Source organism: Bubalus bubalis, chromosome 24, assembly GCF_019923935.1.
Source record: "Bubalus bubalis isolate 160015118507 breed Murrah chromosome 24, NDDB_SH_1, whole genome shotgun sequence".
NCBI classification, from domain to species: Eukaryota; Metazoa; Chordata; class Mammalia; order Artiodactyla; family Bovidae; genus Bubalus; species Bubalus bubalis.
This window is the reverse complement of record NC_059180.1, coordinates 32,001,942-32,249,723: the sequence shown is the minus strand read 5'-3', so window position 1 is coordinate 32,249,723 and position 247,782 is coordinate 32,001,942. Positions and strand designations below refer to the sequence as shown.

General features: G+C 48.6%; 2 protein-coding genes across 4 annotated transcripts; one reads left to right on the top strand and one right to left on the bottom strand.

Annotated features, from left to right (window-relative positions):
• The first annotated feature begins 16,692 nt into the window (after positions 1-16,692).
• On the top strand, positions 16,693-22,099 carry RMI2 (RecQ mediated genome instability 2). Its single transcript, XM_006079906.4, has 2 exons — positions 16,693-17,034; positions 20,959-22,099. The coding sequence occupies exons 1-2, from the start codon at positions 16,737-16,739 to the stop codon at positions 21,132-21,134; spliced, it is 474 nt and encodes a 157-aa protein (XP_006079968.4). The 5' UTR covers positions 16,693-16,736; the 3' UTR covers positions 21,135-22,099.
• A 43,132-nt stretch (positions 22,100-65,231) lies between these two features.
• On the bottom strand, positions 65,232-246,532 carry LOC102408196. 3 transcript variants are annotated; one of them, XM_045164286.1, is made up of 71 exons: positions 246,006-246,532; positions 217,039-217,092; positions 215,559-215,719; positions 211,404-211,474; positions 209,080-209,245; positions 208,866-209,003; positions 207,747-207,930; positions 205,939-206,084; positions 201,498-201,598; positions 198,089-198,254; positions 195,852-196,037; positions 195,572-195,724; positions 193,519-193,663; positions 190,729-190,887; positions 189,819-189,943; positions 187,203-187,397; positions 179,200-179,355; positions 178,439-178,623; positions 177,355-177,537; positions 176,202-176,293; positions 174,120-174,283; positions 171,333-171,492; positions 171,009-171,088; positions 165,823-166,009; positions 164,793-164,948; positions 164,043-164,176; positions 162,683-162,841; positions 153,559-153,739; positions 148,156-148,367; positions 146,100-146,288; positions 145,536-145,675; positions 144,277-144,439; positions 144,085-144,171; positions 139,695-139,832; positions 139,480-139,599; positions 138,287-138,379; positions 133,887-134,104; positions 131,821-132,014; positions 116,723-117,031; positions 115,609-115,838; positions 115,394-115,531; positions 111,484-111,840; positions 110,003-110,359; positions 108,414-108,767; positions 105,969-106,100; positions 104,961-105,110; positions 102,155-102,362; positions 99,076-99,242; positions 97,590-97,702; positions 96,503-96,584; positions 92,911-93,048; positions 90,323-90,551; positions 88,061-88,182; positions 87,375-87,515; positions 85,838-85,951; positions 85,604-85,732; positions 84,808-84,969; positions 82,963-83,127; positions 78,867-79,203; positions 78,462-78,646; positions 78,148-78,240; positions 77,790-77,994; positions 75,977-76,161; positions 75,798-75,895; positions 73,577-73,761; positions 69,850-70,055; positions 69,562-69,739; positions 68,557-68,666; positions 68,187-68,303; positions 67,901-68,042; positions 65,232-67,110 (listed from the first exon to the last, which is right to left on the bottom strand). In XM_045164286.1, the coding sequence occupies exons 2-71, from the start codon at positions 217,088-217,090 to the stop codon at positions 67,028-67,030; spliced, it is 11,460 nt and encodes a 3,819-aa protein (XP_045020221.1). In that variant the 5' UTR covers positions 217,091-217,092; positions 246,006-246,532; the 3' UTR covers positions 65,232-67,027. The 3 variants fall into 3 exon arrangements, with proteins under 3 accessions (XP_045020221.1, XP_045020220.1, XP_045020222.1); XM_045164285.1 differs by lacking the exon at positions 246,006-246,532 and adding an exon at positions 221,946-223,864 and having other exon boundaries at positions 90,323-90,497; XM_045164287.1 differs by lacking the exon at positions 246,006-246,532 and adding an exon at positions 221,946-223,863 and having other exon boundaries at positions 79,035-79,203; positions 90,323-90,497.
• Between the last annotated feature and the right edge of the window lie 1,250 nt (positions 246,533-247,782).

The window sequence follows — 247,782 nt, the reverse complement described above, 5'->3', positions numbered from 1 at the left end:
AGCCCAGGTCTCCCCGTTCGGAGCAGTACTGGTGGCTAGAGGAGGGGGTGCATCCTGGTGGGTGGGGCTGGTGAGCACTGACCACTTGGATTGGCAGTGGTTTGTAGGGAGAGGAGCCTGTGACCAAATGTGCATGTGCCCGTATGGGAGAGGTGCACACACACATATATGTACACACACATGTATGTCCTTCTGTGTGTGTGTGTGTCTGTGTGTCTGTGTCTGTGAGTTTTGCTTTCACATTCAGTGCTGCTCAGAGGCTCTGATTCCTGTAAACCTTCTGGTCTGGTTTCCAGCAGACGCCGTGCCTCAGTGGCGGGGGACACCGAGGCCTCAGCTTGGTCTGATCTGTGGCTTCCTATTCTTGTTCCTCTGGCTGCAGCGGGCGGAGGGGATGTAAATGAGGGCAAGACGTCTGTCCCCACTGCCAGCTGCAGGCCTCGCCGGCTGTGGCATCCGTGGTCATGAAGCCAAATGTAAGAGCCCAAGGGAATTAATTCACACTCACCCCAGGGTGGTGAGGGCACAGCTGCCTCAGGAAATGAGGGTGCATCTTAGGGACCCATCATGGGGGTCACTCAGGCTCAATTGGCCAGAGAGAAAGACTAGTGAAGAAATCCACCCTTCAGGACTTCCATGGTGATCCAGTGGCTAAGACTCCACGTTCCCAATGCAGGGAGCCAAGTTCAATCCCTGGTTGGCAAACTAGATTCCTCATGCCATAACTAAAGATCCTGCATGCCGCAACTAAGACCTTATGCATCAAAAGGAAGAAAGAGAGAAGGAGGGAGGTGGAGGGAGGGAGGGAGGAAAAAGGAAGGAAGGAAGGAAGACCCAGGCATGGGCCTTGGTCTCAGTTTCCCCTCCTGCAAAAGAGCGGCAGTAAGTCTTCCATGCAGGGGAGCATGCAATCACTCATGCATCCATCGGTGAGACCTTGGAGACTGAGCCATGAGTGGGACAGTCTTCATGGCCGCTTGGCTCTTCTGCACCCACACATGCTTCCCCAAGTGAGCATAAAGGGGATTAAAGAGCAGCTACTTCCCTACTAAAGAGCGGCTACTTCCCTAAAACTCAGCATTCAGAAAACTAATGTCACAGCATCCAGTCCCATCACTTCATGGCAAATAGATGGGGAAACAAAGGAAACAGTGACAGACTTTATTTGGGTTGGGGGGCTCTAAAATCACTGCGATGGTAACTGCAGCCATGAAATTAAAAGACACTTGCTCCTTGGAAGAAAAGCTATGACCAACCTAGACAGCACATTAAAAAGCAGAGACATTACTTTGCCGACAAAGGTCCACCTAGTCAAAGCTATTGTTTTTCCAATAGTCATGTATGGATGTGAGAGTTGGACTATAAGAAAGCTGAGTGCTGAAGAATTGATGCTTTTGAAGTGTGGTGTTGGCAAAGACGCTTGAGAGTCCCTTGGACTGCAAGGAGATCCAACCAGTCAACCCTAAAGGAAATCAGTCCTGAATATTCATTGGAAGGACTGATGCTGAAGCTGAAGCTCCAATACTTTGGCCACCTGATACTGACTCATTTGAAAAGACCCTGATGCTGGGAAAGATTGAGGGCAGGAGGAGAAGGGAACAACAGAGGATGAGATGGTTGGATGGGATCACTGACTCAGTGGACATGAGTTTGAGCAAGCTCTGGGAGTTGGTGATGGACAGGGGAGCCTGGCGTGCTGCAGTCCATGAGGTTGCAAAGAGTCAGACACGACTGAGCGACTGAACTGACTGACTTCCCTATGACATTTCTCCTCCACCCAGAAATAACACTGGCTACCCCTAGTTATGTTCCAGGGGCCAGATGAGTGAGCAGTTCTTTGTTAATCCTGCCCGTACCCCCATATGGTGGGTACTTTTATTTTCAACCCATTTTGCAGATGAAGAAATTGGATCCCTTAAGGAACTCGCTCAGGATTGGGCGCTAGGATGTGGCCCCATGGGAATTCCAGTCAAGTAAGGGCTGGCTACTCAGAAGAGCCCTTCAGAGGCCTCCAAGGCAAAGGTGAGGCTAACACTGGCCCCCAGGAGAAGGGAGGGCCCTCAGGCAGGAGGAAGAGCTGGAGGAAGGGAGAAAGCAAAGATGAGGCAGTGGGACCGAGTGCGAGCGTGGGGGTCAAGGGAAGAGCGCCTTGGGGAGCAGCGTGAGGTCAGGAGGAGGATGGAGAGGCCAGAGGAAGTCAGAGCACAGTGGTCCTCGAATCCGGCCCTGAGCATGATGGGCTTTTCCGGGGCAGGGGGTGGGATGGGGTGTGGGAGGAGGGGTGGCATGGAGTGGGTGAAAAGTCACCGGGGAAGGGCGGATAGTCAGTTCTTGGCTGGGTGACTTGTTCACCTCCCCCTTGTCTCAGTCACCCAGATGCTCAGTCTCCAAACCAGGGCATCATCCTCGACTCCTCTCTCTGTCACCGCTTATTGGGCCACCAGGGGATTGAGCTGAAACCAGCCGCTTCCCCTGTCTCCTTGTACCTGCTGCTCAAACCTCAGCATCTCCAGTCACTGCAACTACAGCCTCCTGGCTGGTCTCCCAGAGCCTCTGCCCGCTCTTGACCTCATCACCGGCTACCCCTCATTCAGGCCACCCGCCCGTGCTGGCCTCGCTGTTCCTCTCACTTCAGGTCATTCCCACCTCGGAGCCCTTGCACCTGCCGTTCCCTCTGCCAGGAGTGCCCTTCCCTGAATCCCTGGGTCTTTCTTATCCTTCTGGTCTCAGACTAAGCATCGCCAACTGCAGTTGCTGTTCAGTTGCTCAGTCGTGTCCGATTCTTAGTCACCCCATGGACTGCAGCACGCCAGGCTTCCCTGTCCTTCACTGTCTCCCTGAGCCTGCTCAAACTCACATCCATTGAGTCAGTGATGCCATCCAACCATCTCATCCTCTGTTGCCCCCTTCTCTTCTTGCCGTCAATCTTTCCCAGCATGAGGGGATTTTCTAATGAGTCAGGTCTTCACACCAAAGTATTGGAGCTTCAGCTTCAGCATTAGTCCTTCCAATGAATATTCAGTGTTGATTTCCTTTAGGGTTGACTGGTTCGATCTCCTTGCAGTCCAAGGGACTCTCAAGAGTCTTCTCTAGCACCACAATTTGGAAGCATCAATTCTTCTGCGCTCAGCCTTTTTTGTAGTCCAACTCTCATATCCCTTCCAAATAAAGACCCTCTCCGTGGCCCCTGCATACATATCACCCAAAACAGCCTCTGTCTCCTCACCCTTCACGAAGCTGTAAAGTTCATGAAATCAGTTTTTGTTTACTCCTGCATCCCACTGCCTGGCATATTGCAGGGCATTTGGTGAATGCTTGTTGAATAGAGAAATGAGTAAAGAGATCAGACTCAGTCTGTTGCTCCGTAAAATGGGGGCAATTCAGACCCCCTGGCAGGGAGATGTGGCTCAGAGGTAATGCTTACACACAGCTGGAGTTCTTCTCCCTCATCCAACGGCTCCCTGGAAGGAAGGGCTGTCCTACAAGCTCCGGTACTGGCACTGCCCAGCCCCTGTGCAGCCGGCCCTCTGCCCACAGGTCCCTGAGGATGGCGGCGGTCTTGTCTTGGCCCCCAGGGCCCAGCCTCAGGCTCGCACACACCCCAGTGGCTCTGGCAACCTAATACAGCCTTTTTAAAAGAAACTTTGGGGTTTGACTCACACTTCCTTTGTCTCCAGCTGGGTTCACTCAACAGTGGGGCTGTTTTGCAAGGCTGAGGTTTGGGTCTGCCTCAGTGACCCTGTCAGGCGGGTCATGCCCCTCCCCCCAAACCTCAGTCTCAGGACAGTTGAGAAACCACTCTTTCAGGCACTCGGGGCATTCCACTTTGGAGAAACCGCTTTTGAGGCTTAGGCGGGCCTCCCGCCTCTCTGCCTCCCAGCCTAAGCCCTCCTGAAACCCACCAGAAAAAGACACCTGCTACCCTTGTGGGGAGGGGCATTTCAACATCTCACATACTCCAGTTTTCCTTTCTATTCCATGAAATAAGGCATTCCCTTTCCCCTGCCTTGCTCAGAAGTTTTGAAGTGTGTGTGTGTTTTTTTCTTTCTGTGCAAATGTGCATGGTGACCCTCAGCCTCTATTTTCTAGAATAGTTCCACTTTCACAGAATTGTGATCCTTTTGGAAAAGGAGTTCATTACAGTACAATATATTGGCCCAGGTTTCTTGTTTACAACCCTGGAAGACTTTTCATGTAAATCAGGTCACACCATTCAGAGGGGAAGGGATCCTGGCCTGGACTCTGTGTCCCTAGTTGCGGGTTGAAAAATATGTTCTCTGAAGTCACGCGTATACTGATCAGAGGTCGTCCTCGGCCAAGGAGACAAGGTCAGCTAGAGCTTCTAGGTAATAACCAGTCACTTTCTGGGGTAATATTTAACTCATTTAATCACATATGCCCGTGGAAAGGACTCAAGCTTTGAAGGCAGACTGACTCAGGGTCAGCCTCCTACTGCCTGTGCGGCCTTGGGCAAGTTACTTAACCTCTCTGAGGCCTGGTTTCTTTGGGACAGATTTAGGGTACAGTTAACCCTGGACACTTTCCCTTTCCACCCACAGCTTGGAACTTTAAAAAAAAAAAAGATGAAATTCACATAGCATAAAATTAACCATTTTAAAGTGAACGATTCCATGTATTTATTACATTCACAATATTGTACAACCACCACATTCATCTAGTTCCAAAACATTTTCAGCAGCTCCGAAGGAGACACTCTACCCATTAGCAGCCACCCCGCCCCCATCTCCTTAAGCATTCATTTGCATACTTCTGAACTTCCCTGGGTTTCCTAGGCTTCGTCCCTTGAAGAAGAAGTGGCATTTCCCCCTTGGGCCACAGCCAGTGACAGCAGGCAACCTGTTACCAGTATCGTGTAGTTATCTCTCCCAGGGCTGCTGTGTGTGGGTGTGTGTGTGTGTGTGTGTGTGCGCGTGCACGCGTGCATGTACAGTTCTGTGAATTCTTCAAAATGTAATTGATTTATATTTTGACTTAGCGGGGTCTTCATTGCCGTGCACAGGCTTCTCATTGCGGCGGCTTCTCCTGTTGCACAGCCTGGGCTCTAGAGAGATTAGGCTTCGTAGTCGTGGCACCCGGGCTTAGCTGCCCCGCAGCAGGTGGGATCTTCCCAGTCCAGGGATCGAACCCGTGTCCCCTGCATTGGCAGGCAAACTCTCAACCACTGGACCACCAGGGATGTCCAGTGCTGGGAGTTTTAACACAGGTAGAGACTGTGTAGTATAACTACCACCACAACCAGCACACAAAATAATCCCAGTACCCCGAAAGTCCTCTCCGGACGCCCCTTTGCAGTCAGCCCCTCCATCTCCGCCAGCCCCTGGCCACCACTCATCATCTGTTTTCTGTCCCTATAGTTTTAGCCATTGGAGAATGTCATATAAATGGAATCTTCTACAATATGTCAGTGTTTTAAAAGCGAGCTCATGCTTTTTAAAATTAATTAATATTGTTTATTTGGGGCTATGCTGGGTCTTGGTTGCTGCCACAGGCTTGCTGCCCACAGTTGCGGTGAGTGGAGGCTACTCTTCATTGCAGTGCTTGGGCTTCCCTTGTTGCCGAGCACAGGCTCTAGGCACGTGGGCTGAGTAGTTGCAGCACACGGACCTAGCTGCCCCACGGCATGTGGAATCTTGCCGGACCTGGGATTGAACCCGAACCCCTGCAGTGGCTGGCAGATTCTTAACCGTTGGACTACCAGGGAAGCTCCAGTGTGTCAACATTTTTTTTAAAGCGAGCTCATTTTTTAAATAATTAATTGATTGATTAATTTGTTTATTTTTGGCTGCGCTGGGTCTTCGTTGCTGTGTTCAGGCTTTCTCTAGTTGCGGCAAGCGGGGGCTACTCTACACTGTGTGTGAGGGCTTCCCACTGTGGTGGCCTCTCTTGTTGCAGAGCCTAGGCTCTAGGGAGTTGCAGAGCCTAGGCCCTAGACTCAGTAGTTGTGGTTCACAGGTCAGGTTGCCCCGTGGCATGTGGAATATTCCCGGATTAGGGTTCAAACCCGTGTCCCCTGCATTGGAAGGTGGATTCTTAACTGCTGGACAGCCAGGGAAGCCCCCGTATGTCAACTTTTGAGTCTGACTTCCTTTGCCCAGCGAATGGATTTCAGATTTGTCCAGGTTGCTGTGTGTCTTGGTTGTCCATTCCTGATTATGGCTGAGTAGTATTTCATGGTGTGTGTGTACTGCAGTTTGCTTCCCTATTCACCTGTTGAATGACATCTGGGTTGTCTTTAGCTTTGGGTGATAATGAATAGACTGTTATCAACATCTGTATTTTTGTGTGCAACCAAGTTTTCATTTCTATGGGCTAGACACTCAAGAATGGGAACGCTGGGTTGTAAGGTGAGTGTGCATGACTCTTTTCCATTTGACCTTGAATAAGTTAAACTGCACTAGGCCTCAGTCTCCTATATCTGTAAAATGGGTGTAATAACACTGCTGCCTCTTGAGGATGACGCGAGATGACATATGTAAGGCATAAAGCAAATGTTCAAAAACTGTTACCTCTAGCTCTTAAGGGGGAAGGGTCGTCTATGTTTTTGGCCATGTTTTCACCTGCAGTGGGGGGGTTACCAGCTAGGGTTGCCATGAGAGGCAAAGTGTGAGGATCTCCTTGCCTTGGACTAGAGGATTTTCTTTCTGAGGCCAGAGATTGACGTCCTGGGGAGCTCATTATCAAGTTGGGCTGCCGATAGAGGTCCTGTCTGCAGGGGAGTTGTGAGTTAGGGTGGTCTAGCTCCTTAATTCCCCAGAAGGGGAAGCTGAAGCTCAGAAACTGTTTAATGGATGTTGGCTACCAGGTGCTCAGATTTCATGGAGACCAACTCGTCTCCCAGTCCCACCTTTGGCCAGCCCCACCTCTCACCCCTCAGCCAGGAGATCTGATTCTGCTTCAGCAACCTGGACTGGCCCATAGAGGCCCTTAGAGGGTGTGGGCTCATGTCGGGGGAGTAAGAAGCAGACCCGGGACAGTCAGCTCTTTGGAGTCAGACAGCATCTGTGCATGCTCAGTCGTGTCAATCGTGTCCGACTCTTTGCGACCCTATGGACCGTAGTCCGCCAGGCTCCTCTGTCTGTGGGATTCTCCAGGCAAGAATGCTGACAGTGCTTTTTTTCATTTCCCTAATGACTCATGACATTGAGCATCTATCTATTCATGTCTTACCAGCCATTTGTATACCTTCTTTGGAGAAAATTTTTTTCAAGTCCTTTGGCCATTTTTAAATCGAGTTGCCTTTTTGTTACTGAGTTGCAAATATTCTTTAATATATTCTGGATACTGGACTTTCATCAGATTTATGATTTATAAGTATTTTCTCCCATTCTATAGATTGTTTTTTCTTTCTTTATAATGTCCTTTGTTGTGCCAACATTTTTCATTTTGATGAAGTCCAATTTGTTTTTTTCTTTTGTTGTTTGTGTTTTTGATGTCATTTCCAAGAGTTCATTGCCATATACAAAATCATGTATATGTCTTTGATCCATGTTGTATGTGGTATGAGGTAGAGGGGAGTCCAGTGGGCTCCCCAGGTGGCTGTAATGTTAAAGAACCTGCCTGTCAATGCAGGAGACATAAAAGATGCAGGTTCAATCCCTGGGTTGGGAAGATTCTCTGAAAAAGGGCATGGCACCCACTCCAGTATTCTTGCCTGGAGAATCCCATGGACAGAGGAGCCTGGCGGGCTACAGTCCACAGGGTCGTAAAGAGTCAGACACAACTGAAGGGACTTAGCATGTACACAGGGGTCCAACTTTCATCTTTTGCATGTTGTTTCAGAACGATTCATCGAACAGACTGTTTTTTCCTCACTGAATGATCTTGTCTCCCTTATCAAAAAACAACTAGCCCTAGACATATGAGTTTATGTCTGGACCCTCAGTTCCAGTCCATTGATGTATTTGCCTCTCCTGTGACAGCACCACATGGGTTTGATTGCTTTCGTTTCTTGTTTCCTTCTCTGTAAAGTGGAGGTGGAGTTAGGTCCCTGGCAGAGGCTTGTGGATGAAATGAGCTGACATAGATATAGCAGCTGGCACCATGCCTAGCTTCTAGTGGTCATGGCAGAAGCAGTTGCTCTTATCATTAGCCTGGAAGTATGGATCTTACTTCTAAAATGTGGGTTATGACGGACTTCCCTAATGATCCAGTGGTTACGATTCCCCTTCCACTGCAGGATAGCTTCCCTGGTAGCTCAGTTGGTAAAGAATCCACCTACAATGCAGGAGACCTGGGTCAATCCCTGGGTTAGGACGATCCCCTGGAGAAGGGAAAGGCTACCCACTCCAGTATTCTGGCCTAGAGAATTCCATGCACAGTCCATGGGGTCACAAACAGTCAAACATGACTAAGCGACTTTCACTTCCACTGTAGGGGATACAGGTTCAATCCCTGGTCAGGAAACTAAGATCCCACTTGCTGCGTAGTGAGGCCAAAAAATAAAAACAAGAAGCAAAAAAAAAAAAAAAAAAAAAATGTGGGCAGTGCTTCAGCTCTCCTCCAAGAAGCTGCAAAAAGGCCAGCCACCGTGAGTGTGCAGTGGAGAACAGACATCACCATTGGTGCAAGGGGCCCGGGAGTGCTGGCCATCATGCATAACGGCATGACACTCGCTTCTTCCTCCTCATCTCAGCCCACCCCAGAGCTGGCTGCACTGCGGCTTCCATGCTGGGGCCTGTGGCAAGGAGGACCCCATGCTCTGGTGTGGAGTCATGGAAAAGGAGCTCCAGAGACCACGAAGCGACAGTCTGTCCAGTCACCTTCTGGTGATATTCTGTGATGAAGGCGTAGGAACCATGCTAGTCACTGGGTGGGGTCAGAGTCATTCTAGGGTCCCATTCCCCAAGAGTCTGACGTAGGAAGGCTGTGGGGTGGCCCTGGAACCTAGAATTCTCCCCCATCTCTGTACTTTTGAAAGAATTGTCCAGTGGGTCCCATGCATCTGCCTCTGAGATTCTACAATGAAATTTATCTTACCACAGATCTGGTCTCCTGTCCTTCCCTCTCTCCACCCATCAATCTACCTTACTTTTTCTTTAATAAGGTTTTTAAAAAATTAATTAGTGTATATTTTGGTTGCGCTGGGTCTTCCTTGCTGCTTTCCTGTAGTTGCAATGAGCAGGGGCTGCTCTTCGTTTCGGTGCAGGGGCTTCTCGTTGCGGTGGCTTCTCTTGTCGCAGAGCACAGGCTCTAGGAGCGTGGGCTGCGGTAGTTGCGGCACACGGGCTTAGTTGCTCCATGGCAAGTGGGATCTTCCTGGACCAGGGATCGAACGCTTGTCCCCTGCACTGGCAGGCAGATTCTTAACCACTGGACCACCAGGGAAGCCCTCTACCTAACTTTTTTAGTTTAAATATTTACCTGTAGTTTATTTTGGTTTTTCTAAATAGACAATCACAGCTGCAAACAATAGGATTTTTGTTTCAGCCCCAACCCTCAAGTCCTTACAACTTCTTGTTCTCACATACAGGCTAGAAATGCCATTGTTGTCATTTCAGTTCAGTGCAGATCAGATCAGTCGCTCAGTCGTGTCCGACTCTTTGTGACCCCATGAATCACAGCACGCCAGGCCTCCCTGTCCATCACCAACTCCCGCAGCTCACCCAGACTCACGTCCATCGAGTCAGTGATGCCATCCAGCCATCTCATCCTCTGTCATCCCCTTCTCCTCCTGCCCCCAATCCCTCCCAGCATCAGAGTCTTTTCCAATGAGTCAACTCTTCGCATGAGGTGGCCAGAGTAGTGGAGTTTCAGTTTTAGCATCATTCCTTCCAAAGAACACGCAGGGCTGATCTCCTTCAGAATGGACTGGTTGGATCTCCTTGCAGTCCAAGGGACTCTAAAGAGTCTTCTCCAACACCACAGTTCAAAAGCATCAATTCTTCGGCGCTCAGCCTTCTTCATAGTCCAACTCTCACATCCATACATGACCACAGGAAAAACCATAGCCTTGACTAGACGTTGTCATTTAGTCGCTAAGTTTTGTCTGACTCTTTGCGACCACATGAACCACAGCCCACCCAGGCTCCTCTGTCCATGGAATTCTCCAGCCAAGAATACTGGAGTGGGTAGCCATTCCCTTCTCCATGGGATCTTCCCAACCCAGGGATCAAACCTGGGTCTCCTGCATTGCAGGTGAATTCTTTACTGTCTGAGCCACCAGGGAAGCCCCTTTTTGACAGAACCTGTACTTAAAAAAAATTTCCCTGAGGAACTCACCTTGGTGATGACCCAGGATAGTGGGTAAGAGCCCACTTCTCTGAGGTCCTGATTATGGAAAAATATGGGAGAGGGACTCTTTGTCCAGGTCCCAAGTCTTGGAATCCCTAGCCCTACCTCTTACCAGCTGTGTGGTTTTGGGTAGGTCACATCCCCTGTCCATACCTCAGTTTCCCCATCTATAAAATGGACTTAAGAAAAGCACTTACAGACTTATTTGGTAGTACAGTGGATAAGAATCCACCTACCAATGCTGGGGACACAGGTTCGATCCCTGCTCCAGGAAGATCCCACATGCCTCAAGCCACAACTACTGAGCCCGAGCTCTAGAGCCTGCAAGCTGCAGCTACTGAAGCCTGAGTGCCTAGAGCGCATGCTCTGTAACAAGAGAAGCCACACAAGGAGAAACTGTGCACCAGAACTAGAAAGTGACCCCTGCTTGCCGAAACCAGAGAAAGCCCGTGCACAGCCACAAAGACCCAGTGCAACCAAAAATAAATAAATAAAATTTTTAAAAAGAGCAGTTACATCTTAGGGTTGTTCTGAGGAATTATAGACTCTGCACATAAAGCACGAGGCATGGTGCTTAGTATATAGTAAGCGCTTGGCTAATGACAGCTTTTGCCGTTTTGTAGATGTTCCATTCAGTTCAGTGCAATTGCTCAGTCGTGTCCAACTCTTTGTGACCCCATGGACTGCAGCATGCCAGGCTTCCCAATGCTTTACTATCTCCTGGAGTTTGCTCAGACTCATGTCCACTGAGTCGATGATGCCATCCAACCATCTCATCCTCTGTCGTCCCATTCTCCTCACGCCCTCAATCCTTCCCAGCATCAGGGTCTTTTCTCTCTTGTAAATCCTGTTTTTGCCTTTGTTCCTTGACAACAGTCACAAATCAGTGTCCCATCCAACCATCTCATCCTCTGTTGTTCCCTTCTCTTCCTGCCTTCAATCTTTCCCAGCATCAGGGTCTTTTCCAATGAGTCAGTTCTTCACATCAGCTGGCTAAAGTACTGGAGCTTCAGCATCAGTCCTTCCAATGAATATTTAGGGTTGATTTCCTTTCAGGTTGACCAGTTTGATCTCCTTGTTACTGCATGGATGATCTTCCAGAGCAAACTCTTTTCCTTGGGCACTGGGGTTTGGTTTTGTTCCTGGCAATCAGAAGCAATTTTGATTTGATCTGGTGAATGAGTGGGTTGAGTGTGAGGCCAAGGCACAGAAGTTTCCCTGCCTTACCTTTGTCCTCATGGCAGGAAACTCCCTTCCAGGAGTCTGTGATCTCACTGGGAAGCTGGGGCCTGGGAAGGCCCTGCACAAGGGTGGCTCCAGGCCCCGGGTAAGGGTGGCAGGAGGGGAGGGAGATAGCCCTCCACCGAGGGAGGGCTCACCCAGCATGTGTTGGCTGACCCCAGCTGTCTACTCAGGACAATAATTTGAGACATCTAATTTTGCAACTCCTAGAACTGGTAAAACACTCAGCCCAGCCCTCTGGATATTTTGCAGGAGGTTCCAAGGAGCTTTCCATAAATGAACATGCAAGCTGCTCAGTGCCAGGACCAGAGTTCACCTTCTAGGGGCCTCACTTGCAGACTGTCTGCCCTTGGGCCAGGATGACCACAGGCTGCATTCAGGACCACAGAGTCTTTGTATGTTTGTCTGTCTGTTTTAGGGGCTTCCCAGGTGGTGCAGTGGTAAAAAAAAGAAAAAAAAAAAAAAAATCTGCCTGCCAGTGCAGGAAATGCAAGAGACACAGTTTCGATCCCTGAGTTGAGAAGATCCCCTGGGGGAAGAAATGGCAACCCACTCCAGTCTTCTTGCCTGGGAAATCCCATGGACAGAGGAGCATGGCGGGCTACAGTCCATGGGATTGCAAAGAGTTGGACACAACTGAGTATGCACACACACTGTTTTAGAGTTGAATACGTTGCCAACACTTTTTTAAATGTGGAGATTATACATTAAAATGTAGTGCTTGGACCCACGTTCTCATGCAGCAACCACTGGCTGCGTGTGATCCGCCCCTCGACTGGGGCCTGCGAAGCCCCGTGTGTCACTGCTCCACGGGGGTTACCTGCTCGGCCGCTGTTGGCCCCAGAGTTTGAACCTTTGTTCTGCTGGTGAGACAGACTCAGACTCAAGTACTTATAGTTCAAGATAGAACATGGCGAGTCTGCAGATGAGAGCAGTGGCTCTCAGCAGGGGGTGATTTCACCCTCCAGGGGACACTGGTGACACCCGAAGCCACTTTTTGTTGCCACCTTGGGGACAGTGCTACCAGCAGCTAGAGGCGAAGGCCAAAGATGCTGCTCAATATCCCAGAAGGCACATCGGACAACTCCCTCAACACTGGGTTACCCAGCCCCAACTGTCACTAGGGCTGAGGCTGCAAAACCCTGGATTGGGGTGTCAGCTGCCTGGTCCGCAAGGTACGCGTACCTCCAGTTTTGGGCTCAAGAAGGGCTCCCTAAAGAGAAGCGGTCCTGGTGGTGGCAGGCACGTGGTGACTGAGCCAGCTGGGAGAGGCTGGGGGAGGCGTGCCAGGCAGAGAGAAGCATGAGCAGAAAGGTCCGGAGGCATCTTTGATGGGGAGGTGGGATGCAGGTGTGGTCCAAGGAGCATGAAGTGTGGGGTCAGATGGACTTGGATTGAATTCTGACTCTGCCCCTCGCCATCTGTGTGGCCTTAAACTTTGTCATTGGCCTGAACCTCAGTTTCATCATCTGTTAAAATGGGGATAAGGAGTGAGATTATTATGTAAGTACAACCTCCTTTATTCCCACTCCTCTGTTTGTACTCTGTGTCCCAGCTGTTCTAAAATCCTAGCTGTTTGTTCGGTGCTTCCTTCTCTCTCTCCTTTCTGGGCCCTCCTGGTGCATTTCACTCTGCCTGGAATGCTCATATTCCAGGTGTAGGAATGACACCATCAGGAGGTTATAAACTGAGCACTGATATGTTCAGATTTGTGTGTGTGTGTTTTGAATATTATTTATTTATTTGGTTGCTCCAGGTCTTAGTGGCAGCACCCAGAATCTGCGATCTTTGTTGCGGCACGTGGGATCTTTCATTGTGGTGTGTGAACTCTGAGTTGCAACATTCAGGATCTATTTTCCTGACCAGGGATCAAACCTGGACCTTCTGCATTGGGAGCTCAGAGTCTTAGCCACTGGACCACTAGCAAAGTCCCCAGACTTGTGGGGTTGTTTTGTTTTTCAGCTTCAGCATAGGTATTTAATCTCAAAATCATGATCCAGGTCAGTTCTAAGAAAAAAAAACACAGACCTCTCAGTCACACTACCTAGTTACTGGTTGTCAAGATAAGCAGTCACATGGTAAAGGAAACTGAATAATTTAAACTGAAGGAAGAGGAAAAGTCATAAAGCAGAGTAGGTCAACTCTATCTAAGGTTACAGCAGCCTCTATATGGGTGAGGGAACGCTGATGTTAGGTCGTGCTCAACATTGTAGGCTAAAGCCTTCTTATGGCCAAAGCAAAGAAGCCCACACTGTTTTTAAGCCTGGAAGTTGATCTGATCTGAGAAAATCTCAAAGAAAGGTGATCTGAAGGGCTAGGTTCCCAAGCAGAAGAAACCCTACCGCAGCAGGACATAGTGGGTGTGGCGAAAGCAAGACGATCAAGATACTATGATCTCTCCTGAAGTTTAAAAACCAAATGGGCCCCAAATCAGAGTCTCAGGTACCAGTCATGTCCAAAGAGTAAGGAAGGAAAAGACTCTCAGGTGTGGTTCAGGCTGCATCTTCATCCCAGTTTCTCCTTCTTTCCTTCCATGTCACTTGCCCATCCTCAGGCGACCCCTTCCAACTCAGTTCCAGGTCGCCCCTTCCCTCTGTCTGAGTTCCCCTTCCCTGTCCTCTTCATTCCTCTCACCTAAGAAGCTTTCCCCTTCTGGGAGGACTTGCTGCCACCACACCCAGGACCACCTTCACACCTACCTCAGAGCAGCCCCCAGGTGGGACTCACGGTGCACCCACTCCGCTTGGGCGGGAGCCCCCCAGACCTGTGTTTTGAAGGCCAAGAGAACAATGGGCAATTCCTGTCTTAACTCCCTTCCCCCTCACTTTCCTGGCCTTCCCTGGGTAAGGCCAGTAGGGACCCATCAGGCTAGAAGGGGTGAGACTCTCTCTTGGTTAAAATCCCCACTTCCTTCCAAGTTAGGAATCTGGTTACTCTACAGCTTAGGGTTGAGGTATAGAGCCCAGGACCCTACAGAGGCTACTTCCAGGGAGGCTGTAGGCAAGCCACCTAGCTTCTGTGAACCTGTTTCCCCACCTTTGTAGTACAGTCTCCCTACAAAGCTCTAAGGACAGAGCCTTGTTCAGTACGTCTTGTTGTTCTTCATTTGCTAAGTTGTGTCTGACTCTTTATGACCCCATGGATCCCAAGCAGCATGCCAGCTTCCCTGTCCTTCACTATCTCCCAGAGTTTGGGCAAATTTATATCCATTGAGTCAGTGACGCCATCCAACCATCTCATCCTCTCTCGCCCTCTTCTCCTCTTGCCCTCAGTCTTTCCCAGCATCAGGGTCTTTTCCAATACGTCTTAGCTGCTTTATAAAAATGGAGCTCTTGATGAAGACTCTAAGCCCGGTATTGCAGTAGGTCCCAGGAGCACAAAGTCTCCTGGCCACTGGTCTTGACTTACAGGATTGGTTGGTTTAGGATTTGACTGACTGAGGACATGCAAGTTTTAGGGAGCATTTGGGCTTCTCTTGTGGCTCAGCCAGTAAAGAATCTGCCTGCAATGCAGGAGACCTGGGTTCAGTCCCTGAGTTGGGAAGATCCCCTGGAGAAGGGAAGGCTACCCACTCCAGAATTCTGGTCTGAAGAATTCCATGGACTGTATAGTTCATGGGGTTGCAAAGAGTCAGACACAACTGAGTGACTTTCACTCCACTTCTGGAAATTTATCTGAAACATGAACCAAAAAAGTAGGTTCACTGTAAGGTTCGTTGTAACAATTTATAAAGTGAAAAGCTGGAAACAGCCTATGTCCTCCTCTAGGATATTGGTCATGTAGGTGATGAGACAAATAGAATCTTATACAGTCACTCAAGAGGAAGCAGAGGGATATTTGTTGATTTGGAAAGATATTTATTATTAACTGAAAGCAATATACAAAACAATATTTGTGTGTATATATTTTGAAACCTGGATACTAATACACCAACAGTGGGTGGATATCTCTGAATGATTTCTACAATTCTTTTCTGATTCTAGATTTCCTTGCCTAAATTTTCTATAATGAACATGAATTCCTTTTGTGAAAACTATAGTAACATATCTTATTAACTTAAATTATTTTATAATGTTATTCAGTTCAGTTCAGTCGCTCAATCGTGTCCGATTCTTTGTGGCCCCATGAATCGCAGCATGCCAGGCCTCCCTGTCCATCACCAACTCCCGGAGTTCACTGAGACTCACAACCATCGAGTCAGTGATGCCATCCAGCCATCTCATCCTCTGTCGTCCCCTTCTCCTCCTGCCCCCAATCCCTCCCAGCATCAGAGCCTTTTCCAATGAGTCAACTCTTCGCATGAAGTGGCCAAAGTACTGGAGTTTCAGCTTTAGCATCATTCCTTCCAAAGAAATCCCAGGGCTGATCTCCTTCAGAATGGACTGCTTGGATCTCCTTGCAGTCCAAGGGACTCTCAAGAATCTTCTCCAACACCACAGTTCAAAACCATCAATTCTTCGGTGCTCAGCCTTCTTCACAGTCCAACTCTCACATCCATACATGACCACTGGAAAAACCATAGCCTTGACTAGACGGACCTTTGTTGGCAAAGCAATGTTTCTGCTTTTGAATATGCTATCTAGCTTGGTCATAACTTTCCTTCCAAGAAGTAAGCGCCTTTTAATTTCATGGCTGCAGTCACCATCTGCAGTGATTTTGGAGCCCAAAAAATAAAGTATAATAAATAAACATAGTAATAAAAAATGGGCAATTTTACTAGCTGTACGTGTCCCTCTCTCCAGCCTTATCTCTCCACTCGATTCTTGATAACTGACAATAAACATAGCTTCATCATTGCTACTGTTCATTTCAGTATTTTCTAGTATTTATTAGCCTCAGTCGGACACGACTGAGCGACTGAACTGAACTGATTAGCCTTAGAGAATCGTACTAGGCCAGGCGATGTAAAGATGAATTCTCACATTCTTCAAATGATTTGCGTGCACACCAAATTTTGAGGTACGTGGAGACAAGGAGTTCTTTACCTCCCTCCTTCATTTATTTTTTCTCTTTTAATTCATTTCATCCGTTCATTCCTAACTTGGGGGGCGGGGCGTTTAGTTACTTCACATACGCATGCGCACTCCTGTGATTGGGTGGGGGGCGCGGTGGGGCCGCTCGGCGTGGCGGCCCCGCCTCCCGGCCCCGACCATTGGCCGGCCCCGCCAGCGCGCCTCTGATTGGTAGCCGCGGACCTGGCCTCCCGCTCATCAAAGTTGGCGGGAACGCGAAGGCGGGGCAGAATGGCGGCGCCCACGGACTCGTTGTCCGTCAGTGGCCCCACGGCCGTGAGGCTGCCTCGGTCGCCGCCGATCAAGGTGCTGGCGGAGCAGCTGCGGCGCGACGTGGAGGGCGGCCCGGGCTCGTGGCGGTTGTCGCGGGCGGCGGCGGGCCGCGAGCCGCTGGAGCTGAGGGCCGTGTGGATGCAGGGCACTGTGGTGGAGGCCGACGGCGGTGAGGCGCGGCTGCGGGACCCAAGCGGGTCCTTCTCGGTTCGCGGCCTGGAGCGGGTGCCGCGCGGGCGGCCCTGCCTCGTCCCAGGTAACGGCGGGACTCGAACCCTTGGCTGGCCCTCGGTTTGTACCGCCCAAAGGCGGGGCCAGGCCGCCCCACCTCCAGGTCTTTTTGCAGTGCTGCAGGAGCAGCATGATGGTCACCGGGCTCCATACCCTTCCTTCCTGCTCCTTCCCAGCCAGGCGCCACCTAAGCCGTTCTGATGATAAGCATCACCCGCAGCCCATTTAAAAAATACGAGTTCCTAGCATTGCACCAGCCTTTCCAGCTGGAATCTCCGGGAGAGGGACCCCCCCCAGCATCAGGAACAAAGCCTCCTCCGCAGGGGTGATTCCCACCCCGCCACCTCAAGTTTTGGAAAATACCATAGTGGGGAGCTTCTGTTCATCCCTAATGACTGCACTCAAGGGTACCTTCCTTAGGGAAGCTCTCCCAACTTCCCAGGAGTGGGGGGGCCCTGCTGTACCCCTGCCTCATGGGACTGTCAGGCTGTAGTCACTACTCTTTCCTTTTAAACTAGTGGTGTGCACATTTGAGCGCGCATCAGACTTACACTGAGGGCTTGTTAAAACTGCTGGCAGGTGCCACCCTGAGTTGGCCTGGGGGGGGCTGAGAACTTTCTAAGCAGCTCGCAGTTGCTGCTGGCCTGGGGGCCACACTTTGAGAACCACTGGGCAAGACTATCACAGGGTGGGGTCTGTGTCTTTCTGACGACTATTCTCAGCATTAGGTTGAACTGGCTCGGGCCCTTTTCGGATGTTCTGCCTGGAGAATTGTTCTTAACCTTTCTGGACCGCCTTTCAAAGGGACTAATAGTTGCTGCCTGGTGTATGGATTCAGTACATTTTTTAAATGGCCTTAGCACAGCTCCTGGGTCATAGTGAGGGTTGTGATCATTGTTTTTTACCATGTGATGCTCCTGCACGCTTCTCTCCCCACCCCAGCCCCATCCTTCAGCCTCCCTCTCTCTCCTCCATTGCATGTTTATCTAGACGTGGTCTGCAGACCTCAGGGTGCCACCTCTTTTTGCTTGGCCTATGAACTAAGAGTGATTTTTCCATTTTCAAATGGTTGAGAAAAAATGAAAGATTTCATGACATGTGAAAAGTATATGAAATTCAAATATCCGGGTCCATAAATAAAGTCTTCACAGAACACAATCATTTAGGTATTGTCTGGGGCTGTTTTCTCATTATAGCTACAGACTTGAATAGTTGCAACAGAGACCTTGTGACCTTCAAAGCCTGAAATATTTAGTATCCAACCCTTTACAGAAAATGTTTTCCGGCCCTTGGTGTAGCACGTAGCCTGAGCTGTTTGGTGTCTTGGTCCCTAGGCAATGCTCTTTGAAGGCAAGTTGGGGCTGTCTCCCATGGGTGGCTCCAGCCCTGGCACCAGGTTAGTACCAGTCGGTACCTGAGTGGGCTTCCCTGGAGGCTCAGACAGTAAAGAATCTGCCTGCAATACAGGAGTCCAGGGTTTGATCCCTGGGTTGGGAAGATCCCCTGGAGGAGGGCATGGCAACCCACTCCAGCATTCTGGCCTGGGACATCCCAAGGACAGAGGAGCCTGGAGGGCTGTGGTCCATGGAGTTGCAAAGAGTTGGACAAGACGAGCGACTGAGCACAGCACAGGTACCTCAGTGGTCATTGCACGCTGACGAACCCATCTGACTTACCCCCTGGCCCGAATGCCTGCATGCCTGGGCCTTGCCATTTCCTCTTGCTAATTAATACCAAGGTTTGATTGACAAGTTGGTAACTACTTTCAGACAGGGAGCCTGAAGAGTAACCAAGCCATTAAAACACAAAGTGATGTGTCATAGGCTTGAGCTTGAGTGCAAGGTGCCGTGGGCGCTGAAGAGGGACAACTGATCCAGGCCTGTGAGGTCATGAGATGAAGGCCAGATGGAAGGGAGTGAGTGGGGAAGAGAGGGGGCACAGTGGGGAAGGAGAGACAGTGGAGAGAGACTCATCCGGGGAGAGGCTGTGGATAGAAGGAACCAGACTAAGTAACCAGGTTGGCTGATCATGAAAGGCAAGAACAACTCAGTCCTTTGGGTTGTGTTATAACACAACCTTCTGTCTATTTGTGTTGTATGCCTCGGTGTGTGCAGATTTCCCGTGTGTGGATTACCTCTCCTATTGGGATCTCTGTGGGTTTGTTCTTCTTTTCCTGGGTCTTCAGTCATTTTCCTAGGGTTCCATCTCCCCCAGTATTTCAGGCCTATTCAGAGGGGTATGTCAAGTGTATTTTTATAATGAGCCTCTGTCACTGAGGAGCCCAGAGTCACTTGCTCAGGTTGAAAGTAGAGATGGGTTCAGGGAAACCTCAGTATGTAGTACCAGGGGCTGATGCCCAGAGGGTAAGGTATCAGCTCTCCTGGCTTCTTTCCGTCAGAGCCCCGGGGCCTGGGTGCAAACCCAGCCCTGATGTTGGAAGCAGTATGATTAAAGCGGCCTTGTAGGGGCACGCGGTGGAGGCTGGCCGCATGCCTGCTTTTCCTGCTGTGTTTGGGTTTTTTTTTTTTTACACAATTGAGTTTTGTGTGGTTAAGACTGGCCAAGTTTTGCTTTCAAGGAGAGCCACTTCCCCAAGGGAATGGGAAGAGCGTTGCGGTTAATATGTCATGAGATCATTGAATGGCAGCCTGCCCTCTCCATGACTTGCTTACGTGTGCCCAGCTGACGGCAGGAGGCAGTGGAGATTGGTCCCAGGCAGCTGGAACGATAGGGTGTTTTGGTGGGTGCCGCCCCTGCTGAAACAGGAGGGAAGGGGGCAAGGCACAACTTCTGAAAAAATGACACAGCCCAAGGACACAACATAAACCAATTAGAATCAGATGGGTCCAAGATGGCAGACAAGTCAACTTCAACTAGACCTTGATCCTCAATCAGCAAGTGAAATGACACACCCAGAGGCTCCATGACAGTTCCAAGGTTGACCATCAAAGAGCAAAAAGTAGGCCGTGGCCCAACCCCTGAAAATCCCCGCCCCTTCCCAAAAATAGTTGGAATAATCCTCCCACTCATTAGCCTATGAAATTACCCAGCCCATAAAAGCTAACCATGCCACATCTTGAGGCACTTGCCCTCTGCAATGGCCCACACTCTTGTCTGTGGAGCGTGTTTCTCTCTGTATCAATCCACTTCTTACCTATCACTTTGTCTCTCACTGAATTCTTTCTGCAGTAAGACATCAAGAACCTGAACTTCGTTAGGTCGCTAAACCAGGTCTGTGATCTCAGTTGGAAGGCCATGGGTTTTGGCTGGGTTCGTAGTCCCAATCCGAGGTACGCGGTTTCACTGCCCAGTTCTTGTGGCAACATGAAGGGAATTAGATTTTTGCTTTGGGGCTGTCAGAGTTGTTGTTCAGTTTCCTCCCGAGCTCATGGACGGAAGCACGCCAGGCTTCCCTGTCCTTCACCATCTCCCGGAGTTTGCTCAAACTCGTGTCCATTGAGTCAGTGATGCCATCCAGCCATCCTCTGTCAGGAGTTGTCTGTGCAGAAAGAGGACCAGTCTTGTGCATGGAGACCAGTCTCAGGCTCGTGAATTGAGCAAGAACAGGGAGAAGGGAAAAGCTCAGGGTTTTCTGGCCCTGCCTTAGAGCAGACTGTCGAATTACAACTCATCCTCTGGTATGAGCATCTCTTCCATTTCTTGAGCAGGATAGCTTTATGCAGTGTGCTGTGATTAACATTTGAAAACCAGAAGCCAAAGAAGATACGGATGTCATTCTCCAGGTTAAATGTGGAATTTACTATCGATATATAAGTATTTTAATCACCTTGGCATTTTGGTATTTACTGTCTGCATTTTTTTGTGGGGTGGGGGGGTCTCCAGTTTGCCTCCCTGATAAAGTTAAACCCTCTCAAGGACTCCTGTCTCTGTTTTGTTTGTATTTTCTCTATCAGTGTGGACTTTTACCACCCAGCTTTTCTTCTTCCAGGAAAGTATGTAATGGTGATGGGAGTGATTCAGGCCTGCAGCCCCGAGCCCTGCCTGCAGGCTGTGAAGATGACAGATCTTTCAGATAATCCCCTCCACGAAAGCTTGTGGGAGCTGGAAGTGGAAGATTTACACAGGCATATATATTCCTTAGATGATGTTGGGACCGGCGATTAAAAAAACAACTGAAGTTCTGGAGCAACTTGCATTCTTACCATGTGGATTTCATAGACATCACTCAGTATATATTTCTCAAAGGTTTATCAGAAAGCTTTGCTCTGAGGAGTCCAGATGCAGAACCACTAAATGCTGGGACACTCTCGTGAACTCAGCCCTTGCTGCCCTTCGCTTTGACTGTTTGCTAATGAAAAGCAGATGTTTTGTTCTCTCTCTCTCTTTTTTTTTTTTGCTCTCTCTGTGTTAATTCTCTCTCCTTGAAGCACACAGAAACCTCATGCTGCATTTTCCAAGTTTTACAAGTGATGATGCTTTTTCCATTACCACCGCGGCCCTGTTTTACGAGGCCGAATTTGAACCTCAGTCACGGCCCGTGGAGATGAAAAGCGTGGTTATGGGCAGGAAAAGAGGCTGCGTAAAAAGAGAATGACCTCACGGCCCCGCGTCTCCTCCATCCACAGCTTCCATATCCAGCTTGCAAGTCAAACGACATTTTCTGACTGCAGGCTCTGGGGCCTCTCACAGACACAGCCCTCTTTCTGCCTCAGATGCCACTCAGCCCTAAACGTGAGGTCCCTTCTCCGCAGAGCTGGACGTGGCTGCCTGCCCTTCTTCCTTCCCTTGGGGATGTTGAAACACCCTCAGAACTTCTTGTTGAAACGAAAATCAAGATGAAGAATGACTTGCAGGCATGAACTAAACTCCTGCTTCATAACTTTTGATGAGACGCCGCGAGGGGCAGCCTGCTGGTTAGATAAGAGTCTTCACGGTGTTTTCTGTAGGGAATGGAGTTTGGTTGTGATTGTATTGAATGTTGGGTGGCTGCTCTCTGCTTCTTACCCAGCCTTCACTTTTCCTTAGATTGTAAATGCCAAGGGAGGGAGGGGGTCAGGTTTTGTTCCCCATTGCTGTAAACTTTTGCTGGAGTTGATTTCTACCACCAATAAATTGTTTCCTATGCTGTATTCTTTTTAATAGATTTTATTTTTAGGTATCTTAGATTTCTAGGGGAAAAAAAAGAGCAGAACTTACAGTGAGTTACTTTACATGCCCTCAGTTTTCCCCTGTTAGTAACATCTTACATTGGTGATACCTTTGTTAAAATCGTGAGGCAGTGTTGATACATTATTATTAACTCAAGTCCATCGATGACATCAAGAGTCAGTCTTTGTGACATACAGTACGTATAACATATCTACCGTTACAGCACAGAGGACCCTGAAAGTCCTCTGTGCTCCGACTGTTCATCCTTCCCTGCCCTGTAACCCCTGGCAAATACTGATTTTCCTGTTGTCTCCATAGTTCATAGTTGGCCTTTTCCAGAACGTCGGATAGTTGGAATTGCACAGTCTGTAGCCTTTTCCGACTGGCTTCTTTCAAGTTAGCAATATGCATTTAAGGTTCCTCCGTGTAGTTTTGTAACTCGATAGCTCATTTCTTTTTACTCTAATCCCCCATTGGATGCATGTACCATGGTTTGCTTATCCATTCACTTATTGATGGACATCTGTTTGACTCCAGTTTTTGGCAGTTATTAATAGGAATGTTGTAAACATTCATGCACAGGTTTTACGTTTTCGACACACCAGGGTAGATGCCTGGGAGCCAGTTAGTGTTTATATGGTCAGCCTATGTCTTAGCCTTGTAAGAAACTGCCAGACTGTCTCAGTCTGCTATAACAAAGCCCCATAGGCTGCGGGGTGGGGGTGGTGGGGGGCGCTTAAAAACATCAGAAATTTACTTTTTCCAATTCTGGAGGCCAAGGTCAAGGTGCTCACAGATTCAAGACCTCCCCATGTCCTCATGTGATGGCAGAGGTTGAGGTTCTCCCAGGGGCCTCCTATATAAGGGCACTGATCCCATCCTGTTCACTTCCCAAAGGCCCCATAAACCATCACACTGGGGCTGGGTTTCAACTTAGGAATTTGGGGCGGGGCGAGGGCACACATTCAGCCTATGGTCCTTTGGAGGAGACAACGTATTCAGTCTGTAGCACTGTTTTCCAAAGCAGCTACAGCATTTTGCTTTCCCCTCAGCCGTGTGCGGAGCTCCTGTTCTACAGCCTCACCAGCATGTGGTGGTGTCTGTGTTTTGGATGTGCTATATATCCACACTCACACACATACATATGTGTGTGTGTGTGGCGCTCAGTCGTGTCCAACTCTTTTGCGACCCCATGAACTGCAGCCTGCCAGGTTCCTCTGTCCATGGGATTTTCCAGGCAAGAATACTAGAGTGGGTTGCCATTTCCTTCTCCAGGAGATCCCGAGCCAGGGATCAAACCCAGGGCTCCTGCATTGGCAAGCGGATTCTTTATCACTGAGCCACCTGGGAAGCCCCATACACACATATATTTACATAAATATGCATATATATGCATATGCATAAATATATATGTAATCACACACACACACATATATATTTGGCTGTGCGGGCTCTTCGTTGCGGACTGAGGACTTTCTCCAGTTGCAGTGTGCAGGCTCTTTAGTTGTTGCGCATGGGCTTAGCTGCCCCACAGCATGTGGAATCTTAGTTCCCCAACACGGATCGAACCCACGTCCCCTGCATTGGAAGGCAGATTCTTAACCACTGGACTCCGAGGGAAGTCCCTGGATATGCTATATTTTTTAACTCTAGCATTTTCTTTTAAAGGTGGGGAAATCGGAAAACGCATATTGTTTTTCCTGCCAGTCTGGGTTTCGTTGCCTGTCTGAAGTTTGTTTCGAGTCAGTGCATGTTCAGAGTTTGGTCAATGTCGCTGAGCCTCATCAGGACCTCTGCAGCCCTGTAGACCTGAATATGAGCCCTTCATCTGTCCCACCTACTCTGTGCTTTGGATTCCTCGTCTATAAAACACAGATTATACTGAGCTCTCAGCACTGGTGTGAGGAATAAGTGAGGAAGTGTGTAAATCACTTTTACATGTTCCTGGCACTCGGTAGGCCCCAAATGATTGTTGCTGGTAATGAGTTCATACTCACATCCTTCAGTTGCCTCTTAAAAATGTATATATGTATGTGTATATATATATATTTTAGAAGTTTTAGGTCCACAGAAAAATTGCAAAGAATGTACAAAGAGTTCCCATTTACCTGCACCCAGTCTCCCCTATTATTAACATCTTAACACGAATATGACACATTAGTTACAATTAGTGAACCAACACTGAGATGTTATTAGCCACATTCTACCCTGTATTCAGATTTCCTTAGTGTTTTTTTCCAGTGTCCTCTTCCTGTTCTTGGAGCCCATCCAGGACACACTATGACAGAGTCAGCATGTCTCCTTAGGCTCCCCCTGGCTGGGAGAGAGAGTTGACCATTTACTTTTGATTACACGGACATTGCATTCTGATGTTGTCCGCGCCATCTCTGTCATAGGATTCTTGGGCCAACTGTTTATTCCACAATTAGCCTGGATTTCCCGGTAGTAACCCTGGAGCTGATTGTATGGTAGCCTCCCTAAGCCCTTAAATTGAAGTCCGCCCTGCTGAGGTCAGGCTCTTCTATCTGAAGCCGGCTTTTCTGCTCCAAGACCAACCCAGGCTGCTGAGAACCATATCCTGCCCGCTCCGTCCTCACCTAACTTCTGGTAACAAACGCCTGAATGAAAAATCGCTGATTAGGCCGATAGGGCCGCCTGGCAGTGAACTACCTCAGGAGCATGGGAGGTGGGGAGACCAGGGTGCCTGTGTCTTTCCGACAAGTCCCCGCAGACGCTGATGTCTCCCCAGGAGCTCGGAGCTGGCCCTGGGCCCTCCCGGCGTCTTAGCTGTTAGCTGAGCTCTTGCGGTCTGCCAGGATATTAAGAACTCTCACTGTTTCACCTCGCGTTTCCTCCTTGACATCACCAGATGAAGACGCATCTCAAGCGGGGGTTTTAGTTTTCTGATGCCAAATCAAAGTTGGTTTATCAGCAAGCTCCCCTCACCAGACAAGGGCAGGCTGTGTGCTCCGGCTGCAAAGCTTCCCTTTTGAAATTGGCTCTTTTCTAAGAACTGAAAATAAGCACCCTGGGCCGTGACTTCACTTTTCTTGGAACTGCTTTACATTAGAAGAAAAAAAGAAGAGAGAGAGAGAGAAGAAGAAAAAAAAACCCAGCTCATTTAGCTGGTTTTGGATCACTGAGTTCCCTAAATCTTTCTGTTGCATATTCTTGTAAAGCTGTAGTTTTACCACAAAATTCTTATGCATCAGGTGAAGCAGGAAGAAGGAAAGACCACATGAAAAAAAGTCAAGCATTTTGTCTCATAGCCTGTTGTATGTGATTTAATGGTGAGGAGGAAAAGAATCCGGAGGACACGCCGTGGACAGAATCGCCTCCCAACCTCGGGGATCCAGCCGTGACTGCGAGGCCCTGAGAAATGTTGGTCACCAAATGGACTAGGACCCGGGGTCACCAAGCCTCGGGCCACAGGCCAGGTTCGCTCAGCAGCTGCCCCCGTGTGTCACATCGAGAGGGAGACACACACCTTCGGCCATAGTGACCTACATTTAGCAGACATCTTGGAGCCAGTGCAAAGGACCACTTTTGGGAGTCCCTGCCTGCTGAGGCAGAGAGGGGCTTAGCCACACCTGGGCAGTCCCGGTCCTGCCCTCGCTTGTCTGACTTTGGGCTTGGAGACCAGTCTGTAGAGTGGATGAGACCCAAGAAGATCATGGGAACCCGAAGAGAAGCCCTTTCCCCACACAGATCTACAGACAGGCACAGAAATTGCTCCAAAAGGTCTGTTAGTATCTCTGTCCCCATGGAAGGGGCCTCCGGTGATGTGACTGGGTCTTAGGTATCCGTCTGTCCATGCACAAGACACATGGGCAGTCAGTGCGTGTTCCATGAAAGGCTGGTTTTTCAGGTAGGAAGACGGAGGAGATAGACGTGCAAAGACACCGTGTTCCTGAATTGACTCTCAGCCCTCAAGAGCGCCCCACACGCAAGGAGCCCCCTTGCAGGCTGCCTCTTGAATCAAACCGGCTCGGGTAGTTTATAATCAGCCCGAGGGCGCCCGCCAGAACGTTGGAGAGCCTACTGAAGTACAAATAGGGAAGACTTGGTGAAAACATTAAAGACTGGAGGAAAAGGAGAGAAACAGCTGAGTCAAAATAAAAGATTCATGTGGTTTGGGCAGAATCTGAAAAGATAGTCCTGCAAGAACCATTTAACATCTCCTGATAAAGAATGCAAATTCAAGCAAGGGTTAGGAGCCTGGGAACCTTACCCCTGCTGTTATTTTATTTCACTGTGTCAACGGCCCGGGGAAGGGGCATTCCGCCCCCCGCCCCCCGGGAAAACTGCTGCCAAGGAGATGGAGCTCTCTGCCCAAGGACATGTGGCCAGCAGGCTGTGGCCGAGACGGGCCGGTTGGGTGGCCGTGGCTCTCTGTGGGGGAGGGGACCAGGACCTCCATTCTGAGAAAATCAGACCCTCTGGGACCGCTGGGTCTTTACACGGGTGCTGGCGCCCCCTGCTGGTCGGTCCCCGGCAGAACTGCCCTGTTCCATCAGAAACGGTCTGCCAGCCAGCGACCAGGATGGAAAGCCAGGGAAGGAAGCAAAGGAATAAACCGGGCCATAAACTTCCTGGCTTTCCACCCCGGGGAGTTTCGCCCACTAGGGCCAAGCCCTAACAGCGGCGGGATATGGGGGCGGCGTAGGGTTTGGCAACCAGATGGGTTCCCGCGGTCCCGCTTCTGAATCTCAGCCCTGCCCTTTATTTACTGGGTGACCTTAGGTGAGTTGCTTCACCTCTCTGAGCCTTGTTTCTGTCATCTGCAGAAAAGGAGTGTTTGGGGTCAGAGACGTGAAGCCACTTGTCTGCATGGCCGTTAGAGAATCCAGGTGCTCAAAAAAATGTTCGCTTCACTGGTCTGTCACTAAGCGCTTCCTGAGAAGGCCCAGGCTCCGAAGACATGAAAAGTCTCGTGGTTGTCTCTCCCTCCCCGTCATTGCTCCTTCTTACTGCCCAAGAAGTTTCCGGGCTCTAAAGGACTCCCGTGACTAGATTAGGCTCACTAGGTGATTTCCCCGTTTCTAATCACATCTACAAAGTCTCTTTTGCTGTGTAAGGTAACATATTTATTTACAGGTTCCAGGGACTAGGATGTAGACACCTTTGCCACAAGGCCTTCAGCCTCTCCAGTGCTCTCTGCCCTCTAAAGATGCAGGTCTGTCCCAAATGCAAAATACACACACCTGGTTCCAAGGCTCCCGAAGGTCTCATCCCATTTACGTGCGTGCAGGTTAAGTCATTTCAGTAATGTCTGACTCTTTGCAACCCTATGGACTGTAGCCTGCCAGACTCCTCCATCCATGGGGTTCTCCAGGGAAGAATATGGAGTGGGTTACTATGCCCTCCTCCAGGGGCTCTTCCCGACAGGGATCGAACTTTCATCTCTTATGTCTCCTACATTGGCAGGCAGGTTCTTTACCACTAGCGTCACCTGGGAAGCCCCATCCCATATACGGCACAACTCAGTCTTACATCTCAGCTAAATGTCATTATCTAAATCATCTGGGTCTTGTTGGTGGGGGTCGGGGAGGTGGGTCTGGGTGGAATTCATCCCGAGAGCGATTCCTCTCCATCTGTGACCCTGTGGATCCCAACAAACAAGTTCAGTTCAGTTCAGTCGCTCAGTCGTGTCCGACTCTTTGCGACCCCTCCCTGTCCATCATCAACTCCCGGAGTTTACTCAAACTCATGTCCATCGAGTCGGTGATGCCATCCAGCCATCTCATCCTCTGTCGTCCCCTTCTCCTCCTGCTCCCAATCCCTCCCAGCATCAGAGTCTTTTCCAATGAGTCAACTCTTCACATGAGGTGGCCAAAGTATTGGAGTTTCAGCTTTAGCATCAGTCCTTCCAATGAACACCCAGGACTGCTCTCCTTTAGAATGGACTGGTTGGATCTCCTTGCAGTCCAAGGGTCTCTCAAGAGTCTTCTCCAACACCACACTTTAAAAGCATCAATTCTTCGGCGCTCAGCTTTCTTCACAGTCCAACTCTCACATCCATACATGACCACTGGAAAAACCATAGCCTTGATTAGATGGACCTTTGTTGGCAAAGTAATGTCTCTGCTTTTGAATATGCTATCTAGGTTGGTCATCACTTTCCTTCCAAGGAGTAAGTGTCTTTTAATTTCATGGCTGCAATCACCATCTGCAGTGATTTTGGAGCCCCCCAAAATAAAGTCTGACACTGTTTCCACTGTTTCCCCATCTATTTCCCATGAAGTGATGGGACCAGATGCCATGATCTTAGTTTTCTGAATGTTGAGCTTTAAGCCAATTCACTTTGATATTTGGCAAAACTAATACAATTATGTAAAGTTTAAAAATAAAATAAAATTAAAAAAAAAAAGAGGCTTTTTAGTTCCTCTTCACTCTCTGCCATAAGGGTGGTGTCATCTGCATATCTGAGGTTATTGATATTTCTCCTGCCAATCTTGATTCCAGCTTGTGCTTAGTCCAGCCCAGCGTTTCTCATGATGTACTCTGCATAGAAGTTAAATAAGCAGGGTAACAATATACAGCCTTGACGTACTCCTTTTCCTATTTGGAACCAGTCTGTTGTTCCATGTCCAGTTCTAACTGTTGCTTCCTGACCTGCATATAGGTTTCTCAAGAGGCAGGTCAGGTGGTCTGATATGCCCATCTCTTTCAGAATTTTCCACAGTTTATTGTGATCCACACAGTCAAAGGCTTTGGCATAGTCAATAAAGCAGAAATAGATGCTTTTCTGGAACTCTCTTGCTTTTTCCATGATCCAGCAGATGTTGGCAATTTGATCTCTGGTTCCTCTGCCTTTTCTAAAACCAGCTTGAACATCTGGAAGTTCATGGTTCACGTATTGCTGAAGCCTGGCTTGGAGAATTTTGAACATTGCTTTACTAGTGTGTGAGATGAGTGCAATTGTGCAGTAGTTTGAGCATTGTTTGGCATTGCCTTTCTTTGGGATTGGAATGAAAACTGACCTTTTCCAGTCCTGGGGCCACTGCTGAGTTTTCCAAATAAATTAACAAACAAACAAGTTAATCTCCCCCAAATACAATGGGTGCAACCCAGAGGGTAGGCAGTCTAGCTCTGGGCCTGATCCCAGGGACCAGAGATGTGATATGCAAGAAAAATAGAGAAGAAAGAAGGAACAATGAGGCTCTAGCACCTGGAAGTAAAATACTAAGCTTCGCTTCCACAAGAAGGGAAGAGGAAAAGGAGTTGCGTCAAACTCCTGCCTTGCCCTGGGGTCTTTAGGGCCGACTCTCCCAGAGAGCCGCCCAGCCTGGGCCTCGCACGGCAGCCTCAGGAGACTGTCTGAAATGGCTGATGATCAGCCCCAAGGGGCTGCTTGTAACTTCGTTTCCACCCACCTCATCATTGTTCATTTATTTACTCAGTCGAAGTATAGTTGATTTACATATTGTGTTAATCCTGCTATCCAGCAAGATGACTCAGTTATACACAAATACAATCTTTTCCATCAGGTTTATAATAGGCTATTGAATCTAGCTCCGTGTATACAGTGGGGCCTGGTTGTTGATCCATTCGACATCTAATAGTTTGTGTCTGCTTACCCCCAACTCCCAGTCTGTTCATCCCCTCCTCTCCTCTTGGCAACCGCTGTCTACCGGTCTTTTTCGGAGATAGGTTCATATTTTAGATTCCATACGTAAGTGATGTCATCTGGTATTTTTCTTTTCTTTCTGACTTCCTTCACTTAGCATGATCATCTCTGGGTTTATCCATGTTGCTGCAAATGGCATTATTTCATTCTTTTTTATGGCTGAGTAATATATATATATATATATATATATGACTTCCCTGGTGGCTCAGACAGTAAAGAGTCTGCCTACGATGCAGGAGACCTGGGTTCAATCCCTGGGTTGGGAAGATCTCCTGGAGAAGGAAATGGCAACCCACTCCAGTATTCTTGCCTGGAAAATCCCATGGACGGAGGAGCCTGGTGGGCTACAGTCCATGGGGTTGCAAAGAGTCGGACACAACTGACTTTACTACACAGACACACACACACACAATATCTTTTCCCATTCATCTGTCAATGGACATTTAGGTTGCTTCCATGTCTTGGCTGTTGTAAATAGTGTTGCTGTGAATATCGGTCTACCCACATGTTTCATTTGAATCCACGTGGCCGGGGCTCAGGAAAACAGCTTTAGAAAGCTCTCCAGGTGCGTCTTGTAAGCAACCAGGTGCAGCGGCTGCAGTTCTCCAGCTCCTGGGCCTGGAGGTACCTGGCGGAAGTCAGAGCTTCCCCGGCACTGGTTGACCCCTGGCCCTTTGCCTCCTTGGGTGGGTATCCTGATGTCCAGAGGAATTGGGCCTTGGCCAGAGGAAGGCCGAGTGAAGAACTCCGAAGCTCACAGGACCAGAGCCAAGGGGGCCACTCACCGTCCCACTTCCCTGAGGAGGAGGAGAAACAGAGGGTGGAAAAAGCAACGGAGGAGCTGGGCGGGACCCCTCCAGGTGTTCTTGGATGTGCTGGGCTGCCACCAACGGACTCTTAGGGTACTGATATCTGGTTTCCTTTAAAAAAATTTTTTTTTTATTTTTGGCTGTGCTGGGTCTTCATTGCAGCACAATGTAGGCTCTTCTCTAGTTGCAGTGAGCGGGGGCTTCCCATCGCAGTGGCTTCTTGTTGCAGAGCACGGGCTCTAGCATGCAGCTCAGTAGCTGCCACAAGCGGGCTCTGGAACATGCTTTTTTTTTTTTTTTTTTTAAGTGAGCCTATTTAAAGGAAAATGTTAAGTGAACAGTAGTGGGGGTGGTATGTGAACGACCTGTGTTTGGACGGCCTGCGTGCTTTGACTCGATGCTGTCTGCTGTGGCGGCCACTAGCCTCCGGTAGCTGTGAAGCACCTGACATGTGCCGGGTGCCACGGATAGGGCTGCCAAATTTAATAAATGAAAGTACAGTATGCCTCCCCCTCCTCAAGCATGGGCGATGCGTGGTGCCTCCACTCCAGAAAGGACGCCATGGGAAGGAGGAGGGTATAGGAGCTGGAGAGACCTGACAAGCACAACTCGGCCAGAGGGGCAAGCTCCGCGTCAGCTGTGGTAAGTCACTTTGAAAGCACGTGCTCTTTGGGACTTCCTTGGCGGTCCAGTGGTTAGGATTCCGTGCTTCCATTGCAGGGGGCGTGGGTTCGATCCCTGGTTGGGGAACTAAGATCCCCACACACTGCAAGATGCAGCAACCCCCCCCCCAAAAAAAAAACCCCAAAGCACGTGCCCTTGCTCTGTGTTGGGCTCTGCACTCAACCTCTGTGACCTTCCTCCCCCAAACCCATAACCCCCAGTATAACTCATGAGAAAAATATCAGACAAGTCCCAATCGAGGGACATTCTACAAAGCATTTTTCAAAACTGTCCAGGTCATCAAAAAAAAAAACAAGAAAAGCTTGAGAAATCGTCATGGCCAGGGCAAGCAACACCACGTGTGGCTATTTAAACTGGGGGGAACCTAAGAGGCCTGATGACTCAGCATAACAGGGGGTCATGGGATTGTGGAACAGTGAAGAAAAGACACTTGGAGAAAACTAAGGAGGTCTGAACAGACCATGCACTTTAGTTAATAATAACATTAACCGTGGCTCACTAGTTGCAATAAAGGTAGCATACAAATGTAAGAAGTGATAAGGAAGGGGACTGGCTGTGAAGTATGTGGGAACTCTGTGCTGTTGTCATGATTTTTCTGTAGATCTAAAACTTCTGACATAATTAGTTTAAAAAAAAAAGAAGAGGCTGCCCAATTAAATTTGAGAAACAGAAACTTCTTTTAGTGTAAGTATATCCCATGTGGCATTTGGGGCTCAGTTATACTAAAAAATGATCTATTTGCCTGACATTCAAATTTAACTGGGCAGCCTTTATTTTTATCCGGCAAGCCAACTCACCCAACTGAGTTTTTAATTCTACTTAATTTTCATGTATTTGAATTTAAACAGCCGTCTGTGGCTAATGGCTACAGTTGGTCTTGGGCGACACAGATGTAGGCTGTCTTACCCTGAGGTCAGCAGTTAAAGCAGGTGAGGCCCCCAAGAGGCTCAAGACTTGCACAGCGTCTTCTAGTTTCAAGGGCAGTCCTCTTTTCGCCCCACTTACCTGGTTCTGGCCAAGAAGAACGGTGCTCTAAGGGCCCGTGGAAGCTGGAAGGGGCAGCTCAGAGGCCCGAAGAGGCACTGAGGACGTGGAGTCTTTGGCAGCTGTGGCAGCCGGAACTGGTGCTCAGACCACGGGCAAGGACTGTAACGGCTCCTAAGAAACTCAGCAGCTTGTCTGACTCAGCACGTTTGGTTTTCTGCCCAGGGCTTCACTGGCTGAAGTTAGAGTGTTGGCTGGCTGAGGTCCTTTTTTTTTTTTTTTTTTTTAAATATTTATTTATTTGGCTGTGCTGAGTCTTAGTTGCAGCATGTGGGATCTTGTTGGGCTTCCCAGGTAGCTAAGTGGGTAAAGAATCCTCCTACAATGCAGGAGATGTAGGAGACACAGGTTCAGTCCCTGGGTTGTGAAGATCCCCTAGAGGAGGGCATGGCAACCCACTCCAGTATTATTGCCTGGAAAGTCCCCATGGACAGAGGAGCCTGGCGGGCTACAGTCTATAGGGTTGCAAAGAGTCGGATATGACTGGGGGACTTAGCACAGGATCTTGTTCTCTGACCAGGAATCAAACCAGGGCCCCCTGTGTTGAGAGCATGGAGTCTTAGCCACCGGATCACCCTGCTGAGGTCTTTTCAGAAGGCTGTGGGAAGAAGCCATTTCCAAGGTCACTCAGGTTGTTGGCAGAACCCAGTTCCTCGTGTTTGCAGGACTGAAATCCCCATCTCCTTCCTGGCTGTGAGTCAGGGCCTGCTCTTAGCTCCTGAGCCATCTTCATCCTTTGCCATGCATCCCCCTCCATTCTTCAAGCCCCAAACAGTGTCAGATTCTTCTCGTGCTTCCAGTCTGATCTCCTCATTTGTCCTCGTGGCTCCACTTTAAAGAGCTCGTAGGATAAGGTCAGGCCCATCCGTCTCAAGGTCAACTGATTTGAGACTTGCATTACCTCTCCAGATTGCCTTCACAGCCATACCTAGGTTAGCATTGGATTGGATGACTGGGAGAAGATGTGTGCACACCGAGGGTGGGATTCCTGGGACTGGGCATCTTTAGAATTCTGTCCATCACAAGGACCCTCCAAATGCAACAGCTTACGGGCTAAAGCAGGTTCTAAAGACAGACAACATGGTTTTGTGGCAGGAAGGGGGACCCCCTTCCGGGGCCTGAGAGTGGGCTCTTGTCTAACACTTGGGAATGAATTGTCCAAGGACATACATGTGCTGGCAAAGCAAGAGACTTTATTGGGAAGGGGCGCCCCAGGCGGAGAGCAGGAGGGTCAGGGAACCCAGGAGAACTGCTCTGCCAGTCTAGCGTTGTCTGGTAATTGGGTTAGTTTCTAGGCTGTCTCTGGCCAGTCACTCTGACTCAGGGTCCTTCCTGGTGGCATGTGCTTCACTCAGCTGAGAAGGATTCCGGGAGGTTGGCAGGACATATGTATGGACTTGCGTCTCCTCTTTCCTTGTGACCTTCCTTGAATTCTTCTGGCTGGTGGTAGCTTGTTAGTTCTGCATTCCTTACCAGGACCTCCTGTCTAAGATAACTCATGCCCGTGGTCACTAGGGGGCCTGGCCAGGGCAGGCAGTTTCAGTCAGTGGTTCCCCCGTATGGTTTCAGAGCCCAGCTCCACCACCGCTCAAGGTGTGTGTGGCCTGGGACCCTCAACCTCTTCTAGCCTCTGATTCCTCATCTGCAAAATGGGAGTCAGACTGACCTTGTTAGCTCATATCTGATGGACACGCCCATATCTGACACTGACACTCTGGCTGATCACACACATTTCCTGCTGTTCTTACTTCCTGCTCTCAGAGCTGCCCTGCCCATTGCGAGACCCACTTTATAGGCGTGAGAATGGCATTTCCCCTGCTCTTCCCATATTCCCTGCCTTTCCAACAAGGCCCCTTAAGGAGAATGAGCTCATGGCTTGGGATCTTGGTCTCCTCTCCTTGGCAGCCTAGACCAGACTTGGCAGGGGGTGAGAAATGTCAGCCGGGAAATCTTCTTCAAAAACATGTGTGTGTAGTAAAATGTATATCCAAATCTAAAACAAAGGTAATTGCACGCACTGAAGGGTGTTACTTGCCCGAGGTGGGGAATGCTTGTAGGTAGAGGTTAATTTCCATCTCTTCCCTCCTTGCCTCCTTGCTCGCGGAAGATGAGACTTTGGGCCTTGGTATTCTGGTGTAGGCATTTTGCCACAAGCATCCTGTCTATTTCATGGTTATGGGCCTTGAGTACCAAGTCAGCTTAAAAACCTTGTAAACATACTAATGAGAAAGAAAGAAGGAGGTATCTTGGATAATATGGAAGCGAGCGGCTGGTTTTGCAAATGTTCCAACATGGGTGGTTTATAACTAATTGGAAAAACATGCCTCTTCTCTGTTGCCATAATCCTTTCTGCAGTGCTCAGGCTGTAAGTGTTCCCAGAAGGTTGAAGCGGTGAGTAATCGGCTCCCAGGGTGGTTATCACAGCAGGCAAAGTTCTCATGCTAGCGTCTGAGGGTCCTGCGGCTATTGCCAGCTCGGACTAGGGGACAAGAGAGCCAGTGGGTCACCAGCGTTCCAGGCAGGCTCCAAGAGACAGGTGTCGGGCATAGCAGAGAGTAGGGGTTCATTCTGGCTTTAAAGTTAGCCTTTGGGTTTCCCCAGTGGCTCAGTCGGTAAAGGGTCTGCCTGCAATGCGGGAGACCCAGATTCAATCTCTGGGTTGGGAAGACCCCCTGGAGAAGGACATGGCAACCCATTCCAGTCTTCTTGCCTGGAGAATCCCATGGACAGAGGAGCCTGGTAGGCTACAGTCCATGGGGTCACAAAGAGTCAGACACGACTGAATGACTAACACTTTGAAAATTCTGGAGGCAGTTTGGGACCCAAACGGGAAAAGGAAACTGCCAACTGTTAAGTCGTCTCTGAGCTGAGAAGCCCCTGAGGCTTTTTGATTGTAGGCACAGAGCTTGGCTTTTCAGAGATACAGAAGGCGATGGATGGTCCCACGGTCACTTCCCCATTGGGTTTCTCTGTAAGAGAATGTTCCTAGGGACTGATTATCTGGCTCAGCCCTGACCCCACCGGTGTCCTTGAGAGGGGAGCCTCTGCCAGCAGAGTTACCCACAACCCAGATGGACACCACGGCCCCTCTGGTCCGAGCACTGCAGAAACAAACGACTGGCCCCAGGTCAGAGAGACCCCGCGTGCCCCTGTCCTGGCTTCGCCCGCCTGTGTCAGCGCCTGGGCCTCATCTTGCACTGCTGCTACAGTGTTGCTCATAAAAGGGGAGAATGACACCCTCCCCTCCCTGGGGGGTGGTTTCAGGATGAAATGTAGCAGGTGCAGCCCCCCACCCCAACTGCGCCAGCATGTCCCCAGGAGAGGGCCGTGGACCAAAAAGTGATGCTGCTATTAGACTTATAAGGGTTTGCGGTTTCCTCTCTCTGTCTTCACTTCCTTCCCAAAGCCCCAGAAGAGGCTTCGCGGGAAAGGAAGGGCCTTTCAGATCCCAGTGCACAGCAGGGAATGGATGGAGCCCAGGGTGGTGACTGGGCTGGTTGTGGGGTTGAGCCACCAAGGCCACTGTGGCACAGCTGGCCAGCAGACGGGTGCTGCTGGTCACCCTGCAGATACCGCCTCTGCACCCCCTGGGAAGTGCCCCATCACTTCGAAGGGTGTTGGTCAGGTCTTATTCCGCTCAGGACAGACCCCTCCGAGTAACACAGTAAGGGCAGACTGGGTCCTGTGCGCCCAGGAATTTTTAACACACAACACGTGCAACAGGTCCTGGTCCTTTGGCACTGGCCCCTCTTGCTATTTTATTTTTGGATGTACCACGCGGCCTTGCAAAATCTTAATTCCCAGACCAAGGAGGGAACCCGTGCCCCCTGCAGTGGGAGCACAGAGTCATAACCTCTGGACAGCCAGGGAAGTCCCTTGTTTTTCCCCGCCTCTTGTTGCTGTTAATGCCACAGTTATGTGAAATGGATCTGCTCTTGCAGAAGTGGGCTGTCAATCTCAAAATAGTCTTGGGGGTCAGTTACCCAGCTGTTTAAGGATCCAATAGGAGGGGGCTCCAAGTCAGTTGAATCTAGAGTCAAGGATGGGCCTCCTTGCTGGGAGGGGCTCCATGGCTGGCCAGCCCCTTGTTTTGTGTTAACTCTGACCTGTGCCAGTCACCCGAGCATCTGCATTAAAGGACTCGCTAGCAGGACCTGCTACATAAAGTGGGGGTCCCAGCATACAATGAAAACGCAGGGCCCCTCATTCAAAAATTAAGATTCAAGACAGCGACTCAGAGCTCACAGGAAAGTGTGGGGAGTGGGCGTCTGAGCACAGGGCCCTGGCTGTATGCTTTGCTTACTTGTGAAGCCGGCCCTGGTCTGGAGAGAGAGAGCACGAGGCAGGCAGCTGATCCACAGCACACGAATGAATCTGGTCACTCTACTTGCGCTAGGGGGCTTCCCAGGTGGTACTAGTGGTAAAGAACCCACCTGCCAGTGCAAGAGACATAAGAGACACAGGTTCAGTCCCTGGATCAGGAAGATCCCCTGGAGGAGGGCATGGCAACCCACTCCAGTATTCTTGCCTGGAGAATCCCATGGACAGAGGAGACTGGCGGGCTACAGTCCAGGGGGTCACAAAGAGTCAGACACGACTGAAGTGACTTAGCACACACGGCACTAGTGGTAAATCCGCCTGCCAATGCAGGAGATTCGAGACACAGGTTTGATCCCTGGGTTGAGAGGATCCCTTGGAGTAGGAAACGGCAACCAACTCCAATATTCTTGACTGGGAGAACCCCTGGACAGAAGAGCCTGGTGGGCGACAAAAGAGTTGGACACAACTTAGTGACTGACTCAGAAGCACACACACCCTTTGGGTGAGTGACCACAGCTCTTCTGTTGGTTGGGGAAAACTGGTGAGACGAGCAGAGCCGGGAGGAGGGCTGCATGTGCCGTGCGGTGACGCAGAGGGGGCCGGGGCTCCAGGCAGCGTCTTTTCTCTGGAAAGGGAGGTCCCTGGTCCGAGCATCTTATCACGGGTTCAAAGGAAAATCAGGTAACAATGCATTACAGTTGTTGCTCCCCAAGTCAACATTTTCCAAAACCATTTTTTCCTAATTTGTCTTGTCTGTGATTTTGGAGTATGTGTTTTGGTTTTTTCGTGGTTTTTTTTTTTTTTTTTTTTTTTTTTTACTGCTATCAGATGCCAAATTGATGAACTTTGAAAGCAAATCATCACTGTCAGAATTCACAATGGCATGGAAAGATAAACTAAAACATTACTTCTTGTTTCCTTGGCCTTCAGCCCTCAGCCCTCAGCCCTGGGCATTCCTGCTGATGCTTTGCCCATTTGTGAAAACCCCAACTTTTCTGCTTTAAGTGAGATTTCAAGATACACTTAGATTGGCTGGAAAAGGACAGTCCAACTGGAGAGAATGCGTCTGAAGAGAATGGGTCAGAGGTTGCTAAGGAAACCATTGTTTGCAAAGTTGGCTTATATAAATTATTGGCAGAAAAAAGAAAAGTGCCATTTAATTTTTTTCTCCCAGATGATAAACAGGAAGGAAGGCTATTACTCGCTTAAGTGAGTCATGGAGTGTGGGAGGCTCAGATCCCAGGGGGGCTATGGGACGCCTCTCCTTTTACTTAGAGCCCATTTCTGATTTACCTGCCAGGCTCCAAGGCCCCAAAAGGCAGACACAGGCCTTTTACTGGGTGGAAACACACAAAATTCTCTGGGTGGATGGATGAGGAGATGAAGGAAGTGTGCAGAAACTGAAAGAGATTTCTTTTCTTTTTTCCTTTTTTAAATCCCTTGTTTTATTATGAAACCAAAGTATCATTTTCAGCGCTTTCCTTCTGCTGCTAGTCTTTCTACAAGAATTGAGATATGATTCACAGAATATGAAGTTCATGTTTAAAGTGTACAGTCCAGTGGCATTTGGTGTATTCACAAGGTTGTTCAACCATCACCAGTGATTCTGAACACTTTCATCACCCCTGAAAGAAACTCCATACCCATCGCCCCCCACCCACCCACCTCCCATCCCGCCATCCTTCTCATGCCTGACAACCACGAGTCTCCTTTCTGTCCCTTTCAATTGATCTATCCTGGTCATTTCGTCTATGCAGAATTATGTAACATGTGCCACTTTGTGTCTGGCTTCTGTTGCCCTAAAACAATAAAACAGCCAGTTATTTTTACCAGGAAGATAGGTTTATTTGGGAATAGCAAAGAATGGCAATTCAGGACATGCCATCTATGACAAACCGCCGGTATATATATGGGACGAGAGAGAGGTAGGTTCTTTGATAGAGGAGAAAGGCGAGTTGAGAGAAGGTGTTATAAACAGAGAGTCCATTGGAGGAAACTGCAAGTTTGAAGTATAGTGGCTTTTCATTGGCTGAATTGTGACAGTCTCTCATTAGCTGGGCAGTTGCTAGGTGAGGAGAAAATCTTCCTTCCTCCTGCTAGGGTGGTAAAGTAGTACCATGGAGACGCAAGTTACATCTCTTCCTACTGTGTCTGGAATTGACATCTAGTCGTGGGACGTAAGAACTCCCCTTCTGGCTTCCTGACTCCATTTTAAATGAGGTTTCTGCTTTAATTTTTACACTTCTTTCACTTAGCATAATGTTTCCATAGCCCATCAGTGTTGTAGCATGTTTCAGTGTTCCCTCCCTTTTTGTGATTGGATTATACTCCATCGCATGGAGAGACCGTATTTTGTTTATTCTTCAGTCAGTGGGCAGTTCGTTGTTTCTAGTTTTGGGGAAAAGGGACTCCTAAAGCCTAACGAAACTGTAAGAATCGCAGAGCTGGGCCTGGCTGCTAGGAAATAGAAACAGTCCTGGAAGTTGAGGAAAAGATGGTATAGTATTTGGTATTCCTCATTTTTTAAGAAAGGCCTATTTCTTAGTTTTTAATTATTCCATCCAAAAGTGGTGACTTTACTCAGTCCTGCCTGACTCTCTTCGACCCCACAGACTGCATCCCACCAGACTCCTCTCTGTTCATAGAATTCTCCTAGCAAGAATACTGGAGTGGGTTGCCGTTCCCTTCTCCAGGGATCTTCCCAACCCAGGGATCTAACCGGGGTCTCCTGCATTGCAGGCTGAGTCTACCATATGAGCCACCAGGGAAGCCCCCAAAGTAGGGAAGGGTAACAGAATATGCCACCCCAAAATAATGTTTCTTTGACATAAGATTATTTTGAGATAATGGCAGATACATGAGAAGCTTTAAAAACAGAGCAGAAGTTACCCTTTTGTAAGGGGAATTTACTTTTTAAAGGAAATCTCTATTTATAAAGGTGTCTCCCTCTCTTCCCCTTGTTAATTATGCTGGTAACCTCCCCACAACTGATTTCATCACATCTTTCATCTTTAGTTGAGGATAGTATTTAAGCTGGTGATTCGGGCCACTTTGAGTGTTAACTCATTTTCCCCCTCAATATCTCCCATTTACATGAGGTGGATATGTTAATAAATGTCTATTCGTTTTTCTGTTGTTAATCTGTCTTTTAAAAAAATATTTATTTCGCTGTGTCAGATCTTAGTTACAGCACATGGGCTTAGGTGCCCTGAGGCATATGGGAATCTTAGTTCCCCAACCAGGGATCAAACCCGCATCCCCTGCATTGCAAGACAGATTCTTAACCACTGGAGCACCAAGGAAATGCCTCTGCCTTTTATTACAGAGGTCTCAGCCAAGAACTCAGAAGGATAGGGGGGGAAATTATGGTTTTCTCCCCTTCAGTTCCTGGTGACGCAGATGGGACCCTCTGGGATGCTCTACTTGCCCTGGAGCCTGAAGATGGGATTCTGAGTAAACTGGCAGGAGCCAGTGGAGGATAAAAATTCCTACCAAAGTCCACTCTTCCGGATCTCTCTGTAGTACCCAGTTGAGAGAAGAGGGTAAAAATTTCTCATCCCTTCCTTTCCCAGTTCAGATGAGCGGGAGAAAAACATTTGTAAAAATTAGTTCTTTGCATTGTTCCTCATTCTATTCTGCACATTTGGGCTTCCACATAGGATCGTTTTTCTTTAGGTGTGAACAGCTTTTTTTTTTAGCTTTTAAAAAATTTATTTATTTGGCTGTACCAGGTCTCAGTTGCAGCATGAGGGATCTTCACTGTGGCACGCGAGCTTCTTAGTTGCGTCCCTGACCAGGGATCTAACCTGGGCCCCTGCACTGGAAACATGGAGTCTTAGCCACTGGACCACCAGGGAAGTCCCTGAACAACTTCTTTTAATATCTCTTGCACCAAAGATGTGGTGGTGACAAAGTCTCTCGTCTTTGCATGAAATTTTCTTATTTTGCCTTCGTTTTGACAGATGATGTTGGATATAAAATATTCAGTTGATAGTGTCATTCCATTTTCTCCTGCCTTTTACTGCTTCTAATGAATTCATCTGTCACTATTGCTGTTACTCCCATGAATGTAATTTATTCACCCTTTAGCTGCTTTTGAGATTTTTTTCTTTTTCTTTAATTTCCATTAGTTTCGTGTGCTTAGGTGTGGTCTTCTTTGTATTAATCCTGTTTGGGGTTTGCTAAGCTTCTTGAATCTGTTTTGAGATCTTCAGTCAACTGTAATGAATTGCTGTCTGTTGTCTCTTACTGTTTGAGCTACTTGAGAAGCACCAAAATACTGGAGTGAGTAGCCATTCCCTTCTCTAGGGGATCGTCCAGACCCAGGGATAGAAGCTGGGTCTCCTGCATTGCAGGCAAATTGTTACCATCTGAGCCAACAGGGAAGCCTGGAGGATGGCATCAGTGACTCAATGAACATGAGTTTGAGCAAACTCCAGGAAATGGTGAAAGACAGGGAAGCCTGGTGTGCTGCAGTCCATGGGATGGCAAAGGGTCAGACACAGCTGAGCGACTGAACAACACTCTATCTTAAGATATTCTTCTGCCCCTATTTTCTCTCTCTTCTCCTTTTAGGACTCCAATTACATTTCTTAGAATCCATTCTTTCTCTTTTCTCTTGTGATTTTTATTTTTAATTCTTGTTTATTTCTGTGCTTCTGTTTGGATAATTACTTACCAGTCCCTAGTCACTGATTTTTTTCTTGGGTTGTGTCCAGTCTGCTATTAAATCCATTCAGTGGATTTTTCATTTCCAACATTTTTATCTTTCAGTTCTAAAACTTCTGTTTGGTTCTTTGAGTTTCCATTTTCTCTTTTTTAATTTTCACCCATTGTCTTGTTTTACCTCTAGATTCTTTAACACATTTTAAAGTCCTAGCACACCTATATATATCTGCTAATTCCAACTTCTGGGTCATGCATGGATCTACTTTTATTAACAGTGTGTTCCTATTTCACAGAGCTAGTAATTTGAATTGTATGCTGAGCTTTGTGGATAACATGTAAAAATTCCAGATATATTATTTCCCTAAAGAATATTGAGTTTTGTTCTTACAGACAGTTAAATTACTGGGTGGCTGATCACCCTTGACCCTGTCAAGGCTTGGTTTTCAGCTTTGCTAGACTGGGTTTTCCATTACACCTCACAGGGTCTCATTACGTGCCGATGCAGTTTAGGATTTGGTCAAGGATCTAAGGATCCTCCTTGCAGATTTCTGTGCGACTCCTTCCCCTCCTGTGCCTTGTCGCACAAGTCCAAAATACCCTAGCATCCTTGAACTCTGATCTCCCTTTCCTCCAGTTAGCAAGACTGCTGCTTTCTATGTAAGCTATACATCCTCACTCAGCAGTCTGAAAAGTGCTCCTTTCCAAAGAAAGCTGTGGTGAGATTTCATCTCAAGAACTTCCCTTCTCTCAAGGATTGCAGCTCTGTGCTGCACTGCCCGATTCCTGCAAGCAATTGTTCTGTATATTCTGCTTAGTTTTTGAGTTGCTTATGACAGGCGGGGGCCTTCCCAGGAGGCTGAGTGGGTAAAGAATCCTCCCACAATACAGGAGACGTAAGAGACACGGGTTCAATCCCTGTGTCGGGACGATCCCCTGGAGGAGGGCATGGCAACCCACTCCAGTACTCTTGCCTGGAGAATCCCAGGGACAGAGGAGCCTGGAGGGCGACAGTCCACGGGGTCACAAAGAGTCAGACATGACTGAGCACACAGCACATGACACGGGGGAGGATAATCCTTTGGGGCTGGCCCTGCAGACTTTTAAAACTTTTTATTAGATTGTGTATAAATAGGATTTCTGGGTTTTGAGTCATGCTTAGAAAGGACTTTCCTAACAAGAGATGGTTTACAAAATTTCTTCTAGTACTTTTACTATTTAACTTTTTGTGTTTAAATCTTTAAAATTCATTTTGGTGGAAGGAATAACATAGAGGGTCCTAACAATGTTTCCCCACATGCTTCCCAGTTGTTCTAATACCAATAACTAGAGAGTGCCCACCCCACCTCTGGCTTTGAAGTCTTTAGTGGCATAATAAATTCCTGAATTTATTAGTTTCCTAGGGTATTTGGCATTTTCTCCTGTGCCACTGATTTGTTATACATATGTATAAATATACATCCATGTGTATTTGTTGGTATGAAATTGTTTTAATTATTGCAGTATAATCTGATTTACTACCTATTGGGATTAGTTTTTCCTCATTGTTCTTTTCAGAAAATTTCTGGTTGTTTAAAATTTCATCAACTTTAGAATCAGCTTGTCTAGTTTAAAAAAATATGCACAAATATATATAGACATGTACATATGTCCCTGTCTGATATTTTTATTGAGAGCGTGTTATTCTCTGTTAAATTTATGAAGTTAATTTTTTCAATGGCTTTTTCATTTTTTAAATGTATCTGTTTACTTTTGGCTGTGCTGAGTCTTTGCTGCTGCACACAGGCTTTCTCTAGTTGCAGTGAGTGAGTGGGGGCTATTCTTTACGTGCCAGGGCTTCTCGCTGCAGCGGCCTCTCTTTGTTGCGGAGCACAGCCTCTAGGCTCTCGGCTCAGTAGTTGCTGCCCGTGGGCTCAGTAGTTGCGGTGCACAGGCTTCGTTGCTCTGCAGCATGTAGACTCTTCCCTGACCAGGGACTGAACCCGTGTCCCTTTCATCAGCAGGCAGATTCTTATCCACTGTACCAACCAGGGAAGTCTTAATGGCTTTATTTTTTTATACAATAAAAATCACTCATTTTAAGTGTATATCACAATTACATCTAGTGAATTTAGAGTTGTGCCGCCATCTTTACGTATTTGAGAAACTTTTCATGACCCAAGAAGATGTCTCTGTGCCCATCTGCAGCCACTTCCTGTTCCTCCCCTTCAGGTCCAGGCAGCAACCAACCAGTGTTCTCTTTCTGTCTCGTTTCTTTTTCTGGACATTTCATATGAATGGAATCATACAATATGTGCTCTTTTGCATCTCTCTTTCCCTTAGCATAATGTTTTTGAGATTCATCTCTGTTCCTTTTATGTGCATCAGCTCAGATGGTAAAGAATCCGCCTGCAATGCGGGAGACTTGGGTTCGATCCCTGGGTTGGGAAGATCCTTTGGAGAAGGAAATGGCAACCCACTCCAGTATTCTTGCTTGGAGAACCCCTGGACAAAGGAGCCTGGTGGGAGTCCGTGGGGTCGCAGAGTTGGGCATGACTGAGCGACTAAGCACCCCCCATAATGTGGACATGCCACAGTTTGTTTATTCATCGAACAGCTGATGGGGCTGTGTGCACTGTCTTTGTCTAAGTGTATGTTTTCATTTCTCTGGGGTAAGATACCTAGGAGTGGAACTGTTGAGCCATATGGTAAATATATTGTTAACTTTTTAAGAAATTGTTAGTTTCCTAGGGTGGCCACACCACTTTACAATCCCTCCAGCATGTGTGAGGGTTCCGATCCCACCATTCCCTAACAACTGGTATTGATAGTTCCATCTCTTTAGTGTTGAACCTTTCTAAATTGGAACATAGGCAGCACAGCTTTCTTTGCATTTGAAGTGTTTTACCTCCCTCCCAGCTTTTATGGAGTTCTTCACATAGGTTGTGCACATCTTTGTGCACTTATTGCTTGGGAGATTTATTAGGGGGTTATTCTTGTAAGAGAAGCAGAAGATATTAAGAAGAGGTGGCAAGAAAACACAGAAGAACTGTACAAAAAAGATCTTCACGACCCAGATAATCACGATGGTGTGATCACTCACCTAGAGCCAGACATCCTGGCATGTGAAGTCAAGTGGACCTTAGAAAGCATCACTACAAACAAAGCTAGTGGAGGCGATGGAATTCCAGTGGAGCTATTTCAAATCCTGAAAGATGATGCTGTGAAAGTGCTGCACTCAATATGCCAGCACATTTGGAAAACTCAGCAGTGGCCACAGGACTGGAAAAGGTCAGTTTTCATTCCAATCCCAAAAGAAAGGCAATGCCAAAGAATGCTCAAACTACCACACAATTGCACTCATCTCACACTCTAGTAAAGTGATTCTCAAAATTCTCCAAGCCAGGCTTCAGCAATACGTGAACTGTGAACTTCCAGATGTTCAAACTGGTTTTAGAAAAAGCAGAGGAACCAGAGATCAAATTGCCAACATCTGCTGGATCATTAAAAAAGCAAGAGAGTTCCAGAAAAACATCTATTTCTGCTTTATTGACTATGCCAAAGCCTTTGACTGTGTGGATCACAATAATCTGTGGAAAATTCTGAAAGAGATGGGAATACCAGACCACCTGACTGGCCTCTTGAGAAACCTATATGCAGGGCAGGAAGTAACAGTTAGAACTGGACATGGAACAACAGACTGGTTCCAAATAGGAAAAGGAGTACGTCAAGGCTGTATATTGCCACCCTGCTTATTTAACTTCTATGCAGAGTACATCATGAGAAACACTGGGCTGGAAGAAGCACAAGCTGGAATCAAGATTGCTGGGAAAAATATCAATAACCTCAGATATGCAGATGACACCACCCTTATGGCAGATGAAAGTGAAAGAGGAGAGTGAAAAAGTTGGCTTAAAGCTCAACATTCAGAAAACGAAGATGATGGCATCTGGTCCCATCACTTCATGGCAAATAGATGGGAAAACAGTGGAAACAGTGTCAGACTTTATTTTTGGGGGCTCCAAAATCACTGCAGATGGTGATTGCAGCCATGAAATTAAAAGATGCTCCATATAAGGAAAGTGATGACCAACCTAGACAGCTTATTGAAAAGCAGAGACATTACTGTGCCAACAAAGGTTCATCTAGTCAAGGCTATGGTTTTCCCAGTGGTCATGTATGGATGTGAGAGTTGGACTGTGAAGAAGGCTGAGCGCTGAAGAATTGATGCTTTTGAAGTGTGGTGTTGGAGAAGACTCTTGAGAGTCCCTTGGACTGCAAGGAGATCCAACCAGTCCATTCTAAAGGAGATCAGTCCTGGGTGTTCATTGGAAGGACTGATGCTAAAGCTGAAACTCCAGTACTTTGGCCACCTCATGCGAAGGGTTGACTCATTGGAAAAGACTCTGATGCTGGGAGGGATTGGGGGCAGGAGGAGAAGGGGACGACAGAGGATGAGATGGCTGGATGGCATCACCGACTCGATGGACGTGAGTTTGAGTGAACTCCGGGAGTTGGTGATGGACAGGGAGGCCTGGTGTGCTGCGATTCATGGGGCCACAAAGAATCGGACACGATTGAGCGACTGAACTGAACTGAACTGATTCTTGTAAGTGGAATATTTTCTTCTAACTTTTCCATGTGCTTGCTGTTTATGCATGGGAAGGCTAGGTGTTTTGGTAGGTTACTTCTGTGTCTGACCCCCTAGAGAAATCTCTCACTGCCTGCCAGCTTTTCTGGTTGCCTCCCTTGAATTTTTCCAGAGTAAACATAATTATTTGACCTCTTCCTTTCTTCTTAAAGGGCTTCCTTTTTTTTTTTTCTCTCTTGCCTACTTTCATCAGCTAGAAACCTCAGACAAAGCAGTGCTGCAGGGCATTCTTTTGTGCCAGAGTCTCATGGAGACTTCTGTTGCTTCCAGTTATTACAGATGAGTCTGATTTGGGGGCTCGGTGCATGCGTGTGTGTGTGTCTGTGTGTGTAATTTTATCTTGCTAATGATATGTTAATTAGATACCTCAAATTAGAAGTATACCTTTTCTAATTTGATAAAAGATTTTGTTTGTAAATGATAAATGCTGTCAAATGCCTTTTAACATCTATTACAGATCATGGTTTTTCTTCTTTAATATATTAATGTAAAGTGAATTAAAATATGTCATAATATCAAAACTTCCTTGTTATATCATACAAGTCTCACCTGTTTCTGGTGACTTTTTCCCTTTCAATGATCCTGTGGATTTTATTTGCTAATATTTTATTTTGCAGTTTTGCATTGATTTCTTTCTTTCTTTTTTTTTTTTTTTTTTTACATAAATGAGGTTGGCCTGTGGTTTTCCTTTGTTGTGCTATAGTGGTTGGTTTTTGGCCTCAACAGATTCCTGATAAAGAATTTGGAGGTATTTCTTATTCTTCTAGGCACTGAAGCAGTTTACAGAGAGTGGAAGTTAGCTTTTAAACTGGCTGATTTCACCTGGGAAAGCATCCCTGCCTGAGGTCAGGGTCCCTTCTCCCCACTCCCACCATGGGGGCTCTGGGGATGCTGGTATCTTTTTTAACAACTTTCTAAATTTCTTCTGGTCTAGTTAGATATTTTCTCCCTTGGTGCTTGTTGGTACCTTGGGCTTCCCAGGTGGTGCCAGTGGTAAATAACCCACCTGCCAACGCAGGAGACACAAGAGATGAGGGTTTGACCCCTGGGTCAGGAAGATACCCCAGAGAAGGAAATGTACCCTGCTCCAGTATTGTTGTCTGGAAAATTCCATAGACAGAGGGGCCTGACAGACTACTGTCCATGGGGTTGCAAAGAACTGAACATGACTGAACATGCACACACTCGTTATTTCTTCCCCTAGGTAATATCCATCTGCTCTTGAGTTTTCAGATTTGTTTACATAGTCAGCCTTGACAGTCCCCTTTTCATCTTGACCAACTCAACCCCTCTCCCCACCAGTCCCCCTGGACTGACTTAAGGTTGTCATTTTTCTGTTCATTTATCAATTTGTGAGAACTTTGACATTTGGAGAATGCATACATGCTTCCAGGGAGAAATAAACTAAGACACACATCACATCCCAGACGCCCTGAGTCAGCGGGAACTCACTGGAAAGCATCCTTTATTGGACAGCCAGGGATCTTGCTCCTCTCTGGGAAGCTGAATTCCAAGTTTACAGGCCAAAGTGCTTCAGCATGACCTCATTTCCACCCACTCCTTCCCCATCTTTAAAATAATTGAGAAGTGAGATTAGGTAATAAAAGCTGACTCAGGTTTTCTTAAGATGTGGGTTGAGTGGGTCAGCTCTCCTCCTCACTTTGACAAGGGTCCACATGAACTGCTTTTTCTCTTTCACTTCTGTTGTAAAACTCAGACTCCCCCTTAAACAATGGCCATCCTTTAATGTGGTCATAACCCCACAGACGGCAAGAAGGGGACTGAGCAGTGAAGGGGAGTAAACGTGCCACCCCAAAATACGCCACTTAGGTATAATTGTTGTTTTGAGCTGAAGGCAGTTGTGTTAGTTTCGGGGGTGCAGCAAAATGATTTAGTTTTACATGTACGTGTATCTATTATTTGTTTAGATTCTTTTCCCGTCTAGATTATTACAGAGTGTTGAGTAGAGGTCCCTGTGACATACAGTAGGTCTTGTTGATTACTTGTTTTATATATAGTAGGGAATATATGGGCTTCCCAGGTGGCTCAGAGGTCAAGAATCCACCTGTCAAGGCAGGAGATGCTGGTTTGATCCCTCAGTCAGGAAGATCCCCTGGAGGAGGCAATGGTAACCTACTCCAGCACTTTTGCCTGGAGAATCACGTGGATGGAGGAGCCCTGCAGGTTACAGGGTCGCAAAGAGTCAGATATGCCTGAGCACGTGTGTGCACACACACACATACACACACACAGTGCATATATGTTAATTCCAGCTCCCTAATTTATCCCTGCCCCACCAACTTTACCTTTTGGTAACCAAAAGTTTGTTTTCCAAATCTGTGAGTCTGTTTTGTAAATAAGTTCATTTGTATCCTTTTTAGATTCCACATATAAGTGATATCATATGGTATTTGTGTTTCTCTTTCTGACTTCACTTAGTGTGATAATCTCTAGGTCCATCCACGTTGCTGCAAATGGCATTATTTAATTCTTTTTTATGCCTGAGTAATATTCAGTAATATACCACATCTTTATCCATTCATCTGTTGATGGACATTTAGGTTGCTTCCATATCTTGGCTATTGTAAATAAGTGCTGCATTGAACCAGAGAAGGCAATGGCACCCCACTCCAGTACTCTTGTCTGGAAAATCCCATGGATGGAGGAGCCTGGTGGGCTGCAGTCCATGGGGTCACTAAGAGTCAGACACGACTGAGCGACTTCACTTTCACTTTTCACTTTCATGCATTGGAGAAGGAAATGGCAACCCAGTCCAGTGTTCTTGCCTGGAGAATCCCAGGGACAGGGGACCCTGGTGGGCTGCCCTCTCTGGGGTTGCACAGAGTCGGACACGACTGAAGTGACTTAGCAGTAGCAGCAGCTGCATTGAACATTAGAGTGCATGTATCTTGGTTTTCTCCAGATATATGCCCAGGAGTGGGATTTCAGGATCATAGGATAGCTCTATTTTTAGTTTTCTGAGGAACCTCTATACTGTTCTCCATAGTGGGTGTACCAATTTACATTCCCACCAACAGTGTAGGAGGATTCCCTTTTCTCCATATCCTCTCCAGTGTTTATTTTTGGTAGACTTTTTGATGGTGGTCATCCTGACCAGTCCCTGAGGTGGTACTTCATTGTAGTTTTGATTTGCATTTCTCTAATAATTAGCAGTGTTGAATGTCTTTTCTTGTGCTTTTTGGTATTTCTTGCTATCTGTATGTCTTCTTTGGAGCAATGTCTATTTAGATCTTCTGCCTATGTTTTTGATTGGGTTTTTTTTTTTTTTTATATTGAGCTGCATGAGGTGTTTGTATATTTTGGAGATTTAACCCCTTGTTGGTCACTTCATTTGCAAATATTTTCTCCCATTCTGTAAGTTGTCTTTTTGTTTTGTTTATGGTTTCCTTTGCTGTGCTAAAGCTTTTAAGTTTAATCAAGTCCCATTTGTTTATTTTTGCTTTTTCATTACTCTAGGAGGTGGATCAGAAAAGATCTATGATTTGTGTCAAGGAGTGTTCTGCCTATGTTTTCCTCTAAGAGTTTTATAATGTCCAGCTTTACATCTAGATCTTTAATCCATTTTGAGTTTATCTTTGTGTATGATGCTAGGGAGTGTTCTAATTTCATTCTGATTACATGTAGCTGTCCATTTTTCCCAGCACCACTTATTGCAGAGACTGTTTTCTCTCCGTTGTGTATTCTTACCTCCTTTGTTATAGACTAGGTGACCACAGGAGCATGGGCTTGTCTCTGGGCTTCTATCCTCTTCCATTCATCTATGTTTCTGTTTTTTGTGCCAGTACCATACTGTTTTGATTACTGTATTTTTGTCGTATAGTCTGAAGTGAGAGAGCCTGATTTTTCCAGCTCTGTTTGTTGTTATTGTCATTTGTTCTTGGCTGTGGCACACAGGACCTCAGTTCCCAAACCAGGGATCAAACCCATGCCCCCTGCAGTGGAAGTATGGAGTCTTAACCACCGGACCACAGGAAAGTCCCTGTTTTTCTTTCTCAAGATTACTTGGGCTATTCAGGGTCTTTTGTGTTTCCACACAAATGGTAAAAATTTTCTGTTCTATTTCTGTGACAAATTCTGTTGGTAATTTGATAGTGATTGCATTCAATCTGTAGATGGCTTTGGGTAGTGTAATCATTTTCACAATATTGATTATTCCAATCCAAGAATATGGTATATCTCTTTGTCTGTGCTGTCTGTGACTTTTCATGAGTATCTTTACTGTGTTACAAGTACAGGTCTTTTGCCTCCTTAGGTAGGTTTATTCCTAAGTATTTATTCTTTCCGTTGCAGTGATAAATGCGATTGTTTCCTGAATTACTGATCTTTCATAGTGTAAGGGTATAGAAATGCAAGAGATTTCTGTGTGTTAATGTTATACCTTGTGACTTTATCAAGTTCATTGAGCTCTAGTGGTTTTCTGGTGGCCTCTTTAGCATTTTCTGTGAATAACATCGTGTCATCTGCAGACAGTCACAGTTTTACTTCTTTTCCTGTTTGGATCCTTTTGTTTCTTTTTCTTCTCTGATCGCTGTGGCTAGCACTTCCAAAACTATGTTGAATAAAAGTGGTGAGAATGAACATCCTTTGTCTTGTTCCTGATCTTAGAGGAGATGCTTTCAGTTTTTCACCATGATATTATGAGTATGATAATTAGCTGTGAGTTTGTCATATATGATCTTTATTATGTTGAGATAGGTTCCCTTTATGCCCACCTTCTGGAGAGTTTTTTTTTTTTTTTAATCATAAGTGGCTGTTGAATTTTGTCAAAAGCATCTATTGAGATGATCATATGGTTTTTATTTTTCAATTTGTTAATGTGTTGAATCACACTTTGCAGATATTGAAAAATCCTTGCGTGTCGATCCCAAACTTCCTAACCATCCCTTCCCCCATCCTTTCTCCTGGTAACCATAAGTTCATTCTCTATGTCTGTGAGTCTGTTTCTGTTTTATAAATAAGTTCATTGGTATGGTTTCTTTGTAGATTCTGCATATAAGGGAACTCCGCTCAATATTATGTGGCAGCCTGAATGGGGGGGAGTTTGGGGGAGAATGGATACATGTATATGTATGGCTGAGTCCCCCTCCTGTCCACTTGAAACTATCACAACAGTATTAATCATCTGTACTCCAGTATAAAATAAAAAAAGAAACATCCTTGCATCCCTGTATAAGTCCCATTTGATAATGGTGTATGATCCTTTTAATGTGTTGGATTCAATTTGCTGTATTTTGTTGAGGATTGTTGCAACTATGTTCATCAGTGATGTTGGCATGTAATTTTCTGTGTGATATCTTTGTTTGGTTTTGGTATTAGGGCCTTGTAGAATGAGTTTGGGAGTGTTCCTTCATCTGCAGTTTTTGGAAATAGTTTCAGAAGGATATGTGTGTCAGAAGGATAGGCTCTTCTGTAAATGTTTGATAGGATTCGGCTGTGAAGCCATCTGGTCCTAGACTTTTGTTTGTTGGGAATTTTTTAATCACAGTTTCAATTTCAGTGCTTGTGATCATGTGTTAGTCACTCAGTTGTGTCTGACTCTTTGCGACCCCATGGACTTTAGCCCGCCAGCCCGCCTCAGTCCATGGAATTCTCCAGGCAAGAATACTGGGGTGGGTTGCCATTTCCCTCTGCAGAGGATCTTTCCAACCCAGGGATCAAACCTAGGTCTCCCACACTGCAGGCAGATTCTTTACCGTCTGAGCCACCAGCGATCCTTTTGCTTGTGATTGGTCTGTTCATATTTTCTGTTTATTCCTCGTTCATTTTGGAAGATTGTATACACCTTCCTGAGAATTTGTTCCATTTCCTCTAAGTTGTCCCTTTTATTTTCCTCTCATGATCTTCTGTATTTCTGTGGTGTCTGTAGTAACTTCTCCTTTTTCATTTCTAATTTTATTGATTTGAGCTCTGTTCTTTTTTTTTCTTGATGAGTCTAGCTAACGGTTTATCGATTTTGTTTATCTTTTCAAAGAACCAGCATTTAGTTTCATTGATCTTTTCTATTGCCTTCTTCATCTCTATTTCCTTTATTTCTGCTCTCATCTTTATGATTTCTTTTGTTCTGCTAACTTTGAGTTTTGTTTGTTCTTCTTTCTCTAGTTGCTTTTGGTGTGAGGGTAGGTTGTTTATTTGGGATTTTTCTAGTTTCCTGAGGTAAGATTATACTGTTATAAACTTCCCTCTTAGAACTGCTTTTGCTATGTCCCACAGGTTTTGAATCATCATACATTCATTTGTCTCTAAGTATTCTTTGATCTCCTCTTTGATATCTTTAGTGATCCATTGGTGGTTTCATAGCATATTGTTTAGCCTGCATGTGTTTGTGTTTTTTTTTTTTTTTTTCTTGTGGTTGGTTTCTAATCTTGTTAAGGAGAGACCACTTTTAAAATCTGTTTATTCACTGATGGACACTTGGGTTGCTTTCTGTCTTCTTCCTTCCTTCCTTTTTAACCTTTAAAAACTCTCAGGGACAAAAAACATCATAATAATTATAAAGATAATTTTAAAAGAAAAATAATCAAATTAACTTAAAAAAAAAAAAAAAAAAAGAACAGCTATGTGTCATGCCCTTCCTATATGGAGTTTCCATTTTCTTCTATTCCTTACCAGCTTTTGTCCATATGCAGTCATTATTATTACAGATTTTTATGCACTCTTCCGCTTTACTTGGAAGCTAATTCTTTTTTATGTTAAGACACTGCCTGATGCTGAACTTTTTGACAAATGAGTTCAAGATAGTGTTTGCAATATATTACAAGTTAAAAAAAAATTTCCCTGTTGGCTGTCTTTAATTTTTATTATCTTGAGTAATAAAATTATTTTGAAATCTTTTGGAATCATTTATCTCCTTTCACTCCCTCGTTTTGGATAAAGGCCCAGGAGTGGGCTTATTAGGTCAAAGGAAAGAATAGTTTTAAGACTTTCAAAACCTGCTACTGAGGTTGTTCATAACTGAAACTGCCCTTTACAGAATTTGAGGGGAGGGGTTTTGCTGACAGCCTCAACAGTTCTGGGTATTATTATTTATGTATCTATTTTATAAGGTAATAAATTAGGTTATGATTATTGTTCTCATTCACATTTGATTTCCAGTAATGTTAAATGTTCTGCCTAATGTTTACTTGTCGGTTGTATTTTTCTACTTTTGAATTGCCTTCTCTGACCCTTTACCAGATTATCTCATGGAGGGTCAATTTCACAGGAATTTACCTGGACCTGCTCTTAGTTGGCTGTAGGTATGAACATTTATAGGTATTAAAAAAATATTTTTTTTTTTTTAATTTTTGGCAGTGCTAAGTTTTTGCTGCTGCACGGGCGTTCTGTTTTTCCTCTAGTTGCGGTGTGCAGGCTGCTCGTTGCTGTGGCTTCTCCTGTTGTGAGCGCAGGCTGTAGTGCGCGTGGGCTTCAGTAGTTGTGGCTTCCAGGCTTTAGAGCACAGGCTCCATAGTTGTGGCTTATGGGCTATTTATAGGCAATTTTTAATGGAATCCTTCCCTGTTTTTCTAAATGCCACACATGTGCATGCACACCCACACACACTACAAATTGCCAAGTGTTGGTGTTGAATCAGCCTGGAGAAGGAGGAACTGTGTTCCGTCCTGGGGCCCCCAGTGTCCCCAGCCCACTGCTAGGTTCCTGGTCAGTGTGTGAGGGACAGGACGGGGAGGCAGGCTGGCAAGTCTTTCTGCAGTTTCCTTTCTGGGCCGGAAATCCCTGAGCCATTGCATAGATTTAGAAACCTACAGTGGGTTGCAAAGTGTGGGCGCAGCCATCTCCAGCCTCCTCAGGCCCCTGCATTCCAGAGGTTTGCCTTCCATCGCCCCCGTCTCTCCTCCTCCAGGGCCGAGTTCCAAGGCCCAACACAGTACCTCAGTGGGTGCATTTCTGTTCAGGCATGAGACGGCTTTTGGGTCATTTTGATGCCTATTTTCCCCCTTGTATTTATAATAATTAAAAAAAATCTTTTTTATTTGGCTGCACCGGGTTTTAGTTGGGGCACACAGGATCTTCGATCTTCATTGTGGCATGTGAGCTCTTTAGCATGCGTGCGGACTCTTAGTTGTGGCCTAGTTCCCTGACCAGGGGGATTGAACCCAACTCCCTGCATTGGGAGCGTGGAGTCTTAGCCACTGGACCACTGGGGAAGTCCCTGTTTTGACGCCTTTTAGGAAAAAATGAACAAGCATTCCACATTATGGTTTGGGATACAGCTGAAGTTCATTTGACTCTTTTGTAAAGATCAGACTATAGCCACACCTCGGTGATGTCTGGGTTCAGTTCCAGACCACTGGCATAAAGTGAATCACAGGGACATTTTGGCTTTCCACTGCTTGTAATAGTTATGTTTATACTGTAGTCTAGTGAGTGTGCAATACCATTGTTTCTAAAAAAAACACACCAGTGTGCATATCTTAATTATTGCTAAAAAAAAAGGTAGTTGTAGTAGTAACATCACAGATTACCATAACACATATAATAATCATGAAAAAGTCTGAAATATTGTGAGAATTACCAAAATGTCACACAGAGACACCAAATGAGCGATGCTCTGAGGAAAATGGCACTGACAGATTTCTTCAACACAGGGCTGCTGCAAACCTTCCATTCATAAAATGTAAACAACCCTCCCAAGCCCCCGAAATGCAGTGTCTGTAAAGTGCAATGAAATGAGGTATGCCCATAGACGGTACAAGGCCCCCGTGAAGTGGAAGGCAGATGGTTGTGGTTGGGCAGATGGGCCCAGATCAGCAACAGCCTGGCTGTCGTGTGACCTTGGGTACATGCCCTGGGCTCTCTGAGCCTGTTGCTGCTGCTGCTTCTGGTACTCGGGGATCGTCCACACCTCAGTGGGTTATTATAAAGTCAGAGGGACGAGCAAACGTGTTTTGAAGAGCAGAGCTTGGACTCTGGAGTCCTCTGGTTGTAATAACCATGGCAACACAGCACCCCCTCCAGAGTGTGGGAATGAGCAGGACCAGATCCCCCATTTGCATTCACTGCTGGAAAGTCTAAAACCCTCTCGAGTTCCTCTTTCTAAACTTCACTGAGCACCTGCTGTGTGCCGAGGATTGCATGAGGGGAGGCCAAGGACAGCTGAGAACCAGCATCTGGCTTTCTGGTAGCCCGGAGCCTTATGGCTGATAGCTCACCACTGCTCTGGACTCTTGATTCCGTGTACAGAGGGTCCTGGGGGCCCCCTACTGGTGAGCGGGTTTCACAGCCACCCACGCCTCCCCCCTCCACCCCATCCCTCCAGTGGAACAGCTGACTCCACGAATCTAATACACGTGTGCTTGGATTCCGCCAGCTTTAATTTTTCAAGGGCAACGCCTTCCCCCAAAGTAAGTGAACAACTCTGCAGGCTGTACCCTTGGGGGCTGAATGCCCAGAGCACAGGTCCGTGGAAACCAGTCCCCTGGAACATTCAACCTTAGAATCAGGATCTATGCCAAAAGGGGAGCACCCAACCAGGCTTTGATTAAAGGATTTGGGACCATCCGTTCCCCTCAAGGAAACTCATGCCTCAGGGGAAGCCAATCCCAAGCTAGGAAGACCCGGGGCAGCCTGACTCATATAGCAGAGGCTTCAGAAATAGCAGCCGGGCGAGTGAAGAAATATCGCAGGCAAGAATAGTTCCGAAGTGGCGTTCCCTCTCCAGAGCGGGATCCAGCAGGCCAGGCTGTCTCCTGGATCACAGGGCAGGTGTTGAGGGAGATGGAGAATTATCCAGACCAATGTGGGCTCCATCGCCCCCAGAGGTATTTCAAAATCACTAACAGCCCTTCTTTCCTGGATCCGCCTCAGTCCTGATCTTCTCTGACTTCCTCGTATTTTGTGCTCATCATTCTACCCCAGACAAGAATCTTGACCTTGCTGGATGAGATGAGATTGTAGCTGGATGAGATGGGATTGTGGCAGAAGGAGAGGAAGTCTCAGATCTTTGGCAAGCCTGGTGCTGCCTCAGGCAGAATCTCAAACTGCAGAGAAAAGAGGAGAGAAGTATAAGGCTTTGTGGACCTAGAGGACAGGGAACTCCCTGTTTCCTGGAATCAAGCTGCGGGCCCTTGTTACAGCCCCTGGCACACTGCAGGCCCAGCAGGGTCAGGCCTCAAGTGGCCCCCACCGAAACGCTATCTCCCCCTTTTAATGGGGAGATGGTTCCCAGCCTGAGAGAGGACCGGACCCCAGCACCTGATGCTTTGGGAGTACAGATGATGTACCCAAAGTTGGTGGGTAAGGGGATAAAAGAATCTGCCTGCAATGCGGGAGATGCAGGTTTGATCCCTGGGTTAGGAAGATCTCCTGGAGAAGGGAACCCACTCCAGTGTTCTTGCCTGAAGAGTCCCATGGACAGGGGAGCCTGGTGGTCTACAGTTCAGGGGGTCGCAGAGAGTCAGACACGACTAAGCTATCTAGTCAATTGGTGAAGGGGGAGTTCAGGAGCTGAATCCTGATGGAGAGAGGGTATCCAGATCATGGAAGCAGCAGGGATATTCAGATATTTCTGGAACACTCAGTGACCTCTGGATGACTTCTCTGCACTTTCAGAAGGAGCCACAGCCTTACCCCTTGGATCTCCAGCTCACTGTGAAGCAGGGACCTCTTCAATTTAGGGGTCACAGACCCAGGCAGATCCTCTGCACCTTTCTGAGCAAGGTGCCATCAGCAGGTGAGTTTTAAAATTTTTTTAAAAATATTTATTAATTTTGACTGTGCCGGGTCTTGGTTGCAGCACACTGGCTCTGTGATCTTGGTTGTAGCACGTGGGATCTCTAGTTGCAGCATGCAGGATCTAGTTTCCTGGCCAGGGATTGAATCCTGGCCCCCCTGCATTGGGAATGCAGAGTCTTAGCCACTGGACTACCGGGGAAGTTCTAGCAGTTCTAGTGAGTTTTAATTTCTGTTACTTTCTTTTTCTGGTCTCTGTGTGATGGGGTCATCAATACAATACGAAATAAAAGCAGAGACAAGAATGTCTGTCTCCTTGCCAACCTGCTTCTGATGTTTGTCCATCGGCTATGAGGTTAAAGGCTGGGTACCAAATACCCCAAGTTACCAGGTTAAGGAAGGCCCCTCCCAGCCCTCATTTGCTAAGAGAATGTTTAGAAGGAAAGTATGAGCATTAGAGAAGCTTACTGAATGCCCATTCTGTCATCTGTTGATATTCTATCTTTGGTTCTTTTTCAGACATGACATTGTACTTTTAATAGTTTCTAGTTCCCTGCCAGAATGTACAGCTTGTGTTGGAAAAACCCACTTCTGAATTCCCGTTTGTGTCTATTGTCTGTACTGTGGTTCTTGCTCTAAGAATTTTGTCTCCTTAAGTGTATTTATTTTTTTCTTAATAATTACAGCGGTTGTAAGTACAATTTAGAGCTGTATCACCATGCCTAGCATATGAAGTAAAAGTTTCTCATTCAAAAGTTTTTAGTTGCGGCAAAATATGCATAACAAAAAAGTTGACCATCTTAACAGGTCAGTAGCGTTAAGTTACTTTCACTTTGTTGTGCAATCAACCCCCATTCCAGGAACCCTTTTCATCTTGCAAAATTGAAACTGTCCCCATTAAACAACTCCCGTTATCCCCTTAGACCAGCTCATGGCAACCGCCATCCTATTGTTGTCTTTCTGAATCTGACTTTAGGTGCCTCCTATAAGGGGAATCATGCGTATTGGGCTCTTTGTGACTGGCCTGTTTCACTTAGCACAATGTCCTCAAAGTTCAGCCAGGCTGTGCTGTGTCATAATTGCCTTCCTTTTTAAGACTGAATAATATTCCATTGTACATACACACATATTTTGCTTATCCATTCAGTTGTTGATGGACACTCGGGTTCTTGAAACTCATGGCTGTTGTGAAGAATGATGCTTTGATAGTCGTACAAACATCTCTTTGAGACCCTGCTTTCAGTTCTTTTGTGGCATTATATCCAGCAGTGGAATGACTGGATCATATGGTAATTTAATTTTTAATTTTTTGGGGAACCGCCATGCTGTTTTCCACGTTGCGGCCAACAGTGCGCAATGGTCCCAGTTTCTTCACATCCTTGCTAACGCTGTTCTCTAAGTTTTTGACAGTAGCCACCCTAATGGGTGTGAATTTGTATCTCATTGTGATTTTGATTCACATTTCCCGAATGATGAGTGATACTGAGCATCTTCTCACGTTCTTATCGGTCATTTGTATATCCTGTTTGGAGGAATGTCTAGTCAAGTCCTTTGACCAGTTTTTAAACAGGTTTTGTTGTTGAGTTGTAGATATTCTTGTCTATTTGGAATATTAACCCCCTATCAGATAATGATTTGCAAGTATTTCCTCCCATTCCACGACTTGCCTTTATACTCTGTCGATTGTCTCATTCCACACGCAGAAGTTTTTAATTTTGGTGACGTCCAGTCGGTCTATTCATTCTCGTTTTAAAGATTTATTTACATTTTTGGCTGTGTTGGGTCTTCGTTGCTGTACGTGCGCTTTCTCTAGTTGTGGGGCACGGACTTCTCGTTGCGGTGGCTTCTCTCGTTGCAGAGCAGCTCGGGCGCACGGGCTTAGCTGCACACACCGTGTGGGATCGTCTCAGAGCAGGGATCGAACCTGAGTCCCCTGCAGTGGCAGGCAGATTCTTAACCGCTGGACCCCTAGGGGAGCCCTCCCCTTATGTTTCCTTGTAAGAGTTTTATAGTTTTAGTTCTAATATTATGTATTTTCTCTCTCTTGAGTTAGTGCTTTAATATAACATTAGAGATGAGCGTGTGTTTTTCCCCGTCATTCTGTTAATACGGTGCATTGCATTGATCTTCTGTGTTGGACCATCGTTGCATTTCAGGAGTAAAGCCACCTGGTTATAATGTATAATCCTTTCTATGTGCTCTTGAATTCTGCTCACCAGTACAGGTGTCCCTCAGTGTCCAGTTGGGTCCAGGACCTCCCATGGATACCAAAATCTGTGGATGCTCAAGTCCCCTATATAAAAGGATGTAATATTTGCATACAGCCCATGTACATCCTCCTGTATAATTTAAATAATCTCTAGGTTACTTAGAATACCTAAATACAATGTAAATGCTATGTAAATAGTTTCCAGCATGCAACAACTTCAAGATATGTAAATATTTGCCAGCATGCAACAACTTCAAGATTTGCTTTTTGGAACTTTTTCTGGATTTTTTTTTTTCAAATATTTTCAATCTATAGTTGATTGAATCTGTGGATGTGGAACTCATAGGTATAGAGGGCCAACCGTTTTTTGTTTTTTTGTGTGTTTTTTTGAGGATTTTTGCATCAGTATTCATCAGGGATATTGTTCTATAGTTTTCTTGAAGTGTCCTTGTCTGGCTTTGGTAACAAGATAATTCTGGCCTCATAAAATGGATTTAAAGATGATCCCTCTGCTTCAACCTTTTGTAAGAGTTTGAGAAAGCTTGATTTCAATTCCCTAAATCCTCGGTAGAATTCACTAGAGAGGCCATCTGGTCCTGGGCTTTCCTTTGCTGGGAGGTTTTTGATTACTGATTCAACTTGCTTGCTAGTTATAGATTTCTTGAAGATTCAGTTTTAGCAGGTCATATGTTTCTAGGAATTTATCCATTTCATCTTGATTGTCCAACTCGTCATACAAGTGTTCATAGTAGTCTCTCATAATCCTCTTTAGTCCTATAAAAATCAGTTGTAATGTTCCTGATTTCACTTCAGATTTTTACTTACTTGGGTCTTCTTTTTAAATTAGTCAATCTAGCTAAAGATTTGTCAGTTTTGTTGATCTTAAAAAAAAAACCACTTTTGGTTTCATTGACTTTCATTTTTCTACTTTCTACTTTATCTCTGAACTAATCTTTAGGATTTCCTTCTTTCTGCAAGCTTTGAGTTTGATTTCTTCAAGAATCCTTAAGAAGTTGGGTTGTTGATTTTAGCTCCTTTTGTAATGTAAGGATTTACAGCTATACATTTCCTTCTTAGCACTGCTTTTCCTCAATTTCATAGTTTTCATTTGTCTCAAGATATTTTCTAATTTATCCTGTGATTACCATTGGGTGTTTGAGTGTGTTAATTTTGTACAATTTATGATTTGTCCGGTTTTTCCTTCTGCTATTTCTGGCTTCTTTGTGACTGAAAGAGAGTTTGTATGACTTGAAATTTTAGAGGTTTTTTAAGACTTGTTCTATGGCCTAACCCGGAGAATGTTTAATGTACACTTGAGAACAATGTTGCTATTGGGTGAAGTGTTCCATATATATATATATGTATATGTCAGGTCTGGTTGATCTGCAGTGTTATTCAAATTCTCTGTTTCCTTACTAATCTTCTCTTTGGTTGTTCTATCCATTATTGAAGTGTACTCTCTTTCAGTTACTATTTATATGCAATACCTTTTTCCCCATCCTTTCACTTTCTACATATGTGTGTCCTTAGATCTAAAGTGAGTCTCTTGAAGACAGCTCAAATTATTCGATTTTTCAGCTCCTGAACTTGTTTCTTTATTATAATTTCTACCTCTTTGTTGAGAGTCTCATTTTTCTCATATATTATTTTTCTGATTTCACTTAGTTGTCTGCCATCTTTATTCTCCTTCAGCTTGTTGAGCATATTTAAGAAGTTGTTTTGAAACCTGCCAGTAAGGAACAGGCCTATTTCTTGAGAGTTTCTGGAGATTTACTCCGTTTCTCTGAATGGGCCCTGTCTCCCTGTTTCTTTGTATGTCTTGTCATCTTTTGTTGGAACAGGGCGTTTGAAAAGACACCCACCTCTCCCATTCTTTGCAGACTGCCCCTGTTCAGGGGAAGGCCTTCACTAAGCAGCCTGGTATGAAAGTTCAGGGTTCTTTCAAATACTTTCTAGTGGGTGTATCTTCCCTGGGCTGGTCTGTGTATGCTTTAACTCCACATTCCCAGCAGACTAGCCATCTCACCCCCACTTCTCAGGGATTTAGATACAGTGTTGTATCCGTCTGTCCATAATCGTGCCCCCAGTCACCTGCAGGCCTGCAGACTCTTGGTGGCTGTCTCTGTCAGCAGCACCTACTCCTGCTTTCGGCAACCACCCACATGATACCCAAACCATGCCAGCCTTCTCATCACCACTGAGTCAGAGACGGAAACCTGTGCCCCAGCAGGTCCCAGACAAGTCAGCACGTTGCAATCAAGTTCCATTCATTTCCTTCTACCCCAAAGCAGGAGCCAGGAACCGACTGCCTTCTCTGAGAGTGTACTGGGGAAGGCAACCAAAAAAAAAAAAAAGCCATGAAATTTCCTACTGTTTGGAGTGAGACTTTTTCTCAGTCAGGCACTCACTTGGTTGTTGCTGCTGCTTAACTAGTTTCTAGGGTTCTCACAAAGCTACTTTGGTCCATTTATTGTTCTATACTCAAACTCATGTCCATCAAGTTGGTGATGCCATCCAACCATCTCATCCTCTGTCATCCCCTTCTCCTGCCCTCAATCTTTCCCAGCATCAGGGTCTTTTCAAATGAGTCAGCTCTTTGCATCAGGTGGCCAAAGTATTGGAGTTTCAGCTTCAATATCAGTCCTTCCAATGAACACCCAGGACTGATCTCCCTTAGGATGGACTGGTTGGATCTCCTTGCAGTCCAAGGGACTCTCAAGAGTCTTTTCCAACACCACAGTTCTAAAGCATCAATTCTTTGGCGCTCAGCTTTCTTTATAGTCCAACTCTCACATCCATACATGACCACTGGAAAAACCATAGCCTTGACTAGATGGACCTTTGTTGACAAAGTAATGTCTCTGCTTTTTAATATGCTGTCAAGGTTGGTCATAACTTTCCAAGGAGTAAGCGTCTTTTAATTTTATGGCTGCAATCACCATCTGCAGTGATTTTGGAGCCCAGAAAAATAGTCAGTCACTGTGTCCCCATCTATTTGCTATGAAGTGATGGGACCGGATGCCATGCTCTTAGTTTTCTGAATGTTGAGCTTTAAGCCAAGTTTTTCACTCTCCTCTTTCACTTTCATCAAGAGGCTCCTTTAGTTTTTCTTAACTTTCTGCCATAAGGGTGGTGTCATCTGCATATCTGAGGTTATTGATATTTCTCCTGGCAATCTTGATTCCAGCTTGTGCTTCCTCCAGTCCAGCATTTTTCATGATGTACTCTGCATATAAACTAAGCAGGGTGACAATATACAGCCTAGACGTACTCCTTTTCCTATTTGGAACCAGTCTGTTGTTCCATGTCCAGTTCTAACTATTGCTTCCTGACCTGCATATAGGTTTCTTAAGAGGCAGGTTAGGAGGTCTGGTATGCCCATGTCTTTCAGAATTTTCCACAGTTTATTGTGATCCACACAGTCAAAGGCTTTGGCATAGTCAATAAAACAGAAGTAGATGTTTTTCTGGAACTCTCATGCTTTTTTAATGATCCAGCGGATGGTGGCAATTTGATCTCTGGTTCCTCTGCCTTTTCTAAAACCAGCTTGAACATCTGGAAGTTCACAGTTCACATATTGCTGAAGCCTGGCTTGAAGAATTTTGAGCATTACTTTACTAGCATGTGAGATGAGTGCAATTGTGCGGTAGTTTGAGCATTCTTTGGCATTGCCTTTCTTTGGCATTAGAATGAAAACTGACCTTTTCCAGTCCTGTGGCCACTGCTGAGTTTTCCAAATGTGCTGGCATATTGAGTGCAGCACTTTCACAGCATCATCCTTCAGGATTTGAAATAGCTCAACTGGAATTCCATCACCTCCACTAGCTTTGTTCGTAGTGATGCTTCCTAAGGCCCACTTGACTTCACATTCCAGGATGACTGGCTCTAGGTGAGTGATCACACCATCGTGATTATCTTGTTCGTGAAGATCTTTTTTGTACAGTTCTTCTGTGTATTCTTGCCACCTCTTCTTAATATCTTCTGCTTCTGTTAGGTCCATACCATTTCTGTTCTTTATTGTGCCCATCTTTGCATGAAATGTTCCCTTGTTATCTCTAATTTTCTTGAAGAGATCTCTAGTCTTTCCCATTCTATTGTTTTCCTCTTTCCTTTGCGTTGATCGCTGAGGAAAGCTTTCTTATCTCTCCTTGCTATTTTTTGGAACTCTGCATTCAAATGGGTATAACTTTCCTTTTCTCTGATTTTCACTTCCCTTCTTTTCACAGCTATTTGTAAGGCCTCCTCAGACAGCCATTTTGCTTTTTTGCAGTTCTTTTTCTTGGGGATGGTCTTGATTCCTGTCTCCTGTACAATGTCACAAATCGCCATCCATAGTTCATCAGGCACTCTATCAGATCTAGTCCCTTAAATCTATTTCTCACTTCCACTGTATGGTCCTAAGGGATTTGATTTAGGTCATACCTGAATGGTCTAGTGGTTTTCTCCACTTTCTTCAATTTCAGTCTGAATTTGGCAATAAGGAGTTCATGATCTGAGTCACAGTCAGCTCCCAGTCTTGTTTTTGCTGACTGTATAGAGGTTTTCCATCTTTGGCTGTGTGGATCACAACAAACTGTGGAAAATTCTTCAAGAGATGGGAATACCAGACCACCTGACCTGCCTCTTGAGAAATCTGTATGCAGGTCAAGAAGCAACAGTTAGAACTGGACGTGGAACAACAGACTGGTTCCAAATTGGGAAAGGAGTACGCCAAGGCTGTATATTGTCACCCTGCTTATTTAAGTTATATGCAGAGTACATCGTGTGAAATGCCAGGCTGGATAAAGCACAAGCTGGAATCAAGATTGCTGGGAGAAATATCAATCACCTCAGATATGCAGATGACCCCACCCTTATGGCAGAAAGCAAAGAAGAACTAAAGAGCCTCTTGATGAAAGTGAAAGAGAAGAGTGAAAAAGCTGGCTTGAAACTCAGTATTCAAAAAACGAAGATCATGGCATCTGGTCCATGATTATGGCATTGCTTCATGGCAAATAGATGGGGAAACAATGGAAACAGTGACATATTTTATCTTCTTGGGCTCCAAACTCACTGCAGATGGTGACTGAAGCCATGAAATTAAAAGACACTTGCTCCTTGGAAGACAAGCTATGACCAACCTAGACAGCATATTAAAAAGCAGAGCCATTATTTTGCCAACAAAGGTCCATCTAGTCAAAGATATAGTTTTTCTAGTAGTCATGTATGGATGTGAGACTTGGACTATAAAGAAAGCTGAGCACCAAAGAATTGATGCTTTAGAATTGTGGTGTTGGAGAAGACTCTTGAGAGTCCCTGGGACTGCAAGGAAATCAAACCAGTCAATCCTAAAGAAAATCTGTCCTGCATGTTCATTGGAAGGACTGATGCTGAAGCTGAAACTCCAGTCCTTTGGCCACCTGATGTGAAGAACTGACCCACTGGAAAAGACCCCGATGCTGGGAAAGATTGAAGGCAGGAGGAGAAGGGGACAACAGAGGATGAGATGGCTGGATGGCATCACTGACTTGATGGACATGAGCTTGAGCATGCTCCAGGAGTTGGTGACAGACAGGGAAGTCTGGCGTGCTGGAGTTCTTGGGGTCACAGAGTCAGACACGACTGAGTGAACTGAACTGAATAATGGTGCTATGAATAATCATACACAGGTTTCTGTGTGAACACTTGTTTTCCTTTCTCTGGGATAATATCCAGGAATGCATTTGCTGGATCATGTAGTAAGTGTATGCTTAGCTTTTTTTCCAGTGACTGTACCCTTTTACCTGCCCACCAGCAATATATGAGAACAAGTTTCTCCACGTTCTTGCCCGCATTTGGTACTGTCACTGGTTTTCATTTTAACTGTTGTAATAGGTGTGTAAAGTGTTATCTCATTTTCCTACTGGCTGGTACTGCTGAATATCTTTTCAGATGCTTATTTGCCATCATGGGTGAAATGTTTCCATGTGTCTTGTCCATTTTCTATGTAGATTGTTTTTGACTTAAATTTGTTTTTAGTTTTTTTTTTTTTTTTTAAAGAAAAGAAACACGGTTATCAAAGGGGAAAGCGGGGGAGGGATCAATTAGAGGAGTTTGGGATTAGTAGATCCACACTACTATATATAAATATAACAGATATAACAAGGTCCTGCTGTATAGCACAGAGAACTAAGTTCAATATCGTGTCATAAACTATAATGGAAAAGAACCTAAAAAGAGTAATATATAAATATACACACACACACACATATAAACTGAACCACTTTGCTGCACACCTGAAACCAACACAACATTGTAAATCAACTATATTTCAATAGAAACTTTTTAATGGGAGGGTAATTGCTTTACAGTGCTGGGTTGGTTTCTGCCATACAACGTAAATCGGCCGTAAGTATGCATATGTCCCCTCCCTCTTGACCCCCCTCCACGCCCCCGTCCCACCCCTCTAGGCCATCGCAGAGCTCTGAGCTGAGCTCCCTGTGCTATGCAGCAGCTTCCCCCTAGCTAGCTATTTACATAGGGTAGTGTATATACATCAGTGCTACTCTCCATTGGTCCTTCCTCTGCTGTGTCCACAAGTCTGCTCTCTGTGTCTCTGTTCCTGCCCTACAGATAGGTTCACCAGTACCTTTTTCCTAGCTCCCATATGTATGCATTAATATCTGATATTGTTTTTCTCTGACTTACTTCACTCTGCATAACAGGCTCTAGGTTCATCCACTGTTAAATTTTGAGAGTTGTTTGTGTATTCTAGATATGGGTCCTTTGTCAGGTATGTGGTTTGCAAGTATTTTCTCCCAGGATTTTGTTCTTCCATTCTTTTGACAGGCAACAGCAGACAATTTTGATGAAGTCTGATTTACTGAATTTTTTTTCTTTTTTATGAATCAGGCTTTTGGTGTCATGTCTAACAACTCTTCACTAAACTGTACCTGTTGTCTTTCAGAGGTACATTTCAGCCTACAAATGCAGTGAATTGAACAGCTATGAGATGCTTTTAGATTTTTAATATTCCTACTCCAATCAGTTTGGGCAGATTGTATTTTTCTGGGAAATACTTTGTTTTGAAATTTATCAGCAAAGTTGAGTCCCCTTTTGAAACCTGTCATTTTGACTCCTTGTTCCCAGTACTATTTATTTGTGCATCTCTTTTTTTCTCTCTTGAACCATTCTATTGTTCACTTCTTCCTAATTCATTAATTTCCTTCTGCTTTCCTTGGTTTACACCAGGGATCAGCCAACATTTTCTGTAAAAAGCCAGATAGTAAATATTTTAGGCTTTGTGGCTGGAGAGTCTTGGTCACAAATACTCCGCATCATAGCACAAAAGCAGCCACAAACAGCAAGTGAATGAATGTGCACGGCCGTGTCCCTTAGCACTAACGGACAACTCACAAATGACATTTTCAGGCAGTCCAGTGCTGGAAGTGTCCCATCTTAAATATCACCTGAACTGGGCATAGAATATAAGTTGACAATTATCTTCTCTTAATGCTGTAAAGACTTATTCCACCATCTTCTGTCATTGCTGGTAAGAGAATGGTTCTCTGTCCCTTGAAAAATCACCTCTTTTCCATTCATTGTGGTGGCTTTGAGGACCTCTGCTTGGGTTCTCCACAGTCCCGTGCGCCATGGTAGAGGTTTATTTACAGTGTTTGGGAAACACTGCTTTTTTGTGGGGGCTGGGTGCGCCACACAGCATGTGGGATCTTAGTCCCCTGACCAGGGGTCAGATCCACGTGCCCTGCGGTGGAAGCTCGGAGTCTTAACCACTGGACTGCCGGGGGAGTCCCACTGTGCTCCTTGGACCTGAGAACTTTCTCATTCTAAAATTCTCACTTCAACTTCCTCCTCTCATATTTTCCAGTTAATTTTCTCTCTTGCTATTAACAACTTACTGACTAGAGATGAATTAATATGTTTTTGTTACCTAGATGTTATAAAATGTTGTTATAGAATATTGACACCTATCAATATTCACTTACATAACAAACTGCCGGCCCCAGGCATTGGTTTCTGGAAAAATCTCCTGGTTCAATAATGTGTTGTCATAAATTTCTGTGAATAATTTTTCATTTCTAGAAATCAGTTCTGGAATTGTGCTTATCTTTGATAATCTTTAATTCTAGCATCCCAAAGTCTTGGAGAAAGACTTTCTCCTTGACCAGACTCTACTCAGGCTCCTTGAGAACTCTTCTCAGCTAGGTCCTGACTTTTGGGCTTCCGTGAGCATGTCTTCATTGTCCAGTTTTAGCAGGTCAGTCCCTTCATCAGGATCCTCCAGAGCTGACCACCTTGACCTCTGCAACTGGGTGATGTCTGATCTCCTGAGCCTGCCTTCAGCAACAATTCTGTTAGGTCACTTTAGCCAGAATCTCCCTGACCCCTGATTTTTCCTTTTAGTAATCTTCCATCCACTGACCCCCTCTCTCCCTGCTCCTGGACTCTAAATGCCTACTTCTCCTTGTTAAGAGATGAGCCCAATCTTTCTGCCCCTACTGCAGCAGTCCCTCCATCTCCAGACCCCCGGTAAAGCCTGCCTAGCTGTTCTTTTACACGTGTCATGAGCACTTGCTCCATTCTCAGGGATCCACTGCCATTGTTGGTTGCAGTAGCCAACTTCCGTGTCTGGGCAGTGGGACACGAGCCATGGGAATCGCACACGACTTTGGTTGCTGGTGTGCCCGAGGGTTTCCAGACCTTGTAGGGCGTATACATTCACATCCTCTAAGGGCAGGCCTGTGGCTCTAATTTTCAGCAACTGTCTTACAGCTGCCTGACCTCCCCAAGCTCTCGTCTCCTGCACCAGAGGTCACCAGGCTCGCTAGACCTGGAGTGAAGTGTCAGGGAGTTTGGGGCCTCTTTTTCTCAGTAACTTTCTTAACTCCTGGGACTTCCCTGGTCATGGAGCTGGATCCCACGTGCCACAACAAAGACCTGGCTCAGCCAAATAAAAGTTAAATTTTTTAAAAAAAGTGCTCCTTTGCACATAACTTTGCTTTGCCTCTTAGCTTACTGTACAACTGAGTGTGTGTCCTCTGGGCAGAAGCGAAGAGAAAGGAATGGGTTTTCCCTCCGGGATGGAAGCAGGGGGTCAGAGCGCTTGCTGGCGCAGCCACTCACCGCACTGTGGAGGCGGATCCACAGGCACGAAGCCCCTGGCACATACGTGGACGTAGGCGGCGGCCAGGGTGCAAGCAGGCTGGCGCTCCTGGGTGCCACAGGTGTCCCGGGCGCACAGGCTGAGGAAGGGTGTTGGGTCCACCTGAAATCCGGCACCTAGAGTCAATGTCCCTGCCCACCACACCCCGGGGAGTAGCACAGAAGAGAGGCATAGGCTAGATCGGGGTGAGGGCCTCCTCCGTCCCACGGTCCACCTGCTGCATGGCCTCTGCAGCCGCACACTCACCACTCCGAAACAGCTCGCCAGGCTGGAGTGGGGGTCGTGGAAGAAGGCTCGGCAGGTGGGGCTCTGTTCCGGGCATGCCGGCCGAGTCTTCTCCACGGCTCTGCAGTCACCAGCCACCTGGGGGCGTGAACGCAAGACTCAGGCCTCCTGCCTGGACCTCTGTCTCATGGGCGGCTCCACTGAGTGCCCCAGCCGCAGGAGGGGACCACCACCCCCTTGGCCTAGGATGGAGAACCTCTGGAGCCCTGGAGATGAGGTTCCTGCGCTGCTCGCGTGCACAGCCAATCCACACGGACGGTTCCCTCTCCACCCCCATCATCCTAGTGATGACACCCAGGCCCGCGGAAGGGCGGGCTGGCCAGCGGCTCACCTGCCAGGCCAGGGCGAACTCCTCCAGGCTGCTGGCCACCGTGCCGTCCGGCAGCATCAGCTCATTGCTGGCCTCGTTGTCATTGGTGCCCAGGAGGCCGGCGGACAGGCCTGTGGGACAGGGAAGGCAGGACGGGCCATGAGAGCCTGCTGGCCAGGGTTGGGGGCATGGCCAGACCCTGTGTCCTCCAAGGCTGACCTCCCTAAACACCAGCCCTAGCTGTGAACCTTCCCTCCAGAGGGAGAGGAGAATAAGAATGGTGAGGGAAGCGTCTGTTCCCCTCCCAGGCCCTTCCCTGTCCACTAGCCCTCTTCCAAGTGGCCAGGAAGCAAGCTCTTCAGTGTTTCTGGGACGCCCCAGCCAGGTCAAGGGGAGAGGGCAGAACGTGGGGTCAGAGCCCCGGGCTCAAACCCTGGTGCCGCTGCTCGAGGCTGGGGACATGGGGGTGAGTAAATTAACGTGGGCCACCTGTCCCAGGGGACAACAGTGGGGGGATCAAAGAAGAAGGAGCTGACCATGCAGTGTAGCTCCTAAAACAGTGCAGTGGTCAACCAGCCGGCTGCATCCAGAGTTGTACACCCCTCAGTTTGATCACTGGGTCAGGAAGATACCCCCTGGAGGAAGGCATGGCAACCCACTGCAGTATTCTTGCCTGGAGAATTGAATGGACAGAGGAGCCTGGCGGGCTATAGTCCATAGGGTCACAGAGTCAGACATGACTGAAGCGACCTAGCATGCACGCACTCCCTGAGGTAGGGCCTCTCCTAGCACTGACCGTGATCAGAGCTGGAAGAGATGGGCTTTGCACTTCTTCCAATTCTGGGCTGTTCTGGTATCTGCTCAGGTTGTGAACCCCAAGGACCAGCAGAGGCCCAAGAGCATCCCTGGGCCTCCCACCCTCACCCTCCCAAGGACACGAAGTAACTGCCTGCTGGGATCGGTCAGCCTCAGCCCCCGAAGCTGACTGCACCAACTCAGAGGCTGCCAGCGGGGGCCCAGACCCACCGTGCTGCCAGACGCTCAGAGTCAGGCTGCAGAGGCCGGCGGGGACATCACAGGTGATGGAGATGCCATCCTCACTGGTCAGTTCAATCCTGGGGTCGTCCTTCCTGGTCTTGGCAGGAGGCAGGTCCCTGTCCAGACAGCTCTCCCTGGGCAGGGAGTTGCTGTACAGCCTGTAGGTCTGTGGGCCAGACAGGGGCTAGGACAGGCTCCACAGGGCACACACATGTGGACGTGGCAGGAGGCAGGAAAAGTGGCCGGCGACCTTCCCACCCTGCTTGCCAGGCTCACCTTCAGGCTGGGGTAGAGGGCGAGGATGGTGTGATTCAGCCCCACGGTCAGCGATGTGAGCCCCGAGCCCGTCCGGGTTAGCATCAGCGAGAATGTGTCGTGAGCAAAGTCCTGGGCCAGCAGCAGGCTGCCACAGTGGTCACCGATGCCCCACACCTGGCCGTCAAATGTCACCACATACCTGGCCCCGGCCACCACGGCGTGGTCTGGAGAGAAGCAGCCAGAGGCAGGGTGAGGGGGCCCGCTGCGCCGGCTGCGGGGTGGGGGTGGGGGCCCAGAGCCCACAGGGCAGCCCAGGGTGTCCAGGGCCTGCTCCTTGGCTGGTGTCCTCAGGGGCAGCCCACCTGGGGAGTGGGGTCTGTCTCCAGGAACCCCAGCTTCTAGACAACTTGAGCTCTAGGGATGCCCCGAGGTGAACAGTCTACAGCCAAGTCGGCAACAACAAGGAACCGAGGGGGGATGCACGTTTTAGCACTGGGGACCCTTGGAAACTCTGGGTGAGAAGCCTGGGCACATGTTACATGATTCCGTTCATGCAAAGTTTGTAACAGGCAGATCCACAGATGGAAAGTGGACTGGGATGTAGTTGAGGGATGGGGACAGACAGCTAAGGGATGCAGGGTATCTTTTGGGGGTGAGGAAGGTTCTGTAGTTGACCATGTTGATGGATACACACCGACCACTGAATCGGACACTTTAAATGGACGACCTGCAGCCTTGCAAGGTGATAGAAATACACAGAAACAAATGGGACCTGAACAAACTTACAAGCTTTTACACAGCCAAGGAAATCATAAACGAAATGAAAAGACAACCTACAGAATGGGAGAAAATGTTTGCAAACCGATGTAACCGACTAGGGCTTAATTTCCAAAATATAAAACAGTTCATACAGCTCAATATAAAAAAAAAAAAAACCCAAACCCAATAGAAAAATGTGCAGAAGACCTAAATAAACATGTCTCTAAAGAAGAAATAGCCACCAGGCACATGAAAAGATGCCAAACATCATTAATAATTCAGGAAACGCAAATCAAAACTACAATGAAACAGCATCTCACACCGGCCAGAATGGCTACCATGAAAAACTACCAATAAATGCTGGAGAGGATATGGAGAAAAGGGAACCCTCCTACACTGTTGGTGGGGATGTGAACTGATGCGGCCACTATGGAAAACAGTATGGAGGTTCCTCAGAAAAGTGAAAATAGAATTACCATACGATCCAGCAATCCCACTCCTGGGCATATATCCAGACAGAACTCTAATCCAAAAAGATACATGCAGCCCTGTGTTCATAGCAGCACTGTTCACAAGAGCCGAGACATGAAAGCAACCTAAACGCCCATCAACAGAGGAACGGATCAGGAAGATGGGGTGTGTGCATACAGTGGACTACGAGCCATTAAGACGAATGAAATGATGTCACTTGCCGCAACACGGACGGACCTAGAGAGGGTCATCCTGAGCGAAGTCAGACAGAAAGACAGATATATCCTATATGGAGAATTTTTTTAAAAAGTGATGCAAATGAACTTATTTACAAAAGAGAAACGGATTCACAGACTTAGAGAATGAATTCACAGATACCAGAGGGGACGAGTAAGGGGAGGGACAGTTAAGAGAGTTTGGGATGGACATGTATTGGGTTGGCCAAAAGGATCGTTTGGGTTTTTCTGTAAGATGTTACAGAGTGAACTTTCTGGCCAACCCAATACACACCACTATATTTAAAACGGATGACCTACAACAAGGACCTGCTATATAGCACGGGGAGCTCTGCTCAATATTATGTAACAACCTAAATGGGAAAAGAATTTGAAAACGAGTAAGATACATGTATGGGCTTCCCGGGTGGCTCCACGATAAAGAATCCACCTGCCAGTGCAGGAGATGCAGGGTTGATCGCTGGGTCAGGAGGAGCTCCTGGAAAAGGAAATGGCAACCCACTCCAGCACTCTTGCTTGGGAAACCCCATGGACAGATCAGCCTGGTGGGCTGCGGTCCATGGGGTCGCAAAAGAGTCGGACATGACTTTGAGACTAAACAACAAGATACATGTACACGTATAACTGAATCACCTTGCTGTCCGCCTGAAACAAACACAACATTGTTAATCAATATACTCCAATATAAACAGTTAAAGACAAATGCCATACGTCACGAGCATGTGGAATCCAAAATATGACGCAAATGAACCTGTCTACAAAACAGACGCATGGACACACAGCACAGATTCACTGTTGCCCAGGGGGAGGGGAAGGGGTTGGGATTAGTAGATGCAAACGATTATACGGAGAATAGATCAACAATGTCTGTATGTATAGCATAGGGAGCTATATTCAATATGTATGTATGTACAGCATAGGGAACTACATTCAATATCAATAACCATAAATGAAAAGGAATATTTTAAAAAAGCATATGTATAACCGAGTCACTTTGCTGTAGAGCAGAAATTAACACAATATTGTCAATCACTGACATCCATACTTCAGAAAACAAAAGGATTTACACCAGGTTCCACACCTTTGCCTCCAAACTGAACTAACCACATCATTTTATTTATAAGGATAAATACAAATGGCATTTTTCCATTTGTCTCTCATTTCTTGTCACCCTTGACGGAAGGTCAGAATTTGTTGAATTGTACCCACAGTTCAAAAAAGACCTGGGTAGCAGGTGGATTGTAACCTCACTGAAGCTACAGAAAAGAGACACGTTCACTATTTTTAAAAAAAGTACAAAGGCTCCGTCCCACAGGAGGGAGGTGCCGCTTGGGCCAGGCCCTGCCCTCTTCACAGTGAGCAGAAGGTGTCCCGAGACAGGGCAGTTCTGACCTATCGGGCCAGCAGAGGAGCACAGGCTTGGGTAGGGAGCAGATGAGAGAAGCCCCGTCTGTCGAACACACACCCGGGCCAGCCCATGATGGCCTCACGAGGAGGGTCCCTCCGTCAGGTGTCAGAGCCGAAGGTCACAGGCCAACCCCAGGTCACACACGTGGAACCCAGGGACGAGGCTACTTCTGGTTGCCCCGCTGCCTGCCAGACAAGTGACCCTGACTCCAGCGGCTCCCACCTGTCTGCATTCCCACCTGTTCTCACCTGTGCGATCACAAGACGCCCCAGGCTACACACCACTCCTTGCCAAGCCCTGCCCACCGACTTGAGACCCTCCCAGGTGCCAAACCCATACACCTGTTACCTCCCAAGTGAGCCAAGTTGCCCCTCCGGGTGGCAGAGAGGTGGGACGGCTCACCAGCACACACTCGGAGGAAAGAACGCAGACTCCCAGGCAGTCCCAGCCCCTGGAGCTGTGTCTGCTCCTGGCCCTGCCTCTGGCCCGAAGTCTTGCCTGACAGTCTGGACTCGATTAGTGGCCTTCTGGCTGCAACTGGAGGTCTGTTTTATGCTTTTCCTGCAGAGTTCCCCCCGGAGGGAGCTGGCCTGGTCTTCAGTCACTCGCCATGCCTCCGTGCTGGGCTTCAGGCTCAGGCTGTGACTTTCTGGACAAATGCCTTGGATCCGCAGCCCAGCCCTAGTCCTGTGTGACCCTGGGAAGCCCAGTAACCTCGGCATTCAGCCTGGGAGCAGAAGGGCCCAGCGCCGTGATGCTAGGGTGTCCCTGTACCAGCAGGGGATGGTCCCACTGTCCATCTGTCCCTGCCAGGTCACGCCACTGCATCCCAAAGGGCAGAGGGGCTCCCAGAGAGGACTGCAGGACTTACATCCAGAGGGGGCCCCCAGCAGGCCGCGTTTGAGCCGGTGGTACTCGGCCAGCACGTTAGTCCCATACAGCGCTCGGAGTGGCTGCAACATCAGCTCTTCCACCAGGTGGCTGGTCACGCGGGCCACATCCAGGGGCTCATCCCCTGCCGGCAGCATCGGCAGCATTACCACCACCTCGCGGTCCCTGGAGGGAGCACAGAGGAGCTGGGAGACCCCAGCACAAAGGCCTCCTGACCCTTCCCAAAGTGCCTGATGGTTCAGGCCTCAGAAAGTCAGCTTGCCTCAGTGGGGTGTCTGGAAGGCAACTCAAACTCAACAGGCCAGAAAGGAGCCCCACACCACCCACTTCCAGTACAGCAGGCTGAACAACAGCCCCAGAAACGCCCAAGCTGCTGAAAGGCTACATCATCTTAGGTGGCCAAAGGGACTTCGTAGGTGTGACCACACAAAAGATTCTGAGATGGGTTAACCATGTGGCCAGTGGAATCACAGTGGACCTTGTAAGAGGCAGGAGGATCAGAGGAAAGATACAAGGACAAAGGTCAGAGGGGAGAAGCTGCTACACTGCGGGCTTTAGAGACGGAGGAGGGGCCACGAGCCAAGGAAAGGCGGCCAGTGGAAGCTGGAAAAGGGAAGAACCTGAAATGCATTTTGAAATTCTGACCCCTGGAACCACACGATAATACATCTGTGTTGCATTAAGCCACTGAACTTGTGGTAATTTGCTACAGCAGCCATAGGCAACTGAAAAAGCTCTAAGCTGATCCCTGTACCCCAGGCACCCCCCTTACGCCACAGATGAACCCTCCACCCTTTCAGTCATCAAAGCCAAAACCCTTGGAGTCATCCCCAGCTCTTCTTTTTCACCACCTGCATCCAACCTGTCGGCCAGTCCTCCAGGCTTGTTCAGCATCTGACTGCCTCACACTCCTCCACGGCTGCCACTGCCCGGTGCAGCCACCCTCCCATCTTGCCTGGCCCATTCTAAACTGGGCCCCCCACTTCTATCCCCCGCTTCCTGCTCCCAGTCTTTATTCTCTACATGGGCGCCAGAGGGATCTTATTAAATGAAAGGCAGAGCATGTCCTTCCTCAGCTCAAAACCTCCTGTGTATTCCAGAAGCCCATTATCTCCCTAACTCCTCCACCCTCCGCTCCAGCTCCCCCGGCTTCCTTCATATTCCTCCGGCAGCATGTGCATTTGCTCCCCCAGGCCTTTGCACCGGCTTTGCCCTCCTCCTGGAACTCTCTTCTCATGACTACACCGAGCTCACTTCCTCGCCCTTCAAGGCTCAAGTGCTGCTTTCTCACTGAAGCCTCTCTCTTTAAAAATGCCCCCATCGGTGTCTTCCCTTGCAGTCCAGTGGTTAAGACTCTGCACTTCCACTGCAGGGGCCGTGGGTTCAATCACTGGTTCGGGAACTCAGATCCTGCATGCTGCACCACTTGGCCAAAATAATAATTCATTAAAAGATTAACGTTAAAAAAATGCCCCCATGTCCTTTTTTTTTCCTGTGGCATTTAGATAACATACTAGCTCAGGGGCTTCCCAGGTGGTACTAATGGTAAAGCACCTGCCTGCCAGTGCAGGAGACGTAAGAGACATGGGTTTGATCCCTGGGTTGGGAAGATCCCCTGGAGAAGGGAAGGGCAACCCACTCCAGTATTCTTGTCTGGAAAATTCCATGGACTGAGGAGCCTGGCGGGTCACAGTCCATGGGGTCACAAAGAGTCGTACCCGACTAAGGCGACTTGGCACACGTACTACCTCAAAGGTGGGTAGACTGTGGTCTGTAGCCAAATCCAGCCTGTGTCCTGTTTTTGGACAGCCTACAAGCTAAGAATGGCTTTGACATGTTCAAAGAATTCTTAACAGAAACAAAAGACCAAGGCTACATGAGGGGCCAGCTAGCTACAAAACCTGTACACATCACTCTCAGGCCGTTTACAGGAAGGCTTGCTGCCCCCAAGGGGCAGATAACCTGGTCACTGTCTCCCCAAGCAGCCAGGGGAGGGCCAGAACCTGTCCCACTCACCACTGCATCTGCAGCATCTAAAACCCCACCTGCTCAGAGAGAGTGCTTGTAACATATCTGCAGAATGAAGAAAAGACCTCAGTTTTCTGATCTGTAAAATGGGGATGAAAACGCCTCTGGCAGGGAAGTGAATGAGGTGGAAGGTGTGCCTGGCATGGGGCAGGGCCTCGGAGCGGAACAGTCACCTGGCCGAGAAGCTGTACAGGTCCAACAGGAGTCTGCAGAGCCGCCTCAGTGCCCGTGAGAGCGCAGCGTCGGCCCAAGACAGCATCTGGTGGGCGGCCTGGACAGGGTGGGGGCCGCGAGAGCTGTCAGGGCCATCCCTGCCTGAGAGGCCGCCTCCCGCCCCTGCGCCCCACCTCACCAGCTCCAGGGCGCCCCCTGTGGCCTCCAGCGCTGCCCCAAGGGGCCCGGACCCCCAGGTGCCCGGTGTCCCGGACACCCAGGCCTGCAGCTGCCGCAGGGCCTCCTCCGCCCGCTCCCGCCACACGTTGTCCAGGGGCTGCACCGTCACCTCCAGGTAGGCGTCCTTCAGCGTGGCCAGGGGCCCTGCAAAGGCAGCCACGGCCCCCCGTGAGGCCTCCTGGGCCTGGCGGCAAGCGCAACACGGCTGGCCACCTCCCAGGCCCATGCAGGGAAACCAGCCCGCCTGTCCCAGATGACCTGGGCCCCCAGGAAGGAAACAGAGCCTGCAACCTGGAATGAGGTGGCGGCACTCGACACTGTGGACGTCAACCCGGCAGGCCCAAGACTGCCCGTCTGCAAGGCCCGTTCTCCAGGGCGGCCCCTGGCTGGATTCTGGGGGAGTCCTACCATTCCCAGACCTAGTGAGAGGGCCCTCCTGGGCCTGGGGTGCAACAGACAACACGCTGAACACCCCCTGTCCTTCTGTGAGTCTGGGACGTCGGTCTGTGCCAGGCAGGGGCTCCCACCTGACCACCCCACAATGAGAAGCCTGGGTGCGGAGCCTCTAGCGAGCTCCCTTGGGCAGTTGATGTCTGACACGTGTTGTCACAATCTGAAGCTGGGGACGGTGAGGGCATCCTGTGCGCCCCCACTGGGGAATGAGTCTGGGAGCTCGTTGTGTGTGGGGAGTCTCCCTGGAGCCTCCTCGACACCTGTCCCTCCGCGGCCTGGCTCTGTATCTTGGCCCTACGGCTGCGGGTGCAACTTCAAGCTGAGAGCCGAGTTCTAGTGAGTCATCGAGGCCAGGGTGGGCCTGGGATTCTGACTAGACACACAAGCAGGGGTGAGAGGACGCAGAACGGCCAGTCTGGCCCAAGCACCGGCCAGTCTCAGGGTGGCCGCCCTGGTGCTGGGCAGGGTCCTGGGGTTCCCCACTGGGCCAGCTGTCAGCCCTGGTGCTCCTGGACCCTGGGAGAGGCTGGAGGGTCCCGGTGTCGCCAGGAGGGCGCTAGGGACAGCAGCCGTCACAACCGGCGTGGCCTCCCTGGTGCTTATCACAGAGCCAGAAACAGGCCCTGGAATCTACAGCAGCGGGCTTCACAGAAATAAAAGCTGTACGCCCTAAAGAATTCAGGCAGAGACTGAGGAAACTTGGGCAGAGGTCCCAGAAGAAATAAGGCGGTGAACATGAGGGATATGAGCTCAGAGACCTACAAGAACGGACGCGGCTGGCTTCCCTGGTGGCTCAGTGGTTAAGAATCTGCCTGCAATGTAGGAGACGCGGGTCCGGTCCTCAGTCGGGGAAGATCCCACATGCCGAGGAGCCTGTGCAGCGCAACTACTGAGCCCGGGAGCCGTAACTACTGAAGACCCCTCAGCTAGAGCCTGTGCTCCGCCACGAGAAGCCTGTGCACCACAGCTAGAGAGCAGCCCCCCGCCCCGCTCGCTGCAACTAGAGAAAAGTCTGCCCCGCAACAAAGACCTAGCACAGCCAAAAACAAAAATAAATCAACAGAATTATTCTTTAAAAAATGGACACTGCTCCCCAAGTCTGAAGGGTGTAGGTCCATGAGAAATAAGGCAGAGGACTCTAAAGTAAGTTGGGGTGCAGGCCCGCTGGAAATCTGGTGGCCTTCCTGCTTGAACCAGGGCCCCGAGCCAAGTGTGAGGGGCCCAGGTCAGGGGTCCTGGGGTCAGGCGTGGGTCAGGGGCCCTGGGGTCAGGCGTGGGTCAATCAGGGGCATGGTCACACCCCCTGCCCCTGCACTCACGTTCTAGCTCCTTCCGCAGCTGCTCCAGACCCACCCGCAGCCTCTCCAGGGAGAGCGGCATGTGGAGGGTGAGCGCCCGCCCAGCGGGGCTCAGGCCCCACAGCACGGCCACCGCCCGGCCGCCGTCCTGCACGGCCCCCAGCCCCGCCTGGCACAGCCGCAGAAGCAGGCTGGCCATGCCATCCAGGGCGCCCGCTGGCTGCACCTGGGCGGGGGAAATGGAGGCCGGATCAGCGTGAGGGTCTGGGGCCACCTGCACCCCTCGTGCCCTCAGAAGGGGCCCCAGACAGAGCAGCGACCCCACCCAGCCCCACACTCCCTCCCTTCTCCAGTGACACCCCAAGTGCACTCTACCCACCAGGCGCTGGAACCGTCTCACGTAGGCGTCCAAGCTGTGGATCCTCTCCTCCAGCCCCGCTTGCATCTGGGACCCGAGAGCAGCCACCCTGGACTGCGGACACAGAGGGACAGGCTGGCCCCCCGGGAATGCAGCAGGCAGAAAGCGTTCGATGCCAGCAGCAGGGCTGCGGACCCACGTGCCACGCTACGGGCTGTCTGCCTCCACTTTCCTTGGCTCCGCTGGACTCTGGGAGCCTGGGCCTGTGGCCTTGGGTGGGGCTCAGGTGGGGGTGGTAGGAATGGCCACTCCTCCCCCGCCCCCAGCCATCTCACCTCCAAATGGCCCAGCAGGGTCCCCTGGCAGCCGCGTGCGGCCAAGCGGAGGCTCTGGTTGGCAGCCTGCAGGGTCAAGCGAACCAGCGGCTGGACGGGCTGCCCTCGGTCCCGGAGCAGAGCCTCCACCTCCGCCGCCTGCCTGTGGGCGCAGGCCCGCAGCAGCACGCTCTCCTCTTGGCTCCCTGGGGCCAGGAAGGGACCTGCTGTTGAGCCCAGGACTAGTCCATCCGCCTCCCAGCTGCCCACTCCTCTGGTACTCCATAGCCTCCTATAGCTCCCTACTTCCCACAGGCAGAGTCTCAATGGCCCTGGGACTTGAGGGCCTCAAACTGAGCTGCCTACGTCAACCTTCAGACCTCCCCCACTCCCAAAGCCTGGTTTCTTCCCCATCCCCACACCCACCTCTGATCCAGATCCAGGTGGCCATGAAGAGCTCCTCTCCTCCTGGCTGGGGGGGCCACAAAGCCCTACCAGGGTTGCCTTTGACTTTTGAGCTCGCAGCACCCCAATCTCTGACTTCTCCTGGGCCAAGCTGAGCCCCACCGAGCCACACCCAGCGCCTGTACTCACCTTCCTCGTGGGCCACCGAGGCTTGGAGGCAGTTCGGGGCCCGAGACACTGACAGCCTCACTTTCTCATCCCCGTTGTCCACGCTTCCCTCCAGCTGGACCAGGCTTTGAGAAGCCGAGGTGGAGACGCGGCCCAGCAGGCCAAGCCACTGAGCTTTGGGGCCATGGAGCTGGGGGAGGGGGCAGGGGCCTGAGTGGGACCTGGCCCCTGCCCTCTGCTGCCCCAGACCTGGGGAGAGGTGGCTGGGGAGACTGAGGTTGAACCTTCTGGGGGAAAGGCAATGCCCACCCCACCCCATACCTTCAGGAGCAAGCGCTGGGTCCCCCTCACCCAACGACCCGGCCACAGGCCTCAGCTCATGCTCATGCGCACTTGCTCAGTCATGTCCGACTCTTGCAACCCCATGGACTGTACCCCGCCAGGCTCCTCTGTCCAAGAATTCTCCAGCCAAGAATACTGGAGTGGGTTGCCATGCCCTCCTCCAGAGGATTTTCCCAACCCAGGGATCGAACCCGGGTCTCCCACATTGCAGGCAGATTCTTTATCATCTGAGCCACCAGGGAAGCACAGGGCTCAGAATCCCTACCGACTGCATAAATGCTTATTAAAATCCACATCCAGGGACCTAACTGCGCACAGATACGGCATCCAGATGGCTTAAGAATTCCTGATGCTCAGGCCTTACCCCAGAGATTCTGACCTAACTGACTGGGGCAGGGGCTGGGCCCTGGCATTTCAACATCCCCAGCACCTGGGTGTCTCTCCCGCCCGGTGAGGTTTTCCGTATCTGCAGGAGAACCACTACAAATGTCTCTGCAAGGTCAAGGAGACATTGTGGGTGGTGCCTGGCATAAAGGCCAGGCCACTGAGCAGTTAGTCCCAGCCCCTGTAGCCACCAGCCTGGACGGGTGGTTGGTGCAATCACCAAGTTGCGTCCCACTCTTAGCAACCCCATGGATCGCCAGTGGAACAACTGACTGGAACAACTCATGACATACCGATAAAATAGTTCCGAATGTGTGTGCTCAGTCGCGTCTGACTCCCTCGCGACCCCAAGGACTGTATGCAGCCCTCCAGGCTCCTCCATCCATGGGACTACCCAGGCAAGAATACTGGAGTGGGTTGCCTTTTCCTTCTCCAGGGGATCTTCCAGACCCAGAGTGGGGCAGAGTCAGGAAAACCCTCAGCGGCCTAAAGGGAAGGAACCCTGAGGGAGACCCAGCGGGGAGGGGAGGCAACAGGCTGACTGAGATGCATTTGTGGGGGAGGGGAGCCCCCTCAGGCCTGAACTCAGCTGCTCTGTATTCTGGTCCAAATACTGCATCTCCCAAGCGGTGCAGCCCAGAGTAAGTGTGTTACCCCAGTTTCAAAATCTGTAAGATCAGATGTAGAACAGTGGTTCTCAAGATTTATCAGGAATCAGAATTCGTGTGTGTGTGTGTGTGTGTGTGTGTGTGTATTTCTGTGAATGTGTGCAGGAGGTGCATTATAGGTTGAATTGTGTTCCTCAAAAAGATCTGATGGTTCTAACCCCTGGTACCTGTGAACGTGGTCTGTTCTTTGCAGATGAAATAAATTTGCAATGAAGTCATATAAGGACACCTAAATCCAATGACTGGTGTCCTTATAAGAAGGCCAGGTGGGGACTTCCCTGGTGGTCCAGTGGCTAAGACTCCATGCTCTCAGTGCAGGGGACCCAGGTTCAATTCCTGGTCAGGGAACTAGATCTCACATACCACAGCTAAGACCCGGTACAGCCAAATAAATAAAATATTAAAAAAAAAAAATACTGGAGTGGATTGCCATTTCCTTCTCCAGGGGTCCCGAGTTCAATCGCTGGTCAGGAAACTAGATCCCACATGCTGCAACTAAGACCCAGCACAGCCAAATAAATAAAAATAAATATTAAAAGAAAAGAAGGCCATGTGCAGACAGAGGCAGAGACTGGGATCATGAAGCAACTCCTGGATTGCTGGCGGCCCCTAGCAGCTGGAAGAGACAAGGAAGGATTCTTTCCTGGGGCTTCTAGAGGAAGCACGGCCCCGCTGACACCTTGATTTTAGCCTTCTAACCTCCAGAACTGTGAAAGAAGAAATCTCTGTCGTGTTAAGGCACTCAGTTGGTGGCTAATTTGTTAGCCCTAGGAATCCAATTCAGGGTGCTCACAAAACATGCCGTTTCCTGAGTCTCCTTCCAGCAGATTTCTGAGTGGGTGGGAGGGGTGGCGCCCAGGAATTCCTGGGGGATTTCACAGCTCGGGCAGTGAGCCTGGTGCGGTGCCGGGGCGGGGGTGTCAGGCGTCGGCAGACCACACCTGGGGTGTTCCTCGTAGATGGCCTCCTGCGTCTGAGCTCCGTCCTAGGCACTGAGTGGCTGGGGCCCCAGCAGCTGGGGTAAGTGCCTGCCCCCCCGAATTTTGTCCCTCTTCTCCATTTGGTGTGAACACCAAACCAGGCTGGGAAAGCCCTCCCCATGCCACAGACCCCGAAATAGAGCAGAGAGGGCATGGGCAAGGGAGAAGCGGTCAAAACCAGCCACCCACAGGCTCGGGATGGAAGCAGAGGGAGCAGCCGCTCCCTGACCACCCACTGCGGGGAGACGTGAACCTTGGGGCACTGGGATTACACATGCGGGGGTGGCTAGCAGCCTGGCTGGCCAACAGAGAAATGAGAGCCAGCCTTGGCAAGCCTCAGACAGGAAAACGCTTCTGAAACCATCACAACTCCTGGGCTCGGAAACAGAGGCTGGGTGAGCTCCAGACACAGAAACGCCTCGTCTAGCTCTGGACACTGGCAGGAAACGCCCATCACATGAGCACTTCCTGTGTGCATGTGCCGTTGAGAGCTCTGTTTCTTTTTTTCCCAACACTTCTGCAGAGGAGGTGGGATTGTTCCCATTTGACAGAGGGGAATACTGAGGCTTGTAAAGGGCAAGTCACAAGGTCAAGGTCAGGGAGACACAGAGATAGGCATATGGCAGAACTGATGGGGCACCTACTCTATACCCATGCTGTGTGGGTGGAGAGGAGGGGTGCCCAGAACCCCACTGACCGCCTTATGAAATATATCTGGCCCCCACTTTCAGGTAAGGAAATGGGGCTCGGAGAGGTCCCTTTCCAATACTGTTTGGCCAGATGAGGGCAGGGCAGGTATTGAACCCTTTCTACCTCCCTGGGCTGCCAGGAAAGGGAGAGATAAGAGAAGACTGGGCCAATAATAGCCAATAATAATAGCAGCTGGAGTTTCCCAGGTGGTGCAGTGGTAAAGAATCCACCTGCCAATGCAAGGGACGCAGGTTCAATCCCTGGGTCAGGAAGATTCCCTGGAGTAGGAAATGGCTACCACTCCAGTATTCTTGTCTGGAAAATTCCATGGACAGAGGAGCCTGGTGAGCTACAGTCCATGAAGTCACAGAGTCAGACATGACTGAGTGAGTGAACAGACACAATATAAGAAGCTAATCCTTAGTGCTGGCTTTGTACCCGGCACTGTTCTAAGCAACGTACATGTCAAGATATTTAATCCCTATGATATTAATCCCATGGGAGGTAGGACAGGTGCAATGATTATCCCCCACTTTACAGGTGAGGAAACTGAGGCACAGAGAGGGGAGGTAAATTGCTAGCTAGGAAGAGGAGGGGCTGGGGTTCAAGCCCAGGAAGTCCAGCCATTGCCTCTTGGTTATGGGAAGGGCTGGTGTTGGGGCAGCAGAGGAGCTGTTTTGTCTTGGTGGCAGAGGGCTGGGGGTCGGGGGTGGGCAGGCTCAGGGGTTCCCACTGCAAGTAAGCTCAGGCCCCCTCCGTGTGCCTGTCTGCAGTTCCAATACTGGCCACTAGATGGCAGGGCTGCCCAGCCAGTGGTCGTCCACTGGCCAGACAGGGACAGATGGCCATCAGGGTCTCTTCCTCTGGGGCGGGCAGGCACCTTACCTCCAGCTCCCCAAAGTAGTCACGCCTCCGGGGCCTGCTGTGGTTGCGGAGCATCAGGCTGAGGTGCAGGCCGTGATCTGGGTCTGGGGCGAGGCCCAGCTGGCATCTGGAGTGTAGCAGGAGCTCACCGCTGCCCAGGGTGTGCTCCCCAGAGACTGAGAGTGCCTGGAACAAGAAGGCAGGGATGTTGGTGGTCAGGGAGGCACAGGAGCACAGCTTCCTCTCACTAGGCCCTGGTCCAGGCGACAGCCCCTCACGCCAGGACAGTCACAATAGCCTATCCCAGCCTCCACTCCTGTCCCACTCTATAGCCCCTCCTCCATTTTACCTTAAAAAAAAAAATGCAAATCAGACACTGTCCCCATGCTCAAAGCCTCTGTCTTCCCATTGCACTTGGAGGAGAAGCCGGTCTCCTTGGCGGGTCCTGTGGACGTGCATTATCTTCCTAACCTCACCTCCTTGCCCTCTCTGTAAAAGCCACCCTGTGTTCCTCAAACATCTATAAGCATGCTCTGGCCACAGGGCTTTGTACTGGCTGCTCTCACCGCATTCTGCATTCGTCCCCTCTCCCTGCTTCGTTCTTTCATAGCATTCACTACACCTGTCTTGTTTGTCTTCTTCTACCCATGGGACTCTGAGCTTCGGGAGGGCGGGCACCTGGTCTGTCCCTTTCACCATCCTCGTCCCTGCACCTAGAACAGAGCCTGGCATAAGAAAGACCCACAAATGCTCTCTGAATGGATGGGCAGGTTGGGGGCTGGCAACTTCGGCTCATGGGCCAAATCTGGCTCACTGCCTGTTCTTGTAAATACGTTTTTATTGGGACTGGCCATACCCCTTCATTTACACGTCCTCCACGGTGGCCTTCACGGCAGAATGGCAGACTTGAGTGGCTGCAACAGAGCCCATATGGTCTGCAAGACCTGACATATTTACTGTGACTTCCCTGGTGGCCCAGTGGTTAAGAATCTGCCTGCCAATGCAGAGGACATGGGTTCAGTCCCTGGTCCGGGAAGATCTCAGTTGCCACGGAGAAACTAAACCTGGGCGCCAAAACTACTGAAGCCCTGGTGCCTAGAGCCCATGCTCTGCAACAGGAGAAGCCACCACAGCGAGATGCCCATGCACCGCACCGAGAGAGTGGCCCCTGCTCGCCGCAACTAGAGGAAGCCCTCACGCGGCAACACAGACAAAGACCAAAGACCCAGCACAAACAAGAGCAAATTTTTTAAATAAATAAAATATTTACTACCCAGCCCTTTGAAGGAAAAGTTTGTGACCCCCGGGACTGTTAGAGAGATGAGAGGGTGTGGGGAACGGGAAATGGGAAGGATGGATGGATGGAAGGATGGATGGAAGGGAGGAGGCTGGAAGATGGGGAGGATGAAGGAATGGATGGGTGAATGGGAAGATGGATTGGAGGGTGGGTAGATGGCTGGCTGGCTGGCTGGCTGGCTGGAAAGATGGGTAAAAGTGGGTGGAGGAAGGCAGGAAAGAACAATCAACTAGCTAACGAACCCAGGGGAATGTTGGGGGATAGGGGTCCCAACCCCTTCCCCTAACAACAATGAAGACAGCAGCTTGGTTTACATGTCGAGCACTTTCCCAGTGCCACATCTTAAATCTCCCCATCACCCCACGTGCTGGAACCAACTGAGTCTCCCATCCCTCAGATGAAACACCAGATACTCAGAGAGGACAGCGCCCTGCCCGGGGCTGCCTGCAGGCCTGTGAGGACCCGTAATGACGGGACCCGGCTCCCTCACTCACACCCCTGCCCTGGGTGGGCACCCTCCTCTCTCTTTACCGCTGGATCCCTGGGCCCTTCCCTGGGGACAGACTCACCGTGGGCAGGTGGCAGAGCCCCAGCCGCAGGGAGTGGCGCACCCAGCGGGCATGGTCTGTCTCCACGTCTCCCCAGAAGCTGTGTGTGGAGCAGGCGGCCCCGAGGACGTGCTCCAGCATGGCCTCTGCATGGATCTTGTCCGGGAGGGATGGCTGGCGCCTCTGGAAGGAAGAAGGCATCTTGGTGTGGGGCCTCATCCCGGAAGAGAGAAGGAGACCCTCATGAGAGGAGAAGAGGTGCCAGGAACCCCATCAGAGCCCCAGGCAGCCCCACAGTGGGCGTTTACACTCCGGGCAGGACCTCTGTTGGGAGACTGAGGGGCTGTGGGCCTAAGGAAACCCAGAAGGGACAAGGGCACTTCCAGGCCAGCTGCCCTCATCTCTCCACGGCCCAGCCCCTGCCCCAGGCTCTGCAGAGCAGCACTCAGTCCATTAGGAGCCCCAGGCAGATGGTGACGCTGGTGAGACCTTGACCCTGACACCTCTGGGAACCTGAGCTCCCCACCTCCCCCCACCCCTCTCTGGCAGCCCACTGGATTCACCCACTCCTCTGCTCCCCGAGCGCCCGCCTCATGCTGGGCCCCTTGCTTTCCTGACCTCCCAGTGCTTTCATGACATTACAGTCAGGGAAGGATACTTTGTACCCATTTCACAGATGAGAAAACCAAGGTTCGCAGTGGAGAAATGAATTGCCCAGGGCCCCCCAGCACAATGAGCACTTACACCCAGGACCCTAAGGCCCCAGAGTCAGGCACTTTCTGCAGCCGGTGGGGCCACCCAGCTCCCCAGGCCTCACCTCGTAAGTCAGGTTCTGCCGCACCTGGCGTCCGTCCCAAAACAGATCCAGCCACTCGCTGAGCACAGCTGGGGTCTGTGTTAAGGCCCCACAGGCCCTGAGGGCGCCCAGGCCCCAGGTGTCCTGGAGCTGACAGGGAAGAGGATGTGGATGTGACTGGGGCACAGGGGGGCAGCACAGGGCCCGGGGTTTGGGGGAGCCCGGTGCCAGGTCGGGAGGGCAGGCAATGCGTACCTGCCCCAGGGAGGCAGCCACGCAACCATCCCAGGAGGTGCTCTGCGTCGAGGACCTGTTGGCCCAGGTGAGCTGCAAGGCCAGCGGCTGCCCTCCGTTCCAGGCAAGCTGCACCTGCGTGGAGACATGGCCAGTGGCAGGTGGACGGGAGAGGTGGGATGGAGGAGAGGCTGAGGTCCCCCCATCTGTGTGTCTTGAATCAGCAGGAGGGGGAAGGTGGAGAAGCTAGTGGTCTCCCTGCCCACCCTCTAGGGGATGGAGGCGGCAAGCAGGAGTTGAGACAGTGACTTCTCTTCTGGCTCATGCCTGTAAGAGCATAGAGCCACGCCCAGACTGCAGACCAGAAGTGTTTACTGGGTGGAAAAATCCCCATTCTCAACACCTAGACTCATCATTTCCCAGGGCAGTAAAATCTGAGCCCCTCACTGGGGCCTGTGGCTTGAAGCCCTAATCCCCAACGTGACAACATCAGGAGGTGTTGGAAGGCGATTAGGGTTAGATGGGGTGGGATGGGGAGGTCATGATGGCATCCATGCTCTGTAAGAAGGACCCCACAGAGCTCTCTCCCCAACTGTGAGGACACAGAGAGAAGGCTTCAGACCAAGAAGAGGGCTCTTACCAGAACCTGACCGTGTTGGCCCCTTGATCTTGGACTTCTAGCCTCTAGTCTGTGGTTTAAGCCACCCAACCTGTGATGTTTTGCTATGGCAGCCCCGAGCTAAGACAGTTGGTCTCCCTGCTCACCGGCTCCCACCCCATCATTTCCTCCGTGCTGGTCTTAACTGCCTCTGGCTCCTCCTGAAGCTCCCAGCCTGTTCCCACCCCAGGGCCTTTGCACTTGCTGCTCCTCCAGCTCGTCTGGGCTCCTCTTCATCCGCGGGTCCTCAGCTGACAAGCCGCCTTCTCCATGAAGCCCTCTCTGACCACCCCATCTAAAGTCCCCTCCCCACCAGACTCCAATGATTCTCTTAGTACCCTCCTTACTTTCTTTATAGGGCTTATCACAACTCTTAATTTTTTATTCATTCATTCTCTTGAGTTTTGGTCTTTTTGCCTGGCACACACTGGCCTACTCTCTCCCATTTCATAGAAAAAAAAAAAAAACACCTGAGGCTTAGAGAGGTGCTGAAGACTGCCCAGAGCCTCCCAGTCAGATGCAGAGTCCAAGCTGCCCTATGTGAACCCCTGCAGTGACCAACTAAACCAGCGCGTCCATGATGAACCAGACATGCTCGCGAACTGCTCCTCCCACTAAAATGAGCTTTATCAATGCAGGGTCTATGCCTGCATCTCAACATGACCTGGAACACATTAGGTGCTTAATACAGTCCCAGTGAAGGAATGAATGCATCAAGGCCCCCCTGGGGTTCCAAGCTTCAGGACTCTGTGATTCCAGAGACGTCCTTGTCTCTGATGAACAAACAAGATCCTCCTCCCCTGCACGTGGTCCCAGATGTCCCACCCGTGGCCTCAGCCATGCGGCTCACCCACCCCCAAGAGCCGTCTACCCAGGGCCCTGCGTCTGCTCCCTGCTCACCTGCCGGCTCTGCCTGCCGCCCCTGCTCTCAGCAAGGCCACTGGCCTCGGCCTGCCGCCAGGAGAGGCTGAAGGGGTGAGCCAGGGCCAGGCGGGCGGCCAGCTTGCCCTTCCCCAGCCGCAGAGAGGAGGACAGCGCCACCTGGGGAGGGGACAGGCTGAGCGGGAGGCCTCCTCCAGAGAGGCCCTCCCCACCACTCAGCGCAGGTCACCTCCTTCATCAGGGTCAAGGGAGTGAGGGCTGCTGGCCCACCACTGGGGGAAGCCCTCTGGGAGCTTCAGCCCATTTTTCAGAGGAGTAAGTTGAGGCTTGGAGAGCAGGAGACAGGGACAAGCATATGACGCAGAGGGGACTGGGGGTTAGAGGCATTTCATGGATCTGAATCCCAGCCCTGCCTTTCACCAGCCCCATTCCCCTCTGAGCTCAGTTTCATCTATGAAACGGGGCTGGGGTGCCTGGCACACAAGAGGCCGTTGCTATGCATCAGCCACTGGTCTTCCTGTTATCATCCAGGTGGTGCTGGGACCCAGGCTCCCTCCTCCCCGCCAGTGCTCCTCCCGTGGTCCTTTGGGGACCGGGGCTCAGCCCAGTTGGCCCCATAATGCTCCTGGGCAGGGCAGGGCCCCGAGTGTCCCACTCAGGCCACAAGGTGGGCTTCCCAGATCCCCTTCCAGCCCAACACCTACCTGGTCCTTGCCGTCCCAGCCCACAACCAGGTCATCCTGGTGACGGCGTGTTGAATGCTCGGAGGTCAGGCGGAAGCTGCAGTGCCGTGGCAGGGGCAGGAGCAGCAGGTGGGTGAGCTCCACTGGGCAGGGAGGGGCGTACAGGGAGGGGGGGCATCAACTTGAGGCCAAGAGGGTGCCAGGCACCACTTTGGGGCCACACACGCATGTAATCTGCACAAAATTCAGAAGCTGTCCCCTCACTTGGTCCCCATGCCACTCAACAGTCCATCAGCGTCCCCATGAGAGCCCCATTCCAGGACTTCTGCAAGAAGCCTTGTATCTCCTCCATCAAGAGGTGGAATTTGTTGCCCTGGCCCTGGAACCTGGGCTGGCCTCGTGACTGGCTTGTAGAATTTGGCGAAGTTGACACTGCAAATCCCCAGCTTTGGCCTTAAGGCCTCAGCTCCGTCTGGCTCTCTGGGACCCAAGCCCAGCCATCATGAGATTAAACACAGGCTGGCCGGCCGGACGCTGACACCACACAGAGGAGAGTCTGGATGTTTCAGCAGAGACTGTCCCGGACTAGGCGACAGCCAACCAGCCCGCGAACAAGTAAGAAAGTGCAGCCAAAATCAGCAGCACCACCTATCCAAGTTAGGGCCTGACCCTGATGCATGAGCAAGACCAGAGAGCTGCCCACAGGCTCGTTAGCAGTGATGAATTCTTACTACTGTAAGTCACTGAGTTTGGGGTCATGTGATACACAGCAGTAGCTGACAGATACGCTTTCCGATATCATTCTCGGGCCCCTCACACACATGATTACCCCGGCCACTTTGAATGCTCCACACCCGCCTGGTCACACTCAGCTGCCCTGTGCTCTCGTTCCATCCTGGGGTACAACACAGCTCATTGCTGAGGCCTCACGGCCTCCTTGCCCTCGATTTTCTTCCTTTGTCTCTGAAGCCTGAGTCCAGCTGCCCTGACCTCCGGCACCATCTGACTCCATCCCATAAGGCCACCAACTGCTCCTGCCTTCCTAGACCCCCCGACTCCGCTGCAGACAAAGGCCACCTTTGAACCCTCTTGAAGGGGGCTGTCACTACATGGACGCTGGGGAGCTGTGCCCAGAGACAGTGGCTCTAAGCTGGTTCTCAAGGCGTCATCTGGTCACCAGTCCAGGAGCACTGACCACATGCAGAGCCGCAATCCCTCACTCCCTCTGACCCTGACCCGCTGGTTTCTGCGCTCAGTAACCACACAGCAGGGTCCACAGGCTGCTCAGCTCATCCATGGGCCCCCGAGCGTGCACATACTCACATGCGCACACACGGGCATGCACAACAAACACTGCCTTGACGTGCTGAGAATCCTCTCTTTTTCTCTGCTTTGCAGGGCACACATGTGGCAACCCTGACCCCAGGGAACCCCACTGGGCCACCCAGCAAGCCGTGCCCGCCCCGAGCCAGGGTCTGCACTACGTCTCCCACTTGGCAGGCCAGCAGGTCGGTTTCTGCTCTGTGTACGCAGACTCCTCAAACACAAATTGACAGCCTGTGTGTCTGCATGGCCCTTGGGGATGGGGCTGTTTCCTGGAGGGCCTCAGGGGGTCACAGGTGCCCTTGCTGGGGCCACACTCACCTCCTTTGCCAACCCGCAGTCTGTCAGCCTCAGCTTGCAAGCCCTCGGGGATGCAGGGGGTTGCCACATTTTCCACATGCTAACCTTGCCCTCTTGTCTTATCACACTCAGGATAAACCTCAACTCCTTGTCAGAGGCTGAGACCCTGTGTGTCCTGGCTCCCCTAACGTCTCCCACCTCATCTCCTCCCCTCTGCTCCTCCCGTCAGTCCACTCCAGCCACACTGACCTTGCTGCTATTGTTCCAGCCACAAAACCTATTCCCACCCCAGGGCCTTTGCACCTGCTGTTCCTCCTCTTCCGCCCATGATGATCTCCCCAGAGCTTCACCTTCTTGTCACTCGGGGCTCAGCTTGAAAGTCACCTCCTGAGACAAGCCTTCCCAGACCACCCACCTGGAGGAGCTCCACCCCCTCCATCCCCAAAACCAAACCCTGCTTGTTTTTATAGGCGTTCTCACTCCTGGAGACACTCTGATGTTATCTTGTTCAGTGTGTGTCCCTGCTCAGAGCCCGCATCCCTGAGATCTGGGACCTGGGCCATCCTGCTTCCCAATGGACCCCCAGTGCCTGGGATAAGCGAGCACTCAGTGATGATGCTCTGAGTGAATAGGTGAATGTGTGGCACCTGGGAGACTCACCCTGCAGACCAAGAGTCCCAGCGGGCTTGAGGAAGGGCATGGAGAGGCTCCCATTGAGGCTCCCCTTGAGGGCCACGCCCTGCCCGTCCCACAGCACCACGTGGTGCAGGACTTGGGTGCCATGGGCTCGCTCGTATGAGGTCTGAAGGACCAGCTCCCCAGGAAGGGCGTGGAACTGGGGAAAAAAAAGATGGAGCTGGGTCACTGGGGACCCCAGCTCATGTTCCTGCTGAGGGTAGCAAAGGAGAGAAGCTTTCAGAAAAGGAAAGACAAGAAGCAAAGCTCTAATTGTTTACCGAGCTAGTAGATAACATAACAGAGTGGAGCAAGGGGGTGGAAGGGCTATGACAAACCAGAGGCTGACGCCCCCTGTAAAGAGGACAGCCGCAACTCAGCTCCACTTCCAAGCTGTGTGGCCTTGGGCTAGTTCCCAACCTCTCTGAACCTCAGTTTCCTCGTCTATAAACTGGGGTAAGAATAATAGTGCTGACTTCAGTGAGACAGGGGGAGTGATGTGCTCAGCTCAGGGCTGGACCCATGGACGGTGCCACGAGGGGCTGCTGTGGTTGGTAGAAGGATTTCTCAAACATTGAATGAGCTGGTGTGATGTTCCTGACCCAGGGCTGGGGGTTGGGGGACAAAGATAACCAAGACTGACCGTGGCCCTTCAGGGACTCCAGGCTGGTAGGGAGACAGTCACAGAATTAGGAAATGATGGGGCAAGGTGACAAGAGAAGCCATGGAAGATATTCAAGGGGGAAAGGAACACAGAGGAAGAGGCTGCTTGGCAAAACAGGGAAGGGCATTCTAGGCAGAAGGAACAGCCTGTGCAAAGGCTCAACAAGGGGCACTCTCCCTGCTGTTGGGTGCCACAGGAGGATGGTGGAGGAGACTTTCAGGGGAAGGAAGGGAGTTTACTCTTAAATGTCTCTAAAGCCCATCACCACTGCCCCCATCTTGGTCCAAGACACCATCATTCTTGAGACCCTCAGTTCAGTTCAGTCACTCAGTTGTGTCTGACTCTTTGCAACCTCATGGACTACAGCACACCAGGCCTCCCTGTCCATCACCAACTCCCAGAGTCTACTCAAACTCATGTCCATTGAGTCGGTGATGCCATCCAACCATCTCATCCTCTGTCGTCCCCTTCTGCCTCAATCTTTCCCAGCATCAGGGTCTTTTCCAATGAGTCAGTTCTTCACATCAGGTGGCCAAAGGACTGGAGTTTCAGCTTCAGCATCAGTCCCTCCAATGAATATTCAGGAGTGATTTCCTTTATGATTGACTGGCTTGATTTCCTTACAGTCCAAGGGACTCTCAAGAGTCTTCTTCAACACCACAGTTCAAAAGCATCAATTCTTCAGTGCTCAGCTTTCTTTATAGTCCAACTCTCACATCCATACATGACTACTGGAAAAATTATAGCTTTGACTAGACAGACCTTTGTTGGTAATGTCTCTGCCTTTTAGTATGCTGTCTAGGTTGGTCATAGCTTGTCTTCCAAGGAGCAAGCGTCTTTTAATTTCATGGCTGCAGTCACCATCCACTTGAGACACTGCTCATGGCTTACTCACAGGTGCCTCTGCTGCCCTCTGTAGGTCACTCACTACACAGCAGCCAGAGGAGTCTGAAAGCACCCTTTGGATCAGGTCCTCAAAGGCCTCCAATTTCAGGGAGGATACAATCCCAACTCCTCTCTGTGGCCTGACGCACCCTGCATGATTAGATTCCCACTCCTGCCTGCTCCTTCCCCCTCACCCACTCTGCTCCAGCACAGTGGCCATTCCTCAAACGTGCCAACGTCATTCCTGCCCCAGGCCCTTTGCACGTCTTGTTCCTTCTGCCTGGAAGGCCCTGTCACCAGGTTTCCAAATGGTTAACGCAGGCTAACTCCATTGTCACCTCCTTAGTGGGGCCTTTGCTGGCCACCTAAACAGCTCCCCGGTCATTCCCGCTCACATCACCCCATACTGCAGGCAGGTTCTTCACCATCTGAGCCACCAGGGAAGCCCTTTTCTATAGTAGGTATCAGCATCTGGTATATTTTTCTCATTTGATTTTCTTTTCGTTGTTGATCAGTCTCCCCACCTGTGGTTGTTTCTTAGTCTCCAAGTCGTGTCTGATTCCTGCGTGACCCCATGGACCATAGCCCACCAGGCTCCTCTGTCCATGGGATTTTTCAGGCAAGAATAGTGGAGCAGGTTGCCATTTCCTTCTTCAGGGGATCTCCCTGACGTGTCTCCTGCCCATGTCTCTGATGCTTTGCAGTCGCAGTCTCCCCACTAGACTACATCCGATGAGAGGATGGACTCATCAGTCTGCTCTAAGCAACATCCCCAGCTTCTGGAACAGTGTCTGGCCTGGCACCTAGTAGATGCTCAGTAAATAACATGAAAGGGGGGGGGGGGGGGAAGAAGGGACATTGAGACCGGCTGAGAATCCATTCCAGCAAATTTTGCCCACATCACAGCCCTGCCTGCAGTGGATCCTCCCAAGAAACTGGACAATTCCTCTTTTCTCAATGGGCTGCCCCAGGAACATCCCCCCGTCCCCCCGCCGCCAAGCCTGCCCTGGCCTCCTCCACGCACCTGGGGGAAGGTCTGCTCCAGCTTGATGATGTTGGTAAGGCTGTTCTTAGCAGCTGCGAGCCTGGCGCCCATGTGGAAATGATGCTCCTCCACCATCAACACAAATGTGCCCTCGGCTCCACCCTCAGAGTATCGTAGCTGGGTCAGAAGGAAAGCAAGGTGGATTTCCTCAGCCAAGTCTCTGACAGAACATTCAGGAAGGTGCTGGAAGTAGTCTCTGCCTCCCAAAGCCCCCAGACTTAAAGACCCACAGCTCCCTGGATGAGATGCATTGGGATGATATGAGGTCCAGGGAAGATCCCCTGGAGGAGGGCATGGCAACCCACTCCAGTATTCATGGACAGAGGAAACTGGTGGGCTGCAGTCAATGGGGTCGCAAAGAGTCAAATATGACTGAAGCGACTTAGCACGCATGAGGGTCCTAAGCTCAGGTTAGACCCCCAGGTGCGGCCAGGACAAGCATCTCCCACGCCCTTCATGCTCTAACACTGACTTGCAGGTGGCGACCAGCCTGCAGCAGACAGGCATTCTAATTATCACTGTAAATGGGAGGGGGCAGTCTGGAGCAGAGGACGGCACGCAGACGGTGCATCAGACAGACCGGGACCCAGCTCTGGCTCTTCCAAGCATGGGGTGAGTGACCTCTAGCTAGTTCCGTACCCCCGAGGACTTCACTCTCTAACCAGATAAACTGGGATGATGAAACGCACTGTATTAATGTGTTGATATGGACCCTATGTGAAATCATGTGCTCATTTCCAGGCTGGTTGAAGAGCAGAATCACTCAGGGCACACGCTAGAACTATAGACTCTGGGCCCCCACCTAAGACCTGTAAAAAAGAGAGCCTCTAGAAACTGGGTCAAGAATTGGTATTTCTAAGACCTCTCCAGAAACATCATTAATTTAGTGACTCCCCTGTCAAAAACGTCCAACCTGAATCACACCTTACACAAGCAATCTGACAAATTCAAACAGAGCATTTTTGCAAATGATTGCTTGGACACTGCAAAATCATCCACACGAAAGCTTTCTTTCTTTTTAAAAATTGAACTATAATTGATTTAGAATATTGTGTTAGTTTCAGGTATACAGCTTCAGATTCTTTTCCATCATAGGTTATTATAAGATACTGATTACAGTTCCCTGTGCTATACAGTAAATCCTTGTTGTTCAATACAGGAGTTCTTCTTTAAGGTGGTTAATGATATGAAATGTTTAGGGGGAAGTATATCAGTATCAGGAACTTACTTTGAAATGCATTAAAAATTAAGATGGGTGGAGAGCTGTGTGATAAAGTAAAGTGAAATATGAATGAAAAAATCCAGGTGACAGGTATATGGGTATTCACGAGGAAGGTGTTTGAATCTTTCAGTGTCTGAAAAATATAATAATAAAATGTTAAAGGAAAGAAAAGTAGGTGGTAGGAAGAGAATCGCTAGATGGGGGTCAGTCTTTGCGCCAAATTCAGCTCACTGCCTGCTTTGTAAATAAAGTTTTACTGAAACACAGCCAAGCCCATTTATTTACATATCGTCTATGGCTGCTGTTTTGTTACAATGCAAAATTGAGTAGTGGCAGCAGAGAGAGTATTGGGTATAAAGGCTAAAATATTTGTTATCTGGCCTTTTACAGTAAAAGCTTGCAGACCTCTGTCCTAGATGTTAAGAAACTAAAGAGACAGGAGAACTGAATGCCCGGGGTGATCTTGAACTGCACCCCAGATTTAAAACAAACAAAACAGCTCAGAAGGACCTTATTGAGAAAGCAGAATTACTGCTCAACTGGGAATTTTTATGATGAGCTGTATACTCAACAACGACATTATGTCACATGTTAAATTTCCTGAATTTGGTAATTGTACTGTGTTATACAAGAAAATACCCTTGTTATAGGAAACACCAGCTGCAGTATTTATGAGTAAGGACATGCCTCCAGAAACAGCTCAATATTAGTCACAGTACAAAAATATGTGTGTGAATATATACAAGTATATAACCTATGTAAGTATAAATAGAAAGACGTGGCAAGATATTAAGACTTGGTGATATAAGACAAATACCAGGGATGTTCGTACAGCGAGGTGACTGCCGTTAACCCTGCTGGATGATATATCTGAGAGTTGGTAAGAATGGTACAAGTGAACCAGAGTCGCAGATGCAAGAAAGAAACTTACAGTTACCAAGGGAAAGGAGGGATAAACCGGGAGGTTGGGACAGACGTATATGCACTGCCAGAGATGAAATAGGGAACTAGTCAGAACCTACTGTATGGCACAGGGAACTCTACTCAATACTCTGTAGTGACCTTATACGGGAATAAAATCTAAAAAAGACTGAATATATGTATATGTATAACTGATTCACTTTGCTGTACAGCAGAAACTAAATGTGTAAATCAACTATATTCCAATAAAATTAATTTTAAAAAAGAGAGTGAAGAGATCCTGTTGTCATCACAAGATTTTTTTTTTCCCTTTTCTTTTTCTCTCTCTCTCTGAGATAACAGATTTAACTAACTCTTTACAGTCATTTCACAGGAGATGCAAGTCAGATTAATGTGCTGTACACACTAACAGTGCTGTACGTCAATTACATCTTAATAAAACTGGTAGGAAAACCAGTTGGTAAATGGTCACTGCCCTATAGTAGCTTTTCTATAGGTTGGAAATTATTGAAAAGAAATATTGGGGAAAACTAAGAGGTTCCCTGAATGATGGTGAGTGAAGTCTGCAGAGCTCTGAGATTATGTGTGAGGTGCTGGTACGCAGCCTGGCACACAGTAGGTGCTCTATAAACAAAGTCAGCCTGGGCCAAGGCCGGTGGGGGTGCTTTTTACAAAGCTGGGTGGCTGGCAGGATAAGGAAGCGGCCAGCTGGTGTGTGTGCTCACTCATCCACTCATCCATCCATTCATTCATTCCCTGTCTCTCACTAAGCACCTACTATGTGCTGGGCCCTAGGCCAGGTCCTGGGCACAGCTTCCAGGATCTCCTGCTTTGGGGAGGAGGAGCAGACAGGAACAAACAGTGGCAGCACCAAGGGAAGGGGAATCGCGGCTCTCACAGGCCCTCCTGTCCACGCCCAGCACCCCAGATGCTACTCAGAGCGGATGCCTGAGACAGCGATATCCCGGGGTTCCAGGTGAACACGGGACTTGCGGATACAGGGCAGGAAGCCATGCAGAGGCTGTGCAAAAGGCAGATGGGGCACCTGGGAGGGGAGGCTGGCTCAGCTCAAAGGCTGCATCATCTGATCCAGTACTCAGAAGCATGCCAGGCTGGGGGGAGGCAGTGCCAGGCACTGGTGGGAGGCAGTGCCAGGCACTGGTGGGCAAGACTCCGCTGGCTCCTGGGGGTTTCATGGGCCCCATTGGGGGCTGCAGGGCTGGCCCAGGAATGTAAACCCAGGCCTGTTTGGGAAACCTGGAGCCAGGGGTTTCTGAGGGTGGCCCAGCAGGGCCTGCTGCAGGCTGGGGGACACATGTGATGTGTTAACACTCCGCAGTGGCGGGGCCAGCCTGCGCGGCCCCCACCCGCCCCGGGCAGGGCATCTGGAACCAGTTAGGGGCTCAGGGGTGGCCGGGACATGGTTACCTTGGCTGAGGTGGAGGCTCTGCTGGGGCAGCGGCCGAGGAGGACGGGGAGGTGATGCCGGCCGGAGAGCTGCAGCTCTTTGCTGGAAGCAAAGAAGGCATGAGAGGCCTGGCTTGAGGGCGCCCTGTGCAGGCCGGGTCGGGACCAAGCCAACTGCCCCAGCAGAGGGCTGGAGACCCAGAAACATGGCAGCAACCCAATGAAGGGCTATTAACATGCCCGGAGGCCTGACGGCCGTGGGCTGCAATGATCAGGGCTGCAGCGACCCGCGCTTGCATTCCAGCTTGGCCTCCGCCTGGTCCTGGCACAGTGGGCAAGTGCCTCCATCTCCCCTCCAGCACAGGGGCTGGGTGGTACTCAGCAGCAGGTCTTCTGTGGGCCCACCCATGGGGCCCCCTCGCTTTGGACAGCGAGCTTTAAGCCTGGCCCCCTCCTGCAGCCCTGGGCTCACAGCTCCCCCCCTTGCCTCCTCAGGCCTGGCACTCACGGCTCCCCATTGCCACCTGCCCAGGGGCTGCCCTGTCCGGGGGTGCCCCTACACCACGTGTGCCAACCTCAGCACGGCTGACACCGTGGGCCACACCAGTCATCGTTGTGGCCTGACCCGCGCATTACAGGAGGTCTGGCAGTAGCTGTGGCCCCCGCCCGCGAGAAGCCGGTAGACCCCCCTTCCTGGCTGTAACAACCGGACCTTTCCCCAGACACTGCCCAATGCCCCCGGGTGAGAACCGCTGGTCTATATCATTACCAGCAGCTTCCTCATCGCCCTCCATCACCTGGAGCCTGGTGACCCACCTGACTTCACGGCACCCCAGAAGGTTCCCAGACTGAAGAGCCATACTAGTTACTACTATTCAAGGCCTGGGATGCATTTAGCTTGGGAGAATAAGAACTCCTCATTCGTATCCTGAGCCCCAGAGGTCAAAGATGTTTTATTAGCTGTGTGACCTCGGGCAAGTCACTTCGCCTCTCTGAACTTCCCTTGCCACCTCTGTGCAGTGGGGCTGTGGGTCGGGTGCTCAGCTGAGGCCTCTCCCTCACCCATTCCTCTTCCCCTGGGGCCCCCAGAGTGTGGCAAAGCCCTCACCTGAGTGCCTGGTTGTGGCCTTGGATGTTGAGGACCAGGCTGGTTTGAGAATCGCATGTCAGCTGCAGGGAAGAATGCATCTCTTCCTTTTCCCAGAGCTCCCGGAACAAGAGCTGAAGAGGGAACAGGGTGGGTTGAGGGTGGGGGGAGGGACAGGCTGGGAGGTGGGGTGGGGGGCCTGAGGACCCTCACATTCCTTTCCGCCCACCAGCCTGGCAGGGCAGATGCCCATCAGACTCGGCCCCATCTGCCCACCCTTGGATGGTAAGGACCCCTGGGCAGGCCTGGCCGGCTCTCTCACTGCAGCCCAGGTTGCCAGCCATGGGTCCCCAGTGTCCACCTGTACCCCAGACATCGGCAAAGAGCCGGCAACCTACAGACCTCCCCACCATCCAGGCTAAGGGCAGGGAAAGGGGATTCAGATGAAATGCTGCTCAGCTGTGGATCATGGTGACTCAGACCCTCTGTGGGAAAAGTGACATTCTGGGTCCCTGGACTCCGGGAATTGCCCCTCCTCCCATGGCAGAGGGGAGTGAGGGGCAGGAGGATTGCCGGATAGCCCCAAACAGAAGGCTGGAAAAGAGACTTGGATGTATGTGCTCCATGGCTCATGAGGGAGAGGGAGGGCCCCACTAAGCAAGTTGAGTTCACACCAAGTGATACTGGCCCACTGCATGGGGACTCAGCACAGTTCCTGTCTTAGAGGGTGTGGGGGCGCATCTCAGGGAAGGACCTGGTACCAAGTCTGAGCCCCTGTTTTGATGCCTACTTGCTACATGACCTTGGGCAGGTCACCGAGAGACGGACCTGTGACCCGAGAATGCTGATGACTACAGCGGCCAGCATCACCGGCAGCATCAGAGCAGCAAAGGCTTCTGAAGCATCAGCTCGAGCCACACACCATCCCAGGGGCATCACCAGTACTGACTCACTCCATCCTCACAACCCTCACATTAACAGTACCAGTATTATCCCCATTTCACAGATGAGGAGACTGAGGGCACAGAGGGGCTAAGGAATCTGCCCAAGGACAGCCAGCAAATGACAGAGCTGGGACTGGCCTCCAGAGATGGCATGCATAACAGCTGTCCTGCTCTGCCTCTTACTGGGTGTTAGGACATGAGCCAGCGCATATAGGACCCTCAGAACAGTGCCAAGCATGCAGTAGGTTCTGTACAAATGCAAGCTGGGCTTTGATTCTGATTAAAAGGCGGAAGCATGGAAAGGACACAGGACCAGGAGCTGGAACGCAGGTGCAGGAGCCCATCCACACCGGCCCCACGGCGGGGAGCACCGAGGCCACTGGTTACAATTATCATCATTATTAATAAAGCCTTTGCAAACTGTAAAGTGCTGGACAGACACAAGGCAAGACCATTCGCATCAAGTGTGCACACAGTGGTCCTCTGCCCCTGGGAACAGGATGGGCATTGACAGAATTAGCAGGGGAGTCTGCCCCTGCCTGGGCTGGCCACCCACGCCTCACCTGGCTGGCAAAGGGCAGGCCCAGCCTCCGGAGAAGAGGTGCCGTGTGGCTGACATTCACCACCAGCTCCAGGGGGCCATTCACTGGCCGGGCCACCAGGGCTGCCGCGTCCATGTTGATCCCATCGTCCCCACCTCGGAGGACCACACGGGCCTGCGTCTGGGTCTCTAGGGACAGAGAGTGGCAAAGGCTGCTGGGAAACGGGGTTCATTTCCCTTTCCAGTTTAGCGTCGCACCCTGTGGATACCAGTGAGACTGACCTGGGCGAGCCTTTCACCTCTGAGTCCGCGGCAGCATCTGTCGTGAGGCTCCCCCAGTCTTGGCCTGGCCAGCTCCTCCTCACTGGGGTCACTGCTGCTGACACCTCCTCCGAGCAGCCTCCCCTGACTGCCCCTCTAAAGTACCTCCCAGCCCGTCCTGCTTCCTCCCTCGCCAGAAGGTCAGCTCCATGAGGGCAGGACCTTTATATATTTCCTTCCCTGCTGTGACCCCAGCACTTAGTACCACCCCAGACACATCACAAGTGCCCAGAACCTAATGAGGGAGTGAACAAGCCAATGATGCTTTTCTCCAGGGTTAATACAAGATCAAATCAATATCAAATGATACTGACCTGCAGCTTGCCTGGCCCAGACAAGGGTCTGCACCCTCCCCCAGCATGTGCGGGCATCTCTTCCAGTCCCCTGCCGCCGAGCTAGGCCACAACTCAGCTCAGCAGACAGAAGAAACTCCTCCACGAAAGGAGATTCTGGGATCTCGCCCAGCCCCATCACCTGGGAGGCCCTCCTTGGCAGACAAGGACAAGCTGGCCACTCTGAGCCTCAATTTCCTCACCTACAGAGTGGGCATAGGCCACCCACCTCAAGAGACATCACCAAGATGAACTAAGATAACACAAGTGCATGCTGGGCACACAGTAGGTCTCATGAAGGGTCTGTCTCCTTCCTTCATTATGCAGTGTTCACCCATGTGCACCCACTATGTGTGGGGCACGAGTGGGGAGTGAACACACATCCAAGGGAACTCAGTCCCCTTGTGCCTGGGGAGGTTCCTGATTGTGGGGACACCAAGAATGTTGATGGGCAGAACACGCCCCCTGAGAGATAGCAGTTGGGGCGGTGAGAGGCCACCGTGGCTGAAGGCCAGCACCCCAGGCCTCCTGGCCCGGGAACTGGGGCCGTGGGGAATCATTCCTGGGACACCTGTCCCATCACTGACCCACCACAGCCCTGACAAACCCTTCCTCAGAGCAGTCTGTGAGACAGTCCCCTGTCTGATCCAGGCGCCTGCTCACCCTGCAGGAGGCTGAGAACCAAGGATGGAAGAGTTTGAGGCCAGAAGAGGACCATCCAGGAGACTTGGGGCCATGCAGGGATCCTGATCTCTGCCATCTACACGGGATGGCGGGGGCGGGGGTGGATCAGAGGGTGGCTCTGGAGTCATGCTGCCTGGATTCATCATGAGCCAGCTGTGTGGCATGGGACAAGTGACTCAACCTCTCTGAGCTTCTGTTCCTCCCCTGCAGAATGGGGATGGTGCTACTCACCACTCCCTGATACCCATTCACTCAACAGATGATTAACTGATCACCTACTATCTGCCACTCTGCAAACAAACAGTGGAGTGTGGGGTGGATGGAAGGTGGGAAGTGAGAAATAAGAGTATTTAAGAAGTGGGTTACACAGCTTGTTAGAAAGACAAAGTCTGGGAGAGAGGTGGGGAGAGCTGGAGGGAGGTGGGGGTGCAAATAAATAGGGGGAGAGGCAAGGCCTCAATGAGGAGATGACATTTGAGAAGTAGGTGGTGAGGGACTGCTTCCTTGTTTCTCCCACAACGAGTCATGTGGGAAGAGCATTCCAGGCAGAGGGAACAGCCTGTGCAAAGGTCCTGAGGCAGGAGTAAGCCTCATGTGTTGGAAGAATATCAAGGAGTGCAATGAGCAGGGGCCAGGAGAGAGGTCAGAGGGTCTGATGACCCAGAGGCCCCACTGGGGGCTTCAAGCGTCCCTTGGTGTGATCGGGGTTGTCGAGCAGACTCACTGAGCTATGTACTGAGAGCTTGCCTCAGTGATGACATACGCGGTAATCACTCAATCAATGCCAGCTCTTGGGACTTCCCTGGTGGCCCAGGGGCTAAGACTCCACAGTCCCAATGCGGGGAGCCTGGGTTTGATCCCTGGTCAGGGAACTAGATCCCACCTGCTGCAACTAAGAGCTCGCATGCTGCGACTAAAGATCCCACGTGCCACAGCTAAGACCCAGTGTGGCCAAATAAACAAATAAAAATAAAATTCCTCATTAAAAAAAAACAAACCAAACAATAACAAAAACACTGACTCTTATTACTGTTACCTTCCCTTCTTCCTCCAGTATGGGTTAAACTATTTCCCCTTAAAAATTATGTTTGAAGCCCTAACTCCCAGGACCTGTGGATGCGCCCTTATTTGGAAATAGGATTGGTGGCTCAGTTGGTAAAGAATCCACCTGCAATGCAGCAGACCCGGGTTCAGTCCCTGGGTCGGGAAGATCCCCTGGAGAAGAAAGCGGCAAGTCATCTTGCCTGGAGAATCCCATGGACAGAGAAGCCTGATGGGATACAGTCCATGGGGTCGCAAGAGTTGGACACAACTTAACGACTAAACCACGAAGCAAGCCAAGGTGAGGTGCCGGGTTGGGATGGGCCGTAATCCAATGGCTAGCATCCTTACAGAAAGAAAGGCAGAGACTCGGGGGCAGAGACCAGGGTTATACAGCTGTAAGTGCAAGAATGCCTGGGGCTACCGGGAGCTGGCAGAGGCCAGTAAGGGTTGAATCCTAAAGACTCTGGAGGGAGCATGGCCCTGACCACACCTGATTTCTGACTTGCGGCCTTTAGAAGTTGGGAGAATAAATTTCTGTTGTTTTAAGCCACCCGTTTTATGGTACGTTGCCTTGGCCACCCTGGGAAGTGAATACCCGCTCCTTTAAGAACCAGGTTCCAAGGCCAAGGGCATCCTGGTTAGCCCTGGAACTCAGGGTCACGCCAGGCCTGAGGCTGGCGGGCAGGTGTCTGTGTAGGGGGGCAGGGTCCGCCGCCTTACTCTGCATCTGCAGCTCGGCGCCGAGGCGGGCCTCTCCCGGGAACCCCGCCTGCCGCAGGGCCCAGCTGTTGTGCTCGCTCCAACCAGAGAACTCCAGGCGCCCATCACGGACACGGCAGCTCACGGAGTAGTTCAGAGATGTGGACCCTGAGGAGACGCGTCCTGAATTCTCAAAGCCACAGCCGCTGCTGGCAACATCCACGGAGACCTGGAACAACACCCAGGAGACGCCGGACCACCCTGAGCAGAGAAAGCCAGCCTGGCCCAGCGAGGACCCGCTCGCCCAAACCCTGGGGTCTTGTACCATCCACACCACTGGGGTGGGAAGAACCAGGGCCCTGAGAGAGCAGGATGGAGGAACAGCTGGGTTACACTTGGCAAACCACACACGTGCTGTTTGGCACTAGAGGGCGGGGAGGTGCCTGCTGAGGAGCGATTGCTCGTGGGTAACAGGGCTCCCATCTGGCGGGGGAGGTGAAAATGCTCTGAATTAGAGAGTAGCTACACAAATTTATCAGTGTACTAAATACCTAAATTGTGCAGTTTAAAATAGCTCAGGGGACTTCCCTCAAAGTCCAATGGTTAAGAATTCGCCTTCCAATGCGAAGGGTGAGGGTTCAATCCCTGGCTGGGGAACTAAGATTCTCATGGGCAAAAAACCAAAACATAAAACAGAAGCAATATTGTAAGAAATCCAACAGAGACTTTAGAAAATGGTCCACATAAAAATATCTTTTAACAAAACAAAACAGTTCAAATGGTAAAGATGTATTTCACCCCAACAAAAGTTAATACTTTTTTTTAAAAAAAAAACCTTTTTCTCAAAAAGTTAAAAATATACAACTGGGAAGACTTTAGACAGGGTGTGAGCTCTCTAGGTCCCCTTACCGCTCACCTGATACACTGGAGCTCTCCACGGGGCCCCAGAGGCTCTGAGTTTGCAAGTTCCCCACCAATGAGCCTGTGAGTTAATCACTGAACCACAACAGCACATTAGCCCTTACGATCAGAACACACAGTGCGTGGCAGCAGGTGGCGAGCAGATTCCTGCTTTAAGTCGCCGGCTCTATAAGGCAGGCAATGGCAACCCACTCCAGTACTCTTGCCTGGCAAATCCCATGGACAGAGGAGCCTGGTAGGCTGTAGTCCATGGGGTCGCTAGGAGTCAGACACGACTGAGCGACTTCACTTTCACTTTTCACTTTCATGCATTGGAGAAGGAAATGGCAACCCACTCCAGTGTTCTTGCCTGGAGAATCCCAGGGACAGGGGAGCCTGGTGGGCTGCCATCTATGGGGTCACACAGAGTCGGACACGACTGAAGCGACTTAGCAGCAGCAGCAGCAGCTATAAAGCGGGAGGTGTCACTCCATCGCTCAACCATGCTGACTGAACACCTACCACTCGCTGGGTCCTGTTAAACCTTCGGAGGCTGCCACACGTGAGACAGAAAGAAATGTCTGAACTGTTACATTACCACATGGAACTTAAACACCAGCAGTGGGAGTCAGGCTGGGACAACACCAAAGGCATCACGTGTCGGATGATGGGAAGTCGATGGAAAAGAGAAAGCTGGGGAGAGGCGAGGAAGGGCATGGCACAGTAAAGCTGCAGCTACAGAGGCCTCTGGTCCCAGTTCCCCCTAACAGTTGGTCTTTGACCCCAGTTCCTGGCACAGAACTCGTACAGCTTTGTAGACTGAGTGATGGGGGTGACAGAAGAATATGACACGGAGTTCATAGGTCCCTTGGAATTTCCTGGGTGATAGGAGAGTCTTTTGTTCTAATGAGGTGATGCTTTAGGGGGTTCCTGGATGAGGGCTTGGCCAATCGAGGTTGATTTCAAGGGTTTGACTACACGGTGGGAAGGATGGACTAGGCATTGTTTGCCAAGATGGAGAAAGACAGGAGGGGCCGCTCTGGGGGGCTGGCCTGTCTGGTTTTGGAACAGCTAAAGTCGGAGGTGCCTTGCCAGGCATCTGAGTGGAGATACAGTGGGCAGGTGGGCCTACTGATCTGGGGTTCAGGGGAGGATGAGACGGGGGACACGGCAGTGCAGATATGCCACTGATATGAGAGACCGGATAAGACCGTGAAGGGAATGTGTATGGACAACGTGGAAAAAGAGGGCTGAGGACGAGCTCTGGTCTGCTGGGAGTGGGGGAGGGGGCTCTAGAGGAGAAGAATGTGTAACAGTCCTGGGGGCGCGGCTGGATGAAGGAAATGAATACTGGAAGTGAAATGTGAAGGGAAAGTCACTCAGTCGTGTCCTACTCTTTGTGACCCCATGGACTGTAGCCCCCCAGGCTCCTCTGTCCATGGGATTCTCCAGGCAAGAATACTGGCTTGGGTGGGGCTTCCCTTCTCGAGGGGATCTTTCCAACCCAGGGATAGAACCCAGGTCTCCCACATTGCAGGCGGATTCTTTACCAGCTGAGCCACCAGGGAAAAATGAGTATCAGCAGCCCCAATTTCCAGATGTAAAGGCTGAGGCTCAGAGGGAGGTCTGAAGCTTGTTCTACCATCCCCTTGTCTCGGAAGTACTTCCAAAAAGGTTTGTTGAATGAATGATTTCCATTATCACTGCCGCTCACCAAGGCTGACCTGAAGGGCCACCCTGTCCTCCACCCACAGCGTCTGCAGTGCAGGCATGCTGTGCTGGAGTCTGCAGCCCAGGGAGATGTGCCCTGGCCACCGAGTGAAGGTCAGCTCCTCGGATACATGTTAGGGTGGAAGACGTGGGACCAGGGCCATCAGGCCAGTTCCCAGCCCCACCAAGCCCCCCCTCACTCCGGCAGAGCCCCCACCTCTTTGCCATCCACTCCGACCCGCAGGGTGTGTCTGTAGCTGGGCCCGAGCCTCTCGTTGGTCAGGTACAGCAGGATCTGGGCTGGGAGGGCCAAGGGGTTGGGCTGAGGCAGGTTGTGTGTGAGCAGCAAGTTCACCTCCTGCTGGGTCTATAACAGAGCCAGAAAAACCAAGACTCACGTGAGAGATCACCAAGAGATATTTGCACACCCATGTTCATAGCAGCACTCTTCACAATAGCCAAAGGGTGGAAGCAACCCAAGTGTCCACTGATGGATAAATGGATCAACAAAATATGGGCCATTCACACATACAACGCAATATTATTCAGCCTTAAAAAGGAAGGAAACTCAGTAGAGCTGGGGGTGGGGGCGGGAAATGAGGAGTTGTTGTATTGTGGGTGGTTTCCGTTTTGCAAGATGAAGAGACTTCTGGACACCGATGGTGGTGATGGGTGTACAACCACGTGAGTGTATTTAATGCCACTGAACTGTGCATGTGAAAGTGGTTAAGATGGTAAATTTTGTCGTGTGTATTATATCACAATGAAGATGTTTTTAAAATAAAATCAAAATGTACTTACTTAATTAATTAAATATACAATAAAAAACTAGACACTGCCCAAATGCTAATGGATAAGATGTTTGAACAGATGAATCGTGATACCAGCACACCATGGAATACTATACAGCAGTGAAAAAGGATACAGACCACGTGAATCCCACAAACGTCATGCTGAATAAAAGGAGGCAGATGCAAAAGTGGGCAGGCTGTGTGCTCTCGTGACCATGACATTAAGAGAGTCAGATGAGCGATGGCTCCTGGGGAGTTAGGAAGGGGAAGGGGAAGCTGAGGGACTTCTCCTCGGAAGTCTCATTCCTCTACTCATGGACCCTGAAGCTCTCATCTGCCAGGGTCCTCTCTGGAGCTCAGCTGGTATCCAAATGCTTCTCTCGTCAGGAGCACATGGCCCCGGCATCCCAGGCCATCCTGGTCTGCACCCTCACCTCGGTGGCACTGAGGACAAGCAGCCCCCGTAGCGTGCTGGCATCCACGGTGACCAGCACCTGAGCGTCCACGGCCGTGGAGTTCACCACAATGTAGCCGGAGCTGTTGACTCGGCCTGGGACCCCCAGGGCCTGGAAGGGTTGAAAGAGATGGAAGTAGGGCTTCTTAACTAGGGTGGGTCTCAAGTGGGCATCAGGGGTCCCATGATCTCCCTTGAACTGAAAACAAAATGGGGTGCGGATGTGCCCACATAAGTCTCTACAGGAGATGGTTTGTGACTTGGGTCAGATTTTAGGAGTGCCAGAGGGCCCCACTTCAGTAACCCTGCACTGTCAAACGAGCTTCCTCCGGCCCCCTTTCCAATTCCCCAAACCACAAAGATCGCATCTTTATGCCCAAGCATCCCGTGCTTTTCACACATCCCGTGAAACCAACTGGTGAAGAGCCTTAGAACACTGGCAGCTCTGAAACATGTATTTCCCCTCCTCTCCTCCCCCAACCCCTCCAACTCCCCTGGCCCACAGAACCCAGACACCTGCTCCTGAGAGGCGATGGGAGCCTGCTCAGGAAGCAGGCTGCAAGGCCAGCCCACATGGGCATCTCCCTAGGCTCCGCCCACCAGTGCATCGCCGAGCACAGGGCAGGTCCATCTAATCATGACAGTGGAGGAGGTCACTGCACCCATCTACGATGATGACTCTGAGGCTCCGGGAGGAACAGGGATGTGCTCAAGGCCACCAGGGACAAGGGACAGAACCTTAATTCACAGTCTGGGCTTTCTGGCCTCACAGCTGGCCTTCCAGTACCTAGGACAGCTGCCCCGCTTCACCCGCCTGACACAGCATTTGACCCTATTAACCCTTTCCTCCCCAGTCTTGAGACCCCTTTCTCCCTTGGGGTTCCTCCTCCTCCTGGCTTGTTCTTGGTACCCTTGGCTGTTTCCTTCTCATCTTTCCCAGCTTTGCAACCTGAGTGCTTAGTCTCCACCTACCCCACAGCCATCTCAGCCAGTCTGTGACTTTTTTACGAGTTTTTTTCTTTTTTGATGTGGACCATTTTAAAAATCTTTATTGAATTTGTTACAATTTTGCTTCTGTTTTATGTTTTGGTTTTTGGGCCCTGAGGAATGTGGGATCTTCACCCCCTGGCCAGGGATTGAAACTGCACCCCCTGTATTGGTGTCTTAAGGCGAAGTCTTAACCACTAGACCACCAGGGAAGTCCTCAGTCTGTGGCTTTAAATGTGACCACCAAGAGGAGGAGACCTCCAGTTCAGACCACAGCTGACCTCCTGAGAGCCCTGTCAGATTTAACACATCCAAAAAGGGCCTGTGAGTCAGTGACACCCCCTTCCCAACTCTCCTTCTCCACCCACGTCCTTCCTATCACCAGGAACAGCAGCAGCCCCAGTCCTCTTCTTACACAGTCGCCATCTGGCTCCCCTATTTCTCACAGCCACATCTGACTTCTTTCCAATCCTATCTCTCCACCTCCGTGATGGATCCTGAATCCAAGGGTGCTCCCACCCCATGGGCTTTTTATAAAACAGAAGTCAGCAAACGCCTGTCCACCAGCCGCATCCAGCCCACTGCCTGCTGTAAATAAAGCGTTATTGGAACACAGTCATGCCCATTCACCGCATACTGTCTATGGCACATTGCTCTACAACAGCAGCACTGAGTAGTTACATCAGCGGCTGAATGGCCTGCAAAGTCTAAGATATTTGCTATCTGGACTTTCATAGAGACAGTTTGCTGATCCCAGTCCTAGAGAATGCCCTTCCCTCTCCAGCTCTGCCTCAGGGCCTTTACACTGGCCATGCTCAGAAAATCCTTTCCCCTTGGGACTTCTCTGGTGGTCCAGTTACTAAGACTTCACACCTCAGTGCAAGGGTCCTAGGTACGATTCCTGATCAGGGAACTAGATCTCAAATCCCACAACTAAGAGTTTGCATGCCACATCTAAAGATCCTACATGCCTCAACTAAGACCCCATGCAACCAAATAAATAGAAATAACTATTTTTTAAGAAAAGAGAAACCCTTCTCCCCAGGTACCCACAATCCTACTCTCTCCTCTCCTTCAGGTCTGTGCTTAAATGTCACCCTGTTTGGGGGACCAACCTTGACCGACATACAAAATTGCAGTATCTGCCCTGTTTTTCACGACCCCCTTTCCCACTTTCTCTCTCTCCCTAGCCCTCACCCCTGTGTAATACACTCCACAGTTCGCTGATTTATCCTGGGGTTGCCTGTCTGCCCCAGGGAGGCAGTCATCTCTGCCGTGTTTACAGCTGTATGTCTAGGCTTAGAGGAGGTTCTCCAGTCCTCCAGGGTTCACCCCATCTCTCTCACTTTGGCAGTGGTTAAAAAGGAGGGTTCCCGCCTGGAGACCCTGGCGCTCACCCCTCGCGCTCACCCCTCGCGCTCACCCCCGGCACACATACCTGCAGGCCCTCGCAGGAGCTCTCGGCCACCGCCCGCCACTGCAGCCGGCGGTCCAGCTGCAGCTCACCACTGCCCTGAAGCTCACAGGCCCCCGTGTGCAGCTCCAGGCGCAGCCGGTGCCCGGCCTCCCACCCACACTGGACGGTCAGCGAGGTCTCCGGGGGAAGCGCAGGTGCAGGCAGCGTGGGCCTCAGTTTCGCTTGGAGTGTGGCCTCGGATGGGTGCAAGGTCACCGCCAAGGTAAAGGAAGCAGTCTGGCTGGCCGCTGCAAGGACCCCTGATGCTTCTGCTTCCCCACCCAAGGCCTGCAGGGAGTCGCTGAGCTGTGTCTCTGCTGGGGGGCCCAGGCCCTGCTGGACCCCAGAGAGAGGGGTCAGAGGGTGGTCCCACACCAACGAGTGGCCCAATTCTCCATCTTCAGCCTTCTTCCTCGCCCCCGCTCCTCTCCCATTACAATAACAACAAAACTGCAGCTTCAACCACAACACACAACAGTTGTCCATCAGAGAACACTCAGTACACACACAGTCTCATGCTGAGTGCTTCATCAGAATGTTCTCTTTTCACCCTATTCCAACAACTCTGAGATTAGTAGTTACTAGTCCCCATTTTACAGATGGGAACACTGAGGCTCAACAAGGCAAAGTCATTGCCCAGAATCACATAGCTAATAAGTAGAGGAGCTAAGGTCTGAACCTGATCTGTCTTCAGTCTGTGCTTCACCTCTCTGATGTCCACTAGGATAGTCACTAACCACATGGGGCTGGTTCCATCTAAATTAAAATGAAGTCCGAGTAAGAATTCAGTTTCTCTGTAGCATGAGTAAAATCATCATAAGCCCTCAGTAGCTCCCTGTGGCTAGTGGCTACTGCCCTGGATAGCAAAGAACATCTCCATCATCATAGAAAGTCCTAGTGGGTAGGCCTGCTTCATCCCATGATGCAGTGCTCTCTTGTGGACCAATCCTGTGTTGCCCTGATTAACAGAGACAGAACATCTGCCGGCGCCCAGCCCTACGCTCAGGGATGCTGAGTGGACCAGACCCTGTCCCTACGCCCAGGAAGCTCCATCAGGAGACACAGGGCAGGGGCCTGTGCCACTCAGACAAGGGCACCAGCCCTGTCTGCTGACCTAGACTCCAGCTTCCCCCTTTCCTGAGTCACGGGGTCCCCTTCCCCCAAACATCACAGAACAATCCTCAGACTGTCTCTTGGCTCAGATAGAACCCAGCCTGTGGTTTTTAACAGGTTATGAAACCAAGATGCAACTGTTTCCAACTGTCATGAGAAGAGTTCCTCTCATTCCCTTCCTGCTCTTAAAATTTTACTAAAAAGAGACTCGCATAAATTCTGAGCCTGTGGTCCTCAAGTTCCATGGCGCTGCATGCCTCTAATCTCACCCAGCCTCGATCTCCTCATCTGTCAAATGGGAACATGGGATGAGAGATAAGAGGGGTCAAGTGTCCAACAGGGCTTTGGGGAAATAGTAGCTGGTCTCGGGAAGTCCCTGGAGGGGGTGTCAGCCAGGCTCAGGCCTCAAACTGACAGGAAGCTCCTCTCCAGGCACCTCGCTGGCCTGCTATACACACCTCCAGCAGTGGGCAGCCCGGCTCGGTGGCCAGCGTCCATGTGCTCTCGTTCTCAGTGTGTTGCTCCAGGGCACCAAGCAGCCGGCACGGCCCCATCTGGAGGGACAGGGAGCTGCGGGGGGTGGGGCCAGGCTGGACGGTCAGGCTGATGGCACTCCAGGATGGCAGGCCCAGTTGGCCCAGGAGGGGCAGGGAGTGGGTCAGGTGCCCCAGGACCAAGGTCTGGGGCCCGCAGGTACGGGCCAACTGCAGGTGGGCATCTCCACGGTCACTATGGAAGTCCGTGGTCAGGTCGAACTCGCAGGGGCCCCAGCTTAGGCTGCCCTCGGAGCGCAGGGCCTGCGGGATTCCTGTCGCCTGGAATATAGAGAAAGTGGTTGGATTTCAGGTGAGTGCCAGAAGCCAGGTGGCGCTAATGGTAAAGAACCCGCCTGCCAATGCAGGAGACAGAGATGCGGGTTTGATCCCTGGGTCGGGAAGACCCCCTGGAGGAGGGCATGGAAACCCACCGCAGTATCCTTGCCCAGAGGACCCCATGGACAGAGGAGCCTCGTGGGCTACTGCCCATGGGGTCGCCAAGAGTAGGACACGACTGAAGTGACTCAGCAGAGACACACACACCAGAAGTCAAGGTGGGGGAGCTGGAGACGCCTCTGGGTGGGAAGAGGGCAGCAGTGGCCCCACGGCCTAAACTCTATCAGCACCTCCTTCTGCAAGGTGAGCGATACCAAGGGTACCCCATCGAGAGATGTGGGCTCAAATTCCCGTTCTACCACTAACTCGGTCTCTCCAAATGCACGGACTCAGTTTACCCATCTCTAAAATGGGAGTTGATCATAAGTTGCTGGGAGATGGAAGTAAGTTAATCCTTGTGAATCCAGAGCCAGGCATCCAGAAAGCACTGGCTATTGGAATGAGATCACGAACATCAATGTACACTTGCTGGAGGGCAGAGACTTTAAGCAACCCGCTCCACTGGGGCCTAAGACACACCCAACATGGAGGCACAGACCCAAGGTGGGAATGAAAGGGTCCCCCCACCTCTCTGGGCCCCAGGGTATCATGGGGGACGAGGGGGTACAAGCAGCCCTTTCCCCTAGGGGGTGAGGATTCAAGGGGCCTCAGAGAGTACTCAGCATTCATATTATTACTCTGCACTAGTCTTATTCTTACTCCTGGATCCTTAACCCCAGGGATGCAGGAAGTGAGATATAAGAACAGAACCAACTTGAACCACAGAAAAGATGCGAACCAGTGTCTCAGGAGGGCCCTTGGCAAAAGAGGAGAAAAATTGAATTCTGGTCCTGTTTTTGGCTCAAAGCTTTACAGTCAATGAGTCCCCCAGTTTAAGTGACAACAGCAAAAGAAAAAAATAGCCCAAAGTTTCCCATGCTGAGTGCAAAGCTGGGCATACAGTAGGTGGTTAATGATTTATAAAGGGAGGTGGGAACCCACACTGACATGTGGGGCGGGGGGCTTACCTCCAGCAGAGGGCAGTGATTCACCAAGGCCAGGGTCCAGTTGTGTGTGACGCTGGCCTCTGATCTGAAGTCCCCACGGGCGGTCAGGGTGCACAGGCCCAGGGCTACCTCCAGCTGGGCCCGGGGGGGTTCATCTCCCCCCACGGACACTCGGATGTGGTTGTTGGAGGGGACTCCCAGTGCCTGAAGTGGAGGCCACGCGTGCTGGAGGCCAGTGTCCAGATGAGCACGGTGGCCGCAGGCTGAGTGGATGTGGGCTCGGGCGAAGGTGTCCCCAGACGATACCTGAGCCACCAGTCTGGCCCCAAAGGTGTGCACCAGGAAGGAGCCGTTCAGCGTCAGCACAGCTGGATTCTGCTGCCAAGAAAGGCCAGGTGAGGGGTCCCTCCAGAACCCCATGAAGTGTGCCCACTGTCCGTTTGTCCACAGGCGGTCACGAAAGCCCTCATCCTCCGGGGGCATCCACCACCTCTCTTCTCTTTGAAGAGCTGAAAACAGCCTCCCGGGGTGGGTGGGGGGGGCGGTCAAGAAATCTAACCATTGAGAGCAGTTTGGGGCCCCTTATGCCCCCGTCGCCTGGGGCTTCCCTGGTGGCTCAGATAGTAAATAATCTGCTTGCAAGGCAGGAGGCCTGGGTTGGATCCCTGACTTGGGAAGATCCCCTGGAGAAGGGCATGGCAACCCACTCCAATATTCTTGCCTGCAGAATCCCATGGACAGAGGAGACTGGCAGGCTACAGTCTATGGGGTCACAAAGAGTCGGACACGACTGAGAGACTGACAAAAACAAAAAATGCCCCCTCCCCTGAGGTTTCTGTTTTCTCCTCTCTTTTCCACAATAGAGTGCAGGCCTCTCAACCTCTCTGGTCTGGACATGTCCCTCTTAATGCCCCAAATGGAAGTTACTTGTGTCTCTAAGTGGTATATTCTCAGGACCTGGGGTTCTGCAGGGCAAAGTCTGCACCCACAGGACAGAACTAGGAACTGGCCCTCAGCCCCTTCCTGTCACCCAGCACTCTGCCCCAAATGGAAGTCACTGTGCCTCTAAGTGGTATAATTCTCAGGATCTGGGGTTCTGGGGGAGTCTGCACCCCCAAGACAGAACCAGGAGCTGCCCTCAGCCCCTTCCTGTCACCCAGCACTCATCTGTCTGCCTGGGGTGGGGACAGCGCCTCTGGTGATGGGGTGAACACACATATCAGCTCCACCGCGGCCAAATGGAGACCACAAGAGGAGCCACGGAGCTCGGGGTGGCCTCCCATGGGGCCAGGGCATGGTTCTCCTGCTTGGATGTCACTGGCCTGCTCCAGGACTGAGGAATGCCCCCTTTCTAGCCCTTTCCTGGAATTCCAGGCCATGACTCTCAGAGGGAAGTTCCACCCATTCACAGCTCCTGTCCTAACCCTCCTGCGCAGTGAGTCCTTGCAGCAAACACCCTCCCCTCCTGCCGCTGGCTCTGAGTCTTTCTCACACGTGTAGCTATTCATTTCACATGCCCCCAGTCTTACGTTTCCTCTGGGGGGAGGCAGCCCATCTGTCCCTTAAGACCCCTTCAATCCTGCCATCTTGGTTAACCCTCCTGCCATCTAGGCCACTGTGCAACCCTAGGAAGGTGACTTCACCTTCCTAAGCCTCAGTTTCCACATCTGTAAAATGAAATTATGATTTCCTGGTAGCTGAAACCAGGGCAAAAGAGAGGGTACCCAACTGAGATGGCACTTAACGTGCACTGGTCCACTTCCTGCTCGACAGCGTAAGGTAGGGACGTACTGTATACCACCACCTGCAGTACACAGATGACGAGGCTGAAGCTCAGAGAGGTTAAGGCCTGGCTAAGTCACACGGCAGGTGAGTGGCAGGCGCGGGCAGAAAGCTGTGGTAGTTTGATTTTTCTGGCCCTTGTGTCTCCCTGTGTCGGGTGAAGCCGCTGCCACTACTCAAGCTGGAGGCATGAAAGCATCACACGCTTTGTGCTCACAGAGGGCACACTGGCAGAAATCGTCCTCCCCAAGGAGGTTCCCTCTACCTGGACAGCCAGGTGGCGAGCCCACAGCCCTGGCTCCCAGGGCCCTCAGGCAGTGCCCCAGGTGGGACACCCAGCAGCACCCATTCAGCACCTCCAGATTCGTGTCTCCCCGGTCCCCGAGCAGGTCGGTTCCTTGGGCTGGCTCCTCCAGGGGAACCAGCAGGCAGCCAGGCCAGGCGAGTGGGCGCGTCCCCCAGGGCCATGCCCAGGGCTATGCTCACTGGCTGGTACCCCCACAGCCAGCTGGGCTGAGAGCTCTGCTGGGCCAGCCCTACAACCAGCTGTCCACTCAGCTGCCCACAGGGCAGCCCTGACCGGGTCCACTTCACCCACAGCTCTTGGTCCAGGAGACACTGGGCCCCGCTGGAGATGAGGGAGTCCAAGCCCTGCACGCGGGCCTCCCCACCAGGCTTTGCCTTTGAAGGAGATAACCTACTGTTCACTTGGGCCCTGGCCCGGGAGAGCTCAGAGCTTCATGGGCTGGGCTGAGGCCCAGCCTGGGCAGCATGTGTGCCTGTAAGGCCCATGCTCCGTCTTCCCCAAAAGGCCCAGATATGCCTGTCACCAGCCCAGACCCCCCCACTCCCACCCCCAGGGCAAAGGCTGGCTTGAAACACTTGGATCCTGGGTCCTTGTCACTGTATTTATAGAAGGAACCACCCATCCGCTGTCAGGCTGGGCTGGGAGCCCAGATGCAGGTCCCTGGGGATGCTAAGGGCTTGCAGGAGGGCACTGTGCAGGTCAGCCTGGCAGTGGCCACCGGCCTTCCCTAAGCCATCCAGCAGGAAGGCCTTGGTGCTCAGACTGTGCCTGCCCCTCCCCAGCCTTCCCAGGAGGCAGACCACCATCTATCTCTGCTGCCCTGATGGTGACAGAGACCCTGGTACCTCAAGAAGCCACCCGGCGATGTACCTCCCAGCAAAGCCCTGACAGCTAGGCAGGCATGACGTCTCCTCTGCAGTTGACCTAGGATGGCTAGAAGGGTGGGCAGGGGGCATGTGTAGGCATGAGGTATTTTCTCCAACCTGACCCTGGACAGAGTGTTAAGATCCAATTGACCGCATCTCCCCTAGTGAAGGCCTCCCTGGGAAGATAACCCTCAAAGAGAGGTTTGTGCAAAATGAAGTGCTAACCCACAGCATCGTCACAATCGGAAGTAACCAGAGCTCATGTCCTCACAGAGCCTGTGCGCCAGGCTCTCACTGGTTCCTCATTGGATCCTCAAGGTAACTGTGGGAAGCAGGCATTATTAACAGTCCCATTTTGCAGATGAGAACACTGAGGCACAGAGAGAGTAAGCAACTGGCCTGAAGTCATGCAACTGGTAAGCGATGAAGCAGCTTGGCTTACGGGCCGCACACCTTGCTCACTCATCCTGCCTCCCGCACACTCTGGATGCCATTTAGCCACACCAGTGATGGGCACAAAGGTGGTTTCCTGTTTTTCGTTCTTGAGACCAATGTAAAAGATAGCTGGCCAGTGTTCCAGGTTTCCCCAAGGGAGGTGCTCAGAACATGAACTGATGGGTGCGAGTCTCAGTGGACCAGATAAACCCAGAGTGTCTCTACTCCACTGCCACTTACAGGGGCAGGGGAGGGAGCATTAACAGGAAGAGAAGATAAGTGGGCAGAAGAGAAGACAGGGTGGGGAGGAAGAAAGGAAGGGAATGTGGATGAATGGGAGGGGAGGGTGGGAGGAAGGGAGAAAGGATGAATGAGAAGAAGGGAGGATGGGAAATTTGGTGCGAGCCTGGGAGGGAAGGTGGGCGGGGCGGGGGTAGGGGGCGGGGCAAGCTGGTGGAAACTGGGTAGGTTATTAGAGAAGTTGCAGAGGCAGTGAGTCTGGCTTGGGCCCCACCCACATGCAGACCTAAGGGTTACTTACCTGGAGGCTCACGAGGCTGGGGTGCAGCCCCAGGGTCAGCTCCCGACGGTCACCTGCTCCCCTCCTCTCCTTGGCTCCACCAAGTTCCTCGCCATCCACGCTCACCACCAACCCCGCCTCCAGACTGGGTCCCTCCAGCTGGGCAGAAGCACAGGTGTGGGTGTCCCTCGGACCCACTCCTCCCACGAGACCCCGGGCCCAGCCCTCTCACCCACCTGCAAGTGTCCACGGCCGTCCACGGAGAAGGGGAGGCCCCAGCGCCCGAGGCTGGGCACCGTGTGGTGGAGGCTGGCGCGGAGCTGGCTGCCGGGTGCGCTGGTGGCCACGCCCTCCAGGTCAAGGGCCGCGTCCAGCTGACCCCCGGAACTTCGCAGCATCACGCGCACTGAGAAGTTGGAAGCGACGTGGGTGTGTGACAAGAGTATCCCTGCCTCGGAGGAGAGCCCTGGGGGCGAGAGGAACCACAGAGATGGCATGCCCCACGGGAGCCAGAACAGGGTCCCTGACAGCCCGCCTTCTCTCTTGAGGGTCCCCTGAGCCCTCAGGCGAACTCGCCTCCCAGATCCTTCCTAAGACCACAATGGCCACACCTGGCAAGTAATAGGCCCCATGTCCCCTTTGGATTCCTCGCTCCCTAAAGGTAGGGATGGGCTCTTAGGAAGCAGGGGTCTGATCCTGTGCTCTCACCTTGCTGCACCTTCGGGACCCCCCAGGCCCATGGAATTGTCCCCAAGAAGCTAGAGCTGGGGGTGTCTGAGCTATTCCCTAAGTGCGGTGCCAAGAACATCCTGGAAGTCCTGCTAAACCAGGTTTCCAAGCCCAGAAGCTGGACTGGGGGCGGGGAGTCCTGGGAGGAGGGGCAGGTGGCCGGGGCTATCTGCCCTCCAGTTTGGAGGTGTGTCTGTGGCGGTGGTGGTGGTGGTGGTAGCTTAGTTGCTAAGTCGTGTCTGACTCTTTGAGACCCCATGGCCTGTAGCCCGCCAGGCTCCTCTGTCCATGGGATTTCCCAGGCAAGAATACTGGAGTGGATTGCCATTTCCTTCTCCAGGGGATCTTCCTGACCCAGGGATCGAACTCACGTCTCTTGCTTGGCAGACAGATTTGTTACCACTAAGCCACCTGGGGAGCCTGGGTGTGTCTGTACTGGGTTGCAACTGGTGTTCTGGCTGAAAAAGAGCCCAGGGAAGATGGAGGCACTGGGAGAAGGTGGTGGGGGAAGGAAACAGAGCTGGGAGGTGGATTTAGGGACTGGGGGCTCTAAGTCCCTTGGTTGCAGGCCCTGGGAGTCTTCAGGGAAGGAAGCCACTGGGCTCTCTCAGCCCCTCCTACCTGCCTCACTCAAAGCGCTGATGTTGTGACTCAGGCTGCCAGAGAGCTGGCTGTGCCCGGGGTCCCAGGTGCAGACCCCACCCAGAGCCAGGCTGGCCGTGTCAGCACGGAGGCTGGCCTGGCCCCCGAGGCTCCCCGTCTGGGCCTGCAGCCGCCCACTCAGCCGGAGCTCTCCTGGCAAGGCCTGGCTGCTGTTCTGGGCAAGGATGCAGGTCACACTGTGCATGCTGGTGCTGTTCCCTGCCCTCTCGTGCTTGTCCCGCAAGAGGAATCCCAGCACGGCTGAGTCGGCAGTGACCTTGACAGTACCTGCAAAGGATGGGAAATAGCCTGAAAAAAGAAGGGGGTCAGCCCAGGGCACTGGGCTGCTTTGGGAAGGAAGGAATAGAACCCAGGGGCAGGAAGTTCCTAGATCCATGATGTAATGTTAACTCATGTCAGAAAGAGCATATCTGAGAACAGGACCAAATGAAATCAGCTTCCCCTGCCCCCAGGATGCTCCAAGGACCAAACAACCTAATTCACAAATAAAGCAGCTTTGGATAAAAGCAGTAAGTCTGATAAGGCATGTCTGTTAACACCAGCGCTGCTGAATCCTGCTCATGAGAGTCACATATCACCATGATAGAATGGCCCCATTTTACAGGCAACAAAACTGAGACCTGGGAATTTTGGAATTTTAGGAAGAAAAAAATTGCTCAGAGGTCTCTTCCACCCACCCGGAGAAAAAGATTCCATACCCTTGACCCAGGCCATACATAAGTCATGCATTAGGGATATTCTCGCTCTTATCAAAACCATTTAGGTTTCCTGACCCCCACTAGTCTCCACTAGGGCCTTAATGTGGTCCAACTGCCCAAGTTCCCTCCTGTCATTCAAGTGACTCAGGGGTCACTACCTCCAGGAAGCCTTCCTTGACCCTTCTGCAGCCACAGCCCTGGTTAGACCACCCTCGTTCTATGCTTCCAGACACCGAGCGCATGCTAAACTCTGTCACAGAGTATTTTCCATACAGATAGAACTTTCTCAAAGAATCTTGCAATCATCTTTTTTACAGATTCTTTACATTGTAGGGCCCTGTGTCTCCATGTCCTCTAGAAGGTTAACCTGTGTCCTTATCTGGAAAACATGGATAATCAAGAGTAAAACTTCACTTGATTCCTGTGAAGAAAATTGAAATAATGTCCATGGAATAGTATAGAATTCAAGAATAAACCCACCACAAATGCTCAGTTGATTTTTGACAAAAGTGCAAAGTAGAAAAAGGACAGTCCTTTCAAAAAATGTGCTGAATTGATTGGAAGTCCACATGTAAAAAAGCTACCACGAACCTTGCCCAAACCTATACACAAATTAATTAAAAACTGACCACAGAAGAAAAGGGAACCCCCCCCAACACTGTAAGTAAGAATGCAAACTGGTACTAATAGAGAACAGTATGCAGGTCCTTAGAAAAAAAAAGAAAATAGAACTATTATATGATCCACTCTTGAGCATATATCTGGAAAAGATGAAAACTCTACTTTAAAGAGATAAATGTACCCCAATGTTTATAGCAGCATCTAAGGATAGCCAAGATCTGAGGATCCATTCGGAGAAGGCAATGGCAACCCTCTCCAGTACTCTTGCCTGGAAAATCCCATGGACGGAGGAGCCTGGTGGGCTGCAGTCCATGGGGTCGCTAAGAGTCAGGCACAACTGAGCGACTTCACTTTCACTTTTCACTTGTATTGGAGAAGGAAATGGCAACCCACTCCAGTATTCTTGCCTGGAGAATCCCAGGGACAGAGGAGCCTAGTGGGCTGCCGTCTATGGGGTCGCACAGAGTCGGACACGACTGAAGCGACTTAGCAGCAACAAGGATCCATTAACAGATGAATGGATAAAGAAGATGTGATACACACACACACACACACACACACGATAGAACATTACTCAGCCATAAAAAGAAAATATTGTCATTTGCAGAAACATGGATGGACCTAGAGATTATCATACTAAGTGAAGTAAGTCAGACACAGAAGACACAATTAGAGAAAAGTCCAACAGCAACAAAGACCCAGCACAGCCAATAAATACATAAAATCACTTTTTTTAAAAAAAGACTAGCCATAGGTATTTTCAAAATACATATCTGATAAAGGACTTGTAAATGATTCCCACATTCAATAAGCACCCAAGCAACTCAATTTTTCAAATGAGCAAAAAATTTTTTTGTTTGTTTTTTGGCCATGGCACCATGAGGCATGGGGCTCTTAGCTCCCCAGTGGGATTGACCCTGCACCCACTGCACTGGAAGCTCAGAGTCTTAACCTCTGGACCACACGAGAAGTCCCTAAAGTGGGCGAAATGTCTGAACAGACACTTCACCAAAGAAGATTTACAAGTGGCAAATAAGCCTATGAAAAGATGTTCAACAAAATTAGTCATTTGTGTGCTTAGTCGCTCGGTCGTGTCTGACTCTGAGACCCCATGGACTGTGGCCTCCCGTCTCCTCTGTTCATGGGGATTCTCCAGCCAAAAATACTGGAGTGGCTTGCCATGCCCTCCTCCAGGGAACCTTCCTAACCCAGGAATCGAACCAGGGTCTCCTGCACTGCAGGCAGATTCTTTACCAGCTGAGCTACCAGGGAAGAGGGAAATCCAAATTAAAACCAAAATGAGATACAATTATAAATCAATTAGAACGATAAAAACGAAACTCAAAGCTGAAAACTGACAATACAAATTGCTAGCAAAGACGCAGAGCAACTAGGATCCTCACACACTGCTGCTGGGAGTAGAAATGGTACAGCAACTCTACAAATAGTCTGGCCATTTCCTATAAATATATACTTGCCATACAACACAACAATCCCATGCCTAGGTATTTACCAAAGAGAAATGAAATCACATGTTCCCACAAAAACCGGTAGACCCATGATGGTTGAAGCTTTATTCATAATTGGATAATTGGGGGCTTCCCTAGTGGCTCAGCTGGTAAAGAATCCACCTGCAATGTAGGAGACCCTGGTTCTATTCCTGGGTCCGGAAGATCCGCTGGAGAAGGACAGGCTACCCACTCCAGTATTCTTGGGCTTCCCTGGTGGCTCAGCTGGTAAAGAATCTGTCTGCAATGTGTGAAACCTGGTTTCAATCCCTGGGTTGGGAAGATTCCCTGGAGAAGGGAATGGCTACCTACTCCAGTATTCTGGCCTGGAGAATTCTATGGACTATATAGTCCATGGGGTTGCAAAGAGTTGGACACGAATGAGCGATTTTCACTTGCATTCATAATTGAAAATACTAGAAACAACCCAAATAGCTTTCAGCTGTGAATGGATAAACTGCAGCACTGGGACTTCCTTGGTAGTCCAGTGGTTAAGAATTCTATGCAGGTTTGCTCCTGGTTGGAGAACTAAGATCCCACATGCCATGGAACAACTAAGCCCATGTGCCCAACTACTGAGCCCGTGTGCTGCAACCAGAGATACCATATGCTGCATCTAAGACCCAATGCAGTCAAATAAATAAGTAAAATATTTTTAAAGCTGCAGCATATCCACACAATGGAATACTACTCACCAACAAAAGGGGGAAAACGACTGATACATACAACTTGGCTGAATATCAACCACATTATGTAGGGCAAAAGATGTCATACTCAAAGTTTCCGTACGATACGATTCCATTCACATGACATCTTGGAGTGGCCCAAGCTACAGGGACAGACAACTGGGTGGCTGCCAGGGACAGAGGGTGGGGCAAAGGCTAATGACAGTGAGCAGCAGGAAGGAACTTCTGGGGGAGATGGAATTGTTCTGCATCTAGACTACGTTGGTGGGTACACCACCAGTTTATCAGAACTGAAAGGGTTCTTCCCTGTATGTAAATTGTGCCCCAAGAAAGTATACCTCGATAATTGCCTTCTTTGGAAGGCAGAAATAGAGACACAGACGTAGAGAACAAGGTATGGATGCCAAGAGGGGAAATGAGAGGGTGGGATGAACTAGGAGACTGGGATTGGCATATATACACGGCCATGTATGGAACAGGAAACGAATGAGAACCTCCTGTGTAGCACAGGGACCCCTACTCAATGCTCAGTGGCCACCTAAATGGGAAAGAAATCCAAGAAAAGGGGATATATGTATAGGTATAGCTAATTCACTTTGCCGCACAGCAGCAAATAACACAACGTTGCAAAGTTGTTGTTGTTTTTTAAATAAAGCAATATGTGTTAAGATCAGCATGCGAGTCTGTTATCAGCTGCAAATGACAAACTTCAGAAAGATGAAGGGGAGACCACCAGTGTAAATCAAAGTAAACTTGAGAACAGTACCCTGACATAACTTTCTTGATTTGATTAAGTTTTTTAAAACCTGTGTCATACAGTCTTAGGTATTTTATTATGCAATTTGCTTTCTTTAAAAAAAAATCCATTTTAAAAGTCGTTACTGAATTTGTTATAATATTGCTTCTGTATTATGCTTTGCTTTTTTGGCCAGGACGCAAATGGGACCTTAGCTCTCTGACCAGGCATTGAAGCTGCACCCGCCTGCGTTGGAAGGCAAAGTCTTCACCACTAGACTGCCAGGGAAGTCCCTGCAATTTGGTTTTGCCACAATTTAACCAATTAGGAATTAGGAGGGTTGGTGTTAATATTACTCCAAGATGAGAGAATGATTCTATTTCCCCGAGGTTGGTAGAAAAGCAGAGTCTTTAGTTTCTGAAAAACTGGGCCCTGGACAGATGTTCAGCCAGGGCATGATGGGCAAGGATATTTGGGCAAAAAATCCCTTTTTGTGAAATCCTGACTTTTGGAACCCTGCAGTTTCACATAATCAAAAACTAAACACACAAAATTGATAGATTGGAAACTTGAAAATGGAATATAAACAGAAACCAGTGAACCAATTGTATTTCAAATGATTAACAGCATCACACAGGATGAGTTGGAGATTAACGCCAACTAATGTTTAAATACCATGTTTGTATTTATTTTTTTGTGTTGAGTCGCGTCCAACTCTTTGCGGCTTCATGGACTATATACTCCACCAGGCTCCTCTGTGCATGGAAGTTTCCAGACAAGAATACTGGAGTGGGTTGCCATTTCCTACTCCAGGAGATCTTCCTGACCCAGGGATGGAACCCATGTCTAGTACCTCTCCTGCATTGGCAGGCAGATACTTCACCACTACAGCCACCTGAGAAGCCCCGTTTGGATTTATACCCTCAGAAGAACTCGAAACAAATACCGAATTCTAGTTAAAAGGCTTTGTTTCCTCAAAGATATAGGTTAGTAATTCTGACTACTTTCTATGTATTCTGGGGCTGAACAAATAACTAAATATATTGTGGATAAGTAGAGCCAGATTTCTTGCTGTTGAAGAGAGGAATAAGAAATATGAAAGGGGGGAAGAAACAGAATGAACTTTTTCATGATGGACTGGAATTAAGAGCATCAGTATGAACTAGTAATTGTAAACTTATATACCTATAGACAGAAAAGATATGTGTGTATGTATGTACACATCCATCTATTTTCTTGGTCTGTTCATTCAGAAGGCCTAGAAAGACTGATAAACACATCTAGATCCCAGATCTTAGTTTTTAAATACTATTTTCACACAAAAGGAGTCAGGAATCCTTGGAGAAATGGCTTGTTCCATATTAGGGAAAGTATAATGTGAGACTGAGACTTTTTTTGGCCATCAAGGAAGAAGTGGCCAAGGTATGATAGGGATATATTCAAAAGACACAGGAGATTTATCTCCATTAATGGTGGGATGGTGGGGACACTTCAACTGAGTAACCCTCTCAAGGTAACAATTGCATGTTCTGGACAAAATATATGAAACAATTATCTGAAGTGACTAGAGAGTGACAATGGAGGGGAGTTAACACTTGGAGGAAAGGACCAGAGATAGTTGAGCTGCATGTTTTTACTCTTCTTGGTGCCAAGAAGGATGAGCAAAACTCAGACAGAAATCCATGGTCTTACCAATTACAGAATCAGAGAACAGAGTTCAGGGTGATGACAGCAAATGGAAAGTGAAGTGAGACATTCCAGAGAGAACCACAGGGGAGAATCCCAAATTCTACGTATGAAGTCTGTCCAAAGCTAATCCTTGAGGTGGGACAGACTTCTAAGCAGACCTGCTAAGATAAAAGAGTTGAAAATTATTTCGACTGCAGCCCACCAGAAGAAAGACAGAGTCTAGATTTTGAGATCAGCCAAGTTTACTGCATGCTAAAAAATTTTTTTAAATAATAATACTCTTCAGAGAGATAGAAAATAATCAGTCTTAACATCACTTAAAATGTCCAGAATACAATCTCAAGTTATTCAAAGTACAAAGAAATAGTAAAATGTAAATCACATTTAAGAGAAAGGGCAATCAATAGTCAAGGGAGATCAACCTGAAATGATCTTGACACTGGAATTAGCAGACAAAGATTTTAAAACAGCTCTTATAACCATGTTTGAAAATATAAGGAAAATACTCTTGTATTGAATGAAAACCAGAAATAAAAATAACCTAGTGGTGATTCTAGAACTAAAAAATATTAAATCTGTGATTGAAAAAAATTATTGGACAATCTAAAAATTTTTTATTGGGGGTGTTTGGAGAAGAAAGAGCTAGTGAACTTGAAGATAGCCTGATAGATATTTAAAGCAAAGAAAAAAGGACTAAAAAGATCAACAGAGCTTCAGAGATCTGTGGAACAATGCAGAAACTTCTAAAACATGTGCAATTGGAAACCACAGACGAGGACAATGAGAACTGGTCAGAAAGAAATCTTTGAAGAAGCAAATATGAAAGTTTATCCAAATGTGTCAAGAAATATACATTTTAAAAATATACTTTAAGAATTAAGGCAAAATAGGACCTTTTCAAATAAATAAAAATTAAGGAGACTTATCGTCAGCAAGCCAGCCTTCCAAGAAATGCTACAGGTGATTCTTCATACTGAAGAGAAATCATACCAGAAACTGTTAAGTAGAATGTGAAAGAATATACAGAGGCATAGTTGAAAGAGGAATAGATAAGTTAAAACTGAGTTCTAAACATTCTTAAAATTATCAGAAAGAAGGCAAAAGAAAATAATAACAGAGGAAGAAAAAGTATATGATAAAGTAGAAAACAAAACAGCAAAATAGTAGACATAAATCTAATCATATCAATAATCATGATAAACATAAATCAACTAAATACTATAAAAAAGCCGAGACTGTCAGACTAGATATATAAAGCAAAATTCAACTGTATGTGGGCTATAAGAAACGTACCTTAAATATTAAGGAAGTAAATATGTGGGAAGAAAAAGGATGGAAATATATATATAGTACAAATGCTAAGAAAAAGCAAGAGTGGCAACATTAACATCAGACAAAATAGACTTCGAGACAAAGAACTGTGGGAGAGACAGCAGTCCATTTCCTAAGGATAAATCTGGCCACTAAGAATAATCATCACATATGCTTATACACCTAATACCAGTATGCCATGCACATACATGAAGCAAAAACCAAATGAAACAAGCTAGAGAAACCCACATAGTCGGCAAGTTTACCACCTTTCTCTGCTTGATACAATAACCAGGCAAAAAAATTCAGTAAAAGTATATATCAGAACAATACAGCCAAGCATCTTGACTTAACTAACATTTATAGAACATTACACCCAACAACACTACAGAATACAAATTCTTTTTATTGCATAAGATGTGTTCACAAGATAGATATAGACTGGCCTATAAAACAAGTCACAACAAATATTAAAGGACTGATCCTACAGAAGAAATCCTCTGGCCATAACGAAATTAAATATTAAAAAGCTATCTAGAAAAATCTCAAATATTTGGAAATTAAGCAACAGACTTCAAATGCATGGCTGAAAGAAGCAATCATAAGAGAGATCTGAAAATATTTTAAAATAAATGATAATAAAAATACACAACATCAAATTTTGTGGGATGCAGCTAAAGTAATGTGTATGGTTTTACATGCTTATATTAGAAAAGGAAAAAGGTCTAAAAGTCAATGGCTTGAGGATCTGCCATAAATAAATCATAAAAAGCACAGCAAAGTAAACCCAAATTAAGTGTAAGAAAGGAAATAATAGAGATAATGTCTGAAGTCAGTGGAATTGAAAAGAGACAACAAGAAAAAAATAACAGAACATTTAAAAGAATAACATTTGGTTCTTTGAACAGATAAAAAAAATTGACAAAATCCTAGTTAGACTAATAAGGAAGAGAGAGACGAAACATAATAACGACCGTCAAGAACAAAAGCGAAGGTATCATTATAGATACCTTAAAAAGATTATAATACATATAATAAACCACTACAAATATGGCTGACATCTTAGTTGAGATGGACAAATTCCTTGAAAAACAGAATTTACACAGAATGATAAGGATGAAATAGAAAATACACATAGATTTATAAATCTATTCATTTTCTAAAAAAAAAAATTCCACAAAGAAAATTCCAGATGGCTTCTCTGGTAGCGTCCATCAGACAATTACAGGAATGTTCACACCCATCTTGCACAAGCTCTTTCAGAAAACAGAAGGGAATAAAGTACTTCTCAACTTGTTTTATGAAGTTAGCATACAAAGGGAAAAGATGCTTAACAGGGAAGAAAGTTAGCAGACACCACTTTAACCAAATGATCGAGACTGATGTCGCCAAGAGCATAGGGACAAACTCACACCAGGTGGCACCCTGCCAACAAGGCTTTTTTGAAAGTAGCCATGTAAGGAAGCATCCGGCAAAGCCCACATGAGGGATATTCCACAAACCGACTGCCCTGCACCCTTTGAAATGTGATCATGAAAGAGAAAGAAATACAGAAGAACCGATCCAGAATAAGAGACCAAAGAAACAACACAACTAAATGTAAAGCACAATTCAGGATTTTCTTTTACTATAAGGGACATGATTGGGACATCCAGTGAAATCACAATAAAGTCTGTAGCTAACAGCAATATATAAACGCTAATTTTCTGAGTTAAGAACTGTATTGAAGAATGTACAATAATGTCTTTATTTTTTTGGAAATAAACACAACTATTTAGGGGTGAAGAACTATTACGTCTGCAGCTTATTAAAACACAGTTCAAGAATTTAAAAAATTTTAGGGACTTCCTTGGCAGTCCAGTGGTTAAAAACTCCATGCTTCCTTTGCAGGGGGTGTGGGTTTGATCCCTGGTTGGGGAACTAAGATCCCGCATGATGTGCAATGTGGCCAAAAATAAAAAAATTTGTATGCAAATAATAAGGTTCTATACACACATATACACAGAGGGAGACCGAAAAAGAGAATAAAATGATAAAGCAATTGTGATAAATGTCAATAATTGGTGAAGCCAGGTAAAGAGCCTCTGGGATTCTTTGTAATCACTTTTCTTTAAGTCTGAAATCATGTCAAAATAAAAAGTATTCAATGTAGCCACTTTGAAAAACAGTATAATTCAAAAAGTTAAAAATTGAACTACCAAGTGGTCCAGCAAATTCACTTCTGGGTATTTATCTGAAGAAAATGAAAGCATTAATTAGAACAGATATATGCACCCCACCTTCATTGCTAAATGAAATCATTCATTTCTAAATGAAATCTAGAATATATCCTTCATTACTAAAGGAAATCAGTCCTGACTTTTCATTGGAAGGACTGATGCTGAAGCTGAAACTCCAATACTTTGGCCACCTGATGTGAAGAACTGACTCCTTGGAAAAGACCCTGATGCTGGGAAAGATCGAAGGCAGGAGGAGAAGGGGACAACAGAGGATGAGATGGCTGGATGGCATCACCAACTCGATGGACATAAGTTTGAGCAAGCTCTGGGAGTTGGTGATGGACAGGGAAGCCTTGCTGCAGTTCATGGGGTCGCAAAGAGTTGGACATGACTGAGTGACTGAACTGAACTGAACCTTCATTGCAGCATTATTTACAATAGCCAAGACATGGAAGCAACCTAAGTGTCCATTGATAGATGAATGGTTAAAGAAGATGCAGTATATACATACATAATGGAATACTACTCAATCATGAAAAGAATGACATCTTGCCATTTTCAACAACATAAGGGTATTATGAAGGACAAATACTATATGATTTCACTTATACATAGAATCTTAAATAAGTGAACAAACATAAAACAGAAACAGAGTCAAAGATGCAGAGAATAAGCAGGTGGTTGCCACAGGGGAGGTGGGCCGGGGTAATAGGTAATAGGTAAGGGCGATTAAGAGCTACAAGTTTCCAGTTGCAAAATAAATGAGTCATGGGTATAAAATGTACAGAATGGGAAACGTAGCTGATAACTATGTGATATCTTTGTATGGTAGCATATCCTAACTAGACTCATCCTGGTGATCAGTTTGAACCATACAGAAGTATCCAGTCACTATATTGTGTAACAGGAACTAAGAGTGTTGTAGGTCAATTACATTTCAAAAACAAACTCATAAAAAATGAGATTATTCAATAAGTAGTGCTGGGAAAATCGGACAGCTACGTGTAAAAGAATGAAAGTAGAACATTGTCTAACACCACATACAAAAATAAACTCAACGTGGATTAAAGACCTAAATATAAGACCAGAAACCATAAAACTCCTAGAGGAAAACATAGGCAGAACACTCTGGCATAAATCGTAGCAATATTTTTTTGAGTCTGTCTCCTAAAGCAAAGGAAATAAAAGCAAAAATAAACAAATGGACTCTGATTAAACTTGAAAGCTTTTGCACAGCAAATGAAACCATCACCAAAACAAAAAGACAATCTACTGAATGGGAGATAATGTTTGTAAATGATACGACCAATAAAAGGTTAATATCCAAAACACATAAACAGCTCACATAATTCAACATCAAGAAAAGACCACACAATCTGAGTAAAAAATGGACAGATGACCTAAGTAGACATTTTTCCAAAGAGGACATGCAGGTTGGCCAATAGGCACATGAAAAGATGCTGGACATCATTAACCATCAGAAAAATGCAAATTAAAACCACAATGGATATCATCTCACATCTGGCAGAATGTCTATCATCAAAATAATAATAATAATAATAAATGTTGGCAAGCATGTGGAGAAAAAGGAACCCTTGTGTACTGCTGAGGGAAATGTAAATTGGTGCAGCTGCTGTGGAAATCAGTATGAAGGTTTCTCAAAAATTAAAAATAGAACAACCACATGAACCACCAATTCCACTCCTGGGTATATATCCAAAAAGAAAAAAAAAGAAAATATTAACTCAAAAAGATATATGTATCCCAATGCTCATAGCAGTGTTATTTACAATGGCCAAGATACGGAAGCAATTCATTCATCAACAGACAAATGCATTAAGAAGACATAATACACACACACACACACACACACACACACACGAATACTACTCAGCCACAAAAAGGAATGAAATTTTGCCATTTCCAACAATACAGATGGACTTGGAGGGTATTATGCCAAGTGAAATAAGTCAGCCAGAGAAAGACAAACACTGTATATCACCTGTATGTGGAATCTAAAAACTAAAACAAACTAGTGAATATAACAGAAAAGAAAAACAGACTTAGAGATATACAGAACAAACTGGTGGTTACCGGGGGCGGGGGCGGAGAGGGAAGCGGGATGGAGGATTAAGAGGTAAAAGCCATTATGTACAAAGTAAAAAAGCCACAGGGATATATCATGTAACATGGGGAATATAGTCAATATTCTATAATAACTTCAAATGGAGCATAACCCTTAAATTGTGTCACTATGCTGCTCAACATGTAACTTATATAATATGCTTCAATTTAAAAAAGGTCACATTTATGGTTATCAGAGGTGGGGGATGGGGTATTGGATGAAGGCCATCAAAATGTACACGCTTCTTGGAGGGAATATAAGTTGGTGCAGCCACTGTGCAGTTTTGAGCCAGGATGGAGGGTCTTCAAAAAACTAAAAAAAGAATTACCATATGATCCAGCAATCCCACTGCTGGGCATATATCCGGACAATACTATAATTCAAAAAGACACATGCACCCCTAAGCTCACAGCAGCACTGTTCACAAGAGCCAAGACATGGGAACAGCCTACATGTCCACTGACGGATGGAGAAAGAAGACGTGGTGCACATACAATGGAATACTGCTTCTTCTGCTAAGTCACTTCAGTCATGTCTGACTCTGTGCGACCCCATGGACGGCAGCCCACTAGGCTCCCCCGTCCCTGGGATTCTCCAGGCAAGAACACTGGAGCGGGTTGCCATTTCCTTCTCCAATGCATGAAAGTGAAAAGTGAAAGTGAAGTCGCTCAGTCGTGTCCAACTCAGCGACCCCATGGACTGCAGCCTTCCAGGCTCCTCCGTCCATGGGATTTTCCAGGCAAGAGTACTGGAGTGGGGTGCCATTGCCTTCTCCGAATGGAATACTACTCAGCCATAAAAAGAACAAAATAACATGGCACCCCACTCCGTACTCTTGCCTGGAAAATCCCATGGACGGAGGAGCCTGGAAGGCTGCAGTCCATGGGGTCGCTAGGAGTCGGACACGTCTGAGCGGCTTCTTTCACTTTTCACTTGCATGCATTGGAGAAGGAAATGGCAACCCACTCCAGTGTTCTTGCCTGGAGAATCCCAGGGATGGGGAAGCCTGGTGGGCTGCCGTCTATGGGGTCGCAGAGAGTCAGACACAACTGAAGCGACTTAGCAGCAGCAGCAACGTCATCTGCAGCAACACAGATACAACCAGACACTACCATACTAAGTGAAGTAAGTCAGAAAGGGAGAGACAAATACCAAATGATATCACTTATATGTTGTATCTAAAATATGACACACATGAACCTATCCATGAAACAGACATGACTTAGCAACTGAACAACAGCCAAGGCAAAACAGAAAGAGAATCACGGACACAGAGCGTAAGAACAGATCTGTGGTTGTCAGGGGAGGGGGCTGGAAGAGGGATGGAGTGGGACCTTGGGGTTAGCAGAGATGGATATATCATATAACATCATATAATGTTATGTGATTAGTGACAACAATATGTCACTATGTTATATGTTCACTATCCTATGATAAACCATAAGGGAAAGGACATAAGAAAAAGAAGGTATATATAACTGAATCACTTTGCTGTACAGCAGTAATTAACAACATTGTGAATCAACTATAAAACATTTTTTAAAAGGTTCGAACTTCCAGTTATAAGATAAAGAGGTTACATGCATTGGAGAAGGAAATGGCAACCCACTCCTGTGTTCTTGCCTGGAGAATCCCAGGGACAGGGAAGCCTGGTGGGCTGCCGTCTATGGGGCCGCACAGAGTCGAACACGACTGAAGCGACTTAGCGGCGGCAGGAATGTAATATGCATGCTCAGTCACTGAGTCCTGTCTGACTCTTTGAGACCCCATGGACTGCAGCCTGCTAGGCTCGCTGTCCATGGGATTTCCCAGGCAAGAATACTGGAGTGGGTTGCCATTTCCTCCCACAGAAGAATGTAATATACAATATGAGAAATATAATTAACATTGCTCTATGTCATATATGAAAATTAAGAGTATAAAATCCTAAGAGTTCTCACCATAAGAAATTTTCTATTTCTTTAATTTTGTGTCTAAATGAGATGATGGATGTTCACTAAACCTACTGTGATTATCATGTCCTAATGTATGTAAGTCAAATCACAATTCTGTACACAAACTAATATCGTGCTACATGACAATTATATTTCAATAAAACGGGAAGAAAAACAAATTGTTAGAGGGACTTCCCTGGTGGTCCAGGGTGAAGAAACTGCCTTCCAGTGCAGGGGATGTGGGTTTGACCCCTGGTTGGTGAACTATTCATTGGAAGGACTGATGCTGAAGCTGAAGCTCCAATACTTCGGCCACATGATTCAAAGAACCGGCTCATTGGAAAAGACCCTGATGCTGGGAAAGATTGAGGGCAGGAGGAAAAAGAGGCGACAGAGGACGAGATGGTTGGATGGCATCACCAACTCAATGGAAATGAGTTTGAGCAAGCTCCAGGCGTTGGTGATGGACAGGGAAGCCTGGCTGCAGTCCATGGGATCACACAGAGTTGGACACGACTGAGCGACTGAACTGAACTGGGGAACTAAGATCCCACATGCTGAGGGGCAACTAAGCCCACGTCCCACAACTATAAAGCCCACATGACATAAATGAAGAGCCGACATGCCACAACAAAGACCTAACACAGCCAAAAAATAAAACAAGTGTTAGAAGGGAACATTGCACTCAGCCCTGCTTCCTGGATATTTCCAATATCCATTAGCATGTTAAGGCTCTGACAAGTCCTGTACAAGGTAGCCTGTTTAGTTTGGTTTTCAATTTTTAAAATGTGTTGCATAATAAAAAAAAAAGTAAGATGTACAAAGAAATCATGGGATATTCATACAATGGACTACAACGGAGAAATGACATTTGCTACTTGTGACAATATGAATTAATCTCAAAACACAACAAAACCAGTTTGTACTCCACCCTCCAAAAAGAAAATTACTCAGTCCCACATGTCTCATCCAGTCACTCCCTCTGTTTAGTATTTAGACAGCAGAAGATTCATTTTGAAAGTGTTACTCTGAAAGTGTTAGTCTGAAAGTGTTACTTGCTCAGGCGTGTCCAACTCTTTGGTGACTCCAAGGACTAGTCTGCTAGTACCCCTGTGTTTGGAGTTCTCCAGGCAAGAATACTGGAGTGGGTTGCCATTCCCTTCTCTGGTGGATCTTCCCAACACAGGGATCAAACTCCAGTCTCCTGCATTGCAGGCAAATTCTTTACCCTCTGAGCCACCAGGGAAGCCCGAATACTGGAGTAGGTTGTCATTTCCTCCTCCAGGAGATCTTCCTGACCCAGGGTTTGAACCTGCATTTCTGGAGTCTCCTGCACTGGCAGGCAGATTCTGTACTAGCTGAGCCCCCAGTGAAGTCCAAGGTACTAACTGCTGACCAAAGAGCATCACGAGTGTGTGTGATGCTGGAACAGCGCATCTGTGGACTTGAGTATGTGTAGGATTTCATCTACATGGAGGATCCACAGAGGGTGCTTGCCCACGATCCCATAGTGCTCCCCGGGCTCTCACCTTCTCTGAGCACCTCCTTCTGCTTCAGCACGCCCACGAGGGTCAGAAGACGGGGCAGGGCTGCCCAGGCAGCCACTGTGTGCCGGGCTTGGCTCCGCAGGGTCAGGACCCGGCCTCCTCTCTGCTCCTCAGAGGCCTTGAGGAAGAGCTGCACTGTGCTCTGGTCCAGCAGGGCTTTGGAAAACAGCCAGATCCTAGGAAGGAAAGTGATGGGGGCGTGGAAAACATCAGCAGCTATCTCTGCAGCAAATGGTGTTTTTCCCCTTCAAGTAAGCCAGTCTGGCCATACGAATTCCTGAACCCCATGTTCAGACCCATCATGGGATCGCCTTCCTGGGCCCTCAGCCCGCAGGGATGCAGTGTAATGGAGGGCTCAGATCACGGGCTTTGAGGTCAGTCAAATGTGAGGTTGAATCCCAGGGCTGCTGCCCACTCACCGTGGGGCCTTGCACAAGGACACAACTCCCTGAACCTCAGTTTCTCCTTCTGTAAAGTGGAGGAAAGCGTGGAACTACTGATGCTGAACCGACATTGCTAGTGAGTTATCAGTCTATGTTGTTACGGTGGGGACGAGGGACAAAACAGTCCCAGGAAGCCTGCTCTTAAAATTCCTGGAGAATCGGGGCAGGTGACATGGTGCCAATCACCCACATGTGTGTTTTTTTCGTTTGGGTTTTTTTCTTTTCTTGACTCAAGTCACGTAAGGCTTCCCAGGTGGTGCTAGTGGTGAAGAACCTGACTGACAACGCAGGAGCTGCAGGAGACCTGAGTTTGATCCCTCAACAGGGAAGATTCCCTGGAGGAGGGCATGGCAACACACTCCAGTATTCTTGCCTGGAGAATCCCATGGACAGAGGAGCCTGGCGGGCTATAATCCATGGGGTTGCAAAAAGTCAGACATGACTAAAGTGACTTAGCACACATGAAGCATGTAAGAACTTACTTTCCTGACTAGGGATCGAACCCATGCCCCCTACATTGGAAGTGCAGTCTCAACCACTGGACCATCAGGGAAGTCCCACATGGTATATTCTATATATGACACCATGGGAGATGCTTTCCATGGGAATACCAAGACCAGGGACAAGATCAGCCATGCTTTCCTTGGTGCACACTCACACAGGTGTGTGTGTGTGTGTGTGTGTGTGTGTTTCCCTAAGGAAAGGCACTATTTACAAACAATGCCATTGTTTGGTTTCTTACTTTTCCCTGGCTGCTAGGAAGCTCAGAGTCAAATCATCAGCTCCACTCTAGAAAAAGGCACGCATTTCGTTTACTGATGCCACTTTGATCATCTTCCCATTTTTCCTTCCCTTCAACCTAATTTCCTCATGTATTTTTTTTTTTTTTGAAACCCAGAATAAGAATTGGCAAGCTGTGGGCCAAAACCAGCCCATCTGTATAGTAAATAAAGTTTTATCAGAACTTGGCCACTTGCGTTGATTTACATGTTGTTAGCATGCTTTTGTGCTACAATAGCAGAATACCTGCCACAGAGAGCATGTGGCCCGCAGATCCAAAAATATTTACCATCCTGTCCTTTCCTGAAAGTTTGCCAGTTCTTGACCTAGAACAATGTACATTTTCATAATCTACCTCAAACCCTTTGAAGTTTGGGAATAAGGCTTCCCAGGTGGCTAGGCGGTAAAGAACCTGCCTGCCAATGCAGGAGACACGGGTTCAACCTCAGATCCAGGAAGATCCCCTGGAGGAGGAAATGGCAACCCATTCCAATATTCTTGCCTGGGAAATCCCACGGACAGAGGATCCAGGCAGGCTACAGTTCACTGGATCATAAAAGAATCAGACATAACTTAGCAACTTAACAACAATTGTGAATGCTCTTATAACTAAAAAAGAAAGGAAAATAGATCAAAGTGGAAAATTGAATGTCTCCTCCCTTCTGCCCCCTCAAGCCTTAAAATCAAGAATGGCACGGATGGTCCCACCCCATTCAGCGATGGTCCCAGAGGGCACTTCTGGGTGATGATTTCCCATCTCCCAGGACTTCAGTCCTTCAACCTCAGAGGCCCCCTCCCTCCTTGAAGCCGCCTGGGGATGCTCACCTGGCTGGGGCGACCTTGCTGGACAGCTGCAGCTGAAGAGCCCTGGGGGCTCTGAGGATCTCCTGGTGTAGGAGGACACTCATACCCCAGCCCCGGGTGTTCCTTCGGCTGTCCTGTCTAGCACTGGCCTCCAGCAGAACCAGCTCCTCGCCAGACACGTGCACAGACAGGGAGCCGTTGACGCTGCGCTCTCTGTAGCGCGCGGCAGCCGCCTGCACCTGCAGGGAAAGAGGACAGCGTTCAGAAGCAGGGGTGTTGGGGGTTCTTCCCTGATGCTCCAGTAGTTAAGAATCCACCTTGCAATGCAGGGGACAAACTAAGATCCCACATGCCACAGAGCAACTTAGCATGCGAGCCACAACTATTGAGCCCTTGCAGCTCAAGTAGAGGATCCTCGTGTTGCAAAGAAAGATCTCCCATGACACAAGGAAGACACCACGTGCCACAACTAAGACCCAACACAGCCACGTAATAAATAAATACATACTTTTATAAAACAGTAAAAGTGAAAGCGTTAGTCACTCGGTCATGTCCGAGTCTCTGCGACCCTATAGACTGTAGTCTGCCGGGTTCCTCTGTCCATGGGATTCTCCAGGCAAGAATACTGGATGGGGAAGCCATTCCCTTCTCCAGAAGATCTTCTCAACCCAGGGATCAAACCTGGGATCTGCCTGCATTACAGGCAGATGCTTTACCATCTGAGCCACCAGGGGAATCCCTCTTTTTTAAAAGATACTATTAAAAAAAAAAAAAAAAAGCAGAGGAGGGACAGGAAGAGTCTGTGGGAGCTGGGTATGCAGGAGGGCCTCTTCTTCCAGGAAGTCTTTCCGAGTCACTCCAGCACTGAGCATCACCAAACACAGTGGACAGCAAATACTCAGGAAGAGAAATAAGACAGAGGGAAGAACAGGGGGAAGCCTGCCCTGACCCCAGCTCCTTGCCCAGGCACAGAGGATCATCTTGTCCTTCCCACTACCTATGAGGTGGGATTTCTGTCTTACAAATGGAGAAAGTGAGGCTCAGAGACTCACATATTCAACCTGGGCCTGCCTGGCTCTAAAACTCATGCTTGTGCCTGAAATAGGGTTGCTACGGGGAGCAGAAGACCCCTGAGCAATTCAGTTACAAAAAAGGATGCTCACAGTGCTCCTTGGGGCCCAGAGAACCCCTAGAAGCTCTGGAGGTCAAAGGGGAGAATGTCTGGTGCATAAGGAGAGGCCACACTTGGGGTGAGTTCTCTGGTGGCTCAGAGGGTAAAGCGTCTGCCTGCAAGGCAGGAGACCTGCATTCGATTTCTGGGTTGGGAAGATCCCCTGGAGAAGGCAATCGCAACCCACTCCAGTATTCTTGCCTGGAAAATCCCATGGACAGAGGAGCCTGGTGCAGGCTACAGTCCATGGGGTCACAAAGAGTCAAACACGACTGAACGACTTCACTTTTGCATCTGGGGTGAGGTTGGAGCAAAGGCCTGGCCAGGCCCCCAGGGTGATGTGGGGAAGAGTAGGGTGTGAGCGGCAAGGCCCACTCTTCCACCAGCTCTGTAGGATCTGAAGCCTACTTCCTGATCTGGGCCTTGGTTCCCCCACTACAGGGTAGAAACTGGCCCGGCCCAGTCTGCACGTTACAGTCGCATGGGGAGCTTTTACAAGTATGCCTGGCCCCTCGCTACCTGAATTGATAGACAGCAGTGTATCCCATGCAATGCAACAGTATTCAGTGATAAAAGGAAATGAGCTATTAAGCCGTGAAAAGACACAAAGGAATTGTAACAGCACATTCTAAATGAAACAAACCAACCTTTCAGTTCAAGGCTACAAACTGAATGATTCCAACTGTATGATGTTCCAGGGGAAAAGGTAAAACTAAAAATACAGAAAATGCTAACGGGTGGCCAGAGGGTAAGAGAGAGGGAAGGAGGAACGGAGGGATCGCAGAGGATCTTTAGGGCAGTGAAACTACTGTGTATGACGTAGTGAAAGCTGATTTATGACATTATGCACTTGGCAAAGCGCACAGAATGTATGGTGCAAAGAGAGAACCTTAACGTAAATGATGCACTTTAGTTCATAATGAATTAATATTGGTCCCTTCATTTTAACACATGTACCACACGAAGGCAAGATGTTTGGCTTATTTTTTAAACATTCTCCTTTTCTCTATTTATTTTTTTATTTTGGCCAAGCCATGCAGCATGCAGGATCTCAGACCCCGGCCAGGGATCGAACCAGCACCCCACAGCAGTGGAAGCACAGTCTACCACTGGACCCCCAGGGAAGTCCCACAAGATGTCGATAAGTGGGAAAACCGTGTGGAGAATAGGGGTCTGTGAGAACTCTCCGTACTTTCTGCTCAATTTTCCTGTAAACCTAAAACTGCTGTAAAAACTGAGATTTATTAATTTTTTAAAAGAGTGCCTGGGACGCCCTAACCAATCAACTCAGCATCTCCAGGCTGCAATCCAGGTATGTTCTGTTAATAAAACTGCCCCCACCTGCTTCTAACGTGCAGCTGAGGCTGGGAACTTCCAGGGTACACCGTGTCTTCTCTGATTGACTCTGTGGGCCCGAGAGGTCTTGTGGAGCATGCATTCTCAACAGGGGCAATATTGCTTTAAATGCATAATTGGTTCTTGTGAGGGGGCTTTGGTTAAAAAAAAATAACTTCTTATACAAGGCACAGATATGCATCCGCACACAACAGAAAAACAGGACATGTGTGGACTTAAATTTTCATAGAGCGGACGATTAGGGGAAAAGTGTCTAACAAGCCTCCTTGGTCGGGGATGCAGTAATTAAATTAGGTTGAGAAACATCAGTGAAGGGATACCTGATGTTTTGGGGGGGATGGGTTTAAGAAGGCTGGGTTCCTGCCACCCAGGCCCAGCCCTCATTCAAACACAGAGATAATGTGAGCAAAGGCTCCTGCTGTTTTAAAAAGTAATAATATACTCAATACTCTTAATGGCCTATATGGGAAAAAAACATTAAAAAATAGTGGAGATATATATACATATATGAAGTGAAAGTCGCTCATTCGTATCCAACTCTTTGCGACCCCATGGACTATACAGTCCACGGAATTCTCCAGGCCAGAATACTGGAGTGGGTAGCTGTTCCCTTCTCCAGGGGATCTTCCCAACCCATGTGTATAACTAAATCACTTCGCTGTACATCTGAAACTAATACAACATTGTAAATCAACTATACTCTAATTTTTAAAAAAGTAATAATAAAGCCTGAATCCATTAGGTGACCCAGCACTCAAGGTTCCAGCAGGACTCCTCCTCCCTCTCCATGAGTGCTGGGGCCACACTGGGCTCCACGTCCAGACTGCCTGGGTGCCCATCCAAGACCCTCCACTTATGCGCTCCATGACCTTGCACAGCGCACATCACCTCTCTGTGCCTCAGAGTCTCATCTGTGACATGCCGATCAGCAGCACCACGAGGCATCCCCAAGATGATCCACGTCAAGGGCTGAGACCAGAGCCTGGCACACGGCAAACATTCAAGGGCCATCAGCTCCCGTTATAACTGACTTCGGTGATGGCACATTTTCCAGTCTGACAGGTGCCATGATTTTATACATCTCAAAAGTGAAAAGGCTGCTGATGAGACAATGAACCAGTGTGGGTCTGAAGACACATCCTGATTTCAGAGATACCAACACATGCGAAAACACGCCTCTGAGACCGATCAGCTTCCATTCTTCAGAGCCCTTCTGGGGCTCCCCTCAAGTTGTCAAAACCCACAGGCACAGGACTGAGGCCACAGCAGGCATTTAAAAATTGCTATCAAATTCTGGTCCTCATCGTAGTGGGGGTTACCCACCTACACCTCCATGTCCCCAGCCCGCAGCCTAATTCCTGTGTACACGGCATACTCTCAAAGTAACCAAGGTGGGGGACTTTCTATGGAGCTGGGCCTGGGGGAGCAAAGCACAGCCCTCCCACCTGCACGCCTCTCTCTGCCTCTTCCTTTCCCTGGAGAATGAAACCCTATGTGTTTCTACCCCACACTGGGCAAAATACTCTGGGATCTAAAAAGCCATTCTGAAGGCTCATACAGTTTCTTCCAGACCCAACCACAGGGCAGGGTTTTGAGGACAATTCTGCCTCTCTCCATTTTCAAGGGTGAAATGTGATCCTTTCACCCTCCAGGGAGCTGAAAACCCTTCTTGCCTGGGCAATCACTTCCAAATGACGGATTTGGAAATCTCCTTCCCATCTGTTCTTGATTCTGGAGGGGCTGTCTGGCTAAGCTTAGCATCGTGGTGTGACCCTCCCCCTGCTCCCTCCCCTCCATCCTCCCTTCCTTCCGCCCCATCTCCCAGCAAGCTGGCTGCTCAAAGACAACACTTGGCAGGTAACTGAGGTCATCCCGAAGAGACCACCATCTGTACCTGCAAGTCTGGAGGAAACATGGGTCCACGGGGACGTCTGAGCTGGAAGGAAACCACCGAATGGGAGTCAGATCCGTTCAGCTGGACCGAGACCTGTTGGGAGGGGGAAATAGAGAAGGGGTGAGGGGGTCAGAGGGAGCAAAGAGTGAGATGCAGAACCCAAGAAGGCGGCTGGCTGGGCACTGAGGAGGGACAGGTCATCCCAGAGATGTCCCAAACCCAGGCCCCACAGCAGACGCCTGAAGCCACCATCCTTTCAGGACAGTTCTCAGCCTAAATCTTATGGAGACTGCCTTACCTGGAAGCTTGAGAAGTGAGGCCCCAGACACGGGGCTGAGAGGACAGCTCTCGGACTGCAGACCACATCCTCCCCCTGCCACGGTGTCTGCTCATGCCTCCTGTGTTCACGGATGCCATTTATTTGACCCTGACTATGAACCAGGCACTGGGAAGTTGGTTTTACAATCATCTTATTCAATCATCACCCCTGCTCTCACAGGCTGGTATTACTATCCTTCTTCACAGGAGGAAAAACTGATGCTCAGCGAGGTTGAATAATTTACCCAAGGTCACACAGCAAGTCGACAGTGGAGCTAGGATTTGAACCTGAAAGCTCCTTGGAGATGGGAACAGAAACAGTCATCCGTGCAGTCCCAGTACATCGTACAGAGCCTGGCATGCAGCAGAGACACTATCTATATATGGTGAATTAATGAATATACCCACAGTGGCTGCTATATATTCACCAAAATGCACTTCCTTTCCCTCTAGGACATATGGCTAAACTACATTTCCCAGCCTCCCTTGCAGCTGGGTGGGGGTCAAGTGATGAGTTCCCACCAGTGGAATTAGTTATGCGCCTGACCAATGAAAACCTCTTGCAAAATTCTCACTCTCTTTCTCCTCATCTAGCCAGCTGGGGCAGAGCCACAGGGTGGTGGGAGCCTGGGTCCCTGAGTGACTGTGTGGAGTAGACCCGCAACGAACTGTGACATGACTGCAGAATAAACTTTCACAGTAAAGCAAACTCTTGTCACAGTGGTGCACCCTGATTCATCATATGCACGCTGCCCAAATAAAGCCTGTGCTATCAGCTTGCCAGGGCCACCTTGCCACCTCCCATACAGGACACCCACATGCTAACATTAAATCCCCTCCTCCCTCAGCTAGGAGGCAGAACTCAGTCTTCTGACCTGGGACGTGACGTTGCGGTTGATGGTAGCTCGTGCATCCACACCACAGTCAAATGCTCCCTTGTGACTCTGTCTGAAGACAATGTCCCCGTCCACATTCAGGGCCTGGGGAAACCTCAGCTAGGAAAGAACAGACAGGACCTTTCACTCTCGCCAACAGTCAAGCTCTACTTGGAGGTCACCAACCAGCATTTGCCCAGTCCAGGGATGGGTACCTGGAAGGAGTGAGCCACGTCCAGGGCCAGGTTATGCCAGACTTCACCATGCCGCGATCTGTCATGGTGCAGAGCCTTCAGGTGCAGCAAGACTTTCTGGTTGACTTTCAGAGTGGCCTCGACACCTCTGTTCTTAGCCTGTACAAGAACCCACGGCCCTGAGAGAGGGGACTCCCCATCTCTGAGTGCCTGCAGACGCCACCCTCGGAACCCAGCAATCAAAGTGGTCCCAAGATTGATGGGTGAAAGCAGTCTACACTGCGCCACTCACAGGAAAGAAAGCAGGGCAGGTACACGGGGGGGGGTCTCTGATGTGTATGGTAAACTCCAGCGCCCACAGGTGGGGCGAGCAGGGTAGGCTTGAGGGCCTGTGTCTCATTCACAAGGGTGATTGTTCTAGTCACTGCTGCCGTTGTAACACTCAGCATGGCGCAGGTGCATAGTAGGTGCTCAACAATTATCTAGATGAATGCAGAATCACTAGTTGTAGTTATAGCCTGAAACCCCAAGGCCAATGCCATGCGAAGTAGAAGAATGTTTAATTTCTGGCAGGCAGAAAAATACCCACTTTCCCCAAAATGTCCATGTCCTGAACCCTGAACTCTGGGAATCTGTTACCTTACAGGGCAAAAGAGATTTTATAATTAAGGATCTTGAGATGGGCAGATTATCCTGGATTATCCAATGAGCTGATCACAAGGCTTCTTTGGTTTGTATTGGTTTTTTTTTTTTTTTTTTTTGGTCAAATAGCACGTGAGATCTTAGTTCCCTGACCAGGTATTGAACCTGTGCCCTCTGCAGTGAAAACATGGAGTCTTAACCATTGGACTTCCCGGGAAGCCTCAAGGATTCATATAAGAGGGAGACAAGAGAGTCACAGTCAGAGAGAGGAAGATGCTACTCCGCTACCTTTGAAAACAGAGAAAGGGACCATAAATCAAGACACATGGGTGGTTTTTAGAAGTTAGAAAAAGCAAAAAAAAAAAAAAAAAAAGGATTCTCCCCTGGAACTTCTAGAAAGAATGCAATCCTGGAAACATGTTGATTTCAGCCAAGTGAAACCCATTTTTTATTTCAGATCTCAAGAAATGTAAGATAAATTTGCTGTGTTAAGCTGCTAAGTTTGTGGCAATTTATTATAGCAGCAACAGGAAATACATACACAGAGTTAATCACTTATTCACTCAACAACCATTTCGCTTCTGCCACATGCTAAGTACAAGCAGCAGGCTGCCATCTTTTCCCACCTGTGCTGACTGAGAAGTTAAAAAATGTCTTGCCACTAGAATTTTATCATTGGTGAACGTCTCTCAAAGAATACACAGCTTTATTTCAGAGCCAGGATGGAGGAGGAAGAAACAAAGGTCCAAGAGAAGTGAAAAATGTGTGTCATTAAACAAAGATATGGTTTTAAAACCCTGGAGAAGGAAATGGCACCCTACTCCAGTATTCTTGCCTGGAAAATCCCATGGACAGAGGAGCCTGGTGGGCTACAGTCCATGGGGTCGCAAAGAGTTGGACACGACTGAGTACACAAGGTTTTAGAAAGAACAGTCAAATTAAATTAAATTAAAGGATCCCCACCTACTTGGTTCTAGCCTGTTGGTGTCAGGTGGGGTTTCAGGCCCAGTGGGTCAGATCTTCCAATTTTTTATAATTAGAAGCAGAGATCTGGGTTTTATTCCAAATCTTCTGATTTAAATGTTGACACTTTTTTTCCTTTAATTTAAATGCTAAGCAGGCCAAACAAAACACATCTGCAGGCTGGATTTGGCCCATTCGCCATTTTGCAATCTCCGGTTTAGAAAACAGGACACACCCCTGGGAAACATTTGTGCAGGTGTTCTGGGCCGTCATCTTGCCCATGGCTTCCCCTCAGGACCTCCAACTCCCAAACCCGGGGGCTGCTCACGGCCCAGTTTGACAGGCAGGGGAGTGAGGCCCCAGAAACACAGGTCTCTCTCCATGTACAGCAGCTGGCCCTGCTCCAGCCCCAGACCTGTGGATATCCCCAAGGGAGAAACCACCACTGTCTTCCTTCTCCAGGGCCCGGCACACAGGAGATGCTCAATACATGCTTGCTGGAGAATAGGATCATCTCTTGGAGCGTCTTTTCCTAGAGGGGTCAGGAAGGAGACTTGGATGAGGGCCTATAGCCATGTTGTAAGTACTCGAGATTGTACCCAAGTACAATCTTGGAAGGACTGATGCTGCAGCTGAAACTCCAATACTTTGGCCACCTGATGCAAAAGCTCACTCACTAAAAAGATGCTGATGCTGGGAAATACTGAAGGCAAAAGGAGAAGGGGGTGATAGAGGATGAAATGGTTGGATGGCATCACTGACTCAATGGACATGAGTTTGAGTAAACTCCAGGAGACAGTGAAGGACAGAGGAGCCTGGCGTGCTGCTGTCCATGGGGTCACAAAGAGTCAGCCATGACTTAGCAACTGCACAACAAGTACTCAAGAAAGATCACTGTACTCCATTTCGATCCTCATAACACTGCGTAAGAGATGAGGGTTGCTGTCTCCACTGCACAGAAGAGGAAACTGAGATCCAGAGACACAAGATGACTTGCTAAGGGCACAGAGGCAAAAACAAGTTTCACTCCTAGAAGACAAATGCCAAGACCCTCTAAGTCAGGGGTTAAAAACTACAGACTGGGGGAAAAAAAAAAAAACTGGCCAGCTTGATTTTGCAAATCAAGTTGTTTCAGCTACTATAACAGAAATGCCACAGACTGTGTGACTCAAACACCAGAAATTTTACATCTCACAGTTCTGGAGACTGGAAGTCCAAAACCAAGGTGCCAGCATGGACGAGTTCTGGTGAGAAACCTCTTGCTGGTTTGCAGATGGCTATTTTCTCATTGTGTCTTCAGATGGTGGAGAGAAAGCTCAGCTCTGATCCTCTTTTTGGAAGGACACTAATCTTATCATTAAGATTAATCACTTCATGGCAAATAGATGGGAAAAAACGGAAACAGTGACAGACTTTATTTTCTTGGGCTCCAAAATCACTGCACACAGTGACTACAGCCATAAAATTAAAAGATACTAGTTCCTTAGAAGAAAGCTGTATGACAAACCTAGACAGTGTATTAAAAAGCAGAGACATCACTTTGCCAACAAATGTCCGTATAGTTAAAGGTATGGTTTTTCAAGTAGTCATGTATGGATGTGATAGTCGGACCATAAAGAAGGCTGAGAACAGAAGAACTGATGCTTTCAAACTGTGGTGCTAGAGAAGACCCTTGAGGGTCTCTTGGACTACAAGTAGATCAAACCAGTCCATCTTAGAAATCAAACCTGAATATTCATTGGAAGGACTGATGCTGAAGCCCCAATACTTTGGCCACCTGATGCAAAGAGCCGACTCATTGGAAAAACCCTGATGCTGGGAAAGATTGAAGGCAGGAGAAGGGGGGCAACAGAGGATGAGACTGCTGGATGGCATCACCAACTCAATGGACATGAGACTGAGCAAACTCTGGGAGATAGTGAAGGAAGGGAAACTTGGTGGGCTGCAGTCCATGGGATGGCAAAGAGTCGGACATGACTGAGAGCTGAGCAACTGAACAACAATCTTATTATAAGGGCTCCACCCTCACGACCTTGATTACCCAAAGCCCGCACTTCCAAATGCCATCACATTAGAGCTTCAACATATGAATCTGGGGAGGGGGGTGGGTACACAAACATTCAGCCCACAGCAAACATTTTATCAGAACACAGTTGTGCCCACTCATTTGTGTGTTTCCTACAATGTGAGCTACAAAGGCAGAGATGAGTAGTTGCAACACTGCCTGTATGACCTGCAAAGGCTACAATAGTTACCATCTGGTCCTTCAGAGAAAAACTTGATCAACCCCTGCTCTAAATGAGGTATGTAATGCATTCTTCTTTCTTTTTTTAAAATTGTGGTCACACCACGCAGAATGTGGAACTTCCCCAACCAGGAATTGAACCTGTGCCCCCTGCACTGGAAGCACAGAGTCTTAACCACTGGATCGCCAGGGGAGTCCTAGAATGGGCTTTCAACGGCACCAGGCCAACAGCTGTTCATTTAAGCACTGACTGTGCGCCAGGCCTTGCGGCTCTCAGGATAAAAAAGCAGACAAGTCCCAATCACGGTCTCGGACTAGCACAGGGTCCGGGCTGGGGTGTTTCTCCCAAGGGAACAGGTGAGGGTTTTTAAGTAAGGGGGCGACAATGACTATGCTGGCGTGTTGAAAAACTCCCTCGGGCTCTCAAGTAGATTGAATTAGGGAGACAGCAGAACAGAAAACTCAGGCCGGAATTCTCCGTTTGCTTCGTCCAGCTGAGAGAAGATGGCAACCTGAACCGGGGACCACTGGGGTGAAAAGAGCTCTGGGATCCTCACTTACCACGTGCCGATTCCACAAAACCACGCACCCGTCCAAGCTCCTGGGGATGGCCATGCCGTCGTACGGGTGGGTCAGGCCCGCGCAGACCTGGGAGAGACAACCACACACATGCACACGTGTGTGCACACACACACACAGATGGGTCAGAGGCAGATGGAAGCCCCTCCCCGTTGAACCCTGGAGTCCACTCACATAGGGGTGCCCGGCCTGGTAGCCCAGGACCACGGTCTGCAGGGTCTCCTCCTGGGCACCGAGGACCACCCTGGTCTCCAGGGAGTAACGCTGGTGCCGCCTGTCGGCCGTGAAGGTCTCCTGCAGGAGGATGCGCTGCGGGAGGGGCACGGTCCAGGGGTGCCTGGCGTGGAGAGTGGGGAACAGGCCGAAGCCATTAAAGCGGCTGGCACGGTCAGAGGACATCTGTGCCCCAGGAGCCTGTCACTGTCTTGCAGAGTTGAGACTTTGTTACAGGGGACTAGCTTGGTGGTCCAGTGGTTAAGAATCCACCTTCCAAAGCATGGGATGTGGGTTTGATCCCTGGTCAGGAAACTAAGATCCCACACGCTGCGTAGCAACTAAGCCCTCACATTCCAACTGCTGAGCCGGCGTGCCACAACTAGAGAGAAGCTCGAGCAACGCAAATAGAGAAGCCTGTGCACTGCAACCAAGATCCTGTGTGCCTAGCTAAGACCTGAGGCAGCCAAATAAATGTTTTTTTAAAAAAGACTTTGTCTATGTGCATGCATGCGAAGTCCCTTCAGTCGTGTCTGACTCTTTGCAACCCTATGGACTGTGGCCTGCCAGGCACCTCTGTCCATGGGATTCTCCAGGCAAGAATACTGGAGCGGATTGCCATTTCCCGTCTCCAGGGGATCTTCTGGACCCAGGGATGAAACCCAGGTCTCCTGCATCTCCTGTACTGCAGGCAGATTCTTTACCATCTGAGCCACCAGGGAAAACCTGGCACACAGTAGGTGCTCAATAAATATAAATGAGATTAAAAAATGGATGAGACCTTGGCAAATGCAGTGGCTGTTAGTTTTGGGTTACCGCTGCTGTTCTGACAGTAGATGGCTAAGGACCCCCAGCTGGTCAGCACACAGCCTGGACTTTAGGCTGGGTCTTCTGACTCCAACCCCGTGCTGTTCACCCCCCAAGAACAGGCTTTTCAACCAGCTGTGCCTCCAGGAACTGAAATGGTTCCCCCAGAGCAGCTTTCAGCCTGGGGTGATGAGACTGTTTTCTGTGCCCACCTCGGCACACTAATGAAAGGGGGTGAGGGACGTGGGGGCTTTCAGGGAGGGGGCTCGTCTCCGAGCTCTGGGTTCTGTCTGGGCCCCTCCAGGCCACGTGGCACACCCCACTCCCTGGTGACCCTCCATGCTGGAGAACAGGAGACCCGGGCAAGCACCACACCTCAGGGGAAGCAGCCCAGGGGAAGGGGCCACACATACAGAAGGGAGAAGGTTCCCTGCTTCCGGTACAAGCTCCTGTCTTGAACCAGCTCCTCCAGTACGCCCTCCAGCTGCAGGCCCTCAGGATGGCCCCTGGCACCGGTCCCCAGAGCCGTCAGCGATACATGACTCTTCCATGGCTGCAATGAGGACCAGGCTGATGTGGAGGGATGCCCGGAGGGTCCAAGCTGCGAAACATCCTGCCCTGGGGGTCTCCAGGGGCAGCCCCCACTGCCCATTCATCACCCCAGGAATGACCACCGAGAAGGGCTGATCAAATGGGCTTCAGCCTCCACACCATCAGACCTCAAGGTTGCACAGGCACACTGCTATGGCCAGAGCTCTCCAGGGGCCCAGCAGGGATGAAGCACTTGGATGTCCAGTACCAGGTGGCCGACCTTTGCTCCGGGGTCAGCACTAGTATGGCTGGGGTCCCTTTTATAGATGAAGAAACTGAGGCTTGGGGAGGCTTATAGGCCAAACTAGTAGCCTTCCCCATCCCAGATATGTGATTCAGGGTCTCTCGATGGCAAAGTCTCCAGCACAGGCCACCTGGACCCCTACCTGCTCCGTGTGCCTATAGGCTGCCGTTAGGTTCAGCTCCCGATGGGGGCCCTTCAACCAGCAGCGCAGGATCTTACGGTCTCGGCTGTTCTCAGCATGAATCTCGCTCTGCACCGCTTCGCTCCAGGCTGATTCTATTTCACTCCGGCTGCTAAAGAGGCTCTGTGCCAAGGCTGTCACCGTGGAAACCTGCAATGAGGATGAAGAGGCTGACCAAAGCCTTTGCACACCCGATTTCCTCCTCTTGGGAGTCCCTTTCTCTCAGTCCCACTTGGTGAACTCCTACTCATCCTTCAAAACCCCTCCAATGCCACCTCTGAAGGGCACACAAGAGGACAGAGGGGTAGCCTTCTCTCCCTGCATCACCTTCATGGTTTTCAGAGCCATGGGAGGAGCTAGGTGTTCTTTGGGCTTGTACTGGGGCTGGGGGAAGAAGAACTCTTTAGCCTTGTGCTGGGCTGTGTACCCAGCCCATTGCCCTTGGCACAAGCTCCTCTAGGAACACCAAGCCCCTCTAGGAGCAACAAGGCTGTGCTTTGTGCCCTGCTGGCCTCTGTCCCTTGTTCGTACAGCTCCCTCAGGGGACTCATGAGGAGAGGTAATGGGGCCAAGACGGAGTTTGGGAATTACCAAACCTCCTGCCAAATACCATAACCTCCCAAGACCTTACCCCATGCATCACTGACCTCAGGTCACCCCCAGAACCTACGGGCCCCATTTCAGCAAATGGCACCTGCTTCTACACAACTTTGTTGCTGTTCAGTCGCTCAGTTGTGTCCAACTCTTTGTGACCCCACGGACTGCAGCACACCAGGCTTCTCTGTCCTACACTATCTCCTGAAGCTTGCTCAAACTCATGTCCATCGAGTCAGTGATGCCATCCAACCATCCCATCCTCTGGTGCCCCTTCTCCTCCTGCCTTCAATCCTTCCCAGCATCAGGGTGTTTTCCAATGAGTCAGCTCTTCAAATCAGGTGGCCAAAGGACTGGAGCTTCAGCTTCAGCATCAGTCCTTCCAATGAATATTCAGGGTTGATTTCCTTTAGGATGGACTGCTTTGATCTCCTTGCTGTCCAAAAGAATCTCAAAGAGTCTTCTCCAGCACCGCAGTTTGAAAGCATCAACTAGGCACTCAGCCTTCTTTATGGTCCAACTCACATCTGTACACGACTACTCGAAAAACCATAGCTATACAACTGCTTGAGCTAAAAACTTAGGGTCATTTGTCTCTTCCTCACTTCCCCAAACCAATCCATAAGCAAGTCAGTCATCTACACCTTCAAGTAAGTTCTGCAATCTGACCACCTGCCTCTGCTGTCTTCTCCCAGGCCAGGCCACCATCACGCCCCTGGGCTGGGTCACCTGCAGGAGCGGGATGGCCGACCCCTCCTTGCATCCTGCCCTGGCTTTATCTGTCACATAGCTGCCCTCTCGAGGTCCCTAACCTTGCCAGGAGTCACTTGCTCCTTCTGAGTCCACCCTGGCGCCACCTGGCCCCTGCCTCTAGGGGAGCATGCTGTCCCCAGACATGTCCACCAAGCTGCCTCCTCCTGAGCCCAAGTGAGGCCTGGACCACCCCTCCCCTATGTCCAACACAGGGAGAGGCTTGATGTACCGGGTTCCCACGTGTGACACCATGGAAGTCCTTCTCTGGTTGCTTTCCTTCCAAACTCTGCTATGCTGCTTCACTCGGCAGGCGGTATAAAACTGACCTCCGTCCTCAAAGTTATCATTCTGCGTTTTGGCAAAAGCCTCCTATCTATTTGTTTCCAAGGTACCAGCTCAACCTACTTTCATATTTTACTGTATCAGCTGCTAAGCAAGAACATGAGACATTGAGGTTTATTTTGCGGTCCACTCTCCCAAATTCCCTTGGCAACTAACTCTGAAGAGTGTCAATACTGAGTGAGCCAGACCTCATGCATCTGGGACTCAGTATGGAAAACCCCCGAACCTCAGTTTTAACCCTTTGCTCACAAGATTTAAACCACAAGACATCAGCCTCCCTGGCCGCTGGTGAAGGGGGTGGGCAGGGGGCGTGGCTGAGCATGCGCACCCGGAGGTAAGTGGTAGCCGGGGTGTAGACGTGGATCTTGCCCTGCTTCTGGAGGCCCTGGCCCCTGCAGGCCACGTTCATCACCAAATTCTTGAGGGTCCAGGCCTTGCCCAGAGTCAGCTCCAACACAGCCTGGAACATGGCTCGGTTAGGCCAGTACAGCCTGTGAGCCGTGGAGACCATCAGCCAGGGACTATTCAGGTTCAAGGCTCCTGCAACAGGCAGAGAACAAGAAACTAGTTATCTCCAGGGCAAGAAGGGGGCTTCTGGCAGGCAGCAAGAGACCCCTGTAAAGTCATCACGGTCACTGCAGAGCACATCTCATGACTGGGGATAGAACATAAGGGAACCTTCTAGAATGACTCTAATGCTCTGAATTTTGACAGGAGCTCAGGTTTCACAGATCTGTGCACCTGTCAAAACTCATCAACTGGTACCCGGGAGATGTTGGCATTTCACCTTAGTGAACGATACCATACTGAAATGTCGAGGGGTGAGATGGACCACGGTTTACAACTTAATTTGACCTGTTACCAACAAATAAGACAGATGGCTAAGTGGACAGATAGGTAACAAGAGAGGTGGAGTAAAATGTTAATAGTAGAATCCACACTGAGAATATGTAGGTGTTCACTGCAGCACTCTTTGCACTTTTCTGTATGTTTGAAATGTTTTCAGGAAGATATGTTAGAAAAAATGCTAGGAAAGTTGGAGAGGGGGCACTGGACTGAGGTGATCAAGAGCGTGGCCTTTACTCTTGCAAGCTATGTGACCTCTTTGAGCCTGTGCTTCCCTCATCTGTAAAATGGGTACAATAGTACCAATCACTGTGTCTTGGGACAGAGAAAGCATCTACTCGGAAGAGTAAAGATCAGTCATCACCATCATCAAAAAGTTGACATTCTACATAGCACGTTGCCCTTCCACAAGGAACTAAAACCAGTCACTGGACCCCTCTCATACTTTGTAATAAATCTCCCACTTGCTCAGGGGCTAATTCAGTAAATATTGTTCCAGACTCTTGGAACTTGGCAGTGAACAGGAGGCATAGTTGCTGCCTTGATGGAACTTGCGGTCTGGGGGCAGTGGTGGGGGAGAAATCTTGAATAAACATATAATGAGACCTGTGCTGTGCTGTGCTTAGTTGCTCAGCCCTGTCGGACTCTTTGCGACCTCATGGACTGTAGCCCGCCAGGCTCCTCTTTCCGAGGGGATTCTCCAGGCAAGAATACTGGAGTGGGTTGCCATGCCCTCCTCCAGGGGATCTTCCCAACCCAGGGGTCGAACCCAGGTCTCTTGCCTTGCAGGCATATTGTTTACCGTCTGAGCCACCAGGGAAGACCAACCTAGGAGGAAAATGCTGAGTGCTAGGAAGGAAAAGAAAGAGGGAGTTAGACCAAGGTCAGGAGGATCAGTGAAGACTCCCATGAACAGGACCATTGAGCTCAACCCTGAATGAGAGGCAGTGGAGTCTGTCAAAGAGAGGGAGTGCTCCCCCACCTCCTAGTGGAGACAGAAGATTCACTATGTGGGGAAACTGAGGCTGAGAGGCCAGGATTTAGGGGGGCCCAGCACAGCAAGGGTAGAGGGCGAGCTGCCAAGTTGAGAGCAGGGCGATATTGAGTAGAGTGTAGTCAGGTGCCCTGACCTGAGGTACCAGTTCCACAGGAGATGGGGAGATTGCTCCACAGAAGAACAGAGTGACTGAAAAAAAATGGTCTACAGATATGGGGCCCAGGGTCCTCAGGCAGAGCCAGGACCCCACCCGACAGGGAAGTCCATCAGTCAACAAGAGCACCTCCACTCATACATACATCAGTTCAGTTGCTCAGTCGTGTCCGACTCTTTGTGACCCCATGAATTGCAGCACGCCAGGCCTCCCTGTCCATCACTAACTCCCGGAGTTCACTCAGACTCACATCGATTTACATACATATATACAAATGAAATACCACTCAGCCACGAAAAAGAATGAAATAATTCCATTTGCAGCTACATGAATGCAACTAGAGATTATCACCCTAAATGAAGCAAGTGAGAAAGATAAATACCATGTAATATTACTTAGACATGGAATCTAAAATATGACACAAATGATCTGATCTATGAAAAAGACTCATAGACGTAGAGAACAGACTTATAGTTAACAAGGGGAGGGATGGATTGGGAGTTTGGGATTAACAGATGGAAACTATTATATATGGAATGGATAAACAACAAGATCCTACTGTATAGCACAGGGAATAATATTCAATATCCTATGATAAGCCATAATAGAAAAGAATAGAAAAATTGTATATATATATAAAACGGGATCACTTTGCTGTACAGCAGAAATTAATAGAACATTGTAACTCAACTATACTTCAACAAAATGATTTTTTTTTAAAGAGCACACACACTCTCCCCCTCCCACAGAGCCTCCTTCCAAACAAGTTCCAAGTTACTGACTCTTAAACAAAAGCACATACCCTACTCTTACCTGGCATGTGGGGAAAGCTACTAAAAGGAACTTCAGAAACATAAAGAAAAAAGAAACTCAGGGGGAACAGATCAAAGCCCCTCAATTCTATAACTTACGTTCACAGAGAAGATAATGCATTCATGAAGAACTTGCAGGAACACAAAACTGCTCTTGGGAATACAAGCTAAACAAAACTAAAAAGGTCAGCAGGAGGGCTGGTGGACGAAGCAGGGGAAATCAGCCCTCAGAACAGAACAAGAGGACAAAGAGATGGAACAAACGAGAGAAAAGAGAAAGTCAGAGGTTTAGTTTCTGAGGACCAACATCTATCTGACCAACAGGAATTCCAGAACACAGAAAGAAATTACCAAAGAAACTGTACAACAAAACTCCCAAGACCCAAATGGTGGGTCTCCACATTGCAGGGTTATATGCCAAGTCCTTAGCACAGTGAATGAAGATAGATACAAACCAAGGCTCATCATCATAAGATTTAAAGATATGAGGAATAAGGGCTTCCCTCATAGCTCAGTTGGTAAAGAATCTGCCTGCAATGCAGGAGACCTCAGTTCTATTCCTGGGTCAGGAAGATCCACTGGAGAAGGGAAAGGCTACCCACTCCAGTATTCTGACCTGGAGAATTCCATGGACTAGTCCATGGGGTGGCAAAGAGTCAGACATGACTGAGCTACTTTCACTTTCAGGAATAAAGAGAAGCTCCTAAAAGCTTCCAGAGAGAGAAAAAAGGGTCACAGACAAAGGATGATGGATCAGAAATAGCACCAGACCTCTCAACTGATTCACATAGACAGTGGAGCGATGTCTTTGAAATCTCAAAGGGCAATCATTTCCAACCTAGAGTTCTCTATTCAGCCAAATCAAATGAAGACAGTTAAAACATTCAGGGTTTCAAAATGTTTACATCCTGTTACAGGCTGAATTGTGTCAACCCCGGGTACCTCAAAATGTGACCTTATTTGGGAATGGAGTCATTGCAGATAAAATTAGTTAAGATGAGATCATACCAGAGTCCCAGGTGGCTCAGTGATGGAAGATCCCCTGGAGGAGGAAATGGCACCCCACTGCAGTATCCTTGCCTGAAAAATCCCATGGACAGAGGAGCCTGGTGGGCTATAGTCCATAGGGTCACAAAGAGTTGGACACACTGAGGGTTCACAGACACTCAACGGCATAGGGGAGGCCCGAAGTCTGACATGACTGGTGTCTTTATATGAAGAGATAAGTTTACACACACACACACACACAGAACCATGTAACAACAGAGGCAGAGACTGTTGTTGTTGTTTAGTCACTAAGTCATGTCCGATTCTTTGCAACCCCATGGACTGTAGCCCACCAGGCTCTCTGTCCATGGGGGTTTTCAGCCAAGAATACTGCAGTTGGGAAGTTGGGTTGCCATTTCCTTCTCCAGGGGATCTTCCCAACCCACAGATCGAACTTGTGTCTCCTGCAGGCAGAGATTAGAGCAATGTAACTCTAATGTAACTCATTGTTCCAACCAAGGAACATCAAGCACTAATAGCCACCACCAGAAGCTAGGAAGAGGCAGGAAGGATTCGACCCAGGGTCACAGAGAGAACATGGCCCTACTGACACCTCATTTTCAGAATTCTAGTCTTGGAGACTGTAAGAGAATAAATTTGTTGTTTTAAGCCACCCAGCTTGTGGTAATTGGTTAACACAGCCCTAGCTAACGAATACACTTTCCATGTATCCTCTCTCAAGAAGCTACTGGAGGATGTGCTCCATTGGAACAAAAGAGTAAAGCAAGAAAGAACATGAGTGCAGAGTAAAGCAAGAACGAACATGAGTGCAAGAAGCAGGGACTGTGGCCCAGAGAAGTGGAAGGCACTCCCTGAATGATGGTGGGGGGATGCCCCAGGACACAGCTGGTCTATCCTGGAGCAGCAGTGGTTCCAGGAAGTGTCGACAAGAAAACTATGAGAACCAATCGAAGCTGACATGTAATCTGAAGTGTGTGACCCTCTGGAGAAGAGTTTTGCACTGTTGCTAAAAATTCTAGGAATAATCATAGGAGGAAAATAGAAAATTAATCAAACAGGAGGGAAAGGCTATTATAGCTCCAGGAAAAACGAAAAGTTAGAATTCTAGTATACCACGTGTCTCAGCTGTGAGGGACACAATTATATCAACACTGAATATTAAGAAACTGTAACTGTTTGGGGGGAAGAGAGGGAAATACATATTTTAAAAGGGATGGTGCAAGTTAAATTCTCATCCTCTATAATAAGAAATACATGGAGAATAAAAACGCCTAAAAGAGAAAAAGCAAGAAGTAAGTGTGATTAACAGATGGAAGGTCTGATAAGAAATAGTAAAAAGAATTTACAGTGATTGCCATTTCAAGAAAAATTTGGGATAGGAAGACATGAAGCAGAAAATGACTGTTTGTTATAACTTTAACTTTAAAAAAATTTTCAACTGTACATAAATACAGAGACTATGATGAGATCGCCATGTAACATTCACCCACCTTCAACAATTTCCATGTCATAGTCTAATTCACTTTTCAAACTATGTATTTCTTCAATAAAAAAAATTAATTCAAAGATAAACTATGGTACATCCATCTTTTTAAAGGGGAGACAGTGTTCCAAGGAGAAGAAATAGCAAGTGCAAAGGCCCTGAGGTATGTCTGGGGAACAGAAAGAGGCCAGTAGGGTTGCAGGGTGATGGGCATGGGGAAAGTAGGGTGAGATAAGGTCGGAGAAGTAGGCCCTGTAATGTAGAGCTGTTAGTAAGGGTAAGAAACCGGGATATGTGTGTGTGTTTCCTGCAACACATTAAAGCCCTGAGTCTGGAGATAGCCAGGCAGACCAAAGGGAAGGCTGTTGCAGACAGTGGGCACGACTTGAGTGAAGACCACTAGCCAAGGACATCCCGTAGAGGCCACTCACCTTCCCACTTCCACAGGGTGGCCCGGGACGTGTCCTTCCACTGCAAGCCCGCCACGAAGGGCAGCCGCCCGTTGTACTGCACCTTCAGGTGTGTGCTCGTCTCCACATGGGGATGGCGGAGGCTCAGGTGGTGCAGCTGCATTCGGTAATCCACCTGCCTCTCCAGTACCTGCAGCACAAACTGGAGACCCACACCCACGACGCTAATCAGATCTGGTGCTAACCACGAGGCTGCTTCCAACCTAGAACATTCCACTGGCTCTCCACTGCAGCCTGAGCTCCCTGGCTACCAGGAACTGCCCCAGCCCACCCCCAAAAGAAACCCTGCACCCCTTAGCAGTCACTCCTCATTGCCTCCTTCCCATACACTCCAGAAACCTACCTTCTGTTTCTATTAATTTACCTCTTCTGGACATTTCTTACAAACAGAGTCATATAGTATGTGGCCTTTGGTGTCAGGCTTCTTTAACACGGCATGATGCTTTCAAGGTTCATCCACGTTGTAGCATGTGTCAGAATTTCATTTTTTTTCTATTTAAATTCTACTTATTTTAATTGGAGGATAATTACTTTACAATGTTGTGCTGGTTTGTCATACATCAACATGAATCAGCCATAGATACACATACGTCTCCTCTCCCTTGAACCTTCTTCCCACCTCCAAATCCATTCCACCCCAGAACTTCATTCTTATTACTGAATGATATTCTATTGTATGGATAAATATATTTGTCAACTTATTCACTGATGAACATTTGGGTTGTTTCTGCTTTGGGGTTATTATGAATAAAGCTGGTATAAATGTTCACGTACAAGTTTTGTGTGGATATAAGTTTTCAATTCTCCTGAGTACCTAGGGGTAGAATTGTTGGGTCATACAGTAACTCTGTGTTTAATATTTTAAAGAAACATAAAACTCTTTTTTTCTAAACAATCACACCATTTTATGATGCCACCAATATGAGTCCTAATTTCACGAACACTTGTTAGTTTCTTTCTTTTTTCATTTCAGCTATTCTAATGGTGGGCTGGCTTCCCAGATGATGCTAGTGGCCAAAGAATCAAGCTGCCAAAGCACAAGACTCAAGAGACGTGGGTTCAATGCCTGGGTCGAGATCCCTTGGAGTAGGAAACAGCACCCCACTCCAGTCTTCTTGCCCAGAAAATTCCATGGACAGAGGAGCTACACTCCATGGGGCTAAAAAGAGTCAGACACAACCGAGCAATTGAGTGCCCCCTGCTAATGGTAGCATCTCTCTGCGGTTTTGATTCTAATTTCTCTAATGACTAATTCGCTTAAGCAGCTTTTCACATATCTATTGGCCACTTGTGTACCTTCTTTGGAGAAATATCTATTCAAATCCTTTGTCGTTTTCATGTTGAGTTGTAAGTGTTTTTTATCTATTCTGGATACAAAGCCTCTATCAGATATACGATTTGCAGATGTTTTCTTCCATTCTGTGGGTTGTTACTTCACTTTCGTGACGGTGTTCTTTGAAGACAAATTTGGGGGGGGGGGGTTTTCTGTTGTTTTTTAAATTTTTATTTACTTATTTTTGGCTGCACTGGGTCTTCGTTATAGCCTGTGGGCCTCTGTAGTTGTGGCACGTGGGCTTAGCTGCCCTGCGGCAAATGGGATCGTATTTCCCTGATCAGGGATTGAACCCCCATCCCCTGCATTGAAAGATGGATTCTTAACCACTGGACCTTCAAGGAAGTGCCAGGTTTTTAAGTTTGATGAAATCCAGTGTATTTTTGTTGTTATACTGTTGGGGTTGTATCTCAGAAATCCAAGGTAATGAAGATTTCCTCTTACGTTTTTTTCCTAAGAGTTTCATATCTCTTGTATTTAGGTCTATAACCTATTTGAGTTAGTTTTTATATACGATATGAAGTAAGTGTCCAACTTTATATTCTTAAACATGACTATTCAGTTGTCCCACACCATTTGTTGAAAAGATTGTTCTTTCCCCTCTACAATTACCTTGGCACCCTTGTCGAAGATCAACTAACTGTTAAGTACAAGGGCTTATTTTTGAATTCCAGGTTCTATTCTATTGGTCTGTATCTCTATCCTTATGCCACTACCATAATACTCTTAATTACTGTAACTTTGTAGAGAGTTTTGAAATTGGGAAGAGTGAATCCTCCAAGTTTGTTCTTTTTCAAGACTGTCTTACCTACCCTGGGTCCCTTGAAATTCCCTATGAATTTTAGGATCAGCTATTAAAAAGATAGTGCAGGTTTTGATAGGGAGAGAAAGAGATTGTTGAATCTGCAGATCAATTTAGGAAGTCTTGTAAACTTCACATTAAATATTTCAATTCAAGTACATGAGATACCCTCCCATTTATTTGGGTTTTCTTTAGTTTTTTTAATTTATTTATTTTAATTGGAGGTTAATTACTTTACAATATTGTGGTGGTTCTTGCCATGCATTCGCATAAATCAGCCATGGGCGTACATGTGTTCCCCATGCTGAACCCCCCTCCCACCCGCCTCCCCCTCCTTTAGTTTCTTTCAACAATGTTTTGTAGTTTTTGAGAGTATTCATTTCATATTCTTTTGTTAAATTTATTCCTAAGTATTATTCTTTTTACGCTAGTGTAAATGAAATTATTTTAATTTCTCAGGTTTTTCATTGCTAGTGTAGAGAAACACAACTAATTTTTGTATATTAATTCTATATCCTGCAACTTTGAAAAACTCATTTATGAGCACTAATAGACTTTTTTTTTTTTTTTTGGTGAGTTCATTCAGTTCATTTGCTCAGTTGTGTCTGACTCTGTGAGACTCCATGGACTGCAGCACACCAGGCTTCCCTGTCCATCACCCACTCCCAGAGCTTACTCAAACTCATGTCCATTGAGTCCGTGATGCCATCCAACCATCCCATCCTATGTTATCCCCTTCTCCTCCTGCCTTCAGTCTTTCCCAGCATCAGGGTCTTTGCTAGTGAGTCAGTTCTTTGCATCAGGTGGCCAAAATATTGGAGTTTCAGCTTCAGCATCAGTCCTTCCAATGAATATTCAGGAATGATCTCCTTGAGGATAGACTGGTTTGATCTCCTTGCAAGGGACTCTCAAGAATCTACTCCAACACCACAGTTCAAAAGCATCAATTCTTCGGCGCTCAGCTTTCTTTGTAGTCCAACTCTCACATCCATACATGACTACTGGAAAAACCACAGCTTTAACTAGATGGACCTTTGTTGGCAAAGTAATGTCTCTGCTTTTTAATATGCTGTCTAGGTTGATCATAGCTTTCTTTCCAAGGAGCAAGCGTCTTTTAATTTCATGGCTGCAGTCACCATCTGCAGTGATTTTGGAGCCCCCCCCCCAAATAAAGTCTCTCACCGTTTCCATTGTTTCCCTTCTATTTGCCATGAAGTGAGGGGACCGGATGCCATGATCTTCGTTTTCTGAATGCTGAGTTTTAAGCCAACTTTTTCACTCTCCTCTTTCACTTTCATCAAGAGGCTCTTTAGTTTCTCTTTGCTTTCTGCCATAAGGGTGGTGTCATCTGCATATCTGAAGTTATTGATATTTCTCCCGGCAATCAATTCCAGCTTGTGCTTCATCCAGCCCAGCATTTCGCATGATGCACTCTGCATAAAAGTTAAATAAGCAGGGTGACAATATGCAGCCTTGACGTACTCCTTTCCCGATTTGGAACCAGTCTGTTGTTTCATGTCCAGTCCTAACTGTTGCTTCTTGACCTGCATACAGATTTCTCAAGAGGCAGGTCAGGTGGTCTGGTATTCCCATCTCTTTCAGAATTTTCCACAATTCGTTGTGATCCACACAGTCAAAGGCTTTGGTGTAGTCAGTAAGGCAGAAATAGATGTTCCTCTGGAACTCTCTTGCTTTTTCTATGATCCAATGGAGTTGGCAATTTGATCTCTGGTTCCTCTGCCTTTTCTAACAGAAGCAGAAGATATTAAGAAGAGGTAGCAAGAATACACAGAAGAACTGTACAAAAAAGATCTTCACGACCCAGATAATCATGATGGTTACATATTGTCACCATAATCACTCACCTAGAGCCAGACATCCTGGAATGCGAAGTCAAGTGGTCCTTAGGAAGCATCACTATGAACAAAGCTAGTGTTCTCTGCCAGCTTGAACATCTGGAAGTTCTTGGTTCATGTACTGTTAAAGCCTGGCTTGGAGAATTTTGAGCATTACTTTACTAGTGTGTGAGATGAGTGCAATTGTGCGGTAGTTTGAATGTTCTTTGGCATTGCCTTTCTTTGGGATTGGAATGAAAACTGACCTTTTCCAGTCCTGTGGCCACTGCTGAGTTTTCCAAATTTGCTGGCATATTGAGTGCAGCACTTTCACAGCATCATCTTTTAGGATTTGAAATAGCTCAACTGGAATTCCATCACCTCCACCAGCTTTGTTTGTAGTGATGCTTCCTAAGGCCCATTTGACTTCACATTCCAGGATGTCTGGCTTTAGGTGAGTGATCACACCATCGTGGTTATCTGGGTCATGAAGCTCTTTTTTGTATAGTTCTTCTGTGTATTCTTGCCACCTCTTCTTAATATCTTCTGCTTCTGTTAAGGTCCATACCATTTCTGTTCTTTATTGTGCCCATCTTTGCATGAAATGTTCCCTTGGTATCTGTAATTTTCTTGAAGAAATCTCTAGTCTTTCCCATTCTATTGTTTTCCTCTATTTCCTTGCATTGATCACTGAGGAAGGTGAGTTCATTAGGGTCTTCTTTAATATATACAAGATTGGGCTTCCCAGGTGGCGCTAGTGATAAAGAATCCACCTGCCAATGCAGGAGACACAAGAGACATGGGTTCGATCCCTGGGTAGGGAAGATCCCCTGGAGAAGGAAATGGCAACCCACTGTAGTATTCTTGCCTGGAAAATTCCATGGACAGAGGAGCCTGGTGGGCTACAGTCCACGGGGTTGCAGAGTCAGGCATTACTGAGCGACTGACTACAACACATGTACAAGATCATGTCATCTGTAAATAGAAATAATTTTACTTATTTTCCAATCTAAATGCCTTTCTTTACTCTTTTCTTTTTTATTTCTTTTTGGCCTAAATGTCCTAGATAGAACCTCCAGTATAATGTTAAAAAGAAGTGGTGAAAAGTAGACATCGTATCTTTTCCCTGATCTTAGGGGGAAAGCATTTAGCCTCTCACCATTAAGTATGACGTTAGCTGTGGGTTTGTCACAAATGGCCTTTATCAGGTTGAGGAAGTGCCCTTCCACTGCTAGACTGCTGGGGTGTTGTGCCAGATACTTTTCTGCATCTTTTGAAATGATCGTGTGGCTTTTGTCCTTCATTCTATTAACATGATATATTACATTGATGGATATTCAAATGTTAAGCCAATCTTGCATTCCTGGGATAAATCTTACTTGGTCATATTGTGTAATTCTTTTTATAGATTGCTCAGTGGAGTTTTGGTAGAGTTTTCTTGAGGATTTTGCATCTGTATTTATAAGAGATAATGGTCTCTAGTTTTTCTTATGATGTTTTTGTCTCGTTTGGGCATCAGAATAATACTGGTTGCATAGAATGAACTGGGAAGTGTTTTCTCTTGACTGATCATTTAGTCAATTATTTTATAGTAAATTAGTTCTGGCACAATCCAGTCCAGTCAAGAGGTGAAAAGCCTGAGGCAGACTGGACTTTGAATCCCAGTTCTGCCATAAAGTAGCTGAGAGACCTCATACAAGTCTGTTACACCATTTCTCTTCTATAAAGTGAGAACAGATAATACTTGCCGCACAAGGGTTAAATGAGATAATACAAAGCTCCTGACACATGGTCTGGTGATACTTTATGACTCATCACTGACCACTCTGCCTTTCCCTCTTCTACTCACTGTCAGCTTCTTAAAGATAAAGATTACTTTATTGATTCTTGTCTCCCCAGAACCTCACATGGCATCTGCCATACTTTGGAAGGCTTGCAGAAATGCTGCCATAAATCTCTTAATCACTTCACTAAAACCCTGGGGGCCAGATGTTTTCCAGAAATAAGAAACTTTTCCAATTTAGAACATTAATATGATGTATAAACTGCAATTATATATAGAACTCCTACCAACCAAAAGCCAAGTATACTAATTTTTTCCAAATGTCAAACAATATGAAAAATCAGTTCATAGAAAGGGTAATACAATGGTAGAATAAATACACAAAACAGTGTCTCCCAGCCTTAAGTCATCAGGAAATGCAAATTCAAACAACGCGATACCGTTTCCACCCACGTCAGCAATATTTTTCAGGTGCTAAAAGTACTGGGGAGAAATGGAAATTGCTCCTGTTGGGCATAGCTGGGAGGCAGGTGATGGGTCTAGACATTTTGGAGGGCAAATTGACATAAAGCCAGCAAATGAAAAAGGCCCAAATTTCCAGAAATTCTACATTGTGACATCTGCCCCAGAGACCCCCGACACATGTGCCCAGGGAGGCAAGCCCAAAGATGTTCAGGAATGCACTCTTAGAAACCACCAAGAGGGAAACGGCCTAATAAAATGCAGGACAGAAGCATATGCAACATGATGCAGGTATTTGAAAAAGATGGAGTGGACTTCTATAAGACAACAAGGGACGTCCTCTAAGATCCACTGCTAAAGAAAGCACAGCATGACGTCCCAAACAAAACTAAGTGTGCGTAACAGGGTCACAGAGCAAATATATAGAGAAAGGTCTCCTTTCCAGTGATGCAGACCATAATTATGGCTTTCTCCAGGCAGCTGAGGAGGGGACCAGGAACTGGGATGATAACTGTGAAAGGGAATTTGAGCCTTATTTTAAATGTTGTATTTTTTTTAACAAGAATTTATTCAAGGAGTATTGGTATCATTTAAAATCAGCTTAATACTTAGGAATGAAGTTAAGCAGGGAGGCACTGAAAGCTACAAAACTGCTGAAATTAGAAATTAGAAAAGACAAATAAATGGAAAGGCATCCTCTGTTTGTAGACTGGAAGACTTAATATGGCTAAGATTCAACAATCTATAGACTAACAATCTAAGTCTAACAATCTATAGACTTAATACAAGCCTTATCAAAATCTCAATGGTATTTTTTTTTTTGGTAGAAATAGAAAAGTCCATCTTAAAATCCATATTGAATCTCAAGGGAACTCCAAATAGCCAAAACAATTTTGAAAAAGAAGAACACAATGGGAGGTCTCACGAAGCTACAATAATCAAAACAGTATTTTGTGACCTAAAAGACAGACATACAACCCAATGGAATAAAATAGATTGCCCAGAAATCAGCTCACACATTTACGGTTGGGGGAAAGGACAAGCTTTTCAACAAATGGTGCTGGAAAAACTGGGTATTTGATGCAAAAGAAAGAAGTTGGACCCTTATCTTACGCCATACACAGAGTTTAGCTCAAAATGGATCAAAGACCTAACTATAAAACTCTTAGAAGAAAACACGTGATTGAAAAGCTTCATGAGACTGGATTTGGCAATTGATTTATTGAACATGACACCTAAAACACAGGCAACAAAAGTGAAAATAAACATGCTGAACTATGTAAAAATTAAACCCTTTTGTGCAACAAAGATTGCTATTTATAGAGTGAAAAGGCAACCCATGGAATGGGAGAAAATATTTGCAAACCATACATCTGATAAGGGTTTAGTATCCAGGATACATTAAGAACTACAGCAACAACAACAAAATAAACAAAAACGACCTGATTCAAAAGGACTAAAGGATTTGAAAAGACATTTCTCTAAAGATGATAATTAAACAGCTAATAAGCCCATGAAAAGATGCTCAACATCATCAATCACTAGGGAAATGCAAATCTAATCTATGAGACCCTCACACCCATTAAGATGACTACCATTAAAAAAAAAACAAAGCCCAGAAAGAAGCATTGGTGAGGATGTGGAGGACCTGGAATCCTTGTACATGGATGGTAGGGTGGTAAAATGGTGCGACTGCTATGGAAATCACTATGACAGTTTCTCAAAATGTTAAAAGTAGGATTATTGCATGATCCAGAAATTCTACTTCAGGGTATATACCCCCAAAGATTGGAAAGCAGGGACTCAAATAGGTATTTGAAGCCAAGTGTCCACTGATGGAATGAATGGATCAGCAAAATGGGGTCCATCCATACAATGGAATTTCATTCAGACTTATAAACCTTGAGGACATTATGCTTAGCGAAACAGGCCAGTCACGACAAGGCAGATACTATAGGATCCCACTTACATGAGGTACCTAGAGTCGTAAAATTCAGAGAGACAGTTAATAGAATGGTGGTTGCCAGGGGCTGGGGGAGAGGGGTGGAAAGATACTACTTAATGGGTCCAGAGTTTCAGTTCTATAAGATGAAAAAGATGGACCATGGTAACGGCCACACAACAATATGAATGAGCTTAACACTGCTGAATTGTACACCTAAAAATGGTGGACATGGTCAATTTCATGTTGTGTGTGTGTGTTAGTCTCTCAGTGGTGTCCAACTCTTTGCGACCCCATGGACTGTAGCTCACCAGGCTCCTCTGTCCATGGAATTCTCCAGGCAAGAATACTGGAGTGGGTTGCCATTTCCTTCTCCAGGGGATCTTCCTAGTCCAGATATCGAAACAGGGTCTCCTGCACTGCAGGCAGATTCTTTACCATCTGAGCCACCAGGGAAGCCTTTATGTAATGTATATTTGACCACAGGAGGAGGCCTGGTGTGCTGCGATTCATGGGGTCGCAAAGAGTCGGACACGGCTGAGCGACTGAACTGAACTGAAACATTTTAAAAAAACAACTGAAAAAGAAACTCAGAAAGATAACATGTGCCTTGTAAGAGCATGTTCAGAGGCTAGGCTCTCAAGTTACTCCTGATTTTCCAAAAAGAGCGCACCTTCCAGGAAACCCTGCAAGTGAACCATTTCCAAAATGCATTTTTACAGCTGGAAATCTGCATTTCCCAAGCCCCCTTGCAAACCGCCGCAAGGCACACCAGCAAATGTTTAACTTCCCCAGGGACATGGGGGCCGGAGATGCCAAAGGGAAGATCTCTGGGCCTGAGTTTTAGCTCCTGCGTCCGTGTAACTGAGAACCTGCTGCCATGTGCATGCTGAGCTCCAGGGACCGGCCCTGCGGGGGTGCGACTCACCTCCAGGAAGTGACTGCTCAGGGCTGGGCCCGAGTCATTCTGGAAGGTGTGGAGGATGCGGAGGCGCCTCCTGTTGCGGCTGTCATCCCAGTGCTTCCCGTAGCTCGCCTCCAGCTCCCAGCGCAGGTGGCCCGAGCCTTCGTCCTGCTGCAGCTGGACCTGGGGACACACCCGCCCAGGGAGACCCCCGAGGAAGCCTTGTGTACCCAGTCCTGAGTCTCCTCGCTGCCACCCATCCCGAGATGCAAGGCTTGCTTATTTGGGGAGAGAATTCTGTAATAGGTGTGGATTTTTTTTTTTTTTTGCACTGATTTTGATTTTATAAAATTTTGCATTCGAATATGATTTACTTTCATGACTATATTTCTGGCACCCTCTATCCCGAGGTAAGAACCTAGAAGGCCCCAACCCAAGCCTTATCCATGCCCTGATAAGGAGTAGAAAGAGCCAGTCCACCATGGGAAGATGACTCCTGATCTTCATATGAGCCCAAGACCTCCCCCTGCTCCACTCTCCCACAGCAGCCTCTGGTTCCCTGGACTGAATCTCAAGGATCAGGGTTCCCCACCTGGGGGCTCCTGGCACCCTTCTGCTTCCTCCTGCCTCTGAACCACAGGTTGAGGTAACACAGGCTCATTCATTCATTCAATTATTGGACACATTTTCCCTCAGGTACCAGGTAAGTGCTTCATTGCGCACTAGATAGCCAGGAAGGAAGGAGCCAGAAGCCCCGCCTTTGTGGAAGCAGTAGGTCAGAGGGAGAGGCAAACTGGAAACAAAGTAAATTAACCAAGAAATAGCCACTTCTCCCTTTGGCTTGCCCCTTATCACTCTGGTGAACTGCCAGTTCCTTAAGCCCTCCATTTGCCCTTCAGACCCAGGATCTTTGCACTTACTGTTCCCTCTGGCTATAGCACACTTCCATGGGAACAGAACTATCTCACTTTTTTACTTAAAAAGTAAAATACATTTCCACCAAAGAAGCCTTTCCTGCAGCCCCGTCCAAATTAGACTCCCCTGTGTTCGTTCAGTCTCTGCCCTGTTTATCATCCATGGCATTTATAATTCACTTGATTTGGTCCATGTCTCTTGCTCTCTGGCCCCGCACCCAGCAATGGGATGACAGAGACCAGGGGCTGCCCTGAGCACAGCTCTCCCCCAGGGTTGGGCATAGAGCAGGTGTTCAATAAACACCAGCTGAACCAGAGGGGAGATGAGACCCAAGTTCCAATCCGTGATCCATCCCCATACATGACCTTGAGCAACTGAGCTCTCTGAGGCTGGGTTCAGGGTGCTCACCCACCACTTCCCTGACCCTGGGGGCTCTCTCCAGACCCCCTGAACTGGCTCAAGCACCCACCTTGTGACTGAAAGCTGGGATCTGCGTGCAGTGGAGTTTGTGGTTCAGCTCCAGCTTGTAGGCGGCCTCTGAGCCGCTCTCTGCCCACAGCTTCTGGCTGGTGCTGCACTCCTGAGCCAGCTGCTTGGCCTGACCTGTGCGGGGCAACCCAGAGACCCTTGCCCTTCCTCTGCCAGGCAGCCCTCCATCCTCATTCTGAGCAGAGGAGCATCCGGCACAGCCCTGCTTCAGTCAGCCCTCTGGAGCTGCCTCAACTAACGTCACTCATTGGAATCTGCCAACTGGAGGTTTTAAGAGACTGATTTATGCCCTACCCCAACACACTCAGGGCTTCCCAGGTGGCTCAGACGGTAAAGAATCCACCTGCAATGCGGGAGACCTGGGCTCAGTGCCTGGGTTGGGAAGATCCCCTGGAGAAGGGCATGGCAACCCACTCCAATATCCTTGCCTAGAGAATCTCCATGGAAAAAGGAGCCTGGTGGGCTACACTTTATGGGGCCACAAAGAGTCAGACACGAATGAGCAACTAAGCAATGCACCAATACACATACTCAGAGTTTTTCTTGTTTTAACGGGCAGGGACTTAGCTCCATTCAAAACTAATAGAGTGACTCTTTAGCTAAGGAGCTATACGGTAAGGCCAAAACACCCCAGGTGACATTGGCACCTAAGCCCTCGGAGCCACCGCCCCAGGAAAGGGCACAAGTCCAGCCACTCCCCAGCTCGCCCCCCACCAGCACACAGGCATACCCCGGAGGCCATACTTGATCCTCAGGTAGCTGGTCCAGAGGTGGCCCAGCCGCTGCAGCTGGCCCAGGGCACGCAGCCCCACGAGCCCCGGCACAAAGAGCTCACCACCCAGGGACACCACCTGCAGCCCGTCCTTCACCTTCTTCTCCAGCAGCGCTGTGGGGAGAGCGGGTGGAGAGAGGGCAGGTACAGTGTGGTCATGAGCCGTGCCCCAGGGACTGGCCCTCAACCCCAGGGTGCCAGGTGAGGAAAGGATGGGGGAGCAGCCCAGGGGGTCCTGGTAGAACCAATGTCTGAGTCTCTACCAAGGACCGCTGACATCAGGGCCGCTGATAGCATTTTCACTGTCCAGCTGGCAACCCCAAAAATCACTTTTGTGGGTCCAGACCAAAAGGTTTTAAATAAAGTAGAATAAGACAAAACGGGATCAGACAGATAAGAAATGACAGTGTGTCAAGGGTCGTTAGGTAAATTTCACTTTCTGAAACTTGTTTCTGCTACACATGTAGCCTGATCACAGGAATAGCCATGATGGTTAAGACTATCACAAATACACAGGCCAGCTGGTCACCAGGGCCAGCCACTCACATCACTCCCTCGGAATTTCCCAGAACACCCCACGAGGAGCACCGCTGGGAGGGCTCCACGCCAGCTTCAGCACCAGGGCCGGCGCCTGGTCAGGTGGGTGGGTATCCAGGCCAGGTTGTGTATTCAAGATCCAAACAGCACCCCATGCAATTTGGGTCAAAAACGCAAAACGTGTTTTTACATATCCTGTAACACGTCATGTGGGTCGGAACCCAGACAGTCCAAAAGGTGCTGGTTTATGGTTCATGGGGCCAGTTGAGCACATTGGGGACTGAGGCAGAGGCTGCAAGCAGATATAAGGTCTGGGTTTTCCTTAAGTGGAATGTGAATATTGGGAGTTGGGGTGATGGGGACTACGAGTGGGGTACTCAGCCCTCCCCTCCTCTCCCGAAGCCTGGTCACTAAGAAAAGGTGGCAGGGAGGGCCACCACCCTCCTCCTACCTGACACGCGGGCCTCATCACCCAGCAAGTTGCTCAGTGACACAGAGAAGGCCAACCGGCTGCCTGCCTGCCGGCTGAGGTTTCCGGCGAGGACCACAGGGCTGCCCGATGTCACCAGTTTGACCTCCAGCTGGGCCTCAAACCGCTGGGCCTCGCCGCCCACTGCTGGCCACAGGTTGCTCTGGCCCTGGAAAGGTCCCAGATCACTTGTGGGGAAGGGTATGGCTAACAGGCCCCACCCTGACCGCAAGAACCAGGACTGGACAGAGGGCAGGAGATGGAGCCAGGTTAATGTGCTTCTGGGCTGATCCTTCTCAAATTTCTTACAAAATTGCTTACAATAGGTAAGTGAAAATGAAAGTGTCAGTCACTCAGTCATGTCCAACTCTTTTGCGACCACATAAACTGTAGCCCGCCAGGCTCCTCTGTCCATGGGATTCTCCAGGCAAGACTACTGGAGTGGGTTGCCATTTCTTCCCCCAGGGCATCTTCCTGACCCAGGGATCAAACCCAGGTCTCCCACTTTACAGGCAGATTCTTTACCTTCTGAGCCACCAGGGAATGGGTAATCCCTATTCAAATTCAGACAAAGTATGAATGACTCTTCCTCCCTGCCCCCCTTTCAATCTGTCAGGGACTCTTGGCCAGCTCTCCCTGCAGAATATTCTGGAATCTAACCACTTTGGCCACCTCCACCACTGCCCCGGCTTGAGCCTGCTCATCACGCCTGTGTTGCTGTGAGAACCTTCTCCCCGCTCTCCTGGCTCCTGCCGTGGTGGCCAGGGGGAGCACTTCCACGCGCGGGAGATGATGCCATGCCTATCTTCCTCGGGCTAAAAGCCAAAGTCCTTGCAAAGGTCAACAAGGTCCAGTGGTCAAGAATCCACCTCCTGATGCAGGGGACATGGGCTCGATCCTGTCGGGGAACTAAGAGCCCACATGTTGCGGGGCCACTAAGCACATGAGCCACAACTCGAGAGCCCACACGCTGCAACTAAGACCTGATGCAGCTGAATAAACAAACACACAAATAAATATTTTAAAAACAACAACAAGAAGCCAGACTAGCTCTGGAAGTCAGCCACACAGCCCTGGCCAGACAAAGCAAACAGCACAAGGGAGGACCCCGGCAGGTAAGACACAGATGACCCCAAACATACTCCATGTCTCCACGATTGAGGTTTGTCCAGAGAACCCATAGCAGCTGCAGCTATCAACTTTGATGGCTGTGCCGACTGTAGACCCATCCTACAGACCTCTCTGCTGGCTGCCAGCTCATCTGATTATCCAAAAGATGAAACAACGGCCTCACCGTTCCCAGACTGTCCGCTGCTTTATGCTGTTGTTCAGTCACTCAGCCGTGTCCGACTCTTTGTGACCCCATGGACTGCCGCACGCCAGGCTTCCCCAGGCTTTACTGTCTCTTGGAGCTTGCTCAGACTCATGTCCATCGAATCGGTGATGCCATCCAACCATCTCCTCCTCTGTTGTCCCCTTCTCCTCCTGCCCTCAATCCTTTCCAGCATCAGGGTCTTCTATCTCTTGTAAATCCTGTTTTTGCCTTTGTTCCTTGACAACAGTCACAAATCAGTGTCCTCTGATTACTCTTTGGCAAAGCCTTACATGGTCTCTCCTCTTACTTTCCGTCCCTTCTCCTATGCTGGTCCAACCACACGGGGCCTCAGGCTGTGCTTCTGAAACCCTGTGCACATTCCTGCCCCAGGACCTTTGTATGTGCTGTGCCCTTTACCTGCAATACCCTTCCCCCAGAGACTCACATAGCTCTCTTCTGCACATTCTTTATGTCTTTGCTAAAGGTTATCTCCTCAGTCAGGCCTACCCTGTAAGCCTATTTAAAACTGAAGGGATTTTCCTGGCAGTCCAGTGGCTAAGACCCCATGCTCCCAATGCTGGGGGCCCAGGTTCAATCCCTGGTCAGGGAACAAGATCCTACATGCCACAACTAAGAGTCAGTGCAGCCAAATGATTAAATAAAAAACTGAAGCCAACTTTCAGACCCTTTTTCTCATAGTCCAGACCCCTGTATCTAGCTCATCAATTCCCTTTTCGTACAGTGCTTACATTCACCTAGCATCACAATTTGCTTATGTATTTTATGATCTCTCCCATTCTCTTCCAAAAGGAGAGAATTCTGTATGCCTATCTCTTCCACTGAGCTGTCTTCCTGGCATACTGTAGGTACTTAATAAGCAGCTACTGAATAAATGAATAAAGACAATGAAAAATATAAGTTTCATTCCCCTTCCTGGTCTCACAGCCTCCCTCAAAGGCAACCACCGTGCCTGCATCTGTGCATCTTCCAGAGACAGTGTGGGCCTACAGATATGAGTCTCTGTGTACTTGTGCGTACATGTGTACATACATGTGTATATACACGTGTGTACACACGTGTGTACATGTGTACTCAATCACACACACACGCGCTGCCTCTTGCTCTGCACAAAAATAGACACAGACTCTCCACTCTGCTCCGCATCTCTCACTTCATGGCGTGTCTTGCTAATGCTTCTCTCTGGTCTGTATCAGAAGCTGCTCGGTAGTTAGCTGTAGCTTTCGCAAAGTGCAGCCCGTGCATAGCATGATTATAGAATTTCTCATCCAAACCAGGACACTTATCAGTTAAAGAGACCACTAATCAGGGACTTCCCTGGTGGTCTAGTGGCTAAGATTCCACGCTCCCAATGTAGGGGGTCCTGGGTCAGGGAACTAGGTTCCCATATGCTGCAACTAAAGATCTCACAAGCCACAGGAGAGATCGGAGATCCCATGTGCACCAACTAAGACTCAGTGCAGCCAAATAAATAAATATATTTTTTTAAAAAGAGAGAGAGAATCAGTAATCACAGTTGAGCTGGATCAATAGCAACCTGGGACTTAGGGATGCTCTATCATTGCACAGGGGAGAGGGCACTGACATCTAACACTCTCCACGCTGTCCTTAAAGCCCACAAACTCTCAGTTGACTTGAGCCCAGCCTTTCTGCTTTGTATTCCTGAGTTCATCTGCCTTAGCTTCCTCATTTCCTGCAGGCTTACCAAGAAGACTAAAACAGAGACCCAGGGTCAAAGACATATGTGTCCCCTGCCCATCCTAGAAAAGGCTTTGGAAAGTTCTGAAGCTCCAGGTGTTACCAGGATCGTGATGAGCCTGAGGCAGCTAGAACTGGAGTTTCTCTAAAGGCCAATGCTTCCAGGCCTGCAGGACAGCCCTCTGGAGAGCAGCAGGCTGGCCTGCAGGGAGGGGCAGGCAATTAGCACTAGTGTGCTTAGCAAAGCAGGATTGCTTCAGGGCTCCTGGGAGCTCTGAAATGATGCGTAGTCTCAGCCAGCAGGCAGCTGGGGTTCTAAGAGGAAGATGCTCTCCCCTGACACTTAGTCTTCGCACCCAGACAGGAAGCAGATTTGGGAGCTCAGAGTGTGTTCATGCTGCAAAAATTCCAACCCTGGCTTTAATTTTCAACTCGGACCTCTCTGAGAATCCACTGGAGACAGATACAGAACAACCAGACTCATGGCCAAAGGGGCCCAGAGGTCCTGCTTGGCAGGAGCAAGTCTCCAGCTGCTCATTTTATCCTTTTTGGAGTCACAGACCTGCTTGAGCATTGGCTGGAAGGTCTAAACCCTCTCCCCAGAAGGAGAACAGACACAAAACTTCTGCACAATTGCAGGGTCTTCAGAGGATCCACTGAGTCCCATTTAGGTCCTCCAGGTTGAAAACCTTAAAAAGTACCTATAGGGCTTCCTTGGTGGCTCAGTAGTCAAGAATCCACCCACCAATGCAAGGGACACAGGTTTGATTTCCAGTCTGGGAAGAACCCACATGTGGTGAAGCAACTCAGTAGCAAGCCACAACTACGGAGCCTGTGCTCTAGGGCCCGGGAGCCACGAGAGAAGTCCCCACACTGCAAATAGAGAGTAGTCCCTGCTCCCTGCAACTAAAGAAAAGATCACACAGCTACAAAGGGCCAGCACAGTCAAAAATAAATAAATAGATGTTTTTTTAAAAACTGAAAGGTTTTTCAAATCTATAATATTATGAGCTGAACTGTGCTTCCCTCCAAAGCTAACCCCCAGGACTTGTGAATGTGACCATACTGGTAAACAGGATCTTTGCAGATGAAGGCAGGATGAGGTCATTTGTGTGGACCTTAATCCAGCCTGGGAAACTTACAAAAAGAGAGATTTGGGCATAGATGCCTCCAGAGGGCAGACAATGAGGAGACAAGGCGGAAGACAGCCACTTAAAAGCCAAGGAATCCCCAAGGCTACTAGAAACCAGGAGAGAAGCATGGATTAGAGCCTTAGCAGGAACCAACTCTGCCAGCATGTTGATTTTGAACTTCTAGCCTCCAGAACTATGAGAAAATTTCCATTGTTTAAGCCCCCTAAAATTCAGGGTACTTTGATAGAGCAGCCCTGGAAAACTCACACAGATTTCTCCGTGTGTGCCTTGATATTTCTTCTGGAAATCTAGGGAGTAGCACTCTTTGACTTATTATTTTATACCTTTGTCTACACTGAATTTTTAAAAGCATGCTCCTGTGTTACTATTACCAATTTTTGACATCGATGGTGGTAAGATCTGAACCCATTTTTGTTTTCATACTAGATGGTCCTAGTAGGTGGATAGAGAAGAACAGCTAAAGCACAAGAGGGACTTTCCTGGTGGTCCAGTGGTTAAGAATCTGCCTACCAATGCAGGGGATTTGGGTTCGATCCCTGGTCAGGAAACTAGATTCTACATGCCTTAGGGCAACTGAACCCACACACCACAACTGAAAGGTCCTGCATGCCACAGTGAAGGTCCCATGTGATGCAACTAAGTCCTGATAAATCAATAAAGATTTTTTAAAAATCCACCTTCCAATGCAGGGGACATGGGTTCGATCCCTGGTCAGGGAACTAAGATCCCACATGCCACAGGGCAACTAAGCCCACGCCCTACAACTACTGAGTCCACGCGTCGCAGCAAAAGATCCCATATGCTGCAGCAAAGACCTCTCATGCCACAACTAAGACTCGATGCAATTCAACAAATTAATTAATAAATTGAAAAAGAAACAAAAACACCAAAGGAGGTGGTGATGAGTAAGCAGGGATTGGGACCAGAAGTGTCCTGGGAGGTGGCAGGTGTCAACAGCAGGGGTTTGAAGATGGGGTGCAAACCTTGATGTAGTAGACGTCCCTTTCATCCAGGATCAACTCCAGGTGACCCATGCGGGCCCTCTGGACAGTCTCGATCTTTCCTGGGAGACAACATGAGAGTTTAGAGACCAGGGTTCAACATCCTGGATCCACCCCTGCCTTCGCTGGGGGATGTCCTCCTGGCTTCCTAGTCTCTGAGCCCCGGGGTCCTTGTCCATTAAACAGGGCTCTATGTAGTGCCAACCTCAGAAGGTGGCTGAGGAGTCCACAGCGAGTGGGCTGTATCTGGCCCACAGATCTGGCCTGTGGGCGGGGGCAGAGTGACAGGGGGACCACTGTCTTTACCATCAAGCTCGATTCTCTTCTTGGGATGGAGCAGCTTGAGACGGAACTTCCCCTGAAGCCAGCTGTAGCTGATGTCCACCCCAACGTCCCTGGGCACTTCCGATCCGGGCGTGCCCATGAAGATGTGAGCTGAGGCTTCTTGAGGGAGCCAGCAGTCCTTCTGTAAACATGGCAGAGTCCTCAAGACCAAGAACCCATCCAGGTCCCCCCACCTGAAAAAAAACTGAGTTCCGGGCCTCCCCCGTTGCTCAGTGGTAAAGAATTTGCCTGCCAACATAGAAGACACAGGTTCCATCCCTGGTCCAGGAAGATCCCACAGTCTGCAGAGCAACTGGGACCGTGCGCCTCAACTACTGAGCCTGTGCTCTGGGGCCCGGGAACTGCAGCTCCTGAGGCTACATGCAGAAACTACTGAAGCCCAAACACTCTAGAGCCCATGATCCGAAACAAGAGAAGCCACTGCAGTGAGGAGCCCAAGCTCTCACACTAGCCGCAACTAGAGAAAAGCAATGAAGACCCCAAAATAAATAAATGTGTGTTTCCAAAAAAACCCCAAAACCTGAGTTCTTATGGTCATTCTTGTTCTTGAAAGACAAGAACCCTAAAACCAGGAGTCTGGGGCTGTGCATCCTGGAGGAGAGTCCTACAGGACAACTCAGGACCACAGGAACAGGCTCTCAGTTTATATGGCCGACAACTAGGGGAGCAGCTGCAACACACACCTGCCTGGACCCCCCTGGGCCCCTTCACCAGCTCAGCGTGCTCATCTCCCAGCTTTTGTGCGCTTTGCTTTTTAAAAAAAAAAAAAAAAACAAATGTTTTATTTTGTATTGGGGTGTAACTGATTAACAATGTTGCGACAGTATCAGGTGGAGAATGAAGGGGCTCAGCCATACATATACACGTATCCATCTCCCCCAGACTCCCCTCCCATCCAGGCTGCCACATGACATTGAGCAGAGTTCCCCGTGCTGTACGGCAGATCCCTGTTGGGTGTCCATGTTAAATGTAGCTGTTTGTACATGTCCATCCCTAACTCCCTAACTATCCCTTGCCCCATCCTTCCCGCTGGCAACCATAAGCTTCTTCTCAGCCTGTGAGTCTGTTTCTGTTTTGTAAGTAAGTTCATTTGTATAACTTCTTTTTGGATTCTGCATATAAGGGATGTCACATGATATTTCTCCTTCTCTGACTTACTTCGCTCAGTATGACACTCTCTAGGTCCACCCATGTTGCTGCAAAGGGCATTACTTCATTCTTTTTATGAATGGCTGAGTCCATTATGTATATGTACCACATCTTTATCCATTCCTCTGTTGATGGACATTTAGGTTGCTTCCATGTCTTTGCTATTGTAAACAGTGATGCAGTGAACACTGGGGTCTGTGTTCTTTGCTCCTAATCCCAGGCACCTGTGACCTCCAGAACATTCCCTCCAGCAAAGGAGGGAAAAACATCTAGCTCCCTAGCCCCCAGGGGACCAAACTCTGCAACATAAGTCCTGCTCCAGGGCTGACCAGGGATCAGGCTGACGCTGCCACCTCACCTGCCATCACCCTTGCTCAGCTTCTTTCCTGTCCCCACGCTCTTACTGGGTCCTCCTGGAGTCTTTTCTTCATCCATCACTTTTACCCAAATCCTTGGTTCTGGTGAAAATGCAGCTTAACGCATGAGCCCTCTTTAATATCCTGCACCATCGTACATTTACCCAGAACCAATTAACATTCACTGCTGTGTGCGAGGCACCGTTACAGGCACAGGGGGTGCAGCCGAGTGGTATACACAAAGTCCTGCCCTCCTGGCAGCCACACTCACAGGACCTCCAGACACAGAAGGAAGTGAGACGGCAGCTGGTGGCCGTGAGTGCTCTGCTGACAAACTCGGAGTCAGGGGTCATTGTTCTGGACCGGCTGGTCAGGGAGGGAAGCTGTTTCTGAGGAAGGGGCATTTGATGAGACCAGGAGGCAGCAAGGCACAGAGTCAAGTGGATGTCTAGAAAAGAGTGTTCCAGGCAGAGGAAATCGCCAATGCAAAGGCCCTGGGGCAGCAATGTGCTTGGCATTTAATTAAAAGGAGGTCAGTGTGTCTGGAGAGCGGTGAACCTGGTCAAAAAGTGGGGAGATGGGGAGGAGAGGCCGGCACGGCTGGATCATTGAAAGCCTGTAGGTCAGGGCGCTCGGCTCCTACTCAGAGAGAAAGGAGCCACTGCAGAGTCCTGAGCAGAGGACGGACACAATCCTTTAGGGATTTTGGAAGGTCTGTCTGGCTGCTGGTGGAAAACACACGGGAAGGAGACAAGAGTGGGAACTGGGAGGTCAGATAGGAGGCTGTTGAGTGTCTGTTCTGTGCCAGGTGCTGGGGACCCAGGAGTGAGAAAGGCACTGGATCTGTTCCCAGGAACTGAGTGACCAGTGGGAAAGACAGATCTTAATTAACCAGCTTCAGTAATGAACACAAATATGACTGAAAGGGAAGGAACACAGTCCCCTTAGAGCACATAACAAATGAACATGGCCACTTCAGGGCAATCAGGGCAGGCTTCCCTGAGGAGGTGACCTCTTGAATGGAGCTACGAAGGTTGATTCAGAGTTAACAAGCCAACAAGCCAGAGACAGAGGAGCCCATGTGCAAGGGTCCTGAGGCAGGAGGGGAACTACAAGCCCAGCCCAACAGCTCCAGGGAGGAGGCCCCCATCCTTATGAGTGATGCTCAAGGCTGACCCCTGAGTAGAAGACCTAGGGAGGCCCTGAATCCGGTTGAGAAAGAAGAAGGTTCCCTAGGGCCTACCTGGGGGTGGAGGGTGTAGGCAGCTTCCAGCAGATACTGTTGGAGCCCGCGGTCCTGCTTCTTCAGCGACACGGCTGCGAACACAGGCACCGAGAGCAGGGAGGGCTGGTCGGGCGCCGGCCAGCGCACCTCAGTGCAGACCTGCCATCCCCAGGTGTGGGCTGCTGTGGGAAAGGGAGCAGGCACCACCAATCAGGAGAGAGCTGAGGGCTCCGGGCCGGGCCACGGACGCTCCCATCAGCAAAGAAAGAGTACCTCCACATTCTTCGGAGAAACAGTATCATTTAGTCATTAATCATAGCAGGTGGTGGTGTGTAGACCAGGCTTTCTCAGCTTTGGCACTCTCAACCCGTGGCCTGGATAATTCCTTGTTGTGGGGGACTACCCTGGGCTTGACCCACTAGATGCCTTTAGCACCTCTCACACCAGTCTGACAACTAGCGATGTCAACAGACATTGCCAACTGTCCCCCGGCAAGGGTAGGGTCAAAATCACCCCTGGTTCAGGACCCCTCGTGTAGACTATCAGAATATCCGGCAGTAAGGTGTAGGATGCAGGCTCTGGAGCAAGAAAGCCTGGATCCACATTCCCGTTCTGCCATTGCCCAGCTGTGTGACTTTGGGCAAGTTACCTAACATCTCTGTGCTTTGGTGTTTCTCATCTGTCCATGGGGACTGATAATAGATCCAGCCCCATGCTGTAGCTGGGAGGATTTACAGCTCAGTGAGTGTTCAGGACACTGTTTAGCCTAAGGAGTAACTTAAGTAGGCTCCTCCCCCACTTTACCCTCCAGATGATTGCAAGATCTGCAACTGATCTACCTCCTTCTCTTCCTTCTCAATTTTCTTGCCTTTGACCTGATGTTATCATCAAAGAGTTTTCTTGCTATTAAAATATGAAGTTCAGGACTTCCCTGGTAGTCCAGTGGTCAAGAATCCACCTGCCAACGTGGTGGACACAGGTTTGATCCCTGGGGCAGGAAGATCCCACATGCCATGGGGCAACTAAGCCCGAACGCCACAGCTACTGACCCCGTGTGCTGCAGCTGCTGAGCCTCTGCCCGGGGCCCGCCCTCTGCAACGAGAGAAGCCGCCACAGTGAGAAGCCCATGCACCACAGGAGACAGTCGTCCCCACTCTCCGCAGCTGACAAAAGCCTGCGTGCAGCAGTGAAGACCCAGCGCAGCCAAAAATACACACATATAAACATACGTAAAAAAGGAAATGCAAAAAATCTACTAAAAAATGCCCTTCTTTACAGACTTCAAAAGTTAACGGGATATCTCGGTATTTTACTAAACCAGGAGTTGGCAAACATTTTCAAGTAAATGGCCAGATGGTAAATACTTGAGGTTTTGCTGGTCACACAACCGTGACCGCAATTTGCTGTTACTCAGCTCTGCTGTTGTTGAAGAAAGGCCGCAGACAACGGGGAGTGGCTCTGCACCAAGAAACCTTCATTTCTGGGCACTGGACTATGAATTTCACTAATTTCTCACATGTTCTGAAATAGTCTTCTTTTGATTATTTTTTCACTGTTTGGAAATGTAAAAGTCTATACTTAGCTCAAAGGCTGTCATAATAAGCCATTCTCCTACTGTTGGATATTTGAGTTGCCACCTTTTTTTTCTTTGCTCTGTAAATACTGATGTAACAAACATCTCTGTGCATTCGGCACTTTTAAAGCTATTTTGGCTTATTTTCATAAGGTATAGGGAGGGCTTCCCACGTGGTGCTAGTGGTAAGGAACCCACCTGCCAATGCAGGAGATACAAAAGACGTGGGTTCAATCCCTCAATAGGGAAGATCCCCTGGAGAAGGAAATGGCAACCCACTCCAGTATTCTTGCTTGGAAAATTCCATGGACAGAGGAGCCTGGCGGGCTACAGTCCGTGAGGCCACAAAGAGTCGGACACGACTGAGTAACTTAACACACAGAGTCTAGACACAGCATCACTGAGTTAAAGGGCATAAGTACTTTCTGGGCAGAAGATAACTCTGGAATTTGGAGCTGTTATCTTACCCCTCAGCCCCCCAGACACCCATCCTGGGACAATGACACGGAGGGCCTGCTGGTACCCACCTTCCTTACTGGTACAGGACTGGGCCTTGGAAGGGCTGGGAATGTGATTGAGGCTCCTCACACCATCCCCAGTGACGAGATACAGCTGAGAGCTGGGTGGGAAGGGAGGAAGTGCCAGGTGACTCACTGCATTCATCCATAAACCCACCAGGGCGAGGCACTGCGGCAGGTCCCACCAGGAACCGGACAGGCCCTTGGGGCACCAGCATGCTGGTTGGGGAGTCAGTCCATGAACACAGGGGGTGACAAGCGCTATGAAAAACCTAAATTATGGGATGGCATGGGCATAGCATCCATCTTGGGGATACAGCGAGGCATTGGTTAGTTGGGGGGTTTGGAGGGGATACTCTGCAGAGGTAATATATGGTCAGAGAATCAAAGGATGAGAAGGAGCTGGCATCCCAGAGGGAATGGCAGGTGCAAAGGCCCTGGGGTGAGAATAAAGGGGGCTCTTTAGGACCACCGACAAAAGGGTGGTGAGGGGGTCAGAATGGCGGGGAGGGAGTGAGGGGGGGCAGTAGTGGCAGGAGACTGGTGAGGGAGTGGGCAGGGCCTCCATCGGGCAGGGAAAGTATGCTAGCTGGGTTATCCTGGATGCAAGCAAGGGATTTTAAATAGGGGAGGGGGAGCGTGATAGGATTTAATTGACAAGTAAAAGGAGACCCCACTGGCTGCTGCCCGGAGAGGGTCAGGTGGGCAACAGGGCCTCCAGCAAGGGAAGGGAGGAGGTGGGGGTGGGGGCAGTCTGGCTTCTCCTGTTTCCTCTGAATTCACTGTTCTCTAAGTATCACCTCTCCAGGAGGCTGGGGAAGAGCAGACCCCAGGAGGGACCCCCGGAAAGATCTGAGCACTGTGGGAGTCCCCACCTCCCAGTCTCCCTCAGCCCCTGTCACAGACACACCCACCCTACCCTGACACACACATATACACACACACACACACGATACACCTCACTCACTGACATGGGCAAATTATCTCACAAACACACCCAGAGACATGCAATCACATACACAGACTCAAAGGCACACCCGTAGGCACACACACTCAGACACAGGCATGCACACTCTCACAGACACCCACACCCACACCAGTGCCCACCCTGCCTCACACACAGACATATTCACGGGCTCCCTCCCCGGGTTCGGGAACCCACCTGAAGCGGAACAGCTCCACGCCCTCTTCTGGTGTATTCAGATGCACCCTGAGGTCTTGGCCCTTCCTCGCCTGGATCCCACCATCCAGGCTGGCGGTTCCGCGGACACCAGTCACCCACCTCAGCCCGGCATGCCCCAGGGCACCCACTGTGCCCATCTGTGCAGAGATCTGGAGCAGCACGCTACGGAAGAAGCACACAGCTGCAGCCTATGGCCCCAGGCAATGGCCAAACCAGTGCCAACCCACACACCACCCATGAACCCCCTGTCAGCTTCACTCCATGGTCCTGAGTCAGAGCGGCCCCTCCGCTGTGGCCATCACTGACCACACACTCCATGTGGGCCACTCTATACCTTGCCATCGAACCCTCACCATCATTAGCCCCATTTAACAGACAGACAAACCGAGGCTCACAGAGGTGACGCCATCTGCATGAGTTCCACAGCTGGGACATGGAACAGCCAGTCTGGAGCCCTGGTTGTCAGAGCCCAAGCCCAAGGTCTCTATGCCCAACAAAAGGTAGCATAGGACACCCACATTCCCCACACTGGACCCAGAAACGAAAGGCAGGTCAGCTTAGTGACTGGGAGAGTCGCCCAGCAGGCCTGGGACAGGTGAGCATTGTTCTGCTCAAAATCCTTGATGCCGTGTGGCCAAGGGTCAGCTGTGCACTCATTGTGAGTCTCAATTTCCTTAACCCTTAATGGAAATAAGAAAAGTGTCCTCCTTGTGTGTGGCCATGTGGGTTCCTGTACTTTAAATGCTCTTCCCTCTCCCTCTCCTCCCACCCTCTCCCCCAAGAGGCAGAGGGAAGAGCGGGGCTGAGACACAAGCTGTGAAGCCCAGCTGCTGTGCTACCTTGGGCACGGGGGCTGTACCTTGCTGAGCCTCAGTCTTCTCATCTGTAAAGTGGGCACAACTGCCCAGGATCTCCTTAGTCTCTTGGCACAAAAAACACTCCATCTACAGTAGTTGGTAGTCAGCAGAGCAGGGCTCCCGCCTCAGCCCATGCTGATGCCCCAGCTCTCTGCGGGGGGAGGCCCTGATCCACCTATCTCCCCCAGATCTGAAGAGCCAGTTACCTGGGCTTGACGTAACCATTCACAGAGAAATCTGAGTGCTGCTGGAAGTCGGCTGTCCCTCGGACCCGGATGCTGACGGCAGCCGAGACATTGAGGGTCAACCGGGCTGGGAGGCCAGACATGGTGGGAAAGGTGAGCTCCTCCATCACCAGGTTCAGCCTCCGGTTCGCCTGCACCTCCTGGCCCTGCAGTCGGAGAACAGTACAGTGCATGTGACCCCCTCACTCGCCCCTCACAACCCTCAGACAGAATCTTATCATTGTCCTCAGTTTCCAGATGAGAAAACAGAGCCCCCAAACAGATAAAAATAACCCAGCGGAGCCCACGTAGCTAGAAACCAGCAGAATTGGGGTTTGAACCAAGACAGTTTACTGCAGGTCATAGTCAGAGGTCAGGCATCCAGGCCCACCCAGGGTGTGGGCCCTGCTTGCACACCTGGCACAGAGCACTTAGTAAGTGCCAGGGACACTCCACTTTGCTGCATTTTTACTGCACTGAGTCATTTGATTCAACCGCTCTATGAAGTAGATATTATTACTACTATTCTATCATGCCCATTTCACAGATGCAGAAACTGAGGTCATGGTAAATTCAACAATACGCCCAAGGCTGTAAGTGGTGCGGCCAATTTTTGACCTTGGGCAGTCTGGTTCCAAATTTCATGCTCTTGAGTTTGAAAGTATTTTAGTATTCCCCCAAAGCATCAAAGGAAACATCATCAGGTCAGACAGCAGGGATGGGCCAAGCCCAGCCTGAGGTACCTTCAGGAGTTTGATGGCAAGCTCAGCCAGATTCAGGGACTGGCGCGTCACGTGGCTCCCCATCGCCCCACAGTTGACAAAGCTCAACTCATGCCCGAACACCTTCATGCTCAGCTGACACTTCAGCGCCTGCCGCTCCCCGCGACTCCGGGCCACCTGTGACCAGGAACAGGTCTGGCTTAGCCAGGCAAGGCCCCTGGACCTTGGGAGGGGGAAGGGGCAGCTGGAGAGAAAGGTCAAGGGCTTGTGGGGTTCAGAACAGGACTTGCAAAACTCATGGTCCACAGGCAGAACCTACAGATATATTTTCTTAGACCTGCACAGTCTACCCAACACCCAGTGCAATGTGTGTGTGTAAATAATAGAGGCTTTTAAAGATCCAGGCTGAATATGATCCAGCAATATAGCCAGACAAAACTGCAATTCAAAAACATAGATGCACCCCAGTGTCCATCAGCAGAGTAATGGATAGAGAGGTGGTACAATGGAATACTACTCAGCCATTAAAAAGAATGAAATAATGCCCTTTGCAGCAACATGGATGAACCTAAAGATTGTTATACTGAGTGAAGTAGGTCAGACAGAGAAAGACAAATATCATATGATATCACCTACATGTGGAATCCAGAAAAATGATACTAAAATGAACTTATTTACAAAGCAGAAATAGAGTCACAGATATAGAAAACAAATTTATGGCTACCAGAGGGGAAAGGGGGTGGATAAACTGGGAGATTGAGATTGACACATACACACTACTACATATAAAATAGATAATAAGTAACTATATAGCACAGGAAACTCTACTCAATACTTTGTTAATAACCTATACATGAAAATAATCTAAAAAAGAGTAGATATACATATATGGGGGTTTCCCTGGTGGCTCAGCTGGTAAAGAATCCACCTGCAGTGTGGGAGACCTGGGTTCAATCCCTGGGTTGGGAAGATCCCCTGGAGGAGGGCATGGAAACCCACTCCAGTATTCTTGCCTGGAGAATCCCCATGGACAGAGAAGCCTGGAAGGTTTCAGTCCATGGGGTCTCACAGAGTTGGACACGACTGAGCAACGAAGCTCAGCACATACATACATGGAAAACTGAGTCACTTTGCTGTAAACCTGAAACTAACACTATATTGTAAGTCAACTGTGAAAGTGAAAGTCACTCAGTCGTGTCCGACTCTTTGCGACCCCATGAACTATATATAGTCCATGGAATTCTCCAGGCCAGAATATTGGAGTGGGTAGCCTTTCCCTTCTCCAGGGGATCTTCCCAACCCAGGGATTGAACCCAGGTCTCCCACATGGCAGGCAGATTCTTTACCAGCTGAGCCACAACTATACTTCAATAAAAATATTTAGAAAAAGTTGCAAAGCTAGTACAGAGAGTTCCCATGTACAGCTCACCCTGTTTCCTCCACTGTTAGCATCTTACACGACCAAGACGCACAGTGAAAATGAGGAAACCAACACCAACATGCTTTTAACTAAACTCCAGACTTTATTCGGATTTCACCAGTTTTTCCATTCCACCCTCTTTCTGTCCCAGGATTCAATCCAGTACCACATGGTGTTTGGTATCATGTCTCTTCAGTCTTCTCTGGTCTGTGACAGTTTCTTGGTCTTTATTTTTCAGGCAGTATGTATTTTTTTTTATTTCTACTATTTAAAACCTGGGAGATTTTATATAAAATCCAGATACCCAGCTCCTCAAAAAAAGAGAAATATTGGCCTGTCTCCCACTGCCTCCCAGTCTCCCCCTCCCCAAAAGGGCAACAGGCATTCAGAACTGAGCGGTAGCTGCCAATGAGCCGAGGCCTGAGCTGCAAGCCTCTCTACCACGGTCCCCACCATGCCCTTCTGTCTCTCCAGCACTCAGGCCAAGGACTACTGTCACTCATCACTGAAGAAGTGAAGTCGCTCAGTCGTGCCCGACTCTTTGTGATCCCATGGACAGTAGCCTGCACCAGGCTCCTCCATCCATGGGATTTTCTAGGCAAGAGTACTGGAGTGGGTTGCCGTTTCCTTCTCCAGGGAATCTTCCCAACCCAGGGATCGAACCCAGGTCCTCCTGCATTGTAGACAGACGCTTTACCGTCTGAGCCACCAGGGAAGTCCCAGTCATCACTGCACTTGTGCAAAATATATCTTGCAAAGTGAATATATATCAAAAGCGAGAAGACAGGACTTCCCTGGTGGCACAGTGGTTAGGAATCCGCCTGCCAAGGCAGGGAACACAAGTTCAACCACTGGTCCAGGAAGATTTCACATGTCACGGAGCAACTAAGCTGAAGCGCCACAAGTACTGAGCCCATACGCTGCAACTCCTGAAGCTCGCGCACCTAGAACCTGTGCTCCGCAACAAGAGAAGCCACTGCAGTGAGAAGGCCGAGCACCGCCATGAAGAGTAGCCCCCACTCGCCACAACCAGAGAAAGACCGTGCATACTAACAAAGACCCAGAGCAGCCAAAAGTTAATTAACTGATTAAAAAAAAAAGAAGCCTAAATTTAAAAAAGGCCTTAAAAAAGTGAGAGAAAATAACAGACCAATTGTGTTATTCTAAGAAATTGTGGGATTGTGATTCTAAGAAAAAACATTTATATCCAACCCACAGCCCTCATTCAAGTTACTTACTGGCTTCAGACTTAGTCCAAGAGGCTGTTGATGGCAGGGACCATTCCCTGATCATCTTTGTGTTCCTGGGCTGTGTGTGGGTCACAGCTGATGGTTAGTGAGTGAACAGGTGAGGAAATGCCTCAGCCACCACCTTGATCACCCCCAGATGTACATGGAAATGACATTTATAAGACCAAAAGGGGACTAACAACCTCAGTGTCCATTGGTGGGGAAAAGGTTATGTAAAGTAAGGTCCCCACCCACAGAATGGGTATTAAAATGTTTACATACAGTAAGTTTTCAGTAAGAAAAATACTCAAATACTAGTATCAAGTGGGAAACCAGAGGAAGCACACACACACACACACCCCTTGCCCAGCAAGTCCACTACTGTGCACACACGGAGCAAATGTATGCACACACATTCACCACAGAGACATGCACAAGAACGCACTGCCTGTAAGCCAGAAACTGGCCTTAAAGATGGATAAGGAAACTGTCAACAGTAAATGGATAGCCCATCAAAAGTAGCTGGATAAAGAAATTGTGGTCTGTTCACACCATGGAGTGCTATACAGCAAGGACAATGAGCAAGCTGTAAGCACCCACAGCAACACAGATTGATCTCACAAACATACTTTAAGCAAAAGAAGTCAGACACAAAAAAGAGGATGTGGACGGCTTTATTCACAATCGTCGTAAGATGGGAGCAGCCCGAAAGTCCATGAGTGGGTAAAGGGACATGCAAAACATGGTTCATCCATACAATGAATAGTATCCAGCCTTAAGAAGGAATGAAGCACAAAATCAGACACATAGGTCAATGGAACACGTTAGAGAGCCCAGAAATAAACTCATACACCTAAGATCAATTAATCTATGATAAAGGACACAAGAATATACATTGGGGAAAAGACAGTCTCTTTAGCAAGTGGTGCTGGGAAAGCTGTACAGCCACTTGTAAATCAATGAAGTTAGACCGCATTCTCACATCATACACAAGAATAAACTTAAAGACTTAAACACAAGATATGACACCATAAAACTCCTAGAATATAGGCAAAACATTCTCTGACATAAATTGTAGCAATGTTTTCTTAGGTCAGTCTCCCAAGGCAAAAGAAATAAAAGGGAAAATAAACAGGACCTGACCAAACTTAGAGGAGAAGGCAATGGCACCCACTCCAGTACTCTTGCCTGGAAAATCCCATGGACGGAGGAGCCTGGTGGGCTGCTGTCTATGGCGTCGCACAGAGTCGGACACGACTGAAGCAACTTAGCAGCAGCAGCAGCAACCAAACTTAGAAGCTTTTGCACAGCAAAAGAAACCATAAACAAAAAAAGATAGCCTATAGACCGAGAGAAAATATTTGCAGATGATGCAATTGACAAAAGATTAATTTCCAAAATACATAAATAGTTCACACAGCTCAGTATCAGAACAACCTAGTCATAAAACGGGCAGAAGACCTAAAGAGACATTTCTCCAAAGAAGACATACAGATGGCCGACAGGCTCAATATCACTAATTATTAGAGAAATGCAAATCAAAAGCACTTCACACCGTGCACCTTAATGTTTATAGCAGCAACAGCCAAGATATGGAAGCAATCTAAGTGTCTATTGAGAGATAAATGGATAAAGAAGATGAGAGATACACACACACGATGGAATACTGCTCGGCCATAAAAAAGAATGAAATAATGTCATCTGCGGCAATGTGGATGGACCTAGAGATGATCACACTAAGTAAAGTCAGACAAAGACAAACATCACGTGATATTACTTATATGTAGAATCTAAAAAATGATATAAATGAACTTATTCACAAAACAGAAAGAGACCCACAGACATAGAGAACAAACTTATGGTTACCAAAGGGCAAAGGGGCTGGGGAGGGATAAATTAGGAGTTTGGGATTAACGTATACACAGTACTATATATAAAACAGAAAAACAACAGGACTTACTCTACGAAAGTGAAAGTGAAGTCACTCAGTTGCTTCTGACTCTTTCCGACCCCATGGACTATAGCCCACCAGGCTCCTCTGTCCATGGAATTCTCCAGGCAAGAATACTGGAGTGGGCTGCCATTTCCTTCTCCAGGGGATCTTCCTGAAACAGGGATCGAACCCAGGTCTCCTGCACTGCTAGCAGATTCTTTACCAGCTGAGCCACGAGGGAAGCTCCTAAATTTTGTATTTTTTGGTTGCACCACGAGGCATGTGGAATCTTAGCTTCCTAACCAGGGACTGAACCCTCATCCCCTGCAGTGGAAACATGGAGTCTTAAGCACTGTACCACTGCAGGGAAGTTCATGAAGTTCATTCAGGGAAGGTGCTATAGAGCACAGAGAAATATACTCAATATCTTAAAAGAATCTGAGAAAGTGCATATGTATCCACACACACACACGTATAACTGAATCACTTTGCTGTACACCAGAAACCATCACATAATAAATCAACTATACTTCAATTAAGAAAGGAATTATTTGTGCGATAGAAAAAAAGAATGAAGTACTGATACATGCTATGACACAAATGAACCTCAAAAACATGCTCGGTGAAAGAAGCCAGACACAAAAGGCCACACATTGTATGATTCTGTTTATAAGAAATGTCCAGAATAGATAAATCCATCGAGACAGAAAGCACATTCATGGCTGGCAGGGCTGGGAAACGAGGGTATGGCGCGTGACCACTAACGGAGGTAGGGTCTCCTTGGGGTGATGAAAATGTTTTCTACTAGACAGACGTGGCGGCTGCACAATGCTGTGAATGTGTCACGTGTCACTGAATTGTATATTTTTAAACGGCTAACTTTATGTTATGTGAATGTCATTTCATTTTTTCTCCCAAAAGAGTACATGTAAATGATTCCATTTACATAAAGTTCACAAAAGGAACTAGATGTGACTTCTACTATCAACCAGATTGAAGTAACGGGGACTGGATTTACCGCTCCGTGTGGAGCAACTCGAAACTCAGATGAAACAGATTAAACAAAAGTTCCCAAGACATTAGACACCATCAGGTAATGCGAGATGATGAACCCAAGAGACAGGAAATAGCAAGGTGAGCCTCAGCTCCCCGCCTGGAGGGAGTTCAGGCTGAGGGGCTGGGAGGGGAACAGAGTGGGGCAGGGCAGACGCTTGGAGTTACGGATCTGGGAGCCTGGGGAGACCAAGGTGACTGGACATTGCAGGGCAGAGTACAAGAGGGGAAAGAGTTGCGCAGAGAACTCTGGAAGTCTCCAGAGAGTTCCAAGAATCTCTGTAACACTGCTTTAGGCAAAGACTTCTTAGATGTTAACACCCAAAACACTATACATAAAAGAAATGGATAAACCTGTCTTTATCCAAATCAAGAATGTCTGCTCTTTAAAAGACACTGTTGGGACTTCCCTGGGGGTCCAGGGGTTAAGAATCTGCCTTCCAACTCAGGGGACATGGGTTTGATCCCTGGTTGAGAAACTGAGATACACATGCTGTGGGGTAACTAACCACACACACCACAACCAAGAGAAGCCCCCAACTGCAACTACTGAGCCCATGCACTCTAGAGCCCGGCGCCACAACTTGAGGAGCCTGCACGCCACAGGGAAGGCCCAGCATGGCCAGAAAAAGACACTGTTAAGGGAATGGAAAGACCATGCCACACACTGCGAGGAAATACTTGCAAGTCACACAGCTAATAAAAGCCTTGTGTTCTGAATAGATCAAGAATGTTCGAAACTTGCTCTTAAGAAACCAACCCAATTTTTTTTTAAAAAGGACAAAATATTTGAACATACGCTTCACCAAAGATACATGGATGACAAATAAGCACATGAAAAGATGCTCAACATTAGCAGCACTAGGGAATAAAGCCATGAGATACTACCGCACACTATTAGAATGGCTAAAACTAAAAAGTCTAATCCTACCAAGTGTTGGCGAGGATGTGGAAGACTTAGACCTCTCATATACTGCTGGTGGGGATGCAAAATAGTACAACCACTTTGCAAAACAATTTAGCTATCTCTTAAAAAATTAAACATATGATCCAGCCATCCCATCCTTCAATATTTACCCGAAACCTGAAAACATATGTTTATATGAAGATTTGTAATGGTAAGTCAATCCAGTATCTTGCCTGGAAAACCCCATGGATAGAGGAGCCTGGCAGGCTACAGTCCATGGGGTTGCAAGAGTTGGACACAGCTTAGCAACTAAACCACCACCCCGTACATAAATGTGCATAGCAGCCCTACTTGTAACAGCCCCTAAACCGGAAATAACGCAAATGTTCATCAACAGGTGAATACGTAGTAAACAGACTGCGGTCCATCCCTACAATGGAACACTACTTGACCATAGGAAGAAATAAACTATTAGTACACCCTGCACGATGGATGAATCTCAAAATAATTACACTGAATAGAGGAAGTGAGGCCAGAAAGCAGCACATGCTTCAAAGACAAAAGTATATGCTGCATGATTCCATTTACACAACATTCCAGAAAATGCAAACTCATCTATTGTGACAGAAAGAGCATATCACAATAGGGGGGCAGGGGTGGAGCAGGAAGAAGGGATTAAGGAGCACTAAGAAACCTTTGGGGGTGATGGATATGTTGATTTAGTCGATGATGGTTTCATGGTGTATTGCTGCTGTTTCTCAGTCACAAAATCATGTCTAACTCTGCAACCCCGTGGACTGTAGCCCGCCGGGATCTTCTGTCCATGGGATTTCCCAGGCAAGAATACTAGAGTGGGTCACCATTCCCTCCTCCAGGGCATCTTCCTGACCCAGGGAAGGAAGCCTTGTCCCCTGCATTGGCAGGCAGATTCTTTACCACTGAGCCATCAGTGAAGCCCCTTCACAGTATTTACATATGTCAAAACTTGTCAATCAGTATGTGTCAACACTTTAAACACATACCATTTATTGTAGGGCAATTACACCTCAACAAAGCTGATTTTTAACGTTACTCAGTGCTATTAGGAGTCAGAACAGTGGTTGCTTACCTCTGGTTATGGGTGAGTAAACCAGAATAGAGAGGCAGAAGGGTGCCTCTGGGGAGCTTATGAGGGTCTGGGTGCTGGTTACAAGGATGTTTCACTGATGGAAACACACTTCCAAGGTGGGTACTTTTCTATGTATGTGATATATCAAATGGTTTTTCAAAAGAAGGCAGGCTAGCAGCTCCCTGCTGAGATCTGACCAGCAATTTGCTTCTGTAAGGGGGTAGGGGTGGGAGGGCAGGGTCTTCTGTAAGGGGGTAGGGGTGGGAGGGCAGGGTCAGAGTTCATGGACACCTGGGTCCCCCAGTCCCAAAGCCCAAGCTGGCACCTGACAGGGGGGGAGGGTGAAATGAGTTGGGCACAGGCGCTTCCCTTACCTTCTGCTGCAAGTCTCTCATCTTTCTGGACCTTTCTCCTGTACAGGCGGGGTCGGCCGGCTGCAGTGTGGGCCCTGGCTCTGCCTCTGGGGGCTCCTTCGCCTGGGCTTGTCTCTCCTCTTCCTGCCCCCAGAATGACTTGGGGCCAAACAGCCTGCGGGCCATTTCCTCAGCATTTTCCAGCCGGAGCCCCAACTGGGAAGGAAAGTCAGGGGCTTAGGGAACAGTAACTTGGTTATAATAGTAACCAAGAGCTGTGGGGTTAGGAGCTTGAACAGGGGGCTCCAGGCTCCCTAGGGCCCATCCAGGCCCAAATGTCAAGAGATAAAATCTCAGCTCCACATCTGCTTGGCAAATGCCACACAGCAAGAATTCCGACCAATTCTTTGAGGCCTGGTTCAAATGTCACCACCTCTGGGACGCCTTCCCTGAATTCCCATATTACCGGCTCCATACATCTCCCCTCCCCACCCCCAACCAAATTTATTACCCCTTCCTCTGAGTGTCAAGCACAATACTCCAAGGTCACACTCAGACTAATTTGTGTGTCTCCCTGCAAGATTTTGAGCTCCATGAGAGCAGGGACCTGTGTCTCATTCACCAAGTGCACTCAATGCCTGGTGAGATGGTTAATTCTGTATCTACATGACTGGGCTATAGGGTGCCCAGATATTTGGTCCAGTGTTATTACATATGTTTCTGTGAGAGCGTTTTTGGATGAGTTTAACATTTAGATCAGTGGACTGAGTCGAGCAGATTGACCTCCATAATGTGGGTGAGCCTCATCTAATCAGTTGAAGGCCTGAATGAAACAAAGGGCTAACCTTCCTCCAAATAAGAGGGTGTTCCTCCTGCCTGACTGTCTTCAGACTGGGACATTGACTTTTCCTGCCTTCGGACGGGAAGTACACCATCAGTTCCCCTGGGTCTCCCAGCTCTGCTGACTGTAGATCTCTGGGACCTGTCAGCCTCTATAACCCTGTTGGTTCTACTTTTCTGGAGAACCCTAACAGATGACCTGACTGATTCTCAAAATCTGATGGATGAATTAATGAGTCCTTCCTTCATTTCATCTACCTATCCATCTACCCATGCGTTCACTCATTCTTACATCCTTTCCTTCCGACCTCTCATCTAGCTGTCTGTGACAGCATTTTTAGAGAAATTACCAGAAGTTCAGCCCTTGGCAGATCTAAGCTCAGGTGCCCAGCAGGCAAAGTTTGGATGGTAAGTCCCCAGTTCTCCATAAATTAGAAAGCGCTGGGATAGGGCACAGAGAGCCCTTCCTCAGACAAGCTCCAGGGACCTGGGGGAAGAGATGGAAGGGCCCCAAGGTGTTATATTACTTCAAAGCTTGCTGGGCACATGACCTCAGAGATCATCCCTTTTCCATTGCTTCCGCTTACAAATCATTTTCCACATTCAAATTGCATTGTCACTCTACAACTTGAAACCCTTCCTCAACATGGTCCTGCTCCCTCCCTGAGCTCCCATCTTAACATTCTCCTCCTGTTCTATAATCTATTTCTGTTCCTTAAACACACCAAGCCCTCTCTCTCATCTCAGGAATGTTGCACACACTGCCCTCTCTCCCCCTGGAAGGTTCTTACCTCGGTTTTTCACACTACTGCTCCCACTCATCCTTCAGATCTCTAAACTCACTACTTAAAGTTGCAATTGTTTTATGAACGTGTCTACTCATTTCTTATGTGTCTACCTCTCTGGGCTGTGAGCACCAAGAAGGCAGGAATTACATCTCTTGATCATCATCATATTCTCTGAGCCCAGCACACAGCATAGTTCCTGGCACATGTTAGGTAGAAGATGGATACTGTGCAGTTGATGATAGGTTCATGGACAGATGGATAGAAGGGTGGATAGATCAGTGGAAGAACAGATGAAGAGAAGGGAGGGTGGGGAGACTGACAGACAGATGTATGGATGGGCGGAAGGGTAGATGAATAAATAGTGGATGAGAGAGTAGACGAAGAGATAGTAGGGGTATGTGAATGAATAGATGGATGAGGATAGAAGCATGGATGGAAAGATGGATGGATACAAATGTATAAACATATGGAAGAGCATGTGGACAGATGAGTAGGTATGTAGTATTAATAAATAGGCGGATAGATGGGTGGATGACTGAGAATAAATAGATGATCGGATCAGAGTGTAAATGGAGAGACAGGTGGGAAGGTACATAAATGGACTGGTGGATGAGAAGGATGAATGGATGACTGTATGGATGGGGTGATGGATAGGTGGATGGATAGCTAAGTGGGTGCATAGATAGATAGGTGGGTGGATGGGTGTATGACTGGTAAGATAAATGAGTAGGTGAGAGGGTAGATGGAGAGAGATGGGAGGTACATAGATGGATGAGACAGAGGGAGAGAAGGAGGGATATGGGGGTCATAGACGTATGGATTTATGTATGGGTCAGTAGGCTGGATGAATAGACGGGTGGATAGGCAGATAAATGGGTGGGTGGAGGTTGGGGGCTGGGAGTAGATCAACAGATAACAAGTGAGGGATGGAAAGATGGATGGATGGGATGATTTCTGGCCCCAAGCCCAGGAGACACCCTGAAGAGGCTGAAACAAGGCCCCCTCTTACCTCCAGGAGGTTGAAGGCATGACCAAGAGCATGGATGGTCAGGTTGGCTGTGGCAGAACGGGGGAGGAAGGAGGCTGGAGAAAAGAGAAGGGTCCCCTCCAGGTTGGCTCCCAGGCTGCCTGATGCTGGAAGAGAGAGAAAGGATCAGTGCCCACCACGCCACTCACAGGGCAGGAGCTGACAGCCAAGGGGCTGGAGACATGGCTAGACACACGGTGCATCCTCTCAGCCAGGACAGGAAGCTCAGAAGTAAGCCTTACCAAGGGCAGAGAGAAGGTCACGAATGTACCCACATCTGCTGATAGGTGGGGGGCAGCCAGAGCACCCCACCCTGCCCCCCAGCTTTCCAAGTAGCTGAGGGGGGTTGGATACTTAACCTAGAATGGGGTCTCTTTTTGATTCTGTTTAATTACAAGGAAGCAGTTGTCTCTGGTTGATGCTAATCTCCCTTTTAACCCAGGAAAAAGCAGTTCTCACCGCCCTCAGCAGGCAAGAACCCGTGAGAATCCAACAACAGTGTTTCATGGTCACCGCATCTCTTTTTAGGACAACCCTATTTTTAGAATTAAACTAATCTTCTGCTAATAGTAGCAATAAGAGGTTTTCTTTTAGCATACCAGTAAGTTTAAAAGAACTAGTTTAGAGAAAAGACAGAAGTACTATTTTATTGAATGCTATGACATGGCTCATATTTAACTATTTTTTACCTCTTCCGACAAAAATGCCAGGTTGCTATGAGGATACAGGAAAAAAAAAAAAAAAAAATCAAGCAGATGGCATGTGACTATCTGGACATTTAGCAACAGACATGGCCTCAGCCTTATCCACATGTCCTCCGGAGTCAGAACTCCCGGGTCGCCAAGCTTTTGTGGTCCCCAAGGAGGACAGCGCTGGCCAGAGATGCCCATACCTGAGCGGAAGGTGACGTCAGAGTAGGACGAGTGTTTCCACACCTCTGGATGGAACTCCCGGCTAAGAATGTCTTGAGGGACAGCTTCCCGGAGGCTCTGTTTCAAGGGGTCGTCCGTCTCCAACAGCTGCAGGAGGTGACTCCACACAAAGGAGCCCACTGGAGTCCAGTCGCAGCCAGTGGGGAGGGGAGGGGAGGGCGATGAGGGAGGGCCCACAGCTGACACAGTACAGAGAAAAGACCCCCAGCCTCCCGCTCCAGGTCCTGCTATTTCTACCCACCAGGGGCTTCTCAGGAGCCTAGCTACTGAGAACCACGTCCTTTTTGTAGATAAACAGCACACAGAAGCGCCTTAATGGAACTTGGAAATCTAGGCTGCGCAGGGCATTCTGATGCACTTTCCTGAAGGAAAAGGGAGCCCACTGGAGCCCAGTGGGGACTGGACTGGTTTGAGAGTGTGGGGAAAGCCCTGGTTTGAAAGTCAGACCTGAGCCTGCATCCCGGTTCCACCACTCATGAGCTCTGTGACCTTGGGCTGGTCACTCCACTTCTCTGAGCCTTAGTTGCCTCATTGGTAAAATGAACTATAATGACCCATCTCCCAGGGCAGTTTGCACAGATCAGTCAAGGGCAGAGTCTGGACCTAAAGGACTGAGTATCTTTTAGGGTTGGGAAAGGGTAAACATGCAATCCATGATAGGGACCCTCCGAGGCTCTCTGGAGAGTTAAAAATGAAATGAGTGCACCGAGTGGAAGGAGTCCACCAGAGGATATTATTCTAATTGGGAACACCAACCCCCTTGCTCATCCCAGGCTCTCAGAATGCCCAGCAGGGGGCTTCTAGAACAATCCACCATGAAACAGAGGTGAGAATGTTTTTGTTCCCATCAGGCAACACACAAGCCTGATACCCCAGGGTCTCTACTAAGGCTGCCCCTTGGCTGAGGGGCTTGGCCCAGTGGTCTATTGGTATAGAACAGCCCCACCCATCCCATCCCACCCCACCCTAGAAACTGCCAACAACAAACTGTGGCTTTGAGTAGCACCATTTCTTTCCCTTTGGGGGCTGGGGAGGTGTCATTTCTTTAGAAAGTAGTTTAGCAGCAGCATATCAGACTTTTAAACGTGTGTGCACACCTTTATGTTGGCTGAGTGTGTGTGTGCTAAGTCATTTCCATCATGTCCAACTCTTTAAGACCCTAGGAACTGTAGCTTGACAGGCTCCTCTGTCCATGTGGATTCTCCAAGCAAGAATATTGGAGTGGGTTGCATTTCCTCCTCCACAGGATCTTCCCAACCCAGGGATCAAACCCACATCTCTTAACGTCTCCTGCGTTGGCAGCTGGGCTCTTTACCACTAGCGCCACCTGGGAAGCCTTTTATGTTGGCTACTTCTGGGAAATTATCCTCCGGCTAGATTAGCAAAAGGGTCTGAAGGGGGATGGACAGAGAGATTCATTTTGGTTGCTGTTTCTCATGGCAAAAGACCAGAAAAAAAAAAAATCTAAATGCCCATCACTGGGGACTGGTAAAGCGGACTATGGTTTAAGCTCCTAGTGGAGCATCCCGCAGCTGCAGCTAAGAGCCCAAGTGCCCTGATGTGGAAAGAGCTCCGGTACACACTGAAGGCAGAGACAAGGGGCACAACAGTGTGTGCACCATGATCCTGAGTTGCTGCTGCTGTTACGGTGATAACACATCCATGTTCATACACGCGCTACATGTTCTGATGGGACACACAAGAGAATGGTCAAAGTCAGTGCCTTCAGGAAACAGGACTCAGGGATCAGGAGGGAAGGAAGGTGGCCTTTAACTTTCCACTTACTTCTTGCTGTCTGCTTTGAAATTTTGGCTGCATAATCATAGCAGGAATGAGATAGCTGCATGGCATAATTGACTTGATGGACATGAGTTTGAGCAAACTCTGGGAGACGGTGAAGGACAGGGAAGCCTGGCACGCTGCCATCCATGGGGTCGCAAAGAGTGGGACACAACTGAATGACTGAACAACAACAATAACAGCAGTAGCGATAATAACATTGACAGTTAACAGCTATGCATACAGCACTTACAACGTTCTAAGTGCCTTCTTGTATTCATTTTATGCTTCCTTTATGACGAAGGTACTGTTATTACCCCCATTTCACAGTTGGAGAGATGGAGGCTCACAAAGGTTTGGTCATTTGCCCAAAGGCACACAGGTAGGAAGTGGCTGAGCTGGGACCTGAACCCAGTCAGGCAGTCCCCAGGCTCTCAACTCACTGTGAATTATGTCAAATCACTGTGCACTAGGAAAAAACTTCAAAAATTACAGTCCCCAGGCTCTCAACTCACTGTGAATTATGTCAAATCACTGTGCACTAGGAAAAAACTTCAAAAATTAGCTAAGCCTATTTTATGAAGTTCTACCTGTTTAAAAGGAACTCTGACCCCACAAGGGGTCTGAGATTTGCAGACACTGTCCCTGGTCTGCCTCGAGTCTCTCCTCCCCTCCTCTCTCCTTTAGGTGGTGTGCCATGACCTGGCCAAAGCTAGAAAGGAGCTCAGCGACTGTCACCCCATTGTACAGATGAGGAAACTGAGGATCAGAGAGAAGCAACTTCTGGGTTGTTCAATTGCCACCGGGGTAAGGAGGGCATGTGAGGCTACTTGCCCTGATGGCGCGGCAAAAGAAGGGGAACAGAAAGGGATGGGAAGACACCTGAGGGATGGAGGCAGAGTGCTCTGGAAACCCCGCACCCATCAGGTGGCACCCAGGCCAGCCCCTGCCCCCCACCTGCAGCTGCTCACCCTGGGTGGACTGCTCTCCGGCCTGGGTACGCCACACCTGGGCAAACACCTCCTCTCCCGGGCACCTCATCAGGGCCAGGTAGGCATTGATGCGGATCTCAGAATCCTCCTCGGCGTTTTGGTACAGGCTGGAGAGCACGGATCGCTGCCTCGGGCAAAGGGAAAGCCATCACCCAGAGCCCACCCACCCCCACCCGAGAGCGCCATGTCCCCTTGTCTGCCCTGGCTCCAGCAGGAGTCCCGCTGCTTTGACCCGGCTCTCCCAAAGTCTTCACTGCTCCCAGACTCTCACCTGTGGCCCGACTGTGGGACGTGGGAGTTTGCCCAGTCACTGCTAATACCTAACTTCCCAGAACCCCACCCCAGAGCCTTAACAACTTCTATAGGTAACAATGGTAAGGACTTCCCAGGTGGTGCCAGTGGTAAAGAATCAAACTGCCAATGCAGGAGATGACACGTAGGTTCGATCCCTGGGTGAGAAAGATCCCCCGGAAAAAGAAATGGCAACCCACTCTAGTATTCTTGTCTGAGAAATCCCATGGACAGAGGAGCCTGGTGGGCTACAGCCCATGGGGTCACAGAGTCAGACATGACTTAGCGACTGAGCACCATGCAGACAATGGGTAAACAGGCAGGTGTGGCTACATTCCAAGAAAACATCATCTGTGAAACATCTATGAAAACACCATAGCAGCAGACTCACAGGAGGTATTCCCTCTACAGATACTCCCCTTGCCCCCCTTCCTAAGCAAGCCACTTACCGTACCCTGTGATTCCCTCCCTCAGCACCTGCTGGTTCCCTTCACGGCACAGCCATCCGCCCATCCACTCATGCAGCAATATTAACGGAGCACCTATCACGTGCCCAGCCAGGTGCAAGGGAACAGCTGTGAGCAAGACAAACCCCGCTCTGTCCATCCGAAGCTTACATTCTGGTGCAGAGAGACAGATAGTAAAGCAGGAGAATATACAGTACGTTGCTGCATGCTAAGGCACTTCAGTAGCGTCTGACTCTTTGCAGTCCTATGGATTGTATCCCTCCAGGCTCCTCTGTCCATGGGATTCTCCACGCAAGAATACTAGAGCAGGTTGCCATGCCCACTTCCAGGAGATCTTCCTGACTCAGAGATTGAACCCATGTGTCTTGCATCTCCTGCACTGGCAGACGGGTTCTTTACCACTAGTGCCACCTGGTAAGCCCATAACTGCTAAAAAGGGGGAAATAGAATAGGGAAGCTGGAGGCCTGGGGGAGCTTGAAAAGGTCAGTTGCAGGTGAAAGGAAGCCAAGGAAGATCCCCTACAGTAAAGTGGTTTCTAAGTAAAAACCTTCTGTAGATAAAGGACTAAAGCCTAGGGAAATACAGAGGAAAGGCATTCCAGGAAAGGAGAAGAGCATGTGTAAATGGCCTGAGGCAGAAGTGAGCCCTGGAGGCAGCATGGCTGGGCAAGAGTAGCGGGGGTGAGGGAAGCAGGAAATGAAGCCAAGAGGTGCTCGTGGGTCAGTGGTCAGATCACTGGAAGGACTTTGACTAAATGAGGCAGGAGCCACTAGTCCAAGAGTCAGCAAACTTCCTGCAAAGGGAAAGATGGTCAATTTTTTTGCCTTTGCAAAACATACAGTTGCTCTTGGAACTACTCAGCTCCACAGTTGTAGCAAGAAAGCAGCCCAGACCACATGTCAATGAACAGGCAGTGTTCATTGTGTTGCTGTGTTCCAACAACAGTTTACCTACAAGAACTGGCAATAAGCTGGATGTCGACCAAGGACCTTGCTGACCCCTGAACCAGCGGTTTGCAGCACTGATGGTTTATGTGTGGCGTGTTTGTAATCACTCGCTTACTTGGGTATTCGATGAATACATGCCCCTCCACCCCAGATACAGGCTCTATGAGAGCAGAGACCTGGGCACCTGTTCACGCCAGTGCCCAGCACATAGTAGGTGCTCAGTAAATGTGATGAATGAATGAGCAAGCGAAGACGTGCATTAACAGTGGTTCAAGACCCACTCTTGCCCAATGCCAAGCCCAGTGAAATAACTCCCAGGCACTCACATCCGCAGAGCAGGGAACCCTCCGGAAGGCCTGGATGGCCCCCAGCCGGATCTCAGGGGGGCAGCTCCCCAGGGAGGCACAAGCGCTCAGCTTGGGGGTGAGAGCCGTGGCTGCCCGGCCAGCGTTGCCAATGGCCTTCAGCACGAACAGGAGCTGAAACAAGATAACGGTGGGGCCTTGAGGCTGGTGGTGGCGCCCAGCCCACCCGCCCAGTCTACAGCTCGCCTGCTTGGCAGGGACCCCCTCAAGGGCCCATGCCCAGGGTGTGGGCTGTCCTCACCTGATCAGCGTCTGAGGGCTCCCGGAAGGTGCAGTTGGCACCCACGGCATCTCCCAGGATACTCACGAGGGAGCTGACACCAGACAACTGCTCACAGGGCCCGTCCAGAGACACACACAGGTTGTGCACCAGAGCTGAGATGCCCAGGAAGGCGCTGGAGCTGGCCCCCGGAGTCTGCAGCAGAGGCTGGGGACAGAAACCAGCCCCCACCCCAGCCAAGAAGCCTGGTAAGGGGTCTTTCACAGGCCTCCCCATGGGACGTTTCCTAAAAATACAGATGCACCCCTCCCCGACTCCTGAGGGTGTAAATAATTTGCCTGTGGGGGACCTGCAAGGAGCATTTCTTAAAATACCCCAGGGGGCTCCCCTGGTGGCTCAGGAGTAAAGAATTTGCCTGCCGATGCAGAGAGACCCAGGTTCGATCCCTGGTCCAGGAAGATTCCACATGCCACGGGACAACTAAGCCCAAGCACCACAAAGACTGAGCCTGTGCTCTAGAGCCTGGGAACTGTAACTACTGAAGCCTGTGCCCCGCAGAGCCCGTGCTCCACAACAAGAGCAGCCGCAGCAATGAGACCACGCCCACAACTAGAGCAGCCCGGCTCGCCGCACCTGGAGAAAAGCCCACGTGGCGCTGAAGACCCAGCACAGCCAACATTCAATAAACCAATAAAATTATCTTTTTTAATGCCCCAGAAGACCTTTTCTGTGCATCCAGGATGGACAACAGTATCTCAGGCTGACAGGGGACACTTGGCCAGGCTGGAGACAGCGTAAGCTGTCACAACTGGGGGTCAGTGCGTTCTTGTGATGGGATGAGAGAACAAATACAGTCCAGAGAGGCACAAGCTCTGGGCTAGCAGGATGAGAAACGGCAGGAGCCAGGCAAGCGAAGAGCCTGGACTCCAACAGCCCAGGGACCCACCTGCTCTGCTCCCTGTGTGTCCCTGGCAAGTGGCCACAGCCGTGACACCAGTGTGTACATAACACTTAGCCCACATCAGAACGCCTATCAGTCTGCACCATCCCAAGGCAGAGAAAGCACCTTGCCTGAGGTCGTGCTGGTAAGGGACTAGGCTGGGTTCTAAAGCGGGGTAGGGGTGGTATCGCGCACCAGAGTCTGCGCTTTAAGTCCCCCACCCCCCACACTTCTGCACTTCTGCTGAGCAAACAGAGGAGAGAGAGAAAGGAAAGAAGGGGACGCCCAACCCCGCCCGGCACTGGCTGAGTCCCCGCGGGCCCTGCAGGGCACTGCTGTCTGTGTGGCCACCGTGTCACCTGTTAGGCTGTGAGCAATGCCCCTTGGGCCCAGTCCTAGCCTGGCTCTGACTCAGTGCCCAGTTCCCTGTTGAACGGAGCCAACCACACAGCCTGCATGGACTGGCCCTACTGTAAACGCAGGTATCAGGGGCGGGGGGGACAGGGGTGAGTGCTCCCCACGCTCCACCTGGACAGTTAGTCAAGAGTCCGACCAGCATGAGGGACTGAGAGATCCTGCTGGAGACCCCTCCCCTGCATCAGCCAGCCCAGGGGTCTCCCATACACTCCCCACTGGTGGCCTCTGAATCCTGGCCCCCTGTCAATCTGGGAGGGCAGAGTGAGGAGTGACAAGTGAGCCTGCCCCCTGGTGGGTGAGGACACGCCCCCCGAGGACACGCCCCCAGGTGAATGAGGACACGCCCCACAGTCCAAGAAAAAGGCACAGCAGCTGCATCACCTGGGCCAGCTGCCCAGCCTCCCAGGGCCTCAGTTTCCTCATCTGTAAAATGGGAGGGATAAAAGCACCTACATCATAGAGGCATCATGGGGGTTAAATAGGACCTCCTTGGGTTGTTAAAAATCCCTAGCCTAGTTTCACACGCTTTCTTAATCCTGAGACTCATTAAATACGCTTGATTACAAGAATAGCAGCTCTAAACTGCTGGGTCTCCCCACGAGGCATCCAGAGAAGTGCTTTACATTCAGCATCTCATTTCTCACCACGAGCCCAAGAGGCAAATACTGTTCGATCTCCATCTTATAGATCAGAAAAACGGGCTCAGATAGATCAGGATCACGCAGCTGGCTGGGACACTGCTGAGACTCAAACCCCGTTTCTCTGATCTGCCTCCACTGGCCCCACCAGGCAGAGGCACAAACCCTGGAGGACAGCAGGTCCCCCGTCCCTCCCTGCTGCGTCCAATCAGCAGCGGAGCAGGGGCGGGGCCACATGGGTGGGGGCAGGGCACAGTGCTCACCAGCAGCGCGCGGACCATAGCATCTGTGGGCTCCGGGATGAAGGCCAGCGACCAGAGCCACGCCTCTGTCTCGTCTGCCTCCACCTCCCCAGACATGATGAGCTCTGCCATGAGGCCCACGCAGGCCTCGGTGCCACAGGAGGGCAGGGCATCCACCAGCGGCTGCCTGACATGGAGAGAGGCCCAGGGAACCTCACGATGGCAGCCTACACGCCCAAGTGTCCTCCAGGACGCCTCCCTCATGTAGCCTCCGGTCATCTGGGAGCAATCAGAGGCTCAGAGAGGTAAGGCAGGGACGTGTCCATGTTCACACACCCAGAAAGGGGCTGAGCCAGACCCAGGCAGCCTGGTGGGGATTCTGTGCTCTTAGGGCCCCGGAGACACCAGCAGCCCTGTCTGAAAGTTAGTCGGTCAGTCGTATCTGACTCTGTACAACCCCACGGACGGTAGCCCACCAGGCTCCTCTGTCCATGGCATTCTCTGGGCAAGAACTCTGGAGTGGGTTGCCAATCACCTTCTCCAGGGGATCTTCACAACCCAAGTATTGAACCCCAATCTCCTGCATTGCAGGTAGATTCTTTACCCTCTGACCTGCCAAGGAAGCCCAGTCTAAACCCTGGCAATTCAGCCCACTCTGGAGACACAGCAGTTTGGGGTGATGTGAGTCCCTGCCCACTGCTCTCCCAAAACCAACCACACTCACCTCATAGGACAAGAATCCCTTGCGAAGAACAGGAGTCAACAACTGTCAGGTGGCCCCGCGTTAAACAGAAGCCCCTCATTAAACCTCTAATGCTCTCAGCCCAACATCACAATCTTTCCTTTTTCTTTTTTTGAAATTACAGAAAGGTTGGTATGTTCAGGAAAGGTTTTGAACCTCTGCACAGTGATGAGTCTAAATGGGGAGATGATGGCTGAATGCGGGTGGGTGCCTCAATTACAGTAGAAATGCGAGGCTCCCAGGGATGGGTCACACAGGCAGCAGGGTACACAGGGTGGAGCGGATTGGGCCCTCCACCTTATCAACCCTGATGAGTGACATCCACGGCCACAGAGGGCCAGGCATCCCACCCACCCTCGACTCGCACACACCATCTGCCCATAAACAGTCTCTGGCCTCAGTTTATTCATCTATAAAATGGGAATGCTCATGACTGGGCCAGCTCCAAGATGATCATGAGGCCTCAGGAACACAAGCCTCTTCCTCTGGAGATATCCCACCTGCCCTTCCCATCTCTCGCCCTTGTATTTCCTCTCTTTCCCTTATAGATTTGGGCCCAGGAAAACCAGGCTCTGGGCAGACATGGAGGAGGAGGTGAGGGCAAGAGAAATCTCTCAAGAGTATCAGTCGTCTTGGAAACTTCTAGATTTGGGGATGATCTCCCCACCTCCCTGACTCCTAACATCTAGGTAGACAAGCGAGACACAGGGACTTGTGGGAATATCCCAAGTGACAAGTAGGGTGAGTCACCAGGGGAATAGGGAACTCCACATGGAGACTCAGAGGCCCCTCCCTACAGCAAAGACAGCTAATATGTGCCCAAGTATCACTTATATTTAAGACCCTAAGAATTTGATGGATAAGCACAGGCCACCTGGGTTCAAATCTAAACTCTGTGAGTTTGGGCAAGTTTCCTAACTGCTCTGTGCCTTGGTTTCCTTTTACAACTGTTACATAGGAATAAAACCACCTACCTCATGGGGTCATTGTGAGGATTAAATGAGTGAACACAGATAAAAGGCTTGGACGGTATCTGTGTGTTATTAGCTATTAAGTTTGGTAGTTGTTCAAATAGACATGTGATAATGTTGATTCACGGGCTTCCCTGGTGGCTCAGACTGTCTGAAGAATCTGCCTGCAGTGCAGGAGACCTGAGTTTGCTCCCTGGGTTTAGAAGATCCAGTGAAGAAGGGAATGGCTACCCACTCCAGTATTTTTGCCTGCAGAATCCCCATGGCAGATGAATGGATAAGAAAGCTGTGGTACATATACACAATGGAGTATTACTCAGCCATTAAAAGGAATACATTTGAATCAGTTCTAATAATTTGAATCAGTTGGATGAAACTGGAGCCTATTATACAGAGTGAAGTAAATCAGAAAGAAAAATACCAATACAGTATACTAACGCATATATATGGAATTTAGAAAGATGGTAACGACAACCCTGTATGTGAAACAGCAAAAGAGACACAGATGTATAGAACGGTCTTTTAGACTCTGTGGGAGAGGGGGGGCAGATGATTTGGAAGAATGGCATTAAAACATGTATAATATCATATAAGAAACGAATCGCCAGTCCAGGTTTGATGCAGGATACAGGAGCTTGGGGCTGGTGCACTGGGATGACCCAGAGGGATGGTATGGGGAGGGAGGTGGGAGGGGGGCTCAGGATGGGGAACACGTGTACACCATGGCGCATGCATGTTGATGTATGGCAAAACCAATACAATACTGTAAAAAAAAAAAAAAGAATCCCCATGGACAGAGGAGCCTGGTGGGCTACCATCCATGGGGTCACAAAGAGTCAGACATGACTGAACGATTAACACACTGGTGGCACAGTGGTAAAGAATCCACCTGTAATGCAGGAGATGCAGGTTCAATCCCTGGGTCGGGAAGACCTCCTGGACAAAGAAATGGCAACCCATTCCAGCATTCTTGCCTGGGAAATCCCATGGAGAGAGTAGCCTGGTGGGCTAAGATGGGGTCTCAAAGAATCAGACACAACTTAGCAACTAAACAACAATGTTGATATGGTGGGCGGCAGCGGGTTGGGTGGATTTCTTTCTTATTTCTGAGTCAATAAAGTATTTTTCAGGTCTCAAGATCTGAGAGCCTTTGAAAAGCTCACAGACCTGAAATCTGAATCTTGTGGGCCTAGTGAACAGCTGAACTTGGGAAAGGAGCTACAGGTTTCCCCCTCGACCCTCTACAGTCCTCTGCCCCTGGAGGCAGGACCTCAGAACTTCCCCTCCACCCTTGGGGCCTCTCTATACCCCTTGCTGGCCCCACATCAGCAGGGTGTGGGCGTGGATCCCAGCCCTGCTCAGCACCCCCCACTCCCAGCAGAAGGGAACCCAAGGCGCATTGGAATGCTAATTCCGGCTCCCTGCCAGAGGCACCCTGTGTGGGGAGGGAACAATGCCTGTCTTTATCCCCGCCAGGCCCCGAAGCCTCCAGTCTCCCCAGCCTCCAGTCTCCAGCCCCCGTGGGAACCTCCAAGCTCCCCGCTTAATCGTCTTCTTGGCAGATGTCCCCAGACTGAAGGACAAGTCAGGAATTAGATAACATATCACAGGGATGAGCTGAAATGCCACTACCATCTCTCGATGGCGACCTAGGACAGCAGCAAGATTATCCAGCCCCACCAGGACCCCCCAGCCAACTCCTGGCCCAGCCCCTTACCAGTTGTCTCGGCATTTAAAAGAAAGTCCCCAGAGTTCCATGAGCTCATCCGCAGAGAGGCCTCGGAGCTCAGACACCAAAGTCAGGAACAGTTCTGTGGCCTGGAAATCAGAGGGGGCAGCGTGAGAGACTCGAACCCCAAAGGTCACCTCATCCATCCCCCTGTCTCCAGATGTGCTTAGTCACTCAGTTGTGTGCGACTCTTTGCAACACCATGGACTGTAGCCCCCCAGGCTCCTCTGTCCATGCGACTCTCTGGGTGAGAATACTGGAGTGGTCACCATTCCCTTCTCCAGGGGATCTTCCCAACACAGGGATCGAACCCATGTCTCCTGCATTGCAGGCAGATTCTTTACCAGCTGAGCCATCAACATGGCTCCAAAGAACATGGGAACTCCAGTATCTCCCAAGCTTCACAGACCTAAAGAGATGAGGCTGCTCATGTGGGTTTCTTTCCACTGAATCCTAAGCTCCTGGCACATAGGCTGGCCCATTTTTATTTTTTAGTTTAACAAACATTTATTGGGCACCTACTATGTGCCAGGGACATGGGCCAGGGACATGGGGGTGAAAAGGAGAGATGGCGTGTATATTCGTGGACTTTATGCTCTAATAAAAGCCCAGTGACTGAGTGGGAAAGAATCCACCTGCAATGCAGGAGACTTGCAGGAGACGGGGTTTCGATCGCTGGGCCAGGAAGATCCCCTGGAGAAGGATATGACAACCCACTCCAGCATTCCTGCCTGGGAAATCCCATGGACAGAGATGCCCGACGGTCTACAGTCAACAGGGTCGCAAAGGAGTCAGACACAACTGAGCAACTAAACAACACGTTACAATGATCGTAATTATTGTAATGAGTCCTACCATATTTCACAAAGTGTCTGATATTTCCAACTAAAGAAAATATGTGAACGTTTTTCAGAATTATGAACAGTGATGGCTAATCGGCAGGGGTTTGCAGCTTTCGCCCCTTGTCTACAGGTCTGACCAACACAGTCACCAAGTCTCCAAACACTCGAGGAAATAAAGGACTCTATTCAGAGCCCACACCTCTCAGAGTTTCAGGAGATAGTGGGTTTGGGATGCTGGCCCCACATCCTGCCTTCCCTCCCCCGTGCCCCCTCAGTCTCAGATTTGTTGCCTCAGCCCAAACCCAAAGCCATAGAAAGAGTGATGAGGTTCCTGGCTTCCTGCTGGGTTTGGTCAAGGCCAAAAGCGAGTCCTCACCCCACCCAGCCGGGGGTCCACGGCTGCAGGGACGGGCTTGCGTCACTCAGGCCTCCTCTGCTCTCAGCGGCTGGGACTGAGTTCTGTGCACACAGCTTGACTTCAGCCGGACGCAAACAGGAAACAGGCCTCATGGGCCAACCCTCCCACCAGAGTGTCTGCCCCCAGGGTAGGCAGCATCCCGATTGTGTGACTTTTGCTGGCGGAGCTGGTGTGGGTGTGTGGGTGTGGGTGTGGGTGTGGGTGTGGGTGTGGTCACTTCAGTCGTGTCCGACTCTGTGACTATGGACTGTAGCCCGCCAGGCTTCTCTGTCCATGGGATTCTCCAGGCAAGAATCCTGGAGTGGGTTGCCATGCCCTCTTCAGCAACATCGATGCACAACAGTAATAACGACGACAATGGATGCTTTGCGTGGAGCCTCCACTGTGGGCCAGGCACTGTTCTAGGCACGTTACAGACACTTCATTTGATCTTGACCCTACGAGGGGCCATGACTCTCCTCACTTAACAGAGCACTTAAGTCAGGTGACAGCGGCCACAGGGCTACTAAGTGGCAGAGCTGAGACTTGAACCCATGCTCTTAACCAGCATCCTGTACTCAAGGCCCTGGAGAGGGGAGATAAAAAGCCCCGACTGACCGTTTCCGTGGTATCAATACTCCCACTGTGGCCATTACCAGCAGCCCAGGTGCCATCACTGAACGCGGACGTGCGGTCACTGTAGAGAAGCAAGCCATCGCGGCTTGTTTCTAAGCCACAGTGGATGCCAGTGACCACCAGCGCAAGATAAAAATGTAGTGAAATAACTAGCAGACGATGATAATGAGTACTCATTACCTTCATTTTGAATATGATTCATTTTCAGTGTAAATGGGTCTAACAATCTTTTGTTTAATCGGAGTATTGTTGCTTCCCTGGTGGCTCAGAGGGTAAAGAATCCACCTGCAATGCAGGAGACCTGGTTTCAATCCCTGGGTTGGGAAGATTCCCCTAGAGGAGGGCATGGCAATCCCCTCCAAGATTCTTGCCTGGAGAATCCCCATGGACAGAGGAGCCTGGCAGGCTACAGTTCATGGGGGTCGCAGAGTCAGACACAACTGAAGCGAGTTAGCTCCAGCACCCGTCTAGGTCACCACAGAGCACCGATAAAGTTCCCTGTGCTATACAGCAGGTTCTCATTAGAGTATAACTTCATCTTTGGTGATGTCTGCTTAGCAACCAACCTGCAGGATGTCCAGAGGCTAACCATCAGCTCTGGCAAGTCAGTACAAGCCAGCCTGGCACACCACCATCCACGCTTGGCTGTACAGAGTCGGTGTTGAGTCAGTGTCTGTGAGGTGGGTGCTCTGAGTACCCCAGAATGGTGGTCAGGAGCTGTGCCCTCCTCAGGCGTCCTCCCTGGCAGCCTGGGGACGTGGCGGGCACTGACCCGCCCACCTTCTCTCCCCATCCTCTCCTTCACTCCACCAGGCTCTTGGCCACCCCAGGCCTCTGCCCCTCACATCGAAATCCCCGGGACCTCTCTGCAGAGGGTCAGGCTGGGGAATTTGCTCTATTGAGTCCCAAGCCCTGGTTTTGTTTCTAAACTGAAAAACCCATCTTGTCTCCTGCCCACCAACAATGGGGTGGGGCAGAGGCATTCCCAGCCGAAGCCCACGGGCCATCCCCCTGGTAACCGGCGGGCCCTCTCCTGGGGAGAGGGATGCGAAGCACTGCTTGATGTGCACTCAGGCATCCCCAAGAAGCTATTTTCAGGAACAAAGTCCTCAGCAATTCACCCCAGCCCAGGGGACCTCCCTGGTGGGAACAATTTGCTTCCTTGTTAGCGCTATAAAGACAGGACAGCCGCCCCGCGCCCTCTGGGGCCACTGCTGCCAGGCTGCAGGAGGGGAGACAGGCCCGCGACATGCCTGGCCCTGAGCTGCCTCTGCTGGGGAAATGCCCAGTCAGGGGGCCGGGGCTGAGGCTCTGGGGCCAGATGGAAGGAGGCAGGTTGGAACACAGGAGGCAGAGCCATGGTTCTCAGTGGGGGTGAGCGAGCTCCCCAGGGGACTCGGGTGACACGTGGAGACACTGGGTTATCGTGACAGGGATGGAGGTGATGCTGACACTGGCGGGTAGAGGTCAGGGAGGCGGCTAAACATCCGACAGTGCACAGGGCGCCCCAGGGGGCCAGGAGTGCCAGGGCGCCCGGGCGAACAGCCAGTTCTGTCACCCTCTAGCCTCAGGCTTGGAGCACCACTTCGCGGGGCTGTGGGCCCTCTCCTTGGGGCTGCTCTCTGACTCCTCTCTGACCCCCACAGAGCCCCCCAGATCAGGGGTTCCAGAGAGCAATGAGCTGGGGCCTTGGCTCCCAGACCCCGAAACAGTGAAGAGCCAGCTGCAAGCGTGTCTCTGCTACGTACACGCAAAATGTACAGTGTGTGTGTGTATCTGAGTCTTCAATACATACATACATATAGTCTATATTTACTGACTACACGTTCAATGTATTTTATACAAATTCAATATATTCCATTTTTTTGGCCACCGTGCAGCTTGTGGAATCTTAGTTCCCCAATCAGGGATCGAATTCAGGTCCTCAGCAGTGAAAGTGCAGAGTCTTAAGCGCTGGACTGCCAGGGGAGTCTCAGTATATTCTTGTGTGTGTATTCGTTGTTGCTTAGTCACTAAGTCATGTCTGATTCTTTTGTGACCCCGTGGACTACAGCCCACCAGACTCTTCTCTCCATGGGATTATCCTGGCAAGAATACTGGAGTGGGTTGCCATTTCTTCCTCCAGATTGTGTATGTGGGTGGGGTGGGTATGTGGCGGGGGGTGTGTGTGTTGCCATCTCTTCCTCCAGATTGTGTGTGTATGTGGGTGTGTGTGTGTGTGTGTGTCCTGAGAGATCTGTAGGACAGGCCAGGTCCCGAAGGTTGGTCTGGGGGCCCTAAAGGCCCATGTGCCCGCAGACAGGCCGATGAGAAGGAGGCCTCCTCCAGGCTCCTCTCCAGTCAGCCCTAGGTCAAGGTTTGCACACACCTGCTAGAGTTCTTCCTTTTGCTTTCACAGCCAGGCACAGCTGTGCAGTGCATAACCTGCCCAACAGTACCCAGCATCTCTAATATTGAATATTCTACCAAGTGGACCTGAAAGGATCTGGTAGGAAGAGGAGGGTATCCCAGGGCCCCAGGCAGACCCTGGCCTGGGGCTGGAGAAGCCACTTACCTCAAAGCTTGTGGCCCGAGCCAGGCACAGCCTCCTCACTGATGCAGCCCCTGCGGCCACCGTGGCTTGGGATGGGGTCTCCTCCCACTCGTACAACAAGCTGCTCGGGGTTAAGTCTCCACCATCTGAATCTGAGGTGAGACGTTCTTAGCAGGGATGACCACATGGGGGGAAATGTCAGAGTGAGTAGAAGGACGCCTGGGAGCCACTCCCACACCCTGCCAAGACTCCCTCCAGTATGTTTCTGGCAACAGGGGAGGGGAACACACACAAGAAAATCATGCCAGCGTTCCTGCTGAAGCAAAAGACGGGAAACAGTCCATGCGCCCATCAGTAAGGGATGGGCCCAGTGAGGTGACCCCCAAACCCTCTGGGTATTGCCAGAGGAAACATGGAAACCTCCTCCATGGAATGGGAGATTATTCAGCAAGAAAAAGAAATGAAACTTTGACACATGCTACAACACGATGAACCTTGGGAAGATAGGTTCATCCCATAGGATAAACCTATGGGGAGTGAAAGAAGCCAGTTATGAAAGGTCACATACTATCTCATTCTACTTATACAAACTGTCCAGAATGGAAAAATCTAGCAGTAGAAAGTAGATTAGTGGTTGCCAGGAATTGGGGGAACAGGAGGTGATGGCCAATGGGTGCAGGGTTTCTTCTGGGGTGACGAAAATGTCATAAAGTTGATTCTGATGATGGATAGGCAACTCCGACTTTTAGAAGCCACTGAATTATTCACTTTAAATGCATGAACTACACAGTATGTGAATTACATCTCAATTACACCTGTTTAAAAAAAAAAGATGAAAAGCTCATTCAACTCAATGGTCAACCAACAGGCAGATCCTGAAACTAGATGCCCCAGTCATGGCCAGTGTCTGTGTTTGAGGGAGCCTCGGGGGGCAGGTCAGCCTAGGATCTCAGCCTGTGCTCCATGGAACCAAACGGAATGCTGGGAAGACCCAGGGCTTCAGTCCCCATCTGCTGGGTTCTCCCTGGGGTGGTGCAGGCAGCGAGCCTGTTCTCTGAGACAAACCTGATTATCCATCAGGGCTGTGGAAAAGACCCCACGGGTCCAAGTCCCAGCTCTGTCTCTCATTAGCTCTGTGACTTCAGACACGTCATTTTTACTTCTTGGACACAGCTTCCTTCAGTGAAATAAATATAACTAAAAACAACAGTAACTTCCTAATGGGGTCATGAGGAGAATTAAATTAAATAATCCACATAAAGCACTCAGCACAGATACTGGCCCACAGTAAATCCTTCCAAACTGTCAGCAGTAAGAATTAACCATCCTTATTTCCTGATTCAGGGAGACAGCCATTTTTTTCACCGCAGAAAAAATATATATCTCTTTCCCTCAGATGCATGCCTTGCTTTGTTTCTTTCTGTACAAAAATCATAGAAGGGAACCATGCTCCAGGGGATGCTCTATGTTGGCAGGAACTTTCCAGAAAATCAGGAAACCTGAGTCAGCTCGCCCCCAAAATGGTCACATTGAAGGGTCATCAGGCGTAAGGTCGATTCTCCCACAAAAGTTGGGAACCAGAAGATGCCATCTCCACTGAGAACGACCCAGAGAGGAAGCCAAGACCAAGCCTGAGAGCCATGTGAGCTGACAGAAACTTCCAGAAAAAGAGGCCGACCCTGACAATGGCCACTTTCAGAAGGTGTTCAAGGGTGTCCAGACAGGGACACAGCAGTGGAGCCTCTGCTTGCTGGAGCCCCTCTGGTCAGAGGAGACTGGGAGGTTCACCTAAGGGTCCAGGGGCCACCCCCCACCCCTGCCCCCATCACCTGTGACAGCTGGGTCCAGGGGTACCTCCTGCAGCAGGGAGAGCGAGGAAAAGGTCCACATCAGTGCAGCACTTGCCTCCCTGGAGAGGGGCCCTGCGGTGTCCAGCTGCGTGCAGGAGGCCTCCCGCAGCACGCCGGCCTGCAAACTCTGGATGCAGGTCAGACGGGAGGCCAGGCCGGACTGCTGGACCATGTGGGGAAGAGGCGGAGGCTCAGGCCAGGCCTTGGGAGTGAGGGAACCCCCCGGAACCCCCAAATTGGTAGCAACAGCCAAGGCTGGGGGAAGCCCACTGGGGACTACCTTGGAGCTTCAGGATCCCCCTCCCCATGGACAGAGGTGGGAGACCAAGGGAGGCAAGAAAGAGCAGTCAGAAGTCACCCCAAGGGGAGGAAGGATAAAGCCTCAATTGGAAAATGAAGAAAGCCGGCATCTGCAGTCCTGCAGCCGCTTCTAGATGCTGAGACTCTGTATTAGTTATGTTAATAGTGATCACCTCCTATCCTTATATAGATGCCTACTGTTTACACTGTGGTGTTGGAGAAGACTCTTGAGAGTCCCTTGGACTGCAAGGAGATCCAACCAGTCCATTCTGAAGGAGATCAGCCCTGGGTGTTCTTTGGAAGGACTGATGCTAAAGCTGAAACCCCAATACTTTGGCCACCTCATGTGAACAGTTGACTCATTGGAAAAGACTCTGATGCTGGGAGGGATTGGGGGCAGGAGGAAAAGGGGACAACAGAGGATGAGATGGCTGGATGGCATCACCGACTCGATGGACATGAGTTTTAGTGAACTCCGGGAGTTGGTGATGGACAGGGAGGCCTGGTGTGCTATGGTCCATGGGGTCGCAAAGAGTTGGACACGACTGAGCGACTGAACTGAACTGTTTACACAACACTTTCATCTGCAGGGAACCGTGGAGGAGAGAGAAGGAGATGGGGAGAAGAGGGAAGGGGAAGTCGGGGGTGGGGGGGGGGGCGGGCGCTAGGTGCTGTGGGGAGAGGAGGATGAGAGATGAGGAAGTGGGGGAGGGAAAGGACAGAGCCTGGGAAGGAGGAGAAGAGAACAGGGAGTGGGCCAAAAAGGAAGGACAGGGTAGGGGCGAGCCCCGCTCTCACCTCCTCGGTGGCGGGCAGGGCCTGCGAGCGCAGGGAGGCGCGCACCCTGCGCAGGGAGCACCGCGCCAGGGCCTTGGTTTTGTGCAGCCTGCTTCCGAGTTGCTGGTACGTGGTGGGACACCTGCCCAGGATGTCCACCTGGGCGAGCGGGACCCAGTCAGCGCCCTGCTCCCCGTCACTCCATCACCCACCCCGCTCTCGAGACTCAACTCACCTCCTCCACGGTGTGGGGGTCGCGGACACCCGGATGACCCTGCAAGAGGCTCAGCACCGCCCGCTTCACGTTCAGGGCCCAGCGCGGCTCGGCTCGTCGGGGGCACAGGCGGACCACGCGCCCCGCTTGCAGGACGAAGCGCAGCGGCTCCCGGCCCAGGACAGCGCTGCGCGGGGGTGGGCGTCAGGGGGGGCCGGCCCATCTAAGGCCCCAGGGCACCTCTTCTCTGCTACCGCAACCTTGCCCCTCCAGCGTGGGCCCCTCCTATAGGTCAGTCCCGTAGGAAGCACGCAGCTATCCCCACACCCCGCCCAAATGGCCTGGCTTCCTAACTCAGCTCAGCTCTCCAGCCAGGTCTCAGCGAAACCACACACAAGACAGCCAAGTCTATGCTTGAAGCTACTCCCAGCCTTGTCACCACCTGAATAAAATGGGTGAACCCAGCTTGAAAAAAAAGAAAAAGCTGAACTTCCCAGGGCGTCCTGCATTGCAAAACTTCTCATTTTCCCAGCGCATTCACGTTATATAGGAAGGAACCTGAGGCTCCGAGCGGTAAGGTGACTTGTTCAGGGCCACAGCTGGGATCCGAACCCAGGCAGGATGGCTCCGGAGTCACAGGTCTCAGACACCCTGAGCTGAAAGTTGTGGAGCCCTGCACCAAGGTCACAGGATAAAAATCTCTGGAACTGACCAAACCCCATAGCAACTGTTGCCATGAGCCTCCAGATCTAACCCTGACCCCCTATTAAGTAAAATACCCAGCCTATTACCCACCCTATAGCATCCTAACCAATGACATAATGCCACTCTTCAAGTAGGAATTTTCTCTGTCTTGAGGCTCTAAAAAAGTGGCTGCTCGCCTGCAAAAGGGTTCGGCTCTCCCTTGAGCCAGCCTGCTGTTCTATCAGGGTCTCCCACTCTACCAAACTTTATTCTCCTCTCATTCTGCCTGGTGTCTGGAAATTCTTTTCCAAGCCACACACGGACCATGGCAGAAGTGACTTAGGCTCCAGCACTGTAGGAGGAGGAAACAAGGCCCAGAGAGGGAGAGCGACCGGAGAGGATCACACAGCAAGTCTGGGAGGACCTGGGTCCAGAATTTAGCCCAGTGCCCTTCCCGTTGCCCCTCACCTGACACAGACCAGGAGCCTGTGTCTGGTATGGTTAGGGTTATGTGCGTGGTAAGGGAGAAGACAGGGTTGGGGGCGAGGGCTTGGGGAGTACTCCTCTTTGTGTGGGGAGCGTTGAAGAGGGAGGTGCCCCGTAATGAAGGGGAAACTGGCAAAGCCCCAAACCCCACCGGGCAGCCAGCAAGCAGAACCTTGGGGGACACAAGTGTCCCTACTGAACTTTCCCGGGGAGGTCATTGCCCCCTCTCCAGCTCCACGTGGAGTCTGCCCCCACCCTCCCACCCACCGTGGCAGCCCCAAGGGCCTCAGGCCTCAAGAGAAATGCTAATGGCTCCCGCCCCTTCTGGAATAACTAGTGTCAGTCTGGTCTCTCCAGGAGCTGACAGCCCTTCGCACTGACTTAGCATTTCTGATGAGACTCCCCAGGGACAATAGCCCTGCCTGCCCCCTCGGAGAGGACCCCCCTAAGCTTTTCAGTGGGGATCCATTTGCCCCTGGCAGCTCCCCCATCCTTGTATCCCTGCACAAAGGCTTTATTATTTTTTTTTAACAAATGAATTTGCAATCAAAAAGGAAGAGGAATCTGCGGAGATGGGCTTGTCTTCAGACTGGCGGCTGGACTGAGCTTTGTGGCCAGGAAGCCACTGTCAGGAGTCCCTGGGAAACATGCCAAGGGAGAATTCCAGGCTTGGCTGGATCACCAAGGGGAGCTTGGCTTGGGAAGGGAGAAAGAAGCTATGGGTCTCCAGGGAAAACCCCCATCTCAGCAGGGGGGAGGAGGAGAAGGGCAGGCCTCAATGGGTGCCAGTGTCTTCCAGAATGTTCTTAAGGATGAAGCCCAGAGGGTGCTGGGAAGACATAAAATCTGGACATGCTGAGAGTGACAGCCAGGAAAATATGGGGCGAGAGTTCCTTCCTCCAGATAAGGGAAGGCCATCTGAAGCTCTTTGGAGCCACTCAAGGCTCCCACATCACAACAACCCCCAGTGGTCCTCATCAATGACCTGGGTGTTTACAAGGTCAAAACAAAGATGGAATCCTCTTTGAACTTCAATCTAAAACGGCCTTTCTCTGCTGTAAGGGGGTTACCCTAATTGGATTTTTTCAATACAATCTGGTACACCCAGTGGCCGTCGGAAAAGGGAGCCGGGCTCATGTATGCAGCCCCATGGGGAGCAAGGCCCAGTGTCTTACCTCAAATTCTCCGACTGCTTCAGAACTACCACCTTGGACCCCAGGATGGATGTCAGCTGGAAGTGCTGGAGCTGAAGCAGGATGCACTGAGTTGGTGACCTCTCCTGGGATATTCCAGGACCACACCAGCGCCCCCTCCCCCACCTAAAGTAGTTCTGGGCCCCCTCGTGATTCATGCTGGTGAGGGAGGGGTAGGCAGGGAGATCTGCCCCTTGAGCAGAAGGTTCTAATGTGAGGTGGTAGATGTTGAATATCTCCAGGGTAAATAATTTAAACAGTCAGGCCCCTCTGTTCCCCACTCACTGTACAGAAAGTTCTCATTAGCTTCTTCCTCATTGCAGGTGGATTCTTTACCAGCTGAGCCACCAGGGAAGCCCAAGAATACTGGAGCGGGTAGCCTATCCCTTTCTTTAGGGAATTTTCCCGACCCAGGGCTTGAACCTGGGTGTCCTGCATTGCAGGCAGATTCTTTACCAGCTGAGCTACCAGGGAAGCCCCATTAGCTTCTCATTTTTCCCCAAAAGGCCCTGGAAGTTTGACTGAGAGATTCATATGGCTACACAGTATAAACAAAAATAAGCTAGGATTGCAAAGCAAACAAAAAATGCTCTGTCATCATGAATAAAAGACTTGGATGTCCCCAGATCGCCATGGTTTCACACATGTGTGTACTTATTGCTAAAAAAGATGGACTCTCTAAAGATGAAAAATAAAATCACCCCTAAAACCTGCATCCCGGGCTTCCCTGGTGGCTTAGTGCTAAAGAATCCGCCTGCCAATGCAGGAGATGTGGGTTTGATCCCTAGGTCAGGAAGATTCCATATGCTATGGAGCAACTAAGCCTGTGCACCGCAACTATTGAGCCTGTGCTCTAGAGCCTGGGAATAGCAACTACTGAAGCCTGAGCACCTTGAGCCCGTGCTTTGCAACAAAGAAGCCACTGAAATGAGAAGCCTGCACACCGCAACTAGACCATAGCCCTTTAGTCACAACTAAGGAGAAGCCCAGGCAGCAACAAAGAACTAGAACAGCCAAAAACAAAACAATTTTTAAAAACCCTGCATCCCTAAGCTGACTGATTTCACTTTTATTATTATTAGAGCAGTTTTAGGTTCATAGCAATACTGAGAGGAAGGTGCAGAAATTTCCCATGTACCCCCTGACTTCCGCATTATCAACATCCCCCACCAGAGTGGGATATTAAGTCACAACTGCTGACCCTATACTAATACATAACCATCACCCAAAGCCCCTAATAAAAATGAGGGTTCCTTGGTGTCCTACATTCTATGGGTTTAGACAAACGTATGATGACATGTGTCTGTCATTATAGTATCACATAGTTTCTTTGCCCCGTGATTTCACGTTTTCAGAGTAACTAATCCTGGGCTTCCCTGGTGGTCCAGAGAGTGTGACTCCACCTTGCAATGCAGGGGACACCGGTTCGATCCCTGGTCTAGGAAGATCACACGTGTCGTGCAGCAACTAAGCCTGTGTTCCACAACTACTGAGCCCAGAGCCCATGCTTAGACTCCAAGAGCAGCAACTACTGACGCCCACGTGCCTTAGAGCCCGAGCTCTGAAATGAGAGAAGCTGTGGCAATGAGAAACCCAAGCACTGCAGCTAGAGAGCGCCCACTCGCGATGACAAAGACCCAGCATAGCCAATAAATAAACTATATATATGTCATTTAAGGGGCACAGTGCTTCTGCTTAGGATGATGAAAACATTCTAGGGGTGGAGCATGGTGATGGTTACACGACAGGAGTATACATATTGCTATTGAAACACTTGAAATTATCAATTTTATATTATGTATATTTTACCATGATCAAAAAAAAATCAAAATAAAAAATAAGAAGAAACCGGGCACAAAAGAGAACCTCCTGCGTGATTCCATTAAAGAGAGGTTCAAAGACGAACAAAACTAATCCATGGTGCTGGAACTCAGGGGAGCCTTTGGGAGAAGGGACTGGAAGAGAGAAAGAGGGAGGTTATGGGAGTTTCTTGATCTGGAGGTGGCTACACAGGAGTGTTCAATCTGTAAAATTCATTGTCCTGAATACTTACGTTCACCCTTTTCCTACAAAAATATACTTAACGGATTGCCTCCTAAGTGGCTGTAAATTTTCCATTTATGACACAATTTTTTTTTTGCCACACTGTGTGGCTTTTGGGATCTTAGTTCCCTGACAAGGGGTCAAACCTGTGCCCCCCTGCAGTGGAAGCATGGCGTCCTAGATACTGGACTGCCAGAGAATTCACTGTGCCACGAGTCTCTGAAATGAGCCCCTTCTTTCTACCCTTGTCAACATTTAACAGTATCCATTTTTTTTAACGCTAAAAAAACAAACAAACAAACAAAATTGCAGCAGTACATAATTTGTCTTGTGAAGACTGTGGAAAAAACAACCCCTACAGTTTTGATGGACTTTAAAGGACAGCAAAGTGGCAATTCTGACCGAAACCAATACTTGGATAGTTTAAGAAGTCAGAGGCAGCTCAGAGCCACCTCACAAAAGACTCCATCCTGTGGTCTACATGAAAACATAACAAAGCAGTCTTGAGAAACTCTCATCAGCAAACACTCCAGTCAGTTCAAAAACCCCTTACAAATGGGACATGAGACTTCAGTGGAAACTAGGCAGCCATTTATGCAGAGTGGGAAGGTTTGTCCAGGAAACACATGAGCGTCATCAGAAAGAGACCAGAGAATAGTCAGGCATGTCCGCTTGCAGGAACATGAGAAAGCTTCAGGAAAATCTTGATGAAAAAGATTTTCATCACTACAGCCACTAAGAGAATCTAGCTCATAATTCCACTTTGACCTAACCCAGTACCACCACTGTCCACAAAGGCAGACCTCGTTCTACAGTGCTCCACTTAATTGCACTTCCCAGAAACTGCTTTTTTTTTTTTTTTTTACAAATTGAATGTTTGTGGCAACCCTGCATTGAGCAAGTCTTTCAGTTTTTCCAAGAGCATTTGTTCATTTCATGTCTGTGTTACATTTTAGTGGTTTTAACAATATTTCAAACTTTTTCATTATATCTGTTAGCATGGTCTATGATCAGTGATCTTTAATCTTACTACTACAACTCCCTGAATGCTCAGATGATAACTGTCTTCAGCAATAAAGTATTTTTTAATTATGTATTTTTATAGACATGCTATTGCACACTTAATAAACTACAATTTAGTACAAACGTAACTTTGATATACACTGGGAAACGAAAAAATTAGTGTGACTCGCTTTATTTCAATATTTGTTTTATTTCAGTGACCTAGAATCAAACCTGCGATCTCTCTGTGGTATGCCTGTACAGAGATGCCCAGGGCAGGCCTGGAGTCCCCAACTGGCTCTGGGCTGTCCATCATAGTCTGCTCCTTTGCTTACAAAGCCTTGATTTGGTTTGATTTTGCTCACCCCTGGGACCTACAATTTCCCAATTGTGACCCTCCATTTATGGTTTTTCCAGTAGTCATGTATGGATGTGAGAGTTGGACCATAAAGAAAGCTGAATGCCAAAGAATTGATGCTTTTGAACTGTGGTGTTGGAGAAGACTCTTGGGAGTCCCTTGGACTGCAAGGAGATCAAGCCAGGCAATCCTAAAGGAAATTAGTCCTGAATATTCATTGGAAGGACTAATGCTGAAGCTGAAGCTCCAATACTTTGGCCACCTGATGCAAAGAACTGACTCATTAGAAAAGACCCTGATGCTGGGAAAGATTGAAGGCAGGAGAAGGAGACAACAGAGGACGAGATGGTTGGCTGGCATCACCGACTCAGTGGACATAAGTTTGAGCAAACTCCAGGAGATGGTGAAGGACAGGGAAGTCTGGTGTGCTGCAGTCCATGGGTCGCAAAGAGTTGGACACAACTTAGCAACTGAACCAAACTGAACTGATTCTCCCAAGGACATAGCTTGATCCCATCCTGTGGCTATACCTGCTCCAAGGAATACCCTTCACTCCTTCTTTAATCTCTACTCTTCCCAACACTGGATCTACCCTGGCACCCTCTACAACCAAAATGGTGCCACATTCCCATGTTACTCTAGCACCCTCACTTGAATTTGATTTCAGGTGCTATGGCTTCCCTATGGCCCTCCCCCATGTCAACATGACCCCCTGGTTACTCAGTGATACTCACCTGTAAGGCCATCTGGCAAGGGCCAAGCACATCAAGGGTGACCAAGCCTTGCAGACCAAGGCCACTCCCCTCCACCTGGGCCCCCTGCAGGCTGGTGCTGGTGTTAGTGGAAAAGTGATAGATGTATCTGGTGCCCACAGGGAGGTAAGGATCAGCTGACCCTGGAGGGCAGAGAGAGGGCACACGGTGTCACCTTGACAATCTGACACCTTCTGAGACTCAGCTCCAGTTGGACTACTTAGGCATCCTAACTGTCACCTTCCCCTCTCATCCGGCCTGTGAGCTTCCTGCTCCCAGCTCAGGGGAAGGCTGCAGACCCCAAGAGAGTGAAGAAGAAAACGAAGATAATCACAAGGAGTGCTTAATCAATGTTACCTAGTGTTTCGCGTGCTAGGCCCTCTTCTAAGGGTTTTCTACACTCGAGTTTCTCAGCCTCCATGGTATCAGTATTTTGATATCATATAATTCTGTTGTGGGGGCTGTTCTGTGCATTATAGGATGCTCAACAGCATCTCCAGATGCCAGTGGCACGCCCCAGTTGGGACAAGCAAAACTGTCTCCAGACTTTGCAAAATGTCCCTGGTAGATACCGTCATCCTGGTTGTGAACCACTGATCTATTTTACATTAGCTTTTGGAAGCCTCATAACAACTTTGAAGTGGGTACTCTTATTTTCTCCATCTTACAGAATTGGAAACCAAGGCTCAGAGAGGTTAACTAACTTACCCAAGGTTGCAGAGCTGGAATCCAAACCTTGGCTGTCTGATGATTCCTCACCTACTGCCTTGGTGGATATCAGCAGGGACAGGGGGGTGGGTTGGATAGAGTTCCCTGATCTTTACAGAACACAGAGCAGCAGAACTGGCTAGTCTGGAGGTATTGGAGATAGTGGGGATGTGGGGGAGGTACTCTGGGGTAGATCGGATCTAGAGAGCAGAGAGTCTGTGATTCCCGAAACTTCTATCTAGACCACAGACCAATTGTGAAACACCATTAAAGTATTAATTATGACAGCTCATCCTTCTCCTGGGCTTTGAAATTGAATGAACACATTCATGTTCATTTCTTTGTGCTCAAAATATAACCACATCTCACATTCCGAAAATGCTTCCTTCTAAGCCATTTGCCTCCAGTTTCTCTCATCTACTCCACCCCAAGATGCAAATAGAATCACTTGGCTAAAGATTTTACTCCACCTGAGGACCGCAGAGTATGAGGGAAAGCCCCAGGGCTTTAGGGCTGGGATGGTTTAAGGACATTTTAACCTGAGTGTGTGATTTGCTTCTCTAAATGCTGACGACTGGGTGGCCTTTGCAAAACCAGTCTTGCTCTTCCCCACTGGTCTCCCTGGGAATGTGGCTGAGGCCCTCAGGGGTTGTCCCTAATTAGACCTGCCATGATCAGCTTCGCCTCCCCAAACCCCTGCCACACCCTGTCTTGAGTTCACAAGAAGTGTGATAAGGTCTCCGGAGAGACTCACCTGTGCAGGAAGTCATGCAGGAGGCCGCCTGCCCCACCAGCGAGTCTGGCATTTCTGAAATCACAAATCAGATGGAATCAGGGCAAGGCCAGGAGGAGACATGCAACAGCCCCCTCCCATGGGCCGCTGACCTGCTCTGGAAAGAGGACATTAAAGGGGCCAGGGGGACAAAAAGAGATAATTCCTGCTCTCCTCTCTCGCGTGGATCCAGGAGTAACCTCCGTGCGCCCTCCAGCCGCCCCACTCTTCCCCATCTTGGGTACTAATACCAGTGTCCTCCTACTGCTCGAGCTGGCAACCTGGAAGCTGTGCTTCCCCTTCCCTCTTATCATCACCCCAAGCCCCACGTGTCGGCAAGTGCTGCCAATTCCATCAGGTCTCCAGCCCCTCTTCCCTCGTCAGCTCATCCCTCCTTCCCTCCATCCACCTCTCTGTGGACCCCTCCCTCCCTCCAACCATCTGTCTGTCTGTCCCTCCCTCTATCCACCCATCCATCCCTCCTGTCATTCATCTATCCGTCGGTCTCTCTCTGTCCATCTTTCTATCCATCTATCCATCCCTCTCTCCCTTACTCCATCCTTCTCTCTCTCCATTCACGTCTCGATCCCCACAGCCATCGCTCCAGGCAAAGCCTCATCTTCTCTCACCTAGACCACGGCAGTAGCCTTCCAACTGTTCCGTGTCCACAGTTCATTCCCAACAGTTACAGCCATGTTTTAAAGCCCTTAATCTAATCGCATCACTCCCTGCGTAAGAGCTCCTAAGTCTCTCCCCAACCACCCCAACCCACATGCATTCATAATAAAATCCTTCCCAAGCCAGCCGGCCTCTGTCTGCCCCTTTGGCCATATCTCACCCCACTCGACCTCCAGCCATGCTGCTCCTTCTCCAGCTCAAGGCCTTTACACATACCGTTCCCTCTGGTCTCAACACTCTTCCTCCAGTTCTCACACCCTACGCTCCTTCAGACCCCAGCGTGAGCATGTCTCCCTGTCCAGAGTAAACCCCCCCTTGTCAGTCCCTATCTTAACATCCTATTCTCTTCACAATGCTTATAAAAATGCTAATGACTTCAGTATCTTGGTCATCTTCATCAAAACTGTATCCCTGAGTGCCTGGTTCCCAGTCGATACTGGAATGAATAAATGAATGAATACATGTAGCATACAGCACTTATCATGTGCCAAGTGCTGTTCCAAACAAGTTATATATTCAGCGCCTTCAATCCTGACAGTTGCCTGTCGTGAGTGCGATTATTACTCCCATTTCACGGAGGCCCAGAGACTGAGACACAGTTAGTAGAGGAGCCAAGGTTTGGACCCAGGCATCCTGAGTCCACAGCCTTAACCACTACATTGTTACAAAGGAATAAGTGAGTGAATAAAGGAATGGGTGAACCAAAAAAGGCAAGCCCGGAAGACTTTGGCAATGAAGGATGGTATCTGGCTCAGCTCCCTGGTCGATCTCATAATACCTCATTCACCCACCATCTAAGCTGCAGGACAATGAGGGTATGAGCAGAACAGCCAGGGACCTCCTCCGGCTGCCAAGGATGCTCTGCTGGGGACCCTCAGACCTCTTCCCTGGCCCGTCTTCTCTCCACCCGCCCATCCCAACCCTCACCTGAAGACTCCCCATTTCCACCTACTCCTCATTGTCCTTCCTTCCAGCCACATACCTGGCATTTCCTGGACATCATCCATATCCTTTCAGAACAGCCTTAGCCAGGGGTCCATCTGCAGCCATTTTCATAGAATGACTTTCCAGTAAGAGCATTTCTATTCTCAAAACCACCCTACTGTGCCTCAACTGGTAATCATGACATGTGCCAGCCTGTTTTTAATCCCTTAAGAAAAATATAGTTTCCCAAAATGGGGGCAAAGTATATTTTATGCCATTTCATTTAAACCTTTGCAATAATAGAAAACAGTAGGGTATTTGGCAGAGTTTTTGCTTCCCTGAATGTTTTGGCTCATCCAACAAAATACTCTTTGCATTAAAGTAGAATATCAATGGATAAAATCACATTTCAAAGATATTTAACTCAATCAATTTCCCTGCCAACTTGCCTTCAGCTCTTTGATCACTTGAACCCTGGGCTCCAAATTAAACATGTTCGTGCATAACCATTAAACTCCCAGTTGTGCACAGATCCAGCATTCAGCTTCTTTGTTCCACCGATAACCTCTGCATCGGCTTTTTCTGCCCAGCTACGCCAAGAGCAGTGATGCCTGCAAGCCCGGGTCTACCACGAGCTCCCAGGAAGAAGGGGTGTTCGGAGAGCATTCTGCTTGAACAAAGTCTGTTTCCCTTCCATTTTTCAAGCACTTACAAAGACATATCTAAAGCTTTAAAAAAAAAGTTTCTGAAGAACAAAGACCATTCAATTATCCTACTAAACGTATCAACCAAGAAGGGGGAAATGTTGAAAATGGGGGAGTGATAAATCTTCCCATCACTTCTAGGGAGAGACTGGAAATGGACTGAAATTGATGTCATCTCTACCACTCAGGAATGAAATCGAGCCTCATTTCAGCTTTCTCAGAGGTCAAGTCTGATTCCCATTCATTTATTTACCCAGCCAGCACAGACTCACTAGGCACCAACTGTGTGAGAGGCAAATAGGGGAAAATACAATGAGTAAAACAGTTGTGACGGGACCTGCACTGACTGGGAAGTATCTGCCAGCCACATGTGGCTAGTGGACATCCGAAATGTAGCTGGTGCTATGAAGAAGCCTTTCGTTTTATGTAATTTTAATAAAATTTAAAACCTATGCTCAAGTCAGTTATCGGAAAACTTTTTAATAAATTTTTTTAATGTTTTAATTGGAAGATTATTGCTTTCCAACTTTGTGTTGGCTTTTGCCATACTCCAGTGTGAATCAGCCGTGGGTATACACATGACCCCTCTCTCTTGAACCTCCCACTCCCCGTGGAAAACTTTAAAAGATGTTTGAAATGACTCAGTATGTGAAAGAATTGGGGGTGGGGATTTGAGCTAATTTTTATTAAATGATGGAATCGTCGTTCTCCACAAAGCACATTATATAAAACAAAGTGATATAGTACTATGATGGAGAAGGCAATGGCAACCCACTCCAGTACTCTTGCCTGGAAACTCCCACGGACAGAGGAGCCTGGTAGGCTGCAGTCCATGGGGTCGCTAGAGTCGGACACAACTGAGCGACTTCACTTTCACTTTTCACTTTTATGCATTGGAGAAGGAAATGGCAACCCACTCCAGTGTTCTTGCCTGGAGAATCCCAGGGACGGGGAAGCCTGGTGGGCTACCGTCTATGGGGTCGCACAGAGTCGGACACGACTGAAGCGACTTAGCAGCAGCAGCAGCATAGTACTATGATATAAGCCTAGTGTTTTCAAGAATTCCTTGCATGTTTAGCCCCACTCTTGCCTTATCACATTCTACAGAATACACCATAAATAGTCTTGCTTCATGTCCAAATTTACCTTGTTTAATAAAATCTGAGGATCCATGCCTTGACTTTAACCCCTACTTCTGTCTTACCCAGAATGGTTGAGATAACTGTTTCATATCTCCCATCTTTACTGTCTCAAATAAGTACTTCTCCACTCAATACTAAAACCTCATCATGCCCCACTCCCAAAGTCAAAAGCATAATGACTTCATTCATCTCTTTCAACTCAACATTTTAAGATATCTAATAAGAGAGCAAGCATTTGCAATGAATATTTAACATTCAAATGTTCTAAGTATAAAGGACACACTGGATTTCGAAGAACAGAAAATAAAACTCATTAATAATTTCTATATTGATTACATTTTCTAATGATATTTTAGATATTTTGGGTCAAGTACAATAACTGGCCACCTGATGCGATGAGCTGACTCATTGCAAAAGACTCTGATGCTGGGAATGATTGAAGGCAAAAGGAGAAGCGGGCAGCAGAGGATGATGAGATGGTTGGACGGCATCACTGACTCAATGGACATGAATTTGAGCAAATTCCGGGAGACAAGAAGGACAGGGAAGCCTGGTGTGCTGCAGTCCATGGGGTAAAAAAGAGTCAGACATGACTTAGCGACTGAACAACAATTACAATATACTTTTACATTAATTTCAGGGCTTCCCTGGTGATCCTAGTGGTTAGGAATCCACCTGCCAATGCAAAGGAGACAGGTTGGATCCCTGGTCCATGAAGATTCCGCATGTTGTGGGATAACTAAACCCACACATCACAACTACTGAGCCAGTGCCCTGCAACAAGAGACGCCTCTGCTAGGACAATGGACGCTTACATATGTATGGCTGAGTCCCTTTGCTGTTCACCTGAAATGACTTCCACAACATTGCTAATCAGCTAAACCCAGTACAAAATTAAAAGTTGTTTGTTTTTTTTAAAAAGCCCCCACTCACAACCTGAAAAAGCCCATGCGCAGCAATGAATATCAGGGCAACCAAAATAAAATTTTAAAAATGCTTTAAAATTTTACCTTCTAACACTTTTTAAATGTGGCTACTTGAACATTTAAAATTACATATTGGCTTGCACTGTATTTTTAGTGGATAGTGCTGTCTTATACCTTCCTGCAATATACAGACAACAAATTAAAGTTCATTTCACATTGTTACCGTGCAGACTGCTAAGCATCCTTGCACACAGGCTTGGGGAGCCTAGAAGTCAGCGTTTCCTCACTCAGGATTTCAAATCTGGACTCTGGATTCCAGAGGATGTTGGTGGAAGATGGGAGTGAGAGAGAGACGAGAGACCCACTTGTAATCTCTCCTTCCTTCTCCCCCCATGAAAGGTAAAACCAAGAATGTGCAGAAGGACCGGTAAACTGGCTATAAAAACACCATCCCAAGTGGATCTGGGCTGCCGCCCCTTCGCCCCAACAGAATAGGGTTGAGCAGCTTTACTTACTCCCTGCAGTCGCTGGCACGAGCACCCAGAACAGGACCAGACCAAGGAAGCCCAGGAGCGCTGGCATTGCCGCTGGCCCAAGGGAGCCCCACGCCACCAGCCTTTCTCTGCAGGGCAACTCCAAACAGTCCAGAAAGGAGCCTTCTCTCCCAAAGGAGAGGGTTCAGCTTCAATCCACTCTCCCAGCAAGCAGGGGATGGGAAGGGGAGGAGGGGGCTTCCAGGGCAAAGACCCAGCCAATCAGAAGCCTCTAAAAAAGTTCTTAGCCCCAGGAGGGAGGGAGGAAGGGGGTGCTTCTGATCAGTGAGGGGGAAAAAAATCCCTTTTCTGTCTAGGAAAAAAAGAAAAAGATTTGCCTCTTCAAGTCTTGTAAATAGAGCTCTTGGGGCAGAAGGCAGTGTAGCATGGTTGGCCCTTTTTTGTGTGTGGTCTAATGGATAGAACATAACATTTATCATTTTAGCCATTTGAAAGTGGTAATTTGGTGGCATTGAGTACATTCATGACATTATGCAACCATCACCACCATATTGAGTTCTGAGGTCTGATTTGGGGTTTGTTATTCCCAGTACTTAGTTAGGGTGGGCAAAGTAAACAGAAGGGCCAGCCTAGCCTCAGAAATGGCTCTCCGCAGCTGAGGGGTCTTATTTCCATGCTTCAGGCCCAAGGCCTCCCTCCTGCACACATGAGGACCACCAGCACAGAAGCACGGCAAGTCTTCTGGGAAGCCTGAGGGTCCACTCACACATACTCCCAGGCTCCCTGCCATCCACCGGCACCCCCTGGTTTTTGGGCTGCAGGCAGCCGAGCTCCTCAGCTACCACCTCTTTCAGCCCCTGCAGGTCTCATGGACTAGCCCCTCCTCTTATGCACCTGCTTCCACAATAAGTGTGCTTTCCTTTTTTTTTTTTTTCTTTTTTGGCTGCAACTCATGACATGCGACATGCAGGGAACTTCCCTAACCAGGGATCGAACACATGTCCCCTGCAGTGGAAGCACAGAGTCTTAACCACTAGACCACCAGGGAAGCCCCACATGTGCTTTTTTACAAACCCCTTTGAGATGGGTGGCAGAATGGTAAAGAATCCGTCTGCCAGTGCAGGAGACGCAGGTTTGATCCCTGGGTTGGGAAGATCCCCTGGAGAAGGAAATGGCAAACCACTCTAGTATTCTTGCCTGGAAAATCCCATGGACAGAGGAGCCTGGCCGGCTACGGTCCATGGGGTCACAAAGAGACATGACTGAGCACACGTGCATTGAGATAGGTCATACAACTCTCCCATTGAAAGTACACAATTCAGTAGTTCTGGTACACCCACAGGCTTGTATAACCAATACCAGCACCGATTTTAGAACATTTTCATCACCGTGAAAGATACCCCCACCCTCCCCAAGCAGTCATTCTTCATTTCCGTCACCCCAGTCCCTGGTCCCCAGTGGTCTGCTTCCTGTCTCCATGGATTTGCCTCTTTGTGACACTTCCTAGAAATGGAATCATTCAACTCGTGGCATGTTATGTCTGGCTTCTTTCACTGGGCACCACATTTTCAAGGTTCAGCCATGTACTAGCCTCTGTGTTTCATTCCTTTTTATAGCTGAATATTGTTCCATCGAGTGGGTAAAGCACATTTGTTTGTTCATTCACCTCTTAACAGTTAAATGTAGCTTTCTTAAATGAACACCAACTTGACTGACACGTTATGTTCTATGGAAATAACCAATTATGCTTTTAGACTTGGGCCATTTTCTCTTTTAAATTTTATTTATTTATGGCTGTGCTGGACCCTTGTGGCTGTGGGGGCTTTTCCCTGGCTGCAGTGAGCAGGGGCTCCTCTCTAGTTGTGGTGTGCGGGCTTCTCTTGTTGCAGAACACAGGCTCTAGGTGCACAGGCTTCAGGAGCTGCCACTCACAGGCTACAGAGCACAGACTCAACAGTTGCGGTGCACGGGCTTAGCTGCTGTGAGGAATGTGGGATCTTCCTGGACCAGGGATCGAACCCATGTCCCCTGCATTGGCAGGCGGATTCTGTACCACTGAGCCACCAGGGAAGCCCGAGTCATTTTCTTTTATATTTTGAAACCAGTAATTTCACCTTCCCTTCCTGCAGCTCAAGTACTTGTACTGCGTGAGCACAGAAACTCCCAACACACAGGGCTGAAGACGGCAATGGCCACTCAGCTTACAGCTGCCTGGGGCCCCACGATGCGTTATGGGCAGGGGGTGCTACTAAATACTGTGAGAAAAAGCAGGAAACGATATCCGACTGGGCTGGCCTGGATGAGCTAAAATTCTTGAAGGGAAATGAGATGCACACGCAAAACACATGAAATGTACTAAGGAGAACCCTAGTCAGGGAATCACTGGGAACAGCTTATGGAGGAGAGATTTCTCAGGACTTTGAAGACTTGATAGTAATATTGTTAGAAAACTATATACTTGTGACTGGGTGAGAAATAAGTCCTGGAACCTAATACACAGTACAGTGTTTACAGACAACAAAATGCTATTGTAAATACTGAACTTGCTAAGAGTCTAGATCTGAATTTTCCCCAACACTATAAGAAATACATTATATATGATGCTAAGGCTACAATAGCAACAATATTGCAGTATAAATGTATCAAACTAATGGGTCACATGCCTTAAGCTCATCCAATGTCAAGTGGCAAACATATCTCAATTTTTTAAAAACCTGTACAGGTACAAGGCAAAACACTCACTGAACATTAACTCATTCAGTCAAACCTTCCCACCGCCCACCCCCACCACCAACAACCCACCAGGTTGAACTAGCAGCATCCCATTGTACAAACAAAAAGAGGAGACACAGAGAGGTTAAGTCACTTGCCCAAAGTCACACAGCTTCTGAGGATTTTAACCCAGGGTTGCTCCAGGGTCCCTAAGCTTTTAACTTGGGCAGCTTTGCTCAGTGGTTGTCACTTTCTCCATCTTCTCCTCCAAGAGACTCTGGTCTCTGCCCACATGTCTAGATTCCTTCCCCTTTCACAGTCAGGAATCTGGAAGAAAACCTTACAGGGACTTCCCTGGTGGTCCAGTGGTTAAGATTCTGTGCTACCAATACAGGGGGTCTAGGTTCCATCCTTGGTCAGGGAACTAGACCCCACGTGCCTCAACAAGAGTTTGCTTGTTTGCAGCAACTAAAGATCCTGAGTGCGGTAACTACGACCTGGTGCAGCCAAGCAAATACAGATTACTTTTTTAAAAAGCAAAGTTAAAAAAGAACGGTTCAACTTTCCATATGGTGTTTCTCAGTTAACATAACAGCATCACAGTAGAGGCCTGGAAAACGAGAACCACTGGTGTGGGGGGCGGCTCTCCTGCTTCCTCTCCCCAGGACATTCTGATGACCATTTGGGTTTGCCATCACCCAGGCTACTGGAATTGACCAGGGTAGGGCTCCCAGCATCTCTGGCCTCGCTTCCCCATGTCCATCATTACCGGACAAAAACCTGATGCACTGGTTGGATGGAGCACCAGGATTCAAGGATCTGATTCACAATCAGCCTCTCCTAGCCAACACTTCCTACCTCCTCATCCTCCCACCAAAAACTAAGCTACTTCCTCCTTGAAAGAATTTGCAGGATTGGGGTGGCAAAGAACTGGAGGAAAGCTTCTAGTACTGAAATAAGGCAGAGGATAAAATAAGGCCCATCACTCCCAAGTCAGAGCTACCAAAAATAAGAAGCCTGCTTTTTAAACCACTGTGGATGGTGACTGCAGCCATTAAATTAAAAGACACTTGCTCCTTGGAAGAAAATCAATGACAAACCTAGACAGCATATTAAAAAGCAGAGGCATTACTTTGCCTACAAAGGTCTGTCTAGTCAAAGCTATGGCTTTTCCAGTAGTCATGTATGGATGTGAGAGTTGGACCATAAAGAAAGCTGAGTGCCTAAGAACTGATGCTTTTGAACCATAGTGTTGGAGAAGACTTTTGAGAGTCCCTTGGACTGCAAGGAGATCCAACCAGTCCATTCTAAAGGAAATCAACCCTGAATATTCATTGGAAGGACTGATGCTGAAACTAGAGCTCCAATCCTTTGGCCACCTGATGCGAAGAGCCGACTCATTGGAAAAGACCCTGATGCTAGGAAAGATCGAAGGCAGGAGGAAAAGGGGACGGTTGAAGATGGTTGGATGGCATCACCGACTCAGTGGACATGAGTTTGAGCAACCTCCGGGAGATAGTGATGGACAGGAAGCCTGGCATGCTGCAGTTCATGGGGTCACAAAGAGTCGGACACAACTGAGCCACTGAACAACAAAGACAGCCTGATTTTATAGAGCTGACAGGAGACGCCGCACTGTAGAGAACTGACCGGTAGGGGGTGCAGTGAGCTCTTCTTACGTGGGTAAAGACTTTTATAGGCGATGTACCCTTTATAAACACTTCAGCCATGTTTCCCCAAGACCTTATTTTTCACTTCATGGCAAAATCGACAGGAAGGCGTAGAGATTTCCCAAATACCCCTGCCTTCACGCATGCCTAGCCTTCCCCACTGTCAATATCCCCCATCAGAAAGGTACATTTGTTACCACCGATGAACCTTTGATGACAGATCATTATCACCTAAAGTTTGTTGTTTACCTTAGGGTTCACTGGGTGCTGAAAATTCTATGGGTTTGGACACATGTATGATGACATATATCCACCATTATAGTATCACATCACTGCCCTAAAAATCTGTAATCTGCCTGATCATCCCTCTTTCCCCGAGTCCCTGGTAACCACTAATGTTTTTACTGTCTCCATAGTTTTGCCTTCTCCAAAATGCCATGTAACTGGCATTGCACAGTACATAGCCTACTACTGGCTTCTTTCATGTAGCAATATGCATTTAAGTTCCCTCCATGTCTTCTTCATGGCTTGATAGCTCAATTCTCTTTCGAGGTGAATCCTATTTCATTGTCTAGATGTACCACAGTTTATATCACCTACTGAAGGATACCTTGGTTGCTCCTAAATGTTAACAATTACACTATAAACACCCATGTGGAGATTTCTGTGTGGATATAAGTTTTCAGTTCACTTGGGTAAATAGTAATATGATCCAGTAAATTGCTGGATCATATGGTGAGACTATAATTAATTTTGTAAGAAATCACTGCACTGTTTTCCAAAGTAGCTGTACTGGGAGTTTGCTGGTTGCCTAATGGTTACGATTCTGGGCTTTTACTGCCTTGGCCTGAGTTCAATTCCTGGCTGGGGAACTAAGATTCCACATGCTACACCGCACATCCTAAATAAACAAACATGTAATGGTATTCATCATTGTTTTAACTTTCATTTCCCTGATGACATATGATGCAAAGCATCTTTTCATATGCTTATTTGCCATCTGTACACGTTCTTTAGCGAGGTGTCTGTTAAGGTCTTTGTCCCACACTTTAATTGTTTCTTATTGTTGTTTCAGGGGTTCTTTAGATATGTTAGGGTAATAGTCCTTGATCAGATGTACTTTTTGCAAATATTTTCTCCCAGTCTGTAACTGATCTTCTCATTCTCTTGACAGTGTCTTTTCAAGGCAGACATTTTATATTTTACTTAAAGTCCAGCTTATCAATTTTTTTTCTTCCATAGATCATGTCTTTGGTGTTAAATCTAAAAAGTCATCATCAAAGCCCAGGTCATCTAGATTTTTTTCTAAGAGTTTTATCATTGTGACTTACATTTACATCTGTGATCCATTTTGAGCTAATAGGTGTGATGTCTGTGTCTAGTTTTTTTGTGGTTTTTTTTTTGGCAAGTGTTCCAGCACCATTTATTAAAAAGACTGTTGTTGTTCCATTTTATTGCCTTTGCACCTTTGCCAAAGATTAATTGACTATATTTATGAGGGCCTGTTTCTGGGTTCTGCTGATCTATCTAATACCAGTATCACACTCTTGAATTCTATAGCTTTATTGTAAGTCTTGAAATCAAGTAGTGTCAATCTTCCCACTTTTTCTCCTCCAATATTGTATTAGCTACTCTGGGTCTTTTGCAACTGCATATTGCCTGGCAGGCTACGGTCCATGAGGTCACAAGAGTCAGACACATTTGAGTACACATAATATAAATGGTATCGATTTTAATTTCAAATTCCACATGTTCATTGCTAGTAGATAGGAAAGCAGTTGGCTGCTGTGTATTAAACTTTTTAATCTTTTGTCCAGGCTGCATGGCACATGGGATCTTAGTTCCCCAATCAGGGATTGAACCCACGCCCCCAACACTGCCAATATACAGTCCTCACCACTGGACCACCAAAGAAGTCCCTGCTGTTGCTGCTGCTGCTAAGTCGCTTCAGTCATGTCCGACCCCATAGACGGCAGCCCACCAGGCTCCCCCGCCCCTGGGATTCTCCAGGCAAAAATACTGGAGCGAGTTGACATTTCCTTCTCCAATGCATGAAAGTGAAAAGTGAAAGTGAAGCCGCTCAGTCGTGTCCGACTCTTAGCGACCCCATGGACTGCAGCCTACCAGGCTTCTCTGTCCACGGGATTTTCCATGCAAGAGTACTGGAGTGGGGTGCCATTGCCTTCTCCGATTCTGAAACTATTAAGCAATCATAGCAAGATTGCAGGATGCAAGATTAATATACAATAGGGACTTCTTTGTATATTAATCTTGCATCCTGCAATCTTGCTATAATTGCTTAATAGTTTCAGATTTCTTTTTGGTTGTTATTTTCACATTTTCTATATAGGTGATCATGTCATCTGTGAAGAAAGATAGTTTTATTTCTTCCTTGTATATCCTTCGCTTATATTTTTTAATTACCTAGGACTGTCAATAAGATGTTGAGGAGTAGTGAAAAGAGATGTCCTTGTCTTGCACCTGATCTCAGGGGGAAAGCCTGGATTGCTAGATTTGATTTGCTAATATTTTGCTGATTTTTTTTTTTTGCATCTAGATATTGTTTTATAATTTTCCTTTTAGTGTCTTTGTCTGATTTTCGTAGGGTAAAGCTGGCCTCCTAGAATTCATTAGGAATTATTCCCTCTGCTATCTTCTGAAAGAGAATGTAGAAAATTGGTGTAATTTCTTCTTTAAATGTTTGGTAGAATTCATCAGTGAACCCACTTGGTCTGGTAATTTCTGTGCTGGAAGGTTATGAATTCTTGACTCAATTTCTGTAAAAGATATGTGTGTTTAGATTGTTTATTCTCTCATGTGTGGGCTTTGGCAGACTATGTCTTCCAAGGAATTGGTCCATTTCATCTAGTTTATTAGATCTGTGGGCATAGAGTTGTTTCTATTCCTTGACTATCTTTTTAACGTCCATGGGATCTGTAAAGATGTCTCATCCCTCATTTATGCTGTTAGCAATTTGTGTCCTTTCTCTTTTTCCTTAGTTAACCTGGCTAGAGGCTTGTCAACTTGACTTACCTTTTCTAGGAACTAGATTTCGGATCTGTTGATTCGCTCTGGTTTCCTGTCCCAACTTCATCGGTTTCTGCTCTGATTTTTATCCCTTCTTTTCTTCTGCTTTCTACAATCTGCTCTTCTTTCTCTAGTTTCCTCAGGAAGAAGTTTGTTGACCTTAGATATTTCTCCTCTCACATTTGCATTCAGTGTTATAAATCCCCCTGTAAGCACTTCTTGCATTGAATCCCACACATTTTGACAAGCTGCATTTTCATGTAGCTCACAATACTTAAAACTTTCTCTTGAGACTCCCTTTTTGGCTCATGTGTTATTTAGAAGTCTGTGTTTCAGTCTCCAGGTATTTGAGGATTTTTCTAGCGGTTTTTCTGATGTTGATTTAGAGTTTGATTCCATTGTGATCTGAGACCAGACACTGTGTGACTTCTATTTTCTGCCCTATCTTTTATCTTCGAAGTAAAGACTGCTCCACATTGATTACTAATGTGATTGGAAACACCGGGGTTGGTGGGGAGGGGTAGCCCATCTCTTTACTTTTTCATTTAGCTGTGTGATCTTAGAAAAGTCACCTGACCTCTCTGGACTCATTTATTCATTGGCAAAATGAAGGGGTTGTAAATTACTGTTCGGGTGTCCTCTGGCTCCATATTACGTTCAAGTGGAAAAGAGAGGGGCCCGAAAGGAGCCAAGTACACGTGGGAATTACCGTATGATGAAAACAGCAGTACAAATAGTTAGAGAACTTAATGGACCGAGTGTACGAGCATCCTACTCACGGAAAACAATGCAGAAATACATTTTTATCAAACTAGAGACGCTTGACCTCAGCCATAAAAGAAATACAAAATAAAGCTACCAGGGGAGTTTCTCCAAAAGTCAAACATACCCCTGCTGTTTGACCCACCCACTCTGTTCTGAGATAATTAACCAACAGTAAAGAAAGCATAGGTCCATGCAAAGACTTGGACACGGATATTCATAACAGCTTTGCTTGTAAAGCTCAAAACTGCAAACAACCCAAATGTCCATCAGTAGGTGAATGAATAAACTCAGTGTAGTAAATCCACACAACGAAACACTATTCAGTCATAAAGAGAAACAAACTATTGGTATATACACGGATATAGATGAACCTAAAAATAATTATTCTGAAAGATGCTGGAGTGGGGAGAACTGTGTCTCCATTTACACGAAATACTAGAAACTGAAAATTTGGAAAGCGAGTCACTGGTTGCATGGAAAGAGGAATTTACATCACAAAGAATGAGGAAATTTGTGGGTAATGAGTGTTTTCCCGATCTTGATTGTGATCATGGTTCTACTTGCATAAACATGTCAAAATGTATCACATTGTTCTCTTTAAATATGTATGGTTTGCTGTATGTCAATTATACCTCAGTAAAACTTCCTAAGTCTACCAGGTGATATGCTGTTCTTCTGCCAGATAGACCAAGATAAAGCACTGTGATAAATGGCTACACTGTGGGGAAGCAAGCATCCCATGTACTACAGCAGGACGGAAATGAGCACAAGCTTTGAGGAGGAAAGGAAAGTTATGACCAACCTAGACAGCATATTAAACAGCAGAGACATTACTTTGCCAACAAAGGTCTGTCTAGTCAAGGCTATGGTTTTTCCAGTGGTCATGTATGGATGTCAGAGTTGGACTGTGAAGAAAGCTGAGTGCTGTAGAATTGATGCTTTTGAACTGTGGTGTTGGAGAAGACTCTTCAGAGTCCCTTGGACTGCAAGGAGAGCCAACCAGTCCATTCTAAAGGAGATCAGCCCTGGGTGTTCATTGGAAGGACTGATGCTGAGGCTGAAACTCCAATACTTTGGCCACCTCATGCGAAAAGTTGACTCATTGGAAAAGACTCTGATGCTGGGAGGGATTGGGGGCAGGAGAAGGGGATGACAGAGGATGAGCTGGCTGGATGGCATCACCGACTCAATGGACATGAGTTTGAGTGAACTCTGGGAGCCGGTGATGGACAGGGAGGCCTGGCATGCTGCAGTCCATGGGGTCACAAAGAGTCGGACACAACTGAGCAACTGAACTGAACTGAAAATTTAATTGAGAGCCCCTTGGACAGCAAGGAGATCAAACTACACAATCCTAAAGGAAATCAACCCTGAATATTCATCACAAGGACTAATGCTGAAGCTCCAGTTGGCCACCTGATGTGAAGAGCTGACTCATTGGAAAAGACCCTGATGCTGGGAAAGGTTGAGGGCAGGAGATGGGGGCAACAGAGGATGAGGTGGTTGGATGGCATCACCGACTCCATGGACGAGTTTGAGCCAACTCCAGGAAACAGTGAAGGACGGGTAAGCCTGACATGCTACAGTCCATAGCGTCCCCAAGAGTCAGACACGACTTAGTGACTAAACAAGGAAATTTAAATACACTTACTTTTGACCCAAATCTACAAAAGATACTTTTTTTTTTTAAAAATTACCTAGTTTCCTACTACTGCTATAACACATTACCACCAGTTCAGTGGCTTAAAACAACACCCATTTATGATCTCCAAGTCTTGGAGGACAGAAGAGCAACAAATGCAACAACATTTCAGCTGCTTCAAACCTCACAGGCTGAGATTAAGGTGTTACTTTTTCCTGGTGGATCCTTCCAGGGAATTTTACACGTTGCCAAGCAAAGCCACATGTTCTTTCTTCCTTCTGTCCCATCTTTTAACGTATAATGGTGACCTAAAACATGCAACACTGTGCCTATTTTTTTAACAAAACATCACAGATTTGACTTGTTCTTTTCTACAGCTGCATACTACTTCAGTGTTCTTAGATGTGCCATTTATTAATCCACCAAGGGCTGTGTTCTTTCCTGGAGGCTCTAGGGATTGTTGATGAAAAATTAGTCATTCTAAGAAAGAAATGGACAATTTTATTTGAGCAAACCCAGGAAGCGCATCTCAGAAAGCTCTGAGAACTATTATCCCCATTAGAAGTCAAAGCATAGTTATATAATATTTTTGAGACAGAGGACTGTACATCAGAAGACATTATTGACAGTTTATATAATCTAGATCGAAGCATCATTGTAGTAGGTCATGTGACCCCTTACAAGCTCAAGAAGAAATGTTATCTTTTAGGGAATTGGCATGCTTATGCTGGGAGAATGTTACTCTTCATGGTTGAGCAGGTATTCCTGCTGAGAAATGGAGTATTTCCTGCCATTTCAGTAAACAAGGACGTCACAGTCATTAGTGATTCCAGCCCTCCAAAGTGAATTTCTGAGCCCCAGTGGCATCCAGAAAGAACAATCTCTGTGATCCTGAAGTCTTTAGGCTGCCACCACTCCCTACAGTGAACAAGGAACTAAGGATATGAAAATCACAGGATACTGTCCCCAGATGGCTGAGATGCATATGGAAGAAATGATTTCAGTTGAACCCAGACTCTTGCATCTTCCACATAGAAAAGAGCTAAATTCCTTGAGATACCTAGTTTTCTTTAACTAACAAAAATCTTTTGAAGCTTAGACTACCCGCCCTTTGCTGCAAACTTCTATATAACCTGACTCCTCCACTGCCCTTCCTATTCCCTTCTCAGAGCAATTATCTCAGGGTTAGTTGAGATGCGGTCCCCTGGGCTTGAAGTCCTAAAATTTTCCACCAAATAAAACAACTCTCAGCTTTCAGATGGCATCTGTTTTTTCAGGCGACGTGCTAATAGAAGAAGTTTTGTTGATTTGTTACTGAGTCCAAGCTCACTGCTCTCGCCGCATGACAGGCCAATGAGTCCGGAAGACGAAGTGTTGAGGCAAGGAAGACACTTTAATCGGGGGGCAGGCAGACCTAGAAGATGGCAAGCTAGTGCCTCAAAATAACCATTTTATTGGGATCTGGATGCCAGGTTCTTTTATAGATCAGAGATGAGGGGAAGTGAGGAAGCAAAGTAAAGAGGCCATTAATCTTGCAAACATCTCCTAGAATGGCAAACCTCAGGCATGGGATGTGTTAATGTGTTCCTTCCTGCCATCTACACGTGGACAGGGTTCTGAATAAAGGCACTCGTGTTTAACAGTCAGGCAGAGGGGCAGAATTTTCTGAGGCAAACCATTCTGTATGATTATAACAACAAAAGCAACAAAAGGCAAGTCAAAGAAACAGTTCCAACATGGAGTCAGAATTGGCTTCCTCCCTGCAACAGGAAAAGATGCTGATGCTGGGAAAGACTGAAGGCGGGAGAAGGGGATGACCAAGGATGAGATAGTTGGATGGCATCACCAACTCAATGGACATGAGTGTGAGCAAGCTCCAGAAGTTGGTGACGGACAGGGAGGCCTGGCATGCTGCAGTGCTTGGGGTCACAAAGAGTCAGACACGACTGAGTGACTGAACTGCAACAGATTCATAATGCAGATACACAATGCACAGAGGGCCAAAGGGAGACCAAAGAACAGGAGAGAAATTTTTATGTTTCAAGTTTTCTTGCCATAAAGTATGAATTTTATTTCACAGGATGAATCTGCTTCCAAGCTCATCCAGGTTGTTGCGGCACACGGTTCCTTGCAGTTGTGGGACTGAGGTGTCCATTTCCAGTTGGAAGCCTAACTTTGCTCCCAGAGCCTGCCCACTTTCCTTTTCAGGACTTCCTCATGGTCCCTTGTGTGCTTTGAGTATTTCCTTCCATTACATCTTTCTACCTCCAGCCAGAGAAAGTTATCTGCTCACGTGATAGATGGGGAGTATTTGTTTCCTATGGTTGCTATGATAATAAATTACCAGAAACAGTGACCTACGAGCATTGGCATTTATTCTCTTACTGTTCTGGAGATCAGATGTCTGACAAGGATCTATCTTCCTGGGCTAAAATCAAGATGCTGTCCGGACTGATTTCTTCTGGAGGCTGTGAGGGGAGAGAATCTATTTCCTTGCCTTTACCACCTTCTAGAGGTTTCCTACACTCTCTGGCTTGTGGCCCCTTCTTTCATCTTAAGATCCATCACTTCAGTCTCTGCTTCAGTCCTGGTACACCTGCTCCTCCAATTCTGACGTCTCCCTCTTTCAAGGACCACTGTGATGACAGGGGGTCCACCAGGATCATCCAGGAACCCCATCTCAAGGTTCTTACCTGTTGACTCCTGCCCCTAAGGCCACAGGTATGAGGCCTTGGGAGGTCAGAATGTGAATATATTTGGGGGTCATTCTTCAGTTTCCCTGGAGGCTTCCCTCATAACTCGGTAAAGAATCCACCTGCAATGCAGGAGACCCTGGTTCGATTCCTGGGTCAGGAAGATCCCCTGGAGAAGGGATAGGCTACCCACTCCAGTATTGTTGGGCTTCCCTTGTGGCTCATCTGGTAAAGAATCTGACCACAATGCAGGAGACCTGGGTTGATCCCTGGGTTGGGAAGATCCCCTGCAGAAGGGAAAGGCTACCCACTCCAGTATTCTGGGCCTGGAGAATTCCATGGACTGTACAGTCCACGGGGTCACAAAGAGTCAGACACAACTAAGCGACGTTCACTCCCTTCAGTTTACCACCTTGAAACCACCCAGATAATCCAGGATAATCTCCCTGTATTAAGGCCCCAAAACTTAACCCCATCTGCAAAGTCCTCTGGCCTTGGGCCATAAGATTCTCACAGGCTCCAGGGTCTTGTGTGTGGACATCTTCGGGGCCACCTGACCACCACTGTACTTGCTCGAGGGAAAAACAGTAAATCTGCTACCTGAGACCTGGGCTCACCTCTTGGTGGGTGTCAGGCCAAACGACACAAGAAAGCCAAAGATCAAGAGAAGGGAGGATTCATTACTTTTTCAAGTAAGGAGAATAGCAGTCATCTTTCCCAAAGCTGTGTCTCCTGAACAGCAAAATTGGAGTAGTTTTAAGTTAAGAGTACATGCATATTCATGAAGGGGCTTGGGCAAAGGAAAATTCAGCATAGTGTTGGGACCAAGGTCAACAGAGTCCAAGCTTTAGTTGATTGAAATCAGGAAAGTTGACCCCATCATCCCACCCTCCACCTAGGTGGGAGCCTTAGTTTCTATAGAATTCAAAGACGTAGCAGACTTTTACGTACATCCCTTGAGGAGGAAGTGGGATTCCATTTTATTGCTAAACTACTGTTTTTTGACTGCTTTTTCTTTGCTCCTGCATTTCTTCACCTCCCTTAAGAACATTAATTACTGAGTCCTGTTCAAGGGCAAGCCTTGTGGCCAGGCCTAGATCGCAAGATGGCTTTAGGCTAAAAATGGCTTCTTTTTTGTCAAGAAAGTCCTGCCTGGTTCCCTTTCTCTGAAGACTTCCTATCTGCTTACAAATCCACAAGCTCATTCCCAGCATCAGTGTCTGTGATAGCCCAAGGCTAGAGGCCACCACCCTGTCCTATGTACAGGTCAGGTGAATTACACAAAGAAATACATCCACACAATGGAGTAATGTGTAACTTTAGGGAAAAAATGGGCCAGATTTGTAATATTTTGTTAAAGAAAGAAAAACAAAAATAACAACAACAAGATGCAGGGTAATTGCAGGTTTTATGCCAGGACTGTATGTTAAAAGATAGAAGAGAGAAAACGCACTTGTTAATGTATAGAACTCTCTGGAAGGACCCCGCAGGAACTGGTAAGAGTGGTTTCATCTGAGGAAAACAACGGAATAAGGCACCAGAGTTGTGAAGGAAAGCCCATTGGTCACTTAATGAAACTGTGCAACTCACACTGGGACTTGAACCCACTGTCTTTTAATTGAGATTGCACACCTCTCCTCATCTTCTCTGGTGGTTGGGTGGTAAAGAATCTGCCTGCAATACAGGAGACCTGAGTTCAATCCCTCGGTCCGAAAGATCCCCTGGAGGAGGGCATGGCAACCCACTCTAGTATTCCTGCCTGGAGAATTCCATGGACAGAGGAGCCTGGTGGGCTTCAGTCCATGGGGTTGCAGAGAGTCGGACACAAGTGAATGACTAACATTTTCACCTGGTCTCAGGACTTCATGAAGTTCAGGTTCTTTATGTCTCATGGCAAAGAGAATTCAATGAGAGACAAAGTGATAGAAGCGAATTTATTTAGAGACATATACATTCCATAGATAGAGTGTGGGCCATCTCAGAAGGTGAAAGGCCATGAAATACGGGGTGGTTAGGTTTTATGAGCTAGGTAACTCATAGGCTAATGAGTGGGAGGATTCCAGGAACTGGGCTACCTCCCAATTTTGTCCTTTGATGGTCAACCTTGGAACTGTCATGGGGCTGGTGGGTGGGTGTCACTTAGCTCATGCTAATGTATTACAATGAGTGTATAATGAGGTCAAGATCTACTGGGAGTCGAATCATCCACCATTTTGGACTTAATTGGTTCTAACCAGTTTGTCACGTCATCCTTTTAAAGGTTACGCCCTGCCCACCTCTCTCCTGTTTCCGTGCCATTTGAACTTTGTTCTGGGGCATATGTTTATTTTAAAATAGTTTATAAGTGAAAGGGTCAAGAAGTCTGGATGTAATACTGGCAGCTTGTGAAGGCTCCTCTGTCCATGGGATTCTCCAGGCAAGAATACTGAAGTTGGGTTGCCATTTCCTACTCCAGGGGATCTTCCCATCCCAGGGATCGAACTCTCGTCTCTTGTATCTCCTGCATTGGCAGGAGGATTCTTTACCAACTGAGCTGCCAGGGAAGCCCCAAATTACTCCTTTAATATACTTCTTACCTAGGACCGCTATTACAATAGAGAAGAACAAATCTGACCCCATACTGGATCTGTTTCTTTAACCTTTGTATTCTGTTGCCTTTGCTACAAGTTAATCATGAAAGGAATGTTGCCTAGAAGCTTCAATTATAAATTTAGAGGCCCATCTCTGGGAACCCTGCCTTCCATAGAATGAGCCTTAAGCTAAAATAACTTTGTTTATCTTAAAGGAAACATCTTGACCTGGCCCACCTGTGAAAGACTGTAGGAGAAAAAAAGGAGCCTCCAGAATCTCCACAGAACGAGGATTTGACGCCCCGTCCCCACTCCCTTTTAGCAGAAAAGCCTGAATTCTGTCTCAGGGAAGACGGTTTGGAGGGGCCACTGGTTCACCATCCTCAGTCTGCTGGCTTTCCAGATAAGTCGCTATTCCTTGCTCAACAACTCATCTCTCGATTTCTTGCCCTGTCGTGCCCTGAATTTCTCCACCCTGAACTCCCCTCCAGGGCAGCCGCAGTGGCTGGTGATCAACAACATTCTTTATTTAATGAAATGACGTGACAGGCAGGTGGTTTTTTTTTTTTTTCTGTCTACAAACATTTTACAGTATGACAACCCTGCTGACACCCAGAGTCTAGACTTCTAGGCTCTGGGTTTAGGATTCCCCATCCCCTACCCCACCGGCCCCCACCAAGTTCCTGCTTTGCTTTTCCCAGAGCACTTTTAAAAATAACCACTTAGGGCTTCCCTGGTGGCTCAGTGGTAAAGAATCCACCTGCCAATGCAGGCGACATGGGTTGGATCCCTGATCCAGGAAGATCCCACTTGCCTCGGAGCAACTAAGACCATGTACCACAACTACTAAAGCCCATGTGCCCTAGAGGTTAGACTGCACGACAAGAGAAGCCACCCCAATGAGAAGACCGCATGCTGCAACCAGAGAAAAGCCTGAGCAGCAACGAACACCCCAGCACAGCCAAAAATAAATTAAAAAGAAAAAAGGAAGAAACACTTAACCTAAGTCAGGTAAACACACCTGGCTTACTTTAACCTTTCTCTGCAGTCTTATGCACTGTGGTTTCAGATGTGCAATAATTTGTACAATGGTTTATTCCCAAGTGTGCCTTAAGCAGAACAATTTTTTTTCTATATAGTTCTTTGCCTTAAAAAAGTATGTAATTTAAATTTAAGCAAACTTCTATTTTGTATATTGGTAAACTACAAAGTTAAAAAATGAACATTTTGTGGTGTTTGTATTTTGCATACTCAAGGTGAGAACTGTTTTAAATAAACCTATAGTATTTTATCTGAAAATACTTAAAAGTAAATTTTTATTTACTTAAAAATAAATAAAAATAATCAATAAAAATAACAAAAAATAAAATAGAAATAACCAAAAATAAATAAATAAATATAAACATAAATAAATAAAAATAACCACTTAGAGTTATTTAACCACTTAGAGCTTGGGAAAAGTGAGTGACCTCTGCCCCAGCCACAGGTCAGGAACCACAGAGGTGCTCACTTTCTATCTCCTGCTCGCTGTGACCTGGGGTAGAGCACTGTCCTTCTCCATGAGAAATGGAATATTTCCTGCCATATCAGTAAACAGGGGATGCCACAGTCATCAGTGATTGCAGCCACCACCAACGGTGACCCCTGAGAAGACAGGGAAGGAAGCCCGCCATCTAATAGCCGTCAGACTGCAGCCAGTCCCTACCGTGAGTCCTAAGGAAACCCAGGATGTGAAAACAGGATACTGGCCCCAGATACGAGATGTATACCAAAGGAATGATTTCAGTGAGCCCAGACTCCTGCATCTACCCATACACAGAAAAGCTCTAAGTTCCTTAAAATACCTGGTTTTCCTTTAATTAGCAATAATCTTTTGACATTCAGACTACCCGCCTTTTGTTGCAAAAAAAATTTGTTTTTTTGCTTCCCTGGGATTTTTTTAAATTTATTTTTTAATTGAATGCTGCAAATCTTCTATATAACCTGGCTCCCCCACCACTTTGCCTCCTCAAAGCAGTTCTCTCACGGTTACTTGAGATGCTGCTTCCCAGGCTTGGAGACCTAAAAATTCCCGCCAAATAAAACATAATTCTCAACTTTTAGGCCATGAATATTTTTTAAGTCGACACCCAGCTGATTGCAAAGCAGCCTACCTCCACTGTTTCTGCAGATAATACATTTGTGACTTTATTTCATTTGCGCAAATGTATGGAAACTATACCTTTAATCAAAACAACCCTGGGTTTTCTCCCCAGAGTGGGAGCTTGGGCCTATTTCAGATAGTCATAGTCTGCATATTCTAAATTTAATACACCAGCTCCACCCCTCCCCACCCCCAGACACCACTTCACAATCAAAGATCCAATCCCCCTTCCATCTGATGTTAGGAGCCCAGCTTCAGCTGGGAGTGAGCGAGCTGAGCTGCCTGGTCAAGCAACCAGCCAGCCCCAAATGAAAGGAGTTAAACTTTGCATCACTTCCTACAGCCAATAAAGTGCTGACTTGCCCCCTGGGAACCAGCACCCTGGGAGGGATCAGCCCAGATGTGAGGCTTTTCTCACTTACTGAGGGAGCCCCCCCAAAAAGTCTATGGCAGTTTATGGACCCTGAGCCGGTGGGGGAGGGGAGGGGAGGGGAGTGGATGCTCTGAGTCCAGTGGGGTCATAGCAGGGGCACCCGAGGCAGGCCCCTGCCCTCGACCCCAGATAAAGAGGAGGAATGCAGGCGTGCAGAGCAGCCTGGAGGGTCTGGGCCTGGTCTGCAGTTCCCCTCAGAGACTGCAATTCATTGGCTGTCACCAAACATGACAGGGAGCACAGCTCCTCTCCATCCTCCCCCAGGGATGGGGTTGGGGTGCTGTCAGGTAGGGACTTTGTCATTACTTGACCAGGCCTGAAAAAAATTTACACTTGGGCTTCTCGAGGACCCAGAGTCCTCAGCCCAGGGTCTGCTGAAGGAGACCGCTCAGCATTCTTACTTAGCCTCGGAACAAAGGCATCCACCCTTTGGGTTTGCCCAGCACAGCCCCGCTTCACACCCGTTGCCTGGTATAATCATAAACAACAGCCCCTTTCACCCTCCAAAGTTCCAACCTCGGCTTGCCACCATAATAAAAGAGTTTTCACTGACAAATGGCGCCCAGCTAATTCTTTCTTGAACAGCCGCTACAATGAGTAGTCGTTTTAGACCCATAAATTCCTTAGAAAACAGTAGGCATCACAGAAGAACGGATAAACGAGATGTGGTATATCCACACAAGGGAAGATTATCTGACCATCCAAAGGAACGCAGTACCAGCACGTGCCACAAGGATAAACCTCAGAAATGTGCTAAGAGAAAAGCCAGATGCAAAAACCCACATACTATACAATCCCACTGAGTCTATGGACATGAGTTTGAGCATACTCCAGGAGATAGTGAAGGACAGGAAACCCTGGTGTGCTGCAGTCCATGGGGTGCAATGAGTTGGACACAACTGAGCAAGTACAAGAATACAAGTGTACAATTACAAGCATAAGAAAAGTCCAGAATGGGCCAATCTGTAGAGACAACATAGCTTAGTGGTTGGTTAGGTCTAGGAGTGGGTGAGTGTCTTTCAGGGGTAAGAGAAATGTTAAGACAGATTGTGGTGATAGTTGCAAAATTCTGTGAATATACTAAAAAAAAAAACTGAATTACACACTTTAAGAGGGTGGATAACATGGTATGTAAATTACATCTCAATAAAGCTGTTACCAAAAGCATACAAACAAGTTCTTACCCAGAAGCCCCCCATCAGTAGCTGTTTGCAGAGAAGACTCTCCAGTGGCGTCTGAGCACGTCTCTGTATTTGGCAGACGGGTCCTCCCAGAACCTTCTCCCCCATCACCTGCTACTCAGAGACCCATCAGCCATTGCACCAGCGTCTCAGCTTTCTATTAACCTGGTCCCAACCTCCATCGCCTCCAAACAGACACACCTGCCTGGTATTCCATTCACAACAGCTGCGAGCTAATAAGTGAGCTCAGTGAGGAGCTCAAGCATTTATTTGTTTCTGCTTTCAGGGGATGGGCTCCATTAATCATGACCCAAAGAAAAAATGCTTTGCCTCGGGCCAGTGAATGTAAAAGAGTCACTGTAAAGGCGGCATTCACGGGCCAGGCAGGGAGGGAGGCGACCCCCATGGCCCACCTATGAAAAGAACGTGGGGGCTTTCAGATGAGTGCAGAGGTGGCTCCATCCTCATGTAAGCCGAGTGGGCTGACGCAGGCCATGCCTGAAAGCAGATGGCTGGGAGGGAACCCAGGTGGCCGGTTCTTGTTTAGTTCAGTCCAGCAGTCCCCAACCTCCAGGATCTAATACCTGACGCTCTGAGGTGGCGCTGACATAATAATACTAGAAATAAAGTGCACAGTGGCTTCCTTGGTGGCTCAGATGGTAAAGAATCTGACTGCAATGCAGGAGACTCAGATTCAATATCTGGGTCAGGCAGATTCCCTGGAGAAGGGAATGACAACCCACTCGTCTTCTTCCTGGAGAATTCCATGGACAGAAGAGGCTGGCGGGCTACAGTCCTTGGGGTCGCAAAGAATCTAATACAACACACGTGAAACGCACAATAAAGGTGCATCCTGAAACCATCCTCCCCACTCCCCGGTCAGTGGAAAATTGTCTTCCATAAAACTTGTCCCTAGTACCAAAAAGTTTGGGACTGCTGGTTTAGTCTACCTGCTAGGTTATTCTGACCCTGTTTATCAAAGCTGGAAACTGCCTGGTCCTGAGACTCCTGTGTTAGGGGAAACAGACTGAAGCCACTCATCCTGGCCAGGCACCATAGTATTATAACTATTTGCATGAGTTACTTTAAGACAGGAGAGCCTAGTAAGGAACACAGAACTAATGAGCCACCACCAACCGGAAGAGATCCGGAAAGGACAAAAGGAGACACCACGTGTCTTACCACCTCCTTCTCGCCGGCATCCATCTTGGTTGAGCAACGCGTGCCCCACCAGGAAGGACCCTGAGTCAGAGTGATTGACCAAAGACAACGGAGGAACTAATTCCATTACCATAAAACCCGAGACTGCAAGCCACATGGCAGAGCAGTTCTCCTGGGTTCCCACACCCTCCTGCTCTCTGCCCGGGCTCCCCTTCCCAATAAAGTCTCTTGCTTTGTCAGCACATGTGTCTCCTCGGACAACTTATGTCAGAATATTAGACAAGAGCCCACTCTTAGGCCCTGGAAGCGGTCCCCCTTCCTCCAACACTTGAACGCCAAGTCTGTGTCCTGAAGGATTTCCTTGCTCACCCAGGAGCTTGCCTCTGATACCCTAAGAGAGCCAGCCCGTGGAATGTTCCAGCATGTTCTGGCATGTTCCAGAGCCTTCCCTTGAATCTGTGCATTTCCCAGCACAGACTTTTAGAACTGGAAGGATCAGCCTGCATCTTTTTAGAGAAGAGAGGAACTCAGCCCAGGAAGTTGAAATGATACACCTCAGCCATACAGCAGGTTGCACGTGGCTCAGTGACAGTTCTTGATGGATCTGCTTTCAGTTCTTCTGCTTCTCAAATTCAACAAGCTCATACGGCATACTTACTGTAACCCAGCACTGTACCAGTTCCAAAGACAGCAGTACTGAGGTTCAGCCCTCAAATTCTATCCTTGCTTTAAAAATATTACTTAAATACATGTTATGTTTCTTATTACACTGAATGGTCATGACCTCATTTACAGATGCAATTTATGCTGCATTCACGATTCAGTCCAGTCCCTTCCTACCAACTATCACTTTATACAAATTGGCACTTTTTTAAAAAAAAATTGGGATGAAACCTTTCTAACATAAAATTAGCTATTGTAAGCCAGTGGGAGTTTGCTGTATGACTCAGGGAACCCAAAATGGGTGCTCTGTGAAAACCAAGAGGGATGGGAGGCGGGTACAAGAGGGAGGGGGCATGTGTATACCCATGACCGATTCATGTTATGTATGGCAAAAACCATCACAATACTGTAATTATCCTACAATTAAAAATAAGACTTAAAAAAATTAGCTGTTGTAAAGTGAACAAGTCAATGGCATTTAGTACATTTCATGATGTACAACCACCCCCTCTATCTAGTTCCAGAATATTTTCATCACTCCCAAAGGAGACCCCATGTCTTTTAAGTACTCTCCCTCCTCACCTGCGGAGAAGGCAATGGCACCCCACTCCAGTACTCTTGCCTGGAAAATCCCATGGACAGAGGAGCCTGGTGGGCTGCAGTCCATGGGGTCACTAAGAGTCAGACACGACTGAGCGACTTCCCTTTCATTTTTCACTTTCATGCATTGGAGAAGGAAATGGCAACCCACTCCAGTGTTCTTGCCTGGAGAATTCCAGGGACGGGGGAGCCTGGTGGGCTGCCGTCTATGGGGTCACAGAGTCAGACATGACTGAAGCGACTTAGCAGCAGCAGCAGCAGCAGCTCCTCACCTGCAACCAATCTGTGCTCAGTCTCTACGAAGTTACCTATTCTGGACATTTCATACCAATGGACTCATATAGGACTTGGCCTTTGTGACTGGCGTCTTTCACTGAGTGCCGCATTGTCAAGGTTCATCCACATGGTAGCAGGAGTCTGTGCTCTGTTCCTTTTGATGGAAATGTTTTTTTTAATTTTTTAAATTTGATTATTTATTTGGCTGCACCAATCTTGGTTGTGGCACATGGGATCTTTTCTGTTGTGGCATGAACACTCTTAGTCGTGGCATGTGAGATCTAGTTCCCTGACCAGGGATCAAACCCCAGCCCCCTGCATTAGGAGTGTGGAGTCTTAGCCACTGGACATCAGGGGAGTCTTGGAAATGGGCATATTTTATGTTTTAAAGACAGGTGCAACCCACTCCAGTATTCTTGCCAGAAAAATCCCATGGACAGAGCCTGGTGGGCTACAGCCCAAGAGGTCACAGAGAGTCAGACACGACTGAGCAACTGAGCACTCACGTGGACAGTGAAGGACACCCCACCTCCCAAACACAGGAAACGTTGGATTCAGCCCATGTGCTTAGCCCAGGGGGCTCTTAGTGGGGTGATTCTGTCCCCGTGGGAACACTAAGAAACATCTGGAGTTTTTGGTTGTCACGACTGGGGCATGTGCTTCTGGTATCTGGTGAGTAGGGGTCAGGGATGCTCCTCAACATCCAACAAGGCACAGGACAGCCCCCACCCAAGATCTGGACCCAGACGCCAATAGTGCCGAGAGTGGGCCCCTCCCTTGGGCTGACTTTAGTTCCTCCTCTCGGGCTGATCTGGCCCCAGGCCATATGGAGCAGCATTTCTTAAACTCACCTACCCTTAGGAACCAGCTGGGTGCTTTTATATAAAAATACATATTCCTGGGGCCCTTCCCAGGCCTTCTGAATCCAAATCTCTGAGCAAAAGCCCCAGAAATCTATATTTAAAAAGACCAAGGTATATTTTATTAATAGTATCAGAAGTCCTCACTGAGCTGTGGGTCGCTCAGCAGCTTATTCTGTGTCTCTGTTATTATTTTATCTGTAAACTGGTGAAGATGTTTTCTTCCATCTGGAAGAGTTCTTGTCTTGGCGAAGGCTATAGAAGTGTTCTACACAAGATAACTTTATCATAACATGTAAAACAATCCTAAAATGATGCAAGGAAAGTGAAGTCACTCAGTCGTGTCCAACTCTTTGCGACCCCATGGACTGTAGCCCTACCAGGCTCCTCTGGCAAGAATACTGGAGTGGGTTGCCATTTCCTTCTCCAGGAGATCTTCCCAACCCAGGGATTGAACCCAGGTCTCCCACATTGTAGGCAGATGCTTTAACGTCTGAGCCCCCAGGGAGTCCAAATGATGAAGTTCTTACCTAAACTCCCCAAGACCAAGGAAGCTGTCTCCTTGCACATTGTTGCTGTTATTCAGTGGCTAAGTCGTGTTCTACTCTGAGGACCATGGCCCGTCAGGCTCCTCTGTCCATCGGATTTCCCAGGCAAGAATACTGGAGTGGCTTGCCATTTCCTTCTCCAGGGGACTCCTCCCGAACTAAGGATCCAAGCCAAATCTCCTTCATTGGCAGGCTAATTATTTACTACTGAACCACCTGGGAAGACCTCCCTGCACATTACACGCTCAGTAAACCTTTACTGAAAGAAGGGAGGCAAGATTGACTCTATCCCATAAACAGTAGACCAGGGCCTTTGACCTGTATCCACATGTAGACTTCCCTGGGCCCCTCTGTCCTTAAAGCTATTCCTATATTGAAAGGTATATTTTAAGGCTGCATTGATAGGAAGAGCAATATAGTCCAGGTTAGAGTCATTATTATATGTTCATTATTATTTTATTCAGGCTTTTCCCTCCTATTAAAAAATTTTAGGGCTTCCCTGGTGGCTAAAGAATCCACCTGCCAATTCAGGAGATACGGGTTTGATTTCTGGTCCAGGAAGATCCCAAATGCTACAGAGCAACAAAGCTCATGTACCACAACTATTGAGCCTGCGCTCCAGATCCCAGGGTCTGCAGTACTGCCCACGAACTGCAACCACTGATGTCTGCACACCCTAGAGCCTGTGCTCCCGACAAGAGGCCACCGCAATGAGCAGCCCCTCCCCGCTCTCGGCAGCTAGAGAAAAGCCCACACAGCAACAAACCCCCAGCATGGCCAAAAATAAATAAATACAGTTTAAAAAATATTTTAAAAATCGTACATTTCCCCGAGCCCCTAACAATATCAAATGCCCCAGGTGCCCAGTAGGGAAGTCGGCCCCACCCTGGGAGGTTCTGATCCAGTTGGTCTGGAGTGTGGCCAGACCACACAGGTTTGTAAAGGCTCCCCCAGCCCAGGCTGAGTGCGATGGGCAGACCTGGTCCTGCAGTGGAGGGTTCAGGAAGTCTTTCTCAAGCAGAGTCACCTGTCTACCATGGGGAGTGACTGACAAGGTCAGGGAGGCCAGGCATGTTCACGCCCATGCCATATTGCAAGTAGTTTACGTGTAGGAAGTGGAAAAACCACTGTTCTCACCTTCTCAGTCCCTGAGATCAGCAAGGTGACAGCCATTCCCTGCTGGGTTGGTTGGCCTGAAGTCCATGGAGGCCTCGCAAGCTCGGGGACTGAAGGGAAACCCGGAGGGAATGCAGCTCTGAGTAGCTCTGTCACTTCTCTCTCCCTGCCCAAGTGTGCACGCACGCACGCACGCACACACACACACACACACAGAACCACTCACGGTGACTACAGAGAAACACACATCACAGACACCTAGAACTACCCTTCCGCAAACATCCACCAACACACACACATACACACACAAGTCCAGACCCCCAGGCACCCTCACAGGGACTACACACACACACACACACACACACCGATGAAGCCCAGACACACACATACACACACACACGCACACACACTGATGAAGCCCAGACACACACACATACACACACAAGTCCAGACCCCCATGCACTCTCACAGAGACTACACACACACACACACACACACTGATGAAGCCCAGACACACACACACACACACACACTGATGAAGCCCAGACACACACACACACACACACACACACCGATGAAGCCCAGACACACACACACACCGCGATGAAGCTCAGACACACACACACACGCACACACACTGACGAAGCCCAGACACACACACACACGCACACACACTGACGAAGCCCAGACACACACACACACACACACACACACACCCCAATGAAGCCCAGACACACACACACACACACACACACACACGCACACACACTGACGAAGCCCAGACACACACACACACACATACACACACCCAGAGCTCATCTACAACTTTAGGACAGACAGCAGGAAGAAGATGAAATGAGGAAGAAAATACCTAGTTAGAAAAACCACAAAGCAGGAAAAAGTAAACCAATACAACCACAGCTTATGTGTGGAATCTATAAAGTAAACAAAAGAATATAACAAAATGGAAACACTGACAGACACAGAGAGCAAACCAATGGTTAGTAGTTCGGACAAGGAAGTGGGGAGGGACAAGATGGGGTGGGGTATTAAGAGGCACCAACTACTAAATATAAAACAAATAAGCTACAAGGATATGCTGGACAACACAGGAATATAGCCCACATTTTATAATCATGCAATTTATTGAATCACGGTTATACAACTGAAACTAACTCTAAGTAACTATGTGTATGTGCATTCAGTCAGTTGTGTCTGACTCTTTGCAACCCCACGGACTGTAGCCCACCAGGCTCTTCTGTCCAGGGGATTTTCCAGGCAAGAGTACTGGAGTGGGTTGCCATTTCCTACTCCAGGGGATCTCCTGGACCCAGGGATTGAATGCACGTCTCTTATGTCTCCTGCATTGGCAAGCAGATTCTTTATCACTAGCACCACCTGGGAAGCCCAAATTCACTATACTTCCTTTAAAAAAAAAAAAAAAAGGCCATCAGTGAAACTAGGGAAAGTGTCTCTAAATCACATCATTGCGGGCAGCAGTGATCAGATTCCACTGATGAAACCGATGAGTTCAGAGTCCCCACCCCTATCCCACCCCCAACACCCCTCCCCGACACTCACCCCCAGCTGCTGGGAGCTCCCTGCTGTGTAAGGGTTTCAAGTTCAAGCATGTGCAGAAAGGGGAGACCTCAACCCACCACCCCTCCATCAGGCTTATGATAAGGGTTTTTATTTTCCTCCCACTTTAATTTTAGACATGAACAAGAAATGCAGATTATGGCTTAGAAAATAACCTTAAAGAGTTGTTAGGGTTCTTACTTCCCGGGTTCTCTCTGCT

What these genes read in the sequence shown, in the direction of transcription:
- RMI2 (XM_006079906.4), top strand. Translation starts at nt 16,737, where the DNA reads ATGGCGGCGCCCACGGACTCGTTGTCCGTCAGTGGCCCCACGGCCGTG. An exon ending in GCGGCCCTGCCTCGTCCCAG is followed by an intron (nt 17,035 to 20,958) that starts GTAACGGCGGGA and finishes TTCTTCTTCCAG; the next exon opens with GAAAGTATGTAATGGTGATG.
- LOC102408196 (XM_045164285.1), bottom strand. Translation starts at nt 222,012, where the DNA reads ATGCCAGCGCTCCTGGGCTTCCTTGGTCTGGTCCTGTTCTGGGTGCTC. An exon ending in CCAGCCTCGTGAGCCTCCAG is followed by an intron (nt 111,841 to 115,393) that starts GTAAGTAACCCT and finishes CTTTCTTGGCAG; the next exon opens with CAGAATCCAGCTGTGCTGAC. An exon ending in TGGGACTCTTGGTCTGCAGG is followed by an intron (nt 88,183 to 90,322) that starts GTGAGTCTCCCA and finishes CTCCCTGCCCAG; the next exon opens with TGGAGCTCACCCACCTGCTG.